General features: G+C 40.9%; 5 protein-coding genes and 1 long non-coding RNA gene across 9 annotated transcripts; 3 read left to right on the plus strand and 3 right to left on the minus strand.

The window, feature by feature from the left end:
• The first annotated feature begins 27,033 nt into the window (after window positions 1-27,033).
• Window positions 27,034-126,316, plus strand: PHACTR3 (phosphatase and actin regulator 3). 2 transcript variants are annotated; one of them, XM_058850818.1, is made up of 13 exons: window positions 27,034-27,240; window positions 79,093-79,254; window positions 80,114-80,191; window positions 84,232-84,414; window positions 88,863-89,066; window positions 92,794-93,058; window positions 94,023-94,270; window positions 97,877-98,030; window positions 117,858-117,913; window positions 121,897-121,958; window positions 122,807-122,947; window positions 124,174-124,250; window positions 125,722-126,316. In XM_058850818.1, exons 1-13 carry the CDS (start codon window positions 27,138-27,140, stop codon window positions 125,735-125,737), a joined length of 1,749 nt encoding a protein of 582 aa, XP_058706801.1. In that variant the 5' UTR covers window positions 27,034-27,137; the 3' UTR covers window positions 125,738-126,316. The 2 variants fall into 2 exon arrangements, with proteins under 2 accessions (XP_058706801.1, XP_058706802.1); XM_058850819.1 differs by having other exon boundaries at window positions 27,035-27,240; window positions 92,797-93,058.
• On the minus strand, window positions 30,475-83,053 carry LOC131585101 (uncharacterized). Its single transcript, XR_009278864.1, has 4 exons — window positions 82,969-83,053; window positions 81,671-81,730; window positions 81,381-81,448; window positions 30,475-30,594 (listed from the first exon to the last, which is right to left on the minus strand). It is a non-coding gene; the product is annotated as an uncharacterized LOC131585101 (long non-coding RNA).
• A 774-nt stretch (window positions 126,317-127,090) lies between the features above and the next one.
• Window positions 127,091-152,044, minus strand: SYCP2 (synaptonemal complex protein 2). Its single transcript, XM_058850820.1, has 48 exons — window positions 151,908-152,044; window positions 151,104-151,148; window positions 150,353-150,493; window positions 149,980-150,108; window positions 148,701-148,805; window positions 148,132-148,156; window positions 147,387-147,472; window positions 146,439-146,527; window positions 145,874-145,908; window positions 145,125-145,267; window positions 144,994-145,046; window positions 144,736-144,781; window positions 144,450-144,545; window positions 144,015-144,075; window positions 143,338-143,486; window positions 142,470-142,544; window positions 141,875-142,030; window positions 141,094-141,193; window positions 140,412-140,530; window positions 139,619-139,665; window positions 139,505-139,553; window positions 139,390-139,450; window positions 139,234-139,291; window positions 138,895-139,031; window positions 138,496-138,593; window positions 138,146-138,264; window positions 137,873-137,903; window positions 137,526-137,590; window positions 137,361-137,418; window positions 136,665-136,720; window positions 136,111-136,159; window positions 135,817-135,991; window positions 135,359-135,429; window positions 134,833-135,012; window positions 133,916-134,099; window positions 133,240-133,487; window positions 132,955-133,125; window positions 132,664-132,831; window positions 132,196-132,286; window positions 131,541-131,702; window positions 131,129-131,256; window positions 130,840-130,934; window positions 130,669-130,768; window positions 130,195-130,253; window positions 129,799-129,877; window positions 129,336-129,392; window positions 128,891-128,992; window positions 127,091-127,562 (listed from the first exon to the last, which is right to left on the minus strand). Exons 2-47 carry the CDS (start codon window positions 151,125-151,127, stop codon window positions 128,924-128,926), a joined length of 4,497 nt encoding a protein of 1,498 aa, XP_058706803.1. The 5' UTR covers window positions 151,128-151,148; window positions 151,908-152,044; the 3' UTR covers window positions 127,091-127,562; window positions 128,891-128,923.
• Window positions 152,045-154,354: 2,310 nt separating this feature from the next.
• On the minus strand, window positions 154,355-157,466 carry PPP1R3D (protein phosphatase 1 regulatory subunit 3D). The gene has a single exon (XM_058850707.1). The coding sequence runs from the start codon at window positions 157,464-157,466 to the stop codon at window positions 156,546-156,548; it is 921 nt and encodes a 306-aa protein (XP_058706690.1). The 3' UTR covers window positions 154,355-156,545.
• Window positions 157,467-158,442: 976 nt separating this feature from the next.
• FAM217B (family with sequence similarity 217 member B) lies at window positions 158,443-167,428 on the plus strand. Of its 3 annotated transcripts, none has more exons than XM_058850823.1 (5): window positions 158,443-158,511; window positions 159,821-160,073; window positions 161,248-161,353; window positions 161,440-161,525; window positions 161,917-167,428. In XM_058850823.1, the coding sequence occupies exons 2-5, from the start codon at window positions 159,973-159,975 to the stop codon at window positions 163,232-163,234; spliced, it is 1,611 nt and encodes a 536-aa protein (XP_058706806.1). In that variant the 5' UTR covers window positions 158,443-158,511; window positions 159,821-159,972; the 3' UTR covers window positions 163,235-167,428. The 3 variants fall into 3 exon arrangements, with proteins under 3 accessions (XP_058706806.1, XP_058706805.1, XP_058706807.1); XM_058850822.1 differs by having other exon boundaries at window positions 158,443-158,501; XM_058850824.1 differs by having other exon boundaries at window positions 158,443-158,501; window positions 159,821-160,068.
• On the plus strand, window positions 167,411-179,376 carry CDH26 (cadherin 26). The gene is made up of 15 exons (XM_058850970.1): window positions 167,411-167,569; window positions 170,904-171,026; window positions 171,449-171,610; window positions 172,565-172,712; window positions 173,359-173,525; window positions 173,724-173,852; window positions 174,886-175,071; window positions 175,288-175,556; window positions 175,679-175,821; window positions 176,051-176,284; window positions 176,793-176,933; window positions 177,601-177,725; window positions 178,129-178,203; window positions 178,466-178,549; window positions 179,185-179,376. Exons 1-15 carry the CDS (start codon window positions 167,411-167,413, stop codon window positions 179,374-179,376), a joined length of 2,337 nt encoding a protein of 778 aa, XP_058706953.1.
• Window positions 179,377-288,358: the final 108,982 nt, after the last annotated feature.

Here is a 288,358-nt window from a genome sequence, read left to right on the forward strand (position 1 = left end):
CCTGCTTTGAGCAAGAAGATCAAGGCCTGGATAACCTCCACAAATCCCTTCCAGCCTAAATGTTTTTAGGGTTCTGTGATTTCTAAAGAGAGATTAGATTTAAATTAAAAAAATATATACAAGAGATCTTTGAAACGCAATCATAACATTGCTGCTTTTATGTTTCAGAGAACTAATGAGAGCCAATTAAAACAGAGAGCCCTTTGCTGTATGTGAACTTAGACTGACCAAGCATACTTCTTTATAGGTAAATAATCAAAGCTCTTTCAAAACAGAGCATATTTTAAGAATAAAAAGTGACAGGTCACCTCTTAACCTCTCCTTTGCATAACTGATAGTATTTTTTCAAAGCATTGGCTTATTGTCACTTTAGGGATGGAGGATGTTCTTGCAGTTCTATGTAGAGGTGGCAGCATTGTTTCAGCACAACAGATTCTGCCAGGATGGACAAACACCGATGTTCTTGGCCACATGCAGTGATTTATAATCTGGGCATGGAGAGAAGAGTATATTCCATTTCTTATCACCAGGACAAGGGAGCTACTGCAAACACCAGGCATGAAGATTTTGCTGTGGATTCACTCTCCCTCTTATTTTTCACTAACAATGGAAAAATTGGATTGCAATTACACATAGAAAACCCACAGAGCATTTATTTTCTTTACTCTTCCACATGAGTTTTCAGGGCAAAAGGGCACAATGCATAAGTAGAGAAAGGCACAACACGAGAGCAGAAGGCATCAGTGTTCTAGATTTCTTCATAATTAAAACTGACCTAAGTTCAGTCTCTGAGAGCAAATTTAGAGGATTTTTTTTTAGTAACGTGCTAATGTGTCACTGCTTTCCACACAAACTCTTAATTTGTCTAAAAGCCAAACTCCTTACTCATCAGTCCATTTACAATGTTTACATTCATCAGGTCAACGACTTGCTGAGACTGAGCTACACAAAGCTCATTAGTTTAACACGTTTATTTTCATTACGCTTTGGTTCCTAAACGAAAGTGTTTTCTCTGCATGAATTAAGTAGCTGTGGTTAGGTAATCAGAACTTAAAGGGTTATTGCTGGTATGTAACACAGGAAATCAGTAAGATTTGGATGGTTACCATGCCAAAAAACACTGCTAAAAGCACTGCTAAGACAGATGTTTCTCCATTCTGGGACATGACAGCAACACGGTAATTTAGCACCATGGTGTAGCACATGCATAATACTGGAAACTTTCTGTACCATTCAGCATAACCAAAAGCCTAAAACAAAACAAAAACTCCTATTAAAGAAAAAATTAGCTCAACTTCACAGATAAACTTTTCCAGATAATTGTCCTGCAGGATATATAAACATGGCTAAGTGTCCCATGCTTTCAGAGAGTCACTGAAAGTTAGTGTCAGTTTATTCCTGGGACTGCTTTCTTACTGCCCAGATGGAAGCAATGGAACAGCATAGAAAAAAACACTGAGATGCATTTCACAAAGCCACTGCCACTTCTCACTTCATAAAAGCCTCCCAGGCAGGCCAAATAAATTGGTGAAATCCCATTGTGTGAGCAGAGAAAGGGATAAACACTCAATAGTAGAGAACACGGCATGGAATGTCAGAGCTAAAAGATGGAGCATTGGGAAGGCAGAGGAAGATAGATCATATTGTTAACTCAAAACAACCACAACACTGATAACATTCTTTATTAGAGAGAACTCATTGCCAGCCACTGTTGTAAAGTTTAAATATAAAAGAACAAAAAAAACTTGAGGCTGCTTTTAAAAAAATGACCCAATTCTGCTGTTCATAAACATCACAAACAACCTCCCCTTTTTCTGGCCAACTTCAGACAAATTAATGAAGTGCTAGAAAATTATTTTTTTTTAAATATTCATTTCTAAAGCTTTCAGAACTTATGAGAGGTGCCAGAAACTGGTGGTGTCCTGGCCTGAAGAGAAACACTTCAGTATCTGCAGCTCAGCCAGACTAAAGGCAGAGTGGAACACAAGTGAGCAGTGAGTGCTTTGGGAATTCAAGAGGGAGCTGTGGATAGATTGGGGATATCTTGTGGGTAAGCACAGAAAACAGGAGGGGTTTGGTCACTGAAACAAAAAGCATTTGATAATGAGAGGCCAGAAACTGGGTAATGCCAAGAGTGCAGTTATGGAAATGGAGTGAAATTCTGCAAGACACTGGGCTGTAGCAATGCTGCTGTTCTGGGAGCAATTCACTGCTTGTCACATCCTCTGTGATCTGAGCTGCAAATTGCCACCAGAGCAAGGAAAATCAGTTCTGCAGGCAGGAGGTCTAATGCACAGAACTGGAGATGTGACAGAGAAATGAAGGTCACCGACTGATAAGGCATTTCGGATCTCAGAATGCAACTTTAGCAAAGAAATTCTGAGTTTTACAAAGCAATTGTATTACCTGTGCACAGCCCATTAAATTAAACCTTACCCTTTCAAATTTAGGTAAGACATTAGTATTTTCTTGCTTTTCGTTTTGCGAATTTGTAATTTGTGGGTTGTTTTTGTTTGGTTGTTTTTTTTGTCTTGCTTTTTTAAACAGGCACTAAGGCCAGGCCTAGACATTGACAACAGAGATCCAAACAGTTTTGCATTTACCAGTAAACCAAAAAAAATTATGCTGGATGGCAAATTTAGACAATAAAACACCCAACACCAAGAAGTAAGCAGAGTAATTGTTATGCCGTCATATCATTAATCACAAGAACATTAACCTTTCAACTGTGGCTAAAGCAATTCCAATTTCATTACTCCCTAGAGGATTTACCTTGGCAATACTCTGCAGCCTTTTCTGTGTAGATGTAGGGGGTCTTCTTTGATCTTTTCCTCAGTTCTACAGGAATGGCAATAACCAAAAAACATTTTATGACCGAGTCACACCATTATACCCAAAATAATGCTAGCAACATATTCCCCCTTGCACTATTGTTTTTAATCCTATTTCTGATCTCTACCTTCTCTGATTCACTTCTGTCATTCATCTTTGTCTCCCCCAGAGGAAAGTGAATTGCATTTTACCAGTAAGGAAAATGAGGTTTTTGGGAAATTCTTACATTGCTGGTGATCAGAAAACTGGAATAAGATTCAACCTAGATCAGCTTCAAAAAGGAAGTTTGTTGCTTATTTCATTTCTCAGTACATATGGAAAAAATCACCTCACAAAGGAGATGTGAAAATACAGGATATTTATCACCTTCACTTCTTTCTAAAGATAAGAATAAAATCTCTAGAAGGCAAAGCAATATTAAGATAGAATCAAGAAGAGTTCTTTTGCCATGAGTGGTAACAGCAGAAAATACAGAAACCTTTGATTTACAGGGAATGGATGAGTGGTCCCAGTTAGCCTGTGTGGATGAAAGGGGTTGATGTTGGGGGAAAAGACTCCAGACAAATTCAATCCTCTGTGTCCAAACATGCTGCAGCTCATTTGGCACCAAGGTTGTTTAAAACTGCCTCCAGCAGTTTGGGGTCTTAATTTGTGTTCATTATCAGATCCATCACACATCCATCTGATTTCCCAGTGTACATATTTGCTTATGAACAAGCTTTTCTAAATATTTTGTCAGCTTGCAATGTAACTGGCACAGGGACACTTTGGCTTTTCATTTCTCCTGTCTTAAGAGGGAGGAGAGACTGAACAGGTCAGTAGATGTTTGCATTTTTTTCCTAACATCATTTCTGTATTGAACCACAATTAGATTACTGTAAAATTATATTTTATCCAGAACAAGTACCACAAATGAAGCTTGGATTGTGGAAAGATGTCATTGCACATAAAGCCTTAATAAATACTGAATTATATATTATTGTACAGGACAGAAAGTGTGAACCAAATATAAAGGCAGCAACCGAGTCCCAAGGGCTAGGGGGAAAACCCCACATTATATTGCACCTACATTTACATAATTACATTTGAAGAGCAATTCACAAGCCAAAATATTGTTGTATTGTGATTTTTCCAGAAGTCATTGCAATAACAACCCCTAACTCAGTTGTATACAACAACATAAAAGAAAAGAATTACTCAATTTCATGATTTAAAGTTGACCCTCCTGTATTTCTGTTCTATGGGACCTGAACCCAAAAAAACCTCTGTTTGCATATTTAGATCCTGTGACTGTGCCACAAAAATCAACTAAGCCAACATTACTTACCAAAATATCATTGTCCCAAATAAAACATGTAGTTACATAAGTATAGGATTTATGAGAAACTGATGCAAGGCAAAGATGTTTATTTAAATATCACAGCATGAGGTCTTGGCCTGCCAGCTACACATGGAACAGGGCTAATTCCATCCAAAAAACAGCTCATAGGGTTTTGCTGCTTTCTAAAAAGGAGCAGAATTGCAGATGATTGAGCAAATATTTTAAACAAGTCAAAAGCAGCAGCTGGAAAACAAATAATTAATAAAACAGGTAAGAGCACACACTGTTCTGGTGAAGCACCAATAATCACAGCAGACAGTGCACCAGGTTCTGCTGTACCAAAAAGCAAGTTCTACTGGGATGTATTTAGCAATATTTTCGCACTTGTCCTTACATTATTACCAAATAAACAAGAAGCACTAGAAGGCAGCAGTGGTTGTCTGGTGGCTTGAGGAAACCCCATCAACTTTAGATGCACAATTCGATCTTAACAGACAGGAATGTTGAGCAAACTTGTAACTTCCATAATGAAAGAAATTTGTATCAGCAGCATCATCTGTCTCTGAGACAGGACACCCCACAGACCCACATTCAAGAAGAAAAAAAAAAAACAAACCAAACAAATCCAGCATGAGAAATACAGCTATTAAAAAATATAAATTTTTAAAGAACTCTTTTTTTTCCAAAGTAAAAACAGACAAATTGCTCTGGCTCCAAGCAACTGCACGTGTCAGTCCTAATTCTGGCAACAGCCTCAGCTGCTCCAGGAAAGATAAGGGCATTCCATAAAGTCTTCTTAAAGGTAGGGCAAGTGCTATCAGGGAGCACAAAACCTCAACATCCCCATCCTAAAGGTGCCAGGCCAGGCAAATTTATCAGTGCTTGGAATGCCTGGCAGGGCACCAGCAGGGCCTTCACTTAGGATGGGTCATTTGCTCTCTCATTTCCATTTCAGAAACAGGATTATGGAATAGTTACACTGCTCTGGCCAAGAAGGCACAAATACTGAAGATCTGATTTTTAGCACTCTATGAGCCAGCCAGGCAGGTTTCACTATTGATCAGTCACATACTGTCAGAAGGTGTGCTGGAATTGCTACAATTTTTGCTTCACCAAGACAGAATTTTTCAAATAAAATCCCAGTCCTTGATTTAAACATTTCCAAGCTACCCACTCAGAATATCACAATCCTTCCCCATCACAAGTGTCTTTGCTTCCAACTCTCCCACAGAGATTTCTGCAGTTTCACATCAGCTCCCACTGAGCTGGATTCCCAGTGAGAACTCAACTGGCCCAGGTATTTTCCAAAGAAACAGCACCAATCCATTCACACATTACAAATCTAAATCCAAATGTTACTTACAGGCAGGAAGTATTTTCTCCAGGTGTCACAAAACAGATGATGGCACCTCCTCACAAATGGGAACAGAAACTCTGCAGAGGCACAGAGGAATTTCCCAGTGGTCACCCTCAGCCTGTTCTCTAGTTTTTCCCACTTTGAGTGCTGTTGCTGCCTGCCTCACCTGTGAGGCTTCACTTGCATTTTAGAGACAACACCTTCCACCTGGAATAGGAACCCTCCAAAATTCCCAGCTGCCTTGCTCTCCATACTCCAGTCTGTCCTAAGGCTCTCATCTTCTACTCTCCAAATCTAAACTCATCTCACAAGAGAAGACACCTGGCATAATATATGAATTTCCTTGCCAATTCAGAAGCAATCTTTTTTTGGTTTACCATTCTCTACCCAGCAGCCTCTTAATTTTTAGATTTTTTTTGTTTGTTTTGAGGGTGTTTCTTTGCTTTTATTTTCCCATTCTCTAGCCAAATTAGCAAGACTTGATTTAAAAGGTCTTTCTGAAAGACTATGCACAATTAAAACAAAATCAAGTTTGTTTTAAGTCTTTGTTTAAGTTTTTAAAAGTCTTTAAACAGTACAGTTCAGTCTTTCATATCTAGGGGTGATGGTTGAGAAATTCTTAAGGTGAGTTCCTGATCTCCAGGATAAATTTGAATCTTCAAGTGTTCAATTATTACTTTTGCCTGTGTCCTGAATCCAAAGTCCACAGTTACGGCCCAGTATTCACACGTACTCACTTCTCACAGATAAATGTTGCCACTGATTTTGAGATTCCGCCAAACCCAGAGAGGACAAAACTTGGCTTTTTAATATTTTGAGTTGAATAACTGTTTTTGGATGCTCCTTACAAGAGAGGAATGCATGTTATAAAACCAAGACTCTTGCACAAGCGGTCCATCCTGGTCCTCTGTAGCTCAGTGATGTAACGATGATTTTATCAGCAGCCTCTTAAAGCAAGAGGAAAAACCTCCCAGATTGTGGCTCAGGTATGTTACCCCCAGTTCATGTTTTTATCACCTTTATACAGGCTTGGGTGTCAGAGGGAGCAGTATCAGGAATGAGCAGTTATTAAAGCACAAGAAGCAGCATGTTGGGCACAAAGCCTTTTCTCAGCTCATTGAGATGCTGCTGACATTGGTCTTTCAGCCCCGGTTGCCTACGGGCTCCCCCAGCAGCCTCTCCCCCATCTCTCCCAGCACTAACTGGTCACACCAGTAACAGCATGTTTGAACCACGCTGCTGAGGTTTAATTATTGCATTTGATGACACCTGCAAGATACAATTTCACACTGTTATGAGACATTAATTGCTTTCTGTACTGTAGTGTGTAACATAGCCAAGAGTGAAAAATAATGCTGTTACTGTCTTTATGATTTTTTTAACCAAAGGTTTTTAGATTATTTTCCCCGTTATCACTAAGTGTGTCTAAAAGAGTCTATGTCTCTCCTGAAAAACATGCATGTTACCCATAGTCCTCTTACCTCTGACTAAAAGAGTTGAACCATATTTGTCTTTCACCGTCACTGATTTTCACTGTCACCTTCTGCCACTTAAGGCAAAAGGACAGAACTCCTATTGTTGTCTCACAAAGAGAAAAATAATTTCTCTCTTATAAAGGCAATAGTTCCTTTACCCCACACGCTCTGCCCATTCTCTCCAGAATGATTGTTGTCTTATGTCCCTCCCCTAGAGAGCTGATAAATGAGAAATAAAAGATGGAGTTTTTCTTTATGGAAGAGTATGCAGAATAGTTTCCATCTGGTAAAAAAACCCCAAAAAGTCAAGGAAGTCTTAAGAGGAGAATATATTCTTCAAATGATTTCAGACAGCATCACTCTCGGCAAATATTTAAATCAGTATTACAGGAGATTTGCTGTATGAATACAACACACATTTCAAGGCTAACTTTTAAGCTCAGCTGTTTAAATTTCCTAGATTACTTTAATTAGGGACAGCCAACATGTCCAGGCTCAGCTACAAAGAGTGAACATCGCAGAACATGTAACATGCAAAGCGTTCCCTCAGGACACGGGGAAATTGGGATGAACTTCAGGCAGTGGCTCCAGCAGGGCCAAGATTTCAGTGCTCTGTTTTCAGCTGCTCAGCCTTTACTTCTCTCTCATTCACGTAGGGGAGATCCAGCATCTCACCAAACCACGGGAATCTGATTTATTTTCTTCCCTTTACAAAGCAGAGGGAAGAAAATCCAAGAAGTGGTGCATGCAATGTGCCCTCTTCTCCTGGCTTCCCTCTTTGGTGGGAGGAGTAGGAAGGCACAGACGGAGCCTCCTGCAGAAATCTGAACCTCAGTGATTCATGGAAATAATCTCAAAAACTAATTAAGACCAATCAATGAAAGTTATTGTAAATGAAGAGATTTCCACCTCTACCTAAAAGTGAAGGGAGAACATTCTTTTGAAAAATGGAACTACTAATACCATGAAAAAGGAATATTTGTCAGTGCACTCATATATATATGCATTTAAATAAGAAGACTACACAGCAGTTTTCCTCAAAATAAAGCAAGTTTAACATTTCAAGACTGAAAGGGAAAGAGCAGATTCACAGCACACATTTGGGGATGGATCATTAGCCAACACAGATCACTGCAGTGTCACAATTCAAGAATTATTTTGATTCATTTTTTTCTCCTCTGAGGCATTTACTTCTAAGATAAAGAAGATGAGCCACTGACAGGTATACCTGGAAGGAAGTATCTGGAATATTTTCTTTGAGGGCTGAGATCCAATCTATATGGCTTTCATAGCCAGAAAAAAAGAGAAAAAAAAAGAAAGAGGAATGTTTCTCAATCAAATAGAAGAAGCTAAAAAATTTAGTCACACTGAAACACACATGAAAAATGTTGTGCTTTGCAAAAAAAATGCAATAAAGTGGTTTAGAGTGGGCTGGAACGAAGTAGAATAACATTGCAAGTATATAACTGGACAATAAATGAAAAAAAGGGTTGGGTAACCAAACCAAGGTTAAATAACCCACTTGGACCAATTCTTTAGTAATTCCTGTAATTTTGCTAAATTTAAAGTAATAGACAAAATGTTACTGACTTATCTCACTTTTCCAAGTGGGGAAAACATAATCCTACTACTAATTCCAGTTCTACAAAAAAACCCACCTCATTTCATTCAAAAATAATTAAGAAATAATCATTAATCTTGATATGGATTTTATTCTGTAGTTTTTTCCTATAAGAGTGAAAACCAAAAATGTTTTCTTTCAAGAAAAGAATTTAAATTTGGAAGGAGTGGACTCATTTTGAAACAAAAGCAGTTTAAGACTTAAAACCTTTATAAAACAGATTTTCCATTCTTTTCCAAAGTGGATTAGTAATATCCTTGGAGACATGCAAGAACTCCAGCCAGAGGCAAGCCATGTTGGAACACAGAGAGCAGACATTAAAAAGGAATGTTGCCACCCCATTTCAAATAGAAAGTTTTTCACAATGAGAATTTTATTGTTTTAAGAAGAACATATAGAGACAGATAAGAACTGTGAGGAATTAGACCTTACTAGCTGGGTAAGGGAATCCCATGGAACAAACCAGAAAATATGACTTAAAGAAAAAACACAGAGAAGAAAAAATTCCACTTATATCAAATAATTTTAGGCACCAAGGGAAGGAAAAACTTTGATAAACATTTCTTCTAAAAAAATTCCCGTCTAAGCTAAGGGTGGTAACCAAGTTCATAACCTTGACAATAGCAATTTAAAAAACAAGATAAAATGCCAGTTTTGCTGTACAGTAAAATCAAATTAAAAAGTGATGAACAGAAGCCCTCCTCAGACAGTAATCTACAATTTGTGGAGCTAAAAGAAACACCGTGGTTGTCTAGACCAATAATCCCTTGCTGGCTTGTAACTCCATTATATTTGAGACATTTTCAAACATTTTCCAAATTAGTGTATTTTTTCAAACTTTGTAATTACTTCTATTGACTATAAACAGCTCAGGCTGCAGGAGATTTATTTATTAGTTGCCCTTGAAAGACAATCCAATTTAGGGATAATTTCTGCTGCTGTCTCAGTCATAGCAATGAAGACTTGATAACATAGACAGGAACAAATATAATAAGGCTAGATTAAATGAAAAAATCCAAAATACCCTATTTTTCTTTTAAGAGAAATTACCAGTTTCTTTGGCAAAGATACACCTTTTAACAGTAACTGGAAACTACTGACTCTGCCAAACTCTGCTTCTGCATAAGCAGGTTGATTTCTGGGCAGTCAACCTTACTAAGCCAGAGCTTCCAAATTACAAAAAAAATGCTGAGAATTTATAATAGAAAATAGAATTTCCTAAAGGAGCTGGACACATGGAGGTAGAAAGAAAAGCTTTCCATTTTTGGTTTTAAATCTTGCCCCAGTTATTTGCAAGCATATAATTATTAATTTTCATTTGGAACAAATGGAAACCAAACCCAAACAAACAAAATAAACTTCAAATGGAACAAACAACCCACAAAGACAGCAAACATTTAGGTGCTTAATCATGCAGAGAATCAAAAGGCGAGCACAAAAACACCAACCACAATGAAGGGAAAACTTATTAAAAAGAAAATAACCATACCTCAGAATCTTTTCCAAGCTTTGTGTGGAGCTTAGCTGGGCCTCACATCGACTCACCCTGGGGATGGGCTGTAGAGAAAAGCTCTATGGCAGGCACCAGCCATCCCTGGTGCCAGCAGAGCCATCACTGCTGCTCAGCTGGGTGCTGGTTTTAGGTTTGCCATGAAATCTTTCTGAACTCTCTTTCAACACATTTTCAAGCTGGCTTTGCAGGACACTCTCTTCATCTCCTCCTCCCCTGTTTTACACGTGGATGGTGTGCCCAGGGGCTTGGTGTGAAGGTCTGGATCAGGGGAAGAAACAGCTGGTCCCACTCACAGTGGAGTTAACAAGCACTGGGATTGATTCTCATTTAAAAATCACAGTGACAAATAACCTTAACCCTGCCTTAAATTGAGGATTTCAGAACTTTTAGCATTTGGTGAAGCATTTAGATGGAATGATAGCATTCATGCTTCTATTTTCACATGGATCACCCTAAATGTTTTACGCTGTGACAACAGTTTCTAGCTTGGTGTGGAATCACTGCTGTAAGATGATGACAAAGAAATTGCTTGTTCTCCCTTTCCCTGCCTCGAGAATTAGGAGCAGCCATGCCATGGCAGGCTCAAGCAAAACCTCTCCCTGCCAGCTTGGTTTTCTGAGGTTTGCCAGCTCCTCACCATTTACATGTGCACAATCCTGTTGCCAGGAAGGGCTCTCACTACAGGAGCAACATCTCCTGCCTGAGACAGGACACAGGTGATGTTTCCTTCCCCTGGAAGGGACTGTCCCACCTCCCTTGGACCAGATTCCTGCAGAACCTGCAGGGCAACTTTTGTCACTGAGGAAGGGCTCCAAGCATACCAGGGGCACTGGCCAGGAGGAAGAAAAAAAGAGAAGCAGTACATTTTTTTCTCCAATTTCTTTCACCACCCAAATTTAGTCAGGCTGCCCCAGCAAGCCCCACCCCCCAGGGTAATTGTGGCCTCAGGCTTTGGATTGCAAAATTCACTTCTGCCTGCACAGGTGAAATTGTTTAATTGCTGCTCCACTAGAATGAGCACAAACAACAAAACCACTGTTTGCCCATGATACTCTTGAAGAATACCAATAAATCTACTCTGTACATAGGATGTGGATTAAAAAAACAACTTCAGGAAGTAGGTTTTCTGTAAGATCCCTGGGTAAGCTGAAAATTTACATGTCTTTAAAACTGAGCCAGGCAATCAAGGAAGATTTATGCTTGTAGAAACATCTCAGAAGTTTCCACTGATTTTCTGCTTTGCAGCTTCTCCCTTTTGCAGAAAATAAACAATTAAGATCAGTTCAGAACAGAGTTCAGGCTCTGCCACTGGTCTCCTCAGGAAAATAACCTTCTTTTCCCTGGAAAATGCAGGAAGAAAGTTGTGTGGACCCAGCAGGGTAAGATATGTTAGGCCAAGCAACCAGTGGTCAGGTGTAACATGAAATCTGAGCTGGTTAACAGCTTTACCCTGCTGAAAACATATTTTCCACTCTTTCTATGTAGACTGAAAGGATTAAAATGGTTAGCTAGAAACCAAGACACATTATTTAACCCAGAGGAAAAGATAACTTTGTGCTGGTGGGATTATGCAGCATTTCCCTGGTATCCAAACCATGCCAGATTACTTTAGATTTTATCTTCATTTACATATCTGCATAATATGTACTTGGTGCAGAAGAATATTTTAATGTAGCAGCAAATTTTGAAAGTGTGTGGCATGGAATTTGTGCCCAAAAGACCCATTTCCATGGAGCAGACATGGGAGTGTTCTTGCTCTTCTTAATCCCCAGACCTCAGGGCTATAGAGCCCTGCCAGGCTCCAGGCTGGGGCCACTGAAGGGCAGTGGATTCCCCCTTGATATAAACAGGGATGACTCCTGGGAGCTTTCATTAACATTTTGTCCAGAAATTCACCCAAATGGAAGCAGTGAACCAACAAAGGCTCTCTGAGAACACGAATAAAGCAAGTATCAATAAAGGCACAGAGGTTGCTGGCTGGATGTGGCTGCACCAATTCCTGCACCAGCGTGTTTTGCACACCTGGCATTTTAGCAGTTGGAGAAATAAGCACCAAATTCTGTACAAAGCATTTAATATTCAGCTTTCATACCAAATCTGAACCTCAATGCTCAGGTCATAGTTTACATCTGTAGTTATCTGTAAAGAGTCTGTGCCTGGGTTAGAGTGAGCAGAAGGTATTCAGTCTACAAATATGCTTCATAAAAGGAATCTCAGGTTTTAAATAATGCATTTTTCTCTCAAATGGAGAAACTGAAGGTGCAGTTCCATGACACTGCTACATCAATTAACACCTAGTTTCAGCCAAAAGAGCTAATCTTCATGTTCTGAAATATAATAGAATGAGATAATAAAGTTCAGTTCACTGAATTATTGAAGAATCTGCACTCATTTGAGGAAATTATATGGGGGAAAAATTATTTTTTGAAGTGCTATTGAAACTGGTTTTTAGAAAAATTACCTTCAGCAGTAAATTTGAATGGCAATTTATGGAAAAAAAGTAAGGGCCTTTAATGTAAACAATCTGGAAACAGGGTAGTTTTGATTTCTGATCTTCCCACAGTCTTAGTTAAGAAACCCCAAGCCTATAAATAAGCCAGCCTACTGTGCTGTTTTGATTCCTAATTCTTGATCAAATAATTTATATCTCATATAAAATAGGAAGTATTACATTTTTATATCTTAAATAAAATAGGAAGTATTACATTTTTATCTGGAGATCTTGCACTACTCAACAGAACTATTAAAAACATTATTTCTTCTTTATGCCCACAAAAAAGGTGCAGAGGATAGGAATACACAAAGAAGTTTCTGCAGAGCAAACAAGGGGATGAACCTGAAGAGCTCCAGTTATTCCATGAGAAATAGATACATGCACATCCTTATCCTAAAAAGCAGTTATTTCAAAAGGGGATAAATTCTTGTCTTACCTCAGGAGGTGAACGGGAGGTGGATTATCCTGTCCTGGGGTAAGAAGGTCTGTGTGGCAACCCTGCTGAGAAGCTGATGCACTTCAAGTTCACACAATGGTTTGAACTATCAATTCCCTATATAAATAACTTGTGTTCCCTATGTAAATAACTTATTCAGGGGTCCCTGACCAAAGGGAGTTATCCCAGCTCGGTGACAAAGCTGAGCCGTGCAGCCACCGTGGAGCCAGGCTGGGAGAGCTGAGGGTGCTCACCTGGAGAAGTGAAGGCTCCAGGAGACCTCAGAGCTCCTTCCAGTGCCTTGAGGGGCTCCAGGAGAGCTGGAGAGGGACTGGGGACAGGGCATGCAGGGACAGGACACAGGGAACAGCTTCCCACTGCCAGAGGGCAGGAGAAATGGGATATTGGGAAGGAATTCCTCCCTCTGAGGGTGCTGAGGCCCTGGAACAGGGTGCCCAGAGAGAAGCAAAGTTCTGAGCACAATCTTTGTTCCCTTGATGTTCAGGCACCACCTGAGAGAGAACAAAAATGCAACTCACAGCAAAACCCTTGCTCCAGGTACTGGGAAAAGTAAACGTAGCCATTGGTCATTCCTAAGTGAAAAACTCTGTCCCAAAGAGTATTTTCCCAAGTGCATTATGGAAACCATCTGTGTCAGCTCTGAAGATGAAAAATTCAATACTTGCAGGGAAAGTGATGCTGTTCCAGATTCTACAGAGCTGAGGGTAACAGCTGCACTGATCATCTCTGGCCAGTTGAAATATGGAATTCCCAGCACCATTAGTGTTTGGTTAAAAATTCCACATAAAAGAGAGGAGAGAACTATCCAGTTTTAATATTCCCACCCTTTATAATACATATGAGCAGATATCTTTCTGTAGCCTTTCTTGTAGAGATTTTGCTTGGCCTTTTAGTTTTACTTGTTTACTTCAGGATGTGTCCAAACAGCTCATGTAAACCAAGAATGAGAGTTCCAAAATCTTAATTGCCAGTTTGCTGGTTGATATTTCCTGATTGCAACAAGTAAATGAGAAAACTAGATGAAAAAACAGGGAGACAAAAGAGAACTGTTTTTTTAAATGTACTGTAAATTTTATATCTCAACCTTCCCAAGGAAGTTGCAAAAAGCTTCCATTTGAAAAGCACCCATTTGAAAAATCTACTTCAGCTAACATGCGCTTTTCTTGGGAAAAAATAAATACAAAAAATTTAAATTAGATATCTGAGCTAAGGGAAATAGATTGCTGACCCATGTCTTGGGGCTTTTTATTTTCTTTGTGCCAGTAAAGATGCTATTTTAAGGTTATAATTAGAGCTGGTTTGAAAGAAGCAGTTAAAAGGAATGTGTTGGTAATTTGACGAAATCAACTCCAGTTTTGATGAAAAGCCAGCTACTTTGAGTAACATCATTCACAGGCATTATAAAGTCAATGTCATTTAGTTCTTAATTTTAAATTCCTGATGTTTCTGATTGTAGTAATTCTCTTGACACAGCAGCCATGCAGTGTAACATTACACCAGGAGGCACAGAAAAGTGGTTTCTCTAACTTGTCATGCCAGTTTTGCAGTTCAAGCTCTTCTGAAACGCTGCTTTTTGGCAACTCCTATTGTGCAATAATTATGAAAGTGTTTTTTTTGAGTTTCTAAAGGGTACTCTACGAAGGCAGCTGACTCCTTCATTCCTACAGTGCCTCAGTAATTATTTCTCATCCTACAGGGCTTCCAGTATGTAATTTTATTATCAGGATTAATCAAGGAGAATGATTCATGCTTAGTGGAAAGCAAGGTAAGTTCAACACAACATTAGGACTGAAAAATGCACGACTCAAACTGAACTCACAACAGGATGAAGCTTTAACAACTGGCTCATGTAGACTGCTCTGTCTGCTGTCACTTCCAAAAATACAGTTCTATTCCAAGAGTGACAAAATAACAAATGGTTCCACACCTGCTTCGTTTCAGTGATGGTACCAAAATGGGTGCTTTGGCTCATTTTCCTAAACTGATGTAAAACAAAGGGATGTGAAAAGGAAGGAAGGGAATGGAGAAACTATGGTTTTTAGTTTTGTTTTTGAACAGTTTGAATTTCTGAATCCACAAAAATTCAAGCCCCAGTTCATATCTCTTTTGGGACATAAGATTATCTGCACTATTTCCTTACAGTGTCAGCTCTAATAAATATTATTTAAAGTGACATTTTAGAGCAGCTCAGTGCCTTTTTGACTGGGCTCATGAGGGACTGGCACCTCCTGGTGCTGAGCACGTGTAGCTGGAGATCACACCTTGATTAGGAAGAGACCAACAGCACCAAGCTGTCCCTTTGTTTCTCTTCCTCAGAAAAACAAAATCACCTTTCCAACAGACCATTCTGGGAAGATTGGATTTACTTTCACCTAGACCATGACAGTTAGCTCAGGACTGAGGACAACAGCCAGACAACAGTTTAAAACTCCAGTGCCCTAAAGGAAAAAAATATAAGCATAATTTTCAAGTCCAATTAAGGCTTTGGCTCTGAGCATTTGGCAGAAGGAGAAGAGTAAGCATTTTATGACTTGCCTTTGCATGGATGGTGCTATGAGGAGTTAATGTATTAACTAACAAGGTCCTTGTGAGTAATTTTTGACTTTGTGAGAGGGTCAGGGGAATCAGAGAATGGAGGGAATGTAGATTGCACTCAAAGCTGTTTTATCATCACTCCCGGGGGCAGTGTGTTTTCAGAGAAAAAAAATCACTTTTGTGGTAACTGATTTTAAAACAGGAATTCAGACTTTCAGTTTCTTTGCAGGATGGCTCCAGTTCCTCAGCTCTGCAGAGACTGATGCTTATCTCTGACAGCAAAAAAGGGTAACAGCTATTTCCAGACCTTGAAACAAAATCAGGGCATATGGGATCTGAGGAGCTACTGCAGTTCCTGTAAGGACTTTTGAAGGCAATTCCTGGAAAGAGTTTAGATCCAAGATTTCCTAGAAAACCTGGGAAAATTTTTAGGAAGGATCTAAATCTAGGATGGGAAATTCCTTGAACAGCGCAGGAGCCACTTCAGGTTCTAGATCCAGGAATTCCTATAAAAAGTGAGAAAATGCCAAGAAAGTTTGTAGGTCCAGAAACTCTAAAAAAGGTCTCTGTCCAAGAATTCCTGGAAAGATCACACATTCAGGAATACTTACAAAGCCCAAGAAAACTAGAAAAGATTTAGATCAGTTAATTCCCAGAAAGTGATAGGAAATTCTTTGAAAATTTCTCAGTACAGTAAATCATAACAGAGGTCTCAATCTAAGTATTCCTGGGAAGAATCTTGGTCCAGGATGTCCAGGAAAACTCCAAAAAAAAGACCTAAATATTCCTAAAAAGTTTATATATGTCAGATTTTTTAAAAAGACCATATCTTGAACGTTGTTTATTCTAAGTTGCTTATACAAATTGTTTGAGTAACTTTTACATTTCATCACTTGATTTAAAGCCAGTAACACTTCCCATATGGGCAAATCACTTCCCAGCTGAGCATTCTGGTTCTGGAAAGGTGAATAGAACTGGAGTCTCTCTTACGAAGCGTCTTCGTTATTTGTGAATAAGAACTACAAAAAAAGCCTCAAACCAACCCAACAAATGTACAGGGACACCTGTGAGTTATTATTTTAAGCAGTTTGGTTCAACTGTCAGAGAACAACGTGGGCTTTGTCACCAAGTACTTCAAACCAATCCTGCTAATTAGGATTTCAAGTTTAACACTGACATAAACAGATTGGCAAACTAATTTTGGGATCTGCAGCTCAGGGGAGGTTTTTTCTAGGTCTGGTCTATTTAGGATGATGTGATGAATACCATTGTTATGAGAGGGGTCTTTCACATCATGACATATTCCATTTACACAGCTGGCCCCAACATTTAATCTCACCAGAATCCAGTTTATTCCCCTCCAGCTGCTCTGACTCAGTAATGCTGACAGAAAAATTTCACGTCAGTAGAACAAGTGGCTTTTCCCTTCAGCACCAATTTGTGAAGGAGGGAAGGAAGGAAACACCATTCTGTGACAATTCCTTTGCTGACCACAGCTGCACTCACCATTCACTGGAAGTAGAGCTGCAGACCTGGAGAGGAAAACTTGGGACTTCTGGGCTCCTCATTATCTTCTGAAAACATGTTTTCTTCCACAGGCACTGCCAGGTTTTAAGCTACAACCTTATGCTCATAAAATAAGCTGAAAGATACCAATGATTTCAATGAGAAAGTCCTCTCAAAAAGCACACGGGAGGTTTAAAAGGGTGAAGTGCAAGCATTAAAGGTCCAGCTGATTTCAGAAGGATGTATGAAAAGTGAAAAAAAAATAAATCTCAAGGCACAGGTACTCCAAAAGAAAATAATGCCTTTTTTTTTTTTGGGGGGGGGGGGGGGGGGGGGGAATATGAAAGATAAGCCATGAGATCTAAAAAAAATGCACTGTCAGATAAGGAAATATCAAATACTTGGATCAGGAGAGACTAACAGGTTAATCCACATAGCATTTTCACTTTAAGTCACCATTCTTCTGAGTTTATGTATTTTACATAGATAAACTCCATTTGTTGTCTGCTGATTTGAGAGTGATTTGAGGCAGAAGTTTTTTTCTAAGGATAAGCTAAAGCAGAACTAGATTCTCCCAATGTTATCTGTGCAGCAGGCAGCAAAGCATCATCATTCATCCTTACAGTAAAAATAGTCCACACATTAATTACTACAGGGGACTCAGTGAAAATCTACTGAGAGAGAATTACATGTTGATAAAAGAAACCACCATGAATAATAATTGTGTAAAGCAAAATGCTAGAGGTGCTAAAATCTTGGTTTAATATCCTATATTTCGTACAGAACACAATAGGACTCTTTAGATGTGAAAAAAAGCCTTGCACGGTGTAGTTCACCACACCCTGCTCTGGAAAAGAGACAATCCCTTAGTGCTCTCTAGTGGCTGCCGGTCAAAGAACCTCTGCAGGCTGCACTGCCAAGTTTAAAAATACACAGAATTATCAAAGTATTCGATTGCCCCTGTAGCCAGCCACGACAGCCCAGGGAGAGCAGGCACTTGTGTTCACATCAGAGCTCTGCACTGCTGGGGCTTGCTCTTCCTTCAGGACTCAGTTCCACAACAGAACTGCAAATATTGATCTGCCTGAAATTACACAGAACAGGTTTAACACATTTGATGAGGATGAAGTGTATGAGGTGTCTCAAAGTTGGTATCAAAACGTGGCATCTTTTGACTCTCTAACAAACTCCAGCTGTGCCAGATTTCTTCCTGATCCTGGTGAAGGGAAAACCATTCCCTTCTGCTTGATCTGGACTTTGCAGCTGAGACAGCCAAAATGGGTGCCTATTTTGGGCTATTAAAACTCTCTCACTGTGCTGAAAACACAATTCATAAACCAAGCCTGAGGCCATCAGTCCTGTATAAAACCACCTGAGCAGAGACAATTATCCTCTGCCCACAGTTAGTGACACATTTCATAACCATTGTCAGGTTATGCTGCTCTTGTAAATTGTCTTATTACTAATAAATTATACGTTGATATTTATTGCTTCAGATGCATAAAGTCTAAATGACAAAATTACCCTTTAAGGTAATAAATTGATTCCTAAGGTTGGTACACCAAGAATTTCCTGTCCAACAGTGGATGGATTCTCTCAGCTCCATCAGACATTTATTCAGCTAAATAAAGAACAAATTGCTGAGTGTAAAACCACTACCAAGGGTTTGCAGTATCGTCCATTAGCTCCAGGATTTCCTTGACAGCAACAAAGGATTGCAGGCTGCCAATTATAATTAAATAGAGCTCCCTGTGGTCTTAAGCAGAGCTCCTCATTGCCCTGGACAGGAAAATGCAGATTAAAACACAAGAATAATAGAAAATGAATCCAAACCTGGTCCCAATAACTGCAATTTCCAGAACTGGAAATATCTACCTCTGTAAACAGCATGTAGATGACATTTGCCCTGGGTAGAATGCACAGGCTGTGACATTCCTGTGGAGTCAGCTGATCTTCCACTCAGGAAATCCGGTCAGAGCCCACATGAAAATTTCAGAAGTACATACTGCACCGTTCAGCTGCACATATAGAACACCCTTACAAATGGAGACAGAGATTGATTTTGACAGCTTTGGTTCGTAATGCATTAATAAGCAGAATTTTTGTAACAGCCGTGAAGCCAAGGGAGAAAGAAGACTAAACGTTAAAATAATTCATGACTTCTGAATGATTTGGAAGAAGAAAACCTACTGGCATCTTTCTTGACTGATCTAATTTGATTTATTTCCACTTTCTATAGAGAGGGGAAAAGGCAATGTCAGCAAAAACCCTCTGTTGGCTAGTTCATTAAGCAAGGGTATAATTACCTAATTATAAATACCATGGGTCACACAATCCTTAGCTGCATGAACCTCCATCTCCATACAACACACAGGCTTACAAATGACAAGCAAGACTTCTAAGCAGTCATTCATGTACACAATTAATTGCATATTTAGCAAAAATTTGTGTTCCAGCCTCTGTATTTCACATTGGGTTAGAATAAAAAAATTTAGACTACATGTTAATAATAATAATAATAATAATAATAATAATAATAATAATAATAATAATAATAATAATAAAAAAATCTAGTTTTGCAACTGAACCTTGAAACTTGACGGCCTTGGTCTTGCAGAATTAATTTGTAGGAGAGAGAGGTTTAAAGTATCTGTGTGGTTCACATATTATATTAAACTGATGTTGGGAACTCCTTTGCAAAGCATTTTTTTTGTGTCTAGACCTAAAAGGATACATTTGTATAACAACGAGAGGCACATGTTAGGGACAAGTGAAAACAAAGAGACTCTTTGTGGCAACCACCTGATTTTTGACTTGACTGGAAGAATTTACCAGGCAAAGCTTGCACTTTACTTGTTGGATAAGATGTTAAAGGATTTATTTCCAAAATACTCGAGATCCCAGCTGCAGGGTCTGGAGGTGTTCCTCTCATTACAGTCTAGGCTGGTTGGAAGCAAGGCTGGCAAAGAGTGTTTTTTACAATAGAACAGCACAGAAAATTCCATGATTACGCTGTTCTGACTTTGGTTATGACAACATCCATCTCCAGCCTTGAAGTCATGGAACAGGAGATCCATCCCGGGCTAATTTTGCAGGTTAAATTGTGCTGTTAGGGCTGATCCTGGGGAAACAAGCACTGCCTCTGTCCATGCAGGGAGCAGTGATGGAGCTGCTGAGCAGCCTGGCCTTCCCAAGCTGGCAGCGAGGTGGCATTAAAACAGCACACTGAGCTGCAGCCCCGAGGGGAGGGATGTCCTGCTGCCATGGCAACGTCCACAACTGTCTGAAAAACACGATATTTAAAAAGTAAACCAAGTTAGCCGGGTTTTGCTGAGGAATGGTTTCTCAGATGACTCACTGCATCTGCAAAAGAGCAAAGCACAACCTCCCCAGCAGTGATCTTACTGCACATCCACATTCTGCCAAAATGAGGGTGCAAACTACTGCATAAACCCTTCAGCTCTGAGGAAGCAGTAACTTTACTGTGTAGGAATGGTATGAAGTCCGAGTTTTCCTTAAAAATAAACTAGAAATTCCAGAAATGTGTTGGTAGCTGTTCTGCTTCCCTTCCCCAGCCTTGCTTCAGGAGCTGGTGAGTTGGAAATTGAATGGATGGGAGCAGCCCAAAGATTAGCCTGTCCCTGACAGATCAAAACCCAACACACAGGAGCACTCAGAGAAGAATGAAGGTGCAGCATAAAGTCACCACAGCTTTTCTGCCTGGGAAAGCTCAGACCTCAAGTTTTGAATGAGTCCTCATGCAGTAAATCCCTGAGACTGACCTGGAAGGGCTGGCTGTGACTTCTGGGCTGTCCTGCAATGCACTTCAGTCTCAGAACAGAAATTCCCCTGCTAACCTGGACCTTGCTTATGGGGAGCTCCAATCAATTTGATTTTTCATTCTCTTCAGCATCATCTCTAGACTTCCTGTATTTCCTTCCATGAATTGAAGCCCAACCGAAGTTGTATCTTCTGAGAGATGCTCATAAATCCTGATTATTATGATCTTCACTGGATTTCAGGTCCCAAAGAACTGCAAAGTGTTACCTACTGAAGGAAGCTCTGCCACTTGCTTCATGTGTCACTGGCCCCTAAAGTATTTTAAGTCTCCAACAGCTGAATTTCTTGTGTATTGTGGTCAAAGTGTGAAATACCACCACAAATCGTGTGTTACACAAGAAATGAAGTGACAATAACAAAATACCATTGAAGGAAATGCTGAAAGGTGCTAACATGAGTGGAATCAGGATTTTGTCCTGCAACTCTACATCAAAGACTCATCAGCTCTCATCTAATTAGCACAGAGCACCACTTTTCCCTTTCCACTTCTGCTGACAACTGAATGATCTTCACTGTTCGAATTAATTTGAAAAATGTATACGTCAAAATTATTCCAGATTTGGCAACAAGATGAGCTCTGAATCAGAATGTACTGTCTGAATGCAATACATAATAAGAAGAAATGACATCTCTGATCAGGCTACAAGTTGCCTAAGCTTATCTCTGAGGCAAAAATGAGCTGCATTACTTCTAAAATACAATGAATTGCAAGGCACAAGCAAATCAGAGGTTTTTCTTTTTCAGAGGTATTTTGTTTCCAAATGGAATTTTAGTGCTCCAAATTGCTGTTTAAAAAGTCTGGGATTTTACACTGCATTCTTTTATATTTACAACCAACATCAGCTTCTTGGAGCTATTTCTACCATCCTGAATTGTAGAACCTGCAGGACCGATGTTACAAATGTAACAAGAAACACTCCACTATGTTTTTCTGTATTAATTCATAGAGCTTGCAGGATCTCAGTTACACCAAATATTACCTTCAGAGCCCCCACATATCTGCAGCTTTTTTGTAGTTTTGGGTATTTGAGATTGTGAAATACTTTGAGGATGGAAGTGAGAATAAGGAAGTTCCAGCCACGTATCTTCTTAAGAACACAGTGCCTGTAAAAAACCAAGATATTCCGTATACAAGAATATTAATTCCCCAAAATGTGGAAAGGAGGGAGATTTGGAGCTGGAATTTGTATGTACATCCCTTCTCCTCAGACATCCTGAGGTCTAAGTGGAACAAAAAAACCAGAGAAGATAATGAGATTCATCCCTTCAAACTGGCACAAACAACATTTATGTGGCACATCACCTGGAACCTCGCTGGCTTTGACACCTGAGGAGTCCCTGCAGTGTTCCCCACAGAGCTGCCTTTTCCCTGCTCCCCGTGCACAATTACAGTGCTCAGTGACCACATCCTGGAGCTCTCTGCTGCCCTGGGCATGCTGCACAGATGAGTTCACTCCCCACACACGGGGCTGTTGCTATTATAAGCTGCATCATTTAAAATAAGGCTACAGGTTCCCCTTCCCATCATCACAGCATAGAAGGATGTGAGTAGAGCTGGGTGTCAGGGCAGGGAGTTGAGCTGAAGATCCTCCTTTAGATTTTTTCCAGCCTCTTTTCCTGTTCCTTTATCTGTAAAATGGGAGTGAGGACTGGAGCTGTGAAGGAAAGCAAAACTGAAAATCAGATGGGCCATTGCCAGAATAGCTCCTGAGTATCAGAGATTCTCAATGTGCACGAGGCCCCCAATAAACAAGCCCCTGATGCTTATTCATTTTTTATTTGCTTTCTGTAGTAGTACCTTGGAGAAGACGTGTTACAAGTCTTTGTACTTACAAAGTTGTGACTGTTGGGTGATATTTCATCTCTTCCTGGTGACATGCATTTATGCTCTTGACAAACAAAGGCTCAAAATAGGCTCTGTGTCCTCTTTACAAAGAAAGCATCTGAGGGGAAAAAGCCCCCAACAAAGTAAATAGAGACAAGAGTTTTTTGAGCATGGGATGTTCATTTCTGTTATGGTGAGCACGCTGAGCTACAACAAGCTGGCATAAAAATCTCAAAAACTAGGTTAAGACTCACAAGCAGCAGAACAAATGTTTTCTGTTGCTGCATCGAAGAAAACTGCTCCTAGCAAGGCTATCTGTGCCTGGGTCATCAGAACAATTGGAACATGAAAGCTGATACTGTCAATCCAAATGTACCTTGAATTCATTTTTCTAAATAACAACACAAAACCCCCACATCAGTGGTGCTCAGAGATCACATGTAGGCTTCAGATTAAGGAAAATAAGGTTGTTTAATATTCTGCTGATTCGAGAAAAACAGCACTGACATGACTCACCTCTTTTCTTTCTCCCTAGACAATCATTCCTTTCTAACACAAGTTTGGATTTCTCTTTATATAACCAGCTCATACAACAGGCATTCAGCTGTCTGTCAGAGAGAGAAAACAAACTAATCGAATCATCCATACCATTTATATAGTTGCATTTAAAAAAAAAAAAAATCAAGGAAAGACATATCAAATGGACATGCATTGGTTTGGCTGTGGACTATGCATCAAAATAAATAAAATTATAAAAAATTTTATTTTCTCTTCTGTGTTGCTTGGGTGGATATTTCATTTCAAGAAGTGTTTTCCTGCAACTGAATGGGTGCCAATTGCAGAGATATTTGCTATTAAGCTAGAAAAATTTCATCATAACTTTTCATCATAAATACAAAAGGCTAGAAAACCTCTGAGAGATAAAACAGATCAGATCATTGGACTTTCTGGGAAAATGCTGAAAACTTGTTTACCACAAGACTCCTCTACTGAGAAAATAAACCAAACAAAAGGAGAGTCATGTTTCTACTAACAGCTATTCTGATCCCGCAAATAGTTTTGTTTGTGACACTGACAGAATCATATGGAGTAGTAAATGGAAATTTGAGGGCAATTTTTCATGTGCTTTGTACCCACAGGTAGAAGCAGTCTTAGTTTCATTCCAATTTAATTCCAATTTCAGAGGGATTTACAAGTCAATATACTTGGAATATATTAGTTAATGCCTGCCTCCATCAGCTTCTATTTTATTCTGTGAAAAGGCTCCATTCCTGCTTGGTGTTGGTCTTTCAACATGAAGACAAGACTTTGCCTTACGTTTATTTTTCCCTCTCTAAAGCCCTGCCCCAGAAGGAATGGAGAGCCTCCTATAAGGTAAGGAAGTACAAAGTGCCACAGACACATCATCATCACCTCTGAAATTTGAAAGACAAGCAGAAAATCCTACTTTTAACACAAGAGACATTTTTTAGCAATGTGAGTTTGAATAATTCAACACACTTTTTTTTTTGTTTTTTTGGTACCTCCTCTCCCAAACATGATGATGGTTCATTTTGGAAAGAACAAGGTGCAGGGGCAGCTCCATCAGCAGGCACAAACCACAAACCAGGGATTTATCCCCAGAGTGAGCCTCTTGATGCTTGGTTTGTCAGGCATGAGAGAAAATGCTCTATAACTAAATGAAAACAGCAAGGCAGATTCCAGCTCTCTTTGACTGTTTTGTACCAGACAATATTTTAAATCCAAAGGAATCCTGTAAAGTGTCCTCTGCCGAGGCAACCAGGATGGGAGCTGGTTAAAAATACATCCCTCTCATCCTCTGTGCTTCTGTAGCTACCCAAGATGTCTTGGAGATATCTTCTTAGGTTGAAAATATTTTAATATATTCAGTCTTATACAAATGCTTAAATCTGATATGAAACTTCTCAACCCTACATTTTAAACATGAAATCAGTATCATTCTTCATCACAGAAGACAGCTATTGATTAGTGCAAACAGACTTTCACAGAATTTACTAGAAACCATCAGCATTTTCCAGCATGACCTAAAAGCTGTATTGAGAAAAAGCATTTAAAACTTGCTACTTCCTCTCCTTTTAGGACTAAAAATAGATTTGGCTCATTATCTCACTTAGCACCTCAATGTATTTCATGGCACGATGACACAGCTTAGATTAAACCTCCCCATGCTTCTTTCTCCTTAAGATTTACCTTACACACAGCAAGAAGGGGCAGTGCTCATTGAACCAGAAACTGATTGATATTTTACTTTAAACCTTTTTGGAGTTCTGTTCTCAGGACAATATTCCCACTTGCTGTTGGATGCAGCAGCTCACTGCAGACACAGGTGGATGTCACCCCAAGAGCCACATTCAGGCCTTCCCCAAATGGAATCCTGGATGAATTTTCTTACCAAGCCCCACCACTAAATCCACACCTACAGAGTTTTTCTTTCCTCCAAAGGTCAGTAAGATGATTGACTCTCAGGGACACACAGCCCAAAAGTGACTCCCAAATCAGATGTGTGCACAGCTTTAAAATTTGAAGTTCCTGCTTAAAGAAAAGCTGCAAGCACACGTCTCAATGTGATAGATTTGGGTTAAATCCCCTCAAAACGTAACAAAGATAACCCCACGTAACTGCTTTGTTTCTCCCTGCTTTCAGAAATGGCTAAACACCATTTTCTTTGTTGAAGAGTAGCAAAATGTTTTCCACATATTTATGTAAAAACAGAGCCAGGCTCTTCTCAGTGGTGCCAAGTAATAGAACAAGAGGCAGTGGTGAAAAACTGGTGCTTAGAAAGTTCCACCTGAACATGAAGAACTTCCTTGCTGTGCAGGTGAGGCTGGGGAATTTCCCTCCACTGGAAATATTCCAGACCTGTCTGGACACAATCCTGTGCCCTCTTCTCTGGGACGACCCTGCCTGAGCAGGGAGGTTGGAGCAGGTGACCCCACTGTGGTTCCTTCCAACCTGAACCTTCTGTGGATGGGAATGAAAGATTGCATTGATGGAAAATTTTCTGATACAAAGGTAGGTTCATCCCTAAAATTTTGCAAACTTGCACCTGTCCCGTAACAGGAACTTGGTCAGCTGCATGTAAACCACTGCTCTTGAGTCAGCCCAAGAAATCTAAATGAGTGTATTCCTCAGCACCAGTTCCATGCAGAGACAAAAGCAGAGTTTAAGGCAGACACGAGATGAGAACCCCCACAATCCCAGCAAGTGCTGACCGAGCATTCCACAGCACTTCACCGGGAGAGTGATTAGAAAGCATCCCTGGTTTTTACAGGTCAAAACTTCAAGAATACCTGACCTGCATCACCGGGTACAGACCAGCAACCCCCCTGCCGGCACCCTGCACAGGATGGGGAGGAACAACAAAAAAAAATAAATCCATAAAAGCAGTTATTCCCTTTAAACAAATTCCCAAACCAAGCTGTTCAGCCCGAGTCGGAGCATCCCGTTTCTGCGGGGTCCCCGTGCGACACCTTTGTCTCCGGCCGCAGCCCAGCGGGAGCTCCGACCGAGCTGCGCGGGGGTCCCGGCGGGCGCGGAGCGATGGAATCCCCGCTGGTCCTGCCGAGGGAACCCCCGCGGGCCACCCTTCCCCCCGGAACACCTTTACCCTCCGGGACACCGTCCCGTGCCAGCCCCGGGGGGAGGCGAGCGGCGGACTCCGGCCCCGCGGCTGTCCCGGTGCCGGGGGGTCGCGCCGGTCCGTCCCGAGGGACAAAGCGCCCGGACGGGCGGGACAAGCCCCGGGACGGCTCCGGGGCCACGGGCGGGTCCCGCACAGCGAGGGCGGGGCTCTGGGCCGGTGACGCTCCGGGGCTGGACCCGCGCACCTGCGGAGCCCCCGCCTTTGTGCAGTGCAGGTGCGGCGCCCCCCCCGCCCCCCCGTGACGTCAGGCGGCGCTCGCGGGGCAGGATGGGAGAATCCCAATGTTTTCCAATGGATGCGCTCAGCAGCGCGGCGGCTTGAGGCGACTCCGGCAGCGGCGCTCGGGGGGGCGTCCCGGGAGGGGGCGGCGGCGGCGGGGGGCCGGGCCGGCGGCCCGCGCCCCGGCTCTTCCCCACCCCGCCAGGCGGCATGGCCCACCCCCCTGAGGCGCCCGGAGCTGCCCCCTGAGCGCCCGGAGCCGGCGGAGCGCCGCGCCGCAGCCCTGCCGACGGCGCCGGGGAAGATGCTGCCGAGGCTGGTCCTGCCCGGCTGACGCCCCGCAGCCGCCGCCGCCGCCGCCGCCGCCGCCGCCGCCGCCGCCGCCGCCGCACCCCCGTCCCCCATTGTCCCCCGGCCGCCTCCGGCTCCATGAGCGCCTCCTCCTCCCTCCTCCTCTGAGCTTCCCGCCCTCCACCTCATGGCTGCATCGGAAGAAGGGACCGGCTGCTTTCTCCCGCGAGGCAGATCGCAGAGTGACCCCAGCATCCTCACCGACCCCGCGGGCCCCGGCGAGCACCCAGGTAACGGCCCCGCTCTCGCCGGCGGCGCTCGGGGCGCGCCGGGAGCATCCGCCAGTTTGTAGGGAGCCCGTCCGCCACGGGCGGGCAGCAATTGGGAACACATTTCCTGCAGTAAGTGCCGAAATGGTGCAGCGGCTGAGCTCCAAACGGGATTAGAGCGAGCGCGTCCCGCGGCTTCCCCATCGGGCGCCCGCCGGTGCCGGGTCCGGCCGGCCGGGGGTCCCCGGGGCCCGCACAGCTCATTTATGACTTTGGTGGGGAGGGGGAAATGAGCGCTAATAAAGCAGGCTGTTTGCATGGGATCGCCATGGAGACAAGGGAAGCAGAGTCATAATTAAACGCTTTCTGCCCACCAGAAGGTAATTTTCACTTCATAGGGAGAAGCGTAATCTCCTTGTGAAGTGTGGGCACAGAGGGTGGTGCTGAGGGGACACAGCCCAATCGTTAGTGTATAAATAGAATATTATGATTAGTTGTTGTTTTGGTTTTTTTTTAAACAATGGCTAATGGTATTTTCATCTTCACTTTGAAGAGTAATTCTAAATGTCTGTTGGTGGTGACTCAGTGATTTCAGATCGTCAGAATCTAAGCAGTGTTGAGACCTTTAGGAAAAAAAAAAGAAACAAATAGCTACATCACTTTGATGTGATGTGATTGCACGGAAAGGCACAACAACAAGCTGGAAGCAAAGGGTAAGAGCCAGTTTACTCTCAGTTTCCCTGAATAGATTGTGGTCACACAAGAGCTGTCAGGTTTCTTTATGAGAAAAGAAGTAATCAAAACAGCATAAAGACAATGAATGGGGTGTTGATCATCACTACTCACTGCTGATTTCTAAGCCTAGAAATGGGTTTGGGTTGTGGGTCAGGCACTACCAGCCTGAGGAGACAGTCCCTGGATGGAATTTCGGGTTGAACTTTGTTCCCCTTTCTCAGATTACTGAGTAAATAAAATATTCCGGGCTCTATTCATACACCTGCTATATTGCTTCCTTCTGAGCCAATGAGGATATTAATATTTGTATCTAATTTGAGTTCTTCTATTTATTTGCCTTATCAAGCAATTGTGAGTGCATTGGTCTGGAGTGAAATACAAATTAAATTAAGGCAAACAGTGGATGATTTATCCCTGATTACCAACTGTTCCAATACCCTAAGTGAAGGGAACAAAGGACTCTTCTAACATGAACTGCTCGACTCACTCCCAAAGGGGCAATCTTGACTGAAAGAGGAATGTATGTTTCTGCCATTTGATTTCTGGAAGCAGAAGTGACTAATGAAAGGAAGGCGTGTGCAACCTCAGTTTTAATTCCTCTAGATTGTTTTCCTCTAATTAATTCTTTTGGCCTTTGTGAGACACACGACAAAGAAAGTACACAACATGTCCGACAAATAGACAAAGATATAAACATTATTGTGCTTTTTGTTAGGGGAGGGAGCTGTCAATACCAAGGAGGATTTTTCCCCTATTACCAGCTCCATCAGATTGTCCCATTGCATGGCAGAAGCTCTACTAAAACGCAGGAGAAGGTGTCTTGTATGTATTCTGTTATTCATGCAATATGTGGAGAGAAACAAAAGGTGTTAAATACATATTTGTTTTTGTTCAGGTAGGTATGAATAGTCAGTGGTAGGATTAGCGTGTTTGGTAATATTTTCAGGTTTTAAATTTGTTCATCAAATAGTATTGAACATCTGTATGCTTCCAGATAATAATAAAATGAACCTAAATTGCTTAATTTAAATAAAATTTTACCCTACAGTGTTATGAGCAATCATTATGAGCAACTTCACACATTTGGCTACTTAAAAATCTGGAATAAAATTGATGTTATTTTAAGAATTATGAATGCTAGATGACATAAAATTGCAGTTTATCTTATTTTACTGTCCTGGATAATAATTTATTCATTATTATTATACCAACATAAACATCTAGGGACTCTAGGTCAAAAGCCAGTCTTAGGAGTGGGAAATGCTGTGTCCAAAGTTTGTGTTTACATCCCAACCCTGCTCACAGACAAACCATGTAGAGAAGTGTGAACATGTAAGATTCTTTGTTAATCCAAAAACTAAATTAATCCTATTAATATTTAAGTTGCATGTTTAAATCACAGACAAACCAACCAAAATTATACCAAAATATGAGCATAACTGTAGGATCCCTGCAAAAACCATTCCTAATTTTACCTGGCCTTTGAGTGATGCCATATCCCTACTGGAGATGCACTCTTGTTTTGGAACAGTTTTTTGGCTGTATGATGTGGTCAGGGATTATTCTGCATCAACTCATTTGGCTGTGCCTACTGAGGAAAGTACATTGAGGTAGGATATGTGGTAGGGCAGCTTAGACTCTCAAAAATTTCCTGATGGATTTTTGGTTTAAAGACATATTTATATTCCTCTTCTTGACATGTGCAATTATGGTGGTTTTTCGTTTATGTAGGAAGTTTCAGTGCCATAGCTGAAAGTGTAGACCTGGCAGCATAAAGATTTTTGTGTATTCCCCGAAGGAAATCCTGTGATGCAATGTTTCATTTTCCTTTCCCTCCTGAAACACCAATTTAACCAGTAGAACTGACCCATCAGAGCAGGGTTTGAGCCTCGCTGGCTGTCTCAGAATCTGCTCTCACTGGACCAAATCATTGCTTTTTAGCTGATCCTGAGCAATGTAAACATCAGATCCAAGGAACTCGGGATGAGCAGGCTGAGATGATGAGGGTTGTTTCACCTTCCCAGTGCCTCATTTGCAATTTTTTATGAACTATAGCTTGGGTGAAATGTCAAAGGGAGTTTCCCCACGTGAGAGCAGAGCTGAAGTTTGTTTGTTTGTGAGGTTTTTATTGTGTTTTGTTCATTTTTAAAGAGGACTCTATTTTCATCCAGCAAGAACATGGAATAACTCAGTAGCTGGCTGGTTCAAATATCCTTAGATGCTGATTTTTGAGACTTCCTCACACTCACAGTCCTGACTAATGCCAGCAGAAGCTGCAATTACTCCAAGCCTTGAACAATAAAGGCTTCATGATAAAGCCTCTTATCTAGTGTGCTTTTCTTCACAAAGCATTCACTGTAGAAATGAAAAGCTATTTTATAACCTTAGAAGAGCTGTAATCTTTACAGTGACTTTAATCGAATATAAAAAACTTACAAAATTACCACATGCCACTACAATCTTACCAATATTCCTATAATAAGTCAGATAAACAAGGTGTTCAGTAAACTAGACTAGGGGCAGTTAATAGCTATTTATTCTAAATCAGAGATACAAATTCACTGATTTAGATCCTTCATGTGCAACTTTAATTAAACAGCAGCTCCTCACAGTGATCAGTAAAGACGTCACAGTCATGGTCTAAGAAGAAAAGATGGACTTTAGTTCACGCTCTACTGACAAAAAGATGATTTCCTCCAGCATTTAAATGGTGCATAGAGGTCCTATTGGTAATGCAGAGAATACTGGAAATAAGGAAAATAAGAAGGAATGAGTGTTTCCTTGCTTTAATTGGATCAGTTATTTATTTTCTCCTTTAAGATAAAATCATGCATTTCAGCCTGTATTTAAGTGAACTATTTTATGGCCACTGAGCAGTATTTTATGAGAATTACTGTAGTACAACGGACACTGGGCTTCGTGTTTGAGTCTGTTTAAGCTCACTGTCACACTGAGTGAGCAAGTCTTGGAAAAGGAGGATGCCCTTAGTTTGGGAAACAGACATCAAAATACTCATATCTTGCTTAACTATAGACTGTGTCTAGGCCAGGCTGTTGTTCAGAAAGTGAATTTAATCTTATTCATGGAATCACAGGATGGTTTGGGTTGGAAGGGCCCTTACAGATCATGTGGTTCCAACTCCCTGCCACAGGCATGGGCACCTTGCTGACCTGATTAGATCAGGTTGCTCCAAGCCCTATCCAACCTGGCCTTGAACACTTCCAGGGATGTCAAGAATTTCCGTATCTTATGTGTCTTTCTCCTCCTCCATGTTTCCAGATAAGGATCAAGAGAGAAAGGGGAGTCTAAAGAGAACAGATTTCAGTATCACCATCTAATTGAGAGACAGTTGCAGGAAGCCAAAATATTGCTCTCATTATATCCTTCCAGCAGTCACAGGGCAGAGAGAAGATTGACAATCTCATTTGATTTGTATCATAAAAGGGAGGGGTGCACAGACTGAAGAAGAACACACCATGTCAAAACTCTGTATTACTTGAGGAGATACAGACAACCATGACAATGTGTGAAAATGTCATCCCCCTCCCCCCCCTTAATTTTGGGATAATCCATTTGAATTTGTATAAGTACACATTGATGCCATCACGTTTTGCTCTCTGTGCTGCTGCCTTTCCTTCCTGGAACCACACAATTAACGAAAATCTCCAGGATGGGGTTACTGAGCTCTCCAGCAGACCTTGCCAGGGGTCCACCATGTGTTCCTTGTCCTCCAGTGAAGGATGTGTATCCAGGCAAGGAGCTGTTGTGGTGCAGGCAGTGGTGTTAGATGTTGTTAACAGCTCTGTCATCATAATTTCATACTGCCTGGTGAAGGGGGGCTCCTCAGCCTCTCCTCTGGTGTGGTGTGCTTCAAGACCTGACAAGTTAGAGCTACTGCAGAGTAGCTATTCCAGAGATACATGAGCATGTCTATGCCAGACACTCATTCCCTTTTTTTTTCTATTGATACCACGTGTAATCAGCAGCTCTGTGCTCTGGATTAATGCCAGGGGAGAACAACTGCATAAGACTTAAAAGGTCCTCCATCACTGTTTCTTGTTTTCATAATTCAAAAGTTGTGTAGCAGGCAACATTCTGGTAAGTGTTCTTCTAGGATGCAAAGAAGAGATGCTGAGATGAGATTTGAAATGTTATGTTCCTTTTACTTCATCTCTCTTTGGGTTGGAGGCTGACCTGAAAGCCAGCAGAGCCTCACAGGCAGAGTGAGGAAGGACATCAGCCATCCAAGTAATGGCCAGGGAAAGCTGGGATGCAATAAACAGCAGGTATAGGAATACTCTCTAATATGGCTTTATCGTCTTCTGTTTTGAAGCTGTAACCTCCCCTGGATGGACTGTGCCACTCCATATCTATCATTGTCTTCTCTTACAATTTTTGGGTTGATTTGGATGCTGAAGATTTTAATTGATTCCTGTTACTGCTGTATTTGTTCCTTGAACAAGATTGCTCGGTCTGAGCCTCGAGCAGTGGTAGGGAGCCTGTGAGCCATTGGAAAGCTGTGCTTTCCCCTTAAGCAGGACACTGGTAACCTCAGTGATGTTGGAATCTACTGGTGGGGGATGTTTGGAAACTCAAAAGCAGATTGAAAGTAAAGTGTGGTAGGTTTGGGCTGCAGGTGCTGGCATAGAGCAAAGGGAAGGCAAAGACAAGCAGGAATTCAGCTGGAGTGCACATAGATTGGTGCCAGCTCTCTGAATCTGCTTGAGTCATTTTTGCTGCAAATCTTTTCATGCCAGGCTCATAATTCAGAAAATCTTCTAAGTGTGTGCTTAACTTCCAACATGTGCTTAAGATGGAAGGAACTTGATAGCAGAGGGAAGACAGAGAGATGCTGCTTCATCCTTCTCCAGTCATTTAGATCAATGCAACTTAAATCAGGGACTTAAAGGCTTATCTGTGATGTCTTTAGTTGTTGCATGAATTTTAAAATTTTATCGTAATGCTTGAGCCAGGCCACCTATAAAAAGTTGTTTGAGGTTTTGTTTGGTTTTTTTTTTTTCACCAGAAAGATTTTGGTTTCCATTTCATCTTTCTCTATCAACAAGTCTGTTCTGTTAACAGAGTTTGTTTTGCCTGCATTTTTCTGAAACAGAATTTTACCAGGTCTCCTACATCCTTTCCTTTATTAATTTATGGACAAAATTATCTAATCAGTGCTTTTGCTCCAGTTTATAACTGAACCTTATGTTTTATATATATGAAACTTAGCGATATTCTCTCATTCAGAAGTTCCTGTTCCTAAGGGCTCCCTGCAGAAAGTTATTGTTCCACACCTTTGGGGGCTGTACTCAGGAATACTCAGTAGGGACTAGAGACATGCAGGCTATTAGTTAATAGCTCATTTTCATTTCCATTGAAATCCAAATTGACTCCTATAAAGCTTCCCAAAACATTTGCTATTTGTGTGAATATAGAGTTTTTCTGTCACATATCATCACCATATTACCAAGTACTACAGTGGCAGTTATATTTTAAGAAATGATCCACTGTGCTTTTGAGAAGGCCTTTTCATTTCTCATCAAATTCCCAGTGCCTTGGTCGGATCTAACTGGACCCCAAGTCCCTGTGATGCAGAGAAACTTCACTGGAAGCACAGAACTCCCTTTTTTCCTGTGTCCTGCAGCAGAGAATCTGCTTCCCCAGCAGCCCTTGTCCCTGGCACATGACTCATCTCACACATGGCAGCTCTGCTCCAGCGTTTTCCAGGAGGGGAGGATGATCTCCCCATCTCTGGAGAGGAGGATGGGCACAGTGTGCTCGGGAAGCTGCAGAGGTGGGACCTTCCTGGGCATGGATTCCCTTCTTCCAAATCCATCATTTGGGTCCTGTACATATAATTTCTGTCAGTGGTGGGGTATCATTACATTGCTCAACATGATGCACCCTTAAACTGTTTTTTGCTGTTGCCTGAGTATTTTATTTACTGATACTCAGTTTATGTTTTGGGAATCAAGAGAGAGCTTGGTGAAGTTATGTTTTAATGCTACTTTTGCAGAAATTAAATGAGGTCAGTTAATAAGTATGCTATTCATGCTGAGGGTAGGTTTTAGGCTTTTCCAGTGCTTGAGTGTTCCCAGTGTTTGGAGATTTGTATTTAGCCAAACTTCGGAGTTCTGTAAAGGAAATACAGAGCTTTAATGGGGGAAAAAAGTGTTTTAATATTGTCTTTTCTTCTAAATCCCAAGTTGGCAGGTAGTCTCAATGTTGCTGAAAAGACACTTAAACTGTTAAAATCTCTTTATCCAAGAAGTGGAAATACTGATTATACACCATCAAAACCTAGACTGGATTTATGAGAGTGAGCTCATCATATTGAAAATACCTGGTAGTTTTTATGTTTACCTTTGTCTTTTTAATTCAGGCTTTCTTTTAAAATAGAAGTAAACCCCAAATTTGATTTCATACCTTAAGTGAAAGAGCTCTGCCCTAATTTACACACTTAATAACTTGTGCACACAAGTAGTTGCTTCTCTGTGCAAATAAAAGAAACTCGTGTCTGTTAAATAATAAAAGATCCTCACACTTCAGCTATGAATGAAGGCGGTTTAAGATTATTCATTCAGTCGATGTTTGCCACACTTTGAGAATGGAATGAGTTACATAATGCTGGGAATCATCTTTATCTGGAAATGTAACTGTATATTTTAGTGAGTAGTTAGGTAACAGTGTTAATTCTTCCCAAAATCTTTAATTTGGGAACCCTCTTTCAAGATTGCCCAAGTCTTGCTGTAATGAATTGGCTACACCATTTATTTGTTTATAACATAAGGTTTTTAAACCAAATTTATGGCTCTGTATTTTTAAAATTTAATATGTAGAACTAATTGCCCTCTCTTCTCTACACGGGTCAAGTCTATAAACACCAAGAGTAAGTAAAAGTAAATATGATACCTTGATTTTGCTTTGAAATGTAGCCAGTTTGGATGCTAATACAATGGATTCTTTGTGCCCATTAAATCCCATGCTTTTGTTTGAAATTCAAGTTGATTTATGGCCTAACATATACACAATTTATATGTGCCCCAGAGAGAAACTCATATAGCGACTTGACGCAGGTCAATAGCTCCGTGCTTGAGTCTGCATAAATATTTCAGTAAGATGATCTGAATCAAAGGGGATCTTATCTTGCTTTCTGTACTACAGTGATATTCTGGGTCAGCAATGTGGACCTGTGGTTGCAGCTGAAGGAAGGCTTGTCCTTATGCATAAAGCACTTCAGAATTGTTCATATAATGAAGAGGCAGTTTGTGTGTTAATTTCCTTAATCTAATTTATTTGTTTTACATCCTCAAACTGTTCAGCTGCTGCAGAACCAGCAAGTGGACACAGATCACTGCATTACATCAAACCAGTGAAGCCTTCACGGTTTCCTGAGGGCTGCTGCATCCCTCAGGCCACGCAGTCTTCCCTGTGCCTTGTCCATATTGATCTGCTGGGAATGGCTGTCACTTTTCATTCAGTTGCTCTCAGAGCTCTGCATCTCATCTTTCAGCTAAACAGCCTGCACCAAGACTTGGGCTTTTATCCTTAAAAGAAATTCTGCACTGGGTCAGGGCTGAGGTGTGTCCAGTCTAGGACAGTGTTCTTGACAGGGGCTGGAAGCTTGGCACAGGCTGGGAGCAAAGGGAAGGGTGGCTGAAGGAACACACATGAATTCCACATGAATTCCACATGAATTCCACATGAAATCAGCAGGGTCATTCTCCTGTGCTACCTTCAAACAACCCACAGGGGTTGATGCTTTGGGCAGATTTGCTCAGCATCTCGAAACAGTCCTGCTGCCTTGGGAAGTTCAGGCAGAACTTGAGTGGAAATCAGCCTCCAAGAGAGTTTCTTGGCTCTTGCAAGTTCATTTGTAATTGTTCCATCATGAATGAGATGAATCTGTGTGGAATATTTAAATAGAGCGAACATGATAGTGTATGCAACACTGACTTAATTGGGTTTCTCTGAAGTTTATGCTTTGCAGATGGGACTTCTGTAATTTTGTAAGCTCTGCATTTAGGATAGAAGAAAAAAATGTGTTTTTTTGGTTTCTTTTTTTAATTAAAGCAGCTCTGTAGACTGGGTAGCAGCTTCCTGGGATTGCAGAGGTTACAAGGAGAAAACCATCCTATTTTCAGATACAGCACTTCAACTTAACTTCAGCTTAAATATTTCCTTCCATGACAGTTGCTCATTTGACTTTGCTCCATGTTACAGTGCCTAGAAGGAGAGAATATGTACTCACATTAGAGTACCAACTGTGCAGAGAAAGCTCTAGAAAAAAGGAAATGGAGTCTTGGACTCACACAAATTCTCCACTTGTCCAACCTAAGTTTTAAATGCCTTGTTTCTTGTTTAACTCAAGAAAATTAATGGAAAAAAATCAGAACTGAGAAAAACTGTGAGTATCACTTCAGATTTCTCAGGAGATACTTAACTGCAGAGAACTTAATAACACATCTTCCTGCAAGTGAGGAGTGTAAGTGAACTCCTGCCACCTGGGATTCCCCTACATTTTAGGAACAAACCAGAGGTTCCTGAGAATGTACTATTTTACTGTAAACTCCTGATACCAATTCAGGATGGAATGGCATGATACAAAAACTGTGTATCCTCACTAAACCCTTGATTCTGTTTGATCTGTAGTGGGAGCAAATATCAGCCACTGCCCGAGGCTGGTGCCTTGAACCCTTGCAGCAGTGGTGAACTTAACAGATGACATGATCAGATCTGGATTTTCTTAAGGCAAACATAGGGAATGTGAACTACAGCTGTCAAGATGGATAGTAGAGAGACTTCTTAGTGTTGTGGTGTACATTTGCTGCTGCAATTCAACCAGAAGAATAAACTGAAAGGAAGCCAAGTAAAAGATAATTTTAACGTGTAGAAGTACAAAGGAGCGTCCTTCAAAAACCCAGACTATTGCATGAATGAAAATGTTTTAAGAAGGAACCCTAACTAATAGAAATTTATCTTTTATCTCTCTTTAGTCCAAGGAAGTATCACCAAAGGCAACACAGGCTGGTCTGGAAGACTGGCATTCCTTCTGTCTCATTGGGTTGGTGTTTCCTTACATTCCCTTGTTCTCATGTGACAGGGTAGAGCTTGTTGCAACTCTTTTTACTTCTCAGTCTGTTTTCTCTACTGTTTTTTGACTTTTCTGCCATCCAGTTGGAGTTCATTCTAGTAGCTGTCCCTTCTGCCTTAGCAAATTCAGCAGCTCCTGCTCCAGAGGCCTTTCTCCCAAAGGATTCTTGTGGGGAGAGAATGGGTGTTACTGCTGTAACAACAGATAAACCAACAAAGCCTGCCTCCATCCAGATCCAGCACTCCTTAGTTTGATCTTACACTGCTAAAAATCTCATTTATGACTGAGGATTTCAGATTGGCTCCTCTGAGCTCCAAGTTGCCAGTGAGCTCCAAAGTTATTGTGGGTGACAGGAGATGAAGGGGTTAAACAACCCTGGTTTGTAAAAGAAGAACCCAGGAGCAAGAAACCAAGAGAAGCTGTTTTCAATATCTTGTTCCATTTATATTTTTCTCACTCCTGCTCTCGCAACACAACTTCTAGGCTTTATTCCAACACATCAAGGGTCTCTAGTTCTACCAACCTTTTCTAAAACAGCTGCACTATGACCTGGGGCATTACTCATCTCTCTTATCTGGGAGATGATATTTTATATAATCAGCTATTTGTGTCCTGCACCTGTGGAAAAATCTATTCTGCTTTGCACCCTGGAATTTAATATTAATTAAATTCCTATATTTTTTTTTAGGATTTTAGACATATTTTGCAATAACTTCTTTAAAAAACCCAACAGTAAAAATCCCCAACCTCTCCAACCCAAACACTTGCTTATGAATTTTCAGATCATGATTTGCTTGGCTGCTCTAATGAAATAATTATAAAAGAGTTAAGTTACTGAATATACTTTTAGTGGCTTAGACATCATAAAATACCAGTAGAGAAATAAACACAAACTTTCTGAATAGAAAGTATGGGATGGTGTTTTCACTCTGTCCAAAAGGACAGATGTCTCAGAAGGAGGATACACTTCATACATATTATAAAATTTATTTTCTCATCCTATTAAAGGAAATGGAAAGCTAATTCTGGTGGGTTTAATTAATTAGTTTTTAATTCAAATTCCCCTCCCTCTCTCAAGAAATTCCCCTGCAATTTGCCAGCAGAGCATTGCAGAAATCTTTTTAGATCTTGGTAGCTGCTGTAAAGTCGTCTGGGAACAAAATCTACTTTTCAACAGATTAATCTAAATGTACATATCCAAGTAGGGAAAAAATGGCAGTGCCTTCAGAACTAACTTTCATTTCAAGTAGTTTTTTGAAGAAAGAGGAGAACTTTGGGTATTACATCATGGTTTTTCAGATATACTAATTTTTTAACACAAGGAAACTTCTTTTCCTGCTTTACATTAATAATCTGATTTTTAACCAGATATTGTCTGTTAAAATGAAATCACAGAGACTTAGAAATATCTTTTCTGACAGAAAGGGACAAGACTAAGCATATCACAGCTGATGGGAATCGTGCAGTTTGGAGATTTTGTTGTTACAGATCATAATATTCTGATAATACAAGAGAGATTACAGAAATATGGCATAGTCTTATTTTGTCTGACATTGTAAAGAAAGAAAGAAAGACTTAAAGGATTAGTCTTGGTAACTTAGCTGTTCCTTTGCAACGTGTTGTGATATAATAGGAAATAATGCAGCGCAGATCCTGAACATGAAATAAAGCCTCTGGTCAGAATCTCGTTAATGCCAGAAATGATTTAAACCCAGCCAACAGCCCCAGTTTTCTGTCCCAGAAATGACAACACAAGATGTGACGCCTCTTACTCTAATGCTGCATAAGAGCATATCATGCATGTGATTAAGATACGATTCAACACGACTAATTCTCAAGATTCACTTTCCTTCATTGTTAGAAACCCAAGGACAGCAGAAGAGAGCCGGGTTAGATTTTAGATGGAACCTGCTACTTTGACAAGGAACCAAACTACTTCCTTTTCCAGTGTCTGTCGAGAGAGACGGGCCAGGGAGGCAAAGTGAAACGTTTTTTCACTCAAGTAAGCTAAGCACCTAATTTACACATTCATCGGACACAAAGCATCACTCACTGTGCTAACAAATCACCGTAATGAGGCATTTGCACACCCACACGCCTTCATACTCGTGCTGTTGCTCAGCTTGCACCTGCAATGGTGGTGAATAGATGTGTAATTGCATCTTGAGCTGTTGAAAGCAGGGCTGCAGGCAAGGTCTGTATAGCTGGGGTAAGTGGCTGCCTTCTCGCTTTGCTGTGGTCGGCAGCTTTTTGGAAGATGTTTTACCACATCAATCCTGCTTTTCTGCTATAGCAGCTCTGAACAGTTTTTCCAAGGAGCCCTACAGGTGTTGGCTTTGAGTCATGAACATGTTGGGTGACTGCTCCAAGGGCTCATGGCTCTTGCAGCATCAGAGCACTGAGAGTCCCTCAGCTGATAACACTGGCAGACTCTGATAAGCTCAGAGTGAGAGCAAGGGCTAGAGAGACAAAGTTCAGGCATGCTCAGGTCTTGCAGATAAAGGAATTTGTGAAGAAGTGGTCAAAAAACTGGTGCTGCAAGATTCTCCTGAGAATAACAACTGTTATGTACTGAATTCTGCAAAATTTGTCATGGCAATACCGATTTCCTGCCTTACAGCCTCAAGTCACATCTTACAGTCCCTGGACACCAGAAATCATCAATTCAGCACCACAAAAATGAAGTCCTTCCACTTCACTAAACATCCAAGACATGCTCCAAACTTAAGATTCATGGCTATTGCTGTGAAATTTTAATTACACCTTCTAAAGCCCAAATTTTCGTTCCCTCATTTCCCTTGGAGCATCCACCTGTGCCCAAGCCAAAACCACTGCTAGCTCGGATGTTTTGTAACCTCCAGAAAAAGCACAGAGATTCCATTGCAGGCATTTTATCATTGCAGCAAGGCTGACTGACCCAGTGCTCCTGCTCTCATCTTGGGTGGCTTTCAGAAGGAATGACTTCAAAGTAAAAATAGTGTGTCTGGAGCGGTTTTAAGAAACTGTTTTATTTCAACCATTTTCTGCCCCAAAGGCACTCTGCCTTCTGAGATGTGAAGAAGGCTTTATCTATTCCACTACCATCTAAGTCTGCTTGAGGTGACAGCCTGGTTATTTAGGATGATTCCTGTGACAGATGGGTTATTTACAGCAATTGTATCCCGAAGATGTAGAAAGTATCATTTTCATAAATTGTCACACAAGTATCACATTCAAATCAGCAACTTCCAGGTGGCTCAAGCATCAGATTCTGATAACACTGATGTTTGAATGGTAATTATTCATATTTTTAGGGTTTTGCCTGAGATTTAACAGCTTGAATGCATTTTTACTGGGCATTTCACATCTGTGTTTGATACTGACCATCAGCTTGTTGGACTGAGGATAACGGGAACTCACAGTGGCACATCCAAACCAGTGCATCACTGTAAAACTATTTGCACAATTTAAATGCCTGGACACTAAACTGTGATTCCCTTTCAGGTCCTGTGCTATCATATAATCTATATCCACTGAAAATTGATTTGACATGCATAATCACTGTTTAATTGTTGTATCTCCTAAGGAGGCTCTTTTACAGAAGTGAAAATAATAGCGTAGGACAAGTATATGGTTTTCTCTAATAAGCAAGTTATTCTGATTACCCTGCCCTAATAGCATAATTGCATTCTGGATGTTCTCTCCTCAGCAATAACTCTGGTAATTACAGTCTATGTGTGGTCCAGGTCCTGGCAGGGGGCAAGGGGGTGGGGTTTGGGGATTTGCTGTTATTGATGTTGTTGCTCAAATCTGAATTTTAAAAATATGTGCCCAGATTTTTCTGCACTGCAGCTATGGTCAGGCTCTAGGATAATCCCCAGGATGAGAGAAAGTAGCTGTAAGGTTTTAATTTTTCATTTTTCATCATTGTTGCTGGAAAAAAACCCCAATTGCAGCTTTCATTGGTGGAGGAAAGTGGGAAAAGGAGAGGTAAGGATAGGATGGCAGCTATCACCTGTTTACATTTGTATTTTGTGGTTTTTCCTGTCAACATGTGTGAAAAGCACAACCCAAGGGTATCCGGATTTCTGACATTTTCTTTCTTCATGGTTCACATCACTATAAATCCATTGGGCCTGCAGTCACATCCTCACAGTAGCCTGGGGTGAGCTTACAAGAAGCCAACCTCGAGCACCAATTCTGCCTCTAATATCCATATAGAAGAGGTTGCTCAAACTTCAGCTATATTTAGGATTGAATTTCAGCCGATGAAATACCACTATAAGAGCTCTTTCTCCCAGAAATTGTAGAGCCAAATATTAAGACATTTAGTCATCAAAAGTGATGAGAACAAAGCTTTTAGATCCAAGAGGATTTAAGTGTGGAACAGTCCTGTAGGAGTGCTTGGACAAATCTACTCTGATAGTCCTTAAGAAGTACTACAGAACCATGCTCATTTTCCAATTTTTCCCACTAAAAATTACATTTACAGCTGTAATATTTCAGTCCTCCTCTCCTTGAAAAAGACTCCAGAAAACCCAACCCCACCCATAGTTTGTTCACCTAAAAAAGAGAAAATCCAGTCAATTATGTATGTCTGTAACCAAGTTATTGCTAATGGGTTTATGCAGAAAGTGTTCAAACGCTCAGATCACAGCATAAAAAAAGTGTTTAATGGCCCTAGCAGAACAGCCAAGGTTTGACAGGGCCCAAATAACCCATCCTGATGATGTGGCTGAGTCCTGATAGGAAGAACAATTTCACTGCTGTTGCATGGGGAATTCTTGTTCCATAAACAACAACCTCAGTTCTCCTGGGAATACTGCAGTCACTTCAGGAAATAATACAGCTCGCAGTTTGTAAGTTTGTGATATGCACTTTGTTTACTACACAACAAGAAATTTAATGAAATGGCTTGGGGTTTCAAATGGGATTTTTCAGCTATTCATCATTTTGAAGCTGATTTAACCATTCACCTGGAATTGTGATGCAGAGCAAGTAATTGCACAAGTTAATGGCAATTACAATATCTAACAGGCATAACGAAGTGTTTTGCATGTGCACTCATGGGATTTTTTTGCATGAAAGGAATTTGTATATTTTGTACAAATTTTCTTCATTGTATGTAACAGAACTCTTCTATATGTTGTTGCCATGCCTATTTTATTTAGCACAGGATATGAAACTAAACATACAAAGAATTCAAGCACACAGCTACCACTGATATGTGTGTTATAATTGACTGACTGCTTAACCAGATTGCATGAATAATGCTTCTTTTTTTAATCAAAAGTTGATTTTTAAGTGTTTGTCTAGTTCTCTGGTAGATCAAGGGCTGTATTTTTTACTAGAATTACAAAAATTTTAACTGAACTTTGAGAAAATCCCTTTGGGGATTTTCTTGAGAATCTACTAGTTGAAGAACTTTATAAGAGTTGATAGCACAGAGGCCAGAATTTGCCAGACTGTTCTTCCTCCTTTGGTTTTGTTTCATTACTTCAATGTTTCTTTTTTTATTATTTTGTGACTGAAAAAGTCATGCTACTACAAGTCACTAAGCTTATTCACTTTTACTTGCCCCTGGTTTCTCCACACCCTGTTCCTTTCCAGGTGACCCAAGCAGAGTCCTCCAAGAGCCCAGGCTCTTTGTTTGATAGGTTTTTCTTTGTACATCTGTGCTTTTGGAAAATTCTGTCAAGGTTAGCCTTGAGCTGTCTGCATAACCCAGCTCATCATGAAATGAAAAAAAAAAGAAATGGGAAAAAATCCCCTAAATTCATGGAACCAGCTTGCACAGGAGGACAATCCAGAAAGCTGTAGCTCTGTCAGTGGAATGGTTTGGCAGTTCTGTGATGCAGCCCAGACTTCTTCCAGGGAGCAGAATGACTCAGTGCAGAGGAGACAGAGCTAATGATGGCTGAAGAGTCCTAATGATGCGTGCTGTGTACAAACAAAGCACAAATCCATTATATTCTACTTTCATTTTATTAATTGGTCATTCATTACCCAGTGCACTGTCAATTAAGTGGCTCTAAAGAAATTTATGGTATCCTCCTGTTCCTTTTATTCATAATAAATATGTCAGTCTCTGATTAAATGCCTGAATGGTCAGAACATGTTTAGAGGATATGACATCGTCTACCTCTTCACAGTATGACCCAAGGCTCTGATGACACAATTAAGGCATGCTCCAGCAGACAGACCAGCTCCCCACAGTGAGCTTCCTCAGTGGGCTCGTCCAAAGTCATAAAGGTTATGATTCAACCTAAAATCAGTCTCCAGGAGTGTCTCAATATACAGCCTGCAGGAGAGTCTCAGTGTGCATATGGCTCAGAACTCACCGAGTCTCAGCCTGTGCTGGAGTGGAGCTCAAGGTAAAACCCAGGAACAGCCACCCATGCTTAATAAAATCACCAATTTTTATTTCAGAACATTTGGAAACAGATAACATTTAAATTCTGACAAGCAAGGTACCAAATAGTCATGTTAGTCTGGGAACACAGTCAAATGGTTCAATCTATTCTAATTTTGCTAATTTCTCCTAAAAATTATGGTGGTCTCTCCCATTTAACAAAATTAGGCAGCATCTGTGCAAAGCAAGGTTTGAATAGCCAAGCATATGTTTTGCACACATGCAAATAAACTTAATTAAGAGTTGCACTCAGTCACAGAATGAACTGACATAAGGTATTGGACTAGGACTGAGCAGTACCACTTGTGTTTGGCTGCTGAGCGCAGACAATACACATTTCAAACACTGCAGAAACAATCTAACACATGCAAGCTGGTGATGGTGACAGGAAAACTGTGACACAATCAAGGGAATATGCGGATAGAAAGTACGGAGGTGCAAATACATTACTCATCAGGAACTATTTGCTCAGCTATAATGGATATCACTGCATCTGACTAAATCAGTAAGGGCTGTGAAAGCAAATTTGGGTCACGCTACCACCTTAATTAGTAACTACCAATCTTACTAAGCTTATTGCCTTCTCAACCAGTCAAAAACCCCCAGACTTTTGCCTCCAGTTCCCCAGATGATGTGTAATAACTTTCAGATTGCATTTTATTTAACTGATTCTGACCTGAAACATGAACAAGTTCTGTCCTTCTCAAAAAACAGAGAAGCAGCTAAAAATGTGAATTGGAGAGAAAGTCCTTGCTTCTTTTTATAGTCACAGTTTGAATTTCATGCATGGCAGTAGCTCTAAGGCACTGAAGCTATTAGATAATTTTTAGTTCTACCTATTATGTGAGCTGTTTTAGAAGAGGGAAAAACCTACTCAAATATATTTAAAGATAAAAGCAAAACATGAAACAGAGCATTTTGAACGTATGCGGGTGTCTGCCTCAGTGGCATTCACGAGCCAAGTGCATTCTGAAACAATCACACAGAGCCTGAATTCACAGCCCAAACCATTACATAAACACTGCCAGCTTTAGTGGATGTGGCTGTTCAATCTCCAGTGTAGCACTGGGAGCTGACAGTGCTTCCTTTTGGCACTAATTCACACCAGTGCCAAAAATCCAGTGCCAAGGGTGGCTTTATACCCAAACTGGGGGACAGCCACTCAGTCCCTGCAGTGTGGCTGGTACCAAACATACTCAACTTCTGAGATCTCTGGATTTGCAGCTGGTGGAAGATGATTCTCCAGTGGGATTGGGAGAGTTAAGCTGGGGAAGTGGTGTGTTCTCTCTCCTTATCTTTCTCCTACATACACCCCCATTATCTTTAAAATGTTTTAACTGCTTCTGCTGGGCAGAGGAGGAGAAGAGAGTCAAGGTAAGTTTTTGTCAGAGTAATCACCTTGTTCTCTCCATTTTAATCAAGAGAGTAGGCTTATGTATCCTCACATTTGGGAATCTTGATTGCTGTTGAAGAACCAGCCTGGAAAAGTAATCCAGATGTGTATAATGAAACACAAACTAAATGGGGTGCATAAAAATCTCTAGGGTATTGCCTTAGCAGAGGGCCATTAATTCTTAGAACACAGTCATGAGTATTGGATCCTCACCTGAGGATGCAAGCACTGCCATGTGCTGCCCTTTCTGTGCAGGTCAGGGGGAATTGGACATCCTCCTGCAAGTCATGCTTGTTAGAACAAGCTCCTGGGCAGTGGGAAATACCCACAAAAGGGTTGTGTAGCTGCTTGTTTTTCCATCTACTGGAGGTGAAAGTTTTACCAAATGAAGAGATGCAGAGACTATCTGGGATGTTGGCTGTATTTGAGCCAGTTGTGCACCTATTTCTGTTATATTTGTGCTTCCTTTTCTTTCAAAGGGATTTGGGGGTGCTTAGTGCTTTGCAGTACTTCGAACACAGCGAATAAGGGGAATGTGGAGTTCAGACTTTGGAAGGACCTGTGAAAGTCAACAGGAGATGGGCTTAGAAGTAGCTCCTGAGTGTTAACATTCTACTACAAGCACTGCTTGTTATCCAGTATGGTATTAAATTTCTTCTGCTTTCATAACCAGGGGGTTTTTGGGTTGTACATATTTTATATACACTGACAAGTATTTTTAGCAAAAGGTATTTTTGATCCCAGATGCTCCCACAGGATTGGAATTGGCCTTTTCCTTTGGTCTGGTTCAACCTCTGGGCTGACTCAGCACAGTAATGATGTCTTCCTCAGATACATCCCTTACCTAAGTGACACATTTGTGAAACAAGAAAGGGAAATGTACAGGGACTCTAGAAGATCAAAAAAATCCATATCTTAAATTTAATCTTTTGTTACTACTATGCAAGAATAGAATAATACTTTTTTTTTTTCCTGTCCTCTGCATGGCATGATTTTTTAGAGACAAAGACCTTCATTCTGTAGTAGCAAGATGCTAAAGCAGATTTCTTGTTAAAAACTACCATTCACTCTGTTTTTTCTAATACAAGGACATCAGTGTTTTCCTGAACAGAAGTTACGTGGTGCTAAAGTAATAACTGAAAAGATCTTTCCGTTTCCACTGAAGGAAACAGTTGAACTTCCATCTACATCAAAGATCTCTTTCTGTACTCCTGGCCATTTTAATGGTTTTCTCTAGTAAATCTGAAGGCTAGAAGAGCAGTTGTCATGGGAACTGGCAACAGATGACTCAAGAAAACAAAATTAAATGTTGGCTTGATGTCAACAGCTAATCTAGTGCCCTGCCAACTGCAATCACAGCTAACATGAGCCTTGCCCAGCAAGCTGTGATTTGAAAGGAGTTGCAGCCAAAGATAGAGTTTCTCACCCCATGAACAGGAGAACATTTTAAAAACTTAAACTAATGAGGGGACCCAGCAACTTTGGAAACAGTGAAACTTAGAAAACCATCATTTATAATTGCTGAGTTAGAGCCTTCACTTACATAAATCAGAGTTTCTTCTTTGACATCAAAATTGTGATGTCAAATTAATTACCATTTCAAGATCTGTCTTAGCATTTTCAGAATCCATATGATTGATTTGTGCTGGGACAGAGTCCAAAAATTGTTTCAAATTGAGGTTTTAGTGCATCTGTTATCTAGAAAATCCAATTCTATGCCATGCTATGCTATATCTATGCTATGCTCCTTTTCTATTTTGAAAAGGAGTATCTTTAAATATATAATTTTTAGACATGGAATCTAAAGACTTTTTTTTCTAAGAAATGATATCTAGCATTTGTTTGTCATCAGTAGGTTTTAAGGCCTAAAGGGCTGCATTGAGGACTGTAATTCAGAGAATATATAAAAAATTGTCTTTTACATACAGTGATGGAAAATACAGTCTTGGTTAAGAACAATCTGCTAATACTTGGCTCCTCCTAGTGACTGTTAAATTAGTCCATATGGAGTGTAACAGAAAATAGAACAGTCTTGAAATAAAATAAGAGTGTGTTTAGAGCTTGTTTACATAAACACAGCCTATGAAAATCCATGCAGGTTCACTTACAAAGTACAGTGGATTAATTAACTATTAAAATCTGTGTGGACACTCATGTTGAGAATTAAAGTGAGCTCAATTTAATTTAGCTTTATTCTGTTATAAAGTAAATGAACCTAAATTGAATTAAGATTACTTTAATTCTAGGAGAGAGTATTCATGCAAATTTACTCTGGTTTAATTAAACTACTTCCAAGCCACGCACTTAGGTAAATTGGATTAGATTTTGTAAGTATTTCCATGTAAAAAAGCCCATAGGATTCATGGAAAGGACAACTTTTGGGCCAAAATGTCTTTGTGTGCAGTAATGTGTCAGTTTTGCCACTTAAGTAAATGTGCAGTGATTGATTTTTGTCTTTGTTCTGGGATTTCCCCTGTGCATTTTTGCCACATTCTCTCTAGTGCTGTACACATTCCAGGTTACTTCATCGGGAAGATTTTCTAACTTTACTGCAGTTTGAGTTTTATGAACTATGTACTGAAATTCTCTACACCCACAACACTCAGAAGTTGTGGAAATTTTAGACTCCCAGGCCAGCTTTGTTGTGAGTAGTAAATTCTCAAAGAACTTGTTCAGAACTTACGACAACCCTTTCTCTAAATATTAAAGCTCTCATTAGCTTGATACATAATAAATCCAGTAGGACCTCATTTGCCTTTTTACATGTATAAAATATGTTAAGATGCCTTCTAAATGAGCATCTCACATGCATCTAGATCAGTTTAAGCTAGGAATAGATTAATCTCAATCTACCTAATGCATCTCCATGTTTTCCACACTCAGAGAGAATAAAAATCACCTACGCAGATCCAGTCTCTAGATCTGTCCATCCATTGAAGGGACTCAAAATGTGTGTCTGTCTCATCTGCTTACATGAGACACACATTTCCCCTTTTTTGGGGATGTAGCTGAGGAGCAGACATGAAGTGGAGAGAGCAGTAGGTTTTACAGGTGACAGTGCCCTGCCCTGCTGGGTGAGAGTGTCCAGGATGTTGCTCACATGCTGTCAAATGCTCTGGAAAAAGCTCATTTGTGGCTGGCCTATCATGAAGCCAAAAGGGAGTTGTGCTACAATATTATGTCTTTGGAGATTTTTGTTCAGTTTATGATCTTTGTTCAAGCCTGTGCCTAAAGGCACGATTCAGCCCATATATTGTACATAAAGAGTTCAAAGAAAAGTATGTGCAAGTGCAAGTGCTCACTTAATCTGCCTTTTTTCCCCACTGCAGTTGCATTGTGCATTACTGAAAGTAAATAGAGTTACAAACTTATCTCACATCTATTTGAATTATATTCCACATAGAATGGCCTATAAAGAATGAAGTTAATGAATAAAATATAAGGTTTAGATTTAAAAAAACCCAAACTTCTCTATTTCTGTTCAACAAGTGTGGAGATTTCTCTGTGTTTTTGATGCAAGTTTTGACTTTTTACTGCATCAAGGTCCTTTTCTATTGGCTGTACATAGTTCTGAGCTGACCTTGGTGCTGAACAGTGGCGTGGTCCTCCCTGGCCCACATTACCACACTCCTGGAACTCCCAGGGTGAGAGATAGCTGTGAGTTTCTGAGGATAAACGACGTGTTGGGATATCCTACTCTTATTAGCTGATTAATGTAGAGCCAGTCTCAAATTCTTACAGCAGTTTTGGAGGGAGGCTGATGAAGAGAGGACTAAAACAACAGTCCATGTAATCATTACCAGACAGGAAAATCAACAATTCCTGATGTGCTGATTTGGATCTATGGTTATGGATCAAAACTTTATCCAGTTTTAATCCTCCAAGGAAAGGAAATAAGGTTTTGAGGCTATGGCCTGTGCCACCTGCACTGTCTCATATTCAGTTGTTTCATGGTTTATCCCATATAGGAAGGACAGAAACTCGTGATTTCAGAACTGACTAGAAACAAGCTATGTACTTTGTAATTACTGAGTGCAGAAATTGCCTTCTCACTGATTGTTCTCTGAAAAGACCATCACAACTTCAAGTGAAAAGGCGGGAGAGATTGTGAAGGATGCTCACAGAATGTGGGAAGTGACAAGAGAAATTCCTACAGGGATTACAGTTGAGTGCTACTGCTTTTTGACATCACTCTTTTCACTTTATTTCATGTTGGCTGGTGAAGAAGTGGTCATCCCTGTTTCAAATGATATGCTCTGTGTGACAAATGTTAGAAGCTACAAAAATCTGGTTTTAACAAGTGAGAACAGAAAGACATGTTGTGTGTGATATTAGGTAATGTCCATAAAGCTTCCCTTAAAATTTTATTTAGTGCTCAGACTCAGAATTTCAATTGCAAATAGAGAAATTCATCCCAAGGAGTGGTGTTGGCTATCAACAACTGGTTCACTTTTGTATTTTTTGTACAATATGAATCTGATTTATTGTTTCTTGCTTTACCAAAGTTACTCTTGCAGTCTAGAAGAGTGGATAGTTTACAGGCTTCTAAGCTTTTCCAGCTTTGGCCAAGTGGAATTTTCTACTGTGCTTCAGTGTTTCTGCCTGAAGGTCAAAAACATATATTTGGGACATCTGTAGAAATATTGGTAAATAATTGATGGATGTGGATGTGTGTTTTATTTGTAGGGGTTACATAAACAGATCACAGGATCCCAGAGTGATTCAGGCTGGCAGGGATCACAGAAGATCATCCAGTCCAATACAAAGGTTCTTTGCAAGGAAGAGTTTCTAGTTTTTCATAGGATGCTGTGGTTGGAAAATAAACTGAATTGTGAAGTTATATCTTCTTATTGCAGAACCAAGGGTACAGCATGATGATATTTCTTTCTTCTGTCATATGCCTTAAGAAGAGCTCTTATTTCTGTAGAAATCAGTATTGGTGAAATAAAAACCCTGGTGTTGGGTCTTTCACTGCTTCTGGAGTAGCACTTAGACGTAATCAGTTTTGGGTCCCATTATCCATCCCTCACTCACAGAGCAGTGCTTTGTTCTGTGGATAATCACAGCAATGGCCAACAGGACTGTAAGTGATGTAGTGACCTGAGGAGTACTGGCAGGATCTTCCATTTGCATTAATTACACCCTGATCCTCGCTCTGGAAATAGCTGTACATGCTGTCACAGGGCTCAGAAACTGCCTCAGTGACATCTTCACCAACTGGCAATACTTCCCATCCCCTGTATTCATTCACAGGATTACAAACATGTATTGATAGAAAGCCCTCGAGTCCTGACCCTGGTGCAGTTGGAATGATGCATTTAATCATTCATCACCTACACTGATAGATCCAGGCTTAATGATTTTAATAATAGCTCAGCATTGCACTGAGTGGATTCTGTTTGGAAAACTGTTGGAATAATCACTTCAGACTCTGCTAAGCAGATATGGCACTACAGACTCCCCATTGGCGATGTTATGGCTCCAAACTTGCCTGGGCAGCAGCTTTTTATCCCTGACATCCCAACATTAGGTAATTTCTTCCCTCTTGCCCTCACAAGGAGCTCTACAAACCCACTGACAAAAGATAGAAATACCAACAGAAAACATATTTAAATTGTCAGCCCTTCACCATTTCAGTGTTTCCCCCTTACAGTAATTTCTGGGCTTGGACAGGGTTTTATACAACTCAGTTGCATAACAACCTTTCAGTGAACCATTAAATTGCTTACACATACAACAAATTTCTGTGACAGATGATGAAAATAAAAATTGAAAAAAGGTCTTATTGAGAAAATGAAAGGAACTTATTGCCACATTTTAAACCTTCAAATATCCTGATTAAGATGGAGCAAGACACACAGTAGTATATGAATTTCCTAGCTTTTGAGTATAATTTTTAGCACATTTTAAAGATACTTCCAGGAATATATTGGAATATCTGGTCTCTCTTCTTCTACTAAATATAACATTAATCCAAATCAGCAAAGGTTACAAATGTTAATTACTGCAGTAGTAACAAAGTACTCCAAGCGTGTTAAATGTATTCAAATGACAAAGAATTTAAAATAAGAGAGATTTCTTCGGATTCATGACAAGAAGAGAACAAATGCCTTTCTACAGTATTTCTAAATCTAATCTTAAATTTTTTTGCTTTAAAGAGTAGCTGTTTCCAATTTTTATGAGTATGCCTCTTCTATAGGTATTCATTAAGTCTGATAGAAAAAAGTCTCGAAACAGATTCCAAACACAATTTGTGAGTATTTAAGAAATACTGAATGTTGTAGTCCTAATTTCACCTAATTTAAAACCTGTTAAGAAGAATCACTCAAATGCCAATTTTTCCTCATTGTGTCTCAGGGAGTCTTTTGATTCTATTTGAAAAGTTCTAAAATTAGCACTCAGCATTCTGATACACAGACAGATTTTCTCATTATCATTTTTTTCTTGGAAAACAGGTTTCAAAAGCAAAACATCTTGGATTTTTAAGAGGTGACCTACCCAATTTGTACCCAATGACCCTTTCCTCAGTGAGGAAACAAGATTTTCAATATCCACGTATGCTTTGTGTGCCAGAGTTGTGCTCTGTCAACTGCCCAAACCATTACCTGGAAACTTTGACAATTTATTCTCTTTTTACTGGATGACCTTTAAAGAAGTTGCACAAGAAGGCGTTGAAAGATGGAATGTTGGCCAGCTTCAGTGAAAGGAGTCACAATTTATTACCAGCAAAGTCTGTCTTATATTTTAGCTATAAGCCAAAGATCTATGAATCTCATAAATAAATGAATGTCTTCTAACACAGAAATGCATTGGCAGCTGAAATGTAAACTATTATCCAAGACTACTGCCACATTCACAGAACTTCACATGAGACATTTGGGGTGCTTTATGAAATTCACATACTTGAAGCATGTTTGCTAAGAAAATCTTGATTAAAACTTAGTTCCCACTAAGAAATGGAGAATTCCATTCCATGGAGAATACAAAGTGTATGAATTAAGTTCAGATTCTAAAAGAGATACTTTAAAAAGGCCTTTATTCACTGTAGAGAAGATTAATTCCTGCAGTGAAAGTAGCCAGAGGTGCTTCATATATGGAAGTGTAAAAATGAGAGTCCTGAGTCTCATGCAAAAAGAGAAAACTAAGTCTGAGTCCTGTTAAGGAGGCAAAGTTTGATTTATGGGATTGAAAAATCTGAAGTTAAGCTGTTCTAAGCTTTTGGGGAATTTTGCCCATCAGCAGGAGTACAAAGCATCAGTTTCCTCAAGATGTTTATTCATTTCATAATCCAGAGTTTCCTCTTGCCAGAGTTGCTGCTGTGACACAGCTCCTGCATTGGGTAACTCCTCTGGGCCTGAAGAGTGATGATTCATAGAAACTTCTGCACCAGGATAGATTTTTTTATTTTTCACTTGCATTTAAGAAGCTTTTGCCAGATTTTCAAACTTGTGTGCCTAAATTTTAAGTATTTAGAAGCTTAGCAAACATGGGTTTAAAACTCAGAGAAGCCTTTTGGCATAAAACATCTCCCTGACAAATGAATCCTATTAACCTTGTAAAGACTAAGTTCTTGAATTTAAGCACATGTTTGGGAACTTTGCTTTAAGAGTCTTTTAATTTTTAGTAGAGATTTTGTTTAATATTTTTATTTACATTTGAAATTAGGCCTTTGGTTGTCACAGCTTTTTCCAGAACTTCAGTAAGCAGAAGGGAATGATTTCTGTGCACAGAATGGTAAGAGATGGACATTGTATTTTTTTTTAAATTAACTGCCACTGACATTAATTAAAAGACTCCCAGTGATAATAAGTTGTTGAAACAGTACTTCATTAAAGTTATTCCCTAAAGTACCCCTTAGGGAATAAACAATGGGCTGTCCACTGAAGTTCTATTTATGACTGAAAGCCTCTGTTTTACATATGTTCATTGAATTAAACCGAATCAATTTTATGTTATCCACATGATCAGTGCAGTTTTTTCAGAAGAAGCAATTTACCTGAGCTGCAGTGGATCCTTTAGTCACTGCCTAAACTATTCTGGAAAATAAATGTGGGTGGTTGTAGATGATGCATAAGAAGATTCAATAAGAGAAAAAACTGTTAATATCTATTTCCTGTTGGAAAGAAGGACTGTGATTTACTTTAAATTTATAAGATTTTATAAAAAATGTGTTTAGATTTTCTCTCTGGGTTTTGGCAGTTCTCTAGTAGGAGGTATACTCAGAGCTCCAAAGTGGAATTGTTTGCCAGACTCTTTCAGGAATTACATTATCAAATATCTACAGAAACAGACAGTGCTCAGTTTGCTTGAAAAATATTTTCTTTTAGAATGGAAAAATTTTAACTTTGGAACATGGATTTAATTTCCAGCATTTCAATGTACTACAGATGTAATACAATAGTGCTCATTAGTAAGGACAAGATATTACTCTGCAGCCAGTGAAATTTTAACAAAGAACTGTGAATATTGATTAAAGTGTACAAGAATTCCTGTACTGGGGGTTTTTGGCCACTTCTGTACAGACACCTTGCAAGCAAAGACCTTCTAAACCACTTTGTTTTTCACTTGGATCTCATTTTCTGCATCATTGGCACAGAATACTTGCACAGAACACTCATTGTGGTTTTAAGTCTGCTGTTGCCTTCATGCAGGAAAGCCAGTATTTTTAAATATAGATGGTAATAATATGTTCCCACTGACAAAATAATGTAGAAAACCATTCTGAAATATGGCTCTCTGGAAGCTGAGAGCAATGCAGCTGTTCACTGAGTCCTCTCCTGTTTCTTTTAAATCCAGAGCATCTGCCTTCCAAAACACTTCAGCGTTAAGTCTCCCTAATGAAGGCATTTAGGATTGCAGGAAGGAAAGGCTGTTTTCCTGCATTCTGGGAACTATGGCTAAGACTTGGTGGGGAATAATATGTAATGTAAATATTCTAGAAAAAAATAGTAAGGGAAGAGGCCAGAACAGGCTTTCACTACTGTAATTTGGGCTGGAATATTTTCAAGTGGTGCTGGAGCAGTTTGCTGACAGCGCTACAAGACAAAATTGTCTTGGGAGAAAGGAATCACAGGTTTGATGTGGTAGCTGACCGAAAGTTACACTGGGGTTAGAGGCATTTTAATGGCCAAAACATCTCCAGTGTGTTTGTTTCTGGTGTTACACCAAGTGTAGAGCTCTGCTCCAGCATTTCCAATGACATGCACTGGCTAAACAGCAATTTCCAGCTTTGCTGCGGGAAAGAAAATAAGAAACTTTTGCAAGGGAGAGAAGTTGATTTGCAGATTTTCATCTGGTTGTGCATTTAGAGCTGAGCCCCAATCTGAGCATTCTGTGGGCTTGCACTGTTGCACACAGTGCACCATTAATGATCCCGGCGCCTGTCAGTGCAGACATGATTTTCGTGGTTAAAATGGGAAATGCTTTCGTCTGTTTTACATAATATACACAGACCTGGAGAGAGCCCAAAGGGTCTCCCTTGTGTTCCTGTGCTACTTGAAAGAGAAAGTGAAGGAGTTTCAAGGGAGAGCAGTAACAGAGGGTGAAAGGAAATAACCTTTTTCTTCCTCGGATTGAGCTGCTGCCTTCTGTGTGCTCCGAGCAACAGCAGCTCGTGGAGGTGAGTAGCAAGGGATAAAAGAAATGAATAGAAAGATGGATAAATACAATTCTCCTGCTACAGATGCCTTGTTTTCTTAAACTGATCAGTTTACTGGGAGTTTTAGCTGAGGGGAGTGGATATTAAAGCTTTAAATATATTTCTGAGGTCCTGTATTGAGGGAATGCTGTGAGCTTTTAACATGAAGGAATTAGGACTTCTCAGGTATTTTGCTTGTGATAAAATAGACAAGAATGTGTTATTTCTGTGATCACTGGGGATAGAGGAAAAAATTCCATTGGCTCTCTTTTACCTAAACAAGTAGGATTGTTCTTTCATACTTTGGGCTCTGAAAATCACCCATTTCATAACCAGGAATATATTCCTCCCAAACTGGGAACTGGGGATGGTGCTGGCAGATCAATTGCATAACTGTTACACGTGCTTATTTCAGGATCAATAAATGCACTTTTCCGATAGGGAGAGGGATTTATGTCTGCAGCTATGTTGCAGAGAAGCTGGATGGAATGGGGGCAGGAAACAAGGAATTTTTTTCACTGCAAGTGCCATACTTTGGAGTTTAGGAGTGTGTTGGATAGCTCATTTCTTTCTTCTTGGCACTGATGAGAAAAAGAGTTTTGCTAAAAAAATCCAACAGTGCAAGAAAATTCCTGTCTGTGAAACCTCTAAATCTGGTCAGCTAATCTAACAGTTGTCCAGCAAGCCTCTGCTTGCATTTTGCTGCAGTTCTGAAGATACAGAAAGCTTTTATGGTACCTAGTACTTTAGATATCGATGTATATTCATTTTCAAACAACAGCTGAAAAAATCAGTAAAGAAATGTATTCTGTTATAGAATATGAACTTTTTCAGTAATTTATATGAACCAAAATATAGGAGCATTCAGGAGAATTTTTTTTTTCCCTATAAATTTGGATCTGCATTATGATTAAAATAAAGTGCCTGGTGAAATTAAATTCAAATACTTAAAAAGAAGCCATCAATTCCCTTCCTCTCTCACTCTTCCTACACATTATTCATCTGGTATGTGAAAAGCTGTTCTGTGGTCTCCACACAAAAGCAAAAGGAAAAGAAAGCCAAAGATGTTTTAGTTAAATAACGATTATTTTCGGGATCCTTCTAAAGCACAAAACAAAATGTTCTCCAGATACTGTGAAAATATATACAGAATTTCAGATAATCACATGTTATATACCAGAAAGCTGCTATGTTAAAAGCACATTATTAAGATTTTAAAGGCAGGCACTAAAAACTTAGGAAGTGCCAGAATTATGGTTGTCTCTGAAATCTTCACTTGGTTTCTTGTACATATGCATTGTGATGCAGCCTTAAAGTGAAAATCACAAACATTTTTCTCCAGTAATCCGTAAGGGCAGCAGTTATTATTAATATATTCAGAAGCTTTTATGTAGTGGCTGTCACTTTAGTACCTGCTGCACAAAAGCTCTGAGCAGTGTGGGGCTGGAGTGTCCACCTCACATTTCTGAGGGGTGAGCAGAGCATCAGAGAGAGATTTGAAAATGCCTGTTTTGACTGCCTCACTTGAGATGTGTACCTGTGATTTTCCAGACCCATTAGATAAGGCAGCTGTTTACATGCTTAGAGTATAATGTCTTACTAAATTCTCTTGTGGATTCCCAGCTACCTGTCAGCTGTACTGTGAAGATGAGCACCTTGTTTAAATTATTTACTCTTTCCCCCCCCTGGCAGTTTGGTAGGGATAGGAGAAATAACCCAGATCTCCAGGGCCTTCTCCATCTTCCCTTTTCCACAGTTCTTCCACCCTCAACAACTTTTGCAGCCAAGCCACCATACAATTTCTCAGGGAATGACTGTAGAATATTGCATTATGTAGCTAACAGCAGGAGTGTGAGAGCTCTAGTAAAGACCTCAGAATATTGCATTGAAATAGCCCATGTTAAAAGAAATCTTTATAAAAGAAGTTAAATAATACACATTCAAGGGTTAAGGAGATTTTCAGTGTTTCTTTTTAAAGTGAGCCTAGAAAGAATATTTTAATCTCCATTGAAATGAACAATATGCTTTTTTTTTACCATTGGATTTTTAGTATTAGTCAATAGATTGAATCTGCAATGTGCAATTTCTAGTGGTGATAGCCTTCATAGCATGATAATCCATAATGGTTGTGCTGTAAGCATTAAATGTTGGACATAAGAGCATGCTATGAATTCTGTATGATTATTGATATTATGAATGGGTAAATTATACTTGATCAATTTATGGAGCTCAGATCTTGTCCACCACCAAGCCCTTGTTTCTGCTGGACATCTGGCAATCTATTTTGCAATTATAATAACAGAATGTGATTTATGTAGTTTTTAATGGGTAGAAAAGGAGCTGATTTATAGTAGACCTCCTGGGTTAGCATTATGGTATTTATTTCAGCATGGTCTTAGTAAAAAGTGCCCAGTACAGCTTCAGACTTGTGTGACTGGAGCACTTTTCCTCACTCTCCTGGTGGTGTTTGAGATGAACAAAGCTCAAATGAGAACAAGTAAAGGATTTCTAGTTCTGCATTAGTATTTTCCTGCTCTGTGGTTTTGACCTGAACATTCAACAGACTCGTGTGGTAAAGCAAGAGTGGAGTACAAAGCTGTTTGGAGGAAGAAATCTGCTTACCTGGGGAAATAGGAATGTTTTCCTTAATGAATGGCTATCAAATGAAATCTGATTAAGCACAGAAATGATGAAAATCCCAAAGGTCTGTGTGGTGAATGGAATTAGATTCCTGTTTGATTTGTAGCAGTCACTTTACCAGTTTGATTTTTCTGTTTCTAATCTCAGAAAGGGGTGTCTAGGAGAGGTAAGTTTGCATGGTAGGATATTTTCCATCCTTTTTGGCACTTTACAATAAAGACTCTCACTAAAGCAGCTGTAGGGAACCTAACAGTGAAAATAAATAGATTAAAATAAATTAGATGAATGATTGATCTGATTTACACATTTCCTACTGTGACCAGAGAACTTCCTCTTTATTTCCAAGCACTGAAAAAAAACCATTCTATTTAAACATAATTTCTTTTAAAGTTATGGATTTTTTCATGGCACAAGAAATTTTGTTAATATTTCTAGTGTTTATGAAAGTGTTAGTGTTTCCTTTGATTTATACAGTTTAACTTATTTTGTACTGGAGAGTCCTGTGGTAGATCCTCAGTTGATATAACCAGTAATAGATCAACTGATTTCATAAGAGCTGGAACAATTTATGGCACTGATAGTGAATCTGCTCTTGAAAAATTGTATTTGAAAGTGCTTAGTTGTCTGTGGTAGGAAGAAGTTTTGTGGTTAGAAAACTGGATTAAGAAAAGGATCTGTTCTTTATTCAGTTCTTCAAAACTTTGGAAAATGCATTAAAATGTGTGCTGTAGTCTGTCTTGTAAAGCTGGACTAACTTTCTTTAGAATATTTAAATTGCAATCTCTCCAAAAAACATTCTTATTTATCAAGTATTTTCTTGGTTGCTTTTCCATCTTATTTTTTAGAATTATTATATGGCTCCCAAAATACTCTAAACCTGCCCTGCAGCTTTTACAACAATAGTTTTTGAATTCTAAGAGGCAAGTTGCAAAAAACCTCCCAAGATTCTTATTTGGGAGGATTGCAGAGCCCATCTCTGCCTGAGCCATTCACAAACAGGGGCTGGTTTGCTGTGAGTAGTGATCACACAATAATCATGTTATGACAGAGATCTAAAACAAGAATGAAGATGTCAGAGCTACCTAGCAGCAAATGTAAATTTAATCTTAAGATAAAAGCATATCAAATATACCCAAGTGGCTTATTGCCAGTGATGCTAATTAGAAAAAGCTGGATTATGCAAAGCCATTTGTTCCAAATGGCTCTTCAGGGACCAGGTTAAGGAGGAATTTCCCCTGTGTGGTTTGGTCTTGTTTACAGAGGTTGTTAATATTTGCAAAATCATCTCAGTGAAAAAAAAAAAATATGTCAAGTGAATAAAAGAGACTTAAATGGGACTTTGGAATTTTCAATTTTCAGTGAAAAAAAAAAGATCATAAGGAAAAGCTGTAAATTGCAGAGTAGTGTCAATGGTAGAAGGTTTCCCCCTTACAGCCTGGATCCTTTTCTCTTCAAGAGGGATAAATAATTTTGGACACAGTAAACAACTGCTTTATCAAACAGCAATTTTGAGACCCACAAGAAATTAAATCTGAATTTCATCTCAAGTGGTGCTCAGGGCTCAGTTCAAAAGGATTGAAAGAGTTAGAGCCAAAATACAGTTTTATTTTGGGGGGGATAGGAGGCCTAGTTCATCCAGGTGCTTAATCTCCAGGAAAGGGCCCATGTAAAAATGAGGTATCGGAAAAAAATAAAAAAGAAACCCTAAAATAAACAGTCTAGAAAGCAAGATGCCTACAAGATGACTTTAAGTTGATAAAAACATGCTATGTTTGAAACCCAGCTGAAAAAATATGCCCATAACTCAAGATAAAACTGTCATAAAAAAACAATGAATGGCAGTGGGAAAATGAAGGAGATACTGCAGGGTTGGTATTCAAAAATTAAGGTTTGCCAGGAAGAATAGAGCAGGATCACCTGAGAAACTCTGGGTATATTTCTCCTTTCCCCCTCCTGGGCACTGAAGTGGTGCTCCTGTCACAGGGAAGGATCCTCCTGCCAAAGGACCTGCCAGGAATGTCCTCTCTGTTAAACACACATCCACCCATCGTGCCAAGGCTCCAGCAGACATTGCAAGTGGTAATCATACCTTTCAAAGTAAATTAAATTCCTTGTATCCCTTTTGCTCAAAGAGGATAAATGAAACCTGGAGGGAAGGGAAAGGTTGCTCAAGGGCACCAGGCAAGAGAGTGCTAGGACAGGACAAAGAAAAAAATCAACAGATCTTCCAGGTTTGGGATATCTTGAGCCATGCACAAGACATCCTTTATGAGAAGTGACATAGGAAACATAAATAGTGTCCAATTTATCAGTATCTTCCTGAAACAAACCACACTGAAGCATAAGTACCATAAAACTTGGGGTTGAATCCTGAGCTGACAACACTGGCTGTGTGAGAAGCTCTCTAAAATAATCTCTAATTAATCATGAATTTGCTATCGTGCAGCAAGTGGAAGTGAATCAGTTTATAAATAGTGTACATAGATCTCCCTGGCTGGATGACAGGATTACTGCTGTGAAATTTCTGCAAATCTTTGAAATCCTGCAAAAGGGATGACAAAGAGAGGAGGAGCTTGAGGAGAGACAGAAATACGAAACTGGTCCTATTAACAGAAACCTGCAAATACAGCTTTAAAAACTGCAAATGTGATGCCCCATTATTTAAATATGTGGTACCACAATCCCTCCACTAACTGCACTACCTTCAAAGATGTTTCAGTTTTAATAGATTATGTGACATTTGAAAATCCAAGTGTGGAGAGAGTTGCTAATATATTTAGACTGGGGAGCTTCACTTTGGTCATCTCTGCCTCTAGCTTCCTCTTAAAAGATTTAATGGAGCTTCATTCTTCTTGGCTTCTCTGAAGTGGGGACTTTAATTTATTTATGCTGATGAGGAACTTTTTAATATCCTCTTCCCCTCCTGTCACCATTACAGAGAAGAGAGCAACAATTTTTAAAGGAAACAGTTTTTTATCTAGAACATGTAAAATTAAAAAGATGCTTGAAAATGCAGTGTAATTCAGGCTCACAGCACTCTTGAGACCTAGTTAAAGAATACCTGTTAATGGATTAATTTTTCATGCTCCACATATGCAGAGAAACGTATTTCAGGGAATATATAGGCCTAAAATACAAAATCAATTTAAGATGTAATGTGATGAAATGGTAGAAGCTGATGAAAGCACTGATTTGTTTGAATATCCCATGATTTGTTAATTGTAGAGCAAATTCTTGACTTCACCCCCTGTGCAGTGGTGGAAGAGGAGAATGCCACTCGTGACTAATCTGACAGTTATTGTAATATTTAATTCATCCAGCCCTCTCTCAATCTTCTGCTTCTGGTTAATCTATTTTATATAATTTGGCTACCAAGTATTCCTTTAAAACCAAATCAAAGGTCAGGATTATTACATGTGAAGGATGGGTCTCCCCATCCTATCTTCCACTGAGGCTGCTTGTGCCAACTTTCTCCAGCTTTGTGCACCAAATTCCTTCAGATTCATTCCCTGGTCCTTCCTTGTTCTTTAATTCTTTCTATAAAAAGTTCATCTCCCTCCCCCAAAAATCTCAAGATTTTCTTAGAAGCCATGTAACTTAAATTAAACCATGGGCTATTGAGCCCTTATGACTCACTTTACCAAGCTCTGCTGAATAACTTTGTGGGCCAGAAAATTTAATTAATTTCTTTTGTCTATCTGCAAAACCTATTAATGCTTTTCAAGAAGAAATAAGCTCTGTCACTCACAGAAAACTGAGCTATCAGACCTAATGTTATTTTTGCAGCACCATATTTTTTTTGTCAAAATTAGATCTCAGTCTCTTGCAAGATTATCCAGGCATGATCAGCAGGCAGCACTAACTCAACAGCACTTGGGAAGATGGACAAATACATCCAAGTATCAAACTTTCAGAATGTAAGTTTCTGATTTTCACTTTTGGGGGAATAAGACTTGAAAATTTGATCCACATTCACTCTACTGGTTCAAAAACCAGATGGCCAAGGAGCCAATCCAGCCCTTTCTCTTGCCCCTCTCCTACTGTAAAAAAAAGAAAAAAGGTGGGGGGAATGAATGCAATTTTCAAGGGGATGTAATTCACACACCTGGCAAAGGTAATAAAGCCAAAGGACTGTTTCTCTCTCTGTGTCTGCAAGTCAAAAGTCTTCTCCCTTGTTTTCAGTGCCAGAGAAATAAAACTGGGCCTATTTTGTGGCACAAGCACAGTGCCCCATGGAGACTTTCCCTGGTGTGTTACACCTGCACTGCCATTGGAAGTCAGCTAAAAATACTCCCCAAATTAGAGAAAAACAGCAGGATCCTCTCACCTCTCCCTTTACTCCAGATAATGAGAACTTTACCCAGTTTTTCTTATTTTTTCTTATCTGGAAGTTGAAAGATAGGTGATAATTCCTTTTCAATAAAGGATTTAACAATCATCTGGAAGGTGATAAATGCAATAACCCAGAGAAATTAGCACAGTGAAACCCAATTAAAATGCCATAGAACTGCAGTGATCTGCAAATCCAGAGGAGGCAATTTATGCCAAATGACACATCAGATTATTTTCTTCTGAGCATAAAATTGCATAGCAACTTCCTGATTACGGTTATCAATGTCAGTTACTGCTATTTGCACATGTATCAAGACACAAATACATGTGTCATTCCATAACTGCTGAAACACTGTCTGATGCTTATCCCACTGGGACATATTTTTTTGGGAGTAGTTCATGATTCCTTATTCAGAATTCATAATAGAAAGCGACACACCCCTGAATAACATTTCGATTTTTATAGAGCATCTACAGATAAGGGGCTAATACAGAAATTACCCACGGTTCATCTGTGTCCTGGTCTACAGAGATCTCACCTCTCTCTCAGTTGGGAATGGAGCTGGGTTCAGAAGCAAACCATGAAACAGCTCTTCCCCCACTCTGAAAAACAGAGCCCAGTTTGGGAGGGGGGAAAATCCCAAGAAATTTGAACTGAACATTGCTAAAGATTCAAAATAGCATTTCAAAGATGCTTGTGAAATCCTTCAAATGAAATATTGAACAGGAGTCTGAAAATAAACTCTGGTTATTCAAAGTAAGCAGCATAGAAATAAAATTTGTATTGTAAGAAGAGAAAAGAACGGTTTACTTTTTATATTACTGCTCATTAAAAATGTGATTAAATTGATAAGGTGAGATAAGGAGACCAGGTGTCATGTTTCACTGAGGAAAGCCAGTCAGCATTAGATATGACTTCAGACTAAATTCCCCTGTAGTTGTGCATCCTGGTAGGGCTTGGTTTTATTAAATGTATTAAAAAGAAACTATTACTTTGCTGTGTTTGTAGGAAGTAGCTGCTGGTGCCATCCCATCTGTGCCTCAACCCTCATTAGCCTCTGCTCTCGTTTTCTACAAAGATTAATCTATTTTGAGAAGACTCATGGCAAGAAATTCTGCTTGTGCAGCGAGGTTTCGTTGTGGAAATTGTGAGCCCTGAGAAGTTTGTCCTTCTGTTTGCACGGAATGCGAGGGCACGGTGTCAAGGAGGGGATGATGAACTGAGCCTGCAGGAAGGCGTGGATTGGCAATCCCTGGCTCTGCTTGTGGAGCTGAGTGGTTCCACAGCAGAACAGCCCAAACCCACAGCCATTATGTGATTCATACCTCCAGCTGTGGCAGTACATCTCAAATTAGGTCTAAATATGCACATACTTCATGTACAGCTGCACACTACAATCATTGAAAATATTTTTCTATGGCAGTCAGTGCAGTCATTCTGCACAGCATTCAGGTTTGGTAAGAAAAACAGTTACATTAGCCATTTGTGCACCCTCAGACCTCACAAACTCTAAATTCTACCATGTTCAGAGCAAGACAAGGTATCATATCACAGGACAGCTCTGGGGAACTTCCTCAGCCTGTGACCAGACAGAATTTGCTGGGCTCCAGGATTTAGCTAAGGCAGCTAAAAGGCAGAATTCTGGAACAACATTCAGAGGTGAAGTTTCTCTTTCCAGCACTGGATCAACCTGACTCAGGTCCCCTACACAATTTAGCTTTCCTCCTCTGTAAAACACTTGGGTATATAATTACAAAACAGGATTATGTAAGACTCAGCTGTTATGTTGAAGTAACAACTGGAAAACATGATACTAATACATGATACTAAGCTACTTCATGTGGGCTTTTTATTCTTAATGACTGTGGAGTGCCCAGGTTAGTTTGTAGAACAAGATGTCAAGGACCACTTTAATTAAGAATTTGTGTCTTCAAACCTCCAGTGGCTTTACAGTTGCCATGGTAAAATTTATTTACTGAGTGCCAAACAGCACCATGGAAGAAGAGAGTTGTTTTCCTTCTTAAGTGGTCAAAACATAAGTTAAACCTGCCTTTAGGCTGGCTCAGTGCATCCTGAAGCCACCCTGGAACGATTTCAGCAAATAAGAAAAGTCTGCAATTTGGAGCATGAACATTTGGTTTGTTTCAGCTGGCTTTGCTACTTTTGGCTTGGGAGATGTCAAAGCTTTTCACTTTTAATGTTGCCTAAATACAAAGCAGCACTGCCCTTCTTCGCTTGCCCTTCTGCCAGCTCTGGGGGCCAGGGGTGGGGAAACAGGAAAAAAAAAAAAAGAGGAAACAAAAGAATCAGAGGAAATAAAAACCAGGAGAGGTGAGGAGACCCAGATCCCTTTAATGGGAGCTGCAGATAATTCTTGCTTACAACCCTTTCACTGTGCATTGAGGCACTCGAGCATTATAAATACAAATATGTAAGACAGCACTGTAATAGATGCCAAAATCTGACTTCTAACTCACACCTTATCTTGTTTTATTTGAAACATGCTACTTGGATGAATGAGATGCATTAGTGAGGAGGGGTTGGGAGCAGCCTGGCTGAGTGAGGCAGGCTGAGCCCTGGGTTCTGCTGGAGAGCTGGGTTGGCTTTACAAGATCTCTGGTGCTGACTGTGCCACCCTAAAATCAACCTCCCAAACCCTCTCTCACTCTGACCTTCACAAGAAGCAGCTGTTTTGTAATCAAATCCATATTATCAGCAGACTCTTTGATAGCTTTTTTTTAGATTTTCAACATGTAGTTATGTAATACAATGTGTAATGCTGTGTGCATACCTATATATGGTATAGATATATAGATACAGACTTGTGTATCTATAGATACAGACTTACAGCTACTGAACTTATGGTGCATAAGCCAAAAGCCCAAAGCCAAGAAGAGCAAACATGAGGGAAGGGCATCTGTTTTGCTCTGAAAACAGAGCTGTTCTGCATCCCCCTTGCTGGCTGCAGCTGCACACACACACAGGCTCGTGCCCTGAAAAAAGCCTCTCCTCACTGTTCTTGTGGCAGGAGCTGCTGTTGAGGGTTAAGGTCACTGAGCACCATGAAGTGCACAGGGCCTGGAGCCACTCTGGGATGTCTCATTTTTGCCACCCTGAGCTCAGGGCTGGGGCACAGCAGGGATGTTCCATTAGTTCCCCATCACCTTGTGGCACTGCCAGGCTCTGCCATCGTACGAGAGGCTGATGTTGACACCAGATCTGTGCATGAGGGCTTTTAACAGCAGGACAGGTTCCCTGCAGAGCAGGCATGGGCAAATCACCATATTTCTGTCAAATCAGCCAGAGCTGTGATACATTTTATGCCAGCTCTGTGCTTTTATGCCAGATTGGTGCCAACTGGGGGATGACAGACAATTCTTGATATGGCACAAAGTGTAAGTGGCGCAGAGAATGATACCTGATCCAGCAAAAAGCTTGCAGGAACAGTGTGGACTAATCAATGTATTTTAAACAATCTGAGAGGGCAGAATGAGTTTCTAGTGGATCTGCACTTTGTACCATTGGGATTGTGGTCATTTTGGTCTATTACTGAATGCCATGAAACTCAGTTTATTGGATACCAGCCCAAGAGTCTGTAAACCAAGACCTGCTTGGCATGTCTGTATCTTCTAAGGGAAGAAGATACATCTTCTTGTGGAAGAAAAGTTGTGTTAGGGAGTCTGAGCTGCTGTATCTAATTCCATGCATACATCATGGAAATACACAATTCTTCCCATCCAGCACCCTGCTAATGGGGAATGCTGCTTAGCTCTCCATTTTAGAGCTCACAGCCATGCAGATGCAGCAGAGATAGAATCGGGTTGGGGTTACTCAGAGATCTCTAGCACAGTGTTCACATGACAAATACTTCGCCTTCATTTCCTTATTATTCCAAGAACAAAATCCAAAGAAGTATTTGGTTTTCAGCTTTAAGCCTTCAGGTTTCACTGTGTTTATTGTGAATCACATGTTTTGGGCAACACACCCCTATGTTTTTGTGAATATGATCTCTGCATGATCCCACCAGGAATACACAAGACACGTAACTCTCATAACTCTGGAGTGAATCCCTAGAATAGCACCTGCTGCAGGGTCAGCATATGAAGAAAATTACCAAGTGCCAGCACATGTCAAGGAAGTAAAGCCTAATGGATCAGGTGCCTGGAAGCAGGATATGAGCTATTCAGTATAAAATGTCCCTTTAAACTCCTGGGGAGGTGTTCTGTTTGCTGATTTATTGTGACAGGAATTCTCATCCTTTGGCCACATGAAATGTCAGCTCTGGTATCAATTTCATCCCTCTGCAGGGAGATCCTGGGGACAGAGCAACACCTGCTCTGCTAATCTTGGGGCATCTGGGTCAGGCTCAGGTTTAGCTGAGCAGCACCTGGGGAGGTTCTGCTGCTGCATTAGCTCTGCCTGGTTTTGGGCATGAAGGAAAATCTGTGGTTTTCAGGGCTGTCAATCTGGGATCCCCCAGTTTGCTTCCCCCAGCACTAAGGGAGAAGCTGGGTGGGATTTTAGCAGGGGTGTAACCATGGGGTGCAAGTGTGTGGAGAAATGATGCCTTGTCTATCATCCTGCCTTCTTTCCAAATAAATGTGTGCATTTTAAAGCCACTATCTGAAGTCATCATCCGAAGGCTATACTGATAGCCAGATGGCGGAATCATAATTTTTTGTTCTTTCAAGCTTTCCCCCAGTAGCTTTAAATAGAAGAATAAATTTTCCACAGAGAAAGAATCTTCTATTAATAGCATTAGATCATTTCAGTACTTGAAAAGAAGAAATTAGTTGAGGGTTTTTATAGATTTTTTTTTAATACTTTCTAAAATATTATAAGTTCTTTTATTGTGCAGGCAAGAGTGTCCGCCTTCAGAGTTTTAATTACTAGGGGAAAAAAATTCTCCTCCTCAGAGTTCAAAAAACAAATATAGTGAATAAGATTATGTGAAATGACTTAAAATAAACATCTTCAAACAATCTGGCCCTATGTGTCAGTTCTCTGTCATGCTTTGATAATCTCATTCTGTTGCTGAAATAGATTTACACAGATTGCAGAGGAGGCTTGAAGCCGATTGAAAAGACTTCTGCTTATCCAGTGCACTGAATTGCCAATCAGAGGTGATGTTCTGGGGGGCAGACTCAATAAATTCCTCACTGTATTTTCTCATAACTGAGAAAATGTAGCCAGTTCCACTCCTGTGATCACACATTCTGAGATCTCTCCTCATTCATTAAAGAAAAGGAGAGGAAAACAAACTGCAGGCTTCGCCGCCTTTTCCAAATAAACTTTGTTATCCTCTTATGTAAAACACTGGGATATTCCAAGTGCCAAAGAGCTTTATACACAGCTTCACTTAAAAGCAAAACCATAAAACATGTTTTGTTCTGCAGTCACTGAAATTCCAGTCATTTATAGCAATGAATGGGCAATGTCAAAGGAACATATGGTATTTTTAGCTCTGCTTCATTACCCAGTGTTGTAAACCAACCCTGAAGAGTTGTAATGTCTAAAAGCTTTCTCAGAGAAGAAAGGCTTTTCCTTCCTAGTCTTGACTAAAGTCAGACTGTTCCTGTGCAGAGGCTGAGCAAACTTCACTGAGCAGGGAGGGGAGGCTGTGGGATGAGCAGTCAGACCTGCACAGAGGGGAAATGACCAAAAAACCAGGCCTGGGAAAGCAGAATGGGTGGAGAGAAGGGGAAGAGTAGCCCAGTGAGAAAGGAGGAGTCTCTGACAGGGAGGTGTGATTTCAGTGTGACCAACTCCTTATCTGTCCTCATGGGCAGGAATTTAGGACTGAATCTCTGTGTTATAGAGGCAGAAAAGCTCCAGCCAACAGGACTGAGCCAGGGCACACTAAAGTATAATCACCCAGGCCTATAAATGCTGTAGAGCTGATGGGCACATTTGATACCAAGAGTCTCTGTTAATGTTTCACAACATCTTTTTATTGTTGTGCATTTGCTCTTGGAGTCCATTTGGCCCCCCAGTGAATTTGGTTTATGATTAAGTTGACCTTTTTTTCTTTTTCCTCTCACTGCATGAGATCCTTGACCTGGTTTGCTGTGCCCTGCTCAGTCCAGACATGAACCAAAGGAAGAGGGGTCTGGCTTGTTCTCAATAAATCATGGCATTTCAGAATGAAGGATGGTTTTCTGCCATGAGTTCCCCCATTGTTCCTAAATATTTCATAGGCAGCTTCAAACAGATTTAGTTTGGATGTGACTTACACTGTAGAGGAAGGGACAGGCATGGGATGAAGTTATTATCTTGGAATAGCGTGGATCAGCGTGGCAAGCACTAAACACCCTCCCAGTTCTTATAAAAGCCTGTGGATTTCAGTGTTTCTTGGAACATCACAGAACCAAACCCAAATTATGCCTAGACAGTGAAATTCAATACTATCATTACACAAAACAATCCACAAAGTCAACAGCAGTCTGAAATCTCTGCAAATGCTGGAGAACAATTACATGAATTTCAAGACAGTTGTATGGAAATCCTCAGGTATCTTTGTTATTATTACACTCATAAATAATCTCTTTTTGCAGCTAAGATACTGTCATTTCCTCTTTTACTTCCCATGGAGGTTTCTGGCACAAGGAAGCTTTCAGGAGATTTTTGTGGCTTTTTAGTAATATCCCCCCAAACACACAGAGGCTCCCTCCTGAGGAGGCAGTTATTACAATATTGTGGGGGGTTCTTGTTTCCAGCTCTCCATGACTCATGCAGGCAGCTGAGAACACAGTTAAAATATGAGTGCTGAAAAGAAACTGAGAAGAGGGAGTAGTTATTCCACTTCTCTTTCTCTTGGAAGAACTAAAACATACATAAATTTAGGTCAGACAGGGTAAAAATATTCCATGCTGGTTTTCCTTCCAAGCTGTTTGGGCTTTGTGAGGCATAAAAACAGGCCCAGGATATGGTTGAAATGAACAAGACTATTATTTACTTTTTAAATAAAAACCTCATGCATTGAAACAGAAATTCAATTCATGTTCTGTGGTGGTTATAAAATGATAGTTTTGTCACAGAGCTGGTTATCCCTTTTGTGTAAAGAGTAATAAATTAAGAATTTAAAAAAATAGGAGAAGAAAATAAGAAAAGAAAGTCAAATATTCTTGCTGATGAAAGGCAAATGTTAGAAAAACACTCATTAGAGGTTTGTGTCTCAAAAACATGTCCCGAATGAAAATCAAGAGCTGGAGACCAAGGAGCTGTCTGGGACTGTTGGTTTAAAAAAATGTGAATTTAAAATCTGTAGCCAGTAAAATTAACAAAATTAGCCTGTACAAAGAGAGATCATCCTGTCTTTAGTTTGGGAAATGGTTGTTACGTTTTTTTCTTTTGCATAAGCCCTGACCAGCAGAACAGAAATGCAATCATGTGCTCCCTGGACACTTCTCCAGATTGTAGATTCTCCACATTTTCTTATTTTTTACACCATTACATTATAAATTAAATCTCTAAACACAGAACTGGAGTAATCTTACCTGTTCAGATAAAATGTGTGTGGCAGGAGTTTGCTCAGCAAGGTCTGTACGTGGGTGCAGAGAGGGTTTGGGAGCCCAGGGCACACCGAGGCTGCTCCACCTCCACCCCACCAGCCCCAACCACTGAGTGCTCTGGACAAAGCCATGGGAAAATTCTGAGTAGGAAAATCTGGTGCAGCTCTGAGTTGCTCCATCCTCTCCTGTTTGATTCACAGGCTGGTCCAGGAGGAGCAAGACAACGCTTGATGCATCAACCACAGGGTGACACTTAGGGGAACCTGCCAGCACTTAAAGGGAGAATTTTACCAGTAGACTTCTCAAATGGATCTATACAAAAGCCATTAAAGCAGTTATGTACATTTTAGTTCAGCTCCTGGCATTCTTTGACCCTGTTTTGAATATGTTTCTTCCTCTGTGTATTTCCATTTGAGGTGTAACCACTGCAGTCATTAACTATCCTACTTATCCAAACTACTGCCTAATATTCCTGGAGATTTGACCATCTGCAGACATATTTATTCTCTGGCTGTTGCAGTTGTTGGAAGCAGTACAACCTCACCAACCCACAAGTTTTCTCCTTGAAAATTTGAATTTAAAATGGTCTTGACAAGGTAGCTCTCCTGTTCTTTCAAATCTAACCATTTCAATAAATAGTGATGATGTCTTTTCTAAATTGTTTTTAGCAACAATTGTCTAGTTTGAATAGAAAGAATGTTTTATGAACTATAAAATGAATACAAAGCTCAGTTGTTGCACTGAACTGCAAGAAGACTGACTCCAATTAATAAAACCAGTACAACTCTGGTTACATGCAGAGTCCTTTCTCCAGTAAAATCAGTGCACTGTGAACATTAGAAGAAAAGCTGGAAGAAACTCATCCATCTGTGCATTAAATTTGCCTTTGCTGTCATGACCTCAGCATCATCCTAGGAATTTTGAAATTGCCACTGTTAATTTATGCATAGCAATTTCATTAATGCCAAAATGTGTTGCTGGAAAGCTCTAGGAAGGTACCTGCCACTCTGGACACAGATATTTATAATGGAAAAATGCAGTGTAAGAACATTTCAGATAAGCTCTAATATAGGGGAAAATGCACTTCAAGGGAAATTTTACTTTACCAAAAATTTAGGAGCCAATGTCTTGATGAACGTTTGTGAATTTTGATACCAACATGTCATATGAATTTGCATGTGTCATTAGAGGCTTTTGAATCTTGCAATTTAGTAAGATAATGATTTTTATCCATCCTCTGGGAAGAAACCACAGGCATTCTTAGTTTATTTTTGGAAGGATGGTTGTTTAGTTTGGCTGGAATTTTTATTATCAAGAAGAATCTTGTTTCCTTTGCACTTGGTGAGGAAAGAGCTTGCTCACTGTCGAGTTGGAGTCACAAGATCACACCACTGCTGCTTAACAAATGCAGCCAGAAGGTGTTGAGTCCTCAGCACCAGCTTCTCACAGCCCCACTTCTAACACTGCATTTCTTGCTAATGCAGACAAAGCCAATAAATCACATTAGCAAGAGGAATTGCAGTTACTTCCATAGTTCTCCCTGCTTGGCTGCTCGGTGACACAGAGAGTTAATGGACACACATTGCTGTTCTCCTGCCAAATCCTCATTTTGTTATTGCCACGTGGGACACTGTCTCTCTATTTTTCTGTTTCTTACACAGGCCAGGGATTACAACTCAGTAGTTTGTTTTTCCTAATTCCTATAACAGAAGAGGGAAACAACCAGGAATGGAGTCATTCCAAAAGCTGCAGAGGAGACAGTTTCACATATTTAGAGTAATTTCCATGTTTATTCTTGCTCTGAAGATCCTGCCATTCCCATTAGGACTAGATTGTGGTCTTGGTTCAGGCAAACAGTGATAATCACTACAGTAAATTTGACAAGCTATTATTCTCTTGGCCCTGGACCAGTGAAGAACTGAATTTTAGAAGGCATGCTGCAGTTTGGTTAGACTGGTGCTTTGAAACCCATACCTGAGCTTTGAGAAGGTTCCATCTAATGATGATGTTTAATGCAGGACTGAACAGGTGAGAAGTGCCATCACCCTTGGGGACTTGGTAGCATCTGACTCTGCTCTGTGTTTAAGCTCAGATGTGACTTTTCAAAGGTGCTGGGGGTTTGTGGTACCTTGCTTTGGAGAACTGCTGAGTATTTATTATAATTGCCTTGTTGATAAGCACCAGTAGACAGTGGAATAAATGATTTTTTATAAACAATGTTCCCCTTTAAGTATTTCCTACATGTGTCTCATATTTACAGAATGTTACATCCAGCAGAGCAATCCATCCCTAGAAAGTATTTAACCATTCATTCAGGTGAAATGATCTCCCAAGAAGGGTTTAATTACAATTTCCATACCAACCAAGTGTATAAATCACTGAGAGCTTTAGAACAGTTTTACAAGGAGCCACATTGGATGCACAACCTTAGACAAAAGTTGAATTCGATCACTGTGCCTGTTTTCTATCTACCTTTCCCTGTAGCTGCTCTGGTTTATGTCAGATTTTTGTTGTCTAAGTATTCCTGCTCCCAAAACTCTGTCCTGTTCTGTAGAGCAGGCCTGGAGCGAGCACCAGAGACTGGTGACTGAGGTGTATTTGCTGCCAATGGATGTGAGGAAAGCAAGAGTGTGAAGCAGCAAAAGTGATAAAGGAGAAAACAGAACAAAAGGAGATGCTCTTGCATTTCACAGAGCACAAAGAGTGTTTTCCATCTGCAGCAGTGGCACTGAACAGTGACAGCACCAACTGAGAGCTGTGATGTGTTCGAGCAAAGAAGGAAATTATGCATGGAATTACAAGGGCATGAAAGTGCATAGGACATGAGGATTTGATTAATTCTTGAATAGACAAGATTGGGATAGATGTAAAGTGAGTGCTGACTGTATGTCTGACAGACACAGACTCCCATAAACTGGAGAAACTCTAAACAGGTCAGTCTTGGGCCATGAATCCCAGAAAAAGCAGTGGGTGGGTCCCTGCTGGAAAACACGGTGCCCTTACACCAGTGGCTTCCCTGGGTGTTCCATGTCCCTCTAAAGGCAGCTGCTGTCAGGGATAACTGCAGTGGAAGGGATTTGAAGGTGCCTCTTGGAGACAGCCCAGGGTGTGTTTCAGTCTGCAGACTCCCTGAGGATGCTATAAAAAACATCCTTTCAACAGGTTTGCAGCAAGGCTACAGCTAATTAAACAACTGCAGGTGATGAAAAGCTGGTCCTGCAGTGCAGACAGCAGCTTTAGTGCTCTGAGTGCATGGCAAGCCTCATCCAAACCATCCCTGTGCTCGCTGGGCCTGGCTCCGTGTCCTGCAGCACAGCATCTCTCAGGAGCCTGGGGGACACTGCCCAGCCCTGGGGATTGGGAACACGAGTGGCACAAACTCCCTGCAGCTGCAGCAGGGACAGACTTGGCACAGGCTGGCTCCTGGCCCTCTGCAGAGGCAGTGCCCATTTGAAAGGATTTTTATTTTATTTGAATGGATTTTTTGTGGATCTGGGGAGACGCTGCTCTGCTGCCTGAGCCAGCTCTCACTAGGGGAGGAGGCTGCAAAAGGCAGCTTTCTCCTCTCCAAAGACATTGCACAGGCTCAGGTAACTGAATTAACAGTGTTTGCACAGCAATCCTTCATCAGCCACATTTTCTTATTGTTACCGAGCTCTTTCCTACCCAGGTAAGGCGTGTTGTGGGCTCCTTTGTGCAAACACTGACAAACCTATTTTGCTAATGAACTGCTAATGTCACACCGTGCATTGTAAATCACAGCAAGTGGTGCTGGAACTTGATCCAGAAGCATGAAAAGTTCCTGATTAATTTCTTTGCACCTTGGCTCACTTGGTGGTAATGCTGGTAGGTGATATGTCAACTTTCCAAAGGAATGTTTTCTGGAAGAAATCACAAATCTCAAGCATACAAATCATATTTTTATCTAAGAGATTTAGCTAGAGTTGCCACTTCCCCGCTCTCTTTCCTTTGATAAGCATAATCTGTTTCCCCATTCATGTCAGGGAAACCTGGTTTTAAAATCCAAATACTTTGAAGGAGGCTCAGCATGACAAAATGGAAATAAACTTCCCTGGCAAGCACAGCCCCCTCCTACCACCCACAAGTTATGTTTTGGGGCTTTTATTTTATTTCCTTCAATTAGAGAGAAATGTTAAATCATAATTTAACATACTAAAGAGCAGTGGAAATTCTAGAACGAGGACAAATGGCAAACCTTTGTGTCTGAAGTGAAAATGGAAGCTCAGACATTGGAGACCACATAATAAACTTGAATTTTCATGCAGAGAAGTATAAAAACTTAATCAGGATTTATATCACCCTGCAAAAATAAAAGTGATTGAGCCCAAGCACAGCCTTTACTGAGGGGAAGCTGAACCCAGAGCTGTCTGTGTATTTCCCTGCTATTTATCTTTGCATTTTCACCCTGCCTTCATGGATCTCCATGAGTCTGCAGCCTGCACAAATTTACTGTGCCAGATTTTCCCCCCAAGGTAACTCAGGGAATGACGTAGGTGCCATGTGGATAAACCTGGCCCACTCTCCATCTGCTCCTTGGGAGGTTTCATCTTGGAGAGATGAAATCCATGGCGGGAAATCATGAACATAAAGGGTTGAAATAAGAGAGAAGAATTCAAGCCATTTTTTCATTACACTGTTGACATACAAAACATGAAAATTTGGATAGATAAATGCCTGATTTTTGTACCTCAGACCTGTAATTTTCCTTACTTTATTTCAGTGTTTTTTTAGTGTAATGAATATGATGTGTCAGAGCAACAATCTGTGTCACATAAGCAGCTGTGCAACCAAAATCAGCTCATGATTACATTCAATAATTACTACAGGTACCTTGCTTTTCTAAATATCTAAACTGTTAAGAACCAGGTTTACTCTTTTACAAAGGATTCTGTGTAAGTTTTTTTCCAAACCAACCCCAAAGAATACTGAAATATTCATAGTGTCAAATACAAAGTCCTTCAAAATTTAAATAAATTTAAGGTTCGTTAAAAACTTCTTTTCTCCTTTACAATTTTCATTTCTAATTTCTAACAGTCATTCAAAATTGCAAAAATCAAAATAGTCCATGTTCAAAAAACTGAAATGGAAACTTCAAACTGGAACATTCTGCTGCAGTTGTCTTTCAGACAGTCAAGAAAGAGCATGTCTGCAGAAATGCAGGTGACAGAAAACATTTTTAGAACAAGGAAGAGCTCCATCACAGGAAACATCTAACTGATGCAATAAAAAAACTCTTCAGTTTGAATTCTGCTTCTCTGAAACATAACACAGAAGCATTCAAAAGCTTCCAGACAGGAGCAATTTACCCCTGTCCTGCGTGTTCAGCCACCGTGGTCAGTTCTTTCTTTTTTAGGATGCTAAACTAAGGAAAAGGGGGATTGCTCCTGCTGCTAATTCTCTTTCACAACACTCAGGATAATCTTTACTCTAAAACCAAGACCACCTTTCTTCCTCCCCTGCCCTGCAGGCTCCTTTCACTGGATGACAAGGGCCCTCAGCAAGAAGCAGCTTGAGGGAAGTGCTGGCTTGGTTTGGGAGTGAGCAGGAGGACACAGGAACCCTTCAGGTTCAGCTCCTCCTGTGTCACCCTCCCTCACCTCCTTTTTAGAGGCAGCCCTGAGTTCCAGGCAGCACAGAAAGTTACTGCTGGTAAAGGCACCTCTATCCCAAAAGCCAGAAAGGTCATTTTGACTCCACTCACTGTCTCTGTCCTCTGCAGTGGACCAAAGGGAACCTTTATTTCCTTTTTTAGCTCGATATATGAGTTGCAGAGAGAGATGCAATGACAGTAAAGGGGAAAACATGCAGAGCTGCATCACAAACCAATTCATCAGCAAACAGAGCACGCCTGCCTTACAAATTTGCCTGCAGCTCTTGTCTGCTGTGTTATTTTTAAACTGCCTGCAGGTTGCAGATTTTTCAGTGGTCCTTCTCCTACCAACATACACACGGGATTTAGCAAGGCACAACTTTCATTACCATGAATTTAAGTTACCAAAACTCCCAGCACATTAAAATTCATCATCCTTCATCTCCCCACAAACTTCTTGCTGCATTCACAGGAGGACATCTCGTGTCTCCTGCAGCCTGTCTGCATGGCAAGGTCAGTGGAACTCAGCCCTGCATCCCTGATGTTCCCAGCTGCCATTCCTCAGCCTGTGGAATGCACCTTGCAGTTGATGTAGTCAGCGACCCAGGCCTCCAGCTACAGACTCTGGCTCGTCTGGAAAAACCCAACTCAGTGAGCCCAGTGCTCAATTTAACAGTGCTGTGATCACCCAGACATGATCACCTCAGCACCAGAGCCAGCTGCTGTAGGAGGGAGGGCTGTGAGCAGCCCAGGGCACTCTCCCATCACACATCCAGCACACCATTCACACAACTCCCAGCAAACCTGCCCCACTTCTGTGGGAGGCTGGCTGGGATGGAGGCAGGGTCTGACATGTGTAAATGGGAGAGCTTCTATGAGCAGAAAACCTTCACAATCATTGCACAATTCCCACAGAGAGCAGAATTGCAGGAAGAGTGCTCTATTTATGGCACCACAATGTTTTAAAGAAGAAAGCAAGGGGGTGTTTTTCACCACAACTGCTGCTGATGTAAACAGAAGCTGCAGATGCTCAGACTTTCTGAGGGGTCAGACCCTGGAGCCAAATGTAATGAATATTATGGTTTGTTTGCTTCTTCTTTGTTGCCTGGTTGATTCTGCAGCCCAGAGCTGCACTGCAGAGCAGTGCCCATCACTTTGGAACCTCTCCCCTCCTCTGACTGGGGATGTCTCAGACATTAACCCACTCACACTGCACCACTGTTAGGAGCTCTAGAAATTACCCCAGCTAGCATTGTAAGAAGAACTTGCCCAGCATCATCAGCAGGGGCACAGCCACGTTGGTTTCCACCCCTTCAGCACCCATGGAACAGGTGATGAGTTTGTGATACGTGAGGGGTTTATTTTGGGGCTGAAGCTCCAGCACAGAAGTCTTTGCCCTCAAATGGGTACAGCAAGGAATTTAAAGTGATTTTGGTATAAACAGACAATAAGATTCAGCCAGAGCAAAACCCTGCGGCCCCACAGAGCTGAGGATTGCCTGCTTGTGGGGCAGTGAGGGCCAAGCACAGGCTGGCCTTGCTGTGCTGGGGGTTAACCTGGTGCTCTCTGTGCCCTGATAGTGACTGTCCCTCATCCTCCCACATCACACAGCAATTAAGCTGCTGCTCACTTCCCCCTGCTGATTGGGAGAGTCATGGTTTGGCTCTTGGCTGTTTATATTTTGCAGACATCCCCTGTGTAATTGCATGGCCTGGCCCCAAGCTGTCAGGCTCTGGGAGAAGTAACCACATTATTCCACAGAACAGTTAGCATAATTAAAATATTGACTGCAGATTAAAAAAATGTGCTGAATGTTTCACAGAGTGGTTGGAGGGTTGGCAAGCCTTGGCAGCTTGTTGGCTGCAGGAACTGGCTGATATTTAGGAGTGCCTTCTCCTCCAGTAGTCACCGCTGTACGTGGGAACTGCTTTTTGTGCTGTCAACTTCTGATCTCCCAAGCAGCCAACCCACAACCAGGAGAAAATGAACTGACTGGAAATGAGGTGCTCTGAGGGCTCTCTTGTGATTCTCATTGCCAGTGAGACCACTTTCTTGTTATTTATGACTTCAGGACATCTGTCTTGCTGTGCCTCTATCTATTTTTATTTGTGTCCATCTCCTCCAATGCACAGTATAGAAACTGCATATGGTGAGAAGAACTGCTTGTACCATATGAGAAACATTAATAAAGTTAAAAAGCCCACAAAAACCTCCACTGAAACATATGTTTTAGCTGCTATTCCTTCTTTGACACTGGATTTCTACCTGTGTTTAATCTGCCATCAAAGTCTAAGGCATAAAATCCTTGCATTTGCACAACCAAGAGGGCAGAAAGGGAGGGAAGAAGCCCAGCTGGCAGGGCTGGTGGAAACCACAGAAGCATTTATTCCTACAGGGCACTCAGGGAAACCTCAGTGTCCTTGTGATAGCCCCCCATTCCCCTTCTTAGGGGAATATCTGGGACCATAAGCATTGCTGGAGACACACAGGTTTGGGTTCAAATGATTTCTTGGCTCTTTGCATAGACCCTAGCTGGCAAAAACTTAACATGACCTCATGCTGCCAGTATTAAAACGTGTGGGGGATGTCTAACCCACTTTGCAAACACCTACATCCTGAAGGAAACATAGCAGAGTCACTAAATCAGCTTCTGGTTCAATCTTCACTTCCATGCCTGAGAAACTCCTGGCCTGGGAGGAGCAGCAGTGCAGTCTCACAAGCAAGGAGCAGGGACAGCTGAGCTGAGCTTGTCCCACTCCACTGCAGCTCCCAGGGACAGGGCTCTGATTCACAGCCTCATCTGCAGCTCTTCTGAGATGAGCTAATTTCGTGAACATTTCTATTTCCACTCAAGAGGTGTCACAAGAAATGACCAAATGCTATTTCCTGAGGCTTTAAAGTGATCATAATAGCAAATTAATAGGAGATCTACTCTGCCATTTTCCATTCTCATTGCTATTGCTGTAATCAAGATCAGCTCTAATTCTTCAAAGCTTATTTCTGTGGTACTTCTCATTTTTGAATACGCTGCTGGGAAAGGAGCAGAATATCTTGGCACTCCAGCTGTGGTCTGTGGGCTACTGCCTTCCTTCTGTGTGAGGCTTATTGCTGTTTTCTGCTCTCAACTTAATACTGACCTCCAAACTGTAAATTATAAATATCACCTTATGTAGGCACCATGCTTTTAAAGGCAAAAAATATATTACTACTTTAAATCTCTTGTAAATTAAGCCCCCAGATAAATTCAGTGGAATGAGAAAAAAAGATGCTCTAAATTCAATACAAAGAGAATTTCACTGGGCATGCTGATGTGTGTGGGGAATTGTTACAGCTTTTCTCTGCTCTGATAGTTCACACAGCCAAGTTTTTAGTTTGTCTCCTCTGAATGATTCATCTCTATTACCAGTATTTTGAAAATTAAATGGAAGAGGAGGAATGTGTTCATTCCCCTGCTGTGTTTAATAATCTTCCAAAAATTGTTTCCTGTTTACTTGGAAATCCCAACCTCCATGCTGTGATTTAGGCATTTTCACCCTGTTAACTTAAAAACAAAGCTAGAAGATGCTGGATAAGTATGATCTTGCAGTCATAAAGCAATTTATGATAAATGTTGTTGTTCCAGAGAAAAATTACTTGAAAATGTACATATGTTCATAGCTTCACATTCCTGATTTAAATCATAACTGGTAGTTGGGAAAAAAATAGAAATTGTTGCTCAGTTTTTATTTCTGTAACAGGTCTGATGGCAGCTTCTCTTTCAACAATTACTGTACTGGTGCTCAAATACAAATCTCAGTAAAGACATCAATAACCCCATTTAGGGGATTGTCCCACTGTCCTCCATGGCACTGGCTGGCACACAACTGTGAATACTCACTGGGTATTGTTTCATGCAACACTTGTCTATAAGCAAAAGTCAGGGTGCATTTTCAAGAAAAATTATTAAAAATACCTAAATTGATTTTCCAGCTGAAGCATTATCTCTGAATTCCTGTGGCTTGGCTGGACAAAAGGGAAAGAATTTTCCCCTTAGCTTTCTCAAGGAATAAATTTTCACAGTAGTTTTGAGATTTTACTTACACATATCAAACTCTTCATTTATATAAGATTTGCATTAGCTCACAAAAGTCAGTGTGTTCTGTGTTAGCTCATGTGAAGAGTTCATTTAAAAGGCAGCAATATCCTGTGACCCAGGAACAGAACTGGAAGCTGGGCATTCCGAAGGGATCTGAGCTCCCTCACGCTTCCTCTCAGCTTTTCATAAAGGTCTGCATTTTTCTAAATGAGCATTACATTTATGTGATTAACTGGAGGCCACGTGAGCCTGATTTACAGATGTGTTAAACTTCCACTGCTCTTGCTAAAGCCATGGGGAGCTCTCAGCTGTCCACGTTTCAGGAGGCTGTGACAGCTCCCTGCAGCTTTTGGGGGCACAGTGACACCACTGCCTTGGGGAGCACCTTTGCCTGCCCTTTGCAAGTCACTGTGAGGTTCTGTCTCACATTTTTTTCCTCTTTTCCCCTCCCAGATGAGATGGAGCAGTCCCCTGCAGTGCGTTCTGACTACTTGGTCTCAGGGATTCGAACTCCACCAGTGAGGAGGAACAGCAAACTGGCAACACTGGGCAGGATCTTCAAACCGTGGAAGTGGCGGAAAAAGAAAAATGAGAAGCTCAAGCAGACATCTGCAGGTAGGCTGAGAACAAGAGAGGGATCTGCACAGCAAAGCTTTCATGGGACATGTTAAAGGTGACCTGAGCCAAACCCAATTCAGAGATTCCAGCATTCAACAGATTAATAATGTTTAAGGCTAGGAGGGGCCCAAAAAGGCTGATTTCCTATACAACACAATATAGTACATTTAGAAGAAAAGGTCAAAATATGAGAGTGAAGCACAAGCCTTGCCTCCAGACTGCTTTTCATGGGCTGTCCCTTCTCCACACAGGCTACATTTATGGCCCCGAGTATTGTCACCCCTTTTATTTGGGGTGAAGTTTATATAGGTCACAGTAACATGATGAGAAGTGACAGGAGGGAGCTGCAGCATGTGAAATGCCTTCCCTCAAGCAGCTGTCTCTGAGGGGAAGGAGCCCAGCACACAGCACAGCATCCCCTCACTGGTCTTCAGGGATGTCCCAGGAGATCTGTACAGAGACAACCTCACTTGCATTTTCCTAAGATGGGATGCTGCAGTTCCCTCCTCTTGCTCCTGTATCCTGTGGGAGTGTCCCAGTGAAGGACACTGTCCAAGGCAGCCCCAAGGTACCACAGGAAACAGCAGGAAGGCTCTGAAATCCCCGTGACTCTGCACTCTGCAGAGTGATCTGACAGCACCTCACATCATAAACCTCACCTTTACATGTGGTGGTTTTAACAAAGGAAGAGGCACAAACAACTGACCAATCCATGCTCCCCAAAACAAAATCATTACAGTCCTTTCCAAGCACACAGGAGCTGAGACTGGAGGGAATGTCCATGTTGCCTTTCTCACCCCGTTACATGACTGCTCTGTTGGTAACTGCTGCTGTGTTGTGCCACTACTTTGTGCAGTGCTGGAGAAGAAGATGACAGCGCGGCAAGGGCGGGATGAACTCATCAAGAAAGGCCTTCTGGAGATGATGGAACAAGGCAAGTAAAAATTCTTAATGTTATTTTTTATCAGAGGCTCTTTCAGGACAGCAGGAAACATATTTGCAAAAGCAGAATAAACAAGGAAAGGAATAAAACCCTTCAATACAAACAGAAGGAAAACTCTGTTTGAATTTAAGGCTTGTCATCCTTCAAGCTTCTCCCTGCTGCAATCAATCCACGTAGTTTAGTGTTTGATGCTCTCCCATCTTGAATGCAGCTCTGTCTTCCCTTGGTTTACACGTGGTGCATCTGAACTGGTACGTATGTTTTATGTAATTGCTCTAAACCCAGCTAAATCCTCCTGCCAAGAAATCCAGCTCAAGCTGTATAAATATAAACTTCAACATACAGATGCAGTCAGCCAACATGACCAACCTATGGATCCAAATCCCATCAAATGATCCTAATCTGATATTTTCAGCTGTTTCTCCACTAAACCAAGTTTGTGATGTAATGTGTTACCAGTCTGCCTGCTTCTCATTCCCATGGAAAAGTGAAGCATTTAGTGGGGTCATTTTAAAGATTTCCTGAGTACAAACCAGAAGTCATGGAAGGAAAATGACGAAGTGTCAGAAACACTCACAGAGGACATGGTTCTTGTTCTCCAAAGCCCTGACAGATGCTCAAGGGAGACACAGATTTGGGTGACTGTTCTGTGAGATTAACTGAGCTCCCAATGTTAAGGACAACATCCCAATTGCCATTTCCACCTAAACAGAGATAAACTCCACAAATCCATCTTTACTTTGAAAACATCATAGGAGAAATACTGTCATGAAAGAGGACTGGCCTTTTGAGCTTGATTAATCTCACAGATAGAAGTTATGTTCTTTGAAAGTAGTAATTGAGTTTCTTTTGTATAAAGCAAATACCATGCCAATAAATAACCCATGGGACAATACTCAGAGATGCCATACTGGAGTGAAACCAAGCAAATGAAGAGTCAGAAAAATAGCATTTTAAACAGGATTTTTTTTTTTTCCCCATGGGAGTAAAGCAATTTTAATATTTTTCTGTTGGATATATTTTAAGTTTTATGTTAAATAATCTATCAAACCCTCCATTTATTTTAAAATGGAAGTTCTTATAAAGCTAATTTTTAATTCCTGTCCATTGAAGTCTTTGCGTCTCTCATAATTCTAGATAATTATTTACCCTATTAACATATTAACATTACTGTACATACACTATCTCCACGAGGAGCAGGGAAGTTCCCTATAATCCATGAATTTGAAGACATGCATTTCCCCATCTCTGCAAAAAAACAGTAAAATAGAACTTCTGTAGAGCACATTAAGAGGTAATAACGAAGAATCAATAAACGTCTTGCATGCATAAAGAACGTTTGGGAGGAAAAGGTGATGCCAAGCAGCAAGACCATTTTGACAAAATTAAAATATTTTAAATAAGTATAGTCCAGTGAGGTGTGAGGACAAGCTGTGCTTTTAACTAGACAGCTGCAAACAGACTGCTTACCTGTCTGCAGGAAACTTGCCTGGAGCTCCTATAAACATCACACAAATTTCCAGTGCCTCCCTGTGCCCAGAAAGGGAAGAATGGATCACAGTCAGCTGAAGGACATTGCAGCTGCCTGCAAGTTATTTTCTTTACTGAGTGTTGTGAATCTCCAGGGTTATTTTATTATATTAGTAGAAGCAGCTTATTAGCTGGAATAAAAAAATTGACCCAAATAATTCTGAGTAAATGATTAGTGCCCTACTTGGACTGAGCTGAAGTGGCAGCAGTTTCAAGGCTAAGTCCTCGTTTACGCAGTTAGGTTGCAATAGTCAAAGCAGCAACACTGTGCTAAAAGACTAGGGTAAATCCTCAAATCTCTCTATTCCATCAGGGAATCTTCACTTCCAGGGAGCTGATTCCTGCTCACTTTCATAAATAGCCCAGCTGGGATGATGCTGCATCCTGAGAAGCCCCATGCATTTGCAGTGAGTGCCACTCAGCCCCATAGCCTGGCCTGTCAGCAGCGTTTGGCAGTGGCCCTGGCTGGGGCCCGTGGGGCTCTGAGCTCTCCTCGGGGCTGGTGCAGATCTGCAGGGCTCTGGGAGCAGCCCAGGGTGGAACTGCACTGTCCTTGTGTGGGTGATAACCTGGCAGGCTATGTCACCCTTTCTCCTCACACAACCCCCAGTCCTGGCTGCCCATTCACTGCATGGCCTGGGCCACATCTCTCGCCTTCTCTCCTCTCAGCTTTGCTCACACAGGGCAGATGCCAACCTGCCCTTGGAAAACTCCTGAAATGCAGCTTCACTCTGGGGAACCAGCTCAACTCCCTGAGAGATTACATGCTGCAGAGTCTGGCACACAGTGGGGTTAATTCCCAGCAAAATCACAGCCCTGCTCCAGGTTACTTTGGAGTGCTGAGGACTGGTGTTTTCCTTCCCTGTGGATCTAAGGTCTGTGCTTTGTCCTGTCCCCAGACTCTCTCTAAAATACCACTGGCACCCAAAGCAGCACACCCACTTTGATCTAAGCACAAGCTGACCATTGCTGCCCAAGAACATCCCTGTTATGTCTCAGAAATCCTCCAGCAGGAGCATCTGCCATCCCTGCACTAGTCACTGCCCCTCCCGGGCCGGCTCTGGAGCAGCCCTGTCTCTGGCTGCAGGGATGGCTCTGTTCCATCGTGCCACAGCTGCCAGCAGCCTTTCCTGAGCATGTGAGGAACGTGCAGAGTTACCTTGAGCACATTTAGGGAGCTCCCACCTCGATGTTTCTCCCCTTTGTGAGCACAAATGATGGGGTTTATCTGTACTTACAGCTCTGGGGAAGGGCTGCCTGTCAGACAACACGGGCAGTGGTTCATACACCGATGATTATGTACAGGCTGCCTTCACAAATGAGCTCAAATGTAGGCAATGAACTTTTTCCCCCCTCCCCTTCCCTGTATCATAGCAACTGTGCTACTGCAAGGACTATTTTAAGAACAGTAACTTTTCACCAAACGTGATTATGAGGCAGACTGAGTGAGCTCAGTGTGCAAAAATACTGCATCCGTTCCGCAGCATCTCTGGGCCAAAATCTGATACCCTCACCCAAAAGCATGAGAAATTACCCTGCAGATTGTCCAAATAGCATCAAAAAGAGGTAGCTGTGAATGTTGCTATTTTAAATCAATGTTCAAGGAACTTGTAATGATATCACTGCAAGAAAACACAGCCCTGTCACGAGCTTCCAGAAAGGAGTTTCCAGGACTGAGAAATTCAAACTGGGAGGTGAAGGGTGGACAGCAGGAGAGTCCATCAGCATGAAGAACTGGCCAGGGAGGGAAGTGATTGCTTTCTGTGGTTTGCAACAGTGATGTAGATCTTGTAAATTCTGAGGGAGTAAAAGGGTAGTTTGTATTCTGAGGACCTGAATAGGAGAATACTAGAAAAGCTTCAGTCATCAAGATGTGTACAGCTGCAGGGATCACTGGCACAAAAATCTTTCAGAGTAAGCAAAGGGAGCAGTATCTAGGTCTGCATGAGGAGGGATTTGAATTTCTGATCAGCTCAATCACACAGGACACACTTTTCAAAGATGAGTAACTAAAACTGTGCTAAAAACCTGCAGCTTGGTGGGGAATATGAGCAGCCTTTGCAGCACTGCTGGATGGCAGCAAGTTGTGCACAGAGCCTGACACAACCCAGACATGTCAGCCCAACCTGGGAATGTGCTGCACCACGGGCTCTGCTCATGCAAGGAAGGAATTGCCTTCTCCCAGAGACCTCTGCCCATTGCTCATCTCCCCCATGGTAGCTACTTCCAGAGCACAGTGGCCATTTGCTGAGGCAGCTGCTTGCCCACCCAAACAGGTGCCTCCTTGAGAAAACTGACTGAGTTTTTGTATCCAGATGAGCTGCTGTCCTCAGGATTTGCATTACAAAGTGGTTAACCCAGAGATGAGGTCTGCTCTAAGAGAAGTCTCAGTTCCCGGAGCATGAGCAGCTTTGATGTTCCCTCTTCTCAATGGGATAGTAGGGGAGCCTCAGCTTTCACTGCTCATGGTTTAGTTGACATTAACTGGTTTGTTGTTTTAGATACTGAAGGCAAAGCCTGCATTGGTGATGATGCCACGAAGGCAACGCAGAGTGAGGCTCCAGCAGCCGTGTGCCAGGCACTCACCTCAGAGGAGGAGCAGCAGGAGACCACAACAGCAGCCACAACCAATGTGACCTCCTTTGCTGAGGAGCTGCACTTGGATGAGCTGAAAGAAGATGCAGGTATTGGATATAAAATGTTTTCAAAAAACTATGAAGTGTTATAAAAATATTTCTGCCAAGGAGTCGAGTATCTCAGTGCATCAAAGGGTCAAAGCACCTTGTTCAGCTCAGCCCCACACTAGGTTAGCAATTGGTACTTAATAGCAGTGATTTTTGAGACTTCTACCAAGCTGAGGAACTACACAAAGCTTGGCACGATGGGATTAGTTGAATTATGAGATGATCCAGTCTTGGCATGGTGCCCCTTGGGTATCAGCAGTGGCTGCTGTGAAGATGAAATAAGCTTCTCTTAAAAAGATTTCTTAAACTTCTGTGCCAAGCCTGAATGTATTTGTCATGGCTAAGGAGAACAATGTCAATACACAGCCCACACTGTCCAGATCATCACTCTGTGCCCAGCATGCTGCAAACACCAGTGAAGCTCAATACCAGGAGCAGAGATCAGCTAAACCAAGCTCCTTTCATGCAGCTCTGCTCCGGTGAGCTCATCCATGAAAGCACCTCCTAGGGACTGGAGCAGCCAGGCACAACCCAGGACCTGGAGGTTCCATTCACTTCCTGACAACCCAGAAATGCAAAGCTGCAGAGATAATGATTTATCCTGGTTTGTGAGGACTGTCATGTACTAATTATGGATCTTCCTGGCCTCTGGTCAATCTTTACCCTTTCTCCATCTTCCCTGGCTGCCTTTTGTTCTCTGTCCCACCTCTTCAGGCTCTGCTTTCTCAGGGGTCCCAGCCCCTGGCTGCTTTCCCCAAGCCCACCCCTGCCTGCTTCACCCTCAGAATGGAAATAATTCCCTCATCAGATGAGGCAAAACCCTTTCATCTCCATGTTCTTACAACAACCAGATTGAATCTTGGCCAGATTACAGGTTTCTTTTATTCTTTCTCTACTCTGGAGCATTTAATTCTGTATCACTAATGAAATTTCTTTCTGAACTTTAAATTCTTACCATTGGGACATCCTATCATGGAAAGGTAGCGCTAATAAGATATCATGTGTTTAACCTTATGTCTCTGCATAAACTCATAGTGTGATTTAAAGTTTACTTTACAATGTGTTCAAAATCATGTATTGAAGCTTTCAAAATCATCCCAGTTTCTTAGGTCTCTTTCCCTAATCCTCGTTCCTTTTATTACCTCCCTGAAAGAATCTTTCCTGTCTTCTGTATTTCTTTTCCTTCATTTTTTGAGGTGTTATTTTCCCAGATTCCACAAAAAATAACAATGGGATTACATTCTCCTGTCTCCCTAGTCCAATTTGTAGGAAGTCTTTCTACCTCTCCTATTGGTGGCCTCTGGCTTTCAAAAAATTATTGCTGATCTCATCTTTATGTGCTTATTTATCTCTGTCTGTACATTCTAGTATTCCTGTCTCTAGTGAGTGCACCTGAAGGAATTAATTGGGTGGGAAAGCTCTTCCAAACTGTCAGAGTGTGCTGCTAAGTTTATAATAATGTTGAGTTTTTTATAACGTTTGCCCTTGGGCTCAATCTAGGCCTAATGCAGTGGGTGCCTTTCCAGAAATTTATATTAATAATTGACCAGCTAGAAACAAAATGAATGGATTTGCTTTATGCCCAATGTGTTCTATGTCATCCTGAGGATGTGGGATAAAGGCCAAGGAGGAGAAAACACAATTTGCAGTCTTCATGTTCATGTTAATACACAGAAGAACAGCCAGGGCACAAAGAGGGCAGTTTTTCCCACCCAACCTTGCCAGTGGGCTTGGGGACAGTCCCAAGGGGAGGATTTCTACCTGGTAATGAGATGGCATTTTGACAAGTGGCACTCCATGAATAATTCTCTGCTCCAGCAGGAGCCTAGTGCTGAGCACTTGGAATACTTTCAGCAGGATAATATTCACTCTGCAGTATGAAATCTGTTAATGGGTTTATGTGCTCAAGAGTCAGATCTGCCTGACACCACTCCCAGAGCAGGGTGGAGCTCAGGACCAAAAAAGTCTGGCTGGGGCTGGGAGTATTTGGGATCCACCTTCTCTGTACAGAGCTCCCACTGTGGCTGCTCCTCTGCAGCTGTGCCAAGCAGCCCTGCCTGTCCCAGCGACACCCCCTGATTCCAGGGGAGCCACTGCCAGAGAAAGCATTGCTCCTCTCAGGGGAATGCACTCAAATCTGACTAATTTTCCTCTCCAGCTCCTGACATCTACTGGGGCTCTTGATCTTTCTATAATGTAACCCATTAGTGACTCTATTTTTCCCTTCTTCTATTACATACTGTCTCCTGTGCAGTGGGTACAAACATCCAAATGATGTTACACTGGAACAAGACATTTCCCTAGAAGTACTTTTTAAAAATTGATTTCCTTCTATAATTCACGTAACTATCCCATACAGCACCTTTCCTGTCATGACAAATTTCACAAGAACTCACGTTAATGATGCATATTTATTCTTTCCTGTCTCTTTTGAATGATAAATACTCATTCCTCCCCTTCTAAGCACACTCATTAATCTGTTTGTCAACAAATTAAATGCCATTATCTTGCCAATGCTATTGTTTCCAACTGCCTGAGTGCCTTGGTGCCTCCCCACGCAGCACTCTGAGCAGGAGGCTGCTGAATGTTCATTAACACAGAGAGTTTGAATTCCCAACGAGGCACAAAACTGAGTCAAGAAAAGATTTGTGATGCAGTGAGTGCCACTGCAGCGAGATTTTAGGAGGTGCCCTAGAATGGTTTGGAGGGACAGGTGCTCTGTCTGGTTAGACAATCCAGAGTGCCAAAAGAAGTGGGATTTGCCCAGGAGTTGGGACCTCTCTCATGACCCCAGCTCTGGATCCTCAGCACAGGAAGACATGGACCTGTTGGAGGTCCTGAGGACACCGAAAGGATCAGAGGGATGGGACACCTCTCCTGAGAGGGCAGGCTGAGAGAGCTGGGGTCATCCAGCCTGAAGAAAAGAAGGAGATCTTGTTCCAGCCTTCCAGTACTGAAAGGGAGCTTATAAAAAAGATGGGGACAAACTTTTTGATAGAACCTGTTGTGGTAGAACACAGGGCAATGTTTTTAAACTGAAAGAAGGAAGATTCAGGCTAAATACATTTTTCTTTTACAATGAGGGTGGTAAAACCCTGGAGCACACTGCCCAGAGAGGTAGTGGATGCTTCATCCCTGGAAACATTCTAGGTCAGGTTGGATGGGACTCTGAGCAAGCTGACCTCGTTGGAGATATCCCTGCTTATTTCAGGGGATTGGACTAAATATCTTTTAAGGTCCCTTCCAACACAAACTATTCTATGATTCTGTGCTTAGGAGAGTTTTAGATACTGATCTCCCCATGTGGGTGAGTGCTTCCCCCCCTCTGGGGTAGGAAAAATAACCCTCATGGCTACTGCTGAGCCCAGAGTGGCTGGAAATGCAATTTGGAGGGAGCCTGGCTGTGGCTGTGATCAGAGTGAGCCTCAAGCCTCTCTGTGGGTCCCCACACCTGCCAAGGCAGAGATCAGGACATGTAACAGAGTGAAAGCCCAGCAGTGAGGCTCTGTGTGAGTCTGGGCACTGCCAGGGCAGCTGTATCTGAGCAGAATTCAAGAATGCTAATTTTGGACTTCATCACTGAAATTCCACCTGTGTCCTGCTTCAGCTGCATGCCTTTCTGGATCTATTCCCCTGTGCCCTCATCACAGCCTGGTCAATTTGATGAACTGCTCAGTGATTCAGCCTGCACTAACTTTCACAGCTAAGTGCTTTTGCCATCCTTGCAGAGACAATCCTGAAATGAGCAGTGATTCACCACCTCAGACTAGGGCTTTGGAGACTGATTTCTTTTCTTAAGTACTTCACCCATTCCCTGTTCTACTCTAATCTGCTCAGATCCAATAGCAAATCTTTTTTGTGGCAGGTTCTTTTGGCCATCAGCTTTAACCTCAGGAAATGCTCAACAGCTCTGGAGTCAGGTACAGTAAAAGAAGACTCAGGAAGCAAGTTGTGATCATGTATTAAATAAGATAAAAATCATACTGGGAAAAGAAACACACACATCAACTTTTGGAAAGTCAGTTTTTAGGTAATATTCTGGGTTTGCTACTCTTTGCCCTTTGGCTGTTCCTAGACAGAAGAGTACTCACCCAGGAGCTGTGTCACCACAGCTGTGTGCTCTAAGAAAACTCATTGCAGTTCTCAAAAGTTTGCTTTGCCTTGCTATCTTCATTATTTAGAAAAAGGGAAAAAAGGCTTTAGGGAAGTAAAGGAAGCTCATCAGTTTTCTCAGGAACATCAAAACTAACATTTCCTCAATATCCTCATACATTTTATTCTTCACCTGCCCTGGCTGGTTGGCTGTTTCACACAGTTTTTTCACTGTGAAAAAGAAATGTTTCTAGCTGTGTGCCATGTGTTCAGTTTTTCTGAATGTTCCTGGCATTTTCCCCTGGCCTATCATTATTAAATTCATGTTCCATTAATTTTACTCATCTTCCCACTAGCCAAGAAACCTTCAGCACCCACGGAAGAATTGGAAGATGCCAGCCTGCCAGCATCTGAAGACACTCCACAAGCCTTACTTGTACCTGAATCCACCGATTCTCCCCAGAAGCAGACAGAAAGAAACCCAGCACAGCTTCCCAGCCCTCCATTGCTCCCAGCTCCACCACCTAAGGCAATCTCCAAAATCACCAAGAGCATAACAGGTCAGTCATCACTGCTCAGTAAAGATTTCCCCATCCTTGATGTGCTGTCTTCCTCCACAGCACTATCAAATCCTTTTCTCATGTCTGCTTTTAAGCCCCAAGCTGCTGAGAACCAGGCCAGTGATACTGAGTGAGCAGTAACCACGTCTGGTTGCCTGAAAACAATGCACTGATCTTTGTACTTCACATATTTATCTGAACCTCTCAGGGGATTATTTGTTGTGACTCTGTAGCACTAAACACACATAAAACAAATCAAACCAATTGCGAACATCTGCTGAATCCCATGCTCATATCGATATGCCATAAAATACAAGGAAGATTTAAATGTTTTCATTACCTGGACTCCCACTGGAGAGCAGGACAGCAGCCAAACACTAGTTCAAGTCAAAGGTTCTGCAGAGGTTTCTGTCTGAAGGCTTTGCTCTCTAGGGCAGGTCTAAACTAGAGCTATGAAATCTGCTCTCGTTAACAGAACACATAAGAGTGATACACCTGGCAATCCTCTGCGCCAAACTTCGCTGAACACTTCCAAAAGCAATTCCCCTGGGCCTGATTTTCTAATGTATTGCCAATGTTGTTACATTTCTCAACATTCTGGCACTGCAGAAAGGGTGCTAAAATGAGAATGATTTCAGTTGGTTCCAATTTCAGGGCCCCTACATATGGTAAAAGCAGTTAAAAGGGCCTTATTGCAAATGAGAATCAAGTCCTGACATCTAAATGTCAGACCTGTTGGATATTTAGACTTTTAAATGACAGCCATTATGTGAGCCCCGATTTGCATCCACACTCATCATCTGGCACAATGAGCAGGGTTTTCAAAGTCACCAGGAAACAACACATCAGAGGGGCTCTGTGCCCTGACCTCTGGGGCTTATAGAAAATATTGAGGTTTTCAGTCTCTGTGAAGAAACTTACAAGTATTTGTTTCCCATGGAAACAATTCATACTTTGCCTATGCTTAAGAGCTGTAATAACTCAGGTGGGAGCTGGATTCAAAATGGCATTTCAGTGCTCCTCAGAAGCTGCTGTTCAGGTATTTCTCTGTCCTGTGCTGTGGGTGAGGCTCGAGCCTCCCCTTCCACCCTGCAACAGGAGCAGGCACCCCAGGCCCCCCGTGCCTTTTCTCAGCTGAGGAGAAGGCCATGCTTGGCACCAGGTGTATTTGGAAACCTGACCCACGCAGGGCATAGAGATTACACCTCCACCAAGCACTTCAGAGCATTTAGAGTTCAGACATTCTGCTGCTTAACACAAGTATTTCCTGTAGCATCTGAGATATTTTGAGTTTTGGTATTTAATTCTCACTTACATCTTCCACAAAGAACAACTTTTAATTTTCTCAATGACTCCAGTAACTCTAGACCTTTTCCAGTAGTGATTATACATGTTTATTTTTGTGGGGATGTGGGGGCAGTGCTAAGTTAAAATTAAACAAATACCGTCAGTGAGTGAGAGGAAATACAAAAGTGTAGGGAAAGAGAAAGGGCAATTATGAAAGAAAAGGAAGATGAAGAGGTTGAAAAGCTCTTTTGTGTTTAGGTTTCCCCCCCCTTAACAATGCTAGGGATGCTGTCAGCAGAGGAGTGAGGAGTAAGTCAAGCACCAATTAATCAGAGAGAGGAGGAACAGGGCAAGGTGCCAAGACATCACTTTGCAGGATTATTCACTGAACATCTGTCATTAGGACAAATAAGGTGTGATCTCAGGAAATTCTCAATATTGTCTGAAGCTGCAATGAGGACAAAATTGGCCCTTGACCTGTTCCAGGAACAAGCTGGTGTAAAGACAAAACAAAGTCTTTTCTTTTCCTGCTTTAGGATTGAGCTGAACCCTGGGTCTTGCCCTGAGGAAACATGGACACGCTCTCTCTGTGCAGAGGATGAAGTGGCTCAGGAGGTGGCTTTGTCCATCCCCTCAGGCCATGATTCAGTGGGCAGCACTTGATGATAAATGTGCTCTGTCCATCTGCACAGTAGCAGAGAATCAAACCTCCCTTGAGTACCAAATCCCATCTTTGCTCAGCAGAGCCTGGCTGTCTCCTGGCTGGAGCAGCCACCCTGATCAGTGCAGGAGGAGTGGGAAGGAGTCTCAGACATTGCACATCAGGCACTTTGACTCTTGGAGCAATGCCCCTGAGCTTTCAGACTTTCCAGATTTTAAACAGCTCTGGGCTGGTCTGAACCCTGTCTCCTGTCTGCATAGAGATGAGCAAAGCCATTGCTAAGGGTTCTGGGTTGGAGGGACACAAACATGCACAAACACCCCTCAGAGATGAAAAAAGTAATGTTAGACCTTCCTTAGAACTAGAGAGATTTTATTGTGGATGCAGCTCTCCTCACTGAAGGATGCTCTCCTCCTCATCCCACAAACACAAAAAGAGACCAGGCTTAGTGTTGCCACACTCAGATTTTCAGTGTCTGGCTTTGGTTATGGTTTCAGGAGCTCTTCTTAAGCAATCTTAAGAAAATAAGTGTTTCTGGTAACCCTTATGCAGTATGCTGTCTCTGACAGGAGATATTTAATAGCTGAAATGAATATTTTTTGTCCCTCTCCAGTTTTCTAGCAAGTTACCCTGCTAACTGGAACCAAGTCCTTGTTACAGGACTACTTCTGGATAATCCTGGCCTGAGCAGAAGTTTTTCTCTGTGACGAATTGAAGGATTTCTCTCAAAAGCAAGAGCAAAAAAGGAAAAATTACCTGTGAAAACATGCTTGTACCAAAGCTGCACAAGCTGTGCCATTTTAAATTCCTGTGTGAAGCACTAGGTGGCAACAAGGGACAAGAAATACTCTGGGATGAGGCGCTCTCATTGCCTTTATCCACCCTGCCAGAGCTGCTGGTGTAAACAACTCCATATGCCAGAGGTTTGGGACACGGATATAGGGAGAGGGAAAGGGGAAGGGGACTGCAGAACAGCAAAACCAATCAGCATCTTTTTTAGAGGCTTAGTTGTCCTAAGGGATATTGTGTGAAGCCACCAAATTTACAACCAAGGAAACGTCCACTGTGCTTCAGACTCAAATGCTAGGAAATGTATAAATCAGTCTAAATGAATAACTCCAATTCCAGACAAAAGGTTTACATTGCATAGAAAATAGCTGACTCTGGGGCTAAAAAGAGATTTGATTGCCCCACCCTTCTTTTTTCTTGTTAGTGCTCAATACCCCATCTCTCTTTTCGATGTCATTTGGCAAGTTTTGTTATGCAAACATTATCCTCATATTACAATGATTTTGGCATTTTCTCCACGGGCATATGAAAGACAGAGGTCTGGGCTGTGCAGCAATCACAGAGGAGCAGCTAATAGACATTGGTACATTTTGTCCAGACTCAGAACCACAGGGCATAAATTTTAATACAGTCTGCCAGAGTCCAGCAGAGAAAATGCTAGATTGGAAAGCCACCACAGCCCAAGCCTTTGGTGGTTAGGAGCAACAGTGTGGGCAAGCAAAAATGCAGTGGTGGGCTGGGAAAAAGGAGAATCTGATCCTGTGAGAAAGAGGGGAAGTGGGAGAGGCATCTGTTTTGCTAGATTAAAGATCTGGAGTGGTGCAGCAAGAGCCTTTTGAACTCAGTTACTCAGCCAGTTACCTCACAGGAAGAGCAAAACATCACCATTTATCCTCTGTTCAATACAACAAATTAATTTCAGTGCAGACACTGTGAAAAAAAACAAACAAAAAACATTGCACAACCTCTTCCCCTCTTGTGTTTCGACAGCAGGAAGTGAAATGGATGATCCAGCCATGAAATCTCCTCCTTCCACCATCCTGAAGAACTATGTCATTGTCGGTTCCTCCCAAATCTCAGGACAAGCTGCCCTCTTCCACCCCTCTGGCCAGAAAAGCTCAGAGCCCCATGGCAGAGGCCAGGTAACAACGCCCACCGGTTCCCCTCACCTGGCTGCCGTTCATCTGCCTTTACCTCCCAGCAGAGTCATTGAAGAACTCCACAGGGCTCTGGCCACCAAACACCGGCAGGACAGGTACCTACAGCCTCCAGGCTACAGGGCTGCATGAGGACACTCATCCCACCACATCATTCTTCTTGGAAAATGTTCCTATCCTGTTGTTAGCATTCTAATTGCTGCTACAGCTTGGCTTTGCCTCCTCGTGATGTCACTGCTTGGAACAAACATCCCTGGTTAAAGTGCTTAATTTGGCAGCTACTTCACTGTATGTTCTTCCTTTAGAAGGGGGCTAATGTGGCACAGGAGTAGGTTTTCAAACCGGTAGAATCAATATAGTCCTTGATGTACTTCAGAAGAAAATCTCCCCACAAGATACCAAGTTAGAGTAGCAAAGGCACATCCTGCTCCAAATACTCTACACATGAGAAATTCTGCAGTTTCTGTGTCTCTTGGCTGATACAGGAGCACATACAAGATCCATTTTTAACAGAAATGTTTTTGTGGGAGTACATTGGGTGCTTTATCTGGGTTTCATTATAAGCCCTGCTGTGTATCAGAGGGGGACAGAGATAACCTTTGCCATCCCAGAGCTTTGGAGCGAAGTTGGTATCATTCCTCAGCTCCCTAACAACTACTGCCCCAGGGAACAGATTCACATGATGTCATTTCCAGGCCCTGTTAAACCTTTCTCATGATCATACAATATCATATGAATGGCCATATTTCATGCCATGCATGTTTTACATTAGAAGTACATGTTGTTGTGGGGTTTTCAATCACCACAGCACATCTTGTGATCATATATCAAAGAAAAACATTATTCACCACTCCTCCATGTCTCATTTTAATGGCAGAGACAGGAAAGTAGATCCCCATTAGCCATTCTCCACTTGAAAATGCCATCCCGTGTTGGTCCATGCTGAACTCCCTGCCCTGCCCTTTACGAGCTACAGGACATTTTTCTCATTCTCATGTAAATTTCTACTGCAGCAATAAAACAGTCTGTGTAAAATCTGGGCTGTGCATCTTTCACCCACAGCTTCCATGGAAGAGAAAGCAAAGGCTCTCCAAAAAAAAGAGTGGATGTCCGTCCCTCGAGAACGTCGAGTATGGAGCGCAACAAAGAGAAGGAGAACTCGCTGAGTTACAGCAGTGACTCAGAAAACAAGAGGAACTCAGTTAAAGAGTCAGACGAGAACAAAGAAAACATGATCATGAACTCAGAGCTCAAGGAAGAGTCTGTTTTTTATCAGGATGAGGAAGTTTTGAACGACTCTGTTATTTCTGGTAAGGAAAGTCACTGTATTACAAAGACACACTCTCACTACCAAAGGGGATGCTCTAAAAGCAGCAGAAAATATTGAGAAGGATAAATTCCTCTACTGTCACACCAACTTTTTGAAGGAATCCCTCTGAAAAGCTGAAGTTAAGTTGGAGTCACAGTGATTCAGTGATCATCAGTGAGTGTGATTGCCCTCCAGGCAGTGCACACTGAGATGTATCACTGTGCTTCACCCTCTCAGTTCCAGATGCAGCCTTGGACTGCTCTGTATGATCAGGAGCACTCCCAGACATCCCCCTGTGAGCAGCCAGAGCTTTCTGTACACCCAGTGCCAGTGCTAGAGGTGTTCCAGAATTTCAGGGCTATTCCATGCAGTGATGGTACACAGAAAAGTGACAGAGACCAATCAGTCTAGGAAGGACAGACATGTAGAGAAAATGTCTTAAAAGAATAAAGTTTCTCTCCATTTGGTCCTTTTTACCCCTTCTTGAGACATATGGGGAATGCATTTTATAATCCTCTGCAATTATTTAAGTGAGCTTTGGCAAAATAATCAGCTCTCATTAGAAAATTTGTCATTCAAGGTTTTTAATGTTTTCCATGTTAGCAAGACAGATTCAATCTGAAATGAATCCTTCACTCTCTTCATGAATGCATTAAAAGAAGGCAGGCAGAGAACAATTTATCAAAAAATAATTGTTATAGCAGATGAAAGATGAATTTTAAAAAGTGTCTTTGAAAGCATGAGCCAGCAGACAGGACATGAGTTCTGCTGCTGTGTCTTAAGACACCAAGTAACAGAACAGACTCCTGAGGTGAGGCAAAAGAAAAGAGTGTCTTCCCTAATTAGTGTGCATTTAAGGATAGCTCAAAACACAAAAAACACCTTTTAAGTTGTATTTTTTCCTGGCTATGTGTGTAAAACTGGCCTCTTTTGATAAAAATTTTAAGAGCTAGAGGCAGCCAGGCAAAAAATATATTATCCCCTACAAGCAAAACCAAATCTGAATATTTATCTATTGAAGGTGAATCTCTCTATATTTAACAAATAACTATTCATTATGATGATGATAGGAGGGCACTGGTTATTGTACAAGTTTCAATGATATCTCGAAGCAGCTCTGGGCTTTCCACAATAAGTGCTTGACTTCTGGCAAATTCCTGCAGTTGAAGGACAGTGGTGGTGTACTGGGGACGGCTGAGGCCAATTGAGAAAGAACAGACCTGTTTTAAAGATGATTTTGGCATTATTATGCCAAGCACAAGAGTGCTGCTTGGCACAGAGGATACTGAGCTCTGGGACTGATGTCCAGTTAGAGCAGAAATTCCCAAGGCATTTCTGGTGTGGAGGCACTGCTGGTGCCAGCATTCCCTCAAGTGCACCCTGCACCTTGCAGAGGTGCAGCAGCAGCAGGGACAGCACCAGAACAATTCCCTAAACATCTCCAGATTCCTTCTAGTTTGAAGAAATCTGGGCTGGTTTCCAAGTGAGAGAGTAAAACTATCCATTAATCCTGAGCTGTTTTACAGTCCCTGAGCTGCCTCAGAGTGTCACCTGCTCTGCCACTGCCACCACAACAGGGCACAGTGCCACAGCCCCGTGGCTACAGCGAGGTACAGACAGGTCACGTAACTCTGGAAAAAGGGAGGAATGATGTCTTGGTTTTCCATTCCTAATCAATAAATCATTATTTGAAACTGCTGAAAAGGCAAGGCAAGACGAGCTTACAAAACAACATTACTAGAACATAGCCCAAAATTGGTAACTGGTGCAATCAAGGCCTGTCCAGCATCAGGCAGTGTCAGGATTTGCTTTTTGATTGATAGAACAGTGAATATGATAAAAAGAACAGTAAACATACAGGAAATTAAATGCTATGATTCCACTGAATTAAAACAGGAAGTTTTTGCAGGAACCTGCAGCCCGAACATGAAAAGGGTGTAAATTTCCCAAGCATTTCTTGTTGACCTAGCTGAGGTGTGTTAAATCACAAATCAATCCAGCCAAGATCCTGCCTGAGATAGATGGTCAGGGGGCAGAATTGGCACAGAATGTGCCTGACTGACCAAGAAAATTAACCCTTAGAAAAAGAATACTTAAATAAGGATTTTTTGCAGGTTCAGTTTCTACTGAGGCAGTAATCAGGAAGGAATTTGCCTCAGGGGGCTGAAGATGGATGTGGGGAAGACAGCTTGGGGCTTTTTCTCTTTGTTCTCTAGTTTTGTTTTATTCCTATGCACCTATTCTCTTTTAATATTTAGATTTTGCATGTATACTTGCATTTTAACCTGTTCTGGTAAATTATGTTTCATTACAAACAGTCCACCTTTGATTGACAGAGAGAGCTGACACTGTTAATCAGGATTTTGACCCCACTTCCTTTAAAGTCAATGACAAAAATCCTATAGCTTACATCACTTTCCATGCCCCCAAGGTGCCCTGCCCTGGGACAGGGCAGTGCTGCAGTTCCCGTGGACACACAGAGCTCCTTGTCCACGTGCAATCTCTCCACAGAAACCTCCTGACATGGCCAAATTCCTCTTACGACCTCTGTAAAACACTCAGGTGAAACTGGGAGCATGTGCAGGGATACCCAGGAGTTTTCTAGCCCCCTTCAGGTTGTTTCCAGCAGGAATTCTGTTGGTTCCTCTGCACCCACTCCCAGCGTGAGAAACCCTGTCAGAGTCCCAAGTCTGTGGCTTTGTGAGCCAAATGCTTCTGGTGGAGTCGGATATTCAGTTAGCAGAAGGCTCTGTGTGGCAGCAGCCAAATCATTTAACTTCCCTACCCATCTGTTAAATGTATATCTGCTACTTCAGACAGGGCTGTGTGGTTTAATTTAATTAATGCTTGCAACAGACTGTGAGAGCATTTCAAGGAAGGTGCTAAATAAGGGCACAGCTTTTAGGCTCCAGAAAGGGGTTCTGAGCTGATTATAGTTCCTGAAAAGTTTTACTTCAGACAAATGCAACTACTGAGAGATTTTCCACTGCGCACACAGGGAGACCAAAATTACTCTGCCCCACTCTTTCCAACAGGTAAATGTGGGAAGGAAGTTGTACAGACTCCTCCCTCTGCATAAAGAAATTTGAGATCAGTAGGGATAATAAAAATGGAGGTCCACAGATCCCTAGCAAATAAAACCCCAGTATTTGGCAATGAGAATCTATTTAGGATTTAGAATCTTTAGCATCCTTTAAAAAACAGACTTTAATCCTATCTCAAATGCCAAACAAAAAATACTGACTAAATGTTGTTTTCTTTAAAAATGAGGTGACCTTCTCCAGAAAAGGTGAATTTAAAAACCCCAAACCCTTTAAAGCAAAAAGGAACCGAAATAAATTAACCTCCTATTACACACTCAGCTCCCAAGATGAAACAAAGATTTAACTGCAGTTCCTGCATGCACTGAGGAACGTGTTCCCTTTACATTTGCAGTGGTTTTGTGTCTGAGCCCTGCTCAGCTCTAGCGCTGCTTTCTGACATTAATGTGTACAACTGCTCCTTGCACAGCACCATGCAGATCACTGTCACTCCTGCTCTCCAGAAGTTCCTGTTTCATCCCCAGGAGCTGTCTTTCTAATAACTTTCCTTTCTATGCATATCCCAGGTACTTTGCCAAGAAAATGCAAGAAAGAACTGCTGGCAGTAAAACTACGGAACAGACCAAGTAAGCAGGAGCTGGAAGACAGGAATATTTTCCCAAGGAGAACAGATGAGGAAAGACAGGAAATCCGGCAGCAAATTGAAATGAAACTCTCAAAGTAAGTGTTGTGAAGGAGAACAGGGAGGAGGAGCCTCCCTTTACAATGGAGCATCCTCTGAGCCCTGCCACCCACCCCCAGGTCCATTGCCTGCAGGGAACCATCCACAGACCAATACAGCACATTTTCAACTGTCAATCAGCCACAGGAGAAAACGTCTTAACTCCCTTTTCAGTCAGGATTGCCTTGATTTCAAGGGAAAACAAGACAGAAGTCAATTTGGGAGACGAAATCCTGCCAAATCTACCTGCAGCTCTGCTGCTGCAATCAAGATTTGGAGGTCCTCCAGAAAACCCAATGCTTTAGCAAAAATAGTAGTGTAATTATTTATCAACTTGATTTGGTTTTATCAGCTCTAGCTGAATGTGAGGATAAAGGCAATTGTTAGAGCTGCATATTTACTTGCCCAAGGGAAAGCTGCTGCACAGGTGGCTGCACTGGTGCCTTAAGGCAGAAGCAGCATTGCCCTCACCTGGGGAAGGTGCCTGTGTAAGTCCAGCTGCAGACACAGCAGGGATGCTCTGGTTTTGATCAGTAACCAGGGCAACAGGGAAGAGCTGTGAGAGAAGCAGCATCGGTGTGGTGTACAGCCTTAAGCAAAGATTGAAGGTAACTGGGAGGCTCAGACTGCACCATTTGGGTTTTGTGTGTGCTTTTCTAAGAGCTGCATTTGGATATCTGCAAACATGAATATTTTAGAGGAGACAAAGTGGATTGTTAAATAATCTGTGCTGTGCTGTCCGCACGGGGACAGCGAGCGCTGCTCACCGCCAAAATGCTTGGAATCAAATTGGGAAACATGAATAGAAGTTCATTTTCAAGGCTTATTAAATATTAAATATCTCAAGCCTCTCCTGTAAGAAACATTTATTGATATTTAGACTAAGCCATTCATGTGCATGCTTTTGATTAAACTTTACCTCCAGGGACAGGGAATGAGAACAAATGTGTGGATCAGAGCGCAAGTCCTAATGGACCAGAGTTTATGGAGGGGAACATCTCTGCCTTCACCACTCCTGCCCTCAGCTAAGGAACGAGCTGCTGAGGGAACACAGAGGTGGTTTGGGGTGCCCTTCGTGATGCCCCTGCAGCAGCAGAGATGGAGTTATGGTCCCTCCACCGTCTCAGTGACTGCACAGCAGCACTTTGCACCCAAAGGGGAGCAGTGCTTTGTGCCAGGGGCTGCACAACTCAGTGCAGGCAGCAGACCCTGCCTCAGAAAACACACAACATCCACATGGGCAGAAAAGATCCCCCTACGATGTACATTGAGTTCCAAGAGCTACAGACAGAGCAGATCATAGGTGTGTCCCATTAATACCCATCACCTCAGGAAGCAAAGATGGACCTCGATCATCCTGACCCTGCAAGCCTTGTGCATGCCTTTCAGGGAAATACTTCACATTGCACCCCAATATCATTAATTCCATTATTTTGGCCATTCAATAACTCAAGAGATCTCTTCATATATCAAGAGCCTAATCTGATTGCTTTAAAAGACACAAAAAATGGTTTCCACCCCACTGCATCCCTGAAACCAAGCTCAACCACTACGAACTATTCACTGAAGGAGAAGACTGTCATATCCAGCCCATCTCCTATTGCTGAAATGCCTAGAAGGTCACATCTCTTTTCAGCCCTGCCTGACTTCCCTTAGTGCGAAAGCTCTGAATTGCAGCAGCTTCAGGTGCTGTAACTACAGCCTTTATCCCTTTATTTTCATTTACCATTTGTCTTGCTTGATCATGAGCCTAAAGAAATACTGTAAGGGATGCATCCCTAGAGTCAAATGTCAGTACAAGGACTTGCAGAGAACATGCTGGACAGGTGAGAGGGGCTGGTCACCACCACGAGGCAGGAAATTTGCTGTGTGTAGGTGAACGCAGCTGAGGGAGCCTCCCCTGCTTGCTGTGATCTCATGCAGCAATCTGGGGTGCAGCCCATCAGTGTCACTGGTGATGTCTAGAGGATGGCTAAAAGCCATCTTTGTTCCACGTGTTGGAAGCCAGGCCTTAATTTGGTTCCTTCTTCCTGGAACGTGGAAGATTGAGCGCATTTCGGGGAACAGACGGCGCAGAGATTGCTGGAATAGCCAGGAAAGGCAAAACAGATTGGGAGCAGTCTCCCACACAACTTCCAGCACATATGGGCTGGCAGAGCTCAGCTCAGCTCTTAACTCATCCACCAGAATAGAACATGACCGTGCAAACAAACTCAGGTGGTGGATGTATGCAGGAAAATATTTACAACACCAGGAAAAGCAAGTGGGTGTCCAAAACTCAACAGCCAACCAACAAAGTAAAAATCAGTTCTGGCAAAGGCCAGAGAGCCAAAGCCCCAGACATATCCCCTTGGGAATTTCTGACTAGGACTCACCCCATGAAACCCAGGCCACCCCAGAGCCCACACTCAGAGCAGAGCCTGGCTGTGGTATGGAAATGAAACCAAACTGAGAAGAGCCAAATTCTTGGATGAGCTTTTGAGGTGTTTGCACTCATTCATATCACTGGTTCTTGTGCAGCACAGTCTCTGTGTGACAACTTGGAGGTTTGTAGCTGAGGAATGTGGTGCTGGGGTGGGAAGTGCTGCCTTGGGAGATGAGATCCAGTAGAAATGTCTGTTCTCTGCAGGGCTTTGCCACTACCTGTGCAGAAAAGAGCAGCACATTGCTGCTGCTGCAATAGTAACACTTAGATAACAGCAAACCATGAATCCACGTGTACCATCAGGCTATAGATCTGTGTTTAGCACAAAGAATGATCTATGGGCAGATTAGCAAGTAGTTATTCAATGGCTGACTGCATAAGAATGGCACATAACCAGGCAGTTGTTAACAGGCTCGATATTTTTCAGCACAGTTGCAGGGGGATGGTCTGTAGCTGTCTAGCAAATTGCCTCAGCCCACAGCTAACACAGCCTCAACTCTGTACTCCGGAGGAAAAGGTGTGCTAACATAGATAATGTGCAAAATACACCAAATAATGGTGTTTATATAGCTTTAAAGATGAGGAGACAAAAGAATAGCATCCCCTCAAACCCGCTGTATTATTGAAGTGGGTCTGGTTGTAACACATTTCAACAGTAGCTGTGAACTTGCTGAGAAAAGTAGCTCTTATCACTCTGATGGATGTTTATGAAGTCAAAGCTAAACCCCCTATTTTCCTTTACTTTCCCACTCATTCCATCTCAAAAGAGAGATTGGTAAATTCTGTATTTTGAGACAAATTCTACTTTTACAGCAGCGCAAATCTACCAACTTCAGATTTATTATTGACTGACAGCAGCATGAAGAGAGATTCCAGGATTCATTTATGTGCATCGCTGCTTTTGAAAAGTGTATTTCCTGTATTTCATGCTCCCAGGCAATTTAATCTACCACTTGTTGCCGTGGAAACGTGGACTTTTCCCTCCTCCTCCCTCCAAAATGGCAGTATTCCAGTTTTCCCTATGCTGTAGTGCTTCTCTTATTAATCCATGCATCCCCAGTGCCCCAGAGCACGGTGCACACTTGGAATACTCTACTGTGCATTAGGCAACAGGGCTCCCAACAGGTCTTGGTTCCATTATTATGTGTTCAGAGCACAGATAATAGGCCCTCGATGGAATTCAGTGAATTGAGAGCTCTTTGTGTCACGAGGCAGAAAAGACATTTGCAAGTGCGATTGTTTGCAATATCTGCTTCCTGTCTCACAGACACACTTTGCTCTAGAAGGGGTATCAGCTGAAACCTGGGGGAGTGAAAGACTTGCTAGCCTGAAGGGTGACTCAGGTAAAGGTTTAATTAAATTTGATATGTGACTGTTTAGAAAATTGATGTTTGAAGTGCCTGTGTGGCTCGTGCTTCTTGAGAATATAACCACAATTAAAGACACTCCAGTATAACTTAATGTCTCAATGAAAATACTGATTCCTGGAAAAGATTATACTTGTAATATTCACTTCATGTCTTGCTTTACCTCCTCTGGTATTTGTACAAGTACACATGACGTATGAAGTGGCACTTAAAAGATGATGGGGACAGGAATTAAATACAGAAATGTGGGCAGAGGAGTCAGACAGGAAGAGCAAAGGGTTTGTGAAAACAGAGAGGAACCAAAACTTGAGCACCTAAAGCTGATCCTTACCACTTTGAAAACATTGGCTTGGGTAAGTGGATGATGATGGGCCAAGGTTTCCTGGCAACAAAAAGTGAAGAGGAGGCATCTTTATTCAGTTGTTACCACACCTGGAATCTGTAGTTGTGCTGCTGCCCTGAGGTTCCTGGAGAAGCATTTTCAAGTTGACTCACCCAGGAACTGCAGATGTAGCTGAAAGCACACCCAGATGAGACCCTGGCTTGTCTCACAGCTAACAGAGTGTGGAGTTCACAGTGCTGCTGGACACAGAACAATACCAAGCAAAACCACTTCAGACTGGCAGCCTAAAAGCAGAACAGCAGCACAGCTCTGCACAGAGCACTCACGAAGACTATTTCACTGGCAACACAAAAGCTGTACCATGTTTCCCAAGGACAGCACATCCAGTGCCACTCCTCCACAGAAGCGTCTCAGGCAGATTTGCTCACTGAAAAGGCATCAGCCCTTCAGACCGAGACAATCAGTGGGAGCTGGGCTGAATGCACAGAAACACAGAACTTTGCGGAACATTTTGTTTAGACTGACCACAAAAAGTGGTGCGTGGGTACATGTACAAACTACTGATAGCCCTAATGCAGAAGTTTAGGAGATGCTGAACTGAGCCTAGCCTAAGCTCACCTTAGGCTCAGCTAAGATCACCATTCTTTTGATGGATCTCCCAGTCACCAGACTAAAAACCAGAGAACTGCCCTAATTTCAGAAGGCAGGGAAGGCTTGACGCAGATTCATTCCAGAGACAGAAAGGCAGGGGGGCAGGTACAAAGATCAGATCAGCTGTCAGCACTAATTAGCTGTGTACGATTTAATGCATTTCATTATTGGGCAGGAACCATCCAGGTAACCATCTCGCTGATGCTAAAAATAACCCCAGTGTGGGCGTGTGTGCACGGCTCAGCTCCTCACACCAGACAGGAGCTAAATATAGAGCCACAATTTAATTCTGTGGGCGTGTGGGAGCCGAGGGAGTCTCCCGTCTCCTCGCTCTGCTCCAGCAAGATGTGATGCTGGCAGGGGGACCAGCTGGGGGCTGCTGTCACAACTGCTCATGGCTGCAGGATTTCATTAGGAGCTTGCACAGTGCCCATGTGCTCGGTGGGGATTTGTGATTTTTTTAATGGTTTGCCCCTTTTCAGTTATGTCCTCTGCTTTTCAGGCTATGGAGGAGAAAGGTATTGTGAGGGATGGAAGGGGGAGCAGTGGGAAGAATGGAGGAGGTGCAAGTGCAGCTGAGATTTTTTTTTTTGGTGCTGCCTCCAGGATTAAGCAGTTCGGGTCCCAAGGTGTCAGGCAGTGGCACACAGCTGGAAATCCTGCTGTGAACACAGTGACAGACAGCACTGGCCTGGTCAAGGGGCTGAGGGTTAGAGCTTGCTGCCAGAGTTCCTGAGACAGCCTTTGGTGGTAAAAAGCAGGAGGAAAGGGAGAAGACTCAAGTGTCATTAAGGTCTCCAAGCAATGGGTAAGTTCAGCTTCCTGTTTACATGGCTTTTCAAGTCCAAGAGAGCTGCAGTGCAGTTCAAATAAAGCACTAGAGAGGGTTCAAGTGCATCTGTACATGCTGTACCTTGACTACGCTGTCTCCTTGTCTAAAGGACTGAGAAAGGTTTGTTCCCTTTCAGGTATTAAACTCCAACAATAGAATGAACCTCACTAACACCAATCCCTGGTCAGCAAGTAAACGTGACCTCCCTGAGTGTGTGATCATACCAGGCCCTCTGGACAGCAGCTCTTGAACCAGAGGTGCTTCCTTGCTTCAGCAGCACTTGCACAATTAATTATGGAGCACCCAGTCAGCTCTGGGCAAGAGCCACGGTCTGCAGCTGAACCAGAATGAGCAATTTGCTGTCTCAGACCAGCCCACAGCTCATCTGGCAAGAAATTTTGAGCACACTAATTCATTTATAAAGGGCTGAACCAGGGTTGCCTTAGTCCTGGGTTATTTGCTGGTTTGAACACAAGCACCCGACCCAGAGCTGCTCTCAGCACAGGCCTGTATTGCTGAGGATTCAGCATTCACCTCCTGCTGAAAATGGGGGATATTTGGGCAAACATGAGGCAGTGTCACTGCAGAGGCAGTAAATTCTGTCAGGCAACAACATAAAGTTCCAAGTTCCCAGGGCACAGCTGATTAAAGATGTCTTCTGGGAAGACACTATCTCCTTACACTGCTCTGTTCTACTTCCCTGGCTCCAGTGCTGGGAATTCCTAATCAAACCTGTTTTCCACAGCACAGGGAAGCCAAGGGCAGCAGGTCAGAGCACAGCAGGCAAGAGAAGAGCAGAGCAGAGCAGCAGGTAGAAACACAGATAGGAATATACAGGGCATTTTCTGGGACACACAGTCAATTCCTCGAATAGATCTGGTGTAAGTGGCACAAGTGAAACTAGAAATAAACAAATCAGACTGCAGAAAGCTGTAAGTATCACAGGGGAGCATAATCACATAAATAAACTTGCGGGAAAACTGCTTAAGCAAGTGTTATTGAATAATGAAAAAGCCTTTTTGGGAAAGAAGCAGTGCACTTGTTTTGCCCTGCCAACCCGCCCACTAACAGCAGCACATGCTCAGCTCACATCCCTTCCCAGAAATTGGGCACCTCCACACGCCTGAAGATCTGGGCTCTACCCCTGTGGGGAGACAAGCAGTCATAAACCAGAGGAAATGCATGAAATGCCAGTAATACCCTGTAATGCTTCACCTTACACTGGATTATGATTCAGGTCCTTGAGCTTGTGTGGGTCTGCAGTACAAGTAATTACAGAAAGAAATTACTTTAATTTAATTTGCAGAGCTTAATCGATAGAGACCAAAGTAAGCTGCTCTGGTTGTCACAGTGATTTGTGCCCTTGTGGGATGAAAGCCTGACCAGAACAAGGTGCTGTAACAGTTGTGAGCTCCTGATAACCCAGGGGTTGGGCAGGGAGGGATTCAGGCATTCACAGTGCCAGCCCTCGCTTTGTATAGGCATGGTCACTGTGTCACTGAGAGGATTTAGGATTATGGTTTTTTGGGTTAGATCTATTAATGAAATTCAGGAAAAGTGTTTTCTGCACTTCAAGCCAAACACTTACTTCACTTAGTTGGAACAGAAGCCAGATGGGATGGACAGTGTGTATCTGAAAGGCTGTGAACTGTATAAGCACTGTCTCAGCCAGAAAGGGGTTTGGCTGCATGTTTTTTAACACATCCATTTTAGATGTGCCACTTGAAAGCATTTGAGAACAAGAGAGGGCTAAAGTTTGGATGTTGTTGGTTCTCCTCCCACTTGCCTTTTAAACCTAAATTTACAGACTGGATCTCAATGGGTGTCACCGTGACTGTTGCAGTGAATTGCCTGCAGAATACCTAAATGGTCACTTCCATAAAATCTGAAATGTGGCTTGGTTTGGAGAAGAAAAAACCTCCTTACTGTGCAGAGCCACAGCTGCACACACTGTCCCTGGGGGTACAGCACTGAGTTATCCCTGCTTTATGGGGAGGGTTCTCAGATGAATCACCTGTACTTCCCCATGAAAAACTTGATCATATTTTTGGGCTCCCTTCCAAGAAAACTGTGTCTCAGTACATGTGATCCAAGGAAACTGTAATTCATACTCTGTAGTTTCTGGTTCACCAGATTCTGTGAGTTACTACAGTTCCCTCCTCCTGCAGCTCTGAGCACAACTTCTGTAGCCTGATTCATTCAGGATCTCAATTCCTCCAGGAATCCAAGGCCTGGGCTTGCTGCTTTCATATAGAAAAAACTGGGTCAGTCTAGCACGGTTTCTATGTTTTTGAAATAACTTCAGAGAAGGTGAGGAGGGAGAAAATGAAAGAAAAAAATATTTAGAAAATAGGAAGTGGGGGAAGGAGAGAAAACAGGTCAGAACAGAAGGTTACTGATTTTCCTCAACGCACATCAATAGATGATGTGCAATTGTATCAATTATTAAAACATGGCTCTAGCTAAGCCTTTCTGATTCCACTGCCTGTGCCCACCTGGCAAGCTGCAGCTATATAATCAGGTCTTGGGAGCTACTTGAGTCAGCAAGAGATGCAAAGTACTGCAAATTCCCCTCAGTATCTGTTTTTCAGGAGAATTAACTCATCCAAGTGGCCAGCACACTTCCTTGACCTCCCCAGACTCTGGAGAGTGGTTTTGTCCTGGAAAGCGCTCTTCTATATTTTCCTTTAGCTCCCACATGTAACACACCAGGAATCAAATGAACAAAAACAAGGACTCCCAGGTTTATCAATCCATGCTCATGGTTTTATCCAGTGAAATTTAGAAGAAATGGACGACAGCTTTGGAGGTTGAGGATCTCCTCCTATTGAAAGTCCACTTATGCAGAGAATATCAAGGCAACTGGGAAACAAGAACCAGCAAGTTGGCAAAATCTGAGTCTTAAATCACATTAGAAACAGGTACTGCAATCTAGTTAGTCCATTGTTCTGCAAAGAGGTGTCAGTTATTTTGTTTTCTTAAAGCTATTCAGAATACTACTCAGGCAAGAAACAAAGTGCAGGATAAAACCTGAGTGCCTCACTGTAGGAAAAAAACCTCTCAAAACCAAGACTACACGGCTCACAGATGAGCCACCAGTGTCATTTGCTTGACATGATCATATTCATTAAGCAAATTAAATTCTGAATGAATTAATACTTCATTAGTTTCTCAGAAATTATGTTAAAAAAATTAAAGCCAGACCCTCTCAGCAGTCTCTGCAGAAAGCAGCTGGCCTGTTGCACAGAAATCAGCCTAATTTGAGGGTGTCTGCAAAAGCCATGTCCTGGCCAGGCTACACTGCAGCCTTGTTATAATCATCACTGGGAGTGGCTGCAGCATTTCCAAATACCACCCAGCTGGGGAAAAAAATCCTCCTTCTCAAGTAAAGGTTAAACAAACCAGGACTGATGTGGGAAGGGAAGTTATATTTATGGGCGTCGTGCAGTTAAGCTTACAGAAATCCCTTTATCTGCCTGTTTACACCATAAAGGAGAAAGGTAACAGGGAATGAATGGTGTGTGTGGAAATGCCAAGCTCAGGTCTCCAGGGGTGCTGGGAGCAGGAGGTTTAGCAGGGAATTTAGGTGGAGGAGAGGCCCAGCACTGCCACGCTGTACCTTGCTGTACATCAGCTGCAGAGGGACAGGAAAGCTGCAAAGGGCAGGAAAGTCACGGTCAGTGTGCACAGAGCCAAGGCCTGCCTGAGCTCTCAGAGTCACTGCCAGCTTCCACAGCTCTGCCTGATCCTCCCCACCCTGCAGTGGGCACAGAACAGCCCTGAGGACAATCACAGAGGTGGCACAGTGGGGTCCTTTCCTGAGAACACCCACTGAGGTTTTGTGTGGCAGCCTTGAGCTTTGTCAGTGAGAGACAGCGCATGTTGTACCACAGCAAATCACGGCTGCGATGTCCAAACATGATGTTACATAATCGAATTCTTATATTTTATTCAGTTAAGGAACTCAGATTTCAGAAGATCAGAATATTCTGTTCTACATGAAATTTGCCAGCAAATTCTATTTGGATTTTCGTGACCATAACTAAACACGGGTTCTAAACAAAGTTAAGGAGGGTCCCAGAAAGCTCTGGGGATGAGCAGACAGAACACGAGGATGACATTTTAAAACTCAAATCCTGCCTGTATTTTCCTATAAGATAGCCTGTCTGCAGTGCTCAGTGTCACACTTAGTGCCGTTGAGTGACAAGTCATAGTCCTCACCCTGTCCAATTTAAAAAACAAAGAGAAACAGAATTACTGAAATACCACTTGCAGAGGGAAGTGAATAAATTCACACAGGGGCTGCAAATCTGCTTTTCAGACAGTTTGCCACATTCTCCTATTCTGTATAAAAGATAACCACATAGACCAGCTTTGCAGAGCACTGTGACAGCTGCTGGTGAAAGAACTACAAAATGGATGATTATTGAGACCAGGGGACTCGCACCCCTACAGACTTTTTGGGCCACATCTTTGAGCTGTCAATGGAATTTCTCATTTCACTCCGCACTGAGAGCAGGAACACTCTTTGTATTGAAAAATCAACAGATAACCTCAAGGGAAATTCTGAAAGAAGAAAAATATTAAAGGCAAATAAACGGGAGCGCAGTAAAAAGCAGGATTCAGAGCCTGCTGTGGGCAAAGCTCTGGCCAGCCAAGGTTAGTGACAGTGTGAAGCCAAGCTGTTGGTCTAACTGCCCTGGAAAATGCTGGGCCAACAGTAGTGTGCACGAGAGGAAGAGAAAATAGTACAGCAGATGGTGAGATGCTGTCTGAAGGCAGGGATATCCCATCCTTTTGGAGAGGCTGTGTGGGTGAGTGACAGGCGAGAACTAGAAAGTACTTGCCTTGCCAGGGGGAGCATTCCCAGAGAGATTCCTGCAGTCTGGGAGCAGGTGTGCAGCCACACACACGGTCCCAGCAGGGCCTGTCTGTCCCAGCAGCATTTGCAGCTTCAGAAATTGCTGTCATTTAGATTTTTCCTTCAGGGACTACACAGAGTACTCGGAGAGTGCTGCATTTGCCTTGATTTACTACAGTAATTAAGAAAGCTGCTCCTTGGCATCCAGCCTGACACTACAAGGAGTTTGCAAAAAGTGCCACAGCATGGCCCCTCCTGCTTGGAGCTCCTGGGTTAGGAGGTTCACAGCTCACACAGCTCTGGGGTAAATCCTCACTGCTCCTTGCAGAGGCTGAAGACACCTTGCAGAGGTTTATTTGTCACCTCCCAGACTGTACAGATTGCCAAAGGGTCCTTGGTATACACCTCCAGGTGACAGGGAAGGATGTTCTCCAGAGCTCCCACCTCATGGGGAAATTCCCAGCAGCTCACAGCCATGGCAAGAAGGGCCATTCCCAAATCATTCTGCATGGAGTGAGGGCAAGGAGAGGTGACACACAGCTGACAGCCCACACACACCAATACTTTGTCTGCTCTCTGCAAATCCAGCTGTGGCTTCTTCCGGTGACCCAAATCCCACAGTTGCACACATTGCAGTGGCATCTGTCGTAGGGGCAACTGTTTATGGATTAAGTGCAAAGTACTGCAGGATCTTAGTGCAGCCCTGAGCATCCCAGCCAAGGCCAGGCCATTCTGGGACACTTCCATCCATGGACAATGTCTCTATTTGTTGCCCTGTGAAACAGAGCTGGATCTACAGACTGAACTGACATGTTTCTCTGTCATCTTGTCCCTGTCCTTGCTGGTTGCCAAGGCTGAAATTGCACTCCTGGCTTCCCAGGAAATTGAGTCACGAGCCTACAGACATTTCATTTTGTACAGGGCACAGAGGTGGCTGACAAGCCAGCCTCAGCCTCCCAGGAGAACAGGCATGAACATTGTATTAGGGATTATTCATACAATGAAGTTAAAATTTAGATTTCTTCTTTCCTTACCTTTTTATTCCCCCCTTTCCTTATTTTTTTAAATCATAACCCAGTAAGCACCCAGGAGTATGCAACTATCACTGGGACAGGAAAGTCTCAGGTCAGTGGCAGTCCCCACCACTGGGCTGAGATTTGCCTCTGTCTGCTGGTTATTTCAGACTCCCTCCTGCTGCTCATGCAGTTGCTATCAGAGTTGATTTTAGTATCATTTCAGCAGTGGCAGATGTCTTGATTTAAAATGATATCATGGTAATAAACACATAATGGGATAGAACTAAAACCCTGGGATTTATATGATTGCTTTTGTTTGCTTGTCCTAAAGCATCAAACCCACAATGTTCTCAATTTGCCCAAGTCTGAGATATGTTGCATTGCTTTTTGCTTTTTCATTCTGCAGGAACACAGGGCTCCAGAGTTTTATTCCTGCTTCAGAGAAAAAAAAAAAAAAAAAGGAAAAAAAAAGAAAGAAAATCTATTGCTTTACAATGAAATGTTATTAACCATTTTCAGTGACCTGCACAGTGTGTCTAGGTCATATCCAGCACTTGGTTTCTGCTGGAAGAACCTTCAACACCCATTTTATACCCAGCCTGAAGCTCTCTTCAACCTTCAGCAGAGGAGGGGCTCTGGGAGCTGCACCACTCGCTCTTTTATTTGAAGAGTGTGTTCTTTCAGCACTTTGCCTTGCTGAGCTATTTTTAGCCTGAAAGTATTCCCCAAACCAGCTCTTTGCCCAGCTGCAAGGCAGAGCAGAAGTGAGAACAAGCTGCTGTTCATGAGAACAGTGCTGCTCACACTGACACTGCTGCTGAACAAGACACTCATCAAGCTACAGACAGGGAACACGTCTTTGGCTGAACAACCTGTTGTACTTTTGTCACCCAAATGACTAAATACCGTATTCCTGTCACAAACAGGGCAGATCCACTATCCAGCAGCTCTGTTAAACCACAGAGTGGGGAAGCAGGTGGAAGCTGCTGCTCTAAAATAAGCATTTATTACATTTAAACCCCATGTCAGCACGCTAGTTCTTGCATATTAACTAATAACTCAGATGAAAATTAAAGCTGCTATATTATGTTGGTCCCACAACATGCAACAACATCCTCCAAGAGTCCTTATCTGAGTGTGGACAGAGGTATGAAAGCAAAGGCCTCCTGAAGGTGCTGGAAGGATGCTCAGCACCTGCACTGAGCTTTGCAGCCGATTTTTGAACTGGGTCCTGATCTGCTCCCAGCTGTGCCCGGCCTTTCTTCCTCACACCTTGGGAAAACTAGGCACCCAAAGGCCAAATGCAGCAGGGCTTTCACAGGTGGTGAGAACAGTGAGGCCTCAAGCCTTCTCCACCTGGATCCCCTGACACAATTGGATCCTGGCTGTGTTGTTGTTTCAGCCCACACAGTGCTCACAGCCCTGTGCAATAACAAACTGTCACAGGGCAGGTCCTTCAGGGACAGTGGGCTATGATACAAGGGTCATGCTGGGCGAGTGTGGGGTTTCTATTTCAGCTGAAATCTGAACTCTTTGTAGGGCTCCTATCACAGAAATGATAATGATGGACAACTGTAATTGCCTGGTAGATGAGTGACAACATAATTCACTGAACTCGTGCTGATTTGCAGCTTTGAAAATCCAGACAGAACTAAAGGCCAAACAAATAAATAACACATGTAATTATGGCAACATTTATAGCCTCTGTGTTTATCTGCAGTTTTCTTATTTGGATGCAAAAAATAGTTCAGGATGGCATAGAGACACAAATACCAGGCAATTTTAAAGAATGCAACTCCAGCATTTACCAGAGCAGCTCACCCTTTTCACACTGCTCTGAGCTCCCTCCTGTCAGAGAAGGTCAGCAGGTGCTCTTAGGATGATAGTCTTGGATGCTCCAAGGGCTGGAGAACCTCTGCTTTGGGGTTGTTCAGCCTAGGGACAAGAAGCTTCTCAGGAGACAATGCTGAGACCTTCCAGGGATTAAAGGAGGTTGTAAAAAAGGAGGGAGAACAACCTTTTACATGAACAGATAGTGATAGATCAAGGGGGAATGGTTTTAAACTGAAGGAAGTTCAGGCTAGATTAGATAAGAGAATATTTTTACAGTGAGGGTGGTAAAACACTAGAACAGGTTACTCAGAGAGGTGGTGAATGTCCCATTCCTGGAAACATTCAGTGTCAGGTTGGATGAGGCTCTGAACAACCTGATCTACTTGCAGATGTCCCTGCTCATTGCAGAGGCATTGGACAAGATGTCTTTAAAGGTTCTTTCCACCTCAAACCATCCTGATTCTATGATTTTCCTGTTATGGGAAATGCTGGCACATCAGTTCCCACTTTTTACATGATCCAGAATTACCCTGGGGTAAAAGCAAGTTTGTGTCTCGGTGTCTGCCTTCTAATTTTGTACAGACAGTAACAGAGAAGTCCCTCCCACCATGGATTTACTACTACCCATAATTGTACATTGCAGCAGGCACGGTGCAGCGCGTGGGTGACTCAAAGCCCTGGCACACGTCCTCTTCACAGCTACTTATAGGAAGGATGAAAATAAACTTCTTGTTGAATTGAACATGATGTTCTGGCAACAGAGATGCCAATTTAAGAGGCAGAGTCTCTGCCTCCTGATGGGCAGCAGACACAAGCTGCTTTATGAGAAGCAAAACCAGGGCACTCCCATTTCTCCTCCCTTTGCCTGGGCTGTGAGAGGGATCCTTCCCACCACCTCCCTTCCCGACTCATCTGCAAAACCACCTGACATGAGGAACAATCAATGCGATTGCTGCTGGCTACAGCTCATTTACTGATGGCTGGATTGATTGCTCGCTTGTCAGCCCAGGGTCCACAGGCACATGCACGTGTCCAGTTCACTCCTCCCTTTGGAGGAGATCATCAGAATCACACAGATCTTACCAACACCAGCAACAGGATTCCAAAGTGTAACTTTTGGCTTCAGCTACAAGTCCAAAAGAAATTCAGTTTTGTGGCAATCATACATGCAGATACCGTGCAACAGATTCTATGAAAAAATACATGAGGGAAACATGAATTTTGGGGGCAGATAAGAAACCACTGAAACCTGAGCTGCTTTTCACTGGATTCTGCTTGAATCTGCCAGGCAGGTGAGATACAGACTAATAAGAGGAGAGGAAGGAGGGAAGGACTGCCTGAGGTGTGGGGGGGGTCAGCATAGCCCCATATGCACACAGAGGGGCTGTACCTGTTCCAAAGTGGTCTCTCATCAGCCATTCTGTGCCCACAGCTGCCAGCCCTCAGCTTGCTGTGGCTTTGCTGGGATGCAGCTCCCCCAGAGACAAAGCAGACAGTGCTGAGGGTAATTGTGAGGGCAGGGGACTTGGCAGCAGCTCCTGCTCACAGGACACAGTGATGCATGGCCTGTCTGATGGCAGCCCCTGGGTGCTGGTGACATCCTCAGCCTGCTGAGCACTCAGTCACCTGTAACTGTCCAGTACAATCAATCCTTGTGTAACAGTGCTCCCAAGATATTCATTCCCTTCAGTGGGAAGCAAATATTGATCTCCTGATCAGCAGTCAGAGGCACATGTGCGAGTCCCTGGGCTCACAAACATGTGACCTTGCTCCAGAGGGGACGAGCGTTTGTGGATTTCCCCACACTCCAAATCCACATCTGCACTTGTGCTCATGTCCAGCATGAGCGTGGCAGGGCTCTGATGGCTGAGGGAAGCCTGTTGTGCTGCAGTTATACACCACACGTGTTCAGTAAGGGAAAAAACCAGGCTCCACAGCTCCCCTGCCCCTCTGAGAGCCAAGAGAGCGCTCATGGACGTCAGAGGATTCCCATGTGCACCTTGCAGGGACAAAACAAACACCTGGAGGACATGTGCAAACCCTGAGCACCTGAGGTGCCCTGAGACCCAGAGCAGCTGGCTGTACCTGCAGGGTGTTCTGGGGAGAACCACAGGTGACTGAGCTAACTTGCAATGACCTGCTCCTCTCACCCACAGCAGTAACACTGGGAGAACACAGGAGCAAAGCAAAGTATTTGTCTTCTGAGAGGTTATAATAAATACATATTATCATCTCTCTGAGCCCAAATTACTGGAGAAAGCATTCCAAAGGTGGTCTGAAAATACACCCAGAACACTCCCCAAGCTTCAAACAACAGAAGAACACCTGCTGCTTGAAGGTTTATGCTCACTTTGCACAGAACAGTAACACAAAACCTTTGCAGCTTTTCTGAACATGAGAAATAGCTGCACATGAGGTGCTCTGTGTCCATCCCCTTTTACTCTCACACACCTACAGTGGCTACTTTAGTATTATGAGAAAATGCTGGTGCCTGTCCAAACTTGGAGCATCTCTGACACATGTGCAGCAATCTCTGAACTGCATCCAGACACCACTTACAGCAGAGTGACTCTGGAGACTCCAGTTGTGCTCAGTTTCCCAGAGGCAGCTGCAGTCACCTCTGAGGTGCTGCCAGTTCAGCTCCACTCAATGCTGCTCTTGGCACCCCTTGCTTAAAAGTATCAGGGAAGCAAAATCCTGGACAGAGCACTCCTAATATGAGACCATGGCAATTCCAGTGACACTGTGGGGGAATCTGAACTGAGGTGGGACCAACCTGCAAGTTATTCAAGCATTTTCAAGAGAAGTTCAAGACCTTCCCCAAAAGAACTGGCCCCACAAGTGCTTAGAGGGAGCACTCCTGCCTCACCAGCAGCACAAAAACACCCAAACCTAGGTTTTCATAACACCCAAGAACACAAGAGCATTAATTGGCTGTTCTACCCAGAAGCAAGAAATAGATATTGAAATCAGCTGAAAGGAAATCATTACTGTCACACAACAGAAGTGGTGCTCCCCGTGGAGCTCAGTCGCCTTGCTGAGGTGAGTCCACATGGAGCCGAGTCCCTGGGTGATAAAATAACAGAAATGGAAAGCACAAGACTCACCCAGCCATGACCACGCTGTGTTGCAGCAATGCTGGAGCCTCGTGTCCACCTCAGCCTTCCAGCCACGGCTGCTGAGCAGCACAACAGGCCCTGGTGAGAGCCCTGCAAGCATCCTCACTCAGGGGCAGGGACTCCACTGGATCCACGGGAAGTGAGCCAGAACTCTGATTCAAAATCACCTGCACCTGCCTCACACAAAATCCTCTCTGCAAAGCCTGTGGAGACCATCCATAGTCACTGACTGAGGGCTCCGGTTTTGGCCTTCACAAAGGTTCCTTCATGGCAGGCGCCTGTTTCATCCTCTGGACTCACACACCAGAGTGATTCTCCCCTGCTTTGCAGTCTGCTGATAATTGTTACTCAGCTGGAGTTTGTTTCTTTTAAATATGAGATTTGAGCATCCCCTCTGTGGCTCCTCAGTCTCCCCATGCCCTGTTCCTGGCTGTGCTCCCCGGGGTGTGAGGGGAGCTGGGGCTGTTTCTCCAGGTGTTCCCAAGGCCCTGACACCGGCTCTCCGCAGGGATGGACAGTCCCTTCTGAGGAAACTCACTGAGCTCAGCACACAGGGTGTGTTTCTGCTTCTGCCACAGGCAGGATTTATATCAGCTTCAGGGAAAACATGGAATAAATATCCAGAATAGAGCACCTGTTGCTCAGAGCCTGCAGCAGCCAGAGGACGGCTCGCCCAAGCAGAGGCACAAACTCACCTGAAATGGTTTTTTACATTAAAGCTCCTTCAAGAGGGGTGTGGATTTTGACAGGGGTAGTCCCTGCTCTGCCAGGAGCCCTCAGAAGATGTCTGTCCTTCCCTGGCTCTGCCTGGCTGCAGGTGGGCGCTGAAGGAGTGGCTGAGGCTGCCGGACCCCGGTGTGGGGCCGAGGTGCCCCCACACCCCAGAGCAGCTCAGGCAGGGGGGGCTCTGCCCCACAGGGAGCACCCACAGGGGGCCTTGCCCTGAGGGGAGACCAGACAAGGCAGTGGATTCACTCCACAAGTGGTAAAGTCCTGCAGAAAGGGGGTGTGGAGCCCCCAGCCCCCCCTCAGCAGCGCCGTGTGGCCCCAGGCCCTGCGGCCCCGGCACTGTCAGGACATCTGGAGCCCTGCAGCAGCTCCCCCAGCCCAGCCTCCCCACAGCAGCTCAGACTGCAAGCAGAAACAGCTTCTGGACACACAGAGCCTTCTCCTGAACAGTAGAAATAAAGAGACCTGAAATGTCCCCAGGCCTCAATAGCAGCAATGTCAGAGGTTTCTGCCATTTCTCATTTGATCGTGACTCTCCCTGTACTTCGCGTTTGCACTCTATCCCCACCTTTCTGAAACCCTGTGGGAAATTTATTTTTAACCAAAGTCAGTGTCTAGTTTTGTGACTGTGAAGCAAAGTTTGGAAGTGTGGTCTGTATCTCAGAAAAACTTGAGAAAAACCTCTGCAATGCTCACGTGTGCACATAGTCTGTGTCTGTCTGCACCTCTTCCTTCTGCTGGGGGTAAAGCTGAGGGTGTGCACAGAAAAATGGGCACTTACATGTTATTTATCAAAGCCAAAAGGGAAACAGGGTTTAAATAATCAACCATCACACAGAATCAGAGAATTTTCAAATACATTTGCATTCTCATACTGCTCTATTTATTCTGCTAGGCTTTTAATCTCCCAGTTTAAAAGGGGTCTCTGAAATCTAATGTACAGATTTGGGAGAATCTATCCATCCCACACGGCAGGGCTGTAATTAAGAATGGCTGAGAGAGAGGCATATGAGCAGCAGGTCGGGTGGACCTTTCATTTGCAGATGAGCTGTCCCAGTAAGTCATTCTTCCCTGATTTATATTATGAAATGCACTTTATCTGTTTCAAACAAAACCTAGCCAGACTTGTGTAATTTCTGAGACATGCAGGGAAATGAAGAAGGAGTCCAAGGGTAACAGGAATTAAAAATACATGTTTAAAGCCTGTCATTTCGGCATCATTCCTGTTTCTGCTGCGATTGTTGCAACTTTCACTGCTGGAGAATCTGGTTTATTACTCCAAAGAGGAGCCAGAGGTCAGGAGAAAAGCCTTAGGTGATATAAAGCGTTAGGTAGGAGGAGTGAGAGGCTGCAGGTGTTTCTGCACAAGAGCTCATCTATTTAAGTTTTCTGTTGGTGTGCATTTGGTGCAGTAGTTGTGGTGCTTCGTGTTGCCAAAGATGAGAGTTTTTCCAGAGAGTTTAATTAAAAAAGGTTAAGGAGCTGTTGGTCTGATAACATATGACCACAGAGTTGATTTGGAAGGTATGCTGGGTAAGGCTTAAAAAACAAAGAAAAATTAGAATCAGGTGATTTTACTGTTTTTTTTTTATTTCAGTGTGTTAACAATTACTTCACTTTTCCATCTGCTGTATATTCGATAAAATGTAGATCCTGTTACAGCATGATTTTATAATTATTCATTTATTCCCTATACTCAGCAGAGGAATAACTGCAGCAGTTTGCAGTGTGGTCCCTGCTCTGAGTGTTTCTTTGTCTCTGTAACTTCATCTCTGGCTTGGCAACATCTGCTGAGAGCAGGCGATGAGAATCCTCAGCGTTGCCAGAAGGAAGGCCAGGAAGCATCGGAAACTCTTTCCGATCTGCTGGCTGGATTATGACATGAAAGCCAACAAATGCAGCCTGTGTGTGTGTGTGTGTGTGTGTGTGTGTGTGTGCTAGGGGAGGGCTCCAATTACCTGAGATCCTCTGCAGATATCACAGTGCCTGTGATACTCTCATTCAGTATGCGCAGTGGAATCGCGGTGGCACCGATCATATGATTTGGAGAGTCAATCCTGAGGCAGCACTAGTGAGGAGGGGAGGTGGCACCGAGACACTCGCTTCAGACAGCGTGAGGCTGCGAGCAGCACTCGGATTGCATTCAGCAGGCAGGAGCAGAGCTGGGAAACCACAGGAAAGCTTTATTCCTGGCCAGTCTGCCTTTTGTCAGGATGCGCTGCTGGCACGAGTAGAGGAAAGGAAACGCGCTGCTATGTGTGATTAAAAGGTGAAGGCAGTGATAGAGGCAGAAGATTGCTGTGAAACTCCTTTGATAACCACCTGGAGAGTGAATTTTACCTCTGGAGAGTGCTGGTTCCAGCTGACTGTCTGGAAAGTGTGATGGAAAGGATGCACGTTCCGAGGAAGCATTTCACTGACAGCAGAGCAAACTAGAGGAGAACTTTTACCTGCATTCCTGGCATTTGGGAAAAATAATATAAGAAAGAATTCTCTGCCAGGATTCTTTTTTTTTTTTTTTTTTCTTACAAATCTTGGAGAGAGATTTTGTAGTCTCCTCCTGACAAAAACACCAACCAGAAATCAGAATTCTACAGACTTTCCAAAGAACAGGCATGGTACAAAATGTGATTTTGGTGTTTTTCCGCAGGCGACTCAGCCAAAGACCCGCTGTTGAGGAGCTAGAAAGAAGGAATATACTGAAACGTGAGTACTTTTTCTTCCTAAAGTATTTTATGTGTGTTTGTTGAAATCAGTGATTGCATTTCCAGAATGTATTATTTTTAAATAGACAAGTTAATTCACTGGGATCATTTTCTGTACCTAAAAGTTTTAATTTTTCACAAAGATTTGCAATTTTAGGACAAAAAGAACCATTCGGCTTCAGGCTTTCAAATAATTTTCATTCTGATTCCAGTGTTACTGGTGTCCAAGAGGGGAATACAATCCCAGTGCCACAGTGCCATGAGAACTGGGGAGACATTTTTCAAGACATGAATTTTCAAGGCAAACACTGAATTGCACTGGCAATACAGTGGAAGGGGAAAGCATCCTTGCAGAGATGTGATTCTCCCCAGGTCTGTTTGTTCATGTCACTGGAGATCTCCCCAAAGCCAAGTCAAAGATCAGCCTGAGAAATCAGAATTATTAGAGGGACAGTCCCAGGCCTGGTATGGGCGCTGCCACAGGGGAGTGTTCTCAGCATCTCTCAGATTCACAAGGCAAATCTTGCAACTCTTTTCCTAAATGTTTCCAAGGGATCAAACAAGTGATGAACATAATCTTTTCCCTTAAACTGCTGAATTAGGGGAAGGTGAGAGACAGCTCTGAAATTGTCTCCACTATGGATCTCAAAAGGGGGAATCCATCTGCTATTTAGTCTCTTTAGCGCTGAAATACAAAACCCAGCATGATGTGAGCTATAGGTTCTCATTAAACAAACATAAAACATAAAGCCACAGAAATCTGTCACACAAGCAGTGCTGCCTACACTGTTTAATTTATGTTTAATCATGTGATTTTAATTCACTAGGAAAAAAGTCATCAACATTGCACTACCTAAAATTTCAGAACTTTCTTAGTGGTTCCCAGGGAAAAGCCTTATGCTCTTGCCATTGAAGTTATCTGGGATTTCATTTCAGTTTTCACACAAAGGGATGCCACAGTATAAAATGTATTTAGCAGTATTTTCTGTACAGTTCCAATGCACAAATCACACACTGTAAAATAAGCTCTATTTTGCATGTGCATAGCTCAAGGAGGAAAAGGAAACCCTTTTTGCAACATGAATGGGTGAGCTTTGCCAAACTTCACCTCTCTTCTACCAGAGAGGCAGGAAAATGCAGTAACCCAAGATCCTGAACTATGTGGGGACAGATTTTCAAGAGTCAGTAACCAAGATCTCTGAAAATCTGTTCCTTTGGGTTTTATTCCTGGCTAAGGAAAAGCTGATCTCCACTGAAAAAATCTGTTCCTTTATGTTTACTTTTTTGAAGTGTGCTGGTTACATCCTTAATCTGGGTTAAACTGACCAGTTTTAATAATAAAAAAGTTTGAATACATTCATATAATGAGCTTAGAGAGAGATAAAGCAGAAAGAAGATAAAGCAGAATTAAAGATAGTTCCTGAATACCAGCTAAACATACTGGTCTAGATTTGTATCTCATTTAAAGAGCTCCCAGCATGGAGCAAATTTATTGACTTCTGTTGAGTTGCTCAGGCTTTATACAGGTTCAGCTGGGATCAGAACCACTTCCATTTTATTTACCTCTGCCATTATATAAAAGCTGAGTATCCTCATACTACTCATATAGTTTAGCTGTAGCAGTGTACAAGACCTTCAGTGAAATCTCCACAACCTCCTCCAGGTCTAATAAGCGTTTGTGCAGTTTTTAGTTGCACATTTCCCAACATCTTTGATGTTCATAATTGGTACTGCTGACAGAAGTTCTTTTATGGACTCAGAATTCACATTTGTACAACTCTGGTAAGAAGAGAAGCATATAGCAAAGTACAATTATTGTCACTTTAAAGCAAATCTCAGCAAGATTTCAAAAAGTGATTTCTTGTCTCCTTTAGGGAGTTGTTTCTGAGATAAAAGTAAACTTAAAAAGCAAACTTAAAGCCAGCACTTTCTTACAATTTTGTTGATCTTCCAAGTCCTTTAACCATAGAAACATTTCTGGCTTCCCACCAAGCATGAGAAACAAATGAACTAAAATCACAGCCCAGGTGTCAGATGTGTCCTTGCTGCACTGCACAGAAAGCTGAACTCACAGCCAAGAAGGCTTCTCTTGAGCCCCACTGTGGAATCCCTGCTTCATTTGGAGCCCAAGGAGATGCTGTAGTGTCACGCAGAGCTGAGAGCTCCCTGAGGGACTGGCAGAGCTCAGAATGAGTTCCAGCTCTGCACAGGCCCCCTCAGAACTGGGAGCTTCTCTGCTGAGATTTACAAAACCAGCCCTCAGCAATGAATGGATTTGTGTGGGCAGAATGATGGTGATGGGAAAAGCCTCTCTGGGTTGTCTGAGTAATAATGCCTGAGTTCTAGTATCCCTTGCCAGCATTTCATATCAAATATCAGGTTATTTTTTTTGTAAAAGAACTATTTCTTTTACATCTTGGAGCTGGAAATGAGCACTGAACCCAAGTGAATAGAAATAAGTTACTACACATTTAGTGTATTTGGAAAAGTATTTTTTGATCAGAAATGTGTATTTTTGGCTTTTCTTTGGGAATTAGAATCATAGAATCACAGAAGGGTTTGGGCTGGAAGGAACCTCAAAAATCATCTTGTTCCAGCCTCTGCCATCGGCAGGGACACCTTCCACTGGACCAGGTTGCTCCAAGCCCCATCCAACCTGCCTTGAAGACTTCCAGGGATGGAGCAGCCACAGCTGCTCTGGGCAGTTCTCTCCCTGCATATCACATCATATCTTTAAAAGGCACTACACCACAGAAAAACATCTATTTTTAATTAACAAAAAAATACAAAATAGGAATATCTACTCTAAAATGGGTGAATTAAAGCTGAATGAATAACTTGCAGGCATCTCTCTAAGAATACCCTCTACTTTTGAAAGCCTGTTCTCCTTTTACACATTGCAGACTGAAATAGCTGCTCATCCCTGACACAGCACTAATTTTAGCTGACCTGTTCTCTTTACATTTTGTGCCTTGCCACTGAACTGTAATGCAGCACTTTATAGCATTTTAAATTCATTTGATTTACATTTCTACCCTAGCCAGGTGGAGCTGTGCACTACTGTTATTTCAAATAGATTTGATTGCATCTCAGTGCTGTCTAATGAGTGCAAAAATCAGGGAGAAAAATGCTTCATTGTTAAAAATATCTTGGAAATCCATCTGCAGCGCTAGTGGGTTTTGGAGGCATAGTAGAAATCACGTGTGTGCTTTAACACTGGAAATATCTAATGCAAGTGGCATAATAAACCTCACAGTAGTACCCAGAGAATCCCTGAATGGTTAAAACCTTTTTCTCTGGCTCTGCAGCTTTGTTCAGGTCACGGGCTCACGCCTTAATTTAGTAACAGATAGTACTGGGAATAGAAACGCCATTAACTCGTTTCCTAAGGCAGGGGATCTATTTCAGTGTTACAGCACTCGGGGCTATTTTTAGAGGCAGTGTGTAGGAGTTCTCACGGCTCAAATGTTAATAGGCACAACACACAAAGACAAGGGGGCTGAGCTCGGAGCAGAACGCTGCACTGGCACCCCGGGAGGAGAAAGGGGTCTCACGGCAGGGAAAGCCAAGGTGCAGGTCAGTGCCAGGAGAGAACACGACTGACGGGCTCTCCCTGGAGATGCTGCAATGAGGCTGCTCAGCATCTGACAGCATGAATGGCTCCAGCAATATGCAGAGTGAAAAAAGACGATTGATCGGCTATGGAGTGTTTTGATTTTCCTTCTGAAGTTTATCCGAGTGGAGCGTTGGTGTGGCTGCTGTTGTTCATTAAAGGCCCGTGGAGTTCAGAGCTGCCACTGGCACCAGCACGGTGTCCTCACACAGAGGTGACTCCGTGCTCCAGCACACACCAGAGATGCACTGAATTACCAAAACACACAATTAGCAGCTGCTCGTCTGGCTGTGCTCATTAGTGCCTGGAACTGTGGAAAACACCAAACTTCCTCATGAGGAAAGTCATCCTTTTCTTTATATTCTCCGCAGAACGAAATGATCAAACGGAACAGGAAGAGAGAAGGGAAATCAAGCAGAGACTGACGAGAAAGGTAAAATCTTTGAATACCTGCTATTAGCTTCTAGAAATTTAGAAAAATTACTGTAATATCAACCAGCCATAGAGGTCGTTATTACTCCCTTAATATACATCCTCCTCAGCAGTGTCTGATAGCAATGTCTGGAATATGAATTATAGATATATCTACTTTATCTCAGCTAGATGAGATTTAGTAGAATATTTACATACAAACTTATTCAGAAAATGGGTATTTGTTTGCACACTGCATACTTGTCAGCTCCATTGCTAGAAAAGGACTTTTTCATTCTTTGTAGCAGAGCTGACTCCCTGCTGAACACCAGGTCTGCTCCCATAGTACATTTCTTTTTGCATTTAAAATATTCTCAGAATAAGAACGAGATCGTGTTGTTCTGTTCGTAGAAATCCCTAATGGAATTATGGACCAAATAGGCTGATAATTTATTAAAGCCAGACTGAAATTCTTACACGGGGTCTAGTGCTGAGAATCTCACACAGACAATCTGCCCCTGCTGTAGCAGAACATCCTACAGCATCCAGAATCATCCAGACAGCATAAAAAAATCCATCATGATTCTTTCACATTTTGAAAATACATTTTATCAATATCTGGGTGAAAATATTTTCTTTTTTTGTCCATGATAAAGGCACTGTTCTCTAGCCCACAGTTCCATTTAAACCATTATAACTCTCCTAGCAGTCCTCCAAATGATGAAATATTTCCCTGGAGTTTCCAATGGTTGGGTGTTTTCCCATGTGTCAATGCACACTGAGCCAAGATGAAAAGCAGCAAATATTGCATTTTTTACTGATTCATTTGTTATTAACCCTGGTTTTATTTCACAAAACTTCTGAATCCAGCTTAACCAGCGACCTACAGTTGATGAACTGAGAGACAGAAAGATCCTGATTCGATTCAGTGATTATGTGGAAGTGGCAAAAGCACAGGACTACGACAGGAGAGCGGACAAACCATGGACACGACTGTCAGCAGCAGACAAGGTACTGACACAACCACAAAGTTCTGCTTTCTCCTTGCTTTGTCTGTAATGATACATCACGTTCTCAACAGACCTCTGCAACATTTCATCTCTGTAAACTTTTATGTTGAAATCATACCAGTATCATAAAAACACCTATTCAGTACTCAAAAGGCTTCTACCCACCCACCCAAAAGGTGGATACAATTTTTTGGGCTCCAACTCACAACAATTTCCAGCCAATAGAGTATTAACCTTTATTCTCAGACTGGAAGTTTGTCCCAAATGTGCAAAAATTTCCTTTCCTGTTTCCTGTGAATGCTCAAGGAGTCACTGGACCCACATTCTCCCGAGCATGAACTCTCATTTTGTCCCATCACATACCTGCCATGTAACTGATTTACAGCCCAATTTAAGTGTCACATTTAGTTGCTTGAGTAGTAAGAATAGCTCACCATGATTCCAGCCAGACCAGCTGGGAAGTTTCAGGGCTGCAGGAAGCAGAAGGAGCAGGGTGCTGAGACAATTACTGGCAAAATGGCAAACACAGGACTGTTAACATGGCTTTGTGCTGAGATGTGGATATCAAACGCTTTGATTTCCATCCCAGTGTCTCCCCAGTAAGGGACAAATGGGTTTAAAGGACCCATAGAAATGGAACAGAGTGTTTCTACTCCAGTAGCTGCTCTCCCAACTCTCTAAAATGGTGAATAAGCTACTCCATATTAATCAATGGAATAAGTATTTTATATTTTCCTTGTATGTACTTTTATTAAAATTCGACTTTTCCAGGTTTTACTGTTTCAATGTTCATGTTTTAATTAACAAAGCAGGTTTAAGAAAGTGACAGTTCTGCACATACTGGTGGCACACATCAGGAAGTCAGGGTCAGAGCTGCACCTTTGTATTTGTGACTGAAAAATGGATCAATTTCTTGGCAGCTTCTCTTAATCTTTAATAAATTTTAACTGGAATCTTATTAAATGTGAGACAACCAGCCCTGAGGTGTTATTCTGTCAGAATTGCTTCTAGACAGCACTGACCCTGTCAGCAATCAATAACAAATGAGAAGTATTGTGTCACCAATCCATACAACCCAAATATTCAGCATTTCTACCAGCACAGAGTACTCTGCTATACCCAATGCCTGGTTCTTCTAGTGCAGAAAACTGTTCTGCTCTGCAGGTCTGGGATTTTGCTCACAAACACAAAATTATTTGTTCATGTTTTTCTCTTTTCAATTCCTAGGCAGCAATTCGGAAAGAGCTGAATGAATACAAAAGTAATGAAATGGAGGTTCATGCATCGAGCAAACATTTGACAAGGTCAGTTTTCCAGCTGATTATTTCCACTGCCTGCTAAAAACTCTGCTTTAGTCCTGAACCTGTGGATTTTACTCTTACATGCTGTATAAGAGAGAATATTCAAAGCGAGGTTAATATTAAAAGAAAATGGTAGCATTTCTCTTCCTGAAGAGAACCCAATTTTCTGATTTTTTGAGGGGCTTTTATTAGCATATGCTAAGAAACCTGCAGACATTCTGCAGAGCATCCCTCAGCTTGCACTCCTTGCACCAAAGATTCAAAGATAGGTAAAAAAAAAAGAGATATATATATATTACACAGAAAACAATATGATTTTTTAAAGTAGGACAACTTAATACACTGTATAAAGATCTCTGAATTAAATGTACTTGAGTCTGCAGCCTTATCACAAACAAAAATTCCCTGCTCAGAAATACAAAACTGCACTGACCATAACAGGCCAGTGCCCAGGGGTGATGCCTTTGTTGTAATTGGATTTCTTCTAAAGGATTCAGCCTGGGGATTTCAGTGTTCCCTGTCAGTGCAGCTGCTATTGGAAGGAGAAAGCCCCAGGTAACTTAATGACACTTAACTCCCTGGCAGGAGGAGGTCAGGAGAGAGAACAGGTCTGGATTGTTGTCACTCTCCACGTGATTGGGCCACTGGGAACCTGCTCAGGGCAGTGCCTGCTCCAGGTGCCTGGACTGTGTTTAAAAACACATAAAAACATTAATTTCCCTTCTTTAAATGGAGAAACAATATGAGGCTGATTCCATGGCCACTGATACTTGCAGAAAGGCATCATTAAGGGCAAAGCAGCTTCACTGCACTGATGGAATGAAATGTGGGAAGGGAAAAGGCTGCAGTTTCAGTCTGGAGTGAGCTATACATTTCCTAATTGGAGCTACCTGGGGAGTTTGAGGAGATGATAATGAGAGATTTTGAAATTTGTTCAGGATATTGGGAGTAAACAGGCTTCCAATTTACAATTAGTGCTAGAGCATTACAAATGATTGGGGCTTTAATTACGGATCTCAGCCAAAAGAACAAGGCTACAGAACAAGAAAAATATTTATTTCAGACTATCAAACATTTCACCAACAGTATCTCCTCATACTTCATGAAGCATTTCAACATTGTTGAACTCTTAAAAAAAAGAACCAGATCACTGCACAAGAAAGAATATTGCTATCCATGACTAACTGTGGCTTCATTTACTAAAAGAAAAAACCCACATCAACTACATACCTGTATTTGCAATAGCATTCCCAAAGAAATGTAAACAAGGTACACTGGGCCCCGAGGACTGTACCTGCATTACAGCAGGAATGTGCTGGGGAAAATGAAGAGTTGCTAATATTCTTCAGCATTGTCTCTGTGCCTTTAAACAGAAGGAATTTCGTGGGCCTTTAAAAATTTTGTTAATCTAACATAAAATAATTGAATAAAAAATAATTGAATTCTATTGAGAAATGTCTCTCTTTTCTCCTAGATTTCACAGGCCATAGAAATTTTCTTCTGAGAAGAATCTGTCTTTACTTTTTGATATTGCTGCTGAACATGCATCAGGGAACACTGAAGTCTTTCCCTGAGGTTCAGTGCAGGCTCCCTGGACGTTGATGTGACAGAAGGACTCTGCAGTGAAGCCTCTGCAGCACTTGGGGACAGGACGCCAGCCCCGAGCTCTGGAGGCAGAAGAGTCTGGCCTGTGGAGTGGGACAAGCTGCTGAAAAAGACTGAAGTGAAGCTACTTGGAAGAGCCTCCTCCTCTCCTTTGCCACCTGTGTGGAACTGGTTTGCAGCCTGCCTTGGAAAAGGAGATGTTGTGCATGTACAGGCTTTACCATTCCAAGGCCTCTGACATAAACGGACATGACACTCTGTCATCCAGTATTATGTTGACAAGACATTTTGAACTTACCACAATTAGTTTGTAAAACACCTAAGTTCATGTTCTAAAAACTAATTTAATGTATTATAATTTCATTCTTTTTTATATACTGTCTAACAGAATCACAGCTGCAAGCATTTTTGATTCCTGTTACTTTTGTTCTTTAATTAAATGACTACTTATTGCAGGAAATGAACATGTTTCCTAAAGCTCTTTTTTTTTTCCCAGGGATAGTTGGGAAGAGATTATAATTATTATGCACCAAACCATTTGACTTCATCAACACAGTCTGCAAAAGGATGATCTCAACTAAGGTTTTCCATCTTGTGGAACAGCATAAGCTGGTTCTCACTCTGCACCAGTTGAGGCTCTGTCCCTCTAAAAATGGCAATTTGGTTCACTGTTATTCAAAATGACCAAATTGGAAACCAGAGGCAGAAATGTAACAATGTACTTTGATGTTTAGCAAACAAATGTTTTTAATGCTTTCTTGACAGCAAGAAGAGAAAAGTTACTAAATGCTAATAACAAAGCAAATAGAACTGGTTGAGAAAAATGTAAAGTCAGGCATTTTAATAATGCCTGACATGGAGAAGCACCTGAGGATTTACTTGATACTACTAAAAAAAATACTTGTGAGAAAAGTAACACATTGATAGCTGGAAACCACACCTGATGAGACAGAACAAAATGGTGAATCTACTCACAAGACAAACATTTCTCTGCAAGACTGAAGTGTGGCCATTCTAGGGAGTCATTCAATGTTAAAAACCTGAAAAAGGCATTCTTGGTCCTGTTGCTTCATTGAGATGATCTCCATGAAGTGTGAAAATAATAAAATGCAGTCTGTCAAAGTGCTTGTATGGACTGAATTGCTGGGAGGTGGGAAGAGCCCCCACACAGTGTCAGTTCTGTCCCAGCTGGGGATGGAAGCACAGGAACTGGAGCTGCTCCTGGAGGAACTGTCAGGCAGGAATGGAAGGTAAGGACACACAGTGCAACACAAAGTCTGTAGCAGTGCAATGGGAGAAGGAAAAAAGGACTCTTGGGAGAGGTTGTGTCAACATTTTCATGCTTGTCCTGACTATTAGCTGAAGACTTGAATGACCCCATCACTTGATCCAAAGATGTGCTTTTCCCTCTTTATTGTAATATTTTAACTTGTTGGCTTTTTACAGAAATATGTAACATCATAACTAGCCTCTTAACATACATGTATCTATCACTTTATTATTAATAATATAGGATTAATTCTTAACAACAATATAATGATAGTCCAGGTGCAATATACAAAAAGTCCAACAGAAAGGAGAGCAAAGTTCCTTCAGCAGGAGCAGCATTTTCAGCTTGAGCAGAGCAGATGAGCCACAGTTAACTACAAACTAAACTTGGCTAATAATCCACATACAGTATGTCCTGTTCAGCAGGGATGCACACTTCCACTGGCAATAAATGATATAAAACACATTAAAATTATGTTGAAAAACATAATGAAAAATATTGTAAGGGTAACTTAGAGCAGCTTTTAAATGTCAAAGAGTGCCCCTGAGCTGTGTCACTGTTGCACCTGGGGTAGCTCTGAGTGGCTCTGATCCCTCCTCAGCCAGCCCAGCCTCTGCCCCTGGAGGAGGCACAGCCTGTGACAATTCCAGAGCCACTGGCCCCTGGCACTGAGCACTGCCTGCCTGCTGCTGGGGGGGTCTGTGGGGGTGTCTGGACTCCCTGGGCCATGGACTGTGATTGGTTCCTGCTGGAATTTGGGATCACACCTCAGAGGGCACATTTGGCTCAGGGAGGCTGTTCTTGGGCATCATCCTCCCAAAGGGAAACAGGCCTGCAGTGCCTGTCAGTAGCTAAAAACAAGGCAGTAGTATTACTTTTCCCACATGGCCTCATTGTAAGGAAGAATTTGGGCCTTTTTAAAAGAATTTTTAAACCTTGTAGAGTTTAGGGAAAAGCCCTGTTTCATTCAGATAAAATTCAATCAGACAAGTGAAAAGTTTAACATCTCAGGGAGTCCATCTAGTGGAGATCACAGTGAGCACAGGCTCAAAAAAACCCCAAACCACACAAAAACCAGAAGCTCAGAAAACATTTGCACACTGATGTAAATAGGATGAGTGGACCAAATTTTTTACTGGAAATTGCAGTGTAATTATTTCCAGAGAAAACACAGCCTGGTGGCTTTAAAATTCTTACCCAAAAATAATTGCACAGCAGCTTTATCTGACTTCTTGCTGATTTAAAGCAAAATAACAATGTCATTGAGTAAAAACCCCAACAGACAGCATCTGGTTGTTTTTGACCTGTTCAATATAACTATTTGCAACACAGTTCCAACCCAAGTGTTGAGAGTGTTCTCTCAGAAAATCCTACTGAGGTCTAACAACAAACAGACAAACAGGACTGAGATCAAACCAGGTGGTTTGGTCCCTAAATAATTCCTTTTATATTCTGCATCAGACCCAAAATGTAGGTTCAAAGTGAAATTCCAAGTGATTTCTCTGAAAGTTAGTTAAGTAATCTATAAAAATTATTAAAGACTTATTTAAAAGTAGCATGTGCTAAAAATAAAATGGCATATTACATTTTAGCACTCAGTAAAATAATTCCAAATCTCACAGGTGAGTAGGTAAGTCTTAAGCACACAGATTTTAATATTATTAAGGAAAATATGCTTTCATTACAGTAGTTTCCTTGAGTGTGACCAGAAAAAAAAAAGAAATTAAAAAGTTACCAAATTTTCCATTACAAAAGTGTTTATATTCACCTTGAATTTCAGGAAGGAATCTGAAAAATCACTTCAGAATTCTGCCTTTGATTGAAACAAGGTCTGCAGTCCCCTGCGAACATTACACAGCTCCTCTTCTTGCTGTACAAAAAATTTCCATTTATCACTTTTATCACCACATTTATCACATGCTTTTGGAAAAAGGCAGATTTTATTTAATGTATTGTGATCCTGGTGCACTGTACATGCTGCTTAACATATCAAAGATGATACTTTTCAACATTAAGACTCAGAACTAAACGAGTCCATTCACATCTCCCTGTGGCTCCCATCACCCAGGTAAGGTTTTAAATATAAGAAGTCAGTGCCATTTGCATTCTGACTAATTTTTATTTTTGATAGAGGACTAGAAATCAAATTTTAGTAATTTAGTGTTCAAACCACAAAAAATAAATAAAAATGAGGACAAGATAAATTTATTTACCATTTCTTTTAGAAATTTCTCTTGGAGTCCTTTTATGTCTTCTTTCATCAGATGCATCTACAAAAAGACACTGAATGCATCTCCTCTGCTTACAGATGCCTCCTTATTTTCAAGCAAACAATGATATCCCTAACTATGTCATAATCAAGAGATTCAGATGTACATGCAGCCAACTGCCTATGGAAAAGGATGTTTTAAATTTTTTCCTTCTTAGATGAGTAACACCGATAAACAAAGTCACAGAATTGAGAATAAATCCTGATAACTGCACACACCTTGCAATGGGTGAAGTCTAGGCATAATATTGTGAAATTAAGGGACATTTTATGGCAAAAGATAAAAAAAAAATATTATGTATCATTAATATAATGCTGAGGACAAAATCTTCAGGAAAAAAGTCAATACTGGTATCTGTGGGTACATCTGAGGAATTATTAAAATGAGCAAAACAGAAGTTCCATACCTCTGAAGTAAAAACATCTTCTTCACAGTCAACAGAATGGTAGATATGCTTTTCAAAGGAAGTTTTCAGAATCTGAATTCTAAAGAAATGAAGACAGGTCAAACAGCTTTGCTACATAAGAAATTCCCATACAGAGCACAAATACACATTAAGCACATTGTTGGGAGTCTATTTGCATTTAAAGCATGGATAAATATTCCCATCATTGTTACTGCTGGAACAGTCTCTCAGGTATGTGGAGAAATTTAGCTGGAGAATAATTACATGAACATTTTAATTTAATTTTCTCATCAATCAACTCTCTTTTATGGAAGAAGTTGCAGAAAGGAGTTGTGCTGATCTCCCTCAAGTGAACAGAACACAAATCTCATCCCAGGATTAGAGAACCCTACTGACCTCTGCTGCTCATTCTTCATGTACGTACTAAAAGTGTGGGAATGCTTTTTCCAAAAGGTCTGCAAAGAAAAATATTACGAGATGCTAATGAATAGGAACTGATTTTTCTAAACTAAAAGTCAGTAATTTCTATTATGAACAAAAACTCAACACAGAAGAGGCAGGAGTTACACAGCCCCCACAGGAGCTGGAAGAACCCAGCCCATTAAAGTACCTGTAGAAGTTTATTGTAGGAGGAAAAACATACAGGAATTCACATAGTGGATACATGTAGGAAAACACAGAGTGACCTTGGGATTCTAAGGGCATCCTGACACCCCAAAAGTATTATTTTAAAGTGGACCCAACTAGAAGCAAAAAAAGGAAGGGCTTTGAAAATCCAAATTAATGATATTAAGTTAAAGATGATGTGAATGATCTACAGATTCCACAAGAACTCTTTTTTACCCATGATCAAACAACTACAATACAAACCGAGAATTCTTTTTCCATGATCTTCAGGGACTGAGAGTCCTTTTCAAATTTCTCAAGTTCCTCAGTGAGAGTAAAATGAAATTTGTCCAACTGCTTGATCCTACCAAAACAAATCAGGTTATTTACAGAAGGTATTCATGGCATTGTAAGGATGTTTTAACAGAAACTGACCTGCATTCATGGAGCTGGTAACTCACTGTTGCCATATGCTGGTGGGCAGCTTTCAGTGTTTGCTTATTAAAATTATCCATTTTCCGGGAGCGGTTCTAAGAGGATGTTTTAACATGAAATTCAGATTATTTGCACTTTATGAAAAAAAAACAACCCTTTTAATATGTTCAGTACTGTAACTACTTAATATCACAACAAACCCCCATTAAAAATGTAATAGTGTGGTGTAAGCCAAGCTGTCACCCATGTGCACTTGTATCCCCCAAGTGATGGACATGAAGGGTCTTGCCTCAATTTTCTTGGTAAATTCTTTCTGGAGCTGTTGACAAATGCTGATGGTTGAGCAGTCAGGCCCCCAGAATTCCCCATCCAAACCAGACAGGTCATTTACAGATTGAGTGGAGATACTTTCAGACACTGAAGAGAACAAAAACATAATGTCAAATTCAGTATTATAAAGTCCCCAGTCTGATAGGACAGCTTTTGTTCTATATAAATGTCACCAATTAGGTGGCTGAAACCAGTTTCTAATTGCATATCAATTTTCTGACTTTTTATATGGATCCAGTCTTTAAATATATAGCATTTTTTATTCTTTGCTTTAACATGTAAAATGCCTTTTTATGGATATTCTGTTTCCTTGTTAAAACTTGAATTGGTCACATTCTTTTAAAACTTTGCACTGTCAGTCCATGACCAACCTCTGTAAGCAGCATCATCATCTGTTTTAAATAATTTTTTGGGCTGTAAACTTTTTCTTCTCCTTCCCTTCTTTTCCTCCTTTTTGCTTGTTTCTGCCTCGTCAGAGCTGCTTTCTGGGGAACTGTGATAAGTTCGTTTGAAGAATGTCTGTATGCTTGGTCCTTCAATAAACATGGAAACAGTGCTGAATTTTAGCATTATTTAGAACAACGAGATGAAGAAGATTTTATTGACACCCTGAATGCAAACTCTAGGAGCATGCACCTTGGCTTTAGAACATGAGAATTATATAGAAATTAATAACCATTACATTTACAGAGGGTACATTTAACTGAACTCTGATGAGCAAGCCTGGGATTTTTTCTGATAAAATCATTATCCCCATTTTTTTCCCAGCATCGGTAGGAATGCATCTAACTTTTTATTTGGAGCACAACTAACTTTACAAAAGTTGTATTTTGGAGCCTGATTTTCAGGGTTTTTGGGATAATTAAAACAGCAGAGAAAAAGAGTAAAAAAAGGAATAATACTGAAAATATATAAAATATAATAAGATTTAAAACTTTGGCTATATTATTATGCCAAATAAAACATTTTTCTTAACCCTTATGGAGACACATAGGAAGTATTTTGCTTTAAATTAGATGTCTGTACCTGACTCATTCATGAGGGAATAAGGTTCTTTAGTCCAAGGCTGTACTCTACTCCTGCTGGAAGCACACAGTGGGGATGGTGCTACACAATCCTAAAAGAAAAGTCATTGATTTATTAATTAGCTCCAAAATTAAATTTCTTTTAGAAGTCTCCACCAGAAATTGATGTTTTTTATGTTGTGAAAAATTATTTTTTATTGGAAGTCACTAAGAAAATATTTACTCCCTGTTTTCTTTTTTAAAGTATGAATTATAGCTGATCTTGCTGGGATATAATTCTTTCATTGTATCCATATGATCAACAATTATCTAATTTATCTCCAATATTTAAAAATGAACTATTAGCAAGTCCCAAAATTTGTGTTAAATACTGAAATGCACTTCCCTTAAACCTCAGCACCTGGAAATGAGATAACAGAGATGCTAAGCTGCAGCTCTCTTCTGGAGAGGAAGGAATGTACTAACTCACCTCTTTACTTTTGGTGAGAGATTTGGTGGGATCCTGGAGTTTGCCTTTAGCACAAAGTGTGTCTGAAGAGCAAGACTGGGGACTTGAATCCTCATTGTTATTCTCTGCTTCCAACACAGCTCCCTTTGCACGTTTTCCACTGTCAGCTTTATACATTGTTAAGTTGAGCTACATATTAGGGAAAAACATCATTATTGAAAGGGTATGTCCCCTAAACCTCTCAGCACCTGTAAATTGATAAAGCAAAGAGCTGCAGGTCTCTTCTGAAGAGAAAAGAATTTAGGAACATACCTCTTCCTTATTCTTGGGGATAGGTTTAGTGATATCCTGAAGCTTTTCTTTAAGAGAAAATGTGTCCGAAAAGCAACATTGGAAACTTGAATCTTCATCTTTCTTACAGGCTTCTTCAGCAGCTCCCTTGGAATTTTTGCCACTGACAGTTTTAAACGTGGTTAAGCTGAGCTGCACATGAACAAAAAACCCCAAACATTATTGAGAGGAGAAGCAAAAAACAGTTGGCAGCCAAATGGAACAATTTCAGTTAAAACAACACTGGAAAAAGGTTAATGCTCTTACCAAAGATTCTTCAGTTAAAACTGGTGAGAAGCTTTTCCTTCCAAATGTCAACTTTGTAACTTCTCTCTCAGGGGACTGAATTCCATCCAGACTTTCCATACTCTTGTTTTGTGGACAGAAATTACTGGGAGAGCTTCCTTTCTCAGAGTTTAGCATTTTCCTGTCTTCTGGTATTGACTCCTGCAGACTAAGTGACCTCTCACTGGAGCCGTGCTCTGGACTGACATCTCCTGACACTCTCTCAGCACCTGGGAAACAGTTCCTGCACTGTCAGCACCAGCAGTGGGAGTCACAAAAGAGCAGCCAAAACCCCACACTGCTCCCTGCCCCAGCCCTGGGAACTTCTAAGTTTCAGCTGTGTGGAATCTGGCACAGGCCTTGCCACAGTTGCCCTTTCTCCCTCTGCCACTGTTTCAGCAGGACCAGATTTATTCTAACACTGACATACAATACTTTCTGTATTACCCTGATGTCAAATTTTCTTGCACCAGCCTATAGAAGTTAGTGACAGAAGTGTTAGTGACATGCTAATACAATTCCTTAAATTATGTGGAACAACTGGAATTATGGGATATGTCATTTTACAAGCATGAAAAAATTGTACTGCTTTGATAACCCTCAATTAACCTCCACCTCTTGACTCAGAACTGCTAAAATTAAAAATGGAAATACCTACATCTTATTGTCTCAATGGAGGCAGGGCTCTCAGGTGAAGGCATTTCCACCTCTTTCTGCTCTGCAGAATTCCTGGATTTGACCAGTGCTTTCTGCACATAGCTATCCACTCTCTTTGGCTCCACAGGTACAATCTGCAGTACCTTTGGCAGCTTGTAATCCTTGTCTGCCCCATTCATATGTTTCTATTAAAATACAAAAGTTATATAAACATCTTTGTTACCACAGTGTCCACAAAAGCTGATAAAGAGAGATTTATCATCTACATATCACTGATTAAGCAGAAGGACAGTCATCAGAAGTACTTAAATCCATAAGCAGATCAGGTTTTCCAACATCAATAAACACTGAATTTCTTTAACTCAACACATAATTTTCTATTCTTATGAACTTCCTAACTACTGGAGGCAATTACTGATGTTTCAGGATTTAATGAATGAAGTTTGTAAACTTTTCCATATACAATGATGTGTTATGGTAAAACAATGAAAATATTTTAGCAACCAATGTTCCTTTACTAAAAATCCATTTGGATATTGAGCAAATGTATTGACCCAGCATTACCAGCACCACATCAAGTCAATGAGATTTGGTTCATTAAACCCTCCCATTGAAGGACATTTTCAAAGTATTGTCACATTTTCAAAATACAGCACACAGTAGTTCATTGCAACTGAATAAATCTCATAAATAGAAACCAGAATCTATTATGACTAAGAAGATTATTTAGGACTGATTTTCTTAGCAGCTCAATACTCAGCATTTAAAAAAGGGGCAATATTAAAAAGAATAAAATTAACTTCAATTTGCTTATCTTAGGCACTTAAAATTCATGAGTACCAAGTACAAAGGAAAGAAGAGTTAACTTTGAAAAACATGGCAGGAATGGATTTTTAATAACCAAATGGAATTGCACACCTGTATTTTGGATTTCTCCTCCTTAAAGGTACATGTTGGAATGTTTTCTTCAATCTCAGACTCAGAACTAGAAGGCTCTTTGTAATTTTTTGTTGCTGCTGCTCTTCGAGGGAGTTTTATTCTGGTGGATTTTACTATCATTTCATCTGTTTTTGAATTCTGGGGTTTATATTTGTTTATCTTTGGAAGAAGAAAACCATCTTCAGTTAACATGAATCATTAATACATACATAAGATAAAATGGCAGATAACTTGGTTTAATTACTTGAAACTAAAAAGGTTTAACTTTAGTAAAGCTCAGAGAATCCAACTATCAGTCCCCAATGTAAAAAATCATTCTAACTCACTCATAACTGACAAACCAGCTAAATATTATATGAAAAGAATACAGTACTTTAAAAGAATCAACTGTATTAAAAAAATTATCTGGGAGAAATGTCATATATTTATGAAAAATTACTTTAAAGCAGTTTCTGGGGGGAACTAAGAGATTCTTAATCTGTATTAAAATTCTAGTTACATTTACCTTTTTCTTATTTGTATTTTTGTCTTTAGCTTTATCCATGTGGTAAGCAGGTTTAGAGGATTTATCTGCTGCTACAATACAAGAAGGTTGAAAAATCAGGAAAATATTCAAATGTTTGACATTAATTTTAGCTGTAAAACAACAGAATTACTATCATGCCCACAAATGGATTGATTCAGTAGCTGCTTTCTGCCCATTATTTTGAAAAAAACAATTTTTTTAATTGACAATAACTTGTACCTATCCCATCTTCCCATAGTTTTCCACATTAAAACACAGAAATTGTGTAAATTTATCTTTATAAATTATTAGAACTAATTTGAAAATTCTTTATGTTTGGAAACAAGACAACAAAAACATATGGTATTTGTAACACAGCACATGCCATGTTGTGCACTTCATATCTAGGGACAAACTTACTGCATCACTCTTCAGAAACATGAAAACAAAATTCTTACTTTTGTTTGTGCTCATTTGTTTCCCTGATTTTTTACTTCTACTGTAGTCAATTATCTGGGCTTTAGGTTTCCTCTTGGATTCCTGCAGCCAGCTAATCTCTGTCTTGCTGTCATCCCCTCTGTTTTCTGTGTCTGAATCACTAAAAAGATGCTTCTTGTCTCGATTGTTTCTAGTCTACAAATCCAGAAGAGCTCATAAGTTATTGATTAATTTTTATACATAGTCTACTTATATAATTGGTATTTAAAGGTAGGAGGACAAGCTATGCTCATCCATAAAAATCTGATCCTTACCTTTTTTCCTCCCTTCCCTTCTGCGCTGGATTTACTGATGGTTGTGTTCCTTAATTAGAGGAAAAACCCACCTTTAAATAATACATTTTAAAATAGCTGTTCTAAAACTTTCTACTATTCCCATGATATCTGGATTAAGGATTCAAACAAAGGTACTTACTTTTTTTTCCATATTACTTTGGAATTACCTGTTTACCTTAAACCCTAAAGGCTGTGTTTGTGTCCCAGTTATCAGTAGAAGTACACAGTAACAACACAGCCCTTTCCAGGAGGATCATTAACCAAAAACCATCCCCCTCAATTCAGGAATTTCTGTCCCTGTAGTATTTCATGAGGAGAACTATTTCCTTCATGGAACACATCCTTTCCTTTTTATCACCTTCCCAAATGACCATCATGGAACAGCCTGGGAGAACACAGCGATGTTTATTGCTTCAGAAAACCAACACTGCCAAGATATTCTTGTCATGCAACATTCCCTGGAATATTGTGACTGCCTGCTGGAGAGTGCAGGCTGTACTAGGACAATGAGCAATCAAAACAGGACATCCTACCCTTTTTTGTTTGTCTCTGTATGAACACTCAGTTCAGTCACATGCAATTCTTGGATCTAAAAATGCAAATAGAGAAGAAACAAATGAAGGTTTTCATTGGTTACAGAATCTGTACAAAATTAAACAGGCCATCAGCCAGTAATTGCTAAGGAGTTTTTTTTTCTTAGTTATTACACTCAGCAATTAAGGGTCATTAATTTCTATCTTAGAATTTATTTAATAAAGCTGACAGTTAAAACTGAAGCTTTCAGGATCTCAAAGCAATACAAGAGTTCCCACCCACCTGCTTCACAACCTTCCCCAATTCACTCCTCTGAGCCATAAGAAGCAAAACTATCTTTTATCATCATTAGACTTTTTTTTGCTCAAATAACTGGATAAAGATGTCTTTAAAGTGGGGATTAGAAGGATGCTAATAACATTTTCAGGATAATTTAAAATGATACTCCTAACACACTGTTTAATCCTTAACTGAGGAAAAACATCATCATAGCCTGAAGTGGCCAGAATCTTAAGATGGAGTATATTGTTCAATATTTGAGAATGCTGGAGGTATTTACAAGGCAAACTTTCTCCCCACCTTAGTTCACTGATATAATTTGAATTTTCAGATCTTAATTATACTTTCAGTAGAGAAAATCTGACTTATTTCCTTTCCAGTCTATTCATAAAATAGAAATTTCAGTTATTTCTTACACCAAGCTTGATTGTAGGCCCATCAAACCCGCTGATGTTAAAGTTGTAGGCATCATCCCTGTCAAACAGACACAGAGATCAATATTGTGACTGACCTAATGAACATTTCACAGAGTCAGGTGTGGGTAATCAGAAATTGTGTGTGAAAATGTTTTAACTACTTACAGAACATGACTAGTAGTTATATTGAGAAAAGAAGCAGTTTTTGTGGTCCTGTCCTGAACTTCTTCCTATCCATAAATGAGAAGTTAGCTCCTCTGTCAAATTTGAACTGTACATTCATAGACACTGTCATCTCAAAAAGCAACTTCTTCATCATGAAGATAATCAGGTTGATTAACAACAGTTCAATATAGCAAAACATACCTGCAGTCAATGAATAATTAACATTAACATCTAGAGATACTTAATATTCAAGTAAGTACAAGAAAGAACTTGCCCTTTACACCAATTGACTTTCACCATGTTTGTAAGTATTAAAAACAACTCCAACAAAAGCACTGAAGTGTTACCTTGGAGATCCAGGATTTATTTAAATGTGTCCTAAAAATAAAGATATATTTTGTTAAATACTAATTAGAGTACATGCATTAGAAAAACTGCCTATCTAAAAAAACCCCACCTTAACAAACCCAGTAAATTTATTCATGCATTTAAATACAACATCAATTAAAAGATGGATTAAAACAGCCCAGCCCCTTTCATTTATCAGCATTCATGGGTACATCACAGAGAGCCAGAGGCACACAAAGACTCAGTACAAAAGGAAATAGTTCACATCATACCTGTTAAAGCACAGGGAATCTCTTGCTTTGCTCTTCTCATTGCTCTTGTCTCTGTATCTGTCACTAATTTTACTGATCAGTGATTTGGCTGTATCTGCCATTTCTTTAGACTTTGGTTTCTATAAAAACAGTTTAAGATTCAAAACCCAACAGAAGAACAAAGCTGCAAACAGAACTTCAGGTTCCTAAGAACACCCTAGACTTCATTATATGTCTCCTAATGGATTAAATTACATTCATTTGAAAACCATTTTCCCTGGCATGACAGTAAACCCACCAACTTTGAAACACCGAGAATTGGACAATTCTCTTAATTGCAAGTGGAAGAAACAAAGGTAAGAAACTCTCACTGTCTTTGACTGTTTTGGATTTGCAGTCTCTTTTCTGAGGAGAACATCAGGGTCCTCTTGTGCAAGATCAGAATGCAAAGATGTGTCAGACACTCTGGCTGAAAGAAATGTTTTAAACCATGGTTCAGTAGTTTCAATATTTTTCCCTTCTGTATTTAACAATTTCTGTTCCAAATGATCAACACTGACTTTCCACTGAGAATGGTATCACTTTAATCTTCTTGGCTCTGTTTTTTTCATTTGTTTATCTGGAGAAATACTTCAAAAAGCTGCATAAATGCTTTTTGTTTCACAGCTCTTTCACTACCAATATTAATAAAGGGAAAAACAAGCAGCACTGCAAGTTAATTTCTCTGAATCAATTTTTGAGATTAACAGTTGACCAAGTGCAACCATCACCTGGATGGGATGCATGTGCCAGTGATGGATTTGGCTTTTTCTTGTCCTCAGTTGTTATATTCTGCTCAGGAAGAGGGAATGTTCTTTTTTTCCATGTTTCATTTTTATCAAAAGAAGTCTCCAAAAGACCAGGCAGCCTAACAAAAACAACACCATCCTTCTGTCAGAACTTGAGTCTTAATTATAATAAAACTGCATCATAAAAATAGGAAAATTATTATATCTTAGGGACATCAAAGCATTTTACTTTGCAAAAAAATATCAATTCTGGCAATTCCTGAAAAGTCTCCCTTCAAAGTGAGTGACAACAATGATTTGGAATTCTTTTCCAGTACTTACAAAGGTTTGTTGCTTCTCCCAACTGGCTGAGAATCAGGAACAATATCTAACACTTCATCTAAATGAGAAATAATTTTGCTGTCAATTATTATGGCAAAAGAAAAAATTTAAACAATTTTAAAAGTAAGGACTACCAATGCTTGTGCAATTACTTGCCCAAAGTTTGCTTTTCTGTGGCCTCTTGTACAATTTTTGAGACTTCTTCAGAATGCATTTGCTACAGAAGAATGACACCCAAAAGGAAATATTAGTGCAAGACCATAAGCAGTACAACCTCATAAACTTGTGCTTTCTCTAGTAAAACATTCTTCCTTTTTCTCATTTCATGGAAGTGCTGTTCCAGTACCTTCCCATGTATTTTTGTCTGGTATCTGATTTCCTGATCTGGTCTGTTTCACAAAATTCATTGTGTACTGTGCATCTCTGCCCACTCTAAAAAGCACAGTAAGTAACACTGCCAGTTACAGCCCATAAAAGCCAAAGAAATGCTCTAAACAAAACATTCTGTATATGAAAGCCTTTTCCAAAGCATGGCTGTATCAAAAAATGCTTCAGGAGTCACATAGTCTGGGGCTTGACCTGAATCTGAGCAAGGCAGACATTCACAACCAGAAACAAGATAAAAATATTATTTTATGGTCATTCTTCAACAGGAAGAAAAAATATGCAAAAATATACCTAAACTGCAGGTCAGTAACACCAATGTAGTTTTGTTTTATAGTAGTGAATGTCTGATCAAAAATGCTCTACAAAAACCAATGCTTTAAATACTGCAAGCCGAAGACAGGAACATTTCACAAGCACAGCTGAATGTATTCTATGTTTTATGACTATTTCACTATTGCATAATCAATTAGAAATTATTGCATGCACCTTTCTCCAATTATACACAAAGGAAGAACTGAGGTTCCAGAAATAGGAAGTTAATACTGGGGTCAGACTGATGAGTGAATGCAAATTGGGCCTAATTTTGTTAGAGCTCAGTCTGACTTCAAACATGTTAAACCTGCAATCCAGAGGGTAAGAAAACATAATGCAATAAAGTAAAACATACTATTTTCTAAAAGTGACTTGCTAACTGTGAAACTCTAGCTCTTTAAAATATGAATTAGGAACAAATTAAAATAGAAATTAATGTTATTCTAAGAAAAAGACTTGGCTACAGAGGACATGCATACTCCAGGAGGTTCCTGATGCAAATTCTTTGTTCTGCTCTCATTTATTACATCATTGTCAGACATCTTAGTAGACCTGGTCATTTCCAAAGGCAATTTATATCTCCCTTTAAAAGGAGTGGCTGAAACAAAACAGAGACACATTAGAATGCCACCAATTCTCCCATTACAATAGGAAGAGTTTTGCCCACTATCACAGCTATTCCATAAACTCCAACAAAATCTGTTTAGTTTTGATATCAGCCCCTTATGGACCTTTAATAATTCCATTGATTCCAACTCTGTTACATGGAGATTAAGAGCCCACGGACTGTGGATGTCTGGAGGGAAAGCAAAGCTTGTTACAGGCTGGCTCTGGTAGAAAATAGTTGGTTTCTATTTAAGGACTTCACTGTAATATATTTTAACTGAGTTGTCAGCTGGCTCCAGCACCAGCAGCTGCCTGACAGCTGCAGAAGTGCCAGGTGACCCTCAGCTGTTGGGAATGCAGGGCAGTCCCTGTCCCTCATTGTGTCTATGGACCAGGAGCAAGTGGCCCTTAAACATTTCAAGTTTAAAGCATCTGCTCAGGAGATTTTATCATTTCTCCTTTTCATTTCCAGCTGTGACAAGGATCACAGTTCATGCCTGATTTCAAAGACTATTTATAGTGTATTTTTTACCCTGAAAGCACTTGCAAACTTACATGTGCTGACAAAAGACAGTGGACTCCTTGTGGACACACTTGTAGTTCTAGGAATAAGCACACTTGCTTCAGACACTTTCCTTTTACGGGATGGAGTTACCTTGAGGAACAGAAAGAACTTGATCATAATACACTGATTTAAGGATGACAGCAGGAGAATTCAGAAAATTTATTGCCAAGAGTCTCTTAACACTTCCTATTACTGGAGTGTCAATTGCTACTGCTGCAGACATCAAGGTAACACGATTTTTATGCAGTTATATTTCAACAAAATATTTTTAAACTGAGATTCATGGTTTTTGTTTTCTAAATTATTTCAATGAAGTCCTGTCATTGGACAGCAATTGGACAAAGCTACAAACTAAGCAGGTTTATGAACGACTGCAAGACACCCACTGCTGCAGAATGAAGACACGGTAACAGTTTCAGATTTTAGCTCCTCCCCAGAAGTCTCTAAGGCCATACTTGACTTTTCCATACTGGGACATTTGAGCATATCCTCAAAATCTTCTCATTAAAGGGAATTCCCAGAGCATCATCGTCTAAAGATCTTTAACAATTCCTTTTTATTTCTGTTGCATTACTGTAGTTTCAAGATACTAACAAATTTTTTAGCAAAAGGATTTTTATAGCTTAGTGTCAAGTCCTAAGAAAAACAATCAAACCCTTATTACAGTTCCAACTGTCAAATAAGAAGTGGTTTAGGCTATTAAATATTACAAATATTTAAACTGACATGTATTTTCTCTCTACTCCTTTTTGTTTTGACAATCCTACCTACCTTGGAGGAATCACCTCTCAGTTTTTCTTCACTGTTGCTTTTACTCTGAGTCCTCAAACTACCAGGAGGTTGCTGAGTTTTGTATTTACTGAGTTTCTCCTCCTCTTCAGATTTTCCTTTCAAACCTGGTGACAACAGACTTTCTGGTAGCAGAACCTATAGAATATTTTAATGTCTTTTAATTTGTATACAATATTTGGATTTTACAATGTTTTATTTTTATAAAAACACACAGAGCAACTTCTTTACCCTAAGTAACACATCACTCACTAGAAATTATGATAAACTTCAGAGGTTACAGACTTTTAGTTTGAAAAACTTCCCACTTAATTGCTATTTTTGTTATAAAAATGTTTTTTCATATATAAAACAACTTGTCCTGTGCATATCTGTCTGTTTTATTCTACAATTTGGATATTAATATCTCCCCAAAAACCAATACACACATACTAGACGCCACTTGCCTGGCTTTAGACTTATCTATATTTATTGATATGTTAAAGTCTTTGTTTTTGCTGTGATGATTATAAATTTTGAATAATCAGTCTAATTATACAAACCCAAAAATCCACCCCAGCACACTAAGGTAGAATACCTGTGATCCACTTTCATTAAAGACAACGTGGACAGTTGTTTTGGCAACTGATGCAGACTGCTTCTTGCTGAAATCCTGCAAAGGGATATGTCAAAATAGACACTTTGCTCTTTTTTTAAACAAGAAACAAAATATTTAAGTCAGAGATCATAAGTGTCTGAAATCAGATTATAGAGAAAAACAGATTCTACAAATTCACAGCAGTTTCATGCCTCATGAGTCACTCAGACTTCAGGACAAAGCAGTTTGTTACAAGCAGCAAGGAGTAAGGTGTAGCTTGCTAAAAATGTTTTACTAAATGAATAAATTCATGAGTGTTAATTGCACTGCAAAACAAGACAGCTCATGAATCACTTCTTAAAGTATTTGCAAGAACCAGGTCATGTTTCTGGAAAATTAAATGCAAAATTTGACATTAAAATATGACATTCTCTTTCCAGCCTGGTAATTTTTGCTGCAATTCACTTTCAATCTTGGAATAAAAGAACCATTTCAGGTGACTGAGTCCAGCACTGTGGAGCCCACCACTAACCCACATCCCCAAGTGCCACATCCTCATGTGGGGTCTTAACCCCAGTGATGGCACCACTGCTCTGGCAGCCTGTGGCAGGGCTTGACAAACCTTCCAGTGGAAAGATTTTCATAAAATCCAACCTAAACCTCCCCTGGTGCAACTTGAGGTCATTTCCTCTTGTACTTACTAAGCACCTTCCCCAAAGCTTAACATATGATGCAATTCTGTAGCAGTGATGTTAATGAGAAACTCTTGTTATGGAGAGATACCAATAAGCACAGCTGGAACTGTGTGGCAATGAGACATTGAGTTTGAATCAATTAAAAACTATTCCAAAAAGTGTTTAAATCTTACCTTACATTTATGAAATCCGTAAATCTTTATGGTCACATCTTTGATTTCCAAGATAGAATCAAAATATAAAAGAACTTTCCCTCCTTCAATAGTGCCCACAATCATTGGCCTTTTTAGATCAATCGTTAATAATTTCTTTGAATCTTTTTCTGGACAAAGACAAAATTTGAAAAGCAGCTTGATTTCAATTTAACAGCATCTCATATAATCTTTGTCAACACTTGACACTTCTTCGGTTCAGGTACTAATTCCCTCTAATCTACAGTAATTTTATTAGTAAAACAATTCAAAATGTAATCTTTTAGAAATACTTATTCTGTATATTATTCCACAGAATTTTCTTTGAAGGTTACTTACTATAGCTGCAGACAAATTACAGGCTACTGTTCTAACAAGTTCAAAAGGAATATTGTTACTTGTCATTGTCTTATGCCTTACTTTGTAATGGAATAACTCTTAAGACATGATTATTAAATTATTTTCCTAAAATCACACCAGCATGTCCAAAGTACAGTGACTGCAGTGCAATTTTGTTCCTGATAAAAACAGATCCTTGATAACTGAGATAAATGAGAATTTTGTGTTGCTAGAATTAAGTCAGTACTTTAAGATTAATCAATTTGAAATTAGATTGAAAATCCAAGTTAGAATACAACAAAAATTTGGAGTTCAAATACCTTCCAGGCTGTACATGCTGACATCATCATCTCGTATAATAACTGTTTCCCACTGAAGATCCTTAAATGAAAAATAGATTTTGAAAGGTAGAAAAATACTATATTATAATTAAAAGAAATCCAGTGATCAAAGTCATTCAGTGAGGACAAATCTCCAATTTTTTAAACCTCTGTTACACAGAGTGACAGGAACTTGTGCTTCACTATTGCTCACTATGCACATGTTAAACTAATCCCAAACAGCATTAGGAAGTCATTACTGTGAAATTATTTGATTTAAATATCAACAAATCTGGATTTCTTTTAGCTCCATCAGCACTAGAATGCACAAATAAGTTCAACATGTTGAACATGGGGAAATAAAATCTGACACACTCCAAGAAATGTGTATTTGCTGTCTCAGGACAACCCAGTGGGAGACAAAACTCAGCTTACTGCATCATCTGCTGCCACATAGAAGGAAATACTTTTGCTGCCAATGTTGAAATCAATCCAAAACTCTTCCAGGTTTTCATCCAATGGTATCTGGAGCTAAAAGAAAAAGAGTAAGATAAAACAGTAAGAGCAGACAACACTGATTACTATCAGCTATGAAGCTTCATGTTGGTCTGAACCCCTGAAAAACTTTCAGTCCATGCCTATTTGTATACTTCTGAAAAAAAGTAACTTTCTTACTTTACCTCTTTTTTTTCTTAACTTTTAAGAAAGCAGAAAACCTTACCTCATACTTATCAAGAGCTGCTGATAAACATGGGAATGTAAAAACCCTGTAAGAAAAGGATATTTTTTTCAAGTATTCTACAATGCCGTAAATAAATTTTGCAGATCTGAACATAGCAAATGGATTGTGTTTTCACAAACTTTAGAGACTTAATGATCCCAGCAGTGATTTTTACCCCAAGGAAGTAACATGAAATTTAATCACAACATAAAATCCAGAAAAGAAAATGTATTAGCATAAAAAAAAAATCAGTTTTACCTTCTTTTGTCTCCAAGCATGCCATTCACCTGGTTAAGAAATTTTCTGCAATCCTATTAAAACATAGAAATTTCTTCAAGAATTGTAAAATGGAAGTTTCCCTCCCCGGAAATATTTTTCACGTGACTTACTGTCTCAAACTCCGAATCTTTAATTCCTTTAAATGCAGTGGACACAAACTCCATGGGAAACCACTGGGAGGCCAGAAGTCGCCTTTGCTTCTCTGACACCATTCTGCACAGAGCTTCTGTGATGGCCGCTTGCATATCATAGTCTGCAGCACAACATAATTCACAGCAAGAGCAGATTTAAATAACTACTGAGATGGAAAATATTATCAGGAAACTGGGATAAGCAGTGCTGAACATAATCTAGATCGCATTAGACCCAAATATGTAACCCATAAAGGAGAATTAGAAAAAGAAGTATGGGAATTAGGATGACTAAACAAGTTATTTTTCAAAATGAAACCAACCCAACTTTCCAGGACTGTCTGAGCCACACCAGGTGTTTAAACAAGAGAGAGAAGCTTTCAGTTTTCATCTCTCTGAGCTGGGAAATTGCTGGATACCAAAGTGATCCCTGAGGGAAGTTACAGGACTACTACTCATAGTCACAGCTCACAGCCTCAAAGATTAACTTCTTTATCATTTTCCCATTTGAAAACTTTTATTCTAGAGAAAACCAAAAACGTCAATGAGTTTTCCATACACTGAACACACAAACATTCCAGGTTGCAGACTGTTTTCATGCAGTATTTGTATTTTTCAGATCACTCTAACCACAACATTCTGCAGCCTCCAAATGCCATCTCTGGTTCCAAAATGGGTCTGCAACTAATTTTTAAGAAGTTCAGTACTAAATTAAGTCCCATGCTCACCTCCAGCATCCAAAATCGTCCTCCCCATTTCACCCCTGCCAAACAAAGGAACATTTCATCAAAATGTGACAGCAACACAAGGCCCAGAGGAAAGGTTTATTATAAACTTTCAGTGTATGAGACACTGATTCCATGGAACTGTAAGACCTCCAAGGAGTAAACACCTCTGGAAGCACTTCTTGGGGACCTTAATCACCTGATAGATACCACTTTGATTCTATTTGCTTTTCTGAAGCGTTGTAAAACAATTGTGAACAGCCCAACCTTCCAGTGACTGATTCACTGTGCTTTAAGCACATCTTTACAAATAGGAGTTTAATTTAATTTTATGACAACTGGGGTGGGGAGAAGCCTGATTCTTTCCTGGGAAAGAGGAAAATTGAGGCTTCTAATGAAGAATAACCCATGAGAATACCTGTCCACAGCCACTACAACTGAGAATTCAACAGCAAGTGCAGAAGTTGAGTTACACAGGGACCAATCTGCACAACAGCTTAGTTTTTACTAAGCCTTCCAACTCTGGAAATGATGGAATGATATAAAAATTATACTGAAGATCATTTACATGACAAGTAACATCTCCTTTGTAGAAAGCATCTTTTTCCTGGCATCTCGAGGCATCTTGTCAAGTAATGCATTCAGTTTTTTTATTACCTAAGAAGAGTGAAAAAAAGGGAGCACGATTAAATATAAAGTGTTAAACTCTGAGTTATTCTTATTTTGGGCCCTTGCAATGTACTTCATACCACTGAAGAAAGCAACAGGCTTAAGTAACTGCAAAACAAGAAAAGACAATGATTTCTATGCATGATTTTAAATGGTATTTATCTTATTAAAACAACCACTGTCTCAATAAATTACATTAGTTTCACTGGGAACAGTAGTTGTTCAACAGTTGTTTCTTATTTGCAGGTTCAAATACAGAAAGTCTTCCAAAGCCAGAGTTCTGTCTGCAGTTGATTGCTGAGCTAAAGTATACCTTAAATTAGCATTTAAAAACCTTTCCTTTGGGGATGTAGCCTTTACAGAAGACTTTTTTCTGGTAACTTTCCCTTTCTTTAGGGAGGGAAAATCCCCTGACAACCTGAGGTTCCTAAAATAAACAGGAGAAATTTGGAGTGTATTGGAGGGAATGCAAATTTCCTGCAAGAGACTAAAGAATTTGCAACCAACAATCTTAATCCTATTTCTAGAATTTGTAGAGCACATTTTTTTCCTATGCTTTTATACAGCTTCCTCACCAATAACTTTAATATCACTATTTTGTAATTTACTCTGAAAGAAACCCAACAAACAAATAAAAAAGGCCCCCCCACCACAGGTCAGTAATCTGAAACAGCCCCAACATATAAACAACAACAAATGTTCCCAGAGAAACATTATACAGTCCTTCTGATCCTAGAGCACTACAATATTCTCTTTTCTGTGGCATCTGCACATTTAAATAACTGTCTCCACAAAGTGTATTAACACACTAACCAGGAAACTGCTGCTTAGAAAGAAGGATGTTTACCTCCTGCTGAACATAAATATTAATTCTTGTATCAGTGATGAGGGAACATGTTCTCAGAACAAAGTTCTCCAGTATTTGCATTTTACCTAACAAAAAGGAAAGAAAGAAATCAAAGAGCTATCAAGAGTATATTAGGGTGCCCCCTCATAAACATTTGGGAAAGGACTCATTTTCATTTAGAAATAAAATACAGCGTCTGTCCTTTTATACAGGATTAGTGCTATGTAAAACAGAACAGTTACTTCAATTTATAGTAACCATGTTTCTATTCCTGTGCATCACTGTGTAATTCCCCTGGGTAGGAGATTATTAATTTTTAAATATAATTGGTCAATCCTATAACTCAGCTCTCTGGGATACAACTCAGGTGCTGAAATTTATCTCCCCAAGGCCCAGGAAATGAATCTTTCACTTTGATGACACCAAACAGTCTGCAGGGACTTTCTCCCCAGTGCCACATGGGTAAAGGCAGGGTGAAATTCACAAGGACAAGGTCAATAAGGAAGGATCAGCTGTGCTGAGCTGTGACAGAACCACAGAAGCAACTTTTTTTAGGAATAACTCATTTAATTTGCCATCTCTGAGACTTACTGTGCTTTTTTATTACTGACAACAGCAAGTTACAAGGAAATCTGTCCACAGCAAAACCTCAAACTAAAGCTGAGGTCACATGAATGAGAAAGGTGGTCCTTTGTGCATGCTGAAAGAGACATTTTAAACTCCCATTTCTGCTTTTTAAGCTCACCTTCAGGTCTGCTATCACACACAACCTGCAATAAAAAATCCAAATAATTTTGATAAAGAAAATATTACAGCATAAAAAAATCAGGCAACATGTACCTGGAGGAAATAATCAAAAAAGCATTTAAGATTTTGAAATTATTTTGTCCTTAACAAAGAATCAAAGATGATCTCTATTAACAAATGTGTTTTCCCAAAATTATATTTCAGTTAAATTTACTGAAATTATTTCACCAATGACAAATTTTTTTATGTAAAGATGAAAACTCACAGATCTTATAAACTGGATTAGCATACGAATAATGGGTGTAACCAAAATTTGATCAAGATGAAAATTTTTTTGTTCACTGAGTATTTACTGTTACTGTTTTTTTAACTTTATTTCATGCCAGCCATGAACAGAAATTAGTATGAATACAGCAAACTGTTTAAACCAAATGATTTATAATCTATTTCAGAAGTCATTGTAATGCTAACTTCAGGAAGATATTAAATAGAAACATATTTAAAGTCCTTTTATCATTAAACTAGTAACAATTACTTTGACAAATTTTATTATCAATGTATTTTTACCAGCAACATGATGAAGAAATCTTCAGCCAGATTTGCAAGCATTTCATTATCTTCATTTCCTCTGAGGACTAAAATTCCTTTTAACTTTTCAAACCAATTGACCATGTAAAGAGAAAACAAAGGCGAATCTATTTTAATAGCCTGGAAAAGGACAATGGTTTGTATTATACTTATGTAAAACTACACAAACTCTACAATGATTAAAACAACAGCATCCCCACTCTGCTGAGCAGATGTTAGCCCCAGACTGAAATTCTTCACTCCAGCTAAACAAAATTAGTTGATTTTAAGGACTTTTTAACACAAAAACTGGAGATCTACTTTGACACCTGCCACCACAGACAAAACAGCTGAAAATGGATAATAGCTGAGTGAAAGAGTGTTATTTGGTGGTGTGAATACAAGCATAAAGGTATTACCCTGATTTTGTTTATTATTAAATTTTGTTTATTTTTTTGTAATGTATTTCATACCACTGAAGAAAGCAATGGGCTTCAGTAACTTCAAAACAAGAAAAGAAAATGAGTTCTACATGACTTTAAATGGCATTTTTCTAAGACAACCTCAACTTCAATAAATTACAGTAGGTTTAGCATAGTTGTTCAACAGTTATTTCTTATTTGCAGCTTTATTATTATCGTTTATTTATTGTTTGTTTATTATTAAAGCAGCTGAGAAGGCAATTGATTCCATCTGACAAGGCAGTAGCTCTCATCTGACATTGCCATTAATTTTCTCCAGTAAAATCTCTGGTGAAAGCAGAAAGGAAGTGGTGTCTGTTCAGTTTTTGCTGAGTTACAAATGACTAATGTATCTAACATGCAGATTAAAGTAACACCAAATAATCAGAATAGCACTAAAATATGTTGAAAGAGTAGGTACAAAATCATTGCTGTGGGACTTAACAAAAAAAAAAAAAAAATGGCACCAAGAAATTCTAATTCTTGAATTAAAAGCAATGTAACAAAGCACATGAAAATATATCATCTTGTTTATCATGCTTCAACTGCTGTAAGCATATCTAAATTAATTATATATCACATGATTTGCAAAACTCTCACTGGGATAAAGCAGCACACCCCTTTATAAGGGGTCACTTCACAGAGAACATTTAAATATGAACAATCTTTGTTGCAGAGTTGTTGGAAATTCTTAATTCTGACCCAGTCAAGGACCAAATCAAACACTGAGCTGCTCAGCACTGAAGCACTGCTTATGCACTTCATTCATGTTTATATGTTTATTTAGAAGTTCACAGATGCTTTATGGTTTTACTTATCCTTCCAACAAGACCGTGTTTTATCATTGCTGGGAGCCCATCTTCTCCTGCTATGATGATTTTTTCCCCACATTTCTGAACAGCATTTAGTAAAGTAGAAATGATTTTGACTTCTTGTTTGTCAAGTGCCTGAAATCAAAATCACAACAATAAGCTTTAGTGCAAAGTCCCACAAGAGCCCATATTTAATTAACCACATGCCTTTTTTGTTCTCGAAATCCACCTTAACTGCAGCTTGAAGGAGAGATTTCATTCATAAAATTTATTTTGGATTCTTAAATCAACTGCTGGTGTCAAGCAAGCCAAATGAAAAAATCTTTTTTACCCTCTTCCAAAGATGGTGCAGATGATTTTGATGCAATGATTACATTACCCAACACAGAAGCTTGTCCAGTTTGTTGACAAACTGTTTGCTGCATTTATGAGAGACGTTTTCACATTCTTCTGTGGCCAGAAATTGTTCTAAGGGTCGGAAATCCTTTTTTCCTGTAGCTTCATCAATTAGCTTTTCGAACTGTAAGCAATATACCAAAGCTGTATTACTGTATGCTTAGCACTGATACAACACATCTAATTAACATAGATATGATGCAAGTTATTTACAATCACCTGCTACATTTGAAGCAAATATTCTGAATCACAAATAATTCAGTATAAAACCTTAACTACAGAGCATCCCTATCTAATACATTAATTCTGTAAATTCTTATGCACTGAGATTTTAATTATTTGCCTTAACTGGCTTTTGTTTCCTCATATTACAACTAAATTCCCACAGAAGTGTTTATTGTACCAATGCCCCTTACTTGGTACATTTAGTATTTTACACTGCTCAGCAACTTTATCCATTTTGCCCCTTTATTCCTTCTAAATCAATTACAACTGGATTTCAAGATTTTGATCTTAAGTATCACCTCAGCTGATTAACCTCTACCAAACGCATACGATTTATTTTCATCAGTAGGAATCTCCAGTTCCTCTTGCTTTCCACCCAGCTACTTTGCACTAAGCCATGTCAAAAGAAAATTTCTTCCTACCACACTGCCACATTGAAGACTTTCCTTACAATTAAATGCTAGTAATTAAAATAATCAGTACTGATACCTTGCTCCATCAGCACATACCTGCATCTCATTCCTCAGTGGCATTTTTGCAATTCACCAACTCAGCTGCATAAAAGGAAACAATCATCACACATTAAAGGGGTTTTGCAAAGACACTGGGAATCAGTCAAAATACATTACAAACTCCACAGTTTGTCAGTGTATAAATGCTATATAAATGCTATTTAAGCACCTGAGGATGTAAGAAAACTGTCTTGCAAGGATAAACAATTGCTTAAAGCAAAGGAGAGGAAGAAATTATCAGTTTCATGACTGGAGGCACAGAAGGACCTGAGAGGACCCTCAGGATTTCCCAGCAAGGAAAAAGCACAGAAGGTCAATACCAAGTTATTCGGGATGGGTGAATCAACAGCAAAACTCCATAAAGGCATCACCATAACATGGTAGATTAAATAATTTAACACAAATATGATAAACAACACAGGGAAAACACTTCATGATTATACACACAGTGATGGGCTCCAAAGTGACTGTCAGCAGTTAAAAGCAAGATCTGGGTAACAGAGGTTGCTGAAAATATTGTCTTAGTACTCAAGGGCAGGCAAAATATTTGCTTTGTCGAACATTTAAGAAAAGTAAGGAATCTTTTCATGCTTTGTATGAATTATTTCACACCAACCAACCAACCAATGTGAAGACAACAACCTGCAGCTTTGGTCTCCCCATTCCAGACATTATACAGACAAAACAAATAGTGATTAAAGACAGGGAATGACTTCTGTAAAACATTAACAGGGAACACAACCTAGATATTCCTGTACTAAATAATAGAGAAATAACAAATACAGGGTTATTTTAAATTACTTTTTCCAACACAAGAACACAACGGCCTCCGCTGAGGCCCGTGCCGGCTGGCACCTCACAGCTCTGCTGTCTCCGGCCCGGTCAGACAGCCCTGAGGAGGAACCAGAACTCCCTTTCCACACAGGAGCCCCCTCAGGCCGGGCCGGCCCCACCGCGGCCTCCCCCGGCTCCCCGGCCGCCCTCAGCGCGGCCCTCCCGCCCCTCAGCGCCCGCCAGCCCCGCCGGCCAATCAGCGCCCGGCAGCGCGCGCGCGGGCCAATGGCGGGGGGCGGCGCTGCGGGCCCTCAGCGCTGCCGGCGGGAGCGCCCTCAGCGCGGCCGGCGCTGCCTTCGCACCGCTAAGAGCCTTTTCTACAGCCGCTGTTTAGAACCAATTTCCGCGCACACATAGAAATTACCGGGCAGGGCTTGCTAAACCACTGCAATCCAGTCCTATGCTTAATTTCGAAACGTTTTCACTGCCCGAGTAAGTGCAAAGACACGCTCGGTTACAGACCTGCTGTGAGCAAAGGGCTTCGGCTGATGTCTGTGGTCTTTATTTTGCAGAGGGAAGTGGATAATGTGCTCCAGTGGAATCCAGCAGTGCACTGGATAATGTGCTTAAATGGAATCCAGCAGTACTGGATAATGTGCTTAAATGGAACCCAGCAGTACTGGATAGTGTGTTTAAATGGAATACGACATTGCCAAAGGAGGACTTAACCTGTGCTGGTGTGGTACTGGTGTATCTATTGCTGTATTCACAAATACAGATGATAAAATTTATCATACTCCAAAAGAGTATCGAGAAGTGTCTCCATTCATACCTAGAATAAACAGCAATAGTGGAGCATCTAGGAGAGAAGTCACCTTTCACAGCAGGTAAACCTGCAGCAAAATTGTAAATAAAATAAAACCGCTGATTCCCTGAAATAAGAAATGTAAAAACTCAATACGATAAAAGAAAAAAGAAAAAAAAAAACACCAAAAAATCTGCAGAGAAAGTATTTAAAATACCACGAGATGTCACTGTAATGCAAGAAAATGACAAGTGGTGTGAGAAGTGGAGTATCTGCACTGAGGAGCTGGGAGTGAGCAGTGCTGAAGCAGATTGTAAAACAGCTATATTGAGAAACCTCCTAAGGACAAAATTCTGCATGAGGAACTTGGAGCATCAGAAGTTTTCTATGAAAACTGAATCCTGAATTGTACTTTCACCATACAAAGCAGAAATAATCAAAGCAAATTTGAAGTTTCCCTTACCAGTCACATGAGCAACCACAGAGGCTGAGCCTGTCCAACCTTACTCATTCTACAGCAAAAGAGAAGTGAGACAGTCCAGAAGTGAATCACACACTTTCCTTCCTGCAATCTACACCGAGATTACTTCAGCTCATTTCTCATTCTGTAACATTAGTCTATTTTGTTTGGTTTAGCAGAAGGGAAGTCAGAGAGAAGTTTCATTGAGTTATGCATTAAACAGACCAGAACCAACAGTGAAATTATTTGGCCACAGTCATTTCAGGTGCGTGTAAAAACACCAGAGAAAATGGAACCAAATCTCTTCAGGGTAGGGTAGCACTATTTACAGAGACTCTTATTCACTATAATAAATATTTATACCTACTACAGTTAATTAAAGACATTGTGCCAGCCAAGGTATTTTCAATCTCTGGGACAGCTGCTGTTGTGGTGAAGGGTCAGAAGTGTTGATACCAGCAGTTTGAATATCAAGTGTCAGCTGAAATACTTGTACATCTGAGATCACAGGGAGAGAGAAGTTGTGAAAAAAGTCAGCCCTAACGTTACAATCCTGTTGCCAAATGAATAATCACTTAGACTTGCAGTTCCAAGTCTTTACCAGCTGTAAAGTACAACTGATGATACACTACATTAAGTGCTGTAGTTACTGACTGCAGATGCATATTACTGTGATTTCAATTTGCAATTTAATTTTTTCTTTGTAAAATAAATAAACTATGAATTTGAAACTAAATGTAAAAATACCAGCTATACTAAAAGTAACACTAACAACCTGTAAGATAAACCTGATAGGTGGATGTTTGCAGAAAAAAAATGTAATTTTCTTAAATAAAACCTTACATTTTTGAACAACTTAATACAGACATGCCCAAGTATTTAAACTGATTTTTCCCTTCTCTTTCCTCCCCTTCCCTTCCCTCCCCTTCCCAGAATCAAGTGGCAGCATGCCTTTTTCCAGAATTGGATCTCAATCCTGCAGGTGCTGCAGGCACAGAATTTTGAGGTGAAAGGACAAGATTCAATGTAAGAAGTGGCAGCTCCATCATCTTTGCAGATACATGCACTCATCATGTATCTTTATATCCTGTGCATCCTTTAGTAACTCAAACCCACATTACTTTTCCCGAGTATGTTACTCTGTGACAACTTGATATTAAGTTTCTTCATGAGCTTTCTTAACATGACTACCATTGACTGAAACAACAGAAAATTGTGAAAAGCTTTTATTTCATTCTTCTGTATTACAATAGCCATAGTTTTATTATTGCTTTTTAAAATGAATTAAGCACTTTGCAATTTTACAACTGCTGGACGTTTTGTCCAGCTTATGTGCTTCATTGTTATACTGTGTAATGTACAACCCCTTTTTATTTACATGGATTTCATGTTTCCTTAAAAAAACATGCTTGAAAGAACCTTTAAACTGTGGACTAGTAGACATTCATTTACTGTATAACAATAATAAATACATGTTTTTAAAAGTGCATTATATGGTGATAATCCTTGTGGAAGAATTCACTTTTGCAAAACCTCATTATAAGGGAAGTGCTCAATTTGAACACAGTGCAAGCAGTCAAGTTGTCCTGAGAAGATATAAATGTGGTGTAAGTTTACCTTCACAACAGGTGCATATTAGCACTAAATGGCTTAATCCCATTTTTGTCAACCAGAAGCCATTTGATGTTCATTACTGAGTGTGGCAAGGAAAGCTAAGTGCAAATACCAGCTCTGCTGTGACAGGCACCAGTACTGGTGTGAAGGTTTAGCAGCTTAACCTGGAGAAGGCTCTCAGCTCTGCTGCTCCACTGAGCCAGCAGTGCCAGAGAACTGCACTGGCAGGAAATGAACTGTCAGCTCTTCCTCAGCAGTGCAGACCAGCACAGAGAGCAAAAGGAAACTTGGAATAATGCTTCAGTAGTTAGTATTCAAGACCTTGCACATGCCAATACCCAGAGAGATTGTGGAAGGAAGACAGTAGAAGCCCAAGTCAGACTGCTGACACATTCATTTCTCCACCCCTCTCACACTGTGCTATATCTGGCATGAACCTTTCTCCTGACAGCCTCAGCTTTACAAAATCTGGCCAAGGGGACACTCAGGTCTGACATTTGCTAGCACATGACAGTCTTCCCCAGAATGCAAATCTTAAACCACACTAAAACCACAGAACGAAAACAATAGAGCAAGAAGCACGGGAAGATGGTCTAACAGTGTTCCTGTGCTCTCCCTGCAGTTTTCCAAATTAAGTGCTTTCAAGTTGCTGTTTGTGTTGCAAAGGCTGCAGTCTTGGGAGTTCAACTGTTTTACAATGGCAAGCAGCTAAATAAATAAGTCAAAGCTACTTCTGCAGTAGTTCTGGAACACTGGGGAACAACTATCATTCAGGCTTCTGAATGTTATTCCTAGCATCTGTACCCCACTCCCTGTACTATTTCTTTTCCTTATATATATATTCATGTGATATCAATTTCTTGATCTAAAATTTTACCAGTAACAGTGATAAAATCATAAGCATTCATACAGTCTTTTGAGACCTTCAACTGCATTTGCAACACAAATCAAAAATTGATCCTTTTCCCTTAGTAAAAGCAGGTGCATCAGGAAAAGAGAGTTCTTGTACCACCACCTTGAGAAAAACCTACTTGGGCATCAATTGACAAAGGTGAGAATTTCCCCAGGCAGATCTGCCTCACACAAACATTGGTAACAATCACACCTGCTGCAAGGAGGAGATAAGAAAAGGCACCTTTCATTTTTTTTGCCAAGTGAAAGAAACAGAGGGGCTGATGGCACATTTTCATGTACATTTTGCTCACAGTAGCATTTAATTTCCAACTCAGATATTGGAAATATTTAATGTGGTTACAGCCTTAATAACATGTATGTAGAAACAAGTACTCCCTAGCGTGTCTGTCATCCAAACTATGCATAAATGGAATAGTGCCCTGATTTGGTGAAGTAATATAAACAAAATAAGAAACAAAACCAGTAAAGCTACACTGTCCACTTAGAAAACAATCAGTAGAAAATGGTAAGAGAGATCTGTTAGAAACATTCTATGCAACCAAGAGTATCACTAGCAACAAGAAACATGTTGTTTTGCTCTCTGGTAGCCTCACAGCATTCCTGGGAACCATTTTGCAATGACTCATGCACTCAAAAAACTCACATGGCCTTTCTATGATTGTATCTCACTACAGATTTTGGCCTTTTAAACTTTCCTAGAGGTTTAGAGCAGTTTGTACAGGTCACCCACAGGCTGCTTCTCAGCCCTGGGACATTTGGCCAGGTTTGGCAGGTTTCAAAAAGAAGACTGTTTCCATAGGAGCAGAGAGCCATGCCAAGGGACAGAGTGCCACCAAGGCCACTGGCAGCTGCTCGGCACCACTCCCTTTGTTCAGATGAAGTGGATCCAGCTCTCCTCACATTCCCTTGGCAGCTTCAGGGGGTGAGTCTGACAGCTGAGGGTGTAGTTCTTGCCTCTGTTGTTATCCCAGTACTCCTGGCCATTGACTTGGTACCTTGCTGCAAACTGGACAAGAGTGCTCAGCTGAAGGAGAAAAGGAGGCACGGGAAGAAAGAAAGTGAACACATCAACCTGATCCTGCCCGTTTTTCTCTGGGATGCTGCAGTCCCAACGAGCACACACCTCGTGGATGCTTTTCCACTGGTTGAAGGTGTAGCGCACAGACACCTGCTTCTCAAAAGCAACATTCCGAACCTGGATGGTGCCACTGAGCCCCAGATCTGAACTGGTCACCCGTTCCAGACACACCTGCTGCTCCTGGAGTCGGGATGAGAAATCCAGACAATCTGCAGGCTGCTGGAAGTCAGGGACCAAACACTGCATAGTGAACTCCAAGTTCAAGTTGCTGTACCAGAGGTCTGAGTTTATGGAGAGCCTGGACAGGACGTGCAAAGGGATGGATGGATCCTCCCCAGTCTGGAAGACTTTCACTTCAGTGAGCTCCAAGCCTAAAGCATCAGCAAACCTGACCCGGTTCATGCGGCTCTGGAAGTCTGGCTTCTGACACTGCACTGCTGCTCTCCTCCTCTCGGGTGATGTCGGCAGGGACCTCGCTCGGTGGCGGATGATGGGTCTCAGGGCTGGGTCACAGCTGGAGGAGGCGCTGTTCGGATGATTATTTGGCTGGGGGCTCTCCTTGGCTGGGACACTGCTCCGAAAACTCTTGTTGCTACTTGTATGGACTGCTGGGGGCTGCTGCTGCCCTCGTCTCATTGCTCCTTCAGCCCTTAACATGTTCTCATAGAGATCTGAGAGGTAGCTGGGATTCCTTGGAGGACCACGCACTTCCATTCTTAACTGCTGACAAAAAATCAGCGTTAACACTGCAGCTAATAATGAACACTATCCCTTTGAATCACTTTATTTGAGAATGTCAGCCACAGTAAGGTCTGTTATTGCACTGGATGCAGCAAGGATCACCTGGAACAACGACACCTTGGAAGGAAGGGCAGAAGCCTGGCAGCGCTCACGGCAGCTGGCAGAACCAGCAGTAAGGCGTTGTGCGGGAAGCTGAAGGCAGACTCAGTGGCCGATGAGCTCGAGATCGCTGGTGGTTCCCAGACTCAGGCTGGAAAGGGATTCAAGGCTATCACCGCTGATACTGGAGGAGCTCACCCCCAGGCTGGAGAGCGACTGGAGGCTGTCGTGCTGGATGAAGGACTCCAGGCTGTCGGAGAGGTCGCTGGAGGCGCGGTGAGCGCCGAAGCACCGTGAGCCGGAGCCCCGGGCGAGAGGGGCCTGCAGGCTGTCCTCGCTGGCTCCGGCCGAGCCCGCGCTCCGGCAGCAGCAGCACGAGCAGGCGGCACACTCCAGGCTGTCACACTGGATGCTGGGCGAGTCGAGGCCGGGGAAGGCTTGCAGGCTGTCGGGCGGGAAGGAGCCGGGGCTGCTGCAGAGGCTGGAAGGCGGGCGAGGGCTGTCGGGCGCGGCCGCGGCGCCAGGCTCGGTGTCGTGGCTGGCGGGGGACGGATCCGCGTTCGGGGCCGCCACAGCGCCCATGGGCGGCGCGGCCCCCGCTGCAGCCCGGCCGCGGGAGCAGCCCCGGCTCCCCGGCCCTCACCGCGGCCGCTCCGCTCCACACCCGCGGCGCAGGCGCGGGGCCTTTCCCCCGCCCCGCCCGGCCCGGCCCGGCCCGGCCCAGCCCAGCCCAGCCCAGCCCGGCCCAGCCCAGCCCGGCCCAGCCCAGCCCGGCCCAGCCCAGCCCGGCCCAGCCCAGCCCAGCCCCGCCCGGCCCGGCCCGGCCCAGCCCAGCCCAGCCCAGCCCGGCCCGGCCCCCACGATCTGCGCTCGGGCTGCGCTGCTGCTGCCGCTGGCGACGGACACGGAGTAAGGGCAGGTACCGGGCCGCGGGCGAGGATCGCCGGGGAATGCGGGGCGGCCCCTGAGTGAAGGAGCGGCCCTTGCGGAGCGCGGTGATAGCGGGAGGGAGCGGAGCGGGCCCGGCTCGGCGGGCGCTGCGGGCACAGTTTTCCCCATCCCGGCACTGCACTGCCACCCTCCCGGCACTGCCACCATCCTGGCACTGCCACCATCCCGGCACTGCCACCCTCCCGGCACTGCCATCATCCCGGCACTGCCATCATCCCGGGCACTGCCACCCTCCCGGCACTGCCACCATCCCGGCACTGCCCCCATCCCGGCACTGCCACCCTCCCGGCACTGCCACCATCCCGGCACTGCCACCATCCCGGCACTGCCACCATCCCGGCACTGCCACCATCCTGGCACTGCCACCATCCTGGCACTGCCACCCTCCCGGCACTGCCACCATCCCGGCACTGCCACCATCCCAGCACTGCCACCATCCCGGCACTGCCCCCGTCCCGGCGCTGGCCCCTCGCGGCCGCTGCTCTGCCCCGTCCGGGTGCGGGACCGCGGCGCTCCGGCGCTCCGGGGCTCGGCTCCGCTGAGCGCGGCCGGGACAGGATGCGGGAAGGCGTTTGAAGGATAGGACGGGATCAAGTGTAAATAGATACGGACATCAACACGACAGTACAAGCATGAACAGCACTGCGGTAGAAGTAAAGGGGGGTCAGAAGAGCTGTTGGTCACCTGTCACATTTGCAGACCATTGTGAATCCCTGGAACCGTGCAGTTCCCTGATACGGGAATGCAGTTCCTTGGAAGTAAAAGAAGGCAATAGATCCTGCTCTGAGTATTTTTAGTAAGAGCTGATGATACATTTGTTTTGGATAAAGAAAAGAAAATGAAGTATTGCATATAAAATTTGCACATATGCATATGTGAAGAGCGCGTTTTGTGACACAAAAAGGACAGCTCAGCTCGCACAGCACGCAGGGGGTTGATCATCTGCTCTCCATAAATTGGAGCAGGAACACCCACCCCCTTGGGCTGTGACGCCCAGGCTGAGGCAGCGCCTGGAACTGCGCAGGCTGAGCGGTGGGGATGGGGATGGGGATGAGGATGGGGATGAGGATGGGGATGGGGATGGGGATGGGGATGGGGATGAGCACATGACACTGCACAGGAGCTCTGGGAGCACAGCCGTACCCTCAGGTATTTCCACGGATTGGGAATAGTAAATTGAACGATGCTGCTTCTCACTAAGCGAGTGCTGGGGGAGGGGACTGTTTCCCAGTGCAGTTTGGTAGCTGATTATGTTTATCTTACTGCTTTAAAAATAGAATCACATCGGGAGGATTTCGTTTGTCGCCAGCATCTCCAAGACGAGGGGATGTCTGCATTGGATATACTGTGTCTTGCAAAACCAAAAGACTGGAGCCGTTTGAAGATTATGTAACAGTAAAGGTGCAGATACCCTTTGGAAAGAGGAATAATGGGACCAGGCATTCAGGAATATCCCTTATTATTGCACAGAGAGACTCAGCAGACGGAAAGCCACAGCCACACCAATGAAAACCACAAAGGAATGGTAAAGTAAGGAAATTAATTTCTCTTTTTATAGTTGCTGGAATGTCAACATACTGGGCTTACTTAATAAGTGCCTGGCTGTCCTGTTCCCACTGCCATCCTCTCCCCTGATGCCAGCGACAGAAATGATTGTGCAGGATGATTGTGCAGGTCACAAGGTCACAGAGGTGACTGCAGCAATGTTGGAGGCACAGGACTTAGTTTCATTCTCTTATAAGCTCTTGAATTTGTGAAATCATGTGTTTTTACAAACAAAATCTGACTCTACTGACATAAAAACTGAGAACAAGATGTACAGCCTGGCAAATTAACTGAACTGCAGTAATGCTAGATTAGACAGGAGGGCACAGTTTGATTATTCCTGTTCTGAAATGATATTTTAAAGCTTTCCATTTGGAAATCAGTAATATTTCTTGTTTGTAGAGCAAACACTGTTATTATTTGTACAGAATATGCTGATTTATTTATTCTGTGTGCTTACACAGAAATGTAGCAGGTTTAATTAAGGAAGCATGTTTTAGTTTTAAGCTGCCCAGATCAGTAATGCCATTCCTTTTGCTTTCATATGAGCTTTTTCTCTTAATAATATTTTCACAACTCCATTATAATATGAAACAGGGAATTTTCTTATGCCTTCATTGTGAAATAGTTTGTATTAATACCAGCAGAAACCTTATGCTCCCTGTTCTTCCACTCCTTATCTTCAAAGGAATAATCCTTTAAATTTTGTTGAGAATATGCAAATGGAAAAGACAAGCAAGATTTGGCTTGCAGTGACCTTCATATTGTACTTTATAATTAATTTTGGTAAATTGCAATAAAGGCACCTACCAGGTACTATAAAAATCAGTGGTTAAATATCTAGTCTGTAATATTTATTATCTCCAAAGGAGCTTTGAGATCCTCATACAGAGGATTCTATATTAGGGCTACATTCTATTATTATATCATCTGATGGAATTACTCACTTTTGCATTAATAATATTAAAAATACAGCAGTGCATTTTTAGTGTAAAAAGTGGGCATGGCATAGTTCTGATGAACTTTAAGTCTAAGAATAACTGCAGTCAACCCTTCTTTAAACTCAGTTGAACTCTAAGCTTTTATTGTACTTCCATTCTGACACTCAGATATGCTGCTATTTATATCTGATATTCTGTTTCATCCTTTGTGGTTACAGTAATGGAAAAAGCCATCCAAGCACCAAAGGACTAAATAAACCAATTTCTTATGTGAAATCTCCTCCTGGAAGATTAGGCAAAAATGTATCAAGTGCCATTGAAAAGGTAAATAATCCCCTTTTCTAACATAAAAAGTGTACCTACTCTAAGTCAGCTTCTTAATAACATCACAAACTTTCATATCCCTTCAGATTTCCCATGACACTCAAGATGGTCACCAACCAAGTGTTTTTAAGAAGGGAAGGAACCAGCTGGATGGCAGTAATCAGTCAAAAAGGTAATTTAATGTTATCTGTTTAATTTGTTGTCATTTCAAACTGGTATACAAAATGCTTGTGATGAAATTGTACCTGCTGTATTTTGCATGTGACTTCACTGGCACAGAGGTCAGCATTTATGAGAACAGTAAATTTATCAAAATGGAAACTTGCTATCCTGCTTTAGTGAGTTCTATGGCAAAACCATAATAATAATAATTAAAAAAATAATAATCAGTAGTAGGCACTGTTATCTCTACCAGCAATTACTGATTTTGCCTCATTACCAAGTTTCTGTGCCAGTTTTAGCTTCAGTCATGGAGATCCCTGTCCTTGAAGGGGTGGCAAGACCTTTATAAGCTGCTGTTCAAAGGCATTGACCATTCTGACATGAACTTCCTTTTCCTTTAGGATCCCAAGTGTTTGCAGCTCAGTGCACAGTGCACAAGGACCAAAGAGGAGTCCCCCAGAAAGAAGGCCAAATGAATCCTTCCTGCACAGGAGTCCCCCAGAAAGAAGGCAAAATGAATCCTTCCTGCACAGGAGTCCCCCAGAAAGAAGGCCAAACGAATCCTTCCTGCACAGGAGTCCCCCAGAAAGAAGGCAGAACGAATCCTTCCTGCACAGGATCCCCCCTGGCACAAAGGGCAGCACACAACAAAACTTCTGTAGGGCTAAGGATGTCCCAGTGCAGCATTTTTATTGCAGTAAAAAAGAACAGTTGGGAAAGAATCATGAAGAATACATTGCTGAAGCCAGTCCAGGCTCTTCAAAATGGCAAGAAGCATCTGTAGGTGAAATGTTTCTCGATTTTGAGTCGGTGCAAATTATTAAAGAAGATGCTGAAGATGATAGTGCCAGTGACCTCTCTGACTCAGAAAGGATTCCCATTCCCCCCTCTCCCTGCACGCCACCAGAACTCATCCTCAGAGCTGAAGAAATCGACCCGGTTTGTTTGGAACACATCCCTGAAATGGGATTTAAAGAATCCGAATATTACTACCCCGACTTCCTCCCACCACCTTTCAACTCGTGGGACTTGAAGCAGCTGGCCATCTTTGTCCACGTGGAGGGGAAAACCGAATTCCGCCCCAAGCCCTCGGGATCCCTGGAGAAATACATCGAGCGCCTGGTGCAGCTGGAGTGGCTGCAGATGCAGACGGTGCAGAGCGAGAAGGGCAGAGCCACCAAAGGCCGGCCCCAGACTGCCCCCGGCTCCAGCCGTGCGCTCAAGAGCCCCGGGAAAGGCAAAGCCTTGCTCAGCCCTGTGCCCAGCAGGCAGGGAATGCCCCAGGAAAGTGCTGCCAGGCTGCCCAGGAGCTGTTTGGGTCACAGGGCAGAGCTGTCCTCTGAGGAGACTCGGCAGGTGCGTTCCCACCCGGGTCACCTGAAACTTCCTGAGAGAACGGGATGTGCAGCATCTTCTCAGAGGCAGACCGGTGATGGAAGGAGTGAACTGAAAAAGAAACCAGCTGCAAAGCAGCAGCTGCTCAGTCTGCAGCCCCCCGAGAGCAGCTCTAAAATCCAAAGTGTTGGTAACATCAGACCCCCTAAGCAAACCCCAGCATTCCACGGTGCAGCTGCTCCCATCAAAGGCTTAAAAACATACACGTGTACAAATCCAAAGAAAAATGGCAATGCCAGCAATTATGTTCCTCCTAAAAAAACAACAGTGGACAGGAAAATAAAAACAAATGGCACAAAGCAAACACCACGCAAATTTCAGTGAGGGAAAATTCATTAGTGAATGTTGATGCTTCTTGACTGTTTAAAAGCATCTGGCCAGTGCAGAAGAATCTCTTTCTCCTTCATAGGAAGATCCTGAGAAAAATGTTCCTGACACGTGGTTCTGAGTCAGCACTGCTCATTTCTATAGATTTGATCTTATGCCAGCAGGAAATGTTTTCCCTGAAGGCAAATGTCTTCCATTGGTCTTTCCTCAAAAATATTTATAATATTTATAAATTGCTCAATGAAGATAACAATAGCACAGTGTGAAGTTTAGAGGAGTGTAGAACGTCCTGTCTGCACCAGCTGAAGTCTGAGTGCTCCTTGTACTTACCCTGCTGGGTGGGAAGGAATAGAGCCCATGCTCTTTCTCCGTGCTTTTTAAAGATGTTCTTTTTGTAAGTCAGGTTTGATTGTGGTGGTTTTTATAAAATAATGGAGCCTGTTATCTATGCAAAGTTAATTCTTCACAGAAGATGATGAATTGGATTTTTTTGATGAAATAGATATTTTTTTGAAGAGAAGAAGAATGGAGATAATGTTTTGAAATATTTTAATGCAGAAAGAATTATTTTTAAGACAAAGTATTAGGGACCAGACAGCTTCAGTAACGACATTAAGAAAGTGGAATGTGTATTTTTATACTCTGGAATCTTCACTGTGTTTACAGACAGCTTTCCTGGAAGTTAATTTTGTAGGCCTTGATGCTTTTTGTCATTTAGGGGAAATGACCAAATTTCAAATTGCACATGGATATATTTGAGTAATGCAAACTAAGGCTTTTAGCAGAGACTGCATGGCCTAGTTTTCAGAACTGGTAGCCTCTCAAAACATAAAAAACAGACTCTTAGGGAAAGAATTTAAAGGGTGTTGTAAGTCCAAGTAAAGATATATTTTGATACAGAAGATACCTATTTTTAGTCATCTAAGATGACTCTTACTTACCCTGTGGTCCAGTCTAGCTTGGCTTCTTAAGGTTTAGGGAGGTGAGATGGGGAAATGTTCTACAGAAATTGTACAACCAGGATTGGGTCCTATTCTTGGACCTTCTGTCTTCTCTTGTGTCTGTGAGATACAGGAAAATACAAAGGACAGTTCAGAGAATATTGAAGTGTCACTTGAACTGTTAATTTCAAATCAATCACAACAGCTGGGGTCAGGATCTTGTTAAGATGAAATTCTAAAGAATGTTTTTTACTTTTACTTTAAAATCCTGGTCAGCATATTTTCCTCCTCAGCCACCAGTCCCAGTCTTCATGAGAAGTGAGCTGAGGTCTGATGGACCAGATTCTGCAAGTGGATCCTTCACATTGTGATAGAAAACGAAAAAGTAGCAAATACTAAAGAGTACATTATGTAAATAGCTAAATTGCACTTCTCTTGGTGAGCTCATCTTGGTTTAAGATGCTTAGCTGTTTCTATCTTTCATTGTGCCTACCAGATCTTCAGCTTTGTAAAATTTCAAAGCATGAATTTATATGTAGTTTGAAAAGTGAGAATATTAAGAAATGTAGTAATAAAGTAGAGTATTTTACAGTACATTAAAACATTGCTCAGGAATAGTCCAAGAAATATTTTTAGTGTTTTTTTCCTAGTCTACTGGAGACCAAATGTGAAGTTTTGAATTGGTAAAGGAAATGAATGTAATAGACAGTATTACATTTCCAGAATCAGTATTTGTAAAGTTACACTTAATGTGAATTGTAGTTGCATGTACATTCAGCTCTATGCAATTGAAGTGAAACTTAATCTGAGATGCTCAAAGACCAGAGGAATTTGCTGTCAGAGGTGTGGTGGCACTCAGGATGGGACTGAACACCAGCAGCTGCAGAGGACCAGCACATCCCAGTGTTGCTGTTTCACCTTTTTGTTTTGGTCCAGCCTCATGTATTTCTGCTTTTTTAGTTTTTTGGGTTTTTTTTCCTGCACTCAGTGCTAGTATTTCAATCTCTGGCCAAATTCTGCAAGCCTGCCTTAGTCAAGTTTTCCTGATTCACATAAACAGCAGTGAAAAATAGGAGAGCTGCTTTGCCAATAATCAGGATTTTAATGCACTGTTCCAGTTCACTGTTACAAGCACCCAACCTGAGGTGAGCAGGATCCAGGCCATAATCAGAATAGCAGTTTCTTAAAACAAATTCTGTTAGATGCAGTAAATAACTTAGCATGTTGTTATAGCATTGAATATTGCTGGATGCTAAATTTTCCAAACTGAAGCTGTCCTGGCTTGTAAGGAGAGCATGTAGATACAGGCACATTTTGCATGATCACTTCTTTAAGAGTAAATAAACCCCATTTCCATCAGCTGTGACCAGAGCAAAAGTGATTGGCATTGGGTAAAGTATTTTGTCCCAGAGGTGGGAAAGTTTTGATGTAGTGTTTGTCATAGTCTGGACATCAGTCTGTCGTTGGAGACTAAAAAGTGAAGCAGGTGGAGGTGGTGATGGTGCTTTAAAGAAATCTGAAAACTTGTTCATCAATGGGCTCCGTGTGGGATCTGGCCAAGTAAGTTTGTTTCATGTGATAATCACACCAGTCAGATTTCTGTCATTGATTTGATACTTCTGACACCCTCGTCTTTGTTCTCACACAGAAACAGAAATTCTGTGTTTGCCTCAACAAACAGCTCTTGGCCTGAGCAGACCTGCAAGGGCTGGGTCTTATCCTGTTTCCATTTTAACTGCACCATGTTCTGGGCCTACAGATGAAAGGAGCTCCTTTTATGAAGAGGACTACAGTTTATATTTCATTTTGTTTTGCTGGATGTTGTCTTTAGAAGCACTTCTGAACACAGCAGAAAACATTATGCCATCAAACACATTCAGTTTAAAATGAATTACTTAAGATACTTCCACAGCACCGTGTTTGTGTGGATATTAGCTTTTTTAAAACAAGGTTTAGCAATATGATCATGTGGATCTAAGCCTAGAACTGGTGATGCTTCTTGAAGAACAGGTTACTGTAATGTGAGATATTTAAACAGAGTGATTTTTTTTTATTTATTTTTTTTATTTTTGCTAGAGAATGTAAAGGTTTAGTGTTCTGCAGTATTACACACAGAACAAATATGCTCAGGTTGTATTTTAAATAAACAGCCAGACTCTGCTTCAGTTACATGAGTATCAACTTTGAACAACTCAATTCTTTTCATGAAATGACCCTGTTAGGAGATGTGAAGAAACAGAATTTCACTCCAATGTGTACAAACTCTTTTCCTCAGTAATGCTAATGTATTTCTAGTGCATCATGTGAAGAAATTTAAAGCAATACTGTTTTTCTCTTGCTGTGTTTCTTTTTTCTCCATTACTTGGATCTCATCCTGAGGGCACTTTGTGTTTCCCCCCCTCGTTTTCAGTTGGTTCCAGCAGGATGAGCTGCAGGGAGGATTGTGCTGATTCCATTGGGCTGAAATGTCCTGTTTGGCTCCAGACCCTGAGATGTGCCCTCATCCTGTCACTGTTCGTGTCTGTTCTGTGTTTCATTGTTGTATGAGGTAACTTTTACCTTGTATTTGCTATTTAAAGGATCTTGTTAGAATTCTGAGAGAATTTTGACAGTTTTTTCAGCCAGTATGTGCTTTTTTGGAGCTGATACTTTAAATTTCTACAGTATGAAATTGCCTAGAATGTACTATTTTTTGCCTTATTTTAAAGGTATTGAGCCTTTGTTGCTCCCATTGCATTAGTGGTTTTTCATCTGAAAAATAAACAGACCACGCTGGAAGGACTGAACTTGATTAACTGAGGATTTGCAGACCAGCTTTTGATGTTGGTATTCATGTATTCTTATTTATTTGAACTTTTTGTGGATATTTTTGCTAGTAATTCCATGGGAAAGTGATCTTGTAATTCAAAGGTATATTTGCTACATTAAAAGTGAGATACTGCCCTGTTTGTTGCCGAGTTGTATTTTTTTCTCGAGATGGCGGCACTGAATTTTCTTGGAGACAATTCCAGACAAATACAGTATCGGGTGGAGAGGGTAGCTGAGCACATCCCGGCTCCTGCTGGCCAAGGGAAGCCATAAAAATACGGAATTTTCCTTCATTTTCGGGCAATTAAATTACATCCGGGATTTTGGGTAATCTGGAAAACCCGGACTGGATTTTTCCCGGAGTACGGAATGGAGTCTCTCGGTAATTTGGAAAACCCGGACTGGACTTTTCCCGGAGTACGGAATGGAGTCTCCCGGTAATTTGGAAAACCCGGACTGGATTTTTTCCCGGAGTACGGAATGGAGTCTCCCGGTAATCTGGAAAACCCGGACTGGACTTTTCCCGGAGTACGGAATGGAGTCTCCCGGTAATTTGGAAAACCCGGACTGGATTTTTCCCGGAGTACGGAATGGAGTCTCCCGGTAATTTGGAAAACCCGGAATGGATTTTTCCCGGAGTACGGAATGGAGTCTCCCGGTAATTTGGAAAATCCGGACTGGATTTTTCCCGGAGTACGGAATGGAGTGAAACCCGGACTGAGTTTTTCCTGCAGTTTGGGTATAATTTTTTTTTAATTTATAATTTGGGTGTAATTCCTGCATTTCCTGCAGGAATGGGTATAATTTAATTTCACGCACAGCATGTTCATGCGCTCAGCTGGGGCAAAGGAAAATAAAAGGAGGGAGAGAGTGAATTTTTCTATTTTCTATTGCTAAAAAATGTTTCTGTAATATTTATAGTAAGCTTTGCAAAGCTCCTTTGTGAAATACCACACAACAATTTTACAGTCCCAACATTTCTGCTATTTGAGGTTTTCCTGCTGTCCAGGCCTTCCTCTCCTGCCCTGCTATTTAGTCTGTTGCTGTTATCTATGATTTTGACAAGATCCCACCTGCCTTCTCTTGCTAGAATTCTTCTCACCTGAACAGGAGATCAGTTTTTCCATAATTCTTTCTTTCACAACTTCCAGAACACTAAATTATTTAAAAGAGAATAAATCTTGTGCCCAGTAAGAGCAAAGCAGGAGAATGGAAAATGCTGTAAGAGGTGTTTTCACAGACTCCAGAACCTTCCCCCTGCTCTCTGCCACTCTCTGTTTCTTAATTTTCAATTTCCTGCTTCCTTATTGTAGTTTTATATAAAATATATTTTTCCCACCCTGGGTAAGAAGTTCATCACCAGATACACAAACTCATCCTTGCGTGGTGGCTTTTGGGTGGAATAGGACATATCAGCTTTCAAATAAGCTTTGACAGAACTTGCTGTCCTTTCAAAGTCTGAAACCACAGAGAAGCAGCTCTCCTGGGCATAAACCCAGCTCCTATTGAAAGCAAAGTCGTGTGTTTATTTGTAGCAAACAATGGTGAAGTTATTAGGGAATGGCATTTCCAAGGAACTGTTGAATCAAGATGAGTTTACTGTGAGTTGTAAAATAGCAATAAAATTGCAGCCATTTATTGTGTGTGGAGGTGGCAGATGCAGACTGAAGCAACCCAACACCACAGGGTTGAGCTTTGCTTGGAGCCAGTTGAGCTGGACAGAAACAACAGTTCAGTTTTTTTTTCACTCTGTGTGGGGTGGAAATACCCGTGGTCCTCTGGGGCTGCACCCAGGGCTGGACCCAGGTGGAAATGCTGGTGGAAAAGCCCTGGGCTGCAGGGAGCCGTCACAAAACGTTCCACAGACCCGGCTCTGCTGCACCTGGATGCTCCCACCTCCCACAGCAGGATCTTCTCAGGTCCCCCATGGTCCTGCTGTGCCCCTTGGAGCTGCTCATCATCCTGCTGCTCCTGCAGGTGGGTGTGGGCTGGGATGTGGGCAGGGGGTCCGGCTGATGGGGGCACGGCAGGAGGATGGAGCCAGGATCTCCTCGGGGTGCTGAGCAGTAGGATCAGAGGAACGGGCAGGAGATGGCACCAGAACATTCCACCTGAACACGAGGAAAGCATCACTGTGCGGGTGGCTGGGGCCTGGAACAGGCTGCCAGGAGGGGTGATGGAGTCTCCTTCCCTGGAGACACTCAGAATCCTTGTGGACACAACCCTGAGTAGTGTTCTGGAGCAGGGGGGCTGGACCAGCTGATCTCCAGGGGTCCCTTCCCACCCTAACCCTCTGTGAGTCTGTCTCTGCTGGTGCCTCTGAAGCAGGCGGTTCCTCTGCCCCAGCTCCTGGGCTCAGGTCTCTGGGAAGGGTTTTCCAGGGCTGGGGACCCTCTGCTCATCCTGCTGGGAATACCAGGGCTCACACCTGGCTGAGCACACTTGTGCCTGGTGGTGATCCTGCCACCTTCACCATCATCCCCCAGGAATTCAGTGGGGTTTCCATGAGTGTTTCTCTGGGATTCATGGTCCTGCACTGGGTTATTCCTTTCTAGCAGTGCCCCTGGCTGGAATGGAGACAGCTCTACCCTGAGCCAGGACATGCAGGTGAACATGAAGAGTGGGGAAGCCAGAATATACACAGTTAAAGCTTCCAAATTGATTAAAAATGACTACACATAGAAAAGGGGAAACCAGCTCATTCAGGGGGTCCAGCAGGGCTGAACCTGGAGCAAATCCAACAAAGACAACTCACAAGTGCCCAGCTGCAGCCTTGCTTGCTGCTTTCACATCATAGAACTTTTCCCTGTAAAGAAAGCTGTGTAAGCAGCTTTACAGTTCCAAGGTATTACTGGTGAACCCCATTCATGGCTCAGCAGGTTTATAACCATGATAGTTTTACAGGCATTTTTTTCCTCAGAATAAAGTCACAGGGTAAAAACCTTTGGCTATGTCTGGGCAGGCAGAGATCTGTTCCATTTGTGGAAGCATTAGATAATGTTTCTCTGCAATAAACCTAAAGATTTCCATGGAAATTGTTGAGAAGTAGGAGTAAGGTAGGGGAAAGTTACCTGTGAGGTAACAACAATAGTGTAATTGCAGTGCTGTCCTTGGAGGTGAAAGGTTTCCAGTGAAAAGCAGTGTTTGAAGCCTGGGCAGGAAGCTTGCATTTATATGAAAAGGCAAATTGTGCCAATTTGGGTGTAGCCACCATTTTCTCAGTGATTTATTGTACTCGTCTGAGTTAGAGATTTTGGTCCAGTGATCACCTTCTGGTAAATCAGCTGTGTTTGGAACATTTCAAGTCACACCACAGAGCCCCTGAGACTCTGAAATTCTCCCCAGACTGAACTCTTTTTTTGCAAAAGACAGTTTATGTCCTGTCAACACCAGACAACTTCTAAAGGAGCACTGGATGCAGAGAGACAGGGGTGAATAAAAACTGGAGATACTTGTTTTAGGAAAAGCCACAGAGAAGATACCAAAGACTGGTATCTGCATGGACACAACATTTTTATGGGGTCTGGCATCACCTGACCAGAGGAATTGCTCTCACAGCTCTCATGGCAGTCATTTGGAATGAGATGGATGATATTTGTGATGGTATTTGTAGAGTTAAGGGTTAGATACAATTCAATACAATGCTGTCAAAACTGGATCAATATGTTTCTTTGAAGACAAATTCCTCCTAGACAACACATCAAGTTTTTTAGTGACCCACACTTGTCACAATCACTTTTCTTCTTTTCACAAGGTTACTGCTGCTGACAGTTTTTCTCATGAAATTGAAAATTTCAGTTTAAGACAAGCCATCAGAAGGCAGAGTATTCAGGTTTGTAGTCAGTATTATACAATAACAGATACACAGCAGCTAACTGTGCAAACTGGGACATTACACGCTGTTTTTTATCCAATAGTGGATGGGTTCTTACCAGTCAGACAGTCTGCAGCCTCTGAAGAGAACAAAAAGAACCTGGGTTATCACCACCATTGATATTCAAGAGGAAGACCAAGGACCATTCCCCAGATATGCTGGACAGGTACAAACCACCCTGTAGGAAAAGTCCTGCCTGAAGCTCAGCACGGCATTCATCACCTCAGCTTGTACAATAAAATACCACATGGAGCAGAGGGCAAGAAGTGTGCATGGAAAAGCAACTTTTAGAAAACTTACTCATCCAAACTTGTCTAATTCCACAGAGATGGGTAGAACTGTGAGGTGGGAGGGATTTACTGGTCTTTCCTGTGGGAAGCTGCAAGGACAGTAAGGGGCAAGAAGATGATGGAGTGGGAGTTGTAAGAGTGCAGTGGTGCTGCAGACAGGGAGCTCTGGGCTTGGCTGAGACCAAGAGGCTCCAGCTGCAAAGGGGAGAGGGGCAGAAAGAGGATTGACCTAAATTATTTGTATTTCTGTTCCACCTTCCCTACTCACATTGCACCCTCCTACTTCTCTCTTTAAAAGCTGTTCAATAATAGATCATACAACACGTCACTGAGGTATTTAATCAGTGGACCTGGGGTGGATGAGGCTCCAGAGGTCGGATTGTTTTCCATAGAAGATGACGCCGATGGACACTTGTACGTCCATCGCACCATCGACAGGGAGAGGACTCCAACCTTCCAGGTAACACACCTGGACACTTCCAGCTGTCTGCAAAGGTTAATGGTTCTCTCATGGCTAAATGCTTCACAGGACAGAGACACACCTATAATAATGTTAATGGGTATTTTCAGAACTTGCTTTTCTTATCTGGCACCTGTAAATAACTGCTAAATTAATTGGCTCAGCAGAGACCAATTAACTTCTACATCACTATTCATTATAAATCTCTGTGGCTTGTCTGAACTTCCACAAATGTCTGCACACTTCTTTTCGATCTTTCTGGGATGCCTTCTGATCATAACCTAAAATCTTCAAAGGCTGTCCTGAAATTCAAAATCTGTTCCAGCTCTAGTGGCCAGAACACGGAGTTGTAAACACAACCCCCTAATCAGGAGAATGCAAGCAGATAGTCATGTGTTACAAAAACTGGGTAATCCTGGGGGAGCTGCAAAGCTCTATTACTGCAACTTTACATAAGAGGAAGCATATGTTTCCCCTTAAAAAGCAGAAAAATGCTCACTAGCAGGAAGTGCAATGAAAGAAATGTGATAACAAGTTTATGAATGAAATATGGGAGTGTGGGTTTGTTTTCCTCCTGAAAAAAAAATTTCAGTCATGGTCTCCTTATGTTTATTCGATAATGATTTCTATTTGGGTCTCTGTGGATTAACTGTATCTAAATTATAGTTTTCCATGTGCTTTTCTGTGCAACATCTTGCCTTTTAGGCAGCCATTTCAAATAATCAATTTCCAGTAAAATTCTTTTTTTACTTTTAAGAATGCTGTTTGAGACCCAGGACGACCATTACGAATCTACTACTTTTGTAAGGTGAAATAATGACTTAATAATGTGACTGAAAGCCAATGCTAAGCAAATTTGACTGAAGCAGCTTCAACATGGAAGGTTTTTTTTTTCTGTTCTGATATCTAAATGGTGTTCAGTTCATCCTGATGTCTGTCTTGCTACTCATTTAGATTCGTTTTGATATTGAGAACAGAAAATCTGGTGAGCTGCTGGACCGCCCTATATTTTTCAAGATAAAGATTAAAGATATCAATGACAATGCACCTGAGTTTTCCATGGAAGAATATGGCACTACAATAAGAGAGAACCACAGTAAAGGTAAGTGCCACCCAAACAAGGATTCCTGCTGGTTTGTGTATGACTGTTCTCTTCCTAATTCCTTCATTGTTATGATCCCTTTCCTACTAAATCTGTTCCTCTCTCTACTTTTAACTTAAAGACTCGTGAGTTTAGGGACATATTCCTATTTCCTACATTTCAACCTCTTGTCTGATTAACCTTAATGTACATTAGGAGATCATTGGAGACATTCTGGAAAAACTTCAGAGATGTTTCTTCTTCTTCAAGCCAAGACTTGATCTCAAGTCTGATCTCAGCTGTGGATCTGGGAGCTGCACATGCACCCAGCTTCACAGAAGGTGGTCAGACACTGCTCAGAAACACAGAGACTTAGTCTGGGTGTGTACACCTGTGGTGTCAACTCCTTGGGAGCTGGCATGAAAAAATAGTGCATGTTTTTGATGATGTAAATCCAGGGGTGTGGTAATTCTGTGGTGTAACATTTCTTTGGGCAGATTTGTCACCCAAATGAAATAGTGGCCAGTCTGTGCAGGGATAACCATGGCCATGGGAGAAGCTGCAGGTTTTCTTAGGAGTTGTGTGTTTAAGAACCTGCAGAGAGGCCTGAGAACTCCACACTGAGAATAAACACTCCCATTAATTTCTCATCAATTCTTCATCCTAGATGAGCCGGTTATCCAAGTCACAGCCCTGGACAAAGATGAAGTGGGCACTGTGAACTCACAGGTGTCCTATTCTATAAGTATGCAATTGCCCTCTCCAGATGGACTCACATTTCACATTGATCCAACCACAGGATCAGTATTTCTGTCAGGATGCCTGGATTATAAGGTGATGTATATTTAGCATCTTCTCATCACTAATGCATGATGCATGTTCACTGCACAGTGAACACTCACAGGAGTGAGACTCACAGGGGAGTCTCAAATCCAGCTGTGGCTGGCAAAATGTGCAAACTGCTTCTCCACTAAGCTTCAGTTTCTTCAGTCCTTCTTCAGTTCCAGTTTCTTTCTTGTTTCTGTTTTTCAGGCTGCCAACTCTTTCAACCTTCTGATTAAAGCCAGTGACCATGGAAGTCCCCAGCTGTCATCTACTGCAACAGTGACTGTCGCTGTTGAAGATGCAAACAATCACCTCCCTGCATTTACTAGTGATAATGTAAGGGAAAACATTATTACTTCACTGAGCCTTTCGAAGTTCAGTTCAGTCCTTCCTACTGCTAAATGCTCTCAGCAGTGGAAATGGGAACCCTCAGACCCTTGCAGAATCAGGGCAAAACTTGTGCAAATGAGATCTGTCAGATAAAATATCTCTTAAAGCGCTAAACTTTGTTAATTTTCTGTGTACATCACCAGAAGGTTTCTGCATCACTGGAAGCATAAGGAAGTTGACAGACCAGCTTATTCTGACATCTGGGCAGCTGAGGTGCTGATTGCCCAGAGAAGTGGTGGGTGTTCCACTCCTGGAAGTGTTCCAGAGCAGGGCTGGTCTCGTGAGAGGTGTCCCTGCCCATGGCAAGGGTTGGAACAAGGTCACCTTTAGGGTCCCTTCCAACCCAACCCATTCTATGATTACAATCTGCTCATTATTTTACAGTCCACCTAAATAAACCATCCCAGCCAAACCCAGCACATGTATTCAGAGTGCTGAGTCATGTCAGGTTCTGGTCTGTGTAAATGTTTGAGGTTGTGAAGAGCAGCAACAGGGTTACAACAGTGTGTACAAACTCACCTACAAAAACAAACACTTGCACCAGTGTCTCCTACCTGGTGTTTGAAAGACCTGAGGGAATAACGTTATATCACCTGCAAAATGGGTTTACACAAGAAGCCTGTGCTTTGTCATCAACTCCTATCTAGTAAAATCCTGACCCTTCTCTCAGCTATGATTTATTCCCTCTCTCTAAGTATAATCCTTTTTAAAAGTTGTGATGCAAGGACAGTGCTGTTTGTATATTATAAGGCAAGAATCTGAATTTTTAGCTCTCATCACTCCTTAGGTGATTTAACTGGCATTTCTCAGTCTGTCCATGGAGTTCTAGTTAGGCAAGCTGGTGGCTACATTGCACCATCAAAAACTTTGGCCATTGTGAAGAGATTAGATAGATAAATAGATAGATAGATAGATAGATAGATAGATAGATAGATAGATAGATAGATAGAATCCTTATTTCCTTAATTTTCCTTCCTAGTACCATCTGCAGATTTCAGCAGGAGAAGAACATCCAGCTGTGTTACGGCTCCAAGTGGAAGATAAAGACTCTCCCAACACTCCAGCATGGAGAGCAAAATACAAAATAATAAAGGGCAATGAGGAGGAGCAGTTCACCATTGAGACAGATCCAGCCACAAATGAAGGCATTTTGAGTGTTATCAAGGTGAGGAGATAATAGCAGTAGATAAGCTGAACATGGCAATGTGTCACTTGGCCTGTGATTGTGAGGTTCAGAGTCAGCTGAGTTGTGCTCAGCTCATGTCTGTTCCAGGTAACAGGCCTGACTGCCAAAACAAAGGTCATAACTGCTAATTAACTGCTAATCAACTCCTAAAAAGGCATATCTGCTAATTAAACTGCTTTTGTCTGGGGTTTTCAGCCTCTCAGCTATGAAGGTGACCCCAAGATGAGACTTGTCATTTCTGTAGCAAATGAAGAACCTTTCTTCTGGTGTAAAAATGGCACTGTGGTGATCTCTGATCTGGAATCCACAAACACCACTGTGAGCATCGAGGTCTTACAGTCACAACGTGCTCCAAGGTTTCATCCTCCTATCCTTATTGTCCAAAAGGAGGATTCAATGAAGCCTGGGAGGATATTTAGAAAGTATCCTGCCACATATCCAGATGATGTGCCAAATAAGATAAAGTAAGTGGCAATGTTCCAACTCTTAAGAAATAGCTTAGGGATATAAAGAGGTTTGCAAGTGTAGTTTGGTACCCAAAATGCATTTAAAACAATAACCTGTAATTTTCCCCTTTCTTTTTCAGATATGAACTAGCCAGTGACCCAGATGGTTGGCTGAGAGTGGATGAGAACTCTGGTGTCCTTACTGTGGCAAAAGAATTTGATCAAGAATCCCCCTTCTTGAACAACAGCGTGTACACAATTATTGTTCATGCTACTGATCAAGGTAAGCAGCCAGTCAGAGAATATTCAGGCAGTCTGGACTGTGAAATGAGGTGCATGTTGAACACAAAGAGATAGCAACACTGAGTGGTTAATGGATAATAAAACACCCTAATGTTTATAACTTGTGCTATGTGTGACTGGTAGGATAAACCAGACAGATCCTGCCACTGGACTGGCATTTGTCAATGCCCAGTTGTGAATGTTTTTGTGTTTCTTTTGCTCCTTCCCAGGCAAGCCCCCACAGACTGGTACTGGCACCATCCTGCTTTACTTGTCTGACATTGATGATCATTTGCCATCATTGGTGGCTCCTGCTTTAGATGTGTGTGACAAAACAGAAGGGACACCTCTCCTTATAGAAGCCAAGTCTGCTCTGGCCCATTCCCACTCAGGGCCATTTACATTTGAGCTGGCTGAGGACTCTGAAGATGAGAAGCGTAACTGGACATTAGGAAGGAACTTTGGTGAGTGATTCCTTATGTCTCCTTCCTGAGTTTATTGTCAGCTGTGGACCCTCTGGTTATTTCACTCTCTTCCCTTTATGGTTTGTTACTGATGAGTCCCAGTGAGACTGAAACGATGGGAAAGAAAAGCCATCAAAATATGAATTTATGGCAATTTGTGAAAAGTGACATTGCTCTTCATCTCTGCTGAGGACAGGACCAGCAGCAATGTGCTCAAACTGCAGAAAGGGGGATAAGACAGTTGAGGAACCACTTCTTCACTTGATTAACTACCTAAAGAATTCCAGAGGCTGTGCCAGAGTGCAGCCAGGCTGGGGCAGATCTCTGCCCAGAAGGCTCAGTGAGGTGATAAGGTGGGATGTAATTTAGTCCTATTTACTATGGTGCATTAAGGCTGGAAAAACTATTTGAAACTGGGGTGCAAATGAGTTTCCTTTATCAACACAAGGGACCGTAGAATATTTGACTTCTTTCTGTGTGTCTTGAAAGGATTCACTTGTCTTTTTAGGGCAGTCAGTTGAACTTCTGATGTTAAGAAGCCTCCCACAAGGCAGCTACTTGGTGCCCATCATTATTCAGGACAGGCAAGGATTTTCCAGAAGGCAGAGCCAGCACATCAGGCTCTGTTTTTGTGCAGATGGACACACATGTAAATATTCACCAGTTCTACCAGCAGGAGTGGGACTTGGAAGTGGTGCCACTGTGATAATACTGATGGCTTTCTTATTACTACTGGGTAAGAAACCTCCTAAGTTAGACATGCAGGTTCTCTGTCATCTGACCACTTGGTCTCATTGCAATTGCAGCTCCTGAGCTCAAATCTACTAAAATCATGATTATTTTGCACGTAGAGGATCACTGGCAAATGTAAATTGTCATTAAGCTAAACTCTAGTACAACACCACAAGTATTTTTATTTGCATTGAATACAATTGAATACTTGACTTTTTTGACATTTTCTGTGTCCTGGCAAACTGAAAGTAATGAAATTCTCCCATGGATGTAAAACTTATTCTAGAGCTGATTTCTCAGCACCAGCTCATGTTGGTTAATGCTGGAGAGAAGAACTGCTGATTCCTTTGCTGAAGAAAGATAAATAGATTATCTGAGCATTGTTCTCTTGTCACCTGTGCATGATTTACTCTGTCTGCCTGCACAGTCTCAGCACTCTGACCAAGAATTCCACCTGCACAGCTGCATTGCTGGGGTTTCCCAAGGGAGCTCCTTTGGAAGTGGGCTGGGAACCTCTCCCACTGTTTTGAGCCAAACCCATCTATTGCCAGTGCTCATTTCTCCTTTCCCTTTGTCCTTTACAGTATCCAGCATCATGCTCTGCCGGTGTTACTGGTCAGGGGCTAAAAGCAAAGCCATTGCTGCACCCCAGGAAGGTGAACAGACTTTAATCACCTACAATGAAGAGAGCAGAAGTGCTTTTTCTGAGGTGAGTGTGACAGCATATATCCACACTACCCCACCAGTGCTGTGTGGCTGAATGTGCTACTGATCATCTCTTTAATTATGTTTCCTCTGGTTTTGATGCTGAGCAAAATTTGCCACTAAGCCTGTCTGGGGAGCTGTGCTCTGCATGGTCTGGATGATGCCACTCTGGTGACAGACTGTTACCACTCCTGCCCTTTTCAGTATCAGCAGGACCTTTCCAGGTGCCTCATCCTGTCGGTGAATCCAACTGGTGAGGAATCACAGCATCTCCTGCCACTCTACTGCACACACATTCTGGTGTGTGCAACAAGGGAGTAAATGAGAAAATGGAATAGTCTGCAGAGGTGTGATCCTTCACACTTAGTTCAGTTCCTTATTAACACCATCCCTCCCCCTGTGTGCAGGCTGGGCTGGATATTACACACAGAGCCACTCCAACACCTGTGTCTGTGGAGGCTGGAAAAGAAGTGATTGCTGAGGTAACTGCCTGGCTCTTGATGAAAATGTCCTTTATTTATACCAAGGGAAGTGGTATCCTGGAAATTAGGTCTGGTGTTAATATGAGTGGGAAGAATAATGCAATACCATTCAATTAGAAAATAACTGTCACTTGTTGGAGTAACTGGAGAAGGCAGAACAAAAGAAATGGATGTAACAGAGAAAAAGATAATTGGAGTTATTTTTAAATGAAAGAAATGTCAGAAGGTGGCTTTATGCTGAGATAGGGTGTCTGTCTTCCAGAATGGCTGCTTCACTGGGTACGAGACATCCCAAGCCAGACACCTGGACTGCTTCATACAGACAGTGGGCAGAGCACTGGCTCAGGTAAGAAATGAGCATTGAGCTCCTCCTGTGTCAAGTTTTGTAAGCACAGGAGAAAGGGCTTGCAAAACTGGAGAGCTGCTCTGGCTCGAGCTGCTCTGAGCCCACACTTCTGAAGCACTGCAGTTGGAAGCAAGGGATATATTTGATGGGAAAGCATTCAAGACTTTGTTGAAAGTATCTTTTTTTCCTTGACTGAGTTGTCCTTCAGTTCGGAGAAGTGGGGCTAAAATGCTTCCTGTACTTGAGCAAGGTTAGAGTTTTGTCACCTGCTCTTGCACTTCTGTGCTGGCAGGAATTAAAATTCCTCTTGCCTTGCCCTGTCTGACCTTGCATGTTTATAGTCCTGTCCTTTGCCCTCCTTGGCCAGACTGCAGGCCCTACCAGCCAAGGTCACTTGCCAGCTCTCGGTTCAGGACAGATCAAATGCCCTTTGCTGCCCCATTTGTACCCTGGGGAAAGTTCAGACTCTGGAACTTAGGCAGCTGAGACTTTCTGTAGAGCATTTCCTTGTCAGAGAAAGACTCATATTCTTCCCTGTGAATTCTTGCCTAATTTGCATGCCATAATTTCCTTTAATTTTCAAAAGGGCAGAAGGAGCTTTTGTGCTGACTTGCATTGTTTCTCCCCTTCTTTAGAAAGTGTATTACCAAAGCACACTGGAAGATTCCGGGGACATGTGTGAACCTTGCAGATACACTGAGGAAGGAGAATTAGAGCCCAGTAACTCCCCCTGCTCCATCTCCATTAGCAGTGAGGACCTGCCTGATGATTTCTTGAACACTCTGGGACCAATGTTTTGTGCTCTGGAAGAGATCTGTCAGAAGTGATCCCCATCACTCAGTTAATGGCAGAAGGCTGTGACTATGGTGCTGCAAAGGCTTCTGGCAGGAGCAGTGACAATTTCAGGAAAAAAGGACCATCTGTGCCTGAAGGCATTGCAGTGTTTGCAGCATGAGCACCTGGCCTTTCATCCTTCCTGCCTGCACTGTTTCACATGGGCAGCCAAAAACCTGCTCTGTCTCGAGGGTCCACTGTGCAGGGGTGAGGGGGCGATTTTGGCATATTTGTGCACACTGACACAAATAGAAGATCTGATATCAAGGATTCTCATTTCGATATGCAAAGTTAAAAAAGAAAACAAACTAGATCAACTAGGCCTGAAATTCCAGACCGAGTTCCATATGGAAATAAGTCAGTTTTGAAGAGAGAAGGAAATTACCTGCTAGACCAGTGTATAGTCCTTTCTCCAGTAAGTAGCCTCTTTAAATCCAAGATTAAGTTTAGTACAGTGCCATATTTTATATCCTTATATATGACAATGAAACATCGAAGAGAAAGTTCATTTCTCCTCTGGATTCATGCCCTTGGACAGCTCTGCACTGTCCCTCCTTTAGCATGAAAGAGGCACTTTTGGTGCTCGTGTGTGTGCTGGCATCTGCTGGCTGTTGGTATCATGGCACTGCTGTAAATAATACCCTAAATGCTAAGAAATTGTTGTCAGACAAGGTTATTCCTTTCAATGAAATAACTTCCTGCTCTAAATTAGCCACAAGTGCCTCTGAGGGGGAAACTCATGGGTTTCCTCAAGCACTGCTGATAAAACAGATGAAATGATGAAAAAGGGACAGTGTCAAATTTCCCTATCAGGAAACCACAGATGTGTTATTTTTAAATTTTGAGGTTAGGACATGTCTGACTGTGTGTGATTGAACTCTGCTCAGTTATGGCACGAAGGCTGTTGGTCTTACAATGCAGAAATGAGGGAAGAACAGCTCAGGAGATTGTGTTCTGCCATTAGGTAAGTTATACATGCAGGAAGTGGTGGAATTAGTTACAAATCTTACTCCTGTTCTATTACAATTTTGTGCTGAAAGAAAAATGCTTTGCCCAAGGCAAGCACTAAGTCTGGGAGCTAAGACATTGTTTTTGTGTTTCAAAGTTTACTTAAACAATAAACTATGCTTTTGCTCAGATATTATTAATATTAATAATATTAATTAATTAATAATTCCAGGTTGGGAACTTTAGTCAAGTGTGATAAAAGAATTTGGCTGAGTGGCAGGCAGCCACGTTGTCCGAAATGTCAGCAGCAAGATCTGTTTACACGATAAATCACTCCTGTGGTAAACTGTCCTTATAATTCCAGATGGGAGACTTCAAGTCAGGCCAATGATTCAGCAGCACTGCTAATACCTGAGGTGACATTTTTATTGCAGATGATAACCATATTGGTAAGGCTAGAGTTATGCTCTTCTGAAATTTTCTTCTGAAAATGGCACAAGGCTGAAAATATCATGGAAGTGTTCTGTGTGTTTCCTCATGGTGGGTTTGGAGCACACCATGCCTGCGTGTGTGATGTGATCAGACCCACAGTTGCTAATGCTGGTAAAGTTCCCTCTTGCATGGGACTAAGAGGCCTGTTTTAATGGAACCCTATTTCTTGGGAAATGAGAATGTTCCCTGGAGGATCTCACAATTGCATACCCTGTGCCCACACAGGTAAGAACACTCAGTATCTCAGCATCTTCAGGAATCTGAAGACTTGGACACACTAAGCTAACACAGCTTCCCAGCACCATTGTGACATAATGACGCAATGTTTGCACTTTAAAGAGCAGAAATTTAGGCTGAAGGAGCTGCTTGGTTGACCACAGTCACACAAAGCTGTGATAAGCTAAGGAGTGGCACTTACCAATGCTGCTACACGAGTGTCCTGCCTTTCACCAAAGATTTTGACCCTTGCAGCAGCTCTTGGCCCATTCCTTTTGAGCAGACCTGAGGGAAATGTGCTCTGCTGTGGTCATATCAAACCAGTACAGAATCTCTACAGTTTGGGAGCCAACAGTGGTGGAAACAGCAAATAATTAAACCCTTCATTTTACAGATAAAGGACAGATGCACAGCAATTCTAAGTCAGCTTCTATAATCAGAAAGAGACTTGTAGAACAGATCTGGATGCTCAGAATCCCCTTTTTGTTACTGTAATAACTGAAGTATCATTATATTCACAATTCCCACCAAGCCCTTTCATTTATGCAAGTACCTGGCCAAAAATATTCCTCTTTTTTTTCCATTAAGCATTTGCAGTCAGCAATTTAGTGATTTGACACTTGAACTCCTGTTAACGATCGCTGAATACTTTTATGTAGGCATGACAAAACATGGTACAAACACCCAAATAACCACTCAAACTGCTGAAAGCTGTTATGAACCCTGTTGCCAACACAGGGACAGGAAATCTGTCATACATCAACTGGAGGGATCTGGAACACTGCAAAAAACTCCAGCACTAAGTCTGGGTTGTAGGTATGTGTGTCAGCTCCATATGACAATTACTTCTTTCTCCATCTGTGCATTAGGTTTGAGATGACATTTTTCCTCAAAGGGGAGTGAAGGAAACCTGAATGAGATTATTATCTCCCATTGTTTTAAAAACTAGGAACTTCTGCTTGAGACACCAGTAAGTTTTTAGAGGAATTTGGCAGAAGGGAGGCCCAGGCTGGTGAGGAACAGCTTCACTAACAAATTACTACAATCAAAAAGGTTTATTTAGAGGCTTTCATGAGGAACAATTATTACTAAGAAGTGAAAATGAGGCATGAACCAATTCATTTCTCCCCTACATCACACATTTGAGGCAGTCACACTTTGAAGGCACTATTGCAGGCAGCTGCTCAGTGAATGTCTCAACCATGTGAGGCAACACCAGGAGACAAACCAAGAGGGAAGAGTCGGGGGCAGCAGGTTTACTCGTGCCACACCTCACTCTGAATCTTGCCATGGTGCCCCAGGCTGCTCACAGGTTGGGCCTGGCTGCTGCTGCCCTGTCTTCAAAGGGTGTGAGGAACCATCAATGTCCCATCACCAAGGGAGCTTCCACAGCTTCACCTGGAGGTTGATGCTCTGTCCCTGCTGGATGCACACCACAGCAAACCTGGGGCTGTGGATTTGTCCTCTAGTGCGGGCAGGTGCCAGGATTCTTCCCAAGGCCCCTCTGCTTGTGCTCTCCATCCCCAAGGCAGGCAGAGGACTCGAGCAGTGCCCACAGGCCCAGCCCTGAGCTCTGTGCGCAGCCAGCTGTGCATTATCCATGGCCCCAGCTGTGTGTTATCCACGGCCCCAGCTGTGCATTATCCATGGCCCCAGCTGTGCGTTATCCACAGCCCCAGCTGTGCGTTATCCACAGCCCCAGCTGTGCGTTATCCACAGCCCAAGCTGTGCGTTATCCACAGCCCCAGCTGTGCGTTATCCACGGCCCCAGCTGTGCGTTATCCACGGCCCCAGCTGTGCGTTATCCACGGCCCCAGCTGTGCATTATCCATGGCCCCAGCTGTGCGTTATCCATGGCCCCAGCTGTGCATTATCCATGGCCCCAGCTGTGCATTATCCACAGCCCCAGCTGTGCATTATCCACAGCCCCAGCTGTGCATTATCCATGGCCCCAGCTGTGCGTTATCCACGGCCCCAGCTGTGCGTTATCCATGGCCCCAGCCCAGGCTTGGCTCAGGCACTGTGAGGAGCCTTGGGCTCCTTCTGGCTTTAAACTAAGCACCTCCATGGCTTTAAACTAAGCACCTCCATGGCTTTAAACTAAGCACCTCCATGGCTTGCTGTTTTCCCACTGCTGTAGTGTTTCAATTACCTGTTCACAGTGAGAGCTCTAATCAGGACTCCTGCGAGCCCCCATTACTTCTGGCCCCTGCTGTGCCCAAGCCAGTGGGAGTCCCAGCAGCACAAATGTTTATCTCCGCACAATCTTCATCTCTGTCTTTGTTTTGCCTCGTTTATAAAGAACTTACTTAAAAGCAAATGACACACAATCAGTAAAGGGGAAATTAATCAGGCTGGAACCAAAGTTCTGACACGGAGTTTTAAAGGAAACAAGACACTGATCACAGGCTGGTCCTACAGAGAGGGGATGTCAGCACATCAGCGATAAAGTCTTTTTGTCTCAGACAGAAAGCTTTTCCCTCTCTGTTATTTCCTGTACTCTGCTGAGCAATGGGATCCCCTGGGATCTTTGGGCTGCCACAGAAGGAGTATGAGTTTTAATCAAATCTTTCTCTGCCAGTCTGGGGTCATTTTCTTCCCTCTAAAAGATCCATTTGTCCTTATTAAGGAATTACAAGAAGTCACTTAAAGGACAGATAAATGACAAGAGATTTTATAAGTGAAGGGGAAACCACATGCTGAGAGGGTTATAATTAGTTCCTCCTATTAATGCCTTAGGTGTTGTTGTATTTCACAATCCTAATAATTAAACACTTAGTAGCAGAGTGTTAGATTAGTGTATAAACCCCCCCAGACCAAAGTGGAGGCTTCTCTCAAGGTTTTCTGGGACCGAGCTCGGAACACACACTCCTAGCTCTTGTGGTAGTGGCAAAGTTTCCTAACTGAGTTCAAAGGCCATGATCACCTTCAAAGAAACTGGAAATAGGCTTTTCTTTTTTTAAACATGTGCTGATGCTGACAACTGAGAAAAACAAGAGATTTATGCCATTACCATGGCTTTCCTTTTCAGCCTGTAATAGCACTTGGAGAGAAAACTGGTGATTGGGGAAAATTGAGGGAAGGCACATGCAAAGTGCAGTCGAGCAGGTGCTGAACATCCCTTCCTTGTGCTGCTTCTGCTCTTTGCACTCCCATTATTTCATACTTTCCAAAAGTGGTGAGAAGCCTTCACAATAGAAACATCTGCTCCTGTTAGAGAAACATGGCTCAATGACCTGGGCCTGCCCAGGACCCCCTCCTTGGTGCCTGGAATAACAAAACTCTCAATGTCTACTGTAATTACTGAATTCTATCCTGAATGCACAGTTCTTAGGGACATTTCTCAAAAAAAAAGAAGGCACTGAATAAACGTGAATATTTGATATTTCAAATGCCCACTTCGTTTTCCCTAACACTTATTGCAGGAATCAGCTAGTTCCAGTTACTCTGTGAGGTGTGAACTGAAACTCAAATTCACAAAGTATTTTTTACTCTGAAGGATAAATCCCACAATTTTCTCTGCCTGTGCCACCTCTCCCACTGAAGATGCTGCAGTAAAACCCAGTTTGCAAGAAAACCATTCTATTCTAGGGAAAATAAAGCAAAACCAGGTTCCAGAAGACAGTGAAGGCCCTTCAGCCTTTTTCCCTGTCCCCTGGACAGGTGTAATGACACAGTGTGAGATTTGGCAGGAATAATGAAATGAGTGACTAGAATAGCAAAGCTGCAATTTCCAGAAGCTCATACAACATCATCTACTCTCTGTAGGTTCTTCTTCTACTTGCATCAGAAATGGAGTGTCCCACAGCAGTTATTTCCAGTAAAATATTTTGTGACACAGCTAACATCTGTTTCTTCTTTCTGATCGTCCCCAAGAGATTAAGCCCCAGTCTTTTGAGCAAATGGAGCTCTCATTAGCAAAATATCAGTACAAAAAAGTATTTATTTTTTTTTTTAAACACAACTTCACAAGATATATCAGTATTGTGGGGACTGCAGTTACAAAGATCTTTTTGGTAAAATCTACTTATGTATATGTATATGATTATGTATAATAGTTGAATATGACATGTTATTAATAATTCTGTAGCTTTCAAATTGTTCTAAATTCTGTAAAATAAGAAAAAAGAATACTTCAGGGATTCAATTAGCAAATTATTTCAAGGCACTGATAATTATTAATGCTGCTTGAGAGAAGCTTTCCCTGTGTAGAGACAGTTCTGTAATTACCCAGGAGATGGCATAAGTAGGCCAGTTATCGACCTCTCAGTACCAAGGAGTTAAACCAAGGAAGGATTATTAATACCCTATTTGAAAACAAATCTACTTTCAAAATGTGGATTTTGATATGGTCAGTGCAGAGGAGGGTTTTTTTCTCAAGAAAAAGTCCTTTCCTCATCAGCATCACACAAGGACAGGGTCACTTAACAGCTGTACAGCAGCACTGAGGAAAAGGACTGTGAGGAGGCCAATATGAAAATCTTAAGCAGATATTCTGATTTTTTTTCCCCTTAAGCTATGTCCTTTATGTAGAAAACTTTCTATTTGTCCACTGTTTTTTTATGAAGAAGAGACACAGCAATGACTGGTAAGAAATATTTCAGCATTGTCCTCTGTCTACCTCATTCCATCCTGTTTGCTTTTCCAAAGGGTTTTATTCAAGGAATTTCTAAAAGTATAGAGGACATGGTAGAATCCTTTTAAAACTAACAAATGAGCACTTTCAAGAACAGAGATGGAATTAATATTTGCATCTGGTCTTCAATATGTAACTTTCTAGATGAGCATTTTACATATTCTGATAAATATTTTCACTATTCAAACCTATCAATCCCATAAACAGAATGGATGCTCTGCACACTATGGAAACAGTTACTTCATAAAAGAAACAAAAATTCAATATCAGTTTCCCTTTCTTCGTTCAGTGTTTCAAAATACCTAATTCATGGCTCAGGGGGACATTTGACAGTGTCAAACTGCAGTTCCTGATGATATAAATGTGCTTGGAGTTAATGTGAAATTTCCTAACTTGAAATCTGCTGCCTGTCACACTGAGGTTATCGTCCAGAAGTGAAACCACAGAGAAATGCAATTAAACAAGAAACCCTTCCTCGGACCTGGGGTCAAACCCTGAAAATGCAGATGCTGAAAGTGATCTTGATAGACTTTGCATTCACTTTTTGTTTTTCCCTAGGCATTTGCAAGGTGCCACAGAATGTCATAGTTGAAACCTCTCCTCGTGAAAGGGCAAGAGCTGAGTTAGAAGAGTTATTGCAAATCAGCTCAGTGATGTAGGGGGATTTGTAAACAGCTGGCAAGGCGAGCACCAGAGTTCTAAATTCTGACTTAATTACAAGGAAGTGATAAAGGTACCATGTCTAGGATTAGGGGGGATGAGCACATTAATACAAAAGAAGAAAAAATACTAAACTTGCCTATTTCTTTCAGAACTGAAGATCACCAGTTCATCATCCTTCCTGATCTCCATCAAAGTTCAGTGAATCTTATCCATGGATTGTGTGGGCAGGTGGCATCTTTTAGTCCTTGACAGAGCCTGAAAGAAGAGATTTTAGTCCTTAATTAGGGCTTCAGGATGCTTCTGCAAGAAAAACAGTAACAGACACAGAGCTACTGTTTGTGCTTTTGAAATTTTTTTGGACATATTTTGCAGGATATCTGTGAAAGGCTGGTTTGGTTTTTTTTATCCTGTAATAATATTTGCTTCTTGCCCAGAATAGCTTCTCCATAGCCAGAGATAGGAATCTCATGTTTAAGAGCATCCATGTTTCTGTTTTCATTTTGTTTAAAAACCGTCAGCTATAGCCAGGACTATCATAAACCCACAAAATCTCAGTCCAGTTCAGCTTGTCACCTTGCCAAGAATGCTGCTTAGATTAATGCAAACACCACCAGACTACTTAATTGAATTGCATTTGGGAGAGATAAGGAAAAGAATACAAGGTGATTGGGGAAGCTGCACCAACAAATCTTGTAGAGCATGTTACAGAATTTTATATGGAAAAAATAATAGCAAATACATTGCAAGGCACTGGCATTCACAGTTGCTCCTAGCAGAAAGGCAACATAAAGAAATGGCTTTTAGTGTAGATCCAGGAGTGTATCCTGGATCCTGCAAAGCTGCTGACACAGGCTGTAACTGATGGCAAACCAACAGAACCTGCCATCCCCGTGTCTCAGTACTGACAGTGTAAAAGGATTTTTTCATTTAGAAATTCATTTGAAAGCAGTGGTGACAAGTGAAGTCCTATTTCCATCTACAGTGGAAAAAAATTCCCACTCCAGTGGATGATTCTTCTTTTTGTTATTTTAGGGAAAATCAGGGATGATTCTGGCAAAGCCAGAGTGATGGAATGAAGCAAATGGAGAGGATGTGGCCTCAGACATTTCTCGGTCAGAGCATCCCTGACTGTGACCAGGACACAGCAGGAACCATGTCATGTTGAAGAGAGGATGTTTTGAAAAGTTTATGTTCAAAAGGAGACACATGGAATTGGGAAAAAAAACAGGCTTAACTTTCCCAAAGATCTTGAAGGATGAGAAAGTCTGGACTGTAGAATCTGGGCAGCTCCTTACGCAGAGATGCTCAGAAATCACAGTAGAAAGGAGTATGTCCTCAAATCAAAATTGGAATAAGCAAGGAGAAAGAATTCAGGGATGACTCAATGCTAAAACTGGAGAGGGTTAATGCTTGTTAGCAGAGCCCTGTCATGGGCAGGCTGTAATTGCAAACACAGACATCACTGCCTCATGCATGGAAGAGCAGAGCTGCAGAATCCCTCTCCAGACGCAGCACTGGCCCCTCCCAAGAAAATCAGGATCTCAGGTGCAGGAGAGAGTTTGTGTTTGCATCTTGTTCCAAGAGGACAGGAAAAGGTAATTGGGGCATGCATCCATCACAGGAGCTGGGAAGCACTGCCAAGGCCAGTAATTAAGAAATGAATTCAGTTTTCTTGCTTGAAGATCCAGGTGGCTCCAAAGCAGAGAGAGCAAATACCACTGTGGTATGATGGATAATGGGGAAGGTTTGGCTCCAGACTGAACTGAGAACCTAAGCTAATGCTGCTGTATGCACCCAGCTATGGTATTTAAAATAAAGAGCCCTCAGCATGAGGGGAAAATCAGGAAGGTTTGTGTACCAGCACAACTGATCCCCAACTCTGAAAATCACCCTGTGTGAGGCTCCTCTGTGACCCTGGGCTAGTGACGTGCAGCCGGATTTTAATAAACTATTCAGCATCTACCTCCACTGGAATTAGTGGAAATTAAATGTCATAAATCTGTCTATTACATCTCTCCAGCTGTGAAATGGGAACTGTCCTTCCTGCCTCAAAGAAATACTTCCAGAGATTCTGAAGTGTTTTGACAGGGCAGTAATAGGAAGTGTGCACTTATCCTAAACAGAAATATGAAGTTTCCTCAACTGATGCTGTGCTGATGTGCTGAATAAATATTGTCTTTAGGTTTTTTGCAATATTCAGGTTTATGAGCCAAATGAAAGCCAGGCATGGATGGTATTTTTAATGTGCTGAATAAATATTCATCAAGATATTCATCAGGATATGCATTTTAAAGATCCAATATTATTTATAGTCTGTGCTTTCATGTAGAGAAGCCAGTTATATGAGAAATGAGGAGGAAAAGTGACACCTTGCTAAGAGGTTGCTGGATATTTGCTAACAAGACCATGATGAGGGTGAAACAATCCTGTGCTTGACTTGAATGGAGAGTGTGGGAGTTGAAAAATCGAGATTTATTTCGGTATCATGTGGAACTTGGATGGGTAACTTTAGGCATTCAAATAGTTTATGCAAGATACTGGCAAACATCAGAGTGAGATATTCACAGAAACAGGTGAAAAACCCAAACACACACATCTACTGATATAAAATCCCAAGATCTTTCAATGTAGGTGGTTTTAACATGGCAAAGGAACATAATTATTGGGATTTTTTTAATGCTTAAGAAAGACTTTTGCAAAGCCAGTAGCAACAGTGTCTCTCCTTCCCCCAGGACAACTCAGGGATTGTTTTCAGTTTGTGCTACAGTATACATTCCATCATTATTTGCCTCTAAAAATGAAAAATAGGTCAAGAAATTGCAAGGTGAATGAGTTAATATATAAGCCATTTCCATATTCAAGTGCTATACAACTGAATACCTTCCATTTAATTATGAGGCAGTAGAGTCGGTGCAACGTGGTGACATTAATCATTACAATACTGAAATTTTGTTACCATGGTGTGTCTTTTAAGAGGAAACTATTTTAAGATGTAAATTAACTTTGCCTTAGAATTTCCCTCCTCACACTCTCAGACAAGCAGTAATCACAGTTTGTAGGCTCAGAGACATTATTAAATGCTCTCATCAGAGCTACATCCATCCTTGTTTTGGCCCCATTGCAAAGCCTTCCCATTTCCTTGTCTCTTTGCACTTTATAACAGATATTTTAGCAGTCAGGGGATGTTATGCAGTGACAGCTACGAGCTTGAATATCCTTTATCTAAAATGAAAACTCATAAAGCAGGCATCAGTTCCCTCCCTGTGGCCAGCCCGACTGTCAGGGCAGCAGGATGTGTCTCAGCCCTGTTTGTTCTCCAGACCTCACACCAAGCGAGCTCCCTTACAGAGGAACACAGCATTTTGTGCACATGCAGATATTTACCAGAATCTACCCATAAATCCCACAAATCAAACTGAATCTTCCCCCAGCACTGCAGATCTGTCTACATCACTCCCAGCTCTTGGGTTTATGTCTTAAGGTGTAATTTAGGCTCTCAGAGCTGGACAGCAGCACTGAGATGATGGACTGGGGCGATTTCTGGAATCAAACCAACTCCTGGGGAGACAGAGCTGGGAATAAAGCCTTGGATCAGGCCCAGGTTAGAGATGCTGAGGAAGCATTTCTGGCCTGTGCTGAAGGTCTGCTGGAGAGATGTGGTCAGGGAGCAGGCAGGAGGAAAAAAATTTTTTGGATGTGAGAAACTGGAGGAGATGATATCATTTAGGCAGAAGCTTCTGACTGTAAATCTGTATTAAAGTCATCATGCCCATATCCACAGAGCTGAATTTTCCATTGAGATACATTTGGTCGCTCATCCTGATTGTGACCACAAAACAGTCCCTGGAAGTCAGACTAGATTATTGTTATGGCTATGAAGCAAATATTCTGTTACTGTAAAGGGCAACCATTTTGTGCTTCCTGAGCTGAAAAACTATTGTCAATAAGTTACGAATTCAGACTAGAGCCTGAGGGAGTCAGACACTCAAATGCCATTGAACTTCATAAACAGCTGAGTGCTTACATCCTTTAGGCTCCCAAATCCTTCCCTTAAATTACAAATCTGGTCTATAAACACCAAAATCTAATAGTTTGAAAGAAAGGTTTGCAATAAAGTATAGATCCAGCCTAAATCCTTTGTTCATGAGTTGCTGATCAATATACATAACTCCAGTGTCAGCTCATCACTTGCAAAATCCTTTGACCTTGAACTGTTTTTACTTTTTAATTTCACTTGCTTAATATTTTGTTGCCAACTAGCTGAATTGAAGCTCTCTGAAATAAAAGAAGTCATATTATTATTATTTCTATGTTCTCTGGCTCTAAGCAAGGTGGGCAGTTCTGTTTCTTTTTGCTTACAGTCAAATCCCTCTTGCAGAACATTTGCAAAGTTTTCTGTGTAGTCATTTGAAGCACATTTTCAGCCTCTAATCTCCTGCTGGAGTGAAATTCAAAGCACAATGGACTGCGTAGGATTCCTTTCTTGGATTTGTTTTGCTTTTAGTGGAACTTCAGCATTTCTGCCTTTTGACTGGAATCCCTTTGTCCTGTCCCACCCATCAGAGAGGTCATGCCAAGCTCCTTTTGGCACGGAGATGCCATTTTTGCTGTGAAAAAAGGGAACTGCATGCAGCACACTGTGCATTTGCATAACCTCTTTAGTAAGAGTTTGTCAAGAATCCCTCTCGCTGTTATTTCTGTATTGTTCTCTGTCTCGCTGAGAGAACAGTGCAGTTTCTAAGGATGCAAAATGATAGCTCTGTCTGGCGTATGATAGAATATTAAATACATTATTAAATCCAGCTACTTCTGAGAGAGTTCTTCCAGTACTTGTCACTTAAGGGTTTGTTGAACCCCCACAAAGCACATTTTCAGAGAACTGAGTGCAGTTTCTCTTCGTAAGGAAATTTTGAGGTTCCTTTTCTCTTTTTCTCACTTTGGTTTACTGAGATGATTATCAGACATGTAAACAGGTTTTATTTTGCTAAATATCAACACATTCAACTACTTCATTACTTTTAGCTTCTGATCTTAATCAAGATTTGAACACAACACACCTCTGGAACCTTTAGCAAAATACCAAGTGCCTTTTAGATTCCCTGAACCTCTATTTATTAAAACACTTTCACAACCATGCAGGACAGCTGAGGGAAGAACAACTACTTAACCAAACATCCATACACCTGCACAGAGATTTTAGTCTATTTTCTACCTATTCTGAGAGGTGTTCTGCATATTTTAGGTCGGCACTGAGATGCTGGCTGTGCACTGATGGTTGATGATGTCGAGGTGCATCCACACTGTTATAAATGCACATCATATTATTGGCTTTTTGCAAATATTATAATGAATGTTATATGTATAAGATTAGAAAATTTAGCTGTATTAATAGAGTTTCCTTTATTTCTGTTATTGATGAAACTTAGAAATAGTGCTATAATACATATATGTTAAGTTATGGCATAGTATTAAAACAAAAACTACTTTTGTTTGTATAACCCGCAGACTGAAAAAGATAGAGACACCTCCTGCATTCATAAACTATCTTATCCAGATGAAAACAGCAGTGACCAGAGTTCTGGGGGAGGAATTTATTGCATTTCTGGTATCAGGGGATGTAAATCTCGATGGCGCCAAGAAGATTGATCTATTGGGATGGGGACAAGAGAAAACTAGACAGAAGAACACCAAAGATCTTAAGAAGAATGTCTGAATATGTGTGAGAATTTATGGATATGTAGTAGGGCTCTGTTTTTAAGGAACAATCCTTTGTTAGTAAGGTGTGCTCTCTTGGCTGAATGCAGAGACACCCGGCCGTATCTGTATATTTTACTTTATTTTTATCTCCTAATTGTCTTTTTATTAAACTTTTAAATTCTCTAAAAATAAAATATGTGAACCTGGTTTTTCACCCACACTAAGGTGTGAATTCCTGGCTGGGCTGGGGTGCTCAGCAGGTGGCACTCGGTGTCTGGAGCTCACAGACGGTGATGGTGCCTCTTTAACCAGGGAACAGAAGGCAGCCAAGCTCGCCACGTGCAGAATTAACTGCTCAGAATATGTAATCACTAACTGCAGATCAATTTAATTAGTGTCCTGTCGCCGTGTGCAGCCACCCTTTTGATCTATATCCCCTCACACATCTCTGCTGTGGCTGTCCCAGGGTTCACCAAGAGGAGTCAGAGGCTGGGAGTGGAGCCCTGGCAGTGCTGGGGTCAGCACGGCTGTGAAACCCATCACACACGGCTGGCACTGATGTGTTACTGCCCTAACACTGGGGCCATCCCCTGTTATTTCCCCCCATCAGAGATACTTGCAATAAATTTAAAATGTTAAATTATAAATAAATAAATGAAACAAAGCTATACATTTATTCAAATTAAAATTAAAAAAAGATCAAGAATATAAAAGAATAAAAGCCCTTTGTTCTACCTGAAGTGGGTGCTGATAAGCAATCACCATTAACAACACGCTGTTGGAAACCTGTTGTACAGACAACATTCAGCAACTTCCCACTTTAAACCACTTCAGATTTAAGATACAAATGCCCCAGTATCTTAGCAATCATTGCCTAGATTGTCAGAAAAAAACATATCAGAGTCCAGCAACAAACTCCAGTTGCTCTCACTTAGCTTGACTTTCCAGGAACCTAATGGAAAAAATAAATTGTATTTTGTTTGATAGATTAGCTGATAAGTCTGGCATGAAAAGGGTTGCACAGAGATGTTTTGTTCAAATGCATGAGAGAAACTGATTTTAGAAATGTTACATACAAGGTTGGTCACAATGAGAGTGGATGCTGATATTGAAAATGTAATATCAACAGAAATAAAGATTAAATCACTAGGCATAGTTTGATTTAAGAGCAATGCACGTGAAGATACCATGATTTTTTCCCCCAGAATGTCTTAATGAAAATGTGGATTTCAAAAGGATTCAATTGCTCCATGTATTGAAATTAGTAGGAGCTGAATTTCCCAAGCTGTAGCTGTGTTTCAGAATTTTACCAGAGCAGCTGGACCTGCAGCATCCTTGTTCTGTCAGTGATGAGAATATTTCTCATGCACTGGAAATACCAAGCTGGCCAAAAAACATCCTTTAAGATCCACACTAAAATGTGGAAAAAATTGCAATATTATTTGGCCACAGAAGTTATTTTAACTTCCATTTTATACCAAGAAGTTAAAAAGTGGTACAAACAAATGAGTTCCCAGGAAACTCTGCAGCAATTTCCCACTGGCCTGTGGGGAAGTCCTCGTGCTTCTGGCTACTCACTTGCAACCTGTGACAGCTGAGGAAGGGACAGGGATTGCTGGAGCTGCCTCCACTCCCTACTCCTCATTATTTATGACATGGATTTTGAGATTAAAGGTGGGCCAAGGGTAGAGGGTGGAGAATGGGATGAGATGAAGGAGCTGCGACCTGGCTGTCTCACAGCACTTGTGTTCTCCACAGACATTTGGGAACATCATTCTCTGACATAAAAACAAACCACAAAATAGCCCCAAACCAAAGCAGCTGCATTGGTAGATGGGGAAACAAATCCCATTTGGAAAATACACAAGTTCTGTTGTTTTATACAAACCTGATTATACTGGCTGATATTATTGATGTTGACAGCAATTGTAAAGTGAATTTGAAGAGATTAAGTGTACAGGGGCATTGTCTGTAATTTTTAATAATCCTCTTCTCTTAGATCCTGAAGAAAGGGAACATTATTGTTGTGGATGTATTAATGGAATCTGCCTGTCAAAATAATGAAATTGAAAAAGCTTTTATTGGGTATGTATATCATAGAAATGTTAGCATTATATATGTCCCTTGTGCCAAATGTATTACCACAGCAATAAGTGGAGAAACATCAACAGGAATACAGTATATAATGATGCTTAAAAATCCCTCACATATTGACATTGCTATAAATCTAGCCAGGCCTAGGAGCCACATTCCCCCAAATAATTTGCAACACTTTCTATTAGCATTTAACATTTATTGTTTCTTTCATTTCAAGTATTATTCTAATAGGAAACTACTAAGAGGTCTGGAATGCAAATCCAAAGCCTTTCATGTCAGGTGCAGCATTACAGAACCCATTTCCTCTCCTTAGCAAACCTGATCATGCAAAATGTAATATATCCTACCCCTTTCCCTCATGAGGTGGAGGTTTTCCATGAATGATTGGCCAACCAGATACAAGACAAATTCAAGACGAAATCCAAATGAATAATTGCTAAATACTGTAGTCAGAAAAGCAGGTAACATGCCTCATAATGCAGAAGTTTTGTGGGAGCTGTAATGGATTCTCTTTGTATATTGACTGCCACCGTAAACTCTGTGGCAGTCAAGAAGGTTTTGTTATTGCAGAAAAATGTAAAATGAATCCAGTCTTGGTAAAATACAGACAGTAGTTATTTGTTTGCTTCAGCAGAAGTAAATTATCTCCAAATGTGAAATGCATGTTTTGGATAAGTTGTTGAGAAAATAAAGTCAGAGAAGAGGGACTAAAATGGCAACAGATGCAGAAAGACCTGGACTGCTCTGCTGAAACAAAGACAACACTGAGGGAGAAATGAGGACTACAAGATATTTCACCATTCAAATTGTTCTCCCTGTGTACAGAGACCAGGACATTTCACCTTTATGAAGGAAAAATGAAAAGAGTCAGTTTTCTAATGTTGGTAAGGGATCAGATTGCCTAAGGGTACAGTGGAATCATCACTGAATAATTTAAAACACATGTGGTAAGAATGGTAAAAATATCCCTGATAATCAAGAGGAGAATGGACCACATAAAGGTACCCACACTGTCACCCACCTGTGATCTGCAAAGCCACTGCAAGTGGCTTAAAGGAAATGTGGAATCCCAGAGTGAAGAGGACTTTTGGATGTCTTTTAATGCAAAGATTTTTTTTTATGGGTAGTAGACTTTGTACTGGTATAACTATAATATTGTATACTGGAACACAGAATCACATACACATTTAAAACACTGTACTATAACACAAATGAATGTTAGGAATCAGAAGTGTTTGTTAGAACTGGAAACTAGAAATTATTTTAACTTTTGGAATGGATTTCTGAAGCAATGACTCAACTATTTTGTGTGGCTTTAGTATGCACACACATAAACTGGATCATATATCTGCAGGAAATTTACATTCCTGAAGATGAAGGATTTTGTGTCAGTGTTAAACAGTGTGTGATGTACAACACCACCACCCCATCTCCAGAATTTATGTTCTAGTTAGGGAGTCTATGATCAGGAAATTCTAAACAATGTAGGAACAAATGAATGTGTCAACCCTTAATATTGGGTTAGAGAGTCAAAGTCAGTCTTGGTAAGGTAGAAAACACTTTTTTCTCATCCAACCCTTCTGAGAAAATGAAATCAAAAGTTGGTGCTGCAGCTGTAAATTGACAAGTTAAAAATGCTGTGGAGCTGCAGCAGCAGGAGCGGGGAGGGAACATCTCCTTTGTGGCAGAGGCTGAGTGGAAGGAGAACCAGTGTGAAGCACTTAGCAGTGTCTGCAGGTGGGGCTCTTCAGAGACGCTTTTGTTTTCCCTCCCTTCCAAGAATGATTAATTCCTGCCTCTTAAGTGTAGCCCAGCTGTTTCCCCTCTTCTGCACTGAGACCATGGCAGGGATGGGGCCCTGCAGACTCTGGGCTGGGCTGGCAGCGGTGGCTCCTCCTGCTCCTCAGTGCTGATCCTGAGGAGCTGGGAAGGGCCGTGCAGTGGGAACGTGCTTGGCTGACTCTGCTTCCAAGTAGCAGAGGATGCACAGGGAAGTCCCAAAGCCTCCAATTCAATTAGTGAACATCCCTGCCCCCAGCAAAAGGGCTGAGCTGCAGCTGGTACCAAAGAGGGGCACTCAGATGTCACTTTGCCGCTCGCGTACACGTGTAGTGATTTGTTCTTGTATATGTGAATATTTCACAAATGCCTAAAACACTTGAAAGAGTTACTCTGCCTCAGCCTCACTCCAGCTGCTGGCAACCATTAGGCTGCTTGTCTCCTCTTTGTTGAACTGGCATTGCTGGGAGCAGCACCACTGGCACGGCAGTGAGTGACAGGAGATGCTGCAGGAGAGGCACTAATTGGGGGAAGCAGGAGCTGCAGCCCACGGCTCACCGGGCAGCTCCAGGGAGGAAAGGGACTTGGGAAGTGACCTGGACTGCTGCTGATGGGGAAAGGGCAAGGCAGGAGGGCTGAACAGAGAGAAAGGACACGCCTGTGTGAGTGTGTGACCCTGAGCAGCAGCACAAGGTCATGTTATCAAGTCAGCTTTTTTCCACGGAAGGAAATGATGTGACTATTCTTTTTGGATTAAAAAATGAGAATTACTGTGGTGCCTACAAGCATGAGAAGCTTATTTGCATGCCCTGCCATCTGGAACATTACCTCCCTTTCCATCCTGGGTGCTGTCACATTTTTCATACCATGGCTCAGTTCTTGCTAGAAAACCTTCTGATGGACCACTTCTTTCTTTATCCCATCACGGATTACATTGTGCCTTCCTTTGGGAAGACATTATCCAGATCTCTCTGGCAATTACAGCAGCTGCTAAAAAGCAGCCCAGAAGGTCCCTCTTCAAATCCAGTTGTATTAGCTAAAAAAATGGACTCTTCATTTGCCATGACAAATACAAGGCACAGAAAGAAATAAAATAATACCATCACCAAGAACAAAGCTTTAAGAACCTCTGTAAGAACTCATTGTAAACACAAACCTCAATGCTGGGCACTGAACCCCTGTTCTTCTCTCTGAGGTCATTATGGAAACACAGGCAGGAAGGATGTCCTTGCTGTGGGAGCAGAGATGCAGGACACAGGAGAAACGCTGTCATTCCCTGTGCTCACATCCTGATTTTCCTTACATGTGGAAAAACTTCTCTTCCACAATATCACCATAATTTCTTTATTTGCTTCAGATGGTAAATGTTTTTCAGCAGATATTGCGTCTTTGTATTTGCTAACAAGGTAGCAGGACAGATGGCACACCTGAAGTGTACCACAAGACATATGTTTTTGTGTAAGTACTTGAGGGTTTTCAGTATGCAGGAATGTGTATTTATTTTTGTTAGTAGAACCTATATATCCATATTGGTCAGCTGATGATCTGGCATGGCATCCATGTCAATTCATTAGACAAAATTTCTAAATTCCAAAGGTCTACCTGATTTTTAAAGGCTTAAATTAAAGTTAGCTCTGCTACTCAGCTACAGGAGGTTGATGAGGTGTTTGAGATCTTGTGTTAAAACTCAGAGCCATGTGATATGACTTGAAGAATGGAAGATTCCTTTAAATAATTGGTGTAGAGATAAGAATGGAAGATATTTAGCCTGGCCAGTCAGGTTTCAAATACCTCATGGCAGCTGAAAAACACGCAGAGCAGAAATTCTGTAAAATGCATTTGTGGCAGTGCAATTGATTGCAAGAGAAAGAAAAAATAAAAGAAAGAAAGAAAAAAAAAGACAAAGCAAGCCCACAACATGCTTTTGGTTGGGGAAAAGATCAAAGGTATGGCAGTGCAATTGCTTTTGGAAATCTCTCCAGGAGCAGGATTTGATGCAGACACCTGCTGGTGCCGTCTGCTGCTCCCTGTGTTTGTGTGGTCTGTGCCAAGGGGACTTTTGGGGAGCATCTGCAAAAATGTGCAAGTTGCTGATAGAACAGTGCAGAAAGTGGTAAGTTTTTAAATTTAATTTACACCAACCTTTTATTATTTTTTTAATGGATCATGTTTCCCTGTGTACTCACAGCACTGGCAGACCCTTGGAGCTCTCCTGCAGAACAAGGAAAGACTGACTGTAAAGGTTTCTTCACAGATTATTAAAACCAAACCAATGCTTTTCAAAGTGGCCTCGATGATCTCTAAGATCTTGGTGCTGGAGTTGCTGGATTTCTCAAAACATGAGTCTGGACTGGTTTTAGGTACCTGTTTTCCAAGCAGAAAACAAAAGCATCTGTGAAAAATTTCACTTCCTTCTGACATTGTGTGAAATATTTGACTTAGAGGACTTGCAGTCAAAGTGGCAAAATTAATTTGTTTTCTATTTTCTATAAAAAATATAAACTAAGCTAGAAAGCTTGGTTTATCTTACTACAGAAACAGTTTTAAACTACAAATGGTCAATAAGAAATAGATTTTTAATTATTCTTCATCAGTGTCCCTATTGCGATTATTACACAATATTTTAAAGGAAAGATGGGATCTGGGAGCTATAAATTTTTCCAGCTTCTGGATGAAATAGAGACACTCTGAGACAGGGATGCTATGCATGAATACAAAAAAATCTTTTAAATTATAAAACAAAAACTGGTCACACATCCGAGCCTCCTTTTCATCTTCTTGTCAGTCCAGCTCCAGATGCAAATACCCTGAGTGAGTAATATATCCTCAGAGTGACAGCACTGGGCCATCACTCACTTGGAAAAGCCACACAAGCTGCAGCTCTGACAGGCTGCAAGAGGAGATGGAAGCTCTGCAGTTCTGCTGAAGCCAAAGCAGTGAAAAGTCGTCTGAAGTGCAGAGGGATGGACACTCTAAGCAGTGTGAGGGGCTTCAAGTCTTCGTGCAGAGTGCTGGGAGAAGGTGTGGGAGGTGTCTGAGTTCCCCAAAAGGACACGAGGAGCTCATGGTCTCTTTGGCCTAAGCACTGTGCTGCTCAAAGGTAGCACAGAGGAGAAAAAGGTACTTAATTAAATGAGTGCACTGTATCAGGCTTCAGTAGGAGATATAAAATTGTACTTTTAAAATTACTATTTAGTGTAAAAACACACTGGAAGACCTAATGAACCTATCCATAGCCATGGGCTGCCACTGGGACCATCTGATCACAGATAACACTGAGCATTCCACCTGCTGCTCAAGGAACCTCTTGTAGTAGGGATGGTGGATTTTTCAAGCTGGTCTTTGTTAGAAAGATGTGACACAGCATCTCCCTGTAACAGAAATATCAGTGTTTGCCGTGTGGTTTATCCCAGGCCTTTTGAAACATGAATCTTGAACATTGAAAATTCATCCTTTGGTGACTGACACTCACAAAAGTTGTCAGGGCCTAAAGGAGCCGTTCCAAGCAGACAAGAACTGAGATTGCTCTGCAGGATCAGGCTCTGCTGCCCCACAGCCATTAGCATCTATCCAGGCCCAGATGAAGCAGCTGATGCAGATATCATCAAAAGGTTGAAAGGCATTTGCAGCTACACAGATTTCTTGTACTGCATCTCAGATATTTTGCTTTTTTTTCGTCTCTGAAAGGGGTGTTGCTGCTCTTCCAGCGATTTTAGAAGAATTATTTAAACAACCACCTACAAACCTGAGATAACTTCCATTCCTTTTGCACAGGGCCAGTGTAGCTCCTCTGTCTCTCACACTTTGGGGGTTTATAACCCCTCATTCCTGCTTCTGCACCCCTTTGTCAGTGCTCCCATTTGTCTTGCCCATGCTGAACTCCTTACCAGAGCACGCTGAGCAGAGCAGCTGCCTCTCCACGAGTCAGATTGATGCACATGATTACATGGACTGTTAACTTGGCTTAAAAAAAATTATTTACCTGCCAGCACTCACAGACACCTTCACAAACCACTTGCTGATGACACTGGTGTTCACCTTGGGAAGGACATGGAGTGAAGAACAGGGTGTGACATCCTTAATGGATTGCCTGGAATTTGCTGCAGCGCTCGCAGCGTCTGACTCATGTCATGTCTGAGAAATACAACTCCTCCAAGAGCCCCAGAAGATTTACTGAGGAAATAATGTCTATATGTCTGTATTATTGAAGACATTACGTATCTCAGTTTTATAGTGCTTCTCTCAATTCCATGTTCAAAATACATTTTAAAAAGGTAGCAAAATATCTACTCTGTAGTACAAAGCCACTTATGACTCCATTTTTCCACGCTTTGTATGCTTGTGAAAAACAAAAATTTTGGCAATAATGGGAAACTTTATGTTATTATTTTATTCTGATCTGTGCACACTTCCATAAGTGCACAAAAACTCTCAGAAAACTCAGAAAAGAGCATAGCTGAACACAGAAATTTTCCGTTTTCACTAGAGAAAGTGTTCAGAAGTCCCCAAAATGGTTGAATTTTACTCAGCCATGACAGAATCCACTGCCTGGCATTGGTGGTAGTCCCTGAATGAGATAACTTATTTGATTCCTTCCCTCCTGCTAATAGGGGATTTCTGTGGACTTCATAATTATTGTTTATCCCAACTATTACATATTTAAAAAGTAAAAATGAGCTTTAAATAATGAACTTCAGCTTCTCCTTTTTTGACCATATGGATCAGATTCTGAAACTGTGATGACCAGAATTTTCTGGTGAAAATGGATAAATTCCTATTCACTTGACTCATATTAATTTGATTTACTTCACACTATAAAAACCCACAGAAACAAAATGATGAGTCTCAGTGTTTGTGAGAGTTGGTAGCCCTGGTTATTCTTTTGAAGTGGAAGTGTAATTACTCACATGGCACTTATTTTGCATAATAAATAAATAAAAACATGTAAATTTATAGATGCTCTGTAAGACAATGGAGGGAAGTGCAGCAGTGACCACCTCACAAACTTTGTTCTAATAAGCAACTTAACAGAAGCTCAAAGAAATCACTAAAATTGGAGCTTCTGCAGAGAACAGTCTCTGCAAAGCTGAAGTCTAACATTCTGAAAAGGTGGAATTGATGCTTTTCAAATGCACTCCATTTTTATCACTATTTTATTGTGATCTTTTAAGGTACAGCTCTATTTATGGAAACTTACTGATATTCTAAAAATGGGATGTGTTCCTGTGCTATCTCAGATAAAATGTGCCATGTTGGAAGATGAATGTCTAGGATCTCTCTAAGAGAAAACAAACAAACAATTGTTTTGTCTTTTGAGAACAACATTTCTTTGTCACAAAGAGATTGAACTCTGTGGATCTTTTTAATCCCCATGAAGAATTTTGTGAATATTTGCAAGATGTCAAAAATAATTAGACAAAAGCAGTTTCCTCATCTCTGGTATAAATAGTACATACATTGTAGAGATCAAAGGACTTCACTTTCTCTCTTGTAAATCTAAAAATGAAGGTTGCTTTGAAGAAAAAATAGGAAACAATGGTAAAGAAAAAAAGAATGCATCACATTCTTCTATTAGAGTAACTGCTGGTATTAAAACTATGTCAGAAATAGGTCTGGATTAAAGGCAGCTGATCTCCAACAGAATGAAGAGCTGAGCTCCTGCAGTGTTACTGTGTGCTCTCAGAGCTGCTGATTCTGAGCAAATATTTAGAACCACTCTAGATTTGTCCACTGATTCATTTGTTCAGGGTTAATGTCACACAATATTTTTTGAAATGATGCTTGCCAGAGTGAAGTATTTCAAAAGAAACAGAAATTATTAAAATGGCAATTATTAAAAAAAATAAAATCTGATATTGTAACAAAGAGTATCTACCCTAAATGAAATAGAAAAAGGGGAAACTCTGCTGTACCTGTCAGCTGATTCTGTGTCCCTGACAGCACTTGGTCTGTCCTGCCACATCCCCTCTGCTGGCACAGGCACAGCAGCACAGACACAGCCTCACTTGACACCAACAGCATCACATCACTCTCTGTTGCTCAGTTAGAAAAGACAAAGAAAATCCAAGGGGAGATAAAGGATCTGAAATCCCTTTTACATTCTCACTCCTTCTGCTTTCTCTCCTTATTTTTTCCCTGGTCCATCAGATTGCATTCAGATTTGCCATTTTAATTTACCAAAATGTGGTTTGTCCTCTGCAGGGCATGTGTACTGTAAAACCTGACAGAACACTCAGGGTCCTGTTCTCACAGATCAAGAGAGCGGGTGACAATACATGAAGAAATGATTAAAAAATACACATTTTGCAAAGAAAAACCCTTAACCAAACAAACTCCAACAATAACAACAAAGCACACCAAAGAAAATCAAGATGAGGTGAAAAATTATTAATAGACTCTTTAGGGCTAGTTGCATGTGTCACATTTTAGTGCACATATCAAGGGAAAAGAAAACCCACATTTCTTTCTGCCTCTGATCCATGTTCATATTTGTGGGAATCAAGTGGAAGTAGTCCTCTGCTTAAAGTTAAGCCAGGTACAAACCTAAATGTTTGCAGGAACTAGTCCTTGGACTTGACAGAATAAGCAGCTCTTCCTCCAGTACATTCAAGCTCTCATCCAGGCAGCTCTTAGGTAACAATATTCATTATCAAAAATATCTTATGATAAAATATTGAGCTGCAGTGTCTTTCTGGCAACTCTGCCACTGCCACTTCCACATGCTCATGGTCACATCGGGCATTTTCTGTTTCCCTTGTAAAGAAAACCTATCCCTGCTTTTAGTGGAATATACTCTCTCATGTTCTGAGTACTTTGATGATGTAAAGTGCAATCTAATTTATAAGTATTGCTACAAAATATGGAAGCTTCCAGTGCCTACAGCACAAAATGCTAATTCAGACACCACCCATTTAAGCAATGTTAATCATACACACACAACTCACAACTCATCTTCAGTACATGGGTGGAGATATGTCAAATCTATCAAGGTAGTAATTTATTACTACATCTGCTCTACTTATTTTGTATTAACTCACCCATCACAGCCTCCTTATCGAGACAGAACAGAATCAAAAGATCCACTGCTTCCCTTTTTATTATCAATAGCAAGTGAAGGACCCTTTACAGGTTGTGGATATTTGAGTAGCACAGGTCTAATGCTTCTGCTCTAAAATACATCAAAAGATAATAGAAGTGAAGGGCAGAAGAGTAACACCAAATAAAAATTGCACAGATCTCTAAAGCCTTAATAACAGACAAGCCAGAGGCTCCATTTCACAGGAGAGGTGATGGAGGCACAAGATGGTCTGGTGGTGGAGCTGCCTGACAAACCACCAGGATCTCAATGTTCTAACTCATCTCCTCTCAAACATTCACTTCCCCAAACCTTCAAATCCACTGTATTTGATCATTGTACTTGCCTGCACAACTGGCATAGGAGGCTACATTTTAGCTAGAAAATACCCAATTCACCAGGAAGAGTATAATCATTATGTTCTACCAGTGAGTCAAAGAAATGTCAATTTAATGACATAACAATATCTTTAGAACCTGACAGGGCTGAACAAAAGGGCCACACTTGGCAGCTGCACACAATGACTTAGCAACATTTACAAACAGTTGTGGAAAATGCTCACCAGGTGCACGTGTGCTCATTTCAAGCCTGTTTATCCACACCAGGGTCCATCTCCTGCTGCTCTACTGAATGTGGCTTTGGCTCAGGCACGACTGAGAAGGAGGACAATAATAGCAATTATCAGGACTCTCTCTACTGCCTTTAGCTCTGGCATCTTAATTTATCTCTACTCAGTGATTTCTTAAATAGTCATGTAGACACTGATTTCCCATCCTGGCACAATATTAAAGCTGTAATAGCTGGTGTTTCCTAATCTCCATTTTCCTCTTGTCTTTACCTCCTTCTCCACCATTTCCTACTTCCATTTCAGTGAAATGCCCTTTCCATTTATGAATGACATTTAAATTTGGATTGGGGATGTGACCCTGCCCCTAGGAAGGCTTTGCTGACTCCTGCAGCATAAATACAAACAAGGCTAAAGTACAGGTCAGCAACTAGATGGTTCTGCCCAGGAGAAAAGGAGAATGCATTGAATGATTGGGTCATAATTTGTTCCACTTTTCTTTCTCCTGGGGAAAAAGTAAACTCTTATTTCTTCAGCAAGCAGAGGCTGCCAGGGTGTTCTAACCTTTGGATATAAAGCAGGATCAGAGAAGATTTATTTTGGAGACAATCAGGCACTAATGATGAGAAAAACTTCTGGAATATCTTTCCTCTGTAGTTGTCTCTTAAACAACCATGATTTTGTTTAATTTGAAACTTTACATTATTTTTACAGATGATATGAAAATTGTTGATTCCGTTGTTGATTTATGCATTTTCATAGTGGAAAGTAGGAAACATGGGAAGTTACTGAGAGGTTTCCTGGGCTTTATTTTGCTAATTTCAACATCTGACAAAAAGTATTTCTGCAATAGATTTTTTTTTAGGAGCAAAGTCTTTTTCCCCTGAAATAAATGGACCAACTCTAATTATACATTTTATTAATGAAACACTTTTCTAGGTGTTCATCCTGCTGACACTGTTTTGCATATCAGGCAGAGACAGCCATGCACCTGTCTCACAGAGGAGAACCAAGATCCATTATTCTTTTTGCTTTCTCACAGTACCCCAGGTCTGTAATGATGAATCAATTAATGAAACAATTCAGCTGAAAACCATGAACATTTGTCTGTTATAGTTTCTGTGCAGCTGGGCATCACTGTACAGCAACATCTGGCAGGACTCTTGTCATGGTTTAACCTACAGGCAGCTGAACACCACACAGCTCCCTCCCTGCCTCGTGGGATGGGGAGAGAACTAGGAGAAAAAGTAAAATACATGGGTTGAGATGGAGACAGTTTAATAGGACGGAAAAGAAAGGGATATCAACAACAACAACAATAATAATAATAATAACAACAAGAACTCAACCATCAGGGTGTTTCAACTGTTCTCACCCAAGATTCAAATCACAGTTACTGGGAGGAAAAGTTACACACATCACATCACATCACATCACAGGACAACATTTTAACAAAGTAAGTTGCTATTTTTAAATTATTGCAGTAATTTATTTTTTAGTTACAATCATGAGTAACTGAGTTGATGAGCAGGTGCTTTATTAAGCACTTACCAACCACCTGTAGCCTGGACAGGTATCAAAAAAATCACTAGAGACTTAGCAACTGCTTTTTGAAGTCACTTTAAATTAATAACAGCTTGGTTTTCTTTCCCTTTTTTTTTGCTTCACTGATTTTAATCACTTGTCACCAAGTTGTATATGTGTCACCGTTTTTTCTGAACAGCTGAACTCCCCATTTCAAGCAAACTGTTTGCAGGTACTTGTTTGAGAATTTGGGGCAGCAGCTTCACCTGATCTGCTCTGGGTGGTGGTGATGCACAGTTTCGTGCCCCAGGAGCACACAAGATAAGAAACAACTGCTTGCAAGAGATGCAGCTGCACCATGAGGAGAATCACTTGTTAATTCAAATGGATCAATCTCAATGATTTCCCTGTCTGAATGACTTTGCTGTTGCTGGGCTTTTTTTTTTTACAGGAGCTCTGGAGTTTGTCTGCGCTGCTGAGTTAACTGGTACCAGCTCCAGCTCCTGGTTTGGATCCCAGCTGACACAACCTGCCTGAGCCTGAGTGCTTTTGACTGGCATTGATTGACCTCGGGTGGGTTTATGGACCAGAGCCTCACTAAGCACAGCTCTGCACCTCTCACACGAGCAGGAATGGCCTGGCTCATTCCAGTGTGCCTGAGCTTCTTCCCAGGACCTTTGCACAAAGTCAGAAGGAACAGCCTCACCTGTCCTAACAACATGTGAATTAAAGTAGAATCTCCAAGCTTTATACTCCAGGTCACATAATATTTTATCATATATTACATAGAGGGCACTGTTTGATAAACTCAAAGGTAATACTTTTAAAAAGTGGCTACAAAATTCTCATCTTTTTCCACAGCAACACAGAACACTGAGGGGGTTTATTTGTAATAATTAAAAAAGACATAGTCCAGAAAGAGCTTTTCAAGAGCTATACCAGCTTTCCCAGACAGTATTTCTTGAGAAGGATGACATGATAAATAACATGATAAATAGCATTACTAGAACAAACATGGGACAAAACATAGGTGCTTTTGGAAGTGGATATTGGATTCTTGGCCCCTGGCAACAAGAGAATGACACCTGTGGAAAGAAGGGCATAAATCTTTCAGGTAGCAACTGCCAGAGGCTCTTCATCCTCTGTGCTGACCATCTGCCTGAGGGAGTGCAATCCCCTTTCTCAGCAGAAGTTTTCAAGATATTTTTCCTGCACCATCCATTAACTTGTAATATTTTTTTCTCTTTTGCCTTTAGAACTGGTTGTTTTGTATCAACCCGACCCGTCCATTAGTAACTCACTTTGTAAAAAAATTTATCATTATTACTTTAACCAATCTGGTAATTCAGCTAGTTCTAGTTTAGTTCTCTTTTTCAGTGATGTCCTGTTTCTGGAGCTTGTCCTGCTCTGTAAGGTTATGACAGTCCTGAATCCTACACTTTTCACTGACACTATGGAAGATTTCCAGCCAAGACTTGTAAATCCTGACTGGGTGAGGGAAGATGGTGCTTTGTTAAAGCAGCAGTTTCTAAAACATTATGTTTCCATAGTGACATTACTGACGTTCTTTATTAAACCTTTTAAAGGTGTCCTTTGGCTACTTGGGTAAGCAAAGAGAGAACTGGAAGTGTGTCATGGTCACAATCTGTTCAGTCTGGGGATATTCAGCTCTGCTGAATACATCAATGATGTAATTGGAGAGCTTTAATCAGAACTCCTAAAGAGGCGGCTATGTAAATGTTATACAACGTCAAACTAATCACAGAGTCAGATATCAACTCACACCAGGGTGTCTGATCCTCCAGGGCACACTGCCCTTCCAGTATGATTTCATCTCCTAGAAAGGATCTCTGGTGTGAAAACAAGCTCCCTGGATCCCTTCCAGTCCTCCCCTGCATGTCATACTTGCTGTAGAACAACCGTAATTTAGCCAAGTCTTTAGAGATTTCAAACAGCTTCAGAAACCATCTTGATTTTTGGCAATGAAGGAAAAACCCTGAAATTACTTAAGCCATTGCAGCCTTTGGAGCTGGCTTTAGTTCTCATTATCCAGTCGATATCTTAGCTGAGGTAACCACGAAACAGAGTTGTCTGCTGTGTTGGAGCTGCCTTGTCTGTGTGCAGTGGTCTCTGGCAGTGTGTGATTAACTGGGAGCAGCTCCTGTCACCGTGGCACGTTTAAACTGCACAGCAGGGCAAAGTGGGAGGGTACAGAACCAGAGAGAGCAGGATGGAATAAAGTTTGTACTGTAATTAATGCAGATCATTTGATTGTAAGGGCTTATCACTAAAATTTCTAAAGATAGGGACGGTTATAGCCCAAATAATTAAACTGTGCTATCTGCAATATCTTCTACCACAAGTATCACTTACTGTGAATTTAATTATTTAAATAAACCTCACATGAACCTCAGTGAAAGCAGGGAAATGTGTTCAAGACCTGAAACTCTTCAGGGATGGAGAGTCTTTGTCCATTTCCATCACAGAGCATGGGGAAATATTCTGAATAACCAAGTGCCTTCACAGGCAAAATCAAATTCCTGCTACAGTTTTATATAAGCAATGTCCTCTGAACACTTCTAATCTTAAGTAAACTCTCACTAGTTAGTAACACATTTGAAATTACTATTAAGAAAACCAGCCAGTTTCCTCATTTGACCATTTTAGAGTAACATTTAGTGATATCTCTATTTGCTGTCCTCCCATGAATAGTTACCATATGTTGGAGTTAATAGAAACATTGCATCATCTTTTATGAGTGCATCAACTCATCTGCAATTAAGTTTAGATTGTCTAATAAAGTTCTGTGACATTTTAGCCTACATTTTATTTCCCAGTAAAAGACTCCTCTGAATGTTATTGCCATAAGAATCAGGGTAATGAGGAAAGATAAACCATTTCATTTGAGGCTGGACAGATGAATATGTCAGCAGAAAACAGCAGGTGATAGATGAACGTACAGTGAGTGAGGCAGCTGAGGTGAGGAACTCTCTGAATGAGGTTCAGCCGAAATTGCACAATCCAAGGAGCTCCAGAACAGTTTTACCAGTAAAGGAGAGGATTCCATGGGGTTGGCACTTTCAGCTTTGTGCTGCTCCTAATCCCTGTGGAAGTGCTTACACATATGAGAGGGAAAGACAATGAAGGACAACAGGTTTGCTGAAGAGAGACCCAGATCCACCTGGCAATTTAATAACTGTTCTTTCCACATCTTTAGCTGCAGGATATGGCTGACTAAGGCTCTTAGAGCTTGAGCTGAATTTTCACAAACTTGGAAGTTTGTTGTTGCTCAATGTCTCATTTCTTGGGAAGTCCCACCACACCTACCAGATCCAACCCGCCTTGAACTAAAGGTCCACTGAAAACTATATTTTTTTTGGGTTCCTGTCCAACCTGATAAAAAGTCTGTATATTGTGTTTCCTTTCCCCAAACAGAGCACTTCACGGGAAGGGATAAATTCAGCGTTCCAATCAATCCTTGGCCTTGTTGAAAACATTATCAAAATTGCTAATTAATGCTTGTGCAAACAAAATTGTATTTCTGGATATGGATATCTAACATGGCAAAGCTCCAAATTTCCCTGAGGATATTTAGACTGAAAGTACAGAGTGCTCTAACAGACCATTCCTCACCACTCTTCACTTTTCAATTAAAAAATTCTCCCTCTTTGCTGTAGAATGTACATTACTCTACGTTATCCTCAATGTCATGAATTATTTATTTAATTTTAAACCCTTGTCTTCAAAAAGAAAAGGATAAGAGATGAAGCAACTGGAGTCCTGGAAAGGTTGATAGACAAGGATGAATTGCAGCCAAAACCTAATTGAAGAAGAAGTGTCAATTCTCCATTTATAACTGAAAGCAACTTTTCAGCTGAGGATTCCTCTTCAAACACAAGCCTGGTTCTTTAATGAAAAAGAGAGCAAAACACACTTTAAAGAACTGTCCTGAGAGACTTTCAAACACTTTGAATTTGTCACACCAGCCTAGGTTAACAAATGTTATGGATGAACCTTTTGTTATAAAACAGAACTCGTGCAAAATCCTCCATGATTTGGAGTTTTTGAAAATCTCTGAGTCCGTTTATGAAGCAATTTCATGTATAAAAGATTCTCCTGGCCCTCACCCAGTGGCATTTACATTTTTACCCTAGACACCAATGTCTAGCTTGGAGGGAAGGAAAAAAAGGACAACTCACTACAAACACTGTAGGATCAGCTTAACTGTGGAACATTCAATTAGATCTCAATTAAAACAAAAAGAAATCATGCAGGAATTCTGCATGCAAAAAAAAAAAAAAAAAAAAAGAAAAGAAAAACCAGATATGCCACCTTTCTTTTGCACATACATAAAAACACTACTCCATAGAGAAAACAACTCCAAACTTATCAGAGTAAGAATAGGTAGAGGAAACAAAAAAAAGTGCATTAAATTTGATGCTTAGTGTTTTGTGAGAAAGTTTTTCTACCACATAATTTCTGATAATTTTGTGACTCCTCCTGAGATACTTTTCCACTTGACTTAAACTTCAAAAAGATGGAGGAAAGTTGCTGTAATTAAACTTTCTCAATCCCCTCTCTCTGCTTTTCCACAATATGGCACAAAGAAAACTTCACTGGACCTGCTCATGGATGCCTTCATGTTCCTTCAATAATGAAATCACACCCAAAAATTTGGAGGAAAATAACATTTCCAAGTAATCTCTAAATGGGAACAGAATGTAATTTTAAAATAGCTATTACTTGACTGAAATGATGTATTATTATGTACTCTTATAGGTAATTTAGTATATTTACTTTAATAAAGCATAATAGGTGTTTGAATCAGATATGCAATTTAATAATATTTGTTAACAAAAATGTTTACAAGGTGTACCATTTAGAGGGAAGATATATTAGCCCTAAAGTTAATAGATTGTCCCTTCCCTTTGCTTTATTCAATACAAGATGACAAAGAGAGTCTTCCTTTAGTTCATAATCTGAAATACTCTGTTATTCAACTTGGAATAATGTATCCAAATGATTTTTACACAACAAAGAGCTGCATAAGCCCAGCACTAATATTTAAAAGTGATGGATACAAACAACCAGTCCATATTTCATCCTCTTGCAATATTTATTCAGCAGAAAAGAGATGCGGGGTGGGAAATGAACTTTACAAAGTAATTACTCTGGATCTTGACAAAATCCATTCAGAGGCCTTCAGGTAAACATCAGCTTGATGGGTGCCCTGTGGTTTGCCACAGTTTCGTGTCCTGCTTAATGGAAATGGGATGTAATTTAAACCCAACAGCTGGTCCAGGGAGGAACAGAAAATATTTAGAAAAAATGTAACTAATAATAGATGTGAAATGTAGGAATTAAAAAGACAACTGATGGTAGGACTGGATTCTACACCACAGCAGTTACCACAGACAAAAAACGCCTGAATTTAGCCCTGTTCCTTCAGAAGGACTCTTTATAGGCTTGTATACAACAAATATTTTGTATATTCAAATATTTTGAAAGACAGCTTGGAGAAATCCTGTAGAATTATAGATATAATCTGTTGATAAACAATAAGGAAACAATATCACTATTAATATCTCCCAAGCCTCTTCACAAAACAAACAAACAAAATTGCAGTTGATATTCAGAGTATGACCAGGTCTCTGCTCTTGGGAGTGGCTTGTGGGGGTTCAGACCTGGCTGTGAAGTCCCACCCTCAGTGCCATCACAACTAAAGATTTGTTAATGCCTGTATTAGGAAAAGAATTCTCTTGGAGATGATGAGGCACCAAATCCAGGTCCCAAACCTCCCAGGACACAGCACTGGACTCTCACTTTCCACTTGAAGCCACGCGTGTGGCTCTGCTGGACGTGACCCACGAGCCATGGGAGGGTGGCTGCATTCTGCATTTCCTCATATGAAGGTCTGGAAAGCACATTTGGATCAGAATGAAAGTCACTCTGTAAATGTGATTATAAATGGATGCTGCTGAATTTGAATAAAATTTACAGCGAACAACAACAGACTTTACATCTCTTCCACACATACAAAGAAAACTGAGCATAATGGAACATTCTAAGGGGAATAATCAGTGTCAAACAGCACCATAAGAAACAGAAAGCTCCATATTACAGTAAGCAGCTCTGGAGAAGATGGTGGGAAATGTTTTATATTCATATTTTCCTTATTATACTTTAAGCACACAAAAAAAGTAATTTTTTTTACAGCAGTACACTTAGTATGGGAGTTGTTTTACTACTCTACTGATTTTATCTTCCCATTTCTTCACAGATAAGCAGCAATAAAGAAAAAATGGTCAATAAAACATTACTTTTTAATTTTTTGCATATTGCTCCTACTCTAGGTTTCATTCTTAGTGTTCCTAAATAAAAATCTTATTTAATGATCTCTGTTATTGGTTGTTATGTGAGGAAACAGAGCTGAGAATTTGAGAATGAAGAGTCTTCCAGATGGAGCTTACACATTAACATTTAATATTTATGACATGGAAAGGCCACCATGAAAAAACTTTATACCAGCTGAACGAAAAGTAAATTTAGAAATTAGGACTGGCTGATGCTCAGTTCCTGCTGTGGATGTTACAGTCTGGGAAGTGATAAGTAAAATTTGGGTTTCGAGGAAAGAGATTAACACATGGGGTAAAATTTTGGTGAAAATACAGTTTAGCAATCTGTGCTGTGCTGGGGTAGGGAACTCCAATATTATCACACGATAATGCTGTGAGAAAAACCACCCATGTCCAAGGAGTCTGAAGCTGAACAGGCTGGGTTGGCCTTTGTCTCTCCCTTCCCTCCACTCTCTCTTGATATTTGCTTTTCTTGGGCAGCCACGTGAATGTGGTAACATTTACTTTGAGCTGGGTGGGAAAGAAAGAATGACAGCTTACAAACTGAGACTGGTCTAAACCTCCAGCTCCTGTTTCCATTCTCAGCTACATCTTTCCCTCCACTTCATTTGTTTTTCTATGTTACATTAAGTTCTAGTTTTACTCAAATGAAATTATGTAAGAGAAGATAAATAACTTCCAAAAAGTCCTTTTGTTTGTGTAAAATATCTGGAGTAAGTTAAATAAGCACAAAGATTTGTCTCAGTCTCACTTAAGTGCTGTGGTTTTCCTCATTTTCTTGTTTCCCTATAGGAGAGAGGAAGGTGAGAGTGATGAGGAAGTGAGGAAGAGCAGGATGTTGGGAAACAGCTGCGTTTTGCTGAGGAGAATCTTTAAGTCTTGCACGTTGTTAATTAAAAGCAACATCATGCAATATTCATGGAAGTGATCACTGTGCCAGTGCAGGGTCACAGGAGGATTCCCCTCTAACAGCCCCTGGGAAAGGTTTATCTACTGCTTAAAACACCAACTTGCAGATGACCCTAAAAAGAATTTCAGCGTTGATGTATCTGGAAGGAGGCAGCTGCTGAGCTACTGCTCTGTTTTGCTCTTACAGCTTGAGAATCCTTCCCTGCCTGCCAAAATCAGTATCAGTCAGATTTTGTCAGCATCCAGCCCACAGAAATGCAGCTCTGGAAGTCATCTGGACTGTAAGAGTCAAGAGGAGGAGGAGAGGGAGGAAGGACTGTACTGTAAAATCCCATAATAGGCTTGATATTAATTTATAACTCCCTAGCCATGCAAATATTATTAGGTAAACACTGCAAGGCAGTGAACAGCAAGTGATTCTCAAGTGTCAGTTTTATGACTGGGATCAAAGCAGGCCAGTTGATAATCTGCCTTTCTGTGTTTGCTGGCTCAGAAATATGCATTTTTCCACGTAATGTTCTCTCAAACCTGGTATTAAAAAGGAAGGACAGAGATGTTTTGCCTTTCAGCTATTCTCAGAACTCCTCAAACAAGAAGGTAGAGTTTTCCCTACAGAGTCAGTTTTCCAGAAGATCAACACTTTGAAGGATAAAGAGGTTTTCTCTCTGCTGGGGACAGAAGAGCCTTGCTGGTAGGAGCTGCCACGTGTCTCTGATCAACCAGAGCCCCAAACCAGTGCCACTTTAACCTCCCTCTGGTCACCTCTGTCTCTGCTCTGTTCCAGTAGCAGCAAGATGAGAACACATGCAGTCCTCTGACAGAGGTGATTTTGGTTATTACCATTTTCATGATCTACACCAAAGGCCAGGAATTTCTGATCATCTGGTTAAAAGGAACTGTCTGGGAGCAAATTTTCTATCATGAAGCTATTGTAGTAAATGGAGATACCCCGGTAGTGCTATTGTTTCTGCTGTTTAGACACCCTAAAAAACAGCTTGTCATTGTAATGATCTATCTTGAGTGCTCAATAGAGGAGTTTTCAGGAATCAGTCACATCTAGACCTATTTGATATTCTTGTCATAGTTTGTACCTGAAATAATGAACTGAGCAAATCTATTCAGAATTGGCTTCAAAATTATAGAGCAAATTAATCAATAAGTTGATTGCAGTCCTCCTTTCCACAGCAATGTTGCATTGACATTTTCAGGTTATAATAAGTGCCATTAGCTCTGAGTACACAAACCCCATCACTTTTGGCAATGACAATACTTTTGTGGCTGGAGTGTTGGAGCCCGGGACCAGCTCAGGTCCAGGATCAATACAGCAGCAAGCATTAGTCAGTTAATATTGAGAACAAACTGCTACAACATCCAAAAATGAAGCAGTTTCTTTTGAAGGTAATTTGTTCTTTTCAAAAAATAAAAAATAATAGCAAAGAAGAAAATAGTGGAATTTTAAGCTGCTCCTCTGTGCAGCTCAGTTGAAGCCTGTCTGTAGTCTCACAGGTCACCTGCTCCCATTTTCCTGCCTACACTCACACTTCTCATCATTCCAAAATCCCCTTGACACGGTGCTTATCCCCTTCTTGTCACTTTTCAGTGTCCTGCCCCATGCTCAGCTCTGGAGGCAGAGATTAAAGCACTGAAAATCTGGACCTAAGTAGTCTTGAACAAACATTCATGAGTGGAAATAAAACTTTTTTTTTCTTCATTATTCCATGCTAAAAAAAAAAGTTTTATTTAGGCTCAATTCAAGCAGAATTTATTTTTCCCTCGGTTTGGCAGCTGAATCAAAAAAAAAAAAAAAAAATCAATTATTCAGAGAGCCCTAAGAGCCTTACTGAAGCCACCAGGGACCAGTGCTCCACTAACGATTTTTTGTGAGTTATTTTGGTTTAATAGTAAAAAAAGCTGCGTCTGAGTTGAGCCAAGAGCCTTTTGTAATGTTTGTGTGTCAGCATTACACGGCCTTTATTTTCTCTTCTCTAAAGCCGGATTGTTTGAAGCCTAATACTGTGATCATTTATTTACACATGGCCCAGGAGGCAGCAGTTGGGCTTGGTTAATATTCAGCACAGATTTCTGCAGTGATTGTCCCTGGCTTGCAGCTTCCACATCAGACACGTGTTCTAAGCTCACTGTGCACAAAAGGATGTTGTCCCCACCATGACATTATCATTTTGTAATGGACTTAATTTTCATTTTAATCTACTCATGGATGATCTGTTGGTGGGGAATGCAACTGTCAGGCCCCTCTGGGCTTTTCCAGAGCTGCCACAAGAGCACTCTGTAAGTACCAGACCACTGTTTTCACACAAACCACAGGAGCAGAAGAATGAATATTGGAAGAGGAATAATTCACATTGACCTCCCCATGAAAAATAAAAGGGCTTTCAAAGAAACTGAATCACTTGTAGGTAAGAAGCTGTGATGATGAAACACTCACAAAAGATGTATGACCAATATTTTATCCAGTAAATGCTGAAACCTATGGAAGGTTAACAAATAAACTTTTTTCTCTTCAACCTTTCCAAAGACAACATCAGCAAGTTCTCTTACAAAACATTGCCTTTTGAATTTCTCCCTCCATGAGCGTACAGGCACATTTGGAAAGGCCAGTGTATTTTGAGAGAGATCCCAGTCAAAATTTACACAATTTCTTGTTCTGCGGTAGGGACTCTATGAAAGCAGCTGTGATAATTAAATTTATTAAAATCAGAAAGTAAATTTAAACCAGTTTCATACAACAATCTATTCCTTTGCATTACATGTATAAACCCCAGAAAACAAGGATTTGACCTGAAAGTTAAGCACCTGCACCTGATAAAATAATTTTATATGCTTATGCTGTAGATTAGTGCCACAATGCAGATTTTATTGGTAAGAGGTGCTGCCTTAATTTGGATCTTTTATCCAGTGCACCTGTGCTATTTCCAAATACAAAACCTGTTGTAGGTGATGCTAAACACAAATTACAGGCAAGCTGTTGACAGAGCCTTGAGGCCGTGTCAGGGTGCTGAGGGGTGTGTGTGCTCTGTTTGCTTGGAAGAGGGGATCAGTTCTGTCAGGGATTTATTCCCTTCAGATCCTACAGCTAATACAGCATTAAGTGATCTTTTATCAGCTGTTCCAAGAGTGCACCTCACTGCTGGAAACAATGCAAATTTTAATCCCAAATCTGGAGTAGTGAGTAAATCCTCTGGAGAAGATTGTAAACTCCCCCTTTCTCTTGGTGAAGCTCAGCAGCCTCCTGCAAGCCAGGACTCAGAGAATTTGTCTGAATAACCTCTTACTACTGAGACCACAGAGAGAATGGAATATTTTACATAAAAAAAAACCCCAAAACCAAACGACTTTGTTGTCTGCAGGAAGAAAGTGGAATTAATTAACTATTACAGTGAAACAGAGCTCTGCAGTGTTTTGATATTTCCATCTTGTGTCTATAAGCACACTGGTCATGGCAGGGCCCATATAAGCATTTGCTTTACATAATTATGTTATTTCTTGGGAAATGAAAACCTTCACAAACCATGAGATTTATGGTTGGACTCAGGGATGAGTCAAATCCTGGCTAGACATTACCAAATAATGTGTTTTCTAGAACAGCAGTTCTGGTTAAATCCAATACACGCAGTGTTACTGTGGAGGACTGAGACCACAAACCAGAAATCAAACTTTGGGACCATATCTTAAAATCCATGAGGACTTTTGTAAAATGCAGGATTTCTGAGGTGCAGATTTAGGTTGTTATGCGTGGCCCCCTCTTGAGTAATCTTTTGCTGGTTCTGCTGCAAACTCATTACTCACTTTGTTTAACCTTTTAAATTCCATTTAAATTTTGCTAAAAATGCTGTTTTCTCCACTTTAATGGCCAAGCCATGTCACCCCTTCTCTCTCTCTTCTGCTTACCCCAAACTATTATTTTGACATGTATCTGTTGAGGATCTGGTTCATTATCTCCTGAAGAACATCTTTTTCTCAAATGTCAAAACAAAAGTATGCTCAGCTGTTCTGCAGAAATTTGCAAACTAATGGACCTTTCACTCTAGAAATAAAGGACTTTAATTGAGTATTTTAATGTGTTTGGGAGGATGTGGAAGATGGATGAATGAAAGTGATACGTTTTTTCACCAACAAAGACTAATGTTGCAAGAATGTAGGGGGAAGTGCATAATTAGTTTCCATTTTCATCAGAGCAGATACTCAGCTTCCAGAAGGTCTGAACTAAACCAATTTGGATATGTAACCTTTTCAAAAGAAACTTTTAATGCTCATCTACTGCAAAAATATAGTGAAAGTTGGTTTCCACAACTAATTTTAAAAGTACAAACTGGATTTTTTTTTGCTAAGTTTTTACCTAAAACATTTCTATTTTCTTCTAAAGGTAAATTATTTTAAATTATATTTAAGTGCATTCTTATGCTAATGGCTTTCAGGAACAGCATCTCTCTAATTTCCCGCTCTGATAAGTCTTTGCCAGGGGATCTCCTGCCCATGAAATGAATCCTGTTGCTACCAGCAGGTTTGATGTATCATAGCAACAATCACTAATGTGGAAAATTCAAACAGAAGAAAGACACTTCACAAGCAATCCAGTGATATTCTAGGAGACCTTGCAGGAAGTTCCTCAACTGCTTAGGTTAAAAAAAAAAATAAAAATTCAAAAACCAATTTCTGCTCCTACTTTCATGAAATCTTACAGCTAAAGTCTAAGGCAAACATCACCCTCTCTGTATACAAAAATTTGAATCTCAGGGATTTTACCTCAGTGTAGAATAGGAGTGTGAGAAAAGTTTTCCCATAATTGGAGTGCAGGCTGCATGTGGGATTCCATACAACAAATATCAAATAATCAAATTAATTTGGGGGAATAGAGAGCAGATAGCTCATTAAATTTTCCTTGGTCCTTTTCACTGTTCTAAAAACTATGCCCAAACTCTATGAGCTTGAAAGAGATTTAACTCTCTTTCTGAGAGTTAAATCTGTGGTTTTCCCTTATTTTTTGCTATTTTTACACTTCATTCTGAAATGAATTTGAGCACAGGTGTGCTGATGTACAGCCAAAATAAGGCTTTTTTATGTTACTTCTCATCTAAAACTCTAGAAGTATTTTCTTTAAAATTGAAATGTGATTTCTGCTACATATTTATTAAAAATACCCCCAGTTATTTGAACCCACCAGCACTCCAGTGACTTAACTAGTGGTAAGAAACTGAAAGAGGCAGAAATGGGAACTCGTCTCCTGTAGTGCAAAATCCTAACCATTACACCCTAGACCACACCATTTGGTTTTTTCCATTTATTTTGGAGGCTTTATATTCCGGACAATTTATATTCTTTATATTCCTGACAATTCTACAGCAATTCAGAATCCATCCAGCCATGGGATGGGAGAAAAGAAGGGGATTTGTGACTGATGCTGCCAAGTTAAACAGCAAACAGAGAGAAACTCAGACTTTTCCCCAAAATCTTGCAGCCATGTCCCATGCCATAAACGTTCCTGTGAGTGACTCACAGCAGTGCAGAAATAACCAGGCAGGCCCCAGCTCAAAAATCCAGGGAAATGTAATGAGAGACCCTCACCAGGGCACCATCTGCTCTTTCCCTGCAAGGAGATCAAATTGTTTTGTTATTTATGTAAAAAAATAAATAAAAAATCAGTAAAGATCCAAATTATGGTCATTTGAGTTTATTAAGAGCTGATGGATCCTTGGGGGGATTTTGAAAATAACTACAATGCAGATGCTGCCAATGTACTTAGGAAAAAGACAGCCCTATATGGGTCAGGGCTGCACTGCATGGAGTGGAAAGAGTCATTAATAAATTTGGCTGGTTTTTCACTGCAGTGTGCTGGTTAAATAAACCCGTTCATGCTTCATTCTCTTTTGGGTTGGCAGGATTTCTTTCTCAATCTAAAAAAAGTCTTTCAGCTGATCTACCACAGGTCCACACTGTCAAGTGGCCAGAAGTATAAGTGGGATTCCAGTCCTGGATCAGACTGTTTTATCTAATTTTTACCATCTGTAAGAGCCCGAGTCCTGGAAGTGCCCTGAATACTAATGGAAAAAGCTACAGTTCTACCCCTTAGTTTAGGGAAACTGCATTTTCCCCCTCATCCCAAAGCAAAGTTCAATTTCTCGTGTTACTGTCATTTTGATAAAGTAAAAGTTTGGTGTTGAAATCACGTCTCAGGAAAGTGGTGGCAAATTGAAAGTGAGTACAATTTGTTCGTTAACACCTCATGTTTCGAAATAATTTATCATACAAACATTTCCTGGAAAACAAAAGCCACTTATGTGCAGGCAACTTATAAAATGTTACTTGTTTATCTAATAAACTACCCTGGGGCCAACAACTACATTAGCATTGCACAAACTTTCTAACTTATTCATCATCACTATTTATTATTAAAACTTTATCTGTTTCAAGTTAGTGAATAGCTGCCTTGGGATACACTGCTCAGAGCAGAGGCAACCGAATAAAGTTTACACAATTTGCATAATATTGTACAACGGATATTAGCTTAGAACAATATGAATCCCCTGGATCATTTGCACAGCCCCTTTGGTGTTTAATGTTGGTAAATATTTAAATAACAGCAAGCCTATATAATTATGAAGATTCCTCTTCCTAATCCGCACAGATTGTACAAAATGTCGTAAATCACGTCTGCTACGCAGTCACAGCCAGGCTGAGAATAAAGGGATGATTTAGAGATGTTTAATGCCTTTTCTGGGAATTTTGTGACCCATCATTCAGCACAAGGTGGCTGCCAGGCAGGAGGAACACGTGTGAGCAGTGCCCAGTGCAGACACTGGGTGTGACGAAGGATGGAGGCTTTGAAAGCAGACACAGATTTCATTGCTCTGCTGTGTTTTTGGTTTTACCACAAATCAGCTGTGGATCAGGTGCCTGAGAGGATTACACTCCCTCTGTGTTACTTTGTGCTGATGTACGAAGTGCTGGATAGAAAGGAGCAGGATGGATTTTTTCCCCCCAGGACTGGTAACACTCCTGAAGGAGAAGTCAGCTCACAGTGTAGAATAAATTGTGCAATGCTGATAAAACTCCTCCCAGTTTGTGGATGCACATTTAAGGACCCGCTTCCCAAAACTGCAGAACGCCTTGGGATTTATGATGTACTGTGGAGCAGCAGAACTTAAGATCTTAAGATCTTTCCTGAGACTCTGATTATGAAACTCATGGCCCTCATAAATCGCTTTTTTGCACATTCAAATTTTTTTTTAACATTTGTTTCTCTGGGGTTTTTTCAGTTAAAGATCAGTACCAACCACTACTGAGCAAGGGCAACTTTTACTAATGTGAAAGCTGGAACATGTTCTACATTATGTAAAATTCTCAATATCTGCAAAGATCAAGCTTAGTTTTAAGGTCTAAAAGTGTAGCCTGGTGGGTGATGTCCTGGATGAAGATACATGAGACCTGAGATCTATTTCTGACTCTGACACCAATCCACCACCCATCAGTCAAATGTTCTTTACATTCCCTGCTTGTAGAATGACATTTAGAATTATCGTTTAAACTCTTCAATGCAGTAAGGTCAGGGATCTTTTTGGGTCTGCAGACAGTTGAATGCCTCCCTATTATTGTAACAAACAAAATTACAATCAAGCCAAGATAAAACAAAATCAATTGTAAATTTATCAGTGCTTCTAAATTTATCTAGACCAAGTAACAGCTAATTTCTAGTGCATCTCAGAAAGCAGCCCAATACCTCCCTTACATTTTCATGTCTGGTATAAGACACAGAGAAGAATTTTTAAAACACAGCTCCTCTTTTCCACTCTTTTGTCACTTAGTGGCCCATCCCAGGTTTTTAGCAGTTTGTTAGAGAAGCTAATCCACTCTTTCCATCGTGCTGTTCAGGAAAGTGAAAATTAAATAAAAGGACCAAGAGATATTTTGATGACTCTAATGTATTTTTTCACCTTTTCCCCTTAGGACACACACACTGGGATTCAAATAGACATTATTTTTGATGTTTTTTAAAGAGACTAAAATGGATATCTGTGGAGTTAATAAAATATCTCATCCCTGAAGAGTGATTACATTTCTTTCACTCATGAGAAAGTCCTTCATAATTCATAATTCATTTATACCTGAGGGTCTTTTGAGTTATGGGTCCTTCACACTTTTGAAAGACATGTAATACCCTTCATGGATGACGTCTCTTATGTGTATTGAAATTGTAAAATTAAAGCATTGAGGTTTTGAAGGCATATTCTACATGTAAAATATAAATGCATGAATGTTTCCTTCTCCTTTCTGAGGGGCCTGCAAGACCTTAGGAGAACTTGACAAAAAGAAATATTATAGTGGAATCCAATGTAGGATGTGCTGCATGCAAGACAAGGAGTATGAAATTGAGTTTTGCATTCATCTATGCCAGCAGAATGCACTGGTATAGCTTTATTTGCAATGCTTTAGATGTATTTCTTTTATACTTTCAAATTGCTAACAGAATATGAGTATTTCACCTGAAAGTATCAGCATTATGTCAGCAGAACATCCTGATATCAAAGAAATATTTTATACACTAAAAACCTATAAGTTCCTGTGTAGAAGAGACTGAGTGGACACAACAGTGAGATAAGCACTACTTAGATTTGCAAATATAGTAAATATCGCACAGGTGCTGCAAAGAAATTTGAACTCAGTTCACCAAGTTTCCTGTGTTCTACTTAACATTTATAGCTAATTTTTATTGAACTGTCACACAGTATTATTTAGGTGCTTGAATTGGTACACTGTCCTTCAAACCAATTCCTGGAAGCCCTGGAGAAGAGGGAGATAATGAAAACACAGATTTTAAAAGGATCATCCCACAAATGCTACACAAATATGTCACAGTTACTGACATATAATCTTGATTATGTGGATGACCAAAGTATATAAAAATCATTATTAGTTTATCCAGTCATTGCAACAGTGCCAGACCTGCTGTCCCCCAAATCCCTGTAAAAGCTGTGTCCCCAGGGAAGGCCAGGAGCTCTTTGTGGTGTCACAGAGCCCCAGGAGGGCAGAGCTGGTGGCTCAGAGGGGCTCCAGGTGTGTGCAGAGCTCCCAGCCTGAGCCTCAGCACCCTCACCCTTCATCACCCCCCACCTGCAATCTCAGGTGACCCCAGCACCCTGAGCAGCTCCTCTGGTGCCCACTGACAGCAGAAATAGGATTCTCAAGGCAATTAAGCACAAATATATTTGGAGAGCAGTCCAAATAGCATTTTACCATCAGTAATATGGAAAAATGTTTCTTTCAGGTACAACTTGACTGCTCCCTGCTCTGCATGCACCACTAATCACTGTGATGATATGAAAAGTGCACGTAACCAAGTGACAAACGAGCACTTGGTTTGGAGTAAAAGATGAAGGAAAAACTGGGGACAGATGTTGTGCAGAGTTTAAATAAATGGACAGAGTGTCACACTAGAAGCAGAACTGTCAGCTTGGAAGGATATGAGATTACAGACAGATATCAACCACGAGGCTTCCAAAGACACACATCAGTCAGCACGAGGCTGTAAGCAAAGTCATGAAAGAGTGGTCTGGAAGTCTGGAAGGAGCTCCAGTTCAGAAATAAGACAATTAGAAGAACAATTAACTCATCTATTTTGTGGACAAGTCTTGTCAGAACATAGCCCGAGTAACACTAAAATTGTAGTTAGGAGTGATTCTAATATATTAACACAGCACAGAATAATTCTGTTTTATTGAGCTCATTACAGCACATCTGTATTCCCAACACTTTAATCTGTTACTGGCAGAAGATATTAATGTAACCTTCAGGCAGAGGAAATCAGCATTGTCCTTTTCTAGTGCCTGAAGTCCTCCAAGTTCTCCAAATCCACAATAAACTCCTGGAGCCGTATCAAGGTCTGGCTGTAGGCACAAGACAGGATTTGTCTGGGTAGTTCAACTCTGTCACAGAGTTGAAGTCACCATACCAGAAACCAGGACTCCCTATAACAAAATAATACTGAATTATCTTTCCCTTCCTCCTTAAGATCAGGTAGAAGATCCAAGATTAAAGACTGTACTTTTCCTGCTTTTTCTTTCATTTATGGTGTTTTTAGACAAGAGATGAGTTAATGAAGGGAAGTTTCAGCTCTCTGATCCAACAGCCAGGTACTGTCAGTGACCAGGAACAAAACGTCTCCCCTTTGGATTGTATGGGGGGAAAAGAAAGGAAAAAGAAAAAAGGAAAGAGAAGGGAGTGTGACCTCAAGGCTCAACAGGAAAGAGTAAACGAAGATTTAAATAGTCTTTGGATCAACTGATGGGAGAAAACAAAATATCTTTCCACTGAAGACAATGTTGATAGAAGGAGGGAGGAGAAATAGAAAGTTTCAAAGATGAAACAATATGCTGTAGTTTTCTACAGGAAAAGAGCAGGAAAGATTTAGGTGAAACATAAACAATTATTTCTCTTCTTATTTCCAAGGAAAGGCTATAAGAATATTCCATAGTCCTTGTTTAACTGGGGAATTATTGGGATGGAATGATGAGCTGAAATGACCAAGAACTTTTGTTTTTAAAAACTGAAAGTGTTTAAAATGAAGGCAGATTAACTAAGGTAGTATTTGCTTTCAAATAGGAAGGCTTTTGGCCCTCATTTTTTCCAAGTATTATATAACAAGCTTACTCAATTTAAAAAAAAATATTTACTCCTCAAACAAATTAACAGAATTTTCTGTAAAGAGCAGAGGCAGCAAATGTTGCTTTGGCATGATTTGAAAGGAGAATGGGAGTGATCCAGAAGCACATTTTGTATATGTTAAGACTATAGCAGATGTCTCATACAACATTTACAGTTCATTGTTTCTTAAGACATTTTGCAGTTTAAAAGAAGCTATGAAATAGTTCTTTGGTCTCACCCTTTGATTCTCTCTCTATTGCCTCACTCTGTACTCTCTCTATGGGGTCTCTGAGACAACACTCCTTTCATTAATCTTGCTCTCATGACCTTTCTGGAAGTAAAAACAACAAGATGAGGCACACTAAAGAATACATATTATTCTTGGATGTGGATTAGAGCTGGGAATGAAAGAGGAATTCCAGGATTTCACTGGGCACACTGTCTGCAAAGCTGCCAGGAGCAACTTCTTCAGCCACAGTCAAATAAGAAATTATCTTCCAAGAGAATTCCCTCAAAGTTTATTTCTTCCCAAAAACATTAAATGTGTGGTTATTTGGGTCATCATCTACCTGCTCTGTAGAACACATTTCCTAGGTACAAATTCTCTTTTTTGTATGCATTTGAATTTTCAAGCAAATGAATCTTTTGAATTGAGCAGTGCCTAGGGAGGAAATCCACACCGTTCCTAAATAAAGAACAGGGCTGGGCATTTCGAGAGTGTATAAATATATATATATATAGAGGTATGTATGCATATATATTTGAAATTAATTATATAATAGTGTATATAAGGACATGTGTAGATAATTAATGTCAAAATTTTTCCAAATCTATGCCAGAAGTTCTGAAATATAATGCACACCATAGAAAACTGAAAATTCAAACCTAACCAAGTCAGTGCAGGTATTTCCATTCACTGAATTAATGTAAATTTTATGGGTTATTTTTTCTTTAAAAAATTTTGTTTCATATATCAAGTCTAAGATTATATTTACAAACATGCATTTAATAAAAATTATCATCACATAACTCTGAATTTTGTTTTTTTAAAAAAGATTTCTTGAATAACATTTTACCAATAGTAAGTAAAATTAAAAACACACTAGAAGAAAATGAACTGAAAAAATTCTAGCAGAACTGATCAGATACTTTGGTGTTGTAATGCAAATATTTAGCTTTTCTAATTGAACAAAGAAAATGATGGCATGGAAAAATCTGATGAAATCAAAACTGGGATGGGAAGGACATACAGTCATGTCAATATTTATGGTAGTTTAAAAGTACTTGAATGTGAAAAATAAGCCTGGGCTTTTCTCTCACTGTCATCCATGGCTGCATCCTGAAACACTCAGGATTTGCTCTGAAAGCTGCAGCTCTGCTCTTCCTGATTGCAAACAGCCAGGGAATGCAAAGGGCTCTCCCGAGGGCTGGGAGGATCAGTTTGGTGAGCCTTGAGCACTTTGATCAGAGCTGGGGGAACCCCCAAGCTCATGAGCCTTTTTGTGCTGCAATCATCTCAGTTTTCTGTAACGTCCAAGGGTGAATCCATCCTCATCACCTGGTCCTGAACTTCCCGGACAGATCCCACAAGGAAGGGGAGTGAATCTGTCCTAGAGATGGCACTGTTGCATTTCTGTCCTTCCTGGCAGTGGAAAGCTCCTCACTGGGTAAAAAGGAAATCAATCTATGCATCAGCTGTCATGTTACAGCATTTTTAATGTTAACTTGCTCCAAAGATCAAAATCCTCTCACCTTTTTTTTCCTGTCAAACTCAGATAACTCTGTTGGTCTACCTAAACCAAGATAAAAGCAGAAGATTCTATTTGCCTGTATAACAAACTATGGCATTTTGCTCTTTGAATTTCTTCAAATAACTATCTTAATTTTCACATGGAAGAAAAACTTAGAAAGATGAATTTAAATACCAAGACTCCAGTTACATTTGTTCTACTGCTTTAGACATTCCATTTTATTTTTGTGTGTGTGTGGGAGTGGACATGTAAGTGTTACATTCTGGGAGCAATACCAACCGAGCACACGAAGGATGAGACACCCAGGAACACCAGGAGCTGAAGCTTCCCACCTTGGTGGTGTCATTTAGTGCCTGACAGAAGAAGTAAAGCGATGCAGAAATAAAACTTCAGCTCTTAAAACCTCTAAATCCCAAACTTAACAGAGTGGGCTCCTGTCCTGTGAGCTGCCCCAAAGTGGGAAACTCTCCTTTGGGAACGAGGCATCTCCTCAGGTGGTTACAAAGCAATGTCCTTGCTCTGAGAGAGTTGGGACCAAGGCATTCCCAGGAAGTGCCCTGATCATTCCCAGATTTCCTTCACGGGCTCTTTGCTGCCTTGGATAATAACAATGGTGGGGAAAGTCCCCAAACCCAAACTGCTTCCTCAGAGAGAGGAAGGCTCAAACCCAGCCCTCTGCCTTGTGGCTTGCAGGAATGGAAATCAACAGAAAAACCCAGAGCAGATCCTGGGAAATCTTGCCTTTGCTTGTTGAGAAGGCAACGTCTGACCTTGTCCCTTGTCTGGAAGTTACCTTGACAAAGCTGAGTTCGTTTGCCAGGATGAATTGTGGGCATGAATTGATCAGCACAGCTGCCTCACCTCAGCCAAGCTGTCTGAACAGGTACAGCTATTCCAACACCTTCCTTTAAACAAAAGGTACCTGTGGAGGCCTATATTTAAAAAGGAATTCGGTGATGAGGTGACCTTGTACAGCCAAATCAAGCACTTAAATCTGTTAGAATACTGAAATCCTTGGAGGACACACTTGTTCTTGCTCACATATTCTTACTTTTTTCCTAAATATGATTTAATGGGGCATTTACAGACTGAGAGCAGATCTTTGTTACAACTCAGTGTACAAAAATTAAATACCTGATTAAGTGCTCTGCAGGACCAGATCTTAATTTCATACTATTTTAAAGAAGTATCTCCCATGAAGTAAAAAGATTAATTCAAAGTTTTATAAAACTAAAGTTATTAAAAATTTAGTTATAAAATTGTTATGCTAGAATTATACATGATTGGTTTGGATAACCTTATGGCTTTGCCAATTAACAATGTTTTTTTTTTGCCTAAGAACTTAGAAGAATGAGTGTATAAAAAAGTAATTTTTTATTTGAGAGTAAGGTACTGTCATTAAAGCTGAAATTCATCATGGAGTAGGCAGGTGTGTGAAAACAATTGTGTTTTCTGGCAGACAGAAGTAACAGGTGATCCTTCTGTGCCCTTTATCCTGTGTTCACGCAGGAAAACTGCAGCTGGTATCAAATGAGGATCCCCAGAACAGATTACTGGGCCTTAAAGCACAACTCTAACATGTTTTTGAACATGTTTTAAGTACCATTATAACAAAATTGGGAACATTCTGTTCACAAGATCTGTCTGAGCAGTGTGTCCTGTCAGGAGCACATGGAAGAGCTCATCTGTAGGAGCAGCAATTCCATGTGCCATGAAATACGGAGCCTTCCCACTCTCCTTACGGGTGGAGCAGGGAACGCAGCAAATAACAACTTTATTAGAAAGGTTTGTGTTCTTCCCCTCCTATCTGCAGATCAATGAGTGCAATGCTCTCATTTTAGCAGAGCTTACAGCCAAAGTTGCATAATGAATTGTCTAAGACACTGCTGCTGACAGCCATTCTCTTTAAGGACAAAGGGAAGTGAATGGCTTTGAGGCATTCTGCCCCTCTCACCTGTGTGCCCCTCTCCCCTCACTGCTGAAGGCTGTTTGGGCCATAACAAATAAACACAAGTCACTTGCTAGTCCCAGGAATGGAGCACAATTCAATATTGCACCTGTAAAAGTGCACATTTCTATAGCAACTGATGTTTGCCAGAGTGGCCAAAGAGTTCCCTTTATCATAAAAACCCAAGGAGAGCAGTAGGGAGAAAATCCATTACTGAAGAAATACCCAATTCCAGGCAGAAAGGTCAGAATTGCTCCTGGGTTCTCAACATTGGATGCACATACCTCTGGGCACTTCAGCCATTCACTCAAGTGCTCAAACTGCATTTTTTTTATACCACCCATGTGCTGCTGCTTGAAGAACAAAATTTTTAACCATCTTAAAAGGAACGAAGTTAGAGTGAAATCAAATGGACTGTAGTGACTACATAATCTTTTCTCTCATATTAATATTGAAGAGATTCTTGAAAGTGGAAAAACTACATCACACTTAATCAGGTATTTAGTGGAAAAACTGTCCCAAGGCAGCCTGGGATGTAAAATTTTGGGAAATAGTTCTCTGAGAACCCCTAAGGTAAATCCCTGAGTGCCTGCTTTGGACACAGGATAAACTATTCTTGTTTGCTAGCACAAGTTATCAATTATTAGCCCCAGGACTTCAGGTGTTATCCACATGGTTTCCATGGAGTTTACAACAGTCCATATCAAATCCACAGAGGACACCAGGGGTGTTTTGATTGGGAGTAGTGCAAACCCAAAAAATAACGGGATGTTTTCAAGTTGGGTTCAGAATTGGTACAAATCCAGTAATGATGCCATAATAGGCTACTCAGTGTCTCCTTTCCTCATCTGCATCCAGGAAAACAAATTAAATTGTATAAAAAACAATGCAAAGGTCCTGGCAGTTCATGTTAATTGGCACTACTTGTAGGACAGGAAACAACAATTCTGTTATAATATGCCTTATCTATTTCCCACTCTTCTTTTACTTAGAAACAGTTTTGACTAGTCTGGTTTCCTTCTTGCACCATACCTGTTAATAAAATTGCTGAGCAGAGTTAAAATCACATTACAAGTGTCTGTCTAGGGACTATTATTTGGAAGGTATTGCATGTAATGGAGGTGATACATTTTCAGCACTTTTTGTATTCAGGACTCAGGTTAAAATGGTTTGTGTTAGGGAAAAAAAATATGACAAAAGTGTCTGCATTGTCAAAATGTGGCAAAGAAGTGTTGATAAATTGGCTGGGCAGCACTTGTCAGGGCTGAGTGACCCCTGGAGATCTGGGCTCTGCTTGTGCCAGTCAGTCCCAGCAGCCCTGGGGTGGGGCAGAGGTCAGGACAGGTGCTGGGTGCTTGAACCAAAGCAGATTCATTGCTGAACTAATGAAGGGTTGTTATAACATGCTTTGTGTGGCAAAACCACCATCTTGTGCAAGATCCCATGAAGCCTCACCTGATTTTATGAGGATTGAGAACAAACCTCTGCCCTGCAGAATATTATGGTGTAGCTACAAAAGCTGTGCAGTTCAGCCAGATGGTGTCAGGAGCAGGATGATTTGTCTTATCAAAGCTTCCATCAAGTACCAGGCTCCTGGTGCTTGAGTTAATTTGGAGAACTGTGAGACAGAAAGGCTTTGCACAGTATGGACAAATCCTACACTCCATCGTTCCAATTTTGGAGTGAGGAATCCAGGGAACACAAGTGATGTGAATTTGTTCAGTAATCTCAACAGTGTGCAGACAAATATTCCAGAGACACAATGGCCCTTCAGCCAAGCCCAGCTCTCAGGGAATGCAGGTTCAGTGCAGGCTGGGAAAGGTAAAGCCTGGAATTTCTGGAATTGAGGATTTACCTCTGGAATTGAGGTAAATAACTGTAGAATGAGAATAAAAATCCAATGTACTTTACGTACTCCAATCTCTTCTTGTCTAAAAAGTGGTGATAAAGGTAAATTTTTCCATGTGGACAAAGGTGTATAAAGTATTCTCGATTAACTAAGGTGAAGGATGAATTTCTGGATGTTGCAGAGGAAATAGTTTGTAAATGGGCATTTTTTCCAATGCTGTCTGCAAGTGTTTCAGTAGGAAATACTTAGCCCCAGATTTTCAGTGGTGCTCATCACTTTAAAAATCCAGTGATAAGTATGCTTTGCTGAAATGGACATTTTTATCAGTCTTAGTATATGAAATCTCTGGTAATGAATTTTGTTTGAAATCTAGAAATATTTCCAACCTAATGTAAAACAAGTTCGATTCCCTAACTTTATGACGAGAAACCACAATACAAACAGACAAATAGAATCCCCCCCAAGTCCTCCAGTGAAAAAACACACAAGTTGTGCTCTTAAAAGGTGTTGCCATGAAGAACTGCTTTGTCCCTCATGCTGTGCAAATCCCCAGCAGCTGGATCCATATAAATCGCCGTGAAGATTCATCATCCTCTCCTGAAACGTCCCTGTAAGGAACTGCAGTTGTACGAGGTGTCTGCTGTGAGATACTGCCACAAATAAATCTGACAAGCAAACAGCTCCAGCAGAATGGATTGCAGCTGATGGAGTGTCAGCTGGCTCAGTGAGCTGCGCTCTTTTATGGCTGCAAAGAACCAAAGACCAATTTTTGCGGAAAAGTCGGGTGGCTGATGGAGTCGGTGCTCGGGAACAACTGTTTCAAAACACCCCCAAGTATTCAGTATTCCCAACATATTCCATATTCCCAGCTCCCTGCTCACACAGGATGAGCAGAGAATCCCAATAACGCCGAGGGGTGAGAGCAAATCTGAGAGGTCCTGGTCTCAGTTTGTGTGTCTTGGACACGGTTTTGGAGATGCAGCCTCCCACTTCATTGTGCAAAGATGATTTCTGGTGTTTTGTTTGTAATCACTTCCCAGGAATGGAAATTTAAAAATATTTATTAAAGTGCTAAATGATTGTCGACCCCTGGATAGTCTCTCTTTTGGAAAGATTAACCACTGTCATATGTATAGTTAATTGTATGTGTACCATTGTCTTTTCTCCCCTTTTCCCTAAAGAAAACCCAAATATTTACTCTAATAAGTGAATTTAAATTATTTGGAATGGACTCATTCCCATATCAGATATTCAAATTAGTTTTTAAAGTTATTTTATGCTTTAAGAAAACCAGTGCATAATAAAATTTCTTAAAATAGAATATAAAATAAACATTATGAATGGTCATTTCTATGAAGGAAATATTCTAATAATAAGAGTGTGAAATAGGCTACTGGTATATACTGGATGTTTATGCAACTATTCTTACATCATGACTGTGCATTTGTTCCTATGATTACTGTAAATTATTTAAATATATGTTAGATCAATACAAAATGTTTGAAGAAAGATCAAGAAAATTAAAAAATCAGAACCACTCTTAAAAAAGCCTAGAAATATATGTACCCTCACAGAAGATTAAGCATTTAAAAATACAGTCTACAAACCTGAGATAAATTCATAGCACAAGATTAAAACTTTGAGTATATGTAATTCTAACTAGATCATATACTATTTCCTCATTGTGTTCTAGCAGCCAAGTTTTAATTCAATGTATGCACATCTGCAAGATTATTTAAGAAGAGGAGGCAGAAGAATAATTCAAATGACAGACAGAGTGTTTTCCTGGCTATTTGTGTATATAGTGTAACTGTGGGAAATGAACAACTATTCCTGCTTTTTGGGAAAATAGAGGTCCTAATTTCCAGTCACTGAAATTAATTCTACACACAACAATCTGGTCTTTTTTTTGGTTTGCTTCACAAACAGAAGTCTCTTGCACACAGTGCACTCTAAAGGCAAAATGTAGTGTTCTCAAGTATTAGAAAATAACATTATTTCAGGGGCAGAACATCACTCACAAATATTGGCTATTTAACAAGGAGTCTTAAACATAAAACTGCTGAGCTACTGTGTGCCATTTTTCCAGAGAAAATGCACACCTGCCAGTAAACTGCATAAATCAGATTAAAGGAAATGTATGAAAGAAAGAAAAAATACCATCCAATTTTATACTATTACATAGCTTTTTATATGACAACATATATGTCAAAAGGCACTGCAGAGAGGAACATTTGCATCTCAGCTGTAAAGGAGAAAACTCCCCTGCCTCCCATTTGCTTCCCTGGAATCAGAGGGATCCCCTGAGCTTTTAGAGGGGGTGGCATTATTTTTTCAGCTGCAAGACTCTGCAGACCAGGCTGCTTATCCAAATTTCCTGCAGCAATTCCCCCTCCCCTCTATCACCACTAAAAGGTATTTGCTCACAAGGGTCTAGACAACAAAATGCTTGCAAAAGGAAATGATCAGCAGAATGAAGCCAGCAGTGTCTAGGTTGATTTGCTGAAATTTTATGTATTTCAAAGTTTTCCTTTGGACTGGATTTAGTCTGAATTTAGGATCCTGCCCATCACACAAAGACCAAAGCTGCCTAAAGGAGCAAGTGCTGGTTTGGACTCAGCATCCCCACTCACTGCTGGGTGGCCTGAGCACATCAGGACAGAGATTCTGATACATTTTTCTCAGGAAAGAATCTGCTCTGAATTTAGCTCTGAATTTAGCAGAACCCTTCTGCAACTGAGCCAACATGTGGCAAGTGGGGACAGCAGAATTCATTTATGAACTGCAGCTCTGAACAGATCCATGGATGTGGCCCATTAGTGTGAAACACATCATTTTTTGAAGGCTGAGAAAATTCCAAACTTATCTCAGATTCCATGTTACACTGTCAGCAGCAGCCAGTTCAGTGAAGCAGCTTATATGGTGCAAGGACTGAAACCACTGGGGTAATTCCAGTTTGGGGAAGTGACAACAAAGAAGATGCAAGCTGAAAGCAAAGCCCCCATGTGGAAAGGCTCATTCCTCTGGCAGGAAATAGGAGATATTTGGTGATTGAACAGTGTTATGCTGTGAGCTTGAGACAAACATTTGGAAGCAGGTGAGGGAGAAGTCTTTAAAATAGAATAAAAACCAGCTGGAACAGCATTTCTGAAAGATGATACATATATATACTATAGTAGAATGCTGATCTGAAGCACTCCCTGTTTTTATGTAATAAATTAGATTTGTGAATGGTGTTTTCCTTTTTTTAAAATTCATTCCTGTTTGTTGGATTCCATATGCATACCACACATCCACCAATATTAACATTATCTTTGTTTCTCTGGTGCTGATGCAAGGGGTTTTCCATTTCCAAGGTTAAATTTCCCTCTGTACAGTAGAGCAGGAATATAAAAGCCTTGGAAACGTTAAGATTGCACTGAACTATGACAGCTGTTCTTGCTAACTTTGCTGCTTACCAGTGCTGAGGCTTCTACTGAGCAGAGAATTAACATCTGCTGTCACAAGCTGATTCCAGAAGTGACAGTAAGTTGCAAACTGAAAAATGTTGGCACAATTTCTCTATATCCCTTACACTGAAAGCAACTTATGGAATTCACTGACTGCATATAAGGGAGGCAGTGTGCAGTAATTAATGGCATATTTAAAATCTGTGGCACACATTTGCATTTGTCTCTAGAGAAAGAGGAAGATGACAGCATCTAGGTAAATACTCAGCAGAATTTCACACTCAGGATTCTTCTGTCTCAGTAATCTGTAAGCTTGCTGTAACCAACTAAAGATTATATTTGCACCACTGGGAAAAAATTCTTATTAAAGAGTATTCTGACTGTGCAATCTCTAATCAGTTTTAAATTCAGGGAAAGAATCTAAAAGAAGATTGGAACATCAGCTTCCAGGGGATGGCATGAGGGAGAACTGGCTGGTTCACCTCTGTCACTTTTACTTCTTGTTTTGAAATCAGCTGGTGGGGAGCGAATTCTCCCATCTCCCCGTGAACCTGTCAGGTTTGCAGTGGGCAGTAAAGCCCTCATGTCTTTCCAGGTGAAAAACTGTTAGAGAATGAGAAGTGACTTGGCTGATCAATGCCCAGAAGGAAGAGCCAGGTTTGAAGAGGGACATGTTTGTCTTGCTGTGTTTGGCGCCGTGTGAGCGGGTCTGAGCTAACATCAATAACGGAGTGCATGGAGCCATCTGCTCAGCTGTCTGATGGAAGAGACTCACTCCAGAAGCCCAGCTCTAGTTTTCTACAGAAAACTTCTAGGAAGGAAAATGAGGCAGTTGTAACCCCAAAAGGCTTCATGACTGCCAGGAATCCACAGGTGCCTCACACCAGTTTCTCAGATGACTTGGACATGCTGCAGCAACACAAGAGAAAAACCCAACTAAGACTAAATCCTGTCTCCTCTGCCAAGGTGGTTTTTCTCTTTGCTGCAACTGTTTAAAAAAAAAAAAAAAAAAAGATAGAGAAACATCCCAGTCACTGTCTTGGAAAGAAGAGGGAAGTTCATCTGTTTGCTCTCGGAAGACATGGCGAAGCTGTCACTGCAAATCATATTTTAAATAAGTGTGTGGGAGTACGTGTGAGACGGAGGGAAGATGAGAGAGCTTACTCTTAGATAAGACAAAGACAAGCTCTTCATACACAAAAGCTATTCTTTTGTTGCTCCTACTAGTACCACCTCCTCCTCCTCCCTGAAGTTTCCACTTCCTTTCACTTGATAACATTTCCTACAGCCTCAGGTAATGCACTCTGGAAGAATGCTGTGATAACTGAGATCTAACTTTTAAGACACACAGAACACATCAGTAATTTCGCACAGGAAAAACATCTTCAGTTGGTAGCCATTAACAATAAGGAGCCTTAAGTAACAGCTTCTGAAACATTCTTGGTAGAATAAAAAAAAAAAAACAACCCTGACTGACAATTCATTCCTCATAATATGGTAAGATTGATTGCCTTAGAAAGCCTATGAAATCACATTCCCAGTGATGTTATTTGAAGACTGTGTATAATTCATCGACCACTCTGTCATGCATTGTGCATGTGATGTTATATTTTGGACACACTGGGAAGTATTAGATATAAAATTACTTTGTATGATGCAGCCCAGACGTAAAAAAGTGCCTTGCTTGGGACTACATGATTCAGTGAGAAAATATAAATGGGAAATTGCTGGAGCTGAAATTTTATTGCCAAGTTATTTATCTTTGTTATTACTTTCTGAATCCTTTTGTGCTTATGGGTTGCTACAACAGATAGAAAAACTCTTACTTACACTTTACACTGAGGATTATGAAGGTGGAAATAGTCACTGAATACCAAAAAAAAAAACCCCAGTAATGTGTGGTCCAATTTAGTGTTTATTCTCCTAATGTCTAAAACTGAATTTTATGTATATTTATCTGCTTATACATACACAGACACACACATTCTGAACAAACAGTTCTAGAATTAAACTGAACATGAATAGTGATGTATTATTTTAACAGAGAAAGATGTGAAGATGATTTTAAAGAGAAGGGAGGGTCTTTTCATAGTGAGAAGAAGGAAGTATACATGTATAAAAATGCCTTGGCTGCAACAGATTTCACAGGTAGAAAAGCAAGTGCTTCCAAGGCAAACACATCTATTCATAAAGGTGACTATTTCCATCTACAGCTTCTGGTTCTGTAAAGCAGAGAATGCTTTCAGTTCCCATCTCTGCGGTGGCAGCCTGGCTCAGGACTTCAGTCCACGTGCATCCCATGTGCCATTTAGTTTGTCAAATTAATTCCCTGTTCCTGAAATGTGCTGTTCCAGAAATGGGCTTTCACTGGCACTGGCTGCAGGCACTGCTGGCTGCGGCTGTGCTGGGGAATCAGTCGTGTCCTGCACTACAGCACCAGCTGGCCACTGGCTGTGGGAGGATTTAGCTTTGGCCTCTGCCACCTTCAGTTTCTGAGCATTTAAACTTCTGAACTTTTCTTTCAGAAGACTCTGACAAATGACACACAGAGAGCTGGAAGAGAACAAGTTCTCAGAGAAACACACAGTTTGCAGGTGACTGCATTATGCCACCAAACCCCATCTCATCATCACTGATTCAATCCTTCTCTTTTGTAAAGGTTCCCACCATGTGATCCATCCCTCTGGAAGAAATGGAAAGGAAAAACACGTCTGCATTCCAATATCATAATCTCCAACTGGATTTCTGTACTGCTAAGAGCAAAGGGAATTAGGGATTTCCAGAGGAGGCTTCAGCCCCATACACATCTCCAAAGCCATGCCCTTTGCTCCAGCTCCCTCCCCTGTGCAAGCTGAGCAGGCTGGAACTCTGCTGCTTTAAAAGCATCTTCAACAAATATAAGAAAATGAATCAAAAACAGGAGATTGAGAATCCCAGATGATGCATCCAGCTGAGCTCTTTGAATCATTTCTTATTCTCTGTAGCCTGAGAGGATTACAATAATGCTAATTTTTGTGAGGCCTCATCGTGGCAAGTTGAGGGGGAAGTATATCTTACATTGGTTTATGGGGCTATAATAGAACTTTCTGTAACTCATAAAAAGAATCTAAAGATTCCGTGTCATGCACAACAAGAAAATCAGCAGAAATCCTAAAATACACAAAGAACCAGATTTACCAGAAAGTGGTAAATATTCTGGTCAAGATAGGATCTGATAAACATGTAAAATAGAAATACAATTAAAAAAGAAATCTTATGTTTTAGCAAGACATTTGCAGAGCTGCTTGTGCCCATAATCTCATGAACTTGAAACTTCCAGATGAAAAATTTGTGTATTAAAATCTTTGCTCTTAATTGTGGTTATATGATAATAATGTTAATTAAATGATCTTGTAATTATCTCACATAGGTATCTCTAAGGATCTACATACTAACATGAAAGTGCAATTGCATTCCTGATAGTAATGTCTTGGAAATAAATCTGAAAATTAAAATAAATCCTTACAGAGTCATCTCTCAGCCTCAAAGAGAAAAAACATTGAGATGTTCAGAAACAGATTTTTTTTTCCAGTGGAAAGGTCCAATATTCTGATTCAGAGCAGCTAATCAACAACTAAATTAATTCTGCTTGTAGTTAGGAAACACATATTTGGTGTGAGAGAGTATTTGGAAGGTAAAGAGCAGAGGAGGAGAGAATTTTTCATTTGAAGACAGTAATATCATTTGGTGCTTAGTAGCAAAAAAAAATATTTCTAGCTTTTCCCTTGCCTGTCATTTTCCTGTGCACGTCAGGATGTGTGCAAGCATCCATAAATCAGATATAATAAAATCCAACTCTTTGAAATCATATCAGGTTATTTAAGCATGCCCAGAAAGAAGACACAGGAATGACAAATAATACTTCTACAAGGTACCAACTTCACATTGGCTATTAATGGGTGCATTTAATTTGTGGTTTAAATTAAAAGACAATTCATAAGTGCATTTTCATTGTCCACAAATCAAGGGATATATAAGAAGAGAGAAATGTCTATGTTTGGTTAAGACATATAATTTGCTCAGCTCCTTAATCAAGTACTAGAGTAAAGCGTTATTTTTTACAACTCAGTGCATATTAATTTTTGTTCAAAAACTCATCTGCTAAGTTTCAGTCCTGCATACATCTGCTGCAAAAATGCATTAGCACACTGCTTAGTGAAAGGGAACTATTTTACCCTTTTGTAGAGTTAAACCCATTTTCCAAAGCTTCATATTTGACATGGAATGAATACTGAACAAACAGAGATTTTACCCCAGGCGCTGTTAGCCAAGTGTTTAAAAATCACCTTTTCTGCATGAAAGGGTGATTCCAAGTGACTAAACTGCAGACATTCAGCTGGTTAAGTAAATTCATCCATCTATCAGTGCTGAGCAAAGACTGGAACCTGCTCACCCCAAAGCCCCTGAGGCTGCTCCCAGGGCTGGGCTGCTGAACTGGGGCTTTTCCCACTTGTCCCAAACTACCCCTTCATGCTCTCTCTGATACCATTTTCATTGGAACCAAAAGGAAACACCTCTCCAGAACAAGTTAACTGTTTGTTTTGTTACAGCAAACTGTGCTCCAGACTCCACAGGAGACCAAAGCTGGGCCCTGCATGGCATCCCCAATACTGTAAATATTCATTGCCAGGTAAGATTAATTTCTTGCTCTGCACACAGAGACCTTCAAAGCACATTCCAGCACCATGTAGCTAAAAAAAAATTAATTTCTCTCTATTCTTCCTCTTTTGCCTTGGATTTATAATATTTTCCCTCTTCTCTAAATATAAGACAATTTTTAATTGAACTATCTCAGCATGGTGGGCTTTTTTGCAGCCCTGCAAGTGGTTGCCTTGTGAAAAATTGTCCTACATTGATCTAACCTGAGTTTGCACTGCCTCCCTCTGCATCATGAGCCAGACTGGCACTGTAACCTGAAGAGACACATCCTCTAAATGTGTTCTGGCTGCGGATTTTTTGAGATTTTGTCCTGTACAGAGAGCTTGGTAACATGTCCTCAAATCCTATCTAGCTCAGACAGACAGCTTCAAACTTTGACAGTTTTAGGAAAGAGCCACAACTTTTCATTGTCTATCCATTTCTTCATTAAGAGCAAACTCTTCAGCTATTTCTTTATGAATGTTTTTGGATTCATAGCAACTTGTATCAGTATTACAAAGTAAAAAACATTTGGAAAATGTAACCATTTGAGTTTAAACAAATGCTCTTTTGCAGCATTATAAACTTAATTAATGCAGCATTAATTTTGTGTTGCCTGTAACTGAAGGTCCAGGAAATAGAGTTGAATTCCTTGAGTTCACAGCCCTGTTTGTGGGTCTGTCCTGATGTAGCAGCTGACCAGGAAAAACAATTTCTTCTGTCCCCAATCCTGTCTTCCCAATTCTGAAACTCTGAGCCAGCAAAAAGCTTTAATTAAAGCTTCAGGAAAAGTACCAGTAACCACAGGCAAACCTACCTGAATGTCTCACACTATAGACAGCCTGTGACTCACAGTGGAGACGTCATGATTTTATGCATGAAAAGCAATAGTTGCTCTAATTATCCTCTAATTAGTTCGCTATTGACTGCAAAGGAAAACGCATGTGCTCCTCTGACAGGTGTGTGAAACACAGAAGAGAAGAGTAAAAGTACAATACTGTCAGATGTTCCCAGACATGCTAACCAATATATCATTCCAATAAATTTCAGTTTTGAGATGAATATAAAAGCAGAAAACATTCTATAGAATCGCTCTAGACAAACTGCCAGGAAGAAGAAGGTCTTGAATTCACAGTGTTTAATATATGATCACATCTCCAAGTACAGTAACTCAGAAGTGGGAGGGTACTGAGGGAATGTTAAATGTAGGGCATTATATATTAATATAATTTCTTTCTTTCTCCAAGATAAAGAATGTTTTTGCTCATGCAGCCTTAATTCAGATGGCCTGTCAAGTCCTCCTTTCTGCAGTGTCATGATGAAAAACACTGATGTGGGCCAGCAGAGGCAGTGCTGGGGCTTTTCAGCTATTACTGTATAAATGCTAATGAAGCTTCTCCAATGGAAGGCCCCAGCCAGCTTCCTCAGCTAGACCCTCCATCACAGCAGCCATAAATTATCCAGTTGTTTGCTTGTGCTGAATCTCAGAACATTTTGGGATCAACACAAGGTCTCACACTGATCTCAGAGGGTGCTGTAGCAGTCCTGAGCACCTGGATCATCCTGCCCTGAGTCTGGGCTCGTGTGCCCGTGGGCTCTACAGCAGCTCAGGGTTTGTGCAGAGCCTGAGAGGATCTGTGGTGAAATGGAGATGGGAGCTCAGCTTGGACTGCGCACACCCAGCCTAACACAGCTGCAGGGCCATCCCAGGCTTAGGGCGAGAGCTCGATGTTGGGAGGCAGCAAAATTCCTGGGATGCTGCTGCTTATTTTACCTGTTAGAGCCCTACAAAGCCAGATAATCCCAAATGGGTTTGGGCACTCCATATGGACTGTGGGGCATCCACTTGCACTGGGAACCAGTTCACCAGAAACCTTTCCATTTCCATATAAGCAAACAAAGCAGCTTTCCCTGGGGCTCCCCTCTCCCCGTTACTCTGTCAGGTGTGTGTTCCATGCTCCATTCTCCCTCAGGACACTCCTGCTTCCTCTGGGGACTCACAACACAGTGTTTCCCACAGTGTTGAGAAAACCTGAGCCTGTGCTGATGCACTGAAAACTCTCTGCCTTCATCTTCACTTGTCCTTACACAACTGTATTATCTGAGCATGCTACAAACGCACCTTTATTTTTCAGGGCAGGCACATCTTGCTGTTTTTCCTGTCAAATTACAGGAGACATTTGCTGGTCTGACCATCCTCATTAAACAGCTCCTTTATAGCCATGCATTGCCACGGTACAAAGCAGTTTTAAGCTCTTACAAATAAAACAGTTTATCATAATTAACTGCACGATGGGATAGAGCTCCCTAAAGAAAACTATAAATATTGTTTTCTTGCTCCTGACAGCTTGGCAATGAGGATTTGCCACGAGGTGAAAGAAGCATCTATATTTTACTACCTCAAGTAGCAGAGTGGGCTAACCAGAGCAGTAATTGCAGTGATCATAGTCCTTACCACTCTTGACTGTGCAGAGAAGTATGCAGTGACATCACTCGAGTGTGGTCTTTGCTGAGCAGGATCAGTGGGGACGCAGCCAGGACTGGAATGTTAATGACTCGCAGTAAAATCAGCTTTTTACGTTCCCATCCATCACCATCCCCACAGACAGCAGAAATGCACTGAAAGAGTGTCCATTGAAAGTCTAGCTCCAATTAACTCTCACCCTCACTCAGCACAAGAGGAGCTGTGCCTGATTCAGGCTGCTCTAGCCGTGCTTTGCCACACCTGCAGGGTGGTTTGATGGAGCAGCGAGCACATCTCAGGTGGCTCCTGCAGAACAGCTCTTCCCAGCTGGGAGACCCACTAGAAGGACTCAAAAGGGTCAGGAAGCTTTGACATTTTTACTGCAATCTAAATCAAAGTGAACCATGTTCATCCACTCCCTTTACATGTTCCTATCTCAAGGTCAAGTATCTTCTGTAAACTTTCCCAGGTGCAGGCAGAGTAAACAACGCCAGCTCAGCCTTGCTGCAGAGCCACTTGAGCTCTCCCAGGATAAAGAGTGCAGTGAGAAATGCAAGGAGGGAAATGGACAGTCAGTGGGACCTGGGCTGCTCAATCAATATGTAGCAAAATAACCATTTTCAGTGTGGAAAAATTTAAACTAGATATCTCTGGCTGTCAGCACCTTCCTTTGCAAAAGACACTCTGATGCCTCGCTCCTACAGGATCTGGACGCAAGGAAATGTCATCCCGTGTGCTCAGACTGAGAGACAGCTCCACAAATGGTAACTTTGAAAGAGTAAGAAATCTCACGATGCAGACTTGTGTGAACTGAGCCCCAGACAATCAGGAAACGGACTGGAAGAGAGCAAAAGACGCAGAGGGCTAAGCCTGGCCACAAACCACAGTTGTGTTGTGCCTCCCTAAAAACCAAATACAATCTTAAGAAAAAATCATTGGCTCAAGATACATCCTGTGTTCACTGATTCAGACCTTTTCCTTATTTTTATGCCACCACCCTTAATCCCTGGTGTCAAGAATCTCATTTAATTCTTTCAGCTTCTTGACTATATTCTCTCACATTGTTACGCAGGGGTGCAGGCTCATTACTTGCTACATGAACCAGCTCTGCAGAGTTTGTATTTGACTCCTGATTTTGTAAGCCTTCAGATTAAGTCCTCTTATTGTTAGGCTCTTTTGGATCAACTTTATCAAAATTTTTATTTCTTCCTTGAGTTATTACTTTATTAAATTTAAATCTTTAATAAAGTCTCCTTTCCCCCATGACAATAAACTCAGCATGAATAAACTTTTCTCACAACTTTTGCAATTTTCCAAGCCTTTATTTTCTCACTGAAATCTGAAAGGTTTCTACATCAGGTAGGTTACTTCTTTAGTGCTCAAAAGAAATAATAATTAAAAAAACTCACTAAAATATGAGTCGAGGGTGAAACTCCTACCTGCAGCTTGCAATGTTCTAGGATTTGCACATGATATCTGATCTGTCAATGGCCCACGCTAGGTTACACCTGTGGCAATGTCATTCCAATGTCACTCCAATTCCTATTGATTATATACACTTGTAGAAGCTAAACCCAGCTCCTCAGCTATGTTTTGCCTGTGTGTGCTCATTGCACACCCAAATTAGTGCAAATTGATGGTGGCTTGGTTTTGATTGTGAGAGAACCAAGCCAAATAACACCCTGAGCTCTTCTCTGGCAGATCATGAACCAGGGTTTTGTTTTGTCTTATTCCTCTTTACCAGCATCTACTTGCACAACATCCCTGCTCAGCTGCTGGGTCCGGAGCAGCAGTTCCTGATCAATCCAGGGGAGCAGGCAAAGGCATCCTTCCTTAACTGGCAGGCTGCACTTCTCCAGGAGCATAAAATCCATGGAAGGTCAGGCAGGCAACACTTGTGGTGCTGCAGACTTCATTATTCTTTGGCTGGTTTCCCATCAGCCTTGCAAGTCCACTTCTCAGGGATGAGCTAATTAGAAAATGGCCCATGAAATTATCGAGACTCGCACCTCACAGCTCTGTATTGCTCCTCCAAACTCTCTGCAGAGGGTTTTGTCTGGATTTAGTGCTTTGTCACTTGGAGCTCAGGGCTCGGTGCCTTTAATTAGCTGGGTTTAGTGGAGATGCTGGGGACAGTTTCTCCATCCCACTCCTGTGTTTTGGTGTCATTGCAGGGGGTGGCTGCTGTCACAGCCTGTGCACACACTTTGGAGCAGCTGATCCTCTCGAGTGCTGGGGTTTGATCTCTGTCCCTCCCTGTTGTGCTGTACCACCTTCCTACACTTCAAACTCCCCATTTAGCTGGGCCACACAGAGAGCTGCTGTGATAGAATGTGGCATGACACTGAATAATCTGATTAATAACCTAATAATGTGACACCTGGGGTCCACAATTACAGTGGCCACTACTCAGGAGTTTGGCTCCTGGAGAAGGGAGGGATAATAAATTATTCATCAGCTGCTCTGATCATCAGAAAATTCATACCTCCTCTGTCTTCAATAAACCTTTTCACTCTTATTTATAATCAACCTTTTATTTTGATAGATGCTAAGTACCTGTTTAATATCTCTGCCATTTCCTGAACAAATGATACTGAAAAATACCAATAGATTTGAATTATACTAATTTTAATGTTAGAATTAAACTACAAAAAAAAAAAAAAAAAAAGAAAGAAAGAATATAATCAAGGTCAACCAAGAGGCCTGATCAGTGTAAAATGAATGCCTTGATAAACAAGAATGATGATTTCTTCATATCAATATTTCTTGCAAGCCAGTAATGGTATTATTTCATTCTAAATAAGAATGAAGGATGCAGTGGCTCATAGCCACAGATTAGATGAAATATTGGTGCCAACTGCTTATAACTTCTGTAAGTATTATTTGGTTATTTAAACTAATACATCAGACTGAGATAAAATCAGTAACTATTGCACATACAGCTCTCATAGTGAATTTTCAGGAACAGATTTGCTCTGTGTATTAACCCAAAATATACTAATAAAAAGTCTGAGTAATGGAATATTGTCTGGAGAGTCTCATAAAAGTTGGAGAAAAATTTTATTCCATCTCACTGTAGCTGTTTCTATGCTAATCTTTGATGCTATTGTGCCTCTTCCTGTATGCAGTAAGCACATGTACATTGCAGTGGAGACCTTGGGTAACAACAGGGATTGAACCATTCCCTGCTGTGCTGAAAACCTGTCTTGGCCTTTTGAAAATCATATTCTTGCTGCCCTCAGTCTGCAGAGATCACAGACAAGCCAGTTACAATGCATTAGAAAATGCACTTTTTCAGCTTGTTTCTGGTTTCCTTAAATTCCACATTTAAGCAGCTACTTAAGGCTCACTGATTCCAAAGTCACTGCCTGTCTAGAGCCTCCTCTATCCTGCTGTGAATATTTCATTCTTTGTACTGTGTTTGACTCAATACTCTAATGTTTAGCACCAAGTTTCTGAATATTTGTCCCATTCTACTGGTCATGACCTTTCTGTGTCTAACCCACTAAAATAAATCTTCAGTCCAAGTTATAGAAGCATAAGATAATATTTTGATTGAGTTCACTAAGCTTTGGATTAAGGTTATGTGTAAAATAATTTAAGGTTAAAATAATTTAAGTAACTTAACAAGTCATAACTTTCAACCCATGTGAACTTTGATCAATTCAGGCCTGACTGTAAGAAGTTCTGAGCAATTCTTTCTTACTTCAAAATCAATAAGTGGCACAGCAGCTCTCAATCTCTCTTTATTTGATCCACAAGTAAGAGCTTAAGAATTTGACCCCATAAGGCAAAATGTTTCTACATAATCAATATGTGAGACCACAGCCATATCCAAGCCAGCTCCGCTGCCCTAAACCCTGCTTAAAAATTGTATCAGTGTCTGTGTTGTAGATAACCTGGGGTTCAGAGGAATTTCAGGAAAACAGCTGGGATTATCAAGTCTAGAGAAATGGTTTTCAGAAATGATACAATGGAGTCTTTAAGAAATAGAAACTTTCTGCAGTTCTGAGCTATAAATTACTCATAGCATGTATTACTCAAGTCTGATAACATCTGCCCAAAGACAAAACCTCTCAGCACTGTGTGTTTGGGGCTGCTTTATTCTGGTACCAGAACCAATAATGTCCTATCAAGCCCTGGAGAAAGTGAAGGGAATTTCCAGGACCCACGGCTGAATTCTTTTCAGGATGACTTAGTCTTTGGTACGACAAAGTAATAATGTTCTCTACATTGATGCAAATGCATTCCTAAAGGTCACCTTAAGTTTAAAGAAAGTGTTGTGAGGAAAATCTGATTTCTCAGTGCTGATTCAATAGCACAATGTGTTAGCACTTTCACAATGTGCTAGCACTTTTCAGGAGACTTTGCCACGGGCACTTGCTATTTTTATCTACCCACCAGGCAGCTCAGCAAAACCCAAGAAACAATTTAACTTTGTTCATTCTTCCCCCTTGTGTATATAATAATACAGGAAGAGGAAATAAGGTGAAAACATAAAATGATCATTAAAAATGAATGAGAAGAGTGTGGATAGAAGACTTTTGGGTAAATGGACTGTATCCTCAATGGCACGTGGATTTTATTTATTTATTTACTTTTTACTTTGCTGTAGGTTAAACAGAATATTAACTATTTTCTCTGATTAAAGTGCATCGTGTTGTTACGCTGGAGAAACAACAGGGGAATAAATTCTGAACAGGAGATCGATACTGTCACTGCTGCTTCTCCCTTGCTCCAGGGGAAGGGAATTTTGTATCTTTTGGTCTGCAAGCCAGTTCCACTCTGTGCTCAGCTGTTATTTGGCACTTTAGGTGGAGCTACAGCTCTCTTCTCCTTCACTGCCTGCCTGCTCCTCACCCTCCATGGAAACTGAACATGAGAACAGTGTGGGGCTTGCAGTATTTTCACACATATGCAAGTGTTCAATAATTTATCTGATCTCAAACTGGTGCATGGGAAGATCCCTGTTTTGCCACTGACCTCTGTATTACGTGTTCCAGTGGTATTTTGGAATCTCAGTCCTCTATAAGGTAACTTTATCTGCAGAGTGGTTCTGCTGCCATCTTTGGGAGCACCAAGGTTTTTTAAATGGATTTTTGAACTGCACACTAAGGTTATAAAAACGAATCTAGAAAGGAACAGAGATCTGGGATAGTCATCCTCCACTACATGAATTAACAGCCTAAAGGCTCTCCTTGAAGGAGGAATAAGGCCATCCACAGCAAGGCTTAGTGTGCAGTATTTAGTTTGAGTTCACACCTGAGCTCGTTTCACAACTTTCTCACACAGGAATTCATTCTGATTAATGTAACTAAACTGCCTTTACATATCTTTGTCATAAAGGAGGAATTTAGAAAGCTTGTGTCTGCTGAAAATTGAAGTAGTTACACTTAACACAGGAGAGTCTTGGTAAGGTGTTAAATCAATCTGCACTCCAAGCACTCTGGAAGAGACAATCACCAAACAGGGGCTGTTTGGATTTCTTGTTTGCTGTGAGACCCTTGACAACAACTGTTAGAGCTTTCCTAAGCTGATGTACAGAGCAGTCCAGGCACAAACTGTAAGCCAGGGAGAATTTCTAGTTCAATCTGTTCTACACCTGCATGATCATATTTAACACTTAGCCAGCACTTAGTTCTACAAAGTGACCTTGCTGCAGCAGTTTCTGTGGTGTTCAGACAACGCTGATATTACAAAGTGAAATTAGAATTCATGGAATACACCGGTAGCTTTTGAAGAGCTCACAACAGCACTGAGACAATAGAACAGCACCACAGAAAACAAACAAAAACCCACATCCAAGGCTGTTGAACTGCGGAGTTTTAAACTGCTTTAAGTCCAGGATGATACCGAAACAACAGATGGTTTGACAAACATTTTCCAGAAGTGCAGTTAGCTGACAGAGCACGATTCTCCCCCCTCCACAGTGTTACTGTCTTCTGATCAACATGAAAACAGCAGAGCTCGCAGACACTCCCCAAGGAGAGCCCTAAACAATACACAGGATTATAACAATGCACTAAGAGCCTGCCACAAGCCTCCCTTCTGCCACTGCCTGTCCTGCAGGTCCCGTGCCATTAGGTCATCCCAAAGCATCCCAATCTGTTAAGGCCAACAGTACAGAAGCCACTAAAATGTTCTGTGTGGGAGAATTTCTGCCAAGCAGGGATCTCAGCAGGGATTTTCAGGAATGCAGCAGCAGGATGCAGACCATTACTGCTTTAGTCAGTAAGCAGATGGCAGCAATAGTTTGCCTCAGAAATAAGTGACCAGAGCTGCTCAGTGCTGAGCCTCTCACTGCATTATTCCACAAGGAGGAAAGCATCCTGCTTTTTACACATTTGTTATCCTTATTTTTCACAGAACAGCAAGAAGGTACGTGGGAGGGAGGAATACATTGTTGCTTAGCAATGAGATGCTCATAGCACGGTTGGTTTTTTTAAAGCTTTTGCTAAATATACACATACAAAACTGAGATAAAACCACCCTGAGTACAATGGAGAAGTAAAATTGCATTCCTAAGAATGGAATTACTGAGGCCAAAGATTCCATTTCTCTCTGTATCGGGTACCCAACCAAATGAATATTCAGGAGAAGATTATAAGAAATGTGGCAAGTATGAAAAGTGGTAATTTCCCTGGTATTCTCTCAATTGTGTCAACAAGATCAGAACTTGCTGAGCCCCACAGTGCATCCATGTAATTCCTGAATCCTCATGGAAGTATCTGCAACAATTCACAGTGTGGTTATGGAATGTGTTAGAAACACTTCCACAGTTTCTGCTGAAGCTGCATCCTGGTGATCTCACTGTCCCTGTCTCTTTCACTGCTCCTTACTCCCCTCTCCTAACTGGTGTTTCAGGCATTGTGATCTCCTCTGAACCCCCCTGTGGACAAGGATCTGGGATTAACCCCCAGCAGGGTGTGGGGAGGGAGAGGAAGCACAGGATCATCATAAAGGTTGGAAAAGGCCTCCAAGGTCATTGAGCCCAACCTTTGACTGAGGACAGCCACAGCCACCAAACCATATCATGGATACTGCATCTACTGATTTTTGAACACTTCCAGGGATGGTGATTCCAGCAGTCCCCTACAGAGAGGGGGATCCTTGCTTGGGACCTCCAGCAGGCAGCACCTGGGAAATGGGGATTCCAAAACTTCCCCAGACTCCCCACAAAAGTAAGGTGCCAAGTTATTTCCCAACCAGCTCTTCACTTGAAAGTTTATATTCAATTACTTAGGAAATACAGAGCTGCAACACCTATAAGTTGCTAAAAGACCAAAAGATCCCCAAAAAGATCCTGTCTGCTACAAAGTATGGAATGTCAGGTTTGGCAAAGGAATAGGAAAGACATTTTAATGCAGAAACGCTTAAATGTGCAACCTTTCCCCCAGTTTATATTGAAGCACCAATGAAATTTTGGTTCCTGTTTCTACTTCTTTTTGCAAAAGTTTTTTAAAATTTAAAGTCCATAAAATTAAAAAAAAAACCTCTAAGTTTGTGACTTGTAATATGTTTCATAAGTTTCTTTTCTGCTATGATTCACTAATATTCATGCTGATGAAAGAAAATCTTATCTACTTTCTCTGCCAAATTAAAATGTGAAGAATGAACAAAAAAGTGAAGAAATAATCAAGCGTATTTTTCTAGTTCTTTTTTGCTGGAATAACATTTTGAGAAGAGGTCCTTCTTGTTTTTATGCTATTAATAATCCTCCATTTGCAAAATCATCAATGTCTGCACAATTATAAAACTGTAATTTCAATTACTGAAGTATGAACAAGTGGGATGAAAGCATGAGTTATGAGGGAGAAACACTGCTTTTTCTTCAACATTTCACTATTAAATCAGGAAACTAACAATCTGTGAGTGGTAAATGGACTTATTTCTAAACAGAACATTGGGTAAAATTAGATTACACAGGCAAGTAATTTCTGAAGCTAAGCAGATTTGAAGTGCTATCAGCTGGGTGGACAAGTTGCACAGCTGGTGTTCTTGTGGGAGAATCTAAGGCCTGGCAAAGGAGAAATACTCAAGTGAACACACAGCAGTCCAAGTATTTTGGGTTCTCCTGTGCTGTGATTTTCACCAACATCTTCTGGCCTCTCTGATGGGATGAACTTTTTCACTCAGGTTAGCAAAAGGCTTCGGTACAAGAGCTTTCCCTTGGACACTTCAATATCCCTCCTGCAAACACCAACAATGGTACACAAATTCCACCTGAAAACATCTAAAACACAATGGTACACCAGCCTTTGGAGCTGGCTTGCTGTGGGATTTGAGGGTTTTCTGAAAAAATGACAGAAATCTGTCTTTTTGAAAGGAAAAAGAGAAAATCTCCAGAAACAGTTAAAACCAAACACACCACCCAGATCCCCCTTGTTTTCTTCAGAGCTGTCTGTGCACTGGAAAGAGCAGAACTATGAGAAACTACATTTAAATAATACTGAAGTGTTAAGGGAAGCATGGATTTCATCACATTTGGAAAGCACAAACCATGGCATCTGTGAGACTCCTGTTCCACCTCTCTGCTGAGAGAAAAAGTTTTGTCTGTGTTCTGTAAAGGAAGGGAATTACAAATCTCCAGAACTGTACAAGCTCAGGATAAAATAAGAAGTGATAACATTTCAATTGTCTTATGTAACTGAATTTCATTTTGTGAATACATCAAATACAGTCAAGCTCCAGATTGTTTGTTGCTACTGCTTTTCTTGCATTTGTTGCAGCAACTTCTGAAAAAAGAAGGACAAATTTTACTTTGGGGCATGATGAGCTATATACTCTCATAGTCAACCTCTCTTGAAGGCAAACCTTGGTTTGAAGCTATGTATTGTCATTTATTTCTGGTATGGTTAAAAAAATACAGTTCTAAATAGGCTGAGTGATTTTTGTACCAGCTTCCATTTCTAAAATATCAAGTTATTTTTATCTATAACTTTATCAAGTTATGAAAGGGGAAACTACTGTAAATTTGTTTCAAAAAGAAACATCACTGTTTTTAATCCTTCACCTTAACCCTGAAATTTTGCTTCTTTGGAAATGAAAACTGCAGCTTTGCAAAACTGAGCTTACAACTTCCAACCTTCTAAATTCTGCTGCCTCTCCTTGCAGCATTAATAACCAGAGAGAAGACAGATAATTAAACCATAGAAATCACTGCATTTCCACCTCCCATCCCTCCTTGGTTAAAAATGTAAGAAAAACATAGCAAATGAGATTTTGTCTCAAGTGTTTTCCCCCTGCTATTAAAGATGCTTCTCTGAAAGGAGCACTTGCTGTTTTTCTGCTATTAATAATCCTCGATTTGTGACATCAGCCCATCCCCACAGCAACACGCTGTGTTCAGCTACTGCCTCACATCCTCTGGCTGCTTCTAACCACAAGATGGACTAAAACCTTGCAAAGCTGGATGGCTTCTCTATGCAAGGATGGAAATTTGGCTCGTGGTTGTTTTTCCTCAGTAAGTCACATTTTCATGAACAGGAGGAATGTTCACCTGTTTAATGCAGCAAATCTGCACCAAAGTTTGGTAATTTGGGCCCATTGGCCCTCAGATAAGTAGAGGTGAGTTGTACCATCCCTATAATTAATTAGGAAACGTTATGAAAAGTTTGGTAATAGCAATGGAAGAGATTGATGCACCTGAAAGGAAATTTGGAGAGCTTCTCACTGCAAACCTACTGTGTTGTGCACGAAACAAAAAGGAAAGGAGGAATGAAAAACAACAACCCCCTATGTGATACTTAGACTATTTTAGTGCTGCCACTGTTTAAATCTCTGAAATACTGTGTTCAGGAGTTTTCATTAACATGGATTTTAATGGGAGATATTTGTCTGAGCAGCTAAGTCGTTTATGCTTACATAAGGCTGCCATTTACAACAAGAAGTATAATAGCATCTTTGAGCTTTTTAATTAAAAATTAATTAGGAGATTTAAGAACAAAATCATTGGGGGTTACTGTACAATAACATGTTTACAAAATCAGGTCTGGGCTTTTTGTTTTTGTTAAGTGTTTCAATCAATTCTGTGTCTATTAAATATAATTACGTATGATGCTTCCTCAAAATTATAATGTAGCATTTAAAGAGCAGCTGGGAAAAGTCTGTAATTTTAACTTCAGAACTAGGGTAACCATTAAAATGCAAATAGGTGCAAACAGCAGTTTGCTGATGAAGAGACCCCTCAGCATAAACATTTTATCCATTAATCTTGAGATTACGAAGATTCCTTCTGTTTTATTACTACTTATTACTTTTGCCAGTCAGGTTTCCTAGAAGATGTCAGGTTCCCTCAAGAATAATTCACTGTTAGAAATAAAAGCCCGTTCTTACTGAGAAGGATAACACAGATATAAACATTCACTTCTATACATACACCTATGCTAAAAATATATTATGTGGAAATGTCTACAGTGAACTAAGAAGGAAAAAGAAGGAAGAAAAAAGCTTTTGTTCCCTATTTTAATAGAGTTATCAGCTGGAAAAAGAAGCTGTGTTCCACTTCTACCCCAGCTTAAGGAAGTAGCTTAAATGGATCAGACTTCAATCTTCTCCCCTGATTTAGAGAGGCATTCAACCATTTGCTTAATTTTACTTTGAACAAGGGAAAGAAAGAATGAGCTCAGGTTTCACAGGTCTATTTCTGGCCTAGGGATTTATTTATGTTAAATTTATTTATTCCTAAGCTTTAAATGGACTTATTCTAACTTGCTACTGCTTCTCTAAGAAGATAATTTGATTCACTACTCTTCAATGAAACTACACAGATGAGTAAGTAAGTAATGTATATCTGATTGAAATAACTTGTTTCTCAAATTTAAGTAAATTCAGTTTAACAGCAGTTTATCCAACATAATATAATCAATGCAGCATTTTGTATAGGATTACAGTTATGGCTGTCAAACTGTGGTGACAGAGAGGGGTTTCCTAAAAGGTGAAGTGCACACAGGTAAACACCAAACCTGGCCATGCCGACCCTTTATTCACGCACAGCTGGATGTACAAACACAAAATGCCCCGTAAATCAAATGTGTCACTCGTGTGAAGGACAGCAGCACAAGCACCAGTGGCTGTGACAGCAGTGTGGGAAGCAGAGCTCCACCCAGAGCAGCTTTACAGCTTCCCCTCCCAACAGGAGCAGGGAATGTGTCATTGTGTGCTTCCAATCATCATGATTCCTCTGCCAGACAGCTTTTCTGCCATGCACACATTCAGAGAGCATCACACGCTTTGTGCTGGACTGTTTTCCAAACACACTTTGTGTTGGACTGTTTTCCAAACACACTTTGTGTTGGATTGTTCTCATTGCATCACAGTCTCCTGCCCCCTCACACACATTTTTGGGTATTCTGTTGAAACCCCAACAAAGGATTCTGTCCCATTGTTACCAACACCTCCAAAGCTCTGCTCTTACAGGGGACTGCAGACAGAGTCCTAAACACTGTCTATAAGGAGATGATGGTATTTGTGTTGCTGCAATCCACATCACACAGTGGCTCCCACCATGGAAAAGAACAGCTCACTCACTCCATCCTCACTGCCCCAAGCACGTACCAACCACTCAGCTCCTCAAACTGTGTCCTTTCCTGCTTTTGTTTTATAGAAATGTTTTCTGTAATTATTTTGTTTCTTTTTCTGTGAATATTATGTAGGGTTCAACAAATACTGCATCCCACTGCATCTTGTACCAGGCTACTCTTTCTCTGAGAGGTCATTTCTTTGCAGGAATTTCTTAGACTTGGGATGTGAAAAATCTAAGTGAGGGATGGGCAGTGAACAAAGGAATTAATTATTCAGCTAACCACAAAAGGCTTCACATCATTGTGAGTCAGCCAAACAAGTCATTAACAGACAGATGTTTGTACTAGAGGTTTCTGGGGGATGATGAACCATTATTACACTTGTAATCACAGTGGTTGGCTGAATGCAGCCAGCCTTAACATTTCCCCAGTTCTGAGTTCAGAACAATGTTCCCCAAAAGGATGAGGAAAGAAAACAGATTTTAATGTTGAAATCCAAATTTAGACTAACACGAGACAAACTTGTTCAGGGAGAGAATGAATTTTCCTGAAACTCAAAACTATTTCACAGTGAAGATCAAGAGGCTGCCTGATTACAGGGGATGAGTATCCAGAGTGCCAGAGGGATTTAATCAATCAGGAAAAATTATCTCAAACCGAAGTTGGCTGCTGAAACAAAGGAGAGAAGACACGGAACTCTGGAGATCAGGGGGGATTGCTGAGGGTGGGAAGAAAGCAAAAAATACAAGAAGGATCAGAGCTGGCCAATCACCCTCACCAAGGACAAGGGCACAACTGAAATGCAGGGATTCATTTAAACACAGAAAAACCCTTTTTTTCCCTAGAGAAGATGTGGAGTCTCCATCCTGGATATTGAATCTCTGAGTGCTGTGAGCAGGATGGGTGCATGAGATGCTTTAGAAAGAAATCATGTTTGCAGTGTGACACACATTGTATCTGTCTATTAGACTTTATTTATGAGCTATTCACATACTTATGAAGAGATTGCTTTTCCCTCTGACTTTAGTATGTAAGATAGTTCAATATAATCAGCATTTTCTCTAAAGTAACAATTAGTGAATGATGTATTGTCCAAGTATGAGCCTTCTGTCTGTCTTCAGCTGAAAATCAAATTATTTCAGCAGCTTTATTGAACTTTAAATGAGGCAGAAATTAAAGGGCTATTTAAAAAAAACTAATTAGAAGAATATGAAGATAAATCTAATTTTTTAAATTTTCTTTGATAATATTACATTTTGCCATTTTTACCAATTTTGCTCTCAACACAGAAGAGACCTGTCAACATTGTCAGAATCTCTGTAGAGAAAACAGATGAAAATCTGGTGTTGTCCACATGTGGAAATTATATTTTTGTTCTAATTAACAGTAATTTTCATGTGGCTGTCACCTTCTCAGTACGCTAACTTTTGAGATTAGAATTCACGGTTGTGCCTTTAAAATAGCTGTAAGACATTGGTGTGAAAGGTTTACAAAACCTTCATCAAGATGCAGCACAGGGAAGGTGAGAAGAGTAGGGAGGAGGCAGAGGTGATGTGCAGGCCCTGTGCTGAGTGAAGCACTGATTTTGTTATTCACAGTTTAAGCAGGGGATGGAGCTTGTTGTTAAACATTCCATTTTCAGAGCAATATCTTGAAATCAAGGCTGGGCTTCTCAAGGGTACTGAGTGACTTTGCCATAGAGTCAACTTAATTTGTCACACTTAAATAGCTACCATAATTAATAGTTTAACTATAATTTGTTTAAGCACAGAACAACAAGGCAAAAAAAAGCAAAGTTTAATAGTTTTGCTGCCAAAAGGTACTGAGCCATACAACCTGTCTCGGGAACGTGGCCTTCTAGAACAAATGACTGCATGCAGAAAACTCTGTGCTGGGCTATCAATACTTCATCCCCTTTGCTCACACATTTAATTCCAAAACCATCACTTCTGTGAGTGCCATCATTTAAAATTTTAACAAGTTTACAGATGTGTAAGTACCAAAAATGCATTTTACTTGAGCAATATGAGATGTACATTTCTGTTCATACAGTCCTGCTATGCACAAAAACATTGGGAGGCTGGAAAAGATAAAAGATTGCACTTTTGTATGAGTCCATCAGAAACTGTCACAACAAGGTTTTAAAACCCTAATAAGCAACAAGATCTCAGCCTCCTTTCCAGCCATAACAGCAGTGCAGTTACCAAGCCATTCCACCCAAATGTGCTGCCCAGTTCTTTCATCTGCTGCTTTGAGATGCATCTCCTGCTTCTCACCCCATCACTGCACTTGCAGACATGAGATGAAATATTTCAGGATGTTGTGTGAACCTCTGCCTTCTGATGCTGTGAAATACCTGAATTAAAGGAAGCCTCTTCCCACACCTCCCTCCAGGCAGTGACTTTAACCCTTTCCTTGGGAACAGGCAGTTCCAGGCAGACCTACCTGGGGCTGGATGTTTCTGCATTGCAGCAAACCCACAAAGGACCAAGTTGGTCACCCAAAGTTCAGAACTCCTGCTTGTTGAGCTGTGTGGAACTGCAGGAGGATGGTTTATATTCATCTGTATTCAGTTTCACAGCTCCTGCAGAGAAAACCAGGAAGGTTGAAAACCAGGTATAAAAATAGTTATACAAAACCAGGTAATTACCTGATTTTGACCCATTGAGACTGTTATGAGTAAGTTCAAGGGACTGGAATGTCTTGCAATAATGGTATTTTGTGGAACAAAACTTGCAACAAAAGTCTATGACAAAGTCATATTGAAAACCAGTAAATTATTCAAAATTATAGCAAGCAACTATGTGAAGAACCACACGAGTCAGAGATTATTTCTTGCCTTGTAATACTTTGTTTCTGCAAGAATCAAATGTTATGTTACACATAATTATATAATATTATCCATTAAAATGTATCTGTTAATATACATTAACAAATGTTATGTTATATATCAGTGCTTTGTCAATACTCTTAATATGTGCTCACACCCATTGTAAAGGAACAATTTTAACAAGATTTAACCTATGAATTCACAAGAAGATTCCACTTTCACACCTGATGCAGCCTTAGTGTCTGGAAGACTTAACTTCTAGGAGCTGTCTGATTACTGAAGTTGTTTTGGTTTTTTGGGGTTATTTTTAGGTGGGGTTTTTTTTCTGATAATAAAAAAGGATACATACAGCCTCAAAATGCATAATTTATGGGAGCACATAAAAAGAACACATTTTCCTAGCAAGTCACTGAAATTTAATTTAGTGATGGAGGACTAGGTCAAGGAATATTTTTAAAGCCATATTTCACTTTAAAATTTGTACATCCGCTTCTTTCTAGAAGAAACAGTGCAAAGTTGTATTTTCACATCCTATATAGAGCTGGAGAGGATTCACACAACTGCTTATGTTGTGACTGGGATAACTTTAGGTGGTGAACTTCTGTTATGGAAGAAAAGTTTCCATGGTGTTCAGTGAGGAGAAGTTATCTGCTAGGATATTTTCAGTCAGAGAAATTAGGCTGATTGTATTATTCACCAGAACTTATAGATAACTTAAAGAGTCTGGCTGCATCTCCTTCTAGCTTCCCACCAGGCAGCTGTAGACAGCAATAACATTTTGTTCCTCTTACTTTTTCACTTATTTTTGTTTAGATTCATATATGTGAGACAAAAACACGTGTACTATGTAACAATTTATGAGTCTCATCAGGGCTTGGAATGAAGTCCTACAGAGAGCTGAAAATGGAAGCTCAGTCTGAAACTCAGCCCTTGATTCTCTGCAGAAACACTTCTGAAAACCAAAACCACTGAAGACAAAAATAGGAGCTTCACTGAAGAGCTGTAAACACAGACAAAAAGCTTTCAATGACTATTCAGATATTCATTCCAGTCAGTGCTCTGTGTGTGCAGAGCATTTACTCCAGAAATGACTCTAAGAGTGCCAGGAGATGGGAGCATTCAGGAAAATGTGACTTGACTTGGAAGATTTTGTTGTTTTCTTCTCCAAAGTATCCTGTGAAGTGTAGTGGCTTCCAAGTTCACCTGTTACAGTCTCTATTACTTCACTATTTGATCCATTGCCTTTTCTTTGCAGAGAAATAATGTTAACAGGCAAATAATTATATTTTCAGCATGCCAAAAGTGATGTGCTCTGCTGTCTGCTTTAGCAAGGTCAGATATTAAATCAACAGAATCAAATTAAGATGTGATTTTGGAGTGGCTCAGACACCAAATCAAATTCACTTAGCTGAGTCTTGGACTTTTTAATCAACCTATCAAAAAAGTTGAGGAATTAATGAAAGGAAATAATTCAGATGAAGAACAGATCTCATACTAGTGAAATTTGCAAGAGTTTTAAAATTCCTTTTGCCATTTGAGCCCTACATGTATTTCTTCCTATGGTTCAGTCTGGAGAAGATAACTCTCAGACTGCAAACAGTGCTCATGCCTTCAGAGAAGTCATCAAGAATTCAAATCTGCAACAATTTTTGACAGGTGTTAATATTAATGTTTTTTCTGGGCTGAAGAACTATGAAAATAGGGAACAGTTTTATGATTTCCTGGTGCTTGATAGCTTTTATTAATTTCACATTTCACTTTCCTGCCAGCACGTGGGCTGGTAGGAATCAAAGCAGCCTCACAACTGTGCTGGGATGTGCTGGGGTGTGGGAGGCCCCAGAAGGTGCACAGGAGGGAGATGTTCCACCCAGCAGATTCCACTTGGGCTGTCCTTACACCAGGGATGAAGAAAGGAACACCAGAGAATTCAGAGGAGCCTCTGCTGCTTTGTCTCTCATTATTATTGCCCAGCTAAGGTCAGTGAAGAATGCAGGAGCTCCTCTCGGCAGCTTTTCCCTCCCATCCCACTTCTGCTGATGGCCAGGACACTGAAATTTCCAAAGAAATCCTTTTTTATCCCAAAGGACATCCTGGTTCAGTCTGCCCCTGGAAATTCCACTGCCCAAATCCTTGGCACAGCACGTTCTAAGAAGGGTACACAGCACAAATAAGCCATGAAATGGCTCAGCCCCAGGACACCCTCCAGAACTTTCCAAGCATCCATCAGGGCATTTTGTGCCAATCTGCCCTGTGGAGGTGTTTATAAAAGGCTCTTTTGCAGGGGACAATATAATGGCTCCTTCAGGGAGCCAAAAATGAATAAGATTTGTCACAGTGTGGAGCCTTAAGAGTATAAAAGCTGATATATATTAATACATTATGATGAATTACCATGGAGGAAAAGCAGAGAATATCTAAACATGTTTTGGTTTATGTTAGATTTTGGTAAAATAATTCTAGAAGCATTAATAAAATCACCTATTTGTTTACAGTGGACCGGGGTTTGAGGGTTGTATTGTTTGTTTTTCTTCTCTTTTAATAAATTTTTAGAATGCTGTAATTTTATTCATTTTTTACCCTGGATATCATCAATCAGAGAATAAGAAACCTGAGGGAAAAAAATATCATTTATGTCAACCACTATTAGGCTGCTTTATTGAAAGTAATTACAATGAAAGTAAACAAAGAAAATAATTTGTTTGCCAAAAAAGCTTCTGGCAGTGGCCTACTTGAAAATTAAGAGATTAACTGTGAGTAAAAATTTTATAAAAGCTGTGTATATTGGTCTAGTAATTTTGAATTGGGGTTTTTATATGCTATTTGCAGATAAAAAATGTTTACTTTAGCTTAAAGCTCACTGTCACTAGGATGGAACTTTTTCTCAAGGAGATTTATGCATGAAATTCAAACATAGTTAAAATTTTGCTTTTATGGTTTATGTAAGCCATGTGCAGAAACCTACATTTTCAGGTGTTAACTTATTCATAGGTATTTTTAGCTTTTCATTGGATGTAAGGGAAGGTTTGCAGAGCTACAAGCGAGGTTTGTTTTAAAATCCACCCAAGAAGTATCAGTATGTACTTTTTTGGGGTTGATGAAAAAGAGACATGCCAGCATCTTTGTGTAAAAGCATTTTAGTTTGAAACATTGCAGAGAATTTCCAAAAGCCAGGAAGATTTTGCCTCTTGATGTGTGACAGAGAATCTACCCTTGAAGATGCAATGCGAGGGGAAAGGAAAAGCAACTTCCTACACAGGAAATGAGATTAAAACCTTGCAAGATGCTCCCCAAAAATGCCACAGACATAAGGCAGATGGCAAAGGTGAGGCGTCTTCCCTTTCCTCTGCAGAACCATCCTGAAACAGTGGAATTCACATTTTTGACACTGATAGATCCTGTACATATTGCTAAACATCTAAAGGAAGAGATGGAGAATCTCATCAGGCAGCAGGGTTTTCTTTTAGGCTCTTCCTTTCCCAAACCCAAGTGTGCAAAGCACCTCTGTTCACAAGAGGTCAGAACAGGAAATTTCTCAAGGAGGGAGCCCAGCCTGGCAGTCAGAGAACAAAATTCTCCGTGCCTGCTTCCCCCTTTTTTTTTTAGAGTAGAGAAAAATGACAAGAAAATGGGATGTGAAGTTACTGCAAAACATGAACAGACATTGTCCTTTCTCACAGACGAGGCAAGGCACACACAGCATTTGCAAGAGACACTTGTACAGTGTATTTTTGAAAAATAGCAGCCAGAGACAGAGAATTTGTAACCTCCCTACTGAGGCCACTGCTTATCTGTTCTCACCACCGAAAAAGTTCTTCCTAATGCCTGTTCAGTGCTACAATTTAAACCCATTATTTCTTGCCATTTCCAACATGCCTTTGGAAAACAATTTACTTATCTCCTGTTTACATCATGTTAAGGTTAAAACTTTACTTTTTAGACTAAACCTTTCAGTTTTTCCTGTACACTTCTGTTTTTTCTTTCAGGCTCCTCTCTGGCCTGTCTACCTTTCGAAGCGATGTGGCCAAGTTAAACACATTGCCCCAGGTGAGGCTTTATTAAAGTAAAAGCTGCTGAAGTGCTGATCAGTGTATGAAATCAGTTGGGCTCTCCATCAAAACACATATGGGAGCACACAAACATTCTTTTTTCCTCTCTGTAAGCAGAGGCTTGAGGATGCAGCAGACAAGGGCAAAACCTGCATTTCTCCACAGCAGAACAGGATGTCTCCACATCAGAAGCACAGAATGGGCTGAAGCACTTTCTGTCCCTGGAATTTTTGTTTAAAAAGCAGCAAACCAGCAAAATGCAGCCTCCATAGCCACAAAGATCCCTCACTCACCTCCTGCCAAAGGTTTACCTGCAGCAACTTTGCAATTAGGAACAAGGACTACAGGTGACACCGTCTTCCTCTAGACAAAAATTAATTCTTGCTAAAATGAAGAATATACTTGGGACAAAGTTAAGTGAATTTAGGTATGAGTTTAACCACTGTGCTGTACAGAAACAGAAAAGCAAACAATGTCCCATTGTTTTACTTTCAGTAATAAAAAGTCAGCTAGCCTTTACTTTTCCTATAGCTACAATTAAGTTGATAACAGTCAGAGTGAAAGATATCTATCCCTCTATTGCTACAAATTAAACAAAAATCACTTACAGAAAATTGTGAATAGAGCCCTGGAGAGCCAAAGAGCAGCTTAGCACATTTCTGAAAGTAATTTTTTGCAAGAATATTGCATGGGATAATAAAACTGCAGATAAGAACCTCATTTTAGTGCATATCTTTTGCCTCTGCCGTGCTGTTACCTCAGGATTATGGTAGTGTTTTGGGAAGATAGGAGACAAAAAAGAAATCCCAAAGAAGATGTGTGTCCTCATTACTCAGCCATTGTGATGAGAGGTGACATAAAAATGCCTCTCCACCATGAATGAGATACCCGGTGGAACTCTTGTGCCAGGTGTTGTCAGGTTCAGTTACCCACAGGCTCCAGCTGGAAAAATTAAACAATTTTGGCATAAGCCCCCACCCAGTGAACCTGAGAGAAAGAAAATTACCTCCCTCAGGTACCCTTGACAAGGAATTGTTCTGAAAGCTCCAGCTTTACAGATTTAAAATGAATCATGCTGGATAGAGAACAAATGAAATTTCACATAAACTACTAGATAAAAATTAACAATTTCCTCTAGGGAAGGCCAGTATTCCTTCCAGGACCCTGCTTGCAATTTTAACCCCCACCCTTGTCACGCACAGGAGTGGACAATGAGGTGATATTTATAAAGTTTGTGCTTCATGTTTGTCCTCCAGAGCTGCTGGGTCACCTGCAATGGGAAAGTGTGGGGAGCCTGGGCAGAGCTCCTGAGGGGCTGGAGCAGCTCTGGAAGTGTGGCCTGCACTGAATCCAAACATCCCTGAGAGGAGGCAGCTTTGACCTCGTCCTGCCCCAGCTGGAGAGGGCTGTGCTCGATTCACTCCTATTGAGGCTCACAGTAAAATCCTCACATTCATGGCTGTGCACTCAGGATCCACTCAAGAGACTCCAAGATGAAGGTACACACATGAGGACACTCAGAGCTGGAGTGGAGACACCACACCATGTGTGTCTCAGTACAGCAAAGGGGTGAGGAAGAGGAGGAGGAAGAGGAGCTTCCCCATTTGTTCCTCCACCTGAGCTCTGGATTTTGCTGCAGCTGCTGGACCATCAACGTGGGTGATGCAGAACCACCCTGAGCCTCAGCTGGGCTCCTTGCTCTGCCTCACCCTTCCAACTTCTCTTTCCATCTCATTGAATCAGTGCAGCACATTCCCAGGACAGGACTGGCAAATAAATCCTCTGAACACAGAGACTGCTGGCAGTCTCAGGCCAATATTATTTTAACCTCTTTACTGTGCATGTCCATAATGGCACTGGGCAAACTGGCAGCAGCAAAGCAGAAGAGAACTTCTCTTCTGAAAAGCTGTCAAGAATTTATCTCACAAAACCCACAACCTTTCTTCCTGGTGGCTTGAGTCTTGGTTGAACTGTTACAGTTAAAGTATTGAACTATTGAACTACTAAAGCTGTAGTGAAATACAGGGTGTAGATAAATGTGTGTCCAAAATGATGCAGAGAAAAGGGACTGTTTGCTTTCAGCTCCTGCCCAGCGTGCCCCAGCAGCAAGAAGTTTTCTTATTTTCTTCCTTTTTGGCTCTCTCACTGGTGTGTGTAAGGTTCCTACACAGAGGGGCAGGAGGGTTGTGCTGTGCCAAATCATGCACAATATTTAGGAGGTGAATGGGGGTAGAGAAAACTTGTCCTGCAGAAGAATTCATTTTAGGCACTGAAAAGAATTCACATTCAATAAGCAGCAAGATTATGCAATAAACAAAGGGTTATATTACAGATATAAGAATACTTTTCAGAAAAAACCTGAAAATAATATCCCATACATTACTAGACATCTGCTATAATTTTTGTTAAATTAAACACGTGCTGGATTTAACTGACTTGATCTCCTGTTTGCTTTGAGAGCTGCTCCACTGATAAGAAAAACAGTCACTTTTTGCATGTCTTTTGTCTTTTATCATGGGAGTAACTTATGATGTCAGGTTACATTCTAACATATCTATTGTGTGATTCTGTGCAACAGATTGCATCTTAATAAGCTAAGTCAGGAAATTCAAGATATACGTAAGGTCTTTTGTGATTTGGCAATGTCTTATCTGTCAAGCTGCTGGATATCTGAGCTGAAATAGAAATGACAGGGTAAAGGGGAGGGGTAGGACAAAGATATGGGTTCCATAATGCTGATTTAGTAAATATCAACCTGCAGATTGCTCAGGCAAAGGCAGTGGGAGTGCAGGTTAAGTCTGCCAAAACACAGAAGAAAACCTGTGCTGCTCCTGTTGCTGTCAGGAGCTGACAGACAGCATCAGGGGCTGTGTCTGGAATCAAGGTACAGACACACAGAGAACAGAGAGGAAAGGGGCCCTGACCTGCTGTTTGCTCCCTTTTCTCCCACCCTGCGGGTGTATCCTGTTCCCTTTCACACTGTGAGTGCTGCTCCTGGAGGACAGGAGGGTCAGGGATGGGATGTCCATGCAGCAGGGGCTCACAGCCTGCCCAGGCAGAGCACAACACTGCCCAGGATGGGTATTTAACAGTGTGACAGAGGTGGAGCTTCTGAGGAAATGAAAACCCTGTAGTGTCCTCCTGCCTGAGCCGGTGAGCTGTTCTAACACCCCAGCAGAGGGCAGGTCCACCCTCCCTGCTTAATATTGGTTACAGCTCCGAAGTTGAAGAGTAATAGAGTGTGCCAGCCTTAGCAGGGGAAATGTCTGGACACTGAGATTCCCTCTCTCCTGCTTCATCTGCAGGCCCTGTCCCTGCTGGGTGGAGAGGGGCTGGCAGTGGTACCTGAGGGTACCTTTGGGTCAGCATCCTCCTAAAGTACAGGTCTGGCTCAATTTTATCACCTGGCTCAGGACAGAAGAGATGCAAGGAAGGAATGTGGCGAATAAACTGACAGGTGCATCAGGAGAACTACAAAAAACCCCCTTAAAATATGCTAGAAGCTTCTGAGAAGGAAAATATTGGTTATATATTAGAAGGTTATCAATGGCTTGTGACTGGGTGCATGCTGCTTGTTGATGTAGCAGATTTCTGCAGGCAAAGCTGTGAATGACACTCCTGCTTTTCCAACACTCTCCTGGAAACTGGGCTTAATAATAATTAATTAATAGGCTTAATGCAAATGAGACTTGGATGATCATGTTCCTGCAGGAATCTGTTATGGGAGGACAAATTGCTGAAGAAGTGTTTTGATCCAGTGAAGATCTGTAGAATATGTGTTTAAAGAAGGTTGCACCGTTAGCAGAGAGAAATCTTACATGAAAAATTTTGCAATTTTGCAATTACTAAACAAACTTTAAAAAATAGTTCTTAACAAAAGGGTGTTGAGAAGCCAACACTACAAGAACCAAGAACAGAAAATTTTTCATTTTGTTCTCTGGCGGACTTTTAAAACACAGAACTGAGAGCTACTGATTAATTGAATTAGTAGTACACACCTATTCTGTCTATTGAGTCCTTATCATTGTGTGTCAATTGATAGATATCAAAAGAAGGACATGCACACTGAGCATCTTTCTGATACTCTGTGAGCTTGATTCCGTAGGTTTCCTAAAATTCCTTATAATTAAATATATTATATTTGTCTCACACAATTTTAAAAGATAACATGATATCTCTGTTTCTCACAGTTGAATATTTTTCCTAACAGGGACTAATTCTTTGTTTGTATTTATAAAAATGAAGCATTCTTGGTCTGACACATCCTCATAATGAAATAAATAAGTCAACTCCGGCACATGTAACTATCTTAATAGAGCTGTTTACCACACATGAGAAAACACTTCCAGAATATGTTCTAATGATACCCTAAATAGCATTTTACTTCCAATCTGAGAAACACAGTTGTTCCCGGTATAAATTCAAACCATGATTAGTGACCAGAATTGCCAATAAAATAAATGAATAGTTGGGGAATATTTAGATCTATCAATGGAGTGCATGCTGTACTGAAACAGCATTATGTCCTTGCAGGTAGAGAATTTTAAATCAAAGTAACATTATTATCAGTGTCTGCCTTCATGCACTTTGCTTCACAGACACTATTATGCATTGAGCAGCAATTAGTGAATCACCAGGGATACTTTCCTAGACTCTTCAGGTCAGAAAAGCTAATTAACCTTCCTCCTGTATTCTGAACAGACTTACAATTATCAGTGCCAGATCTCATCCTTCTTTTTTCTTTCTTTCTTTTTAAACAACTTTTAAAATATTGGTGACAAATTAGGAAAAATGTAAAGAAGCTCTCCTGATAAAACCAGAAAATCCACTGAAGAGGTCAAAGAGCTGAAGCTGTGACCCAGGTTTGTTTGTTTATAGCAGCAGTGCTTTGTTTAATAGATTTCTTACAAAGCTCTGTGAGGGAGATTTAATTAACTGCCCATTTACACTCCAGGTGACTGCAGGCACTCAGTGCTGAGTGAGAGCTGTGTTTGCTCTGGCCTGGGGTGTAAATGAAGTGAAATTTGCAATTGCTGCCCTTGGACAGGGGTGAGCAGTGACCACCAGTGCCAAAGGCACTGCAGGATGTCACTGTGCACGATTCTGTGGCAGGGATGTGGGGTGACACCTCTGCAGGGGATCTGGCACCAGAATCAGGGATGTGGCACCAGAATCAGGGATCTGGCACCAGGATCAGGGATGTGGCACCAGAATCAGGGATGTGGCACCAGGATCAGGGATGTGGCACCAGCATCAGGGATGTGGCACCAGAATCAGGGATCTGGCACCAGGATCAGGGATGTGGCACCAGGATCAGGGATGTGGCACCAGCATCAGGGATCTGCCATGCTGGACCTGCTGCTTTACAGGTGACTTTTAGGAGGAATTTAACAACAGGTCGATTGCTGGGCCAGTGCCACCAAAAGGAGGCCAGAAGGTCACTTGAAAGCCATGGAAATGTTGGTTATCTGTATTGGAGCTGAGTGGGACATACATAATTTAAACAAGTTTGGCTCTAAGTTAGGTACCTCATGGGAGGAAAGAAGGTGCTTGGCCAGAACCAAGTAATCCAGAGAAGCAAACTGACAGCCTAAGCCTTCCCCATCGATACCTGTCTGATTCTTCATGTCCTCGTCCCTTGCAGTTTGTGCTAAAATGACCACACATTTATGTACAGCTGCTGTTCTGGCCTCCCTGCAGTTCAATCATTCAGTTAACCCACAACCATGATAAAATGGTTTTCCTGATACAAGGGGAAACTCCCAGCATTTCAGCAACATTGCTATGGCCCCCTAAAAACAAACCAGCAAAAGGATCTAATTCTGACCATAATTCCAGCACCTTTTGCACAAACTACCCCTTGCATTTTATTTATCTTTAAAAGAAAAAGCAGAGGGAAAGGTTGAAGCAAATCTGGAAAATCTTTGTGACCATGGCCTACATGCAGCTGAGGCCATGGATGAGGGGAGGGAGTTGAAGTTTTCCCTCATTTCCCAGGATAAGAGAAGCCCATGTATGACCCTGCTGCACTCACTGCAGGTACAGAAATCAAACCTCAGCCACTTTAGGCTGCCTTTAGAAGGGTGAAATTCTCTGCACATCCCTTCAGCAGAGGATGTTGTCAAGAGTCTGACAAAGAAAGGAAGGAAGAAGCAATGTGCATGAGGGGAGCAGGATAGAACAGTTTTTCTGCAGCATTTAAACATAGGAAAAGATCTTCAGATCCTGGTGTCAGGCATACTTAGGGAAGAAATTCAATTTAATATTTCCAATGTTTTGCCATGCATTGAGTAGTGTGAGTCTCAGGACTTGAACTATAGTGGAGCAGCGTGGCATATCTGTAAAACTAATGTTTCAAACTGCTGTGTGATAAATTAAAATAATTCCACTCGTCATACTGCAAAAAACTAGCTGCTCAGAAGCCTTTGAAAAAGTACTTTCAAGATAAAATATGTGCTTGTTGTTTTTGTGTCTTTTAAAAAAGATGTTGTATCTTCTTCACAGCTTCAGTGGTAAAAAAAAAAAATCATGTAAAATGTGTTTTTCCCTGACATTTAGATGTCTTGCAAAGTGGTTTATTATAGATCTTCTGGACGTTTGGATATTCAGTTAAATGTCAGAAACGTATTCTCTGTCCTCATGTGAATGAATATCAAGGGTTTATTTATTCATAATCTATTTGTTATTCTTTTTCTGTTTCTCACACAAAATTATCTGTTGGAAAGTCAGTCATCAGAGACACTTAAAATTTTTAGGGGTCATAAATCCAATTAACCTCAGCAACTGTGCTTAAAATGGTGAATAATCTCAGACAAGTTCTTACAGGAATCTCCAGAAGCACTCAGAGATACGTTTGCACCTGGCTTTTCAAGTGACCTGTAATGTAATTCTCAGAACATCCATGGAAGGCATGATGTGAGAAGCTGGGAACACAGAAACCAGGCTTGTATGAATTTCAGTGCTCAGCAAACCCACCCAGGAGCTCTCACTGGACTGAAGTGGATTCAATTCCAGGAATAATCCTGTTAAAGGTGAGGACCAACGCTGTGAGCCCTGAAAAGAGGAAGGAGAGTGATCCACCTGAGAGCTGCCAGAGAGCTCCAGTAAAGCCAGATCTTTTGCCTGGGCTTTTTTTTTTTTTTTAATATGTAATAAATGAATGGAGAAGAAGCAATAAGATGTAGAAGATTGAAAGTTAATAATCTGGAAAGAATTAATTTTATTTAGTTTAGGCAGATATGAAGAAAATTTTCTGACTGTCTTTAACTTGGATAAAACCTAAATCCTCCTGGTTTGCAGGATGAAGAGTGGGAATGCATTCCTTTCATTTTTTATTTTCATCACAATTGATCACTCTATAAGGATGGCAAGTGAGAATATCTGTATTTTTTGCCTACCAGCATCAAGAGTGGCCTCTAGTTAGTGCTGCCTGGTTCCACAGTGTGGGGAAGAACACTTGTCTCAGACCTGAGAAGCTGCAAAACATGAAATATTGAACAAAGTAAGAGACCATGTGGTTTTAAATTTCCCAGTAGAACAGTGAAAGTGTGTTTCTTATAATTTAAGGGGAAAATGTGCAGGTGTAAAATTGAGCAAAGTAGATAAACGGTTTTGATTCAGGAGAAATGGGTAAAACTATTGACAAATGCTTGGTTTTGTTTCTAAATATCTGACACTGGATCGAGGTTACACATTCTCATGCATGAAAATTGATCACATTGCATGGGAGGGTTCCAGCATGGGCTCAGGGGGTGTTTATTCCCTGTTCACTCAGGGGAAATGCTCTGCTCTGACCAAGGTCCTGCAGGAATGATTCCCTCACACACCACCTGCACTTCAAAGCCATCAGTTCTGTATCTTATGGAAAGGGGCTTTGCTGCTTACAGAGCTTCTGCCTCAGCAAATGCTGGGAAATGGGATTAATCCTAAGGAAACACATCAATTTCCGGGCTGAAAAGCTATTCTGGTGAAAGTTTCCATGAGTAGAGATTTACACAATTTACATCAAAAAGGATAAAAATATCAGCTGGTGTCGCTGCATTGATTGCTCTGGATCAAGTAGAAGGATGGTTGAAAAATACTATCAATAATAAAAAACTTCTGTCAGAGGTCCTGAAAAGAAAACCCAGAGTTTCCAAAACTGTCAAAACCCAAGAGGTTCTTTAGATTATCTCAACAATGCACTGTGTTTGCTATATTCCTGATTGAAATTTCCACCAAAATATTTCCACATGAATCCTCCTTCTACTTTCTCTAATGAAACAAAATTAATTCTAATTCATTCAGCTGCACATAAAAAAAACCCCAACCAAAATCTGCCTGGAATAGTTGACTAACTTCTGCGTTATTTTGCCACGGCATATTCAGTGAGCACACCAGAATGCTTGATTGTATTGAACAATAAAATCTTGTATCAGTTATGCTATAATCTGCAATGTATTTTAAGTGAAGATAATACTTCACTATTTGTTTACGTGAAAGGGCTTTTTTTGTTCTCTGTGGTGCAGCAATTATTTAAGAGAATTTTTAGTGCTTGTTATTGTTATTGCAAAAGTACTGAACAAAACCCAACAAAGCTAGATATTGTTGGGTATAATTTTATTAATTCTTTTTGGGTTTTTTTTTCACAGCAGAGGGAGAAATTATGAAAGGGAAAATTCTAACCCCTCCTTGAGGCACTGGAAGTGTGTATTTGTGAGGAGTCTCAGCTGCAGAAGACAGAAATGTAGTGTCTGAATTCTATTCAGATGAGAATTATCTATTTTGTGTGCTTTGAGTTTCCTTTATTCTTCCAGGAGTAGTTAAACCTAGGAAGTTTCAGGCATGTAGGACCTGTGATCTGAGTAGAGCTGAGGATCAAAGGCTGAATCAAAAAATCTTTCCGCAAATTTTCCTTCAAGTCTTCTTGAAGCTGGATCTGTTACAATTTTGCATGTGGGCATCAGATAGGTTATATATTAATAATCTGCCTTTCACTGCATATTTCAGATGAAAATGTCTATTATGAAACAATTAGCAAAAGCTGTAATATTGGATGTTACTGAGGCATTCTGTTCACTTTTCCCAATTAATTTCTGATGTGGGGAAAACAAAAAAAATCTCCATTTTTATGAAATATGGAGAATAGAATTAGATAATATTGGTCTGAATGCTCAAAAATCAGAACTAATGCCCACATTTCTGTCATTGTGTCTGTTCTGAAAGCAGCAGCTGATCTTTGCCACTGTACCAGTGCTGGTACAGGTTGCTCTGGCAACAAGGATGCACAGGCAACAAGATTCCACTCAAGGCAAAAAGTTTAAGAAGGAAAATTTCCCTCTGATATTTATAGCTGGAAAGTCGAGCACATACTTAACTTCAAGCGTCTCTGAAGTCACCATTGCTTTTAGCTCTCCCTTCTCACAACCTTGATCATTTATTTTGACTACAACAGAATAAAAACTACCCATGAGAAAAATTTATTCCTCTGACTGCAAAGAGAGTCCCTCTGCTCAGGTTAAATGTCTAATTAGGGAGGAAAACTGCTGGTGGAATTTTTTATGGATTAGTGTTAGGTAGGGCCCATTTTATTTAACATTTTAATTATTAAGCTGACACAAAAGTTTGGGACAACGCTTGTGACATTTGGTCCTGAAATGTGGTTGGGAGACATCATCAACGTAAAGGAAGAGTGGAAAACCCTACAGGACAACCTGGATGACATTTAGAGCCGGAGCAATGGAAATAGGATGAAATGTAAGAGCACAAAATGCACAACCATTCACTCGGGAATGAGGAACAAGAATTTCTGGTACAAGCAGGGAGCTCATTAGCTTGGAAACGACAGAGGGTGAGAAGGACCTGGCTCTATTACCTGATCACAGGATGGCTGTGAACCACCAGTATGACTGAGACCATGAAATGGCAAAGGTTATGTCAAGACAGAGCAGGAAAAAATCCCTGCTGGAGTTTGAAAATGGAACTTTTTATGAATAAAATATTAACAGTAGTGAGGAGATCTACCAGAACCTGCTCTTTTGTCCATACTTTTTTGTTATTTTTCCTCATTTAAAGATACTTTTCTTTGTCATAGGCACAGGTATTTATAAAAGCACTATACTAGAGTAAAGCTACAAAAATTTAGCAAAGAAGTTTTACACATGGATGTCAGAGCAATGGAAAATCTGAAATAAGTGCTGGTTACCATTGACCCTGGCAGCCCATTCTCAGGGTTGATATGGTGTGAGAGAGCATCCAGTCAGTCTTTCCTTAAATCACAGCTGGTTGTTTGAAAATAAGATGAGGATTACAGGCTAACACATGGCAAGTTAGATATTCCAAAACCTTACCTGCCTTCCAAAAGGAGCAAAGATGACACTAATGCATGGCTGGGCCATGAGTTCCCTGGTTAAATCACTTTATCAGAGCCCTCCTGCACCCCCTGCACACACATCATTCCACACTTCCAACAGGACTTGCATTTTGAGGACAGAAATTTCAAAGCAGATTTCATCACCGCAGGAAAAGTGATACTGGAGTTGGTCCAACCTTGCCAGAAAAAGCTGTATTCCCACATGTTTCCCAGTGACATACTGAGCATAAATATGAAGTGCTGAGTACATGAGCCAAGCAAATTATTACACCTCTGCAAATGGAAAATTGTCTCTGAGAACTGCTTTTTCCAACCGTGGGCTTCCAATTCTTGACTGGTTCAGGTTTTTATTGACACAGAACAATGATGAACTAGAGGTCAAACCAGAAGTTTGTTCTGTGCAATGTTCATGCACTTTGAAATGTTGCAAGGTAATGACACAGCCCTGATGATTATTCATTCTTAGTTTTCAGTCACAGAATTAATTTCTTTGACCCCTACTGTCTGTGTAGTGAACTAAATAAAAAGCAACCATAATAGCTGGAAACTGCATACTTTAGGGCATATCCTGGGAAAATAAAGCCACAATGAAAATAATGAAGGGAGAGCTAAAAGGTTTAATGATAAAGATTATGGGTTACACTTCTGGAACATTGGAAGATTTCCCTACACATGAATGCATGTAGCACTTAATTAAAGACATGCCAGTAGATGGCACACAGAAGTGTATTGCATGCTTCAATTTTGTCATATCACTAAAACCTGCTATTGCTGCTCATGGCCAATCTCTTCTTTATGCATTTCTTAGCGTCAGTGTTAATAAAAGATTTGCTATTTAGGTTCATTACATATAGCCAGAGAGCAATCAAGTGTGCAGTGTGCTACTCAGTATCTCTACAATGGCTTCACAGTTCATAATAGAAACATTTAGGGCTACACATACAAACAAATTATCTATCTTTTCTTTACTCTGTTCCCTCAATTCTGACCTAGTGGCCTAACAAGTTAATGTGATTTTCCATTTCTCTAGGCTGGGTTAATCTTGATGGATGTGTTATGGTTATATCAAGTATAACCTAAACCAAATTACCAAAGTCTTCAGATTTCCTTCAGTAACTCAGTTTTCTGCAAGAAGACATTTTATCCCCTTTGTGCATGCCATTTTTCTCAATCTTTCTCCTCTTTAAAAAGAAATAAATAACATTGGCAATGGAGCAACTGTTGACTTTGATCACTAAATTGCATTACATGCTTGTTCCCATGTATTAAGTAGCAAGATTCAAGATTGGAAACTGCTTAGAATGACGTAGAGTCACATCTAGGGGTGGATAATCCCATTGTTTCTAACTATGATTAGGGTTACAGAGGGAGATCCAGCTGCCAGGTAACCCAAGCCATGGAAATCTTTACAGGGCACTGCAATAATTTTGCTACAGGATTCAGAGAAGAGACAGAAAGTGCAGCCCCAGGGCTCTATTCTCATGGCTCCTCCTGCATTGGAAGAGGATTAAAATCCACCTTCAGAAAAATAAACCATGAAGAATACCAAATTAAATGAAGTCTTTTTGGGACACCACCACCATGCCCCCCAACACAAAAATCCACTGCAGGATTAAAAGATAAATGTTGAAGAAAAATAAAAATAATGCACTAATAGATATTAACAGATGATAATGTCTACATGCTAAACTGAAGAAGGATTTAAAGCTTATGTACTATTCTCCTAAAAGCTGCTTGGAATGCTAACTAAATACTTTATCACAATGACGCCTATAAAAATGTTTTACCCCTTAAAAATGCAGCATGAAAATAATTTTGCTTCTTTTTCACACGTGGGGGTGTAATACAATAGGCAAAGGAAAGCCACAATATGTTCTGAAATTTTCTTGAAGAGGATCTGGGTTTTGAAAAGCTGGATTCAACATTCTGTGTGTAATGGGATCCTGCATTTCCTGGGGCTTCACCTTGTCCCAGAATTGTAAAGGTTGGAGCTACACCCAGATCGTTGTGCAGATTGCTGACAAAACACATCAGATCCAGCTTTAATCGAGGATAGCCAGAGCACAGCAGTTCAAATATTTGGGAGGTAAATAAATAAACATCCATGGTGCTCTGTGCTGAAGCCCACATCTCCCTCAGCAGTGAATAAGAACAAGCACAGACCTCTCTTATATTTGCTACACACAAACCCCACACCCCCAACACTAAGAGATAAGGGGAAAAAAACCACCATCCTTAGGGTATCTCAAATTCCACATCAAATGCAGTCTTGCCAACCATGCAGAACCCAGCTGCAATGGAGATTAAAAAATTATGTGTTCAACAGGTATTTGAATGTCTCAGTAATGGCTTTCACCTTTACATTAATATAACTATGAGATGCCTTTATTGGTTTGGATGATGAGCCCACAAACCCCCTTGTTCTGCCCTCAGAGGGAGGAATCTGAAGGGTGGGTGGGTACAAGAGCTCTGTGCCTGTGCTGGTGAAGCTTTGTGTCCTGGCCTTGGAGAGCAGCAGGAATGGGAACTGCAGCACCAGTGCCATGGAGAGAGCTGCTCCATCCCACCCAACCCTGTTTTCCCTGACTGCTTCCAAAGCAGCTCTGTTCTGCACAGGGCTGTGTGCTCTGAATCCATTTGTCCTTAAATAGGTATTAAATTATCTGCTTGAGCCCTCAGAGACTGTAGGGTCATGCAGTCAGGTGGATGATATTTGAAAATATTGGTCAACTGCTCCTCTTTTAGTCTAATTTTTGCATAAAAATTAAAGCAAATTTGCATAATTGTTTTCAGCCACAGGTTGATTTCTGCAGGTTTCAGTCAAGTAAAATATTTTGCTTCTCCCGCCTCAGTTAACAAAGGAGTGAAGACAAAATAACTTCTATTCCACAGCAGAACAAACCCATCAGCTGCTCTCAGTTCAGCTTTTAATGTGACTTTGAAGATCATTTGTGTTATGCTGTGGCAGGATGTTGTTTCCTGATCTTGAACTGGGACCTCCCTTTGCTCTTAGTGTGCAGACACTGCAAAAAGGACTTTGTCTTTACCCCAGATGATGCAGCATAAATTAACCTTCCATAAAATCCCTTTTCCTGTAATTTTATGAGCTTCAGCTCTACTTACTCTGCTCATCATGATCAACTCAGGGTGTCTAGAATGGAGAAATGACATCAAGATATCAGCTTATCTTTTGGAAGAATGCATCAAGAGGTTGTACTGGGGTTGAGGATACAAAAGAATGAGAGAGGTAACTTTAAATTTTAGAGACAAGAACTGGTCGTATTTGTACACAAATATTGGAATAAACATGAGTGAATATCTCAAGTACTCCATCCTAGTCATTTTAACTCAGAGAAATTGACTGGAAAATCAACTTGTGTAGGAAATTGGGTTAGCAGATAATAACAATGCACATTTTAAATGTGTTTCATCATTCTGAACATATCTAGATTACAGCAATTTTGGCCTCACTGTAATTATAAATCTGCATTTTTACCGTGTTGCATATTGTATTCTGGATTTTGCACTCAGAATTCAATTGTCCTCAGGACCCTGTCCATGGAAGTTGGTGTTCAAATTTGTTTTCCTCTCCTCCTGATTACTGCTGATAGTGCTAAATTTGGGAGTTGAGGTTCTGCCATCCCCAAGTCTATGAGGTAATGGTGTGAATATTCAGAGGGCATCAGTTCTGGCAAAATTGAATCCCAAATCCAGAATTTAGCCCAAATCATGGACTTAGTTTTACCAGATTAAATTTAAGCCCCCAAAAGCTGGGATACATGACAAAAATGCACAGAAATGAATACAACCACATAATATAAAAAACTATTACTGATTGACGCATTTTTTTTATGACTAGCTCCTTATTTCAGCAACTTTTTCTTTCAAGTATCCCCTCTATAGGGGAATAATTTTGCATTCAGCAGTAATCTTTGTGAATTCAATTGGTATTCATGTAGATACCACATGTATTTGCACCGATTTTCCACCACTGTTTAGGATCAGTTAATGGGCACTTCAAATAGAGTGTTACGCCTATGGGAGTGAAATAATTTCAGTCTTGGTGCACACATTTCCAAGTCAAAGTACAAATGATGAAATTATATTGGGAACAGATCAGGCAGTTGTTGGCTTTTCAAATAACCTACCAACAGGCTGTTTAAAAAAATCTGTGAGGGCAAGTGGAAAGATAGCCTTTTGTCTCTGAGAAAAAAGTACTTAGGAATAAAATAATTGCTTATTCTCTAAGAACAGAGAGACAGATGCTGCTGTAAATCTGGCTGGCTGCACTGTGGTCAATGAGGCTCTGTTAATTTACAGCTATTTGTGAGGAGATGTTTGCTCAGTCACTTTCTGATGGGGATGGCTGGTCTAAAAGCTGTTCTATTTTATAGAGGGTTCAGTCATTTCATTTGTTTCCTACCTTTCTGATTGGTGTGTGCTTTACAGTGGTAGCAAATATACTTTACAGCCAAGGAAAATGCTTGTGATTCACTGATTACTTACTATAATCTGAATTCAAGTGTGATGAAGAATTCTTTTCAGGCAATGCAAAATAACTAACGAACACAAGTTTGTCTCCCACATTTTCTTAATAAATACTGTACATGACTAATAACTACCTCAAGAATTTTGCTCTTCTATTGAATGGTACAGCAGAAAATTCATACAAAAAGTGAAACAATTTTAATGTTCTTCTGTAAAAGATTTTTAAAGCTGGTTGCTTTAAGCACTGCAGATGCAGTCTTTAAATAGGTTGTCATTAGTTTTGTCAAGTAGCACTTGAGACATCAATATGAATTCTGAAACAACCTTTCCAATTTACTGATCTAATTCCCTGGTGAATAGTCCAGAACTCATTACATTAAAGGGGGAAGATGGTGTAACCACAGCCATCCTGGGCACTGGGAGCTGCCTGGAGGCGCTTCCATGTGTTGCTGTGGGCTCAGGAAAGATTCCCCCTTGCCAAGCCCAGGGAATGCTCCAGAAAAAAGGGATCAGCTTTGACTCAATTCCTATTCCCAGCACAGGGAAAGGAACGAGGCCATTATTAGACTACAGAAATTGCCCATGGCACAACAAGGCATCCCCAGAACTCTCCTGGGTTCTCCCTAAGTACCCTCCCTTTGACCAGATTCTGGGTTTAGTTTCCACATCAGGAGTCACCGCTGATGTGAATAAGGATGGGGGGAATATAAGCATTTATTAATGCTTTGTGCTGAATTTCAAACGATCCCAAGGAATCTGGCTGCTAGATGCCCATTAAAATTAATAGGAATTGGCATCCAGCATGTCCCTGTGGTTTTGATATCTCAGCTGTAACATTCTGTTTGTTTGTTGGCTGTTTGAAGTGCGCAGACCCTGAGCTGCAGACGCTGCTGGGATCTGACATTGTTTTCATTGAGACACAAGAATTTCTTCTGTATTTGCACTGATCTTTTCTTTATTATCACCCTGCACACCTTGGGTCAATCCTACCCCCAGAGTTCATTTCAGACCACAGATCTTTTGAGCTGACTCTGGTCTTTTTCTCTTAATAGAGCATGGATGGGGATGTCATTGTCCCAGTGTTTTGTTACTTGGGTCCTGTCATCACTTTAAACATTTGATAGATGAAGCTATGGAGAATTGAAATATTATTTATATTCATACCCCTGAGAGTTACAAACTGTAAATTGAGACAGGAAACTATGAAAGCTCTCCCAAGAGGCAAAATCACTTCTTTTTACTGCTGATTATAAAGAAGATTGGCTGGCAGATGTTAATATTGGCAGTTACTCTCTGACAAATTTTCTCTAGGTACGGCTAATCAATTTTTGCTGCATGGAATGAGAAATGGAGCTTGAATATTCAAATGTCTAGACATGTAAATATATTACCTTTATAAATAGGTTTAAATGATTAATATCTTTGAAAAAAAAACCAAACATGAAAAATGAATTAGCTAGAAGTGTAGGGTGAAGATTCATAGATTATTTAGATGATAGATAACAAAACTTGTCTATACATTAGGAGGATGAAATGACCTGTGCAGTTAACATATATGTATTTATAGACAACACTGGTCTTTCTGAAAAATCTGTCTGTACTTTAAATTCTATCCCTTTAGACAGTTTAAGCGCTGTTATTTGAAACAGAGCTGTTCTAGACAGAGATATTATCAATGTAATAAGGATAATGCAATTTGATCCATTAACACTGCAGAAATAGATCCTTTCTCTGTGCAGGGTCCTGCAAACACTTCAGGTAATTTAATAGACCCCAATGGGATGCTCTGAAGGTGAAGGTTTCAGGGAGTGACAGGAGTGATCCCATAATTGTAATATGATTATTTCATTCATAAACGTTCTTACTTCATGGCGATTGAGTACAGATCTCTGGAGGAAAAAGATGAAATTTCCTCCCTGGAGATGAGCTGTGACCATTCCCTGGGGTGTTCTCAGCTCCTTTGCTCTGCCCATGGGAGCAGCTTACAGCTCTGTGATGCATCCCCAGCCCAGCTGCCCTGGTAGTTTCACACAGCAAATCCCAGCAGCTCCTGGAAGTGCCTCTGACAATCCCTGGCGAGCTGCCATGGAGCAGTTGTTATTACCCAGGTACCACAGAAGACACTCCCTGCTTTCCCAGCATATCTGCTCACTTAGCTATGGTAATATGATTAACCTGATTATTTCTGAATCAGTCCACTGTGGCAAATGATGAAGTGCCATATGGCTTTTGGAGAATGAAAGCAACGTGTCTGTGTGGTGCAAGAAATGTTTCTGGATGGGTGAGTGAATTATGTATTATGATTCATAGTTAAATACCAACCTAAAAGAAAATTCTTTCTATGGAGACTATTTAGACTGTTTCTATATTTTATAAAAGGCAATGGATCAAAGAAGAAGTCTAAAGCAGCAATGCGTACTTAATGACCTGTTCCATGGAGTAAATTATGGCTGGAATTGTCAGGGTATTAAACTTAGTAGAGCAGAGCTTAAGCAACAGGGATGGAAATTTTCAAAATATATTTCATTCTTTTACAGTGACACAATAGCAAAATAAAGGAACCTCTGACAATATGATTTATTGAAGAAACTAAACAAAATATGTTGGAGTTACTGCATCCCAAAGTCATTTAGCTGTTCTATTACTTTTAATGAATAGCCAAGATCAGGGAATATATTCAGTGAGATAAGGCTCAGTGCATTTCTGATAAGGGGAGAAAGGTAAAAAAAGAAAACCTGCATCAATTTTTCATTTGGAGGTTTATTTACTGGAGGTTTATATATATAAAATCCCAAACAAGCACCAAAATGAAACACCCTATTTTCTCTCTGGTCCTTTTATCCATTTAGAACCAAGGCTTGACTAGATAAATATATTTGTGTGATAATGTTTCAGGAAAAGGTCAGATAAAAATCAGATGAGAGTTTCAGGAATTCACAGGTGTTTGTGACACATTTCTCTGTTCTCAATGGGACACGAAGCTAAGACAAATCGTGGCCTCTGCTTGTAGCAAGCGGCTGAGAAAGACCTTGTACCACAGCTTTATACCTGAGCAATGACCTAAGGGTTAATCAGGAAAGGAACATCAGATTTTTTGGGCTAAGCCTGCAGTGCCTGAACAAGGCTGACTAAGTGGTCTTGCTGTCCCCAGGTTGTGCTGTAGATAAAGACCATGATAACATCCACAATCTGGGCTTATTTTGCCAATTTAAACACTTGTAGCTTAGAGTTAATGAGGGTGAGGACATGACTTGACTCTTTCCCAATGATGAAGGACTCCACAATGTTCTGTCACCTTACTTGAGAGTGGAAAATTCCTTTCCTTAGGCTGTATTTCCTTCTTTCCCCATGTCCCAGGGAAATGTTTGTTGCAGGTGCTAGGGAGAGTATCAGAAGTGAAGCATTTCTGGTGCTCTCAGGTGTGCTGAGGTCTCTTAAGCTGACTCAGGAATTATTAACAATGAGGTTTTTGGTGATAAAATACAGCTGTTAGCACTCATTTGGGTCTCCTAAAAATATATGTGTGAATAAACACAGTACACCAATAACTGCTTTAAAACTGTTCAAAGATACAGAATAGCACATTGATGATGAGCAAAATAAACTATGACATACTATTAATTTGATGACTATAATCAGCACTGATCACAATCATAGGAAGGCTTAATGGATCACCTTCAGACTGAAAGCACCCAGTTCCTCAGGCACTTTTATGTAATGACAAGATGGTCTTTGCACAAAGAAGAGTGATGGGTTTAGTAACAGCAATGACAGCATGGCTGAGCTCTTTGGGTGGAATCAGAGTAGCTGGAAGTTACGAGGAATATTAGGAAAAGGCATGAGAGACACTTCATTCACTTCCACAGGGATCACATTCCAGCCATGCAAGGAACCAAGACACTTATGGGAAATTCTGCTAAAAATCTCTTGAAGCTGGCATTGTTGGTGAAACAAAGAGAAAATGATGACAACATGAAGATCTGAATAGACTTTATTAATAATCCATTTTAAAAGCTTCATCAATATGTAAACAGCTCTGTAAGATCTAGATTAATAGACTCCTTCTTCCAAAAAGATCATTCAAGTACCTCAATTCTTCTCCTGACTGCAGCAAAGGGCAGAGCTCTCTTGAGTTCATGCCCACTCTGAGACATAAAAGCCAAAGCAAGATATGATGTTTTTAGAAGAAAAAAAATCCTTTCTTACCAAGAAAAAATAAAAGAGAGAGAGAAAAAAAGAATTCTTGGATGTCAGAATACTTCAAAAAATACCTGATGCAAGAAAAGAGAGCATGAAGAAGACTTTCTGAATCACAGGTTGACATGAAAGACACATCGAAGAGATAATGTGAAAGAGTTTAGGAAGCTACATAGTTTAGAAATTCCAAGCACTCTGATGCCTTTCAAGTTCACTGTTAAAATCTTGACTAACATTTGTACTGGCAGAATTTTTTTGTGTCACTGTGAGACCCAAGGTCACATGTTGACCAGTGTGATACAGGATCTGACTGTATTAATGCTGTCTACTTAGAGCAGTTCATCTCCTTCAGCCCTCCAGCCCCCAGGGACCAGACACTGATTATTCCAGCAGAGCTGAGACCCTGGGGCTGTATTTGCTATTGATCCAGTGCTCTCACTGTCATTAATGGGAACTTCTCTTCATCATGGATGGACTACAGCACTTTTCTTTGGAAAATCTTGCCAATGACTGCAAAACCTTTTAAAAACTACGATCAAATAACAATAAATAATGGATTTAAGGAGTTATAAAATAAGGAAACAAGACAAATATGCAGGTGAATCTTCGATCATTTATATTTCTGTGTCATGGGTTACCTGTAATGTTACAATTAATCTTAATTCTGCATTGAGAATTGGCACTGTCAGTTTAAGTCAGTTAAATGGAAGAAGAGAATATTCTGTCTGTTTTGGAAAAGGCTGGTACAGACAGTGAGGAAGAAAAGGTGTAAAAGATGTGCAGTGGATAACACCTAACTGTGCCAATGACCTTGTAACACTGCAAGGCAGGGGCTTGAAGGGTCCTTCAGTTTTCAGATACTGAAAGTTCAGTGCCTGTGCTCTCGTCTTCAGAAGCCAGGGGTTCAATGGGTGACAATTTTGGGATCAAGGGACTTATCCGAGTCTGTTCAGTTTGAGTGTGACTCTGTGACTCTGAACAGGGGACTCCACTCCTCAGTGAAGAGCCTCCCTGGTCTGGGGCCAGCTGGGGAACACACAAACTGAGAACTCATCCAACAAGGAACACGCAGTTTCTTGTCACCTTTCCTTTAAAAAAGGCTGTTCTGACTCGACCAACTGGTGGTATCTTTGAGAGAATTTGGGGTATTTTTGCAATTGGACCAGGTAGGTCCATTGCTCTGACTGATGCTGTGATTCTTCAACTTTTGGCTCCTGCAATGTCCTCTCAGCTCACCTCCCTTTGTACAACTGCCTGAACTGTTGCCACCAATTAATGATAGCTAATAGGTCCCTGACTACTGAGAACACTTGAAGCCAGTAATTACAGCCTGTTCACACTCCTCTGCCCTGTAGGAGCAGAGCTGCTGCTGACTCTGCTGAGTAACATTTTATGACCCCTTTTAGAGACTTGGAAAGGCTGTGATTGAGTATCTGAGAAAACATTGATCCAGTATTTATAAAAAGGTATTTGGTAGGAGTGTGTAAAACGTGTTTTGTGTCCATTTATACTCCTGCATAGTATGCAGGCTTACCAAGATTTTACAGTTTTATTTTTAAGAAAAAGTCTGGCATATCTAAGTTATGACTCTTTTCCTCCCTCTCTGAATGCATCAAAATCTAGCAGTGGTGTCAAATTGCATCACTGAAGAAGAGGAACTGTTTCTTTCACTGGGCTCTACATGTTCTATCTCCTTTCCCAGGTCAGAAAGAAACATCTCAATTTTACCTTTGGTGTCATGGGTGTACAGTATATTGCTCATTATGTATCTGAAATACATGAAATAGAATTATTTCCTAATTTCTCTGAAGGCTTGAAGGTCAGGGACCTTGGTGAAAAAGGAATTCATATACAAATTCTCCCTCTGTTCTTGGTTTTACAAAACTTTCCTGCTAGCCCAGCACAATGACAGACAGTTTTCTCTCTAACTTCCCTTCTAGAACAAAGGGGAACACGATAAAGAGACCAGGATGTACTGACATTACTCCACTGCTGGTTTTCCCTTTTCCCTGCCATCACTTATCCTCTCTGGAACTTCAAAACAGCATTGTCCACACTTATCCTCTGAATACTGTTTTCATTCTCAGCTGCACCATTATTAAATCCATAGTTTTAAGTACACTGTACAAATTATAACACGTTGCCTTTGTTTTCCCTTTCTCTGGAGATAAGAGTTTTGTGGGCATAAGGAAAATTCCGCCAATACACATTTATTTTACATAGGTACAGCCAGCCTAATGAAAGCAGTAGGTGTCCCTTTTCCAATTACCCAAAGATGTTCTGCCACTGAGGGCTTTACTTCCCGACAACAGACAGAGAATTAGGAGTCCTGAGGCTTTTGACAACCTTTCACTGCATGCTCTTTTCCCCCTCCACGTAATTACATGCTCCAGCAGCCCCAGTGGAAGTGGTGTGAAGAGAGGCTGTTTCCTTCGGGGTTATTTTCTCCTGCCTCTGGGTTCTAATGACAAGAGGCAAAAGAACAAAACACCTTCTCTTCTGTGGTACATCCCTGGTTTCCACTTCCATGTTGCTCATAAACTCTGGTGGCCCAACACCACAACTGTTCTCAGAGAACACAAATTCTTTCTCACCTTATTCACAGGGAAACTTTTAAAACCCTGGGTACAAAATCTTCAGCAGACTACAGGCAGTAGTTCCTACTGTTGTAGAAGGAGAAAGTTCACAAAAGTCACTTCCAGTTAACCAGAAGAATTAACAAGTGACTCAAAGATACTCACTATAAAAAAGTGATCTGTACTGAGGATACATTCCTTACTGCCTCAGTGCACAGAGTTCATTTTCATGATTTACAAATATAGAACTTGGGGTAATTCTGTGTACGGACTAGACTGCTTCTGATTCAAACAGTTTTGGCAGATATATGCTGACTTGTAGAGAGGTAAACTTCAGAGAGTGGTTCATAGGCGAAAAGGCCTTTAGAAGGTCAGGATGTTCTTAGAAAGGTCTAAAAAAATAGATAAAAATTGGAAATAATTTTCCAGGAAGGCTGAATGGAAAGGTGCCTCAAGGTAAGCAGGCTGAGCGCACTTTTCCTGTCCAGAGGGAAAAGCTATCCCCCCACATGATCCTATTTTTAACAGAGACAACTTTATTAAGAAATCACTAACAAGTTAATTACCACTTGATCACCTCTGCTTTGCACTCACAGGAAGGATGATCAAAACTTGCTCCAGTCTGAACTACACAAGCTCTCTAAAAGTAACTATTTATGCAGGAGCTCTGTATGTTTGGGTGGGATTGGGCAGCACTTAGGAAGCAGCTCTACCATCTCAACTTGCAGCATCACCAAAGCAAAAACATCACCCTCCCCCAGAAATCCACCCTGCCTTAGAACTGGGTACAAAAGCTGAGCCATTCTGAATCCCTCCAAGGGAAGCCAGAGTTCCACACATATAAACAATTTTCCTGCCTTCTGTCTAACTCTGCTGGGCTCTTAAAGGCCAGCTGGGACATGAGGGACTGTGAGAACGCAGCCTGAAGCCTTCTCCAAAATTCAGTGCTTCCAAACAGGTATCACAAACCAGGCAAGACAAACCCAAGCACAAGGCAGCTGTTGTACATTGCTGAAATATTTAATTTGACCCTAGAAATGTGTCTCTGGAGTGAGGAAGAAAGAAAAGCATCCTTTGGATTTATTATTTCTATTCCTTAAAGAAAAAAAAAGAAAAAAGTGAGTAATGAGTACCCCAAAATCCCCATCAGTGCAGTAAAATGAAGCATGAAATGGTGTTCAGAGATGAAATCCATCTCATGAAAGGCTTTTGATGGATGTGAATTAACTGTTTAAGTTAAAAAGGATAAAACTTTGTAAGTAGTTTCTATCATTGGATTGCTCAATTCACCATTAAGTGTTTTTCTATTTTTAAAAATTCTCTGAGGATCTGGGTCACAACAAAGCAAGAACAAAATGCCTCGTTACCAATTTATTTGTTTAGATGTCACCAAACACTTTGTTTTACTGTCTAGAAGCCTAGTGGCAAATCAGAAGTATGTCTTTCCAAATCACCATGAGCTGAACTTTCTCTGTAAAATTCATATTTTGCATTGGGAGGTTATTTTGAGATCATATTTTCCAGAATAGCTTTATCAACTTTCCCGCCCTTCCCTCCTTTGCATACTTGTGTTGCTGAATAGGTGCCACAGAACCCATTAACGCCTAAAGTGTCAGGATTTTTCCCTCACATTCCACATTTATCCAAATCCTTGGTTTTTCTAACACACTTCTACACCCAGCATCTATTCTGAGGAAACTGTTTCTTTCCTACAACTATTAATAACCTTTTTATGCTGCTTATTCTATAAATATCTGTGATATTATAAGTAGAGTGCAAAAACTGCTCTCTGAACCTGCCAATATAGAGCTTTTAAAGTGTCCATAATTCCATGGAGCTGAGTGCAGAGTGAAGCAGTGGCTCCACAAGGGCAGCAGCTGAAATCATCTTTACATCTTCAACTCACTTAAGCCAAAAATCTCAAATTCTGCTTTACAATGCATTTCCTTTAACAAGCCTCTTGATTAGTATTTTGCAATTAATTCCAAGCATGTAATAAAACCTCAAGGAAGGATGGTGCCACATCACTTAGCCCACAGAGAAGGCACTATACAAATATTTTACACAGCTCTCCTCCCAGTCCTTACTGCTAGATTTTTATAAATGCAACATGTAGAATTTTTCTACGGAACCTGTGAGAACAGACAGACAAGATGAATCACAAGTATTTTCCTGGGATATTAAAATGTGTGTATCTTTCTGAAACTCATTTAATAAATGATGTGAAAAACATCAGCTTGACTTGCTAAATGCAAATGAAAGTGGGTCTCAAGTTGTCTCTTATCTAACAGTTGCTTATTTCAATGATGTGCAAATGAGTAGTTCCCATATACAAAAATTATGGATTGGCAGAAAAACTTAATAAATCAACCTACTCCAATAAGATGTCTAGGTAGAGTCATCTGTGATAAACTGTTGATCTGATTTACCATTTTTAGTAAAGATTTTATGCTAATGGAATGGTAACTAAATTTGAGAAGTTTGGATCCTTACCACAAACAGATCTCACTTTCTTGGTTGGAATTAAATTCATCCACTCAGTAATCCCAAAGTAAAGCAGCTGGAGAATAATCCTATCAATATATTTCAAATTCCCTTTCTAGTTTATTCCCATATTAAAATCTATACCCTACCCTGAGGAGGAGGCGTTTTCAGGTAGAAAAAAACCTTCAAATTTTAAAGAATTATTTTCTTTAAAGCAAAAATTCTAAGCAGGACCCCAGAATAACCTATGGAAGAAAGCAGCTCAGGCCATGACAAGGTTTTTAATCCTCTTGCATTGGCACAAAGTCACTTTTCCTTTTCTTACACTTGTCCAAATTCCCCTGTCACTGAAGATCATTGTGCTCTGCAAGGGGACAATGCTCCAACTGCTCCTCATTTGTACAAACCAGGGCTTGGTGCCTGGTAAAGCCAAATACGTGCATGACAGGGATGCCACAGAGCTTGTAGTGGGAAAGCCACAATGGGAATCTCTTCTCAGTAAGAAATTGGATAAGATTGAAGCACTCTGTTTTCTTTTGCTTGAAAACCAAAACATCAGCACTTTCCAATAAGCAAGGCTTTTATCTGGGCAGTCTTTATTTCAGCCTGGGAGGAATATAAAATTCCTGATTTCAAGTTCCACAGGGCAATCTTGCCTACAATAAACTCCTCATTAGGGCAGTGTGTGCTCACAGCAGACACAGAAACACACAACTCCAGGCTGGCTGTTTGCCACAGCATCAACCATTGCATGGTGAAGGATGTGTGATGGAGGGACATCCAAAATCTCCCTCGATTTCTCTGCAGCAATTTTTCTACAGGGTTGATTGTGATCTCTGTTTTAGAAAGAAAGCCCCTCTCTGAAATATTGCTTGCTGTGGGAGCTCATGTCACCCTGTCAGTGCATTCATCACCATTATCATATTCTACTAAAAGATTGGCAAATTTGTTCAGCTGTGTAAGACAGATGTTATGGCATTTGACAGATGATTTCAGCACTGAGATGAATTTTTTTGCATGTGCTGTATACTTTGGCACTCCCTTATGCAGCACAAGAGTGAATTTTCTCATTGTTATCAGCCAAACAAGCCTTGAAAAGTGGGACTCATCAGGGAAGAATTATTCCTAAAGCCTGAAAATGGATTTTCCAAACACTGTGGTTTCAGTTCTAATTTCCTAACTACGATATGACTTTGGTCACTGATTGGTCACATTCCTATTCTGATTGGCTGGAAATGGGTTTAAGATGAAGCCTTTCCCTCTCTGGCTCTCCAGAGAAGATGGTGTTTGGGGAGGATGTCTCCCAGATCACCAACTCATTTCCATAATGGGATTACCATGCCTAATGCAGCTAATGAGGAGCAAGGAGAGAAGCAGAACAGCAGAGAGAAAAGCCTGTAAAGGATTCCTGCTCACAAAGAAATACCTTTCTTCTGTCTGAGACCTGAGAGAAACCCAGCCTTCAATTAACTAAAACAGTTTTTATGATTAAAATCTCAGCAGTGGAGCCTCAGATTCTGCAGGCTGATCCAGTGGTTGGGGTGACAGCTCTGAGACCTCAGAATTCCACCTTTGTTCCGGTTATTTTTAACCTCAATTACCTCTGCACTGCATTCAGCACTGCTCTCCTGCCTCACTAGGGATATGTGATGGTGAATACATCCAACATTAAGTGCTGCACAGATACTGTGTGATGAGTTGCATGGACAAAAGATGACAAAAGGACTGAAAATCTTCCCAGAAATCCTGTGAGGAAAGCTAATTTGATGGTTCCTGTAAATTTGATAATCACTCTGGTGTGAAAACTGGAATATCTGGCAGTGAGAAATGACTGTCAGCTTTAGGAACTTGAAATTTGGCATTCATAAGCTTTTCATGGCTTCACAAAAACTGCTGGAGTGGGGAGAGGCAACACCTCCTCACGTTTTGGCCTTTGCTGAGAAAAACAAAGGTGCTAAATAGTCTTGTTTAAGGTTGGATGATGGAGGGTGAACTCAGTTTTAGGACACCAGATTTGGGGAAAACAGGAAATATGTGAAAGAAAGGTCCAGGTGGCTGAGCCACCTCATCACAGAAACTACCTCTCTTACTGGTACAGTTCATTATTACAATTTCATGATTAGAAACCTCATTAATTTTTATTGAGAAGTGAGGTTTATCAGAAGCATGACGTATTTGGAGGTAGGCAGCACCTCTAATATCTTCTCTTTGACATGTTTTTTTATAGAAAGCTGTCACATTGATGGCAGATGTTCAGCCTGCTTGTTTGTACCTTACATTTTCCAATGCAGGGTGCTCTGGCTTAAGTGATTCTTCAATTATTTTCAAGACAAGTGTTTGTTTTGTTTGGTGTTTTCAGTGTTCCAGTAATTAAAAAATGTGGCAGAACGTTTGTCTTAATTGCACAATGAAAGCCCCTCACAATAGTAATTACTCTAGAATAAAGTCCCATAAAAAAAATCTACTTGGCTTGTGAAAAAGCACTTCCCAATTAAAAAATTGATGCAAAAAAAGTAAAGAAAGCCCCATGTCTGTATCAGAAAACTTCTGTGTGTGCACAACCAGCCTTATCAAAGCACACAAATAAAAAGTGATCATGAAAAAGTGTGGGTAGAAGGTCACAACCTGAATCATAATTGGGATTCATTTAAAAAAGCTTTATGGGATGTTCCCAAATCACAGTTTTATTGCCAGGAAATGAGTGCAGATGGAGGAAATATGAATACCGATCACAAACTACATTCCAAAAATGCAACATTTCCTAAGAAGTATCTGGAAATTAAAAATCACCCCAGAAATTGCTAGCTGCTTTAAGGAATAATGCATATTACAGAGTCCCTAAGGCCTCAGCCCAGCAGCCTGATCTCTTCTGGAGAGCCCCTGTGCTCTCCCTTATCTTGGTGTATTTTTTATTGAGAAAAATGCTAGGGTTGAACAGATAAAATAAAATAATCTCTCCTGTTTACAGAAGAATTAACTTTTAAATTTTTTTTAGTCTATTAACTGCAAGTCCACCAGGCCTATGTGACTGTCATATTTTTAGGGAAAAGAATTTTTTTAGGGGCTAGAAAACCTTATTATTGATTAGGTAGCTGCAGTGACTGTAACCTGAGCTGTGTTAGAAGTATTTTTCAGAAAGCTCTTTCTCACGATTAGATGTGATTTCAAAATAATTATTTAACATAATTTGTACACAGATCTATGATACAATTGTACCTGATTATGATAATACCTAAGTGTAGGTTCTCAAGTGTCATGAATCATGATTAAGATGTTTGACACACAGAATTGAAGGCTCATAACAGACTTCATCTATGGAACACCTGTTTATCAAGTCAATTTTCCACTTTCAGAAGGCACTGAATGTTATGTACTGAGATTGTGTACAGGGGGTGGAGATGGAATGAACAAACTGTATTTTGAGCATGAATTATATATGTGAGTAATTTATTCAAAGTCTTTCACTCCTATAATTTTAGCTAAAAGCCTCAGAAAGCTTCTGCCAAAGTTTTTTCTGTTGGCTCGAAGGAGTTACCCAGGAATATTCTCTGGGAGGGGGAGAGGTGCAGCCACTGAGTGCTCACAGCTTTCAGCATCCTGTGAAAAATGTACCTGCAAATTGTTGTCTACTGCCTGCACAATGCACTGGTAGAACTCAATCGAGGTGCCATCAAAATTCATGGAACAATTAATTCTGTTAAATTCAGTGCACTGCAGATCAGATTGACAAAACCCCTCTGATATTTGTAGGGCTAACAGCTACAATTTTGATTTTTTTAATGTTTTAAAAAATGAGAATGTTGACCTGCTTGCCATGATTTTACCTCAATATCTGGTTTTAGCAACACAGTGGTAATTACATTTTCTCTTTCTCTCAGAGACTGAGTTTTTTCTATTAAATAGTCCAAATTAGCAGGTTATTCTGCATTAACTAGCCAAGATCTGCTTCTTTTGAATGTCATGTAAACAACATAATTAACAAATCCAATATCCAAGCCTGCTAATTTGTGTTTATTATTATGTATTATTGTATTAGGTTATTGTTCATGTGCTTCCAGTCACTAAGTACACCCAAAATCACAAAGCTTAATACATGTACCTGAGGTTAACTGGTTAAAGAGGATGGTTACAGGTGCAGATAAAGGAAATGTTACACACTGGGTTTACATGGAAATGAGACACAGATCAATCAGCAAAAGTCAGAGACCCCAAGGAAGTAAGAGAGAAGAAATAACACAAAATCACTCTACACTGGTTAGACCTCAGCTGTGTGGCTTGTACTAGGAAAAACCCAGGAAACAGCATCATCAGAGATATTGGGAATCCAGGAACGAACATGAAAATGGCCAAGAAATAGAAGGGAAGCTGGATACTGGGAATGTGCAGAGCAACCTCTTGCCAACAGCTGCATGTGAAACACAAATTTCACAGCAAATCCTGCTTACTGAAGGATGGATCCCAGAGTGCCCCAGTCTAGTAAGTCACAAAAAGAAGTTTGCAATCATGTTGATTTACTCAGTTTAGGAGTTGCAGTGGAATGGGAAACTGCCTCAGACACTGTCACATTAATGTGGTTTTTTGCTTCTCTATAATGAACTATTAGAATTTGTCTTTTAAATAGACCTACTCTTATCAAGCGAGCACATCTGTGTTGGCTTGCAGTTGATTGCTGGCCCTTTATTAGTTTTTTCATTGTAAAGTTCTGTTCTTCCCAAGCTAATCCCCAGGATGACAATATTCCAGGAATAATGTCTATTTGGTGAGTGTGGATGTTGACTCGTCCTCTCCTCATGAGCCCTTCTGTAAGCATTTGTGGGCCTTAATGATCCATATGGTGCTGTAAAGTAGGAGGCAGTAGGATAAAATACCCTATTTTTACCAATAACTTTGCCTGAAAAGAAAACTGATTTCCAGGGGAGACAGGTGAGGAAAATGGGTAAATGATTTTAAAAGTGTTTGTCACAGTGTTGAGAAACAGCAGCTATCACAAACCCAGCTTTGGGCCACAGAGCTGCAGTTAAAATTTGTTTATGTTCCTACCAGACCTCAAAACAAGCTGCAAGAGACAACAACCTATTACAGTGTGCAGAAATCACAATTACAGCCCCATCCAGAAATAAAAACCAAGTTCTCCTACCTCTGTTCTCTACCTCACAACTATTCTCAGCCTTAGCCAAACTCCAAACCAAGAACTATTCATACATTAGGTCCTGCATTATTTTTCAGACCTAACTCAGTTCTGAAAGAGAAGGAAGTAAAATTTCAGCACCTTAAGCTATGAAAACAAAGCATTTCAATATTATAGAAAAAGAAAAACCCCCAGAACACTGGCTGTAAATCGATATTTTGTGGTGGAAGTTAACACCTGCCCACATTCTGTACCCAGACATTTGTTCTGCTTTGTGGCACACACACTCATCTGAACAGCAACAATGACTTTCCTCTCCTACTTTGTAACTCTTGCATCCCTGCTATCACAGATCCCATCTCTGGGCAAGAGACTTCTGCCAAATTCCTATTGTTGCTTCTATTCTGCTGTATTGACAACCTGGCTGTAAGCAGGGCATGGTGTGAGCCTGGAAGGATCAAAGTCTGCTGCTGTCAGTGAAAATGCTTGCACCAGCTTCAGTGGGCCACGCCTGCAGAGAGGAAATCCAAAATATTTGATGGTACCCTCAAACTGGGGGTGCTTCTCCCCAACCCACAGGGGAGCAGAACTCAGATCTCAAACAAGTTCAACACTTCAGCTGAAGTGGGGCATGGAACAACAATCCAGTTATGTAAACCTTTCACCACAAAGTCAGAAACCAAAGTCTGGCTGATTTCTGAAGATTAAAATTAAAGTAGGTTAGATTGATTTAAATATTTCGGCATGATGGCTCTTCAGAAACATCAAATTCTTGAAACATTGACAGAGGATAGGAATAAAACACAATTCTATAGCTATTTTAGCTGTTGTAAGCATGTCCTGAAGTACAGTTTTCTTTAAAAAAACCTTTTTTAATATTTATAGAGATGTGTATTCAGCACTGTAATCCCTTCCTAGACCATCAGCAAATTATTCATACTTAAAAGCCTTGCAGCTTTTTCATGGCTGATTTTCTTTTTTTTTTTTCTGTGACAGAAGGAATTAATCACGGCTCTAATGGCTCTCTGGCAAGTGCTACTTAAAAGCAACAAATGCATTTGAAAAATCATTAGGTTTGCCTGTCCAGTTTAAAGTTAAAAAAAAAAAAAAAGAGTAGAAGAAGCTCTTGTATCTTAAAGTGTTTGGGAGCTGGAAAATAAAAACATGGAAAGAAAAAAAGAACTAAATGGTCCTTAACAAAAAATTCCCAGCAACTTTTTCTGTCTCTTTAGGAGCATCAGGTTGTGCTGCAGGGACAGAAAAGCTCCTGGCTGGGGAACCAGCCTGACAGGGAGGTCCAAAACAGGGTGAAATTGTCCCTACCTAAATACCAGCAATCTCTGCCTCTCCAGTGCTCCAGCTTTTTGTCCCGTTTTACAGCGGGTCTGAAAAATGGGACTGATGATATTTTCTGTATGAGATATGCTGATAAAAATCTTTGTATGAGGGGTAAACCCGTGGTTTTGCTTGTGCTTTTTAGTGTTTATTTGATTGTACTGCAAAAAATAATAATCAATGCTCATGTGCTTTTCTTGTAACTCTGTACCTAAACTCCTCCAGTATTCAGCAGCATTCATGCAGGCAAAAGTCTTTAAATAAAGC

The sequence above is a fragment of the Poecile atricapillus genome, chromosome 15 (assembly GCF_030490865.1).
Source record: "Poecile atricapillus isolate bPoeAtr1 chromosome 15, bPoeAtr1.hap1, whole genome shotgun sequence".
In the NCBI taxonomy this organism is placed as follows: Eukaryota; Metazoa; Chordata; class Aves; order Passeriformes; family Paridae; genus Poecile; species Poecile atricapillus.

Coding starts and splice junctions, on each gene's coding strand:
- CDH26 (XM_058850970.1), top strand. CDS start 167,411: ATGGAGTCTCCCGGTAATTTGGAAAACCCGGACTGGATTTTTTCCCGG. Junction 171,611..172,564: donor AGAGGACTCCAACCTTCCAG/GTAACACACCTG, acceptor CTACTCATTTAG/ATTCGTTTTGATATTGAGAA. Junction 176,285..176,792: donor GACATTAGGAAGGAACTTTG/GTGAGTGATTCC, acceptor TTGTCTTTTTAG/GGCAGTCAGTTGAACTTCTG.
- SYCP2 (XM_058850820.1), bottom strand. CDS start 151,127: ATGCCACTGAGGAATGAGATGCAG. Junction 148,806..149,979: donor AACACGGTCTTGTTGGAAGG/ATAAGTAAAACC, acceptor TTTTCTCTTTAC/ATGGTCAATTGGTTTGAAAA. Junction 140,531..141,093: donor ACTGTCTTTTGTCAGCACAT/GTAAGTTTGCAA, acceptor GTTTTGTTTCAG/CCACTCCTTTTAAAGGGAGA.
- PPP1R3D (XM_058850707.1), bottom strand. CDS start 157,466: ATGGAAGTGCGTGGTCCTCCAAGGAATCCCAGCTACCTCTCAGATCTC.
- PHACTR3 (XM_058850818.1), top strand. CDS start 27,138: ATGGCTGCATCGGAAGAAGGGACCGGCTGCTTTCTCCCGCGAGGCAGA. Junction 27,241..79,092: donor GGGCCCCGGCGAGCACCCAG/GTAACGGCCCCG, acceptor TTCCCCTCCCAG/ATGAGATGGAGCAGTCCCCT. Junction 89,067..92,793: donor AATCACCAAGAGCATAACAG/GTCAGTCATCAC, acceptor GTGTTTCGACAG/CAGGAAGTGAAATGGATGAT.
- FAM217B (XM_058850823.1), top strand. CDS start 159,973: ATGGGACCAGGCATTCAGGAATATCCCTTATTATTGCACAGAGAGACT. Junction 160,074..161,247: donor AACCACAAAGGAATGGTAAA/GTAAGGAAATTA, acceptor TTGTGGTTACAG/TAATGGAAAAAGCCATCCAA. Junction 161,354..161,439: donor TATCAAGTGCCATTGAAAAG/GTAAATAATCCC, acceptor ATATCCCTTCAG/ATTTCCCATGACACTCAAGA.